Genomic DNA, 288,358 nt, shown 5'->3' with positions numbered 1-288,358 from the left:
ACCATTGACAATGTCAGAACGACCGGTCAGTGAATGGATAATACATGGGATAATAAATATTCCAATCTCAACCTTCAGGTTTCAATACTGCCAAAAATATATACAGGCTGGCATGTACGAAAAATTGGGAAAGGGGTACCTTAAAACAACATGGAACCTGCCCTATTCACATGCATGTGTCAGTAATAAAGGACAGAAAGTGTTTCTTAGTGGCAATGATTGTGCGATGTCACTAAGCGGCACACTTCTGTGTAACGGAATTAGTTTGCATGGAGCCTGTGAAGGGAATTCATACAACCTTTCATGTCACCAGCAAGGCGCACCTGCGACAGAAATAGAACCATTCTTTCAAAGACTCTATAATGGGAGTTACATTCTAATTGTAGACCGCAGATGTTGTAGTCTTATGCCCGGGACTCCTTATCTAGTAACTACGACTGCGATGGTCAAGTGCTGTGGACGCTCATTGTTCCCCAGCTCCTTTCCAGACAGGGAGGCAAGGGCATGGCCCAACTTGAAAATTACTTCTTTTCGAATAGATACTTTAAGCAGAATGAAAACAGTGCTTCTTCAGACGCCTACCAGGCTCTCGTCATCAAAAGAAACATATGATCTACAAGTCGCAAGGACGACTGCAGAGATACATTCATTGTTATCAACTAATTCCCCCATACATTTCGCGGAAATTCTAAATGAAATCTTAAATATTTCTGATACCAATGGGGTCTCAAAGGTATTTAAGACAGTATTTTCGATGGCATTAACACCATTCAAAGCCATACTGGGTATTTTTCCAGATTTCGTCCATTCGATTTTTGGCGGACTTCCCCTGATCTTGGGACTAATTGCAGGAATACTATTCTTGGTCCTTATTTTTCGTTATGGCAACCCATGTCACAGACAAAACTCTTGCGACAAGGGAAGAAACAATCCTAGCCATTGGATACCGGGACCGGATATCAAAAATCCTGGGACTCTCCCGGCTTAGAGACCTAAACATGACTTGGTTTCTATCATTTCGACCAATGTGGCAAAGATGTGTTTTACCTGTACTAAGGTGTCTGCTATGCGGAGAAGAATGCGTGTTAGACACCTGTCTGACGCTACAATCGGATGCGCCAATGGATGCAGAAACATTGTTGAGCCCGATCAAGGTTCATGCTTTGTGCTGCCCTCAAAGGCTACCAATCCTGATGACGGCATTCGTGGAAGCTTCACCACTACGATTGAGGGGTAGTGAAGTTCAAGATGAAAGCAGCATCGCACAGGTACGACCTTCTGTCAGCAATGCGAATCAGAATGTCAATGGAGACAATCATGCGCACGAATGCATGATTACACCTATTTCCGAGTTAGTGGCACTTTCCCAGGAAGCTGTTGACAGCTTTTTCGAAAGCCTGAATGATATGATGTTCTCTCCAGAGCAGAAATAGAGACTTTTGAGCAAGCTCGCACACGGCGTTCCCTGAATTCGGCCTTCAACTTTAAAAATAAAGTCACATGAACAATTTTCCCTCCAGTTCACGGACAGCAAGTTTTTCAGCAGCCCCAAAATATTTTTGCATATTTTTCGGGACACTATCTTCTGCTTAAAGTAAGAACTATTCTTAAAGAACTAAAATTTCTATATTTTAGATAGCTTATAGACATTAGCTGCCCGCTGGTATGTTCACAAATATTTTATTATGTGATGGAATGGTCTCGAACTTTTTTTCTGTATTAAGAGCCATTTCATGTGTAATTTCTCATATACCAAATAAGCAATAATGTATACAAATGCGTGATTACTTTAGCATTATTCCATAGCTTGAGTGCATACAATACATATGACTGCAATTTTTCCGTATATTTGAAAATTTCAAAATGCATTTATGTATTTTGGGGTGGTAAGGTATACACTATACTCTATAGTATGTTGTACTATGTTATACTATGCCTAGATTAGTAAATATGACCATAGTTAGCGTGGAGTGGGTGTGATGTATTCCTATAGGTTCTGAATCGATCCCCCTATTCCTGACCCTATTCTGGTTAGTAAACTAACAAGTTAACTAGTAATCAGCCCATGAGGCAGAAAATCCCCATGATGCAGATACCGTTATCTGACGCAGTCACACTACGGCACAGGAACGTGTTATCTGATTAGGTCATAACGCTTGCGATCTAATTAGACAAGCGATATTCCTCCAGCCCCTGATAAGGCATACGGAGTTCTCATAACAAATCAAACCTTTGACAACCTGGGCAAAACCCTGCGGCCATTGTTTTGATTTCACCGAGAACTTCAGCAAAAGAATGTGCTAACGAGCAAGTCGTATGACATCCTTATTGACGTATCTATGTCCATCCTTACGTCAATCTCGGCACCTTAAAGGTATAAATATTACCGATCTTGCCCTATGCAAACACACGCGTGGTGACGAGACGGAGCAGCCATACTTGCCGAAGCGAAGAGCAGAGCAGACCCCGCTGGCGCAGCCCCGCCTTCCTGACGCGCTGAGACGCGCTGCTTTCTCCTGCCGAGAATTCCAGCCCCGGCGTTTCTGGGCAGCCCTCGCAGGCAGCCTGGAATATCGAGACCAGAGAGAGAGATACCATCCCTCATTCATCCTAACTTCCAGGTACAGAACTGAATAACCCCTCACAGAGAATTCTTTAGTTATTCACTTGGCAAAAACAAACTTAACTTAAACTGTAACTTTCTATTCCCGCCCACGTATTAGGCTTAGGTCAGGTACACGGGGTAGGCGTATTTAGAAACACCAGTTGAATACGTTTAGTCAAATGTATATGTGTATGTAATATATTTTATTCATTTTAAAACATCATATGGCTTAGAAACCATATCAATGTTTTTACAGTATTATTTTATACTATTGCTTTTAATGTATGCACTTTACTTAACTATAAGTATTGCAATAATATCGATCCATTTCTCTTGTATGAGAAAATAGACTGATCAATAAATACCACCTTTTTATTGAACACGCCCGTCTCTTCCTTTTCTCTACATTCTGATGAGACTAAGAATGCACGTACTGACTGAGTAAAATGAATTGCCTTTTGTTCACACGACTCTCGAGATATACTTTTGATTAGGGGAGAGCAAAGTTGTCATGTTCTATGGTTGTCAGAAACTAAATCCCTTCTTGTCTAATCAGGGAAGTTAAGTCCTCCTTGAACATTCGAGAAAGTTTCTAGTGAACTCTGAGCTAAGCTGGCAAACCAAAAACTTTAAGTCTAGTATCGACAGTAGTAGACCTAGTTAACGTCTGGTCTAGGCCTTTACTGCTGTAGGTATTATTCCAATGCGCAGAGCCTATTGGGATGATAGGTACTACACTACAGGAGAAGGTTGGTGCAGACAGAAAATTAGATACTGCAAGCAGAGAGTAAACTGGTACAATCAGAGGATAGATGATGCAGGGCTACAGCAAGAGGAAGAGATGGTGCAGTCAGAGAAAAGGTGGTGCAGAGAAAGGGTGAGATGGTTCAAGCAGAAACACAGATAGTGCAAGCAGACACAGACATGGTACGCACAGAGGATTAAATGGTACAACAGAGAAGAAATACTGGAAACAGTGAGTGAAATGTTACATGCAGAGAGTAATTGGAGCATAGAGAGGGAGAGATAGTGAAGACAGAGATAAAATGATACACACAGAGAGTGCGAGACTACAGGCAGAAAAGGAAAAGATTTAACATGTAAGCGCTGTCTAACACACACAAGCAGCCATATCATAATAGGCCTCTGCAGATGTACATCAGAAGATGCAGGCAGTGGAAGAGGGTTGGTGCAGACAGAAAATGAGATAAGCAGATAGAGGTAGACTGTGAGGAGAGACAGGGGAGATTATAGAAAAAGGTGCAAATATAATTCTTTATTTTACACAGACACTCAGTGTGATCTTAGTCAAAAATGTTAAAACCATAGATTTCACCAAAATGCATATACCACAGAAAAACCTTTAAGAGACAGACACTATCCCTTCCAATTCAGTAAAATGAGTACTACAATGAAAGGGAGTCTTACTGGGAATATTCTTTTAGGATTTACAACTCTGCAGTTGTGTTGCAAGAGTTTAGAATATTTTTCAAGGAATGGAGTTTCATGGTTTAGGACAATGAAGTGAATTTAAACCAGTGTAGTGAGTTAAGGTGGGACTGAGAATGTACAAATCAAATTCACTGAAATGATTACTACATGCTACAGACACAGTTGCTGTAGCATTTCAACAGCACACCCAGCATCTAAATTGCACAGCATAAACACAATTTGAAAATTAAGAGGCCTGAAACACATACTGCATAGGACTTTCTACAACTACATCACCTAAACCATGACTCAGTTCACGATTTAGGTGATTTAGCACACAGAGGGAGAAAAAGTACAAACAGAGACAAAATGGTACACACACAGGGTGCAAGACTACAGGCAGAGAAGGAAAAGATTTAACATGTAAGCGCTGTCTAACACACACCAGCAGCCGTATCATAATAGGCCTCTGCAGATGCACATGAAAGGGTGCAGGCAGTGGGAGAGGGTTGGTGCAGACAGAAAATTAGATACTGCAAGCAGAGAGTAAACTGGTACAATCAGAGGATAGATGATGCAGGGCTACAGCAAGAGGAAGAGATGGTGCCGTCAGAGGAAGAGATGGTGCAGTCAGAGAAAAGGTGGGGCAGAGAAAGGGTGAGATGGTTCAAGCAGAAACACAGATAGTGCAAGCAGACACAGACATCGTACAGACAGAGGATTAAATGGTAAACAGAGAAGAAATACTGGAATCAGTGAAAGAAATGTTACATGTAGAGACTAATTGGAGCACAGAGAGGGAGAGATAGTGAAGACAGAGATAAAATGATACACACAGAGAGTGCGAGACTACAGGCAGAGAAGGAAAAGATTTAACATGTAAGCGCTGTCTAAAACACACCAGCAGCCATATCATAATAGGCCTCTGCAGATGCACATCAGAGGATGCAGGCAGTGGAAGAGGGTTGGTGCAGACAGAAAATGAGATAAGCAGAGAGAGGTAGACTGTGAGGAGAGACAGGGGAGATTATAGAAAAAGGTGCAAATATAATTCTTTATTTTACACAGACACTCGGTGTGATCCTGGACAAAAATTTTAAAACCATACATTTTACAAAAACACATTTACCACACGAAAAAGTTTAAGAGACAGAACACAACCTATCTATTTCAGAACTACAATACAGTGCAGAAACCTGAGTCATTTTCAAAATACATTTCCAATTCACAGCATTACATTTTTGCCAACATTACATCCAAACATGAGACACAATATCAGAAGAAAGAATACAGTATAAGCAGAGAGAGGTACACTGTGAGGAGTGACAGAGGAAATTATACAAAAAGGTGCAAATATAATTGTTTAATTTACACAGACACTCAGTATGATCTTGGACAAAAACTTTAAAACCATACATTTTACCAAAACACATTTACCACACTAAAACGATTAAGAGACTACATTACAATGCAGAAACCTCAGTCATTTTCAAAATACATTTCCAATTTGCAGCACTACTTTTTTCCCAGCATTACATCCAAACATGAGACTCACACTGACACCTTAGACACATAACAGAAATCCTAGCAATTCAGTCAAATGATTACAACAGTGAAAGGGGTGGAAGAGGGGACCTTGCTAGTAGTGATGTATAAAGAGAGCAAGCGTAAGGGAAACAGAAAGAGAGAGAAAATGAGAGTGAAAAAAGAAACAAAAAAAGTAAATCAGAAGGAGAGAGGGAGTTAGAAAACAGGAGTGAAGAAAAGGAATAATGACAGTGAGGACAAAGATATAAGGATAAGAAAAGGAGAGTGAGAGAAAAAAAGCCATATTAAGAAAAAGAAAAAAGGTGTAAGGAAAGCAGAAGGATTTATAGAGAAACTGAAGAAGGAAAAAGAACAGTGTTGGAGAGAAAGGAAGACAGTGAGGGAGAGTGAAAGAGCGAGACAATGAGTAACATCCACATTGCAACTCATTTTTATTATTAACTTAAAATGCACAACATTTATCCCCTCACAAATTAATAAATCACCTTTAAAAATGCTTTTGAAGATTTAGAACATTGTCAATCACACACCAGGTTTTTTTAAGCAGAATCTCTGAAATGTACCTCAGACACTGCAACCACAAATGGCCCTGATTCCCTCTCGTTTTACACACATATTCCGGTACATAACCAATGAAATTTCTTCCCACACGAATTCAAAACCAAACTAACATTTTTATTGGATGTACATTTCAACACTTTCAAACTCACATAATGTTCAACCTTCCCCCACTGCTCTCTTTGCCTGTTACCATAGTAACTCTCCATAGAACACCTAACTGCACTCAAAAGTTGAAAAGTTCAACTCTCAATGTTGCAAACCAAAGCAGCAAGTGTTTTTGACTTCTCAATATTCCAGCTTATCCTGTGCAATGTTCTTTTCAATGACTTATTCTAAATCAATAGTATTATTCCTTTTTAAAAAACAGTAGTATGCACCCTAGTTTTCAATGTTAAATTATCAGAAACCACCAATCATTTCTTGTTTTTCAAATGCACAGAATCTCAACAACATTTTTTTCCATACTCCAAGTTTTCAAACTGCCATTTCATTTCCAGAGACCATCTGAGTACAACCAGATCTGCCTTCAAGATGCTTAGAGTCTGGATTGTAGGACATAGCTATATTTTCGGGAGTGAAAGGTATGCAGCAAATAGATGTTTTCTTAACCTTGATTTACCAAATGTGGATATTATATGGATTGGCCCGAGAGGATTGAGATGTCACCAATTGATGCCATTGATAAAATCCTTTATGTATCTCCCACACCCTGACCTCATAATTGTGCACAGTGGTGGCAATGACCTGTGCACTTTGACTGGGGTAGGTCTGGAAATGCTTTTGAAGGACACCTTTGGCCAATTGATGTCACTTTTCCAGAAACTGCCTTTGTATATTCTAATATATGGCAAAGGCAAAAATGGAACTGGTCCAACCAATATTGTCCACAGATTGAGAAAGCAAGGAAACATGTGAATAAGTCTGTTTCTGCTTTCCTCAGAGACTTCGGCATGGGTTCTATATCCCACAACAACTTGCGTTACAACATGCAAGGCATGTATAGGAGAGATGGTGTACATTTTACAGATGAGGGGAACAGAGTCTTCCTTTTAAACTTTAGACTCTGCACACGTACTTACTTGTAGGTACAAAAAACACGCAATGAACACAACGGCTCTTTCTAGAGCCACCTAACAAATAAACACACAAACTTGTTATTTAAATGTATTTTTTTTGTTTTTTATTCTGACGTGATTTAAAAAAAAAAAATTAAGGGCCTTCAGGGGTCCTTCAGGGACACCCTCAGAAGGCCTAGGTAGTCAGGGAGACTCTACCCTGCCTCCTTTTAAAAGAACCGTATATTACTTTTTAAAGTAATTACAAATCTCGCGAGGGTACATCGCACGTAAACGCACCGTGAGAGCACTGTAAGCACACGGTAAGATCTTCGTGCGCTTACCCCTGAAAGTTTTACAATCTTACAAACTTAATATCTACGTATTTATTCTAAATTTTAAAGGTAGACATTATCTTGAATAATGAAGAAAATGTATTTTAAACTTTTATGAACCGTATATTACTTTTTAAAGTAATTACAAATCTCGCGAGGGTACGTCGCACGTAAACGCACCGTGAGAGCACCGTAAGCACACGGTAAGATCTTCGTTCGCTTACCGCCAAAAGTTTTATAATCTTACAGACTTAATATCTACCTATTTATTCTAAGTTTTAAAGGTAGACATTATCTTGGATAATGAAGAAAATGTTTTTTTTTACTTTTATGAACCGTATATTACTTTTCAAAGTAATTACAAATCGCGCGAGGGTACGTCGCACGTAAACGCACCGTGAGAGCACTGTAAGCACACCGTAAAACCTTTGTGCGCTTACCCCCGTAAGTTTTATAATCTTAAATACGTTATATCTACTGATTAATTATAGATTTTAAAGGTAGACATTATCTGGGATAATGAAGAAATAGTTTTTTTTAAACTTTTAAGAACCGTATATTACTTTTTTATGTAATTACGAATCTCGCGAGGGTACGTCGCATGTAAATGCAGCGTAAGTGCATCGTAAGAATACGTAAGCGCTCCGTAAGCACTCCGTAAGCGCACCGTAAGATTACGTCCAACCATGTGACTTTAAAACAGGAGATTTGATTGGTTTATAATACTTCCTACTCCAATTGTTGAAAGACCCTTCCCATTTTAATCATTCTTCTTTGAATTTCACAGAAGAACCATCTTTTTTTTTCAGCTCCTGTGCTTTAGATAAAGACTTTAAAATGGCTGGACTTCCAGAAGAACCTTCTGATCATTCTTCATCTGAAGAATTTGTGGAAGAAGACCCACGGCCCAAGAAAAAGTGAGAAGCCATTGTATGACATTTTTTTACCTTCCCTGAAGGTCAAAAAAAGTTATCGCCCCACTAGTCACATGCAAAATATGTGACACTGTTTTATCAAGGGGTAATGCCAATACAAAATATTATTTTGCCACAGCATGCATGGAACGCCGTGTTAAAAACCTCCATCCTAACAATTGGGCAAGAGCAGTTGTCAGAAGATCAGAGGAGGAGCAGGGCTCTGCTCCAAGCACTTCAAGGGCACCACCACCACCACCACCAACACCATCAAGTATGATTCCTTCTATGCAGTCAGAATTCAGAAACTTGATGGTTCACTGTATACATTGCAACCAATTGATTTCTTATGGACAACAGTCCATAGAAACAATTCTTCAAAAGAACAGGAGCCACAAATGCCCACAATAATTATTTTTTAAAGTTCTTTGTTCCTGTTGAACGCTTGTTTCGATTACAAAGTTCCTTTTTTCTCCTTTTTTGAAGCAAAAAAAATATATATATTTTCAGAACTACCTCTACCGGTCAAAAAAAAGAACTATATTTGTATGTTTGTATGTTTTAGTTTGTCATAGTGAATGTCTAGTTCATAAATGAATGAATGAATATGAAAGTGCAAAACTATAAGGATGTGGTACAAAATCTATAGGGTGTTTACCTATAGTATACTGTAGTACTTCCAGAACACTTAAATGTATCATATGTATATAATATGTTACAACTCTATGCTTCAATTTGCACTATTAATGAAAGTGCACGGATGAATTTATATGTATTAAGGGCAATTTTATAATCCCCTTGTGTCACTTTTTTTTGCCAACGTGCATGCACCGTCCTCATACGGGTGCGTGCACCGTGTGCGCACTTCGCGATTTTTTCAACAATTTGTTTTTATTTTTTTGGGCCTTCGGCATCCTTCAGGGACCCCCTGAGAAGGCCTAGGGGGTTAGGGGGTCTCTACCATGCCCCCTTTTCATGTTTTCCACTTTTGTTTTGGGCTCTCTTGTGCCTCATTTCTCCCGAGAGACAAGATGGCGGCCAACACTTCCTGGTTTGGACAGTTTGGAATGTTGACAGACGACTGACAGCCAATCACAATTTCGCTCGTGCACGCCAGGGTCCGTGTACAGTGCGAGGACCGTGCGCGTACGGTGCGCGGCTCTAGATATATAATGTTTTAAAACTTGATTTTCTAAACAACTACTGGACGGATTTACACCATTTAAACAAAAGGGCGATCTGCGAATAAGACTCTACCATTTTGCCAAATTTCATGTAATTCCATTTAGCCGTTCGGGCTGTAGCCGTGTCTAATCGTCCTATGGAAAATTGCATGGGGAAAACACGTTTTGGGACCCCCTTTTTTCTCAGCCCCCACTTGACGAATCCCCCCAAAACTTTCAGGGAAGGAGAGGAGCAGAGCGGGCCATCTTCTTTGAGGAAATTTGCGAAGATTCATCAACCGGCACCAAAGTTATTCCCAATAGAATGTTGCGGATTTCCTATGGAAACTAGGTCCTAACTATAACTACCTACTGGCGACGCTGGAGGGTACATTGGTGCAAAACTGACTACGTAGCCCAGCATGCAATAGAAATGTTAAATGGAACTATGGGCACACCGGAGGCCAATCCTATATAATTAAGAAGCATGCAGGGGCTGCTACTCACGCAGAGCAATTTACAACTGCTCACAGTGGCCTCTGATGAAGATGACAGGAAGTCATTGAAACGCGTAAGGCCAGCAGGACACAGATACGGGAGGGGAAGCTGCCTGTTATAAATAAAGAAAGATGTTATCTTACCTCCAACGGAGTTGCAGCCTTAATTGCTGGAGCAATTTTTGTGGAATATATATATATATATATATATATATATATATATATATATATATATATATATATATATATATATATATATATATATATATATATATATATATTTTTTTTTTGCAGGCACAGTCCTGATAGCAAAACGCCTTTCCCTCTTTCCTCAGGATAGCGAAATCAGGAACGGACCACCACACAGCGATCACATGACATGCCCCGACCACTCTTGTGATTAAATACTGTTACACGGAACAATGGCTCCTCCCAACAAAGCCATGGAGGTGAATAACAGACTATAAATACTTTCTGGTGTTGTAATGTTTTAACCATTTAAGACAAAAAAACAATTCTTAAAAATCCCTTTCAATAAATAAATATTGCTGATTCAATCCATGTTTGTCTGTTATCAGGTTCATTCTTGTTTTGCATGTGTGAGTTAATGTATAAATACATATAAGAAATACTGGGCAAGTGCCCCAAGTATATATATCCAAATATTGGACCCGCAAATTCAGATCAAGCAAACAACATCTCATACTAAGTAATCTGTTGTTCAGGCAAAGTGCTAGGTGCTCATAACAGTATTGCAATGAATTAATTTCAAAAACAGTGCATGATAAAAAATATATAACGAAAATGCAACTCTATCATTAAATACATGAATAGCTTGCTGTTTTTTGAAAAAGTGTTAATATAATGAGGCAAATGCTAAGGACCGCAATATTTTCCAATAATCCTTGCAAGGATGAAGTGCTAAGTGCAAATCTAGTGCAAAACCAGAGAACATATACTAACTAAAGTGCCATTGCAATATTTAATCTGAGACTGTCAATTGTATTAAATACATATCAATTATCAATATGTATCTATATGAACTTCACCAAAACTCCCACAGCTGCTGGCTGATACACAGGACACGGACACCAGTTACGTGGAAAATGTCTTCTTTATTTGCTTGTGCTGTGCATGGCTGATATATATATATATTGGCTGAAATTTTCAGGAAAATGGCACATTTTGTTTCTGAGCAGCCCCTGAAAATTTGGGGAGGTTTTGTCAAGGGAGGGCTGAGAAAAAAGGGGGGTCCCAAAACGCGTTTTTCCCATTCATTTTTCCATAGGCCGGTTGGCCTCACTTTTAGCCCGAACGGCTGAATGGATTTGCACGAAACTTGGCAAAATTGTAGGGACTGGTAGCCCGATGTGCCTTTGCTAGGTCTCAATATATGCGGTCCAGTGGATTTTGAGAAATTAACGTTCAAAAAAATATATATATCTGTAAGCGCGCTCCGGGCAGCGCCCCGGTTCGCGTACCTGACGCGTAACGGAACTTCGCGAAGCGAAGCTGATTGGCTCTCCGGTGTCTGTCAACATTCTAAACAGTCCGGAGCGGCCACCATCTTGTCTCTCGGTAGGATCGAGAGACAAGAGGAGGCCAAAACAAAGGGGTAAATGACCATAAGGGGGCATAGCAGATCCTCCCTGACCCCCTAGGTTTGATGTGGAGGCTTTAAAAGGGCCCCGCGGGGAAAATTTATTTATTTATTTTTTTGCGTGGGGAGCGCCTGGTACGCGCACCGAGAAGCGGTCCGGGGAGCGTACTATAAGGAAAAAAGAATGATAGACTTTTTAAATATTGTATGTTTATTGATTGTTCATTTTGTTGTTTTTTTGTTGCTTTTTTATTAAATATAAATTTATTTTTGTGATTCTTTTTCCAAATTTAACAGAACATTTAACAACACATTGTCGGAAATGTCCTCATTTTCAATCAGCGAATCTACTGCATCTACACATTGAACTAATTCATTGTCCCATGATTCATCCATGAACTCTGAGTCATCATTGTCCTCAATATCTTTTTCTGTGTTGTTCTCCAGAACAATTTTGAAGGAAATATTCTGCTCTCCTTCCATTTTCTTGCTGTAATTTGCATAAAAAATAAATATATCAGTAGAGATAGGGCACTGTTGGGTTTAAGTTCAGACAGGTACTTGTGAGTTTATAACAGAGAAGTAATCTATGGGCACTGTATGGTTTCAGGCGTGAAGTAGTACTATTAAAAAGTGCCTGTGAAGAAGCCTAAGTAAATTCATAATTATACCACAGAAACCTAAATCAATCCATAATTATAATAAACAAGCCTTTCTCAATGTCTAACTCTTACAGAGGGACAGTATATAACTATCTAAAATGTTTTCCCAAATTAATTTAAAGTGCATGACATAGTTCTCCTTTCAAATTTACAAAATAACATCTTACCTTTTAAAAACAAGTTTAAGTTGTCAGTGAAAATTCTCTTGCAATGTACTTCAGGAAGTAGTAGTCAAAATGGCTGTGTTTCTCTCTCCTTCTTTATATATATTCAGGTACATAACCAATCAAATGTCAGGTAAAAAAAGTAGAAAATGAAAATAACATTTTAATTGGTTGTCAATTCCAACAATTCAGATGTGTTTTGTGAAGTAATTTACCTCAGGGTATTTAGAGAGGTCTACAGGCTAAATGGCTAAATGGAATTCCAACCAAATTTGTGAAAATGGTAGGGATTGGTATGTAGTATGAGCTAATCTATATTTGGTGAAAGTGTCTCCAGTAGTTTTTCTGTAAATTACTTTCCCACCTTTTTTAAGCGAGCGCTTCCCAGTGCGCGCCCCGGTACGCGAACCGGCAGCGTTACGGGAGTCCTCCATTTTGTGTTTCGGTAGATTTGAGATACAAGATGGAGGGCAAATAATGTTGAGAATGGGTAGAAGGGGTCACGGTAGACGTATCCTGACCTCCTAGGTTTTCTGAGGGTGGCTGAGGAGGCCCATATGTGCGAGAAAAAAAACCCATATTTTTTCAAATTTTTGCGCGGTTAGCGTCCGGTGCGCGTACCGGGTAGCGCTCCGGGGAGCGTACTTTGGTGAAAATTAGTGAAAAAAGTTAGAGTAAAATAATAATTGTGAGTGATCAGATGTAGGGTAGCTCTGAAAAGAGCTTTTGGGTCCTGTGGCTGATTTAGGTACCTAAAAGTAGGTACCAATGCACAGTCTTAAATTCAGGATGAACATTCTGTTCCCCTCATCTGAGAAGTGAACTCCATCTCTTCTGTAGATATCTTGCATGTAGTAATGCAAGTTATTGTTGTAGATGGAGCCCATTCCATGGTCTCTCATGTAAGCTGAAACAGACTTATTTACATGCTTCCTCGATTTCTCAATTTGTGGACAAAATTGGTTGGACCACCTCCATTTCTGTCTTTGGCATATATTTGAATATACCAAGGCAGTTTGAGGAAAAAGTGCCATCAATTGGTCAAAGGTGTCTTTTAAAAGCATTTCCAGACCTACCCCAGTCAAAGTGCCCAAGTCATTTCCTCCACAGTGCACAATTAACAGGTCAGGTTTTGGCAAATGCAAAAAGGTTTTCACCAATGGTATCAATTGGTGACATCTTAATCCTATGTGACCAATCCAGTAGATTTCCACATTTTGTAAATTGAGGTTGTGTAAATTTCTGTTATCAGCATACCTTTGAGCCCAGTGGATATAACTATGTCCAACAATCCAGACAGAAAACATGGTGAGAGGAGGTTCTGCTGCAGTCAGATGAAGTGTGGGAATGAAATGGCAGTTGGAACAGTAGGAGTATGTAATGAAAAAAACTGTGGAGTTTCTGTGGTAATTAATCAGTAGCAGTGATTGGTGGATTTTGATTGCTGAAAACAGAAAGTTAGGGTGCATGGATGAGTTCTTTGAAAGATGTAATTTGAATGGTCAAGAAAAAATCATTTTATGAAAGATTGCACTGGATACGCAGGTGTACTGAGAGTTCAGAGTTCAATTGAAACATTGTTGTGTGAACTTGCAAACATGAGAGGTCTTTCAGGAGGTGGTTGCTATGGAAAAAAGGCAGAAAGGGCAGAAGGGGGAAGGGTGTTGATTTGAAAAAAGTGAGGGAAGAGTTTTGATTGGGTGACATGAGAGATATGTGTGATGAATTACAGCATTTCTGTGCCATTGTTGGTTGCAGCCTCTGGAGTGCATACCTTTTGCTCTGCTGAAGACAAATTGGTGTGTGGCTGAGACTGTTTTGAAACTCAAAAAGTATTTGCTAAGGTGAGAAAAGATTCATTTAATTTAGATAGAGAATAGTATGCTTTAGGGAGAAAATTATGAAGAAAGCTGTGTATTTAAAATGTTGCTTTGTTTCATAGGTTGCTTGGGGCATATATACAAGGCCTTTGAGTCCCTTTGATATTATTTTTCCCATTTTAATTTCAGACATTTCCCCGTGGTGCAAGGTCCTTGTAAATACGCCCTCATGTGTGCTTGGCAAATTTAGATTTTGTTTCTTTGAGTTACGTAGCCATGTTAAAAGTGATGCATAAATGGTTTAAGGGCCTTCAAAATACGCTTTCATGTGTGTTAGGGCATTTTAAGTCACTTCCCCATGAATGTAGTTGAATAACTGCTTTACTTGATGTGTTTAAAAACGTTTATTGAAGTCATTTAAGTTTCTTGATATGTACTGCTAGAGTTTCAATGGCTGCTTGGGGCATATTTACAAGGCCTTTGAGTCCCTTTGATGTTATTTTCCCCATTTTAATTTAAGTCATTTCCCCGTGGTGCAAGGTCCTTGTAAATACACCCCCATGTGTGCTTGGCAAATTTAGATTTTGTTTATTTGAGTTACATAGCCATGTTAAAAGTAATGGAAAAATGGTGCAAGGGCCTTCAAAATACGCTTTCATGTGTGTTAGGGCATTTTAAGTCACTTCCCCTTGAATGTAGTTGAATAACTGCTTTACTTGATGTGTTTAAAAACGTTTATTGAAGTCATTTAAGTTTCTTGATATGTACTGCTAGAGTTTCATAGGCTGCTTGGGGCATATTTACAAGGCCTTTGAGTCCCTTTGATGTTATTTTCCCCATTTTAATTTAAGTCATTTCCCCGTGGTGCAAGGTCCTTGTAAATACGCCCCATGTGTGCTTGGCAAATTTAGATTTTGTTTCTTTGAGTTACATAGCCATGTTAAAAGTGATGGGAAAATGGTGCAAGGGCCTTCAAAATACGCTTTAATGTGTGTTAGGGCATTTTAAGTCACTTCCCCTTGAATGTAGTTGAATAACTGCTTTACTTGATGTGTTTAAAAACGTTTATTGAAGTCATTTAAGTTTCTTGATATGTACTGCTAGAGTTTCATAGGCTGCTTGGGGCATATTTAAAAGGCCTTTGAGTCCCTTTGATGTTATTTTCCCCATTTTAATTTAAGTTATTTCCCCGTGGTGTAAGGTCCTTGTAAATACGCCACCATGTGTGCTTGGCTAATTTAAGTACTGATAGGATGTGCTTCTACATAGGACCTGTGTTGTGTTTTCAAATTATGACCAGAAAATCGTTTTTGTTAAAAAAAACGCTTTTCACATTTATGAGAAGGTCATATTGGTGTCTGCTTCTTTAAATAAATATTGAACTGAGAAATATTAAACTGAGGTTTCTGTAAGTGTCAAAGGAGGTGAGTAATGTACATTGCTCTGTTGCATACAGTCCTCATCCTCTGCGTACTCTTGGATATGCTAGACTAAATCTGCTCAATGAGATAACTAAGCTGAGGAAACACAGGTGATGTGATTGTGAATTGAGCATAAATATTTGCACGTTTTTCAATTACATCACCTGTGTTTCCTAACATTACGAATCACATTGTGCAGATGAGGTTTAGGCCAGTCCAGGGAGATAGAGGAGGTCTGGCCTTTGTTCAAGAGTGTAGTGGACATGACTCACTTCATTGGTAGGCCTGCACATGTATTATCTCCTCTGTACTCTTCAACAAGCCTAAATTTCATCTGCAACACTGAGTAGGCCTCACCTCAAACAAACCTCTGGATAGGCCACACCTTATCGTCATCGTGAATCAATCATTTAAAATGTTAGGGGCAGATTTATGATGGCCGTGCGCCTCTTTTGTGCCGCTGTTGCGTCACTTTTGTGATGCAGCAGTGATGCAAAAGATGCACCATGTTGCAAGACAGGCCTCACTTCATCTCCAACAAGATACCGTCAGTTTGAACTGTAAACATTTAGGACTGTGTAGGGGGCATGGAGAAGCTGAATCTTCTGTAAATGTCAAAATTGTTGCATACAGTGCTCAACTTCTGCGTAGTCTTTGATATGTTAGTTTCCATCTGCACAATGAGATACCTAAGCAAAGGAAACACAGGTTATGTGATTCTGAAATGAGGAAAATAAATTCCACATTTTTCAATTACATCACCTGTGTTTCCTAACATTATGAATCACACTGTGCAGTTGAGGTTTAGGCCTGTCCAGGGACACAGAAGAGGTCTGGCCTTTGTTCAAGAGTGAAGTGGACATGACTCACTTCATTGGTAGGCCTGCACATGTATTATCTCCTCTGTACTCTTCAACAAGCCTAAATTTCATCTGCAACCCTGAGTAGGCCTCACCTCAAACAAACCTCTGGATAGGCCACACCTTATCGTCATCCTGAATCAATCATTTAAAATGTTAGGGGCAGATTTATGATGGCCGTGCGCCTCTTTTGTGCCGCTGTTGCGTCACTTTTGTGATGCAGCAGTGATGCAAAAGATGCACCATGTTGCAAGACAGGTCTCACTTCATCTCCAACAAGATACCGTCAGTTTAAACTGTAAACATTTAGGACTGTGTAGGGGGCATGGAGAAGCTGAATCTTCTGTAAATGTCAAAATTGTTGCATACAGTGCTCAACTTCTGCGTACTCTTTGATATGCTAGACTCCATCTGCACAATGAGATACCTAAGAAAAGGAAACACAGGTGATGTGATTGTGAAATGAGGAAAAGAAATTCCACATTTTTCAATTACATCACCTGTGTTTCCTAACATTACGAATCACATTGTGCAGATGAGGTTTAGGCTTATTCACGGACACAGAAGAGGTCTGACCTTTGTTCAAGAGTGCAGTGGACATGATTCACTTCATTGGTAGGCCTGCACATGTATTATCTCCTCTGTACTCTTCAACAAGCCTAAATTTCATCTGCAACCCTGAGTAGGCCTCACCTCAAACAAACCTCTGGATAGGCCACACCTTATCGTCATCCTGAATCAATCATTTAAAATGTTAGGGACAGATTTATGATAGCCGTGTGCCTTTTTTGCGCCGCTGTGCGTCACTTTTGTGACGCAGCGGCGGTGCAAAAGATTTGCTATGTTGCGACATATTTACAACTTGATGCATCTAGGCAGATGTGTCATGCTGTAAAGTCCTGTGCCACATGAAGCCTGCGTCAGATTTCATATGAGCGTTTTGTTGTAGGGTGGGCAGTCATTTGCATGAAAGCCCTGTAAAACGAACACAGTAAAATTAAGAAGATTTCACTGAGTCACATTTATGGCATTGCTGAATCAAATCCTTACGCCTGTTTGAAACAGGCATAAGGAGTGATGTACCATGCAATGTGTGGCTTGCCCCTGTGCATTGCAGTAGATATGTCCCGCTTACGATGTGATTCCTGCAATGCACCGTTTTTGTGGAACAGATGCGTGACGCATCTGTGCTGTTTTTGCTCAATGGTACTCTGCATTGTAAATGCGGCACATCATGGGTGGCAGAGCAGTGGCGCACGTTAACTGGTGCATCCCTGGGGATGCACCAGTTAACATAAATCTGCTCCTTTAAATTTAAGTATTAGCAGGGGACACAGTGTTGGTGAGGCTTATCCAAGGTTAAGAAGAGATGAGTCCTGTTCACTGAAAAATTGGACATAGGCCTCACCTCCTCAGCATCGCTGGACATGGTTAAATAATATCTGCAAAATGTTACTCTTGTTAAACAATTTTACAATTATAGTCTCTGAGATTTGTCTTTTACTCTGCAACATCTCATTGTTGTTCTCTTTCTTTAAAGATAATGACAACATCAAGCATGAGTGATAATGAGCAATCTGTTGATCTCAATATTATCATTGAAATTGTGATTGAAACATCAGTGGAAGTAGATCCCTTGGATGATTTAAATCCTGAGGATGATGAAGAACATGATGAGGATGCCGATTTGTCAGAATTATATGACATAGGGTGGGAAGCTGACCTGCTCGAGCCTATGGAACTATAAACAGTTATTTTTAAAAGTGACTGGAAATGAAAAGTAACCATGTTAACCGTTTCATTTAAAATTAAACACATCTTCAAAAACAGCTTGTGTGAAGTGTCTTTAATAAAATAGGGAAATATGCTGATAAAAATTAGTTCAGATTCACATATAAAAGAGCAAAGGTCAAATGTAGAAGCATTCTATTTCTTTGCTACTATTTGTGAGTACTAAATTTGCCAATGCACTAAAAATTATTATATATGAAAAATTGACAAGTAGTGTGTTAATTTTTTGACGACTGTTATTGATTTACTGTTTGGTAATAGTGGTTAATAACATTTTTTATTATATTTTTACCACAGATTCAACTGCAGATCATTTCAAAAGTACAATATGCCATCTAAAGAACGAAGCCGAAAGGCTACAAAACGTCAAAGACAGCAGATTACTAAATGCTTGCAGCAGTCCTCTACAATAAAAACTCGTCAAGTCACCAAGAAAGATCTGGGTAAGACAACGAAATCATTCCTAAGAAACATTTGTAGAAAAAAAAGTATTACTACAGAATATGTTTTAGTCCAGAAAAAGAGAGCCAATTTAAACGGAAAGGAAAGGCCAATCAAAAATGTTACTGCTAGAGTAGGAGATAAGTCTGTGCACGGTAGTAGAAGGAAAAATCAGTTTAGGGACTTTCGTAGACGAATGTTCCGCAACAGGATAATTGGCAATTTGTTAAAAAATATTAAGAAAGGTCAACAGAAAGTTTTTTTTATAAGAGAAAAAAAAAGTTGAGAAAATTATTGATCAGGCATTCGAAAACTAAGCAAAAGTTATTTATTTTGATAATCAATAGAATTAGGAAACTAAACAAGGCAATTTATGATTTCAAAACAAATAGTAGATGGAAGAGAACAGTTAATCGTAGTAATTTTTGTGAAGTTTTTTCAGGAGAATGGATGCATAGTTCAAGTTGTGAGGCATTTTTTAATGAGGAGAGTTATTTCCAGGATAATGATTTGGTGCATGCAGTTGACACCAGTGGTCGAGCTTATGAGGTGAAAGATGGTTGTCCAGTTGAAAAAGAAAAACTTGTGACAACAGAGGCAGAAGAGGTGTTAGGTAATGAGGTTTTAGGAAGACGTGCTAAGGGTCCTGTGTACACCTGGAAGTGTAGTAGTATAGGCAGTGTGCGACAGAATTCTATCAATTTGCTTTGTGATTTTGTACGGACATTTAATAAGAAAACTTTAAAACAGAAAATGAAGTTGTTGCAAGAATTAGATCCTTGCAGAGTGAGAGAAGTGACAGGTTTGCATGGTCATTCACTGGCTTGTCTTTCCAGGAGAGTATGCCAGAGTGTTTTTCATCATTTCAGGATGCTAGCAGTGCATCATAATAAAGTGAGGAAATTAGTTAGAATGTTGTATTATGCTAAGAGTCCAGCAATTATGCTTAAACAATTATGCACTGCTCTTTTGCATGGTTCTGAAGTAGATGTGAAGAATATTTGTGAAGAAATTGAGTTTTGTTACTTTGCAAGTAAAGAGTAGAATGTTGAAATTGACCCAGAAGAAGAAGGTAATGTGGAAGATAGTGTACAGGTTTCCAGTACAGATAATTTTCAGAAAGAAATTGCCACGTTTCAGGTGAAATCAAGTGAGAGGCCTAATTTCACTTGTGTGTGTTGTCGACGCACTTATTATAAGAATCAGACTAAGTTAGTGGATTTATATGCGAAAAGTCAAAGGGAAAATAATAGTGAATGGAAGAATTTTGCAACATACTTGATGGTAGAAAATTGTTTTGATTTGGGATCGGATCAACGTGTGTGTTCTTATTGTTGTAACAAATGAAATCAAAACCGGATGCCTGCTAGAGCGGTTCATAATAATCTGGAATGGGTTGAGATTCCTTCTGAATTGAAGGATTTAAATACTTATGAATCTATTTTGATTCAAAGTATCCATCCCTTTCAGGCTATTGTAAGAATGGAGCCAAAGACAGGGAAATTGCCTCCATCAGATTTACAGAGAGGATTAAAGGGAAGAGTTGTTTATTTGCCTCTAGATTTGAAGAAAAACATTAATACAATTGAAGTAGAGAAAGTGGAAGAGGAACCTCTGGTTATCTTATTTAATGGGGTTCCGACAAAGAGTAAGAAAATCTGGCAAGATTTAGTGGATGTTAGGAAAGTCAAAAAGGCAACATTGTATTTGAAGAAAAACAATAAGTACTACAAGAATGTATATGTTGCAGAAGAGGAAGTAAGTGAAGAAGAGGATAGCGATTTGTGTGCTGGTCAAATTGAGAAAGTAGAAGCCTCTAAAAATGAAGAAATATATGAACATTATAGTGTTCATCCTTTGCATTCCAAGGAAGTCATGGGGAATGCTATTGAGTTGTTTCAAATGAAACAAGCCAAAGGAAGTCCCATTAGTGTTTGGGAGGAAAGTTTGGAAGCTCGGTGTTTCCCACAGCTATTTCCAACAGGTCAAGGAGGAAGATATGATGAGCGACCTGATCAAATTCCTGCTTCTGAATACCGGACTTTACGATTGTATGCAGAAGATCCTAGGTTTCGTCAATGCATTCCCTATTTGTTTCATCTACTGTTTGAAAGCGATCTGTCTGGACTGTCATATGCAGTGAACCACATCTTGAAAAGTGGTGTACACATGCAAAATATCTCGGCAAGGGACTTTATGGATAAAGTCAATGTGCAAGACAGTATTTTGGATTCTCACCTGATTAATCTCATGGCGTGTCAGCGTGGTACTAATGAGTACTGGTACCGTCGTCATGGTGATTTAAAATGTATGCTGAGGAACTTAGGAACTCCCACATGGTTCCTCACTCTCAGCTGTGCCGAGTATGGCTGGGAAGACTTACTTGAATTTCTACGAGAGGTAATTGGAAACATTGAAAATATCGAATTCAAGACACCCGGAGAACTGTGCTCTTTGGATCCAGTGAATGTATGCAGGTACTTCAATCATAGATTTGAAGCTATGATGTCTTTCATCATGAACAAGAAAAATCCACCTCTTGGAGAGGTGTTGGATTTCTTCTGGAGAAAGGAGTACCAAGCAAGAGGTGCTCCTCATATACATATGCTGCTGTGGATCAAAGATGCACCCAAATTTGGAACAGATCCGGTTGACTTAGTGATGAGTTTCATAGAACAGTATTCTACATGTGCTGTTCCAAAGGCAAAGGAAGACAAAAGCCTAAGAGAACAAGTTTTACGCTTCCAAAGCCATCGTTGTGGAAAGTACTGTCGTCGTAAATTCAGAAACAAGGACAAGTTCTACACAAAATGTCGTTTCGCCTTTCCACGACCGGTGATTTCTAAAGGAAGAGTGAACAGTTTGATGTCTTCGCTGCGACATAATGTGATGAAGAAATCACCCAAAAATACCTACAATTTGAAAAGGAACGAAGAGTCCAAGTACATCAACGACTACAACCCAGTGATTTTGTCCATGTGGAATGCTAACATGGATATACAGTTTGTGGCTGATAACTGTATGGCTGTGGCTCGGTATGTGACATCTTACATCACCAAAAACGAAAAGACAGAATTGAAGGATATGTGGGAGGACATTTCCCATGAAAAGAGCCTCAGTAAGAAGTTGTACCGTTTCAGTCTGAAGATGTTGTCGCATCGAGAAATCGGAGCTTACGAATGTTCTGACCGGTTGTCTTCAGCAAGTCTCTATGCCAAATCCAGGAGTATCATTTGGGCGAGTCTTGGTCTTGCTGCAACGCGTAATCGAGTTCTGAAACCTGTATGGGAAATTGAGTATTTGGCGGAAAAGGAGCCAAACAGTACAGATATTTTGAAGACCAACATGTTGGATACATATTATCCAAATAGAAGCAGTCACCTCGAGAATGTTTGTCTGTATGAGGTTCTACAAAATTACATATTCAAGAGGAACATCAAAGAAGATATTGATAAAGGAGTGTATGCTGTAATTGGAAGTGAGGGATGTCTGGTCAAGCAAAGAAAATGCCACTTGGTAAACCATCGAAAATTGAGTGGCGAATCTCCTGAAAGAAAAGAGTTTTTCTATTTAGCACTTTTGCAACTTTTCAAGCCTTGGCGTGCAGAAGAGGAACTGCTTGGAGATTTCCTCTGTTACGAAGACTCTTTCAATGCCGCCAAGGAGACCATAGAATGTCCTGTTTTTCCCAAATATCTAGAAATGTTGAATGCGGAAATCGAGCAGGAAGCAACGATTGCAGCCGAGATTGCTAGAGACAGTTCTCAGGACAGTCAGAGTTCTGTTTCATTGAGTCAGGATCCACTAGGAGGACCAGTTATCGAAAATGAAGCTACCACTGCCATGATTGAAGTGGAAAGAGCCATGGCACATGCTCAGGAGGATGCGGTTAACTTAGAAGACTTGTAAAGACAACTCAACGTTGAGCAGAGGAAAATATATGACGAAGTTACCAACCAAATAGATCATGGATTTAGTCATGAGAAGAAAGAGTGCTCATGTACGTCGTTGAAGCCTGTCCGACTGTACGTGAGTGGAGAAGCGGGAACTGGTAAAAGTTTCCTCATTAAAGCAATTTCATGTTATTTGCAGAAAAGGACTGAGTCATCGCTGTCTTGTGTTGTCACCGCTCCAACTGGACTGGCAGCACATAACATTAAAGGTATTACTTTGCATCGTCTACTGATGCTGCCAGTGGAGCATGATAACAAATTACAATACCACAAGTTATCTGGAGATGCTTGTTGTGAAGTTTCAAGAGTCTTGAGGAAAATTAAACTTCTTATCATTGACGAAGTAAGCATGGTTTCCAATGTCATGCTTGCCTTTGTGCATTTGAGAATGCAAGAAGTTCTCAAAACAGAGTATGATGTGTTATTTGGTGGCAAACACATCATTGTTTTCGGTGATCTTCTGCTGCTGACACCAGTGAAAGGACAACCTGTGTTCAAAATGCTCACGCATGAAGATACCAGGAAGTGCCTAGGGAGCATTGGCAATGCCAATATATGGTTAAACTTCAATTATGCTGAACTGCGTGAAAAAATGCGTCAAGCGAAGGATGAAGATTATAAGAATATTCTACAAGATGTTAGAATCGGAAAAGTGACCGAGCATGGGAAAGAAGCTTTACATGCACGATTACTGTCAAATTTGTATCCAGAAGAAGACGTTCTGCCAGAGAATATTTTTCGGAAAATTACTGAGAAGAAATCTGGAATATGTTTGATGCCAACTCTTGCAGAATGTGCCATCTTCAACAACAAAATGTTGAATTTAGAAAACCAAGAGATTGTGAAACTGGAAGCTATTGACAGAATAGAGCATATGGGAGCAACAAATATTTTGTCTGAGAATTTGAAATCTAAATTGGATTCATTAGAGAAGACTATATCTAAAACTGCTGGTTTTGAAAAGACTCTGAATGTGTGCTTAAATTGCCGTATAATTTTGAGAAGGAATTTAGATGTTGAAAGAGGTCTGGTAAATGGATCAATGGGTAATGTTGTTGATTTTGAGAAATACAGAAATAGAGATGGAATTGAATTTTTAAAAATTAAATTTGATGGCATTGAGGAAGTACAGCTAATTGGTCGTTGCTCTGCCAGGTTTTTGCTTGTAAAAGACTTATATGTTCGCCGTAAGCAGTTTCCTGTTTGCTTGGCATATGCGGTGACAATCCATAAATCGCAAGGTTTAAGTGTAGACAGTGCATTGGTGAATATTGGCAGTTCTGTGTTCAAGGAAGGTATGGCATATGTGGCATTGTCACGAGTCAGAACTTTATCGGGATTGTACTTGATTGAGTGTGATGTCACAAACATTTGTGCGGATCTAGATTGTGTTAAGGAATACAATAGGTTAAGAAGAGAGTATGCGCCACATTTGCCTCAATATCCTTTGTTTGAGAAACGTGTGGTAGGCCGGAAACGAAGAAATGTGACCAATAGTAGGGAGGTTGTAGCAAAAAGACGAAAAGTCGATGAACCCAAAATTATAAGCAGAAAAAAAATGGATTCTGTTGATATAAAATAGTTCTGGTGTCAACTGCTATGCTAATGTTGTGGTTAATGTTGTCTTTTCTCTAGAAATTTTAAAAGAAGAGATTGTGGTCAGTTCGGATCAAAGATTTTGCAGTTTGTTGAATTCTGTGTTAGAGAAATGTAGCACTGATAGAACAAAAATAGAAAGTGTGTCTGAAATTCGAAATCTGTTAGACAAATGTTCAGGTCAAACGCAATTCTCTCAAAATATTCAGCAAGATTGTCAGGAGTTTTTAATGTATATGCTTGATGTATTGCAAGATGAAGGTGTAGATGTAGATCACCTGTTTGGCCTTTCTTATCAATGGCAGCATGACTGCGAGAACTGTAGGGTATCAAGTACTACTACTGTAGACTCAGAAAAATTTATATATTTAACTTTGCCAGACAGTAAATCAGTGTCCTTTAATAAGCTAGTAAAAGCAGCCGATCACAACATGGAGTGTAGCCAATGTAAGTCTGAAATGTTGTCCACATTATTTATACGAACATAGGGCCAGTATGTCATTTTAATGTTCCAACGATGTAGGCCTGATGGAACAAAATTGACAACTTTAATTAAAAATATTTCTGGCTTCGCAGTTGTCAATATCAGGAAGGACTTTTGTAACTGCAGCAATTATATATCATGACGGTCCTTCAACAACATCAGGACATTACACAGCTTATTTGAAGTCTAGAAACGGCTGGTCATTCTGCAATGATTCTGTTTTAACTTTCAAAAAACAATTGCCTTTTGACCTTAAAAATTCTTACCTGGTGTTTTTACAACCAAAATTTTAGGGAAAGAATCTCGGGATTTGCTCTGAGGAATTTCAAGAGGTTCTAATCGCTCCTACACTATTTGGCCTTGAGGATAAGTGTAGTACAGAGTCAAAAATTATTTTTGAGTTTTAAGTAGTTCCTGAAAAAAAAGGTTTTCTTACAGAAAGTGGTGGGCACGGATTAGTTAAAGGACAACAGAGTATTTCCCAAAGCAAACGGTGTTCTTACCATAACACTTGACGACATGGAAAAATAACTGCACTTTGAATGAGTTCAGAAAAACTGTTTCTTTTAATAAGCTAATTCAAGCAGCCAATCAAAACATGGAGTAGAGGTAATGTAAGTCTGCAATGCTGTCGACATATTTTGAACAAACTTTTGGTTATATGTCATTTGAAAATTCCAACTATATAAACCTGATGAAAGTAAGTTTTCAACTTTAATTACAAATGTTGTGGCTTCGTGGGATTTGCTTAGAAGAATTCCAAGAGTTATAAATGGCTCTTACACGATTTGGCCTTGAGGAGAAGTGCGTAGAGAGCGAGAAGTCATTTATTGTATGTAACATATTTGTCAAAACGATGGAGTTTTTCTTTCAGAAAGTGGCGGGTTGAAAATAATAACAGCACAACAGAGTATAAGCTGTTCATAGGACATCCTTCGACGTCATGGAAAGTAAGTTACATTTGAGGAGTTCTGATTTCTGATTGGTTATGTTATATGGGTTTTTTAAACACAATCATTTTGATTGTGTTTTTTTCCCCGCTGTTATATGATGAATACCTTCAACTCACTGTATTTAGTGAAATTTGATATATTCTGAGAACAGCAAAAATAAACCATTTAACATGTATAATTAATTCTGTACTTTTTGTATTTATGATATATATTTAGAACTGTGTAGGAGGCATGGAGAAACTGAGGCTTCTGTAAGTGTCAAGGGAGGTGAGTAATGTACATTGCTCTGTTGCATACAGTCCTCACCTTCTGCGTACTCTTGGATATGCTAGACTACATCTGTACAATGAGATACCTAAGCTGAGGAAATACAGGTGATGTGATTGTTAAATGAGCAAAAATATTTGCACGTTTTTCAATTATATCACCTGTGTTTCCTAACATTACGAATCACATTGTGCAGATGAGGTTTAGGCCTGTCCAGGGAGACAGAGGAGGTCTGGCCTTTGTTCAAGAGTGCAGTGGACATGACTCACTTCGTTGGTAGACTTGCACATGTATTATCTCCTCTGTACTTTTCATCAAGCCTAAATTTCATCTGCAACCCTGAGTAGGCCTCACCTCAAACAAATCTCTGGATAGGCCACACCTCATCAGCATCCTGAAACAATCATTTAAAATGTTAGGGGCAGTTTTATGATGGCCGTGCACCTCTTTTGCGCTGCCGTTGTGTCACTTTTGTGACACAGCAGCAGTGCAAAAGATGCACCATGTTGCAAGATAGGCCTCACTTCATCTGCAACAAGATACTGTTAGTTTAAAATGTATATATTTAGGACTGTGTAGGGGGCATGGAGAAGCAGAGGCTTCTGTAAGTGTCAAAGTTGTTGCATACAGTGGTCACCTTCTGCGTAGTCTTTCATATGCTAGACTACATCTGCACAATGAGATACCTAAGCAAAGGAAACGCAATTGATGTGATTGTGGAATAAACAAAAAAAATTGAACGTTTTTCAATTACATTACCTGTGTTTCCTAACATTATGAATCACATTGTGTAGATACCTCACTCAGTCTGTATCTGACACTCTTTCCTTCACTTCCTCTGTCTCCTCTCTCCCTCACTCTCTTTTCCTTATTCACCCTTTCCTTATATAGTTTACCTTACTCAGTTTTTTTTAGTAGGTTTCACAACTTCAATTTAGTTTTCTCTTCTATCCTTCTTTTCTGTCACTGAAAGTATCTTCTTTTTTTTCTCTTAGTAATTTACTCTATTTCAATTTCTTTTTGTCTCTGACTGTCTATCACCGTTTCTTTCTCTTTTTTTCTGCATGTTTATCTCTAACTTTATTTCTTTGTAAAATTGGATGATTGTCAATCTTTTCCCTTGTCTTTTCTAATTTTTAAATACATGTTTTAATATTTTTCAAATTTTTGTTGTTTCTTTCACAGATTGAAAGTATAAAAATAACAAGTGACTAAGTTAACGACAATTATAAGGAAAATGTTTTGTACTCTTTTCGTTACATTTCTATCACATTTAACTTCTATTAGTTCCACTGCTTCATTTCTTTAACCCTCAGTTTCCTGCCTTTGCTAATTCCCTCATTCCTTTTTCTATTACTTACTTACTCTACTCCTTCCACTCTTTTTCTCAGTCCCTCTGTTCTCATAGTTCCTCACTCCTGTTCACTCACTCCGTCTGTATTACTCTCACTGTCTCTGACTGATCACTCTTTCACTACTTGTTCATTATGCTTTCTCCCTGTAGTTCAAGCACACTAAGGGGCATATTATCAACACAGGCGATAAAATTATCGCTGCTTTTATCGGCAGAAAACTGCCGCAAAAGCGGCTTTAGCGGCAGTTTTCTGCTGCAAAAGCGGCTTTAGCGGCAGATTTCTGCCGATAAAAGCAGCGATAATTTTATCGCCTGTGTTGATAATATGCCCCTATGTTATTTACATTTCTTTGCTGTTTCAATCATTCCTTTTCTGTCACTTCTTCTTTTCTGCTTTCTGTTTTTTCTCTCTGTTATTCCACATGTTTTAACCTTAGTCACTATCATACATCTTGTTTTATTCCTATTTACTTTTGCTCACTGTTTTCCTAACACGTTCCCTCAGGATTGTTCTTTTAGTCCGGTTCTATCCCTACCTCTTATTCCACATCCTTTACTATTTTTCTTCTTATTTTGAACATTCACTCACATTCTCTAAGAAACTCTTGTTTATTATTCTTCTACTCTCTTTTTTTTCTTTCACTTCCTTATCTATTTTGTTTTTCACAATTATACCCTCTTCCATATTTTCTTCGGTAAATAGATCTATTAAACAGTATCTCTGTGTTACTCCCTCTAGCTGTCTTTCTTTTAACATTACTCTCCGTTTCCTTCCCTTATACTTACTCTTCTTTTTTTTTTTTTACTTTTTTTTTCTGGTTCGCTTCCGGTTCGCGTACCGGCGCGCGAACCGGGAAGCGAATCAAAAAAATAGAGGTTGCCAGAGTGCTAAACATTCTAGCAATTTTTTATAAAGGGGAGCTAGTTCTGAAAATAACTTTTTTTAATATTATTTTTGTTGTTTTATATTTTTTTTATTATTTTTCTGAATTTTTTTTACTTTTTTTGTATTTTTTGAACGATTTTTATGTTTTTTTTTTTTTTTGAAGGGGAACAACGAAAAACAGGCATTTGAAAGGGCTCAACAGGAGCAAAAAAAAATAATTTTTTGGGGCGTTTTGAGCACTTGTAGTTTTCAAACGCTCTGTTTATCAAATTGATACTCATATTTGCACATGAGAGTAGGTCACCACAATAAAGGCACACTATCTTCATGTGCACAAAATTCTGTTGAATGTTTGGGACCGTTTCCCTCGCCTCTGGTCCCGACAGAGTTACCTGTGCCGATGTACTGGCCACAGAAGTTGGTGGGTTGTCTTGGAGGTGACGCATCTCTGCAACGCTGTAATTCAGTGGATGCCACCTCTGCATATGACGGTGCATAGTATAGTTACCATAACTATACTTTTTGTCTGTACCTCTAGATAAAACATCTTTACAAATGAGGCATGTCACATGTCGGGCATTCACTTTTTTTTGGCCTCGAGGAAAAGAATAAAACTGCCAAATAAAACTATCTTTGTGGTGGGATTTCCGGGGCTCTTCACGTAAGAACTACCTCCTCTCTACTTCCTCTTCCTCTTCTTCTTCCTCTTCCTCCTCTGGGTTGGGAAGGAACTGTGGAGGTGGTCCTTCCTTCCTAGGTGGTTGTGGTGGTGGTGGGGGTCCACCAGCTGCAGCTACTACAGATGCTATTATTTTAATAAGCAAAAACAGGTCTTCCTCTCACAAAGATGAAAGTCAGAGTGAGGAAAGAAGGTGGGGGCTTTCATCATTTGGGAAAAAAAAATGTTCTAAACCAATGAAAAGTGTTATTTTTAGGTCACATGACCTAGCCTTACATCATTAGGAAACCAAAAGTGAAATGAACCAATAGAAAGTTTTATTAACAAGTCACATGACCTGTTACGCTTACGTTACGCGCTCCGTGCCGCGCCCCGGATCGCTTCCGGGGAGATGCGCTTCGCGCCTTGGTTCGCGCTCCGGAGCACTTCCGGGTGCGCTAACGCGGCGCGTCATAAGACTCATTACCCGACAACGCGATACGTCGCGCTTACGTGACGCGTCACGATGTTGTTTTCTAACGCGGTAGTTGCGCAAACGGAACGTTTACCGGTTCGCGGACCGAGTCGCGGCACCAAATTGAGCTAACGGGAAGCTCACCGGTTAGCGTACCGGGAGCGAAACAAAAAAAATAATTAAAAAAAAATACATTAAAAAAAATGTATTAAAAACATATAACATATATTTTTCGATTTAAAGAATACATTTTAAAGGTTTTGATATTTGCTATTAAAAAACCATTGAAATTCACTGAAAAAACCATAGGTTATATACCATATATAGTTAGGAATTAGCATTTACAAAACCTTGAAAATTCACTGAAAAAACCATAGGTTAGAGACCATATATAGTTAGCTGTACATTTTATTGACATAAAACCAATGAAATTCCATATATAGTTAGTTGCACTAACTATATATCGCGCACCCGCAATCCACTGCTGATGATGTCACATATTACATCATTCATGACATGGTCAGTGACATCACTGATGACATCACTGATGACATCTCAAATGACATCACTGATAACATCACTGATGACATCATCCAGTGACTGTCTGTTTCTGTAAAGTTTAAATATGTTTTACATATTGAAGAATGAGAGGATATATAAGTGTCTGGATGAAAGATTCAGTAGGTGCGTGACTGACTATGATTGGGTGATTAAATGTGTCTTACTGAATGCATGGGTTAGTGACTAAACTGTCTGAATGTGGGCAACAGTATGTTTGGTGTGTAAGCTACTGCATGTGTTGATCAGTAGCTATACGACAGGCTATATGTGTTATTGATTGGTTGCCCGAGTATTTGTATGGGAGACTGAGTGTGTGTGTAGGTAGCTGGCATATATAAATGACTATACATAAGAGCCACTAATTGTGCGAGTGGCTGTATGGATCATTGTGTACTTGTATCAGTAATTGTATACCAAAGTAAGTATATGTTAGTATATGTTTGAATAAGTAAGGTGTTTTGTGTATAACTGTATAGTTGAGGAAATAGAAGTGTGATTGAATCTTTGCATGGCTGACTAGATGTGTTAGTAACTCAATGGATGAGTGGCAGAATGTGAGTGTCTGTATAGGTGTTTGAGTGCAGATGATAGTGTTGTATTGATGAGTGACTATATGTATGAGTAATTTTATGGGTAAATGAGTGGTTGTGTGTATAGACCTAGGAATCAGTGTGTGCATATGTAGTAACTGGTATTGGTGTGTCAATGACTTCAAGAATGGTTGTCTGTGTTTAACACTGGGTGTATCAAAGGTAATATTAGAGTGTGAGGACGTGCATCGTATTATCACATGAATGATATCATCAGTGTTGTGATCAGTGATGTCAATTGAGATAAGGTTTTGTAAATGCTAATTCCTAACTATATATGGTCTATAACCTATGGTTTTTTCAGTGAATTTCAATGGTTTTTTATTAGCAAATATCAAAAGCTTTGAAATGTCAAGTACGTGGTAGGTAAAAACATTTTCGTGTTTATGCACGCTGATGTGCTTTGAACGCTGCACCCCCCCCCCCTCTTTTCTTTTAGGAGTATTCTCTCTTTGCAGATAGTGAAGGGTAGGTAACGCAGGCCTTTGCCCCCGTTGTAATCCGTCGTGCCTGCTTCCCTCTCCATTTGATTGATTGTTATCCAAGCATTTACTGTTTTGGAATTGGTTCTCTTTGGTTCATTCTCTATTTACAAACAAGCACAGAGTCGCAATACTCTGTTTAGTCTTTGCAGATAGTGAAAAATCGTTAGAAAAAACAAAAGGAATCAAGCAAAATCAGTAGGCCACTAATGGGATCTCTTTTTGACCTCGCTAAAATAGAAACATTAGGAACAACCCCTCATGAGAAATATGAAACTAGTGAGAGGAACCGAGCTCGACGCCATGATGGCTGCAAGACAGCTCGGCTCCGCCGCCCACCCCGCCCAAAATAACGACAAACCCTATGCAAATATTATAAATATATACAACACACCAGCAAAGTAACAGGGTAAAATGTTTTATTAAATAACTATTTACATGGCAGCCTGCTGCAACATCGATCCAAATGCATGCCGCCGTTCCCGGGATTTCTCCCCGACTACTCTGCGGCCTACGAGATGGAGAGGCCGGGGCGTTGACTAGGCGTGGCCTCCGGCCGCAACCACAGCACCAACGATCGCTGCTGACGGAGGGGAGCCTTGCCGGTGAGACCACTGATCTGAAGAACCGCTGCCTGCGGTGCCTCCCTGAGCCGCTTGACGGAGGCCCCCGAGGGGCGGTGTGGTGGCGCGGACTCGGAGGGGGCGCTTGGCTCCTGCCCCCTCCCCAAGTCTTGTTGCCCTGGTGTGGCCTGAGATCGCCCCCGACATAGGCGGCCGGCTCCCGGGGTCCGGCGGAACTTTTTGCCTTTTGGTGACTCTTCCATTCTGGACCTTGTCCCACAATCCGTTTGACCTGAAGACACGTCCTGCGGTGCCCTGGTCCGACCATCACATATACCTGTGCCAGGAGACGGCGTGGGGTGCACTGGAAGGGAGAGGCGGCGCGAACGAGCCTCCCCCACCTCCCCAGGTGGAGGTTTCTCAGCTGCACCCCAGCGCTTCACTCGGCTAGCTGAATTGCGCCCGCTCTTGCGGCACAGTGCCTCGCTCGGCCAGCTGAGTTGCGCCTGCTCTTGCTATTACAGCGTCTCACCCGCCATCCGGCTGAATTGCACCCACTCTTGTGGTACAGCGACAGGCGGCTGCCACGGAGCTCACGAAATGGCGGTCGGCTCCACAGACTTGGGCCTGGCCTGCAAGGATGGCTCTGGGCAACCCTGGAACTCGGACGCTTGACTGCTAGGGCATGGGCCCCATTCCCAAAAGCGTCCCCTCAGCCTTGAAGATTCTCCAAGAGTCACCGGGGCCCCCGGCTCCCGCAGACTTCCGGTGGGGAGCGACTGCCATGATTGCTCGCGGAATGGCCACGATGTAGCCACGGGGTGCTCTCATGCTGACGCCAGCTTCAGTCTGAAACATCCAGAAACACTGTAGACTACCAATTCGATCAGTTCCGGTGGAGCCCCAACGTGACCCGGTAGAGAAGAACTTGCCCTCCCCTCTTTGACTGATGGTTCTTGTTGCCTGTCCCTTCTGTTGTCATTTAACGGAACTTTTTGGACTGCTGAAAGGGGTTCTGTTCCGACCGCTGGTTGGTGGAGACATTTTGACTATATTCTGGACCTGCCCGGCCTCGCCCAAAATGGCGTCGGTATAAATGAGACTCGCAACTCCTTGATGTGTACTGGTTGCTCAGCCTTGATATCACAAGATATGTATGCAGTTTTGGAGCACATGGCGGGCGGGGACGGGTACTGATTGAACATTTGCACATCCCTATTGATATTAAGTTCTGATGTATTATTGAAAGTTCGAATTAACGTTACTCATGGTACTTGCCCGCAAATGTATATCTAGATAATTTCATTGTAACTGGTCCTGTCGTACTTTCATTATAAAATTAACGTCCACCGATTCCGCAACTGTTAGACACCTTAATTCCTGCAACCTAATGGCCCGCCCGTTACGTTTTTCTACAGTGTAAAGGTCCCCTCATCATATACGATTCCAGTTTGCTCCGTGGCCGGCCCACGTGGTTGTAGGCCCGTATTTGTATACTGACATTTTTGCAAAAAAAAAAGTTTTCGAAGGAAGTATGGAATCAGCGTCATAACAATCGTCTAGGTTGGTAGGATTTTAGAATAATGGCTGTTATTCCCAAACAATAGAAGACAGATAATGCAGACCCTTTGCCTGAATTTTGGATTGATTGAAATTTGTATCCGTCACACCTGCCCTTTTTCCAGAATTGTTAGAAAATGGTCGACCGTAGCTTAAGGTATCTGCCGAATGTAAGGTGTGGTATTTTGTCCCATAAAATAAGACTAATTGAGAAACAAATACACGAAGAGGGAACTCGAATATAGAGACAAACAAAATGAAACATTTTTTGGCATCATAAGAAGGGGAGGATATGTTACACAGAAAAATAATGCGAAAGGGATAGCCAAGATCTGTTGTATCACACGTTCCTGCAGCTAGTCTGATACATGGTAAGTAGAAGCTTTTTCGTGTTTGCGCGCGCTGACATCCTCTGAATGCTGTATCCCCCCCTTTCTTTTCTCCTCTGTAGGTTACATCGGAGTTCCGACTGAAGAATGGAGTGGACATGGACCGCACCGTGCTCCATGTAGGGAAAGACATAGACAAGCGCTGTGAGATATTGCATGGAGTGCAGACCATCACTGTGAACGTGAAAAATTGTATGGTGTGACTGTGCGTACATGCCCTGATTGTATGGTATGAATGTGTATGTATTCCATATGCCCGGCCGATAAACGTTCAGTTTGCGCAACTGCCGCGTTAGAAAACAACATCGTGACGCGTCGCGTAACCGCGACATATCGCGTTGTCGCGTAATGCGTCATATGATGAGCCGCGTTAGCGCACCCGGAAGTGCTTCGGTGCGCGAGGCGCGAAGCGCAGCTTCCCGGTAGCGATCCGGGGCGCGGCGCGGAGCGCGTAACGTAAGCATAACAGGTCATGTGACTTGTTAATAAAACATTTCATTGGTTCATTTCACTATTGGGTTCCCAATGATGTAAGGCTAGGTCATGTGACCTAAAAATAACACTTTTCATTGGTTTAGAACTATTTTTTGTCCCAAATGATGAAAACCCCTCCTTGTTTCCTCACTCTGACTTTCATCTTTGTGAGAGGAAGACCTTTTTTCATCACTTAGCAATGGCAAGTGTTGTAGCTTCAGCTGGTGCATCCCCACCACCACCACCACCTCTTAGGAAGAGAGTACCACCTCCTCAGGTGGTGGTTGAGCAAGAGGTGCCCCCCCCCACCTTCTTGTTGCCTGATTCGGCCAGCTCAATCGATCGAGCATCAGACTCTTTTGTGATCTGAAGAACCGCTGCCTGCGGTGCCTCCCAGAACCGCTTGATGGAGGCCCCCGAGGGGCGGTGTGGTGGCGCTGACTGGGAGGGGGCGCTTGGCTCCTGCCCCCTCCCCAAGTCTCGCTCGGCCAGCTGAGTTGCGACCACTCTTGCGGCCTACGACATGGAGAGGCCGGGGCGTTGACTAGGCGGGGCCTCCGGCCGCAACCACAGCGCCAACGATCGCTGCTGACGGAGGGGAGCCTTGCCGGTGAGAGCCACTGATCTGAAGAACCGCTGCCTGCGGTGCCTCCCTGAACCGCTTGACGGAGGCCCCCGAGGGGCGGTGTGGTGGCGCGGACTGGGAGGGGGCGCTTGGCTCCTGCCCCCTCCCCAAGTCTCGCTCGGCCAGCTGAGTTGCGCCCACTCTTGCGGCCTACGACATGGAGAGGCCGGGGCGTTGACTAGGCGGGGCCTCCGGCCGCAACCACAGCGCCAACGATCGCTGCTGACGGAGGGGAGCCTTGCCGGTGAGAGCCACTGATCTGAAGAACCGCTGCCTGCGGTGCCTCCCTGAACCGCTTGACGGAGGCCCCCGAGGGGCGGTGTGGTGGCGCGGACTGGGAGGGGGCGCTTCGCTCCTGCCCCCTCCCCAAGTCTTGTTGCCCTGGTGTGGTCTGAGATCGCCCCCGACATAGGCGGCCGGCTCCCGGGGTCCGGCTGAACTTTTTGCCTTTTCGTGACTCTTCATTCTGGACCTTGTCCTACAATCCGTTTGACCTGAAGACACGTCCTGCGGTGCCCTCGCAATGCGGCCTGGTCCCTGAATGTGTGCAGGGGGACGGTATTGATTGGATCAAGATGGCGGCTTCACACAAAGCTGACTCAAGTGTTGCTGCTGATGCTATGCAGACAAAAACTGGTTTTCAGTTTGTACATTCTTCAGGATTTTCCCATCCAAGGCTGGTTGAGAGTTTGTAGAACGATGGCTTCAGATTTTCAACATACTACTCTTCAACATTCTTCATAAATGTAACAATGTGAGACTCACTAGGAGAACGGCCGTTTATCTTTCCTTTCAAAATGCTGCCAACATTATTTTCTGAATGGAAGACACCATCTTGTAGCATAAAGGGCTGCGTCAAGGGTGGTATTGCCCAGAATGTCTTGTTTTCTAGTGCTCGTAATGATGAAGCCAGAACTGCCGAAAGGGATTCTGGTCCTGCCGCTACTTATTGGAGACATTGAACTATACTCTGGACCTGCCTGGCCTCGACCAAAATGGCGCCAGTATGGGAGCGACTTGCAACTCCTTATGACGTTCTAGTTACTTAGCCTTGACGTTATGGGGGATGTATGCGGTCTTTGTGCACATGGCCGGCGGGGAAGGGTACTGACTAGGAATACGGACAACCCTATTGATGTCGATTTTTCATTATTGATTATTGATTATTGTATTAATAAAGCTTCTAAGTAATGTGACCCATGATACTCGCCCATGGTGTGCGTATGGACGATTTTATTGTAACTGATCCTGTTATACTTTCAATAAAAAAATCAACCTTCACTGATCCTGCAACCGTTTGTCACGTTTAGTTTTTTCAATTAAATGGCTCGCTTGTTACATACTCCTATACCCCTGGCTTTTGAAAGACACCATCTTGTAGAATAAAGGGCTGCTTCAAGGGTGGTATTGCCCAGAATGTCTTGTTTTCTAGTGCTCGTAATGACGAAGCCAGAACTGCCGAAAGGGATTCTGGTCCTGCCGCTACTTATTGGAGACATTGAACTATACTCTGGACCTGCCTGGCCTCGACCAAAATGGCGCCAGTATGGGAGCGACTTGCAACTCCTTATGACGTTCTAGTTACTTAGCCTTGACGTTATGGGGGATGTATGCGGTCTTTTTGCACATGGCGGGCGGGGAAGGGTACTGACTAGGAATACGGACAACCCTATTGATGTCGATTTTTCATTATTGATTATTGTATTAATAAAGCTTCGAAATAATGTTACCCATGATACTCGCCCATGGTGTGCGTATGGACGATTTTATTGTAACTGATCCTGTTATACTTTCAATTATAAAATAAACCTTCACTGATCCTGCAACCGTTTGTCATGTTTAGTTTTTTCAATTAAATGGCTCGCTTGTTACATACTCCTATACCCCTGGCTTTTGACCCTTTCCTACGCCCGGTCTGTACTACCGCCCTCGGGCGATCTATTTAATGAACAGACTACCATTGCCGAAACACAAGGGAATGCATCTCAGAGAGATAAGTCAAGTACGTGGTAGATAAAAACATTTTCGTGTTTATGCACGCTGATGTGCTTTGAACGCTGCCCCCCCCCTCCCCCCATCATTTAGATTACCACCGCCCATTGCACAAAAGCGTACCGGGCGCTCCCCACGCAAAAAAAACGGAGGATCTACTATGCCCCCTTATGCTCATTTCCCCCTTTGTTTTGGCCTCCTCTTGTCTCTCGATCCTACCGAGAGACAAGATGGCGGCCGCTCCGGACTGTTTAGAATGTTGACAGACACCGGAGAGCCAATCAGCTTCGCTTCGCGAAGTTCCGTTACGCGTCAAGTACGCGAACCGGAGCGCTACCCGGAGCGCTGTTACGGATATTTATATTTTTTTGAACGTTAATTTATCAAAATCCACTGGAGCACATATATTGAGACCTAGCAAAGGCACATAGGGCTACCAGTCCCTACAATTTTGCCAAGTTTCAAGCAAATCCATTCAGCCGTTCGAGCTAAAAGTGAGGCCAACCGCCCTATGGAAATTAACATGGGAAAAACGCGTTTTGGGATCCCCCTTTTTTCTCGGCCCCCCTTGACGAAACCCCCCAAATTTTCAGGGGCTGCTCAGAAACAAAATGTTCCATTTTCCGGAAAATTTCAGCCAATTCCGTCCACAAACGCCAAAGTTATTAGACATAGAATTTTCAAAAATCCCATAGAGAAAAAATCCTAACTATATATACCTACTGGCGACCGCCAGTAGGTAATATATATATATATATATATATATATATATATATATATATATATATATATATATATATATATATATATATATATATATATATTTTTTTTTTTGTCACCAAGTTGCTCCGTTACCAAGGGCACACATTTCAACAGCCGGTGCAAGTTCCAGGGACGGGCTTTCCCTGCAATTTCAATTCCTCACCAAGAATATACTCGCACTCCACCAGGAATATTAATTATGCAGGTTTCTTTTTATTGCCTTTACAGCAACAGCATTCCCAACGCGTTTCACAGCATCCGCTGCTTGATCACGGTTACAAACATTTGTCCCTTTACAATTTTTACTATTTGTACTAGTGAGTCACAGTGGCCTTGTTATGAGGCATTGTGGTACTTGTAGTTAAATATTTACATTTTTACATTTTCACAATTCAAATGACGTGCTTGCTTGTGTTTGCACATAATTATGCTGATATGGAGTCAGTATGCTGATGTAATAATTCGGGGTTATATATATAATATACTTTGGTTATTTTAAAGCACGCAAAATAGTGTCTATTATTAAGACACTGATTGGCCATTAAGTCCACAGTTGTATGTCTCTGTTATCATATGTTTATGTATAGGGACTCAGTGCCCTTATTTTATAAAGATGTAGACTCATAATCGCATGCCAAACTTTGCTGATAAATGTACTTATGCTCCTTACTGTATTATCATGCTTATAAGGGGCTCAGTGCCCTATATTTCCCCACCCTAAGCATACAGTTCATATTCTTGTAAGTCCATTTCAGTCTTTGGCCTTTTACAGGTGCACATGAAGTTCCTCGTCTCCATTGAGGCCCCCAGGTATCTTAGTTTTGAAGCGAATGATCAACCTAGATTCCAAACGCCGTAGCGTCATCAGTCTGTTTCCCCCTCTTTCCTTTATTGGAACTGTAGCCAAACCACTATATGTCATGTCTCTCCAGGTCTTTTTTTCTTTTTTATGGGTTAGCATATGTTTTGCCATAGCGTAACTTAGATCATGGTTTTCTATGGCTCGGATGTGTTCCAAAATCCTTTTTTGGAGGGGGCAGATGGTGCTCCCAATGTATCTTTGACCACAAAAACACTGTAACAGATAAACCACATGAGTTGTTTTGCAGTTTATTGTGTCTTCTATTGTAAATGTTTTTCCTCTAGGATCCTAGGATCCTTCCATTTGGTGAGATTGCGTCCAACTTGACAAGCTTTGCATTGGCTGAATTTTGTAAAGCCATTTCGTTTTTTCTCTAGCCAATTTTTTTATCTTTTTGTTCTTTCAAAGTGGCTGTTGACTAATTTGTCAGATAAAGATGGAGCTTTCCTGTATGTTATTTGTGGGAACTTGCCAATCTCCTTCCCTATGTCAGGATCCTTTTCTAGGACGTGCCAGTATTTTTGTAGGGCTTTGCGTATTTTATGACTTTCTTTGGTGTAGGTTAATATCATATATATGACATAGATATAGATAGATAGATAGATAGATAGATAGATAGATAGATAGATAGATAGATAGATAGATAGATAGATAGATAGATAGATAGATAGATAGATAGATAGATAGATAGATAGATAGATAGATAGATAGATAGATATATCTTGCACACTCCACCCACTGCTTGTAAATCCTTCACAGGGACTGGAGCACGGACCAACAAGTAAGTGCTTGCAGATTTCTTTATTTAGTTGACAGCTGTTACGAGTTTCAGCCCTGGAGGGCCTTGATCACATGACATGCTTTATTTTGCCTTTTCTGCCATTTCCTTAAAGTGACAAGTGCAATTATTTATTAGATATCGACATAGAATTGATGTTTATATATCTCATAATGTATCAGCAGCCCTTGGTAAAACCATTAAATTAATGTTTAAAACAATGTAATCATGTTTAAATATATAAAATTCCAAGATTCAAATATTGTATAAATACAATAAATTGATGCTGATATTGTTGTATGTTGTGACACTTTTTTTTGTACTGCAATTTAATTACTCAGTGCAATGCATATATATTAGGCTCATATTTGATCTTATTTATAGACAGATTATGTTGAAAACCCTGTTTTTCGATTTATTATGTAATACAACTTTTTTAAATAAAACAGGTCAGTTAATTCAACATAAAAAAGACCATATTTTAAACATATTAACTGTTGAAGTTCTAGAGCACTATGTATAAAAGTGCATGTGCTATAACAACAAAGTGAAATGACTAAAAAAGTTAAAAGACTGTAGACTTTAGACTTTATTGGGGAGGGCGGCTAAATTCAGCAGTTAATACTGTTTGTTATTGGGGTGCGTTAATGCATTGTCCCATTAACTTAGCGACACCCATGGTTTTTGCGCTTCTTTTTGCCTAACCATATTTAGAGGCAGATATACAAGTCTTCCATGGTGTTTAATCCGCCCAGATATTTGGAATGTAGGTCTAGGATATAGCGGGTTCCATTTTGCATAGAATCCTTCTGAGATTCCCTCTTCTTTTATTTGGTGGTACAGAGTCAATTAAATGATATTTGAGATCCCTTAGATTGGAGTTGTGGCTCTCTTTGAAATGACATGCTACAGGGTAGGTCTGATCCTGGTTGTTGATAGCACATATGTGCTGGAGTATCCTCTTGTTGCCCTGAAGTTTAGTACTTCTTACATATTGTGTGCCGCAGGTATATTCCAGCACATAAACGACATGATCAGTCTTACATGTTAACGTCCTAGGTACAGTTTATTCTTCCCAAAGGGCTCCAAATATGTCAGTTTATTGATGCCATATTGGCAGGTTTTACACGTTTTACCCTTGTAAAATCCTTTACGCTGTGTCAACCATGTTGCTGCTGTATGGCTCTCAGGGTTGCTCTTTACCAAACAATCCCTCATTTATGGTGCACTGCTGTAGGTGATAGCTAGGTTGTTTGGCAGCAAATGGTCTATGATAGGGTCACCAAGGACTGTGGGCCAATTTCTTTTGATGATATTCTTGATCTCTCTTTCCTGTTAGCTGAAATTTAAAATCATTCTGAAGGTGTCATCGCCAACTCTTTGTTCAATATCAGTTGTCTTTGTTGCTGGCTGAGTATGTTCTTCTGCCTTCATGTTTTGAAGCAGATATTACCTGGCTAGAGCATTGCTTTTAATGATTGCCATATCTACAAATCTATTTGAAGAGCCCCTTTCTATGAATATAGTTTTGCTTACCTGCTGTTCTGTTTTAAGGTCTTCTTTGCTACTGCAAATATTTTTAATCTTAGCTTCTCCCCTTAGAGGATGCTATATACTAGATGTCTTGGGTGGGAGCTGGTTGCATGCAACACTGAGTTGCCTGCAGTTTGCTTCCTATATGCTTTAGTTTAAATGTGACTCTTACCGATGTAAATTTGGACATCTTGGAAGTTCACTGTTTCTGCAATAATGGTAGCAGTGAAGTTAGGGTGGATGTCGTTAACATTGAGCCCCTCGATAAATTCTGGTGCGCTTGACAAGGTACCTTGCCAAATTACAAAAATGTTGTCTATATAGCGAAACCAAAGTTTAACATTATTCTTAAATACATGTCATGAGGGTGTTTCAGTACCAGCTCCTCCCACCAGCCCATGTGAAGGCAGGCATTGCTGGCGGAGAAGCTGGCCCCCTTTGGCACCCCACGTAGACATTGATATATTTTAAAACATGAAAACATTGTTGTACAAGCAAATCTCAACCATCTTGACAAGCATTTTGTTATGGTGTGTCATTTGATTGGGTCTGTTGCTCCGATAATGCTGCAAAGCCCTTAATCCAGCTTGGTTGGTTATGCTTGTGTAAAGTTTTGTTACGGCAAGAGTTATTAAAAGGAATTCATCCTACCATCCAAAATCCTTTCTTTTGGCCAAAAAGTCACAAGTGTCTCTGATGTAGGACAGGAGTTGCTGAACGTGTTCATGAAGGAAATGGTCTACATATTGTGATGATTTTTCCAGTACCAGTAAACTGTTACATGCTTGGTATGAAATAGATATTTGGTACTGTCGGATTATCATTCTTCAGAAATTTGTATTCCTGCAAAGAGATTAATCCGGCACTTTTCCATGCCAATAACTTTGTATAGTATTATTTGTAGATGGCCCTGAGAGATAATGCATCACTTTTCTTGTAGCAGTTTCTGTCCGAGAGTTGCCCTATAGCTTCCTCCAAATAATCATCTTTACCTCAAATTACTAGATTTTCTCCTATGTCCGAATTACGGATAATAATTTGGGTGTTGTTGCGTAACGTAGTTATAAGTTGATGATATTGGTCTTCTTGTTTCTTGTGTTTTTCTTTTTTAATTCCATGTACTTTATGGTTGAGTTGTTTGATGGCAGACACTGTTTGTTCATGAAATATGTCTATTGCATCCCTGGGTGTGATGGGGTTAAAAGTAGACTTTGGTTTGAAGGGCGTATTAATTCTGCCCTGATCTGTTTTACTTGTGGGTGCTTCATTGCCTTGTTTGTCATTATTCATCCCTTGAGGATTTGACATTGCATTTTTATCCGCTAACTCTTGAAGATCCCTCAGCAATGGTAGGTCAGACATGGTTAAGTCACAAAGGGGCGACAGTGATGGTTCGCTGAGCTCAGTATTGTCCATTGTTTTATTACGAAGTAGATGAAATTTTTCAGTTTAAGCTTGTGCACACATTTGAATATATCTATTCTAATAGTGGAGTAATTGAAAGCACTTTCTGTAAAACATGACAATTGTTCTTCCACTTTGTTTAGATCTATGTTTGCCAGATTTACAATATTAGTTCAGACCCAAATTCCGCCGTTCACTGACAACCCTAGATGTCAAGTGGATCGGCCATTTTTTTGTCAATTGACTATGTCTATCTCTTTTTGAATGTTGACTCCCTTGAGCAAATTGTGCAGCAAACAAATTTGAGTATACAATTTCTGATGGAGCGACTCTTTGGCCTCATTCTAGAGCACATAAGTGGACTCTCACTTCCTTAGTGCCTTACGCTCAAAATGAGGGCAATACATAACCAAACCTTGCTGTCCAACTGGTTTACTCGCATAGGTTGGGTAACCCCCATATTCGCACCATACATGTGCAGAGAGCGTTTTTGATGGTGCAGCACATGCTGCATTTTAATGATAATTCTGCTGCATTGCCCCGGTACCATTCAGACTATGACAGGTTGTTCAAAATGCGGCCTGTCGTGTGACATTTTTCTGCCAGATTTCCAGAGGTTTATACTCCTGGAGAGAATATAGCCATCAATGAGTCCCTGATTCTGTACAAAGGGCGGCTGCTATTCAGGCAGTACATTGCGAGGAAAAGAGCTCACTATGGCATCAAGCTGTACATGTTGTATGAGAGCTCTACTGGCTATGTGTGCAGCTTGAGAGTGTATAGGACTGTAGGTTGTCCTTCCACACTAGGAGTCACAGAGAAGATTGTATGGAAGCTTGTCCAGCTTCTTCTTAACAAAGGTTATAACCTTTGTTTGGACAGTTTCTATACAGGAATAGAGCTGTTAAGTGAGCTGTACAAATCTGGCACTATGGCCTGCGGTACAGTTTGTTGTCACCTCAAATCTTTCCCACAGAAGCTTATTTGTAATAAGCTCCAGAAATCCTATAACAGCGCATTCTGTTCCAACAAACTGCTTGCAGTCAAGTTCTCAGCTAAGTGTGATGCAGTGGCGGTTTCAGCTCGAGGGCGTCGGGCTCCACCCCCTTTAATTTCACCCCCAAAAGAAGTAATTTGTTCACACTAAATTTGTTTTATTTGTTCGCAATAAAACACTTACATGCAATGCTTTTTGTTGGCTGAGAGGCTGTTGCACTCTGCTACGCAAGTGCATCTTCTTGCTTTGGTGATTTAAACATGCTGCCCCTGGTGAGTGGACCCGGACCCGAGTATTTGCCGGGCTGCCGGTCTCACATCCATGAGGCCCGTGAGGTCATCAGCTCGGCAAAGACAGAGCCTTGCAGACCAATCTCCACCCCCTGAAGATGGGAGTGTAAAATTTGCCCTGTGTGTCTTAGACAGAAGCCCTAAAATGCAGGTGATTCACGCCAATCAGGGAGTGGAGACAATGGTTACCTCACCCTTTCTCAACACGTCACAAGCAGGTGGATCCCTCCCTGTGATTATTTGGAAAAGGATGGAGTAGAGGTTACTGGCAGACAGGAAGCAGAGAAATTGAGTCTGTGCAGTCGGTCCTCAGCACTTTTGAAGACACTGCTGAGATTCGAGGTGTCTGCTTTGTGCTTCCCACGCTCCAGTTATGCAGGACGCCATTTCCAGCTCCAGACCTGTGGTTTTGAGAGAGGCTGTGCACCACAGATGGCGTGTGAAGATTAAAGGAGTCACCTAACTTGAAGGCTTGAAGCTTTCCCCAAGTTCCGACGATGGTCAGCAGCATCAACGAGTAGGTATGTAAAAAAAAGCGTGTAAAAAAAAGCGTAGCAGCCCCCATGGAAAAGCAAATAAGCAACTTGCTCGGGCCTGGCCCGTTTAAAGTTTTTCGCATTAACTTCTCTTTACTGTTGCTTCAACTTTACCCCGGGCACTAAAATGAATGACACCTGCTCTTTTTTCATGGCAACAGCAATGAATACGTTTATTCTTTATGTGCAGCTCAAACACTCCTTGTTTTCCTCATGCCGCTCCTGTAAAGTTAAAAGTGCAGTGTCATTTGGTGACGAGAGGCCTCTGCAGTGCTCAGTATGCTAACACAGGCACTAATTCTCATGCACCAATATAATTGGTGAAACCTCACAGACTGGTTATTTCTGGGTTCACTAATACTTTAGTAGTCCAGATTTCCGGTCCTCCTCAGACATGGCGATTTACTGGGGCAATTAAGATTTCTGGCAGTAACATTGATAGAAGTGTACATTTATTGTATTACAAAACATCCCATTTTCTATACATCGTCAGGCCCGTGGTAGTGAAAACATTAAGATGTATGTTGTGTCTTAGTGCCTTTAACAAACTGCGCAGTTGCCTTTACTAATTCAATTACCACTCACTGTCCATGAAATCTGCTTATTCCTAATTTTCAACGGCCTTCTGGTTAAAAAGGCAAGTGGGTTAGAGCTTCAATACTCTGTAAAATATGGCATCCTGGCACCCCTCTCTTTCACCGCCCCGCTCTTTCCCTGTTGGAATCATTAGGTGGGGATTGAAAAAAAACTGTTTATTTTACAGATATCGTGACTGCATTTTACAGCAGAACCTCATTCATAAACCAACTGCCAAAAACTTGTGAGTGGATGGGCATGATAACTTAACTGTTGCTACTTTTAGAATGCAACACGCTTCTGCAGAAGGAAGATTTCTGTCATTGCTGAAGTCTTTTAAAATCTGATAGCTGTAATTAATTCTGAGATAAGCATCCTTGAGCTGGTGGGTAACCTGCTTTCTGGAACTTTAATTGAAAGACTGTTGAGTAAACACACTCTAGTTGAGCTCAGGGCACCCATTTCAACCCATGGAATAAATGGACACTTAGAACAGATTTTAGATTTCTGTTTTTGTGTGATTGCTAATAATATAAACAGCCTTCTCTGCACATGCTCATTGCTATTAATCTACCTGGTGTTGAAGAGTTATCCATATAGGCTGTGCATGGAGCTGTCAGTAAGTTGTGGGAATAGCTCTCTATAAAGCTATCCCATAGCTAGCTGCACACTTGGCTAGTATAGGCTGTGTGAGAGGCTCGCTAAGCTTTCACTTATTTTGATATTAAAGCTGTGCGTTGCTTTCTTTTTGCTGTACTGTGTTTTTCAGATTAACATACTTCATGTGTTTGCCAACTTCACAACAGTAAGTTATAAGACACAATCTGCCCATTGTTCGAGGGTCTAGGTCTCGTTGGTGGCAGGTAACTTTATTCAAAGTGCATTTACTCTTCATTTATCATAGGACACATCCAGCTACTACTTAACAACTGATTTCGGGTTATACAACTAGATGTATACTCGAGAAGGCTAACTCCTAATGAATTAGCTTTGAGCAAATAACTGTTTTGTTTGATTTCTCCATGATGTACTTTGATTAACCATGAAAATAATTTACACGTCCTCTGTTGAAGCTTTTGCTGCATAAAGTGCCAAGCAAGCATGATCATTTTCTTTTGCACAGCCATGCTTTCTCAGCAGCATGGTACCTGGCTGTTTGTACATCCACCTAATCAAACCTTGTCTCTCAAAAGCCTTTTGATTCAACAGAGTTTGTTTGCTTCTGTTCATCACCACTATTATTGTGCTCAATTCTTAGCTGATTTCCTATGTCATTTTTACTCTGCAGTGCATATATATATATGACAAATGAATGGCTTTCATTAAGTTAGGAACAACTAAGATAAAAAAAACTACTTCATAAAAAAATAATCATACACATTTTCATGGGGAATTGATAACTGGGGTCCCAAAAATGCATGTCCCCCTAACATGAACCTCCAGCCTTACTACTCTCAAATTTCACCAGCCGCCACTGGTGTGATGTGTACATGCTCACTACAATTCCTGATGAGAGCATTTCTACTATCACGGTTTGTGGTTTGATGGCCGAATTTCGCAATCCCACCTGTATACTTGATTACAACAAGCACATGGACGGAGTGGATAAGAGCAACCAGGTTCATCAGTCATACAATGCAGGTATTAAAACTCCCACTTGGTACAAGAAACAGTTTACCCAACTAATCGAGATGGCAATATACAATGCGCATGTTGTTTATCTTCAGACAACCCCAGGAAGAGTCTTTCCTTGGCATTCTGTTGTCAGTCATTGAAAGTCGTACTGCCACAGATGCAGCAGCTTCCAGTTCACATGCTCAGGCGGACATGACAAGGCTGAAGAAGCAACACTTTGCTAAATGCATTCCTGCAACATTTAAAAAGAATCGACCATGTCATTGTTGTAAAGTCTGCTGTAAGCATGGAAAGAGACAGGAGAGTAGTATATATTGTCCCCAGTGAATATCTTACTCAGCCCTGTGTTTTCCTGATTGCTTTAAGTTGTACCATAAAAAAGTGAGCTATTGGGAAATTAAGCTGCTGTTACTTAAACCTTTCAATGGCTGTGCATGAATACCTACCTTATATTGGCCACTACTTCACTAGGGAGGCAGCTATTTAATTTTTGTGCCTCTACTTGAAGAAATCATGGAGTTGTTTATTGCACGCTCAAAACCTTTATCCGCCATTAGGATGTGGTAGTTGTTCTGTTTGCTGATTGACAAGTGCATCATAGTCCCCAGAATGTGCATAATGGTGGCTGGAACGTAAGCCATGTTGTCACAGAGTACCCTGTGTGGTAAATATGTAAAGGCTTGACTAGATAGAAAGAAGCTGCCACGGGGGAGGCAAGAAGGCGTATGCTGGTGTGTCCGAGTGAGTGGGCAGTGAATGCTTCTCGCTGCCAATCACACCTGCCTTACCTGATGGTTTGCTGTGGAACGGAGGAGAATAGAGGGATTACAGCCAATATTCGTTTACAACTAAAGTGGTGCCTGGCTATGCTGTTTGATTGGGTCCGTTCATATCGCAGTGGCTGGCGTCTCCCCTACCTTGTGCGAGAGCGCATTCCAGCAGCGGGTTGTATTTGGCAGAAGTTCACTACCGGTTCTCGTTTCAGGGGTGCGGCGGCGGCTCCAGATCGGCCGACGGGCTATCCCAAAGACCTGGACTGGCCCACTGACCAGACACGTCCTGCTCCAATGGCGCCCAAGAACGCCAATAGTTCTGTAAAAGGCCCGAAGACCCGGGCGGCGGCTGCCGCCACAGGAGGCGTACTTAGTGTATCTGATTCGAAGTGTGGTGATCTAGGTGCCGGCGCTGGCGGTAGTGCTGGTGGTAGCGCTCGAAATCTCACAACTCACTCGCAAGGATCACCATCGATCCCTCTGCCTACCACCGGAAAGATGGACGAGGCTGGGGCGGCTGTTAAAATTCCATGGATGTTTAAAAAAAGAACACAACTTAAAGGTAGGAATCAACCCCTCGGTGAAAGAAACACCTTGCAGAGTGTGAGTCCCGCTGTCGGTATGGAAGCTGCAATGCCTATTGAACGTATCACATCCTCGTTAGGGGCTGAATCATCTGATTCCCATGATCCCGCAAAGGTGGTAGAGACTTCTATGGCCCTGGTAAAGGAGTTAGAGATCTCTGAGGCGCCGGCACTAAACAACATAAGCTGCACTGCTGAGGATATTAATGCATGCACTTTATCGGGGGGGGGGCGCAGCTCATCAGTCTGTTAGTGCAAAAGTAATGCCCGCCCTATCTGCAAAACAAGTTAAATTAGATAAATGCTCCCAAGGCGCTGGGGTTACGCGTGCCGAAACTAAGGAAGCATCAAACAAGATGCGGACTCTATAGAGTAAGCCTGTAATTTCTACTCCATGTCAGAACTCTCCAATGCTTTAGAGACTGAGAGCCTGGAGGGGGACTGGCCGGATGAAAGAAGCTCGACTAGCCTCAAGAGCTCAGCACTACCAGATGACGATGATATTACCCCGTTAAGGGGGGAGGAAGGGAGTACTGTTCACAAAATCATTGATTCCAGAGATATGCCTAACTCCCCTCCCAGAAGTGGTCTTGAGAATGATGGATCCCCTACACTGGGCCACCCTGCTGTGCTCTCTGATGAATCTACTAGCGCCAGGAGTCTTGCGCCAGGGCTTTCAGAGCCCAAAATTACGCTAACTACTATCTATCAAGCTATCATGCAGCACCGGGAAGAGACAAAGGCGGAGAACCTGCGGACGCAAGGGGTGGTCCGTAAGCTCCAAAATACGGTGCGCCGCGTTGTTAAAACTTGCAATGAAGTGGCCTCCAGGATCGGGGAGGCAGAAGGAAGAATCTCTCTGATCGAAGATAAAATGCTGCAGCATAAAACTGACATCTCTTCGTTAACTTCTCTCCGAGAAGACATTAACTGGAAGCTAATCGATTTAGAGAACAGATCTAGGAGAAATAACCTGCGCGTTTTGGGCATTCCGGAAGGGAGCGAAGGAAGCGATATTCGCCAATTCATCATCAGATTGTTCTCAGAAGCCTTCCCCGAACTGACCCAGTGGCAATGGGAAGTAGAACTGCAGAGGGCCCACCGATTCCCTTTTCGGCAGAAGAATCTTATAGGGACTACAGCCGTTAAGCCTACAGCAATATTAATCTACTTAAATAACTTTTTGTCACGTGAAGCTACGTAGGCCTGAGCGTACGAGAAAGGGGAAGGGCGTTGAATTCTTTGTATGTCCTGACTATTGTCAAGCTACAATACAGCAGAGATGGCAACTCCGTCAACTTATATCATTGTTCCAAGCTAAAGGTGCACAGGCATATCTACTCAATCACTCTAAACTCAAAATCATATACAAAGAGAAGACGCATTTTTTATGTCTGAGATTAGCGCCAAGGAGTTTCTGACTACTATGTAGAGTAGCGATACAACATTACTATATAGCTATAGATCTCCCCTTTTCTTTTTTTGTGCATCTTCATTCTAGTTTTTCTCTATCAGGAGGCCAGGTGTGACCGGTGAGATGCACCGTGCCTCTCTTTTCATCACCAAAAGGGAGTATTCAGTCCCTTTGCCTCATTTGGGTGGGTGTCTGGGCGGACGAGGGTGGTTTGTGGGGGGGGGGGGTTGGTGGGGAGGGGGGGGTTGTGGCAAGGAAGAGCAGGGTAGTTTTCTCGAGTGCAAAAAAAAAAGCCCAAAGTTTGCTAATTAAATATTTTTTCACTGCATATGTTGTTATAGTTGTGTTAGTAACTGTGCTAAGAGAAGTCTTCATGAATAATATATCAGTCTTTGGAAGGTATGTAACTGATGATAATGGGTAAATTAAAGGTTTGCTCATGGAATATCTGTGGGCTGAATGACCGAAAGAAAAGAGGGATAATGGCCCAAATGTTCTATTCTATGAAGGGGGACTTATTGTGTCTACAAGAGACACACATAGCTTGGAATAATAGGCATTGGCTTAAAGATCTAGGCATGGCAGTAGTGGGATGCATGCATCAAGCCACAACAACAAGAGGTGTGGCGATTCTGAAAAGACGGGGTAGGGGGACCTGTAAACAGTTAAAAGTAGATTCTTATGGTCGCTGGGTGATTTGTGAGATCTGTTTTGAAGTTTTTTCCTGGACCATTTGTGCTATTTACGGTCCTACCCTAGATGACCCAGACATGCTGAACCACTTTAGCATTGAACTCGCGGCGTGGCCTTCTCCTCTAATCTTATGTGGAGATTTTAATCTCCACTTGGATGGGCAGTTTGATATAACTAGCGATCTCATTTATTTAGGAAAGAAAAAGAAAGTTTTTTTGCCACTAGAGGATTAATCAAAGAATTCGGTTTAGTTGATGTAGGGTATGTTAAAAGTCTGGGGGCTCCTGGGTGTACCTTCTACTCTGCCCCTCATCAGAAATGTGTCCGCCTAGACTATTTTTTTATCACAGCGGGATATGTTAAGAATTCCAGGTTTGATATCCTTCCTAAAGTAATTTCTGACCATACCCTATAATTTTAGACATAGATATAAGTTTCAGTTCTCCTGGCAGGTCCTGGACATTTGAGCGCAAATTACTTGCGGATTCACTTTATATTGAACATATGGGGAAATGGATTGTTGAATTTTTTGGATTTAACCATGGATCCGCCTCTGCATACGTGATTTGGGATGCTTTTAAGTCAGGGGTACGGGGGGAGACGTTGAGCTATTCGATTAACAACCCGCGGCAAAAGCGTGACGTACTGGCAGCTGAGTCTAAGAAACTGCAAGAGCTCGAAACTAAACTTATGACTGCTGTTAATGCTGGCCAAAACACTGAGCAAATTCTGACTGATTTGGCCTTTCAAAAGTCGAGGCTATATGAGAATTTTGCTAGCAAGTTAGAGGCACATATTGTAGTACATTGCTCACAAGACTGTGAGGTAGGAGAAAACACGGGCTGTATATAAGCTAAAAAGATTGAACAGAAAGAGGTTACTAATCCGATAGATAGCATTCAGGATGAAGCAGGGCAAATTCATGACAAACCAGAAGAAGTCTTGGAAGTTTTTCGTCAATTTAACAGCAAATTATACACTGACGAGATAACATGCTATGCTTCAGATTCTTTTCTAGATTTTAGTGCTAGTACTGGAACGACAACAATAACATCAGATCAGCTTGAAGAACTAGATAAAGATATAACATGGGAAGAAGCAGAGGCAGCTATTCTCTCACTCGCGCTAGGTAAGGCAGCGGGTCCGGATGGCATCCTCCTAGAGTTTTTCAGAATGTTTCAGCACCTTGTGAAGGAAGATCTGATGTTAGTTCTTTTGGAAGCACGGAAGGGGAATGCTCCAGCATCTTGGAGGAACTCTACGATCATAGCTTTTAAAAAAAAAGATAAACCACCCCTGATGCCTGCCTCATATCGGCCTATATCATTAATTATTGCCGATAGTAAAATGTATTCAAAGATTTTAGCCTCACGAATATCTGGTATAATCTCATCTATTGTGTCCAATTTTCAACACGGATTTATTCCGAACGGTGATACTACTAACCATGTCTGCCGTCTAATTGCACTGGTGGATTGGGCACAGGCAACTGAGTCCACAATAGGAGTTACCCTGTTGGATGCCGAAAAGGCATTTGACAGGGTCAACTGGCCATATTTGTGGGATCTTTTATACCAGAAGGGTTTTGGTCCGAAGATGCTTTCTGCTCTGAAGGTTCTTTATCTTTCTCCTACAGCCTCTATCCGGTTAGCTGGCCAAGAATCTGCTTCTTTTTCTATTTATCGTGGGACACTGCAAGGTTGTCCGTGTTCCCCGCTTTTATTTTGCTTTATGTATAGATTTGTTTTTGAATAAGCTAAATCAGGCTGAGAATGTTAAACCTGTTCAAGTCTCTCATATGGATTACAGAGCTCTCGCTTACGAGGGTGATATTGTAGTAGTTACTACAGATATCAGCAGGGCGGTGCCGGCGATAGAGGACTTAGCAGCCCAGTTTTGATCTTTTTCGTGGTACAAGTTGAATATCTCGAAGACTAAAAAATTTTATGTTGGTTGAGACCCCCCATTGAATATTAGAACTCTTTCAGAGGTTACTTATTTAGGGATCAAAATCTCACTTCCACTTTCTAACATCCCCGATCTAAATATAAATACGGTCCTAAAAAGGCAACACCATGCTTAAGAGAATAGACCATCTTCATTTGTCTCTCTATGGGAGAGCCAATGTTTTAAAAATGACGGTATTACCCAAACTTCTTTATATGTTTCGAACTATTCCGCTTGAGTTCCCTGTCGGTTGTTTTAAGCAGTTAGAAAGGATCTCTTCAAGATTCCTGTGGGGCTACAGAAGACAAAGACGGGCATATAAAAAGATGATTTTGCCGAAAGATCGGGGTGGTTGGGGTATACCGCACTTTATGTTCTATTATCTGGCGTCCGTATTGTAATTTATTAATCCACTTGTAATAGGTGATAGGGCCCGAATCTTGCCGTGCCATTCTCCCTCGATTTATAAATTTGGGCTGGGAGAGGCGTGCAGAGGTTGTCTGGTTAAAATTATAGAACTCAGCTACTCAAAAAAAAACAAATTTAAGATCTTGAAATCAGCATATTTTGTATGGAGACTTGTTAAGCATCAGCTTGGACTCCCAAAGATCAATGCGTATACACCCTTTGCAGCACCAGACATTTTGCCTTTAATTTTTCACAACCAAATTACTAATAGATGGTGCTCCTCGGAATTCAATGCCTGGGTGACTTACTGCAAGACGGATACTTAGCCTCTTTTTCTGAGCTGCAAAAAAAATTTGGATTGCCAAAACAAAACTTTTTACAAATTCGTAGCTATCTTAACACTATTGGTCATCAGGTGGAATTCCAATTGAGGAAATTCCCCCTCGTTGAGAGTATGTCTAGAAAAACACTGATAGGTCAATTCTATTCTTATCTTATTTTATCATTTCCTGACGACCTCGAGCACTGCCAAAATAAATGGGTCCCAAAGCTGGATATTAATGCAGTCACTGTTGAGGAATCATTAAGCTTAGCAAATAGGGTTTTGATGACAGGAAAGATGCGCCCCCAACATTACATGGCCTTACATGATCTATATTATACGCCTGGAAAGAGGAAAGATTTCTAAATGGGGAACTTCTGCTGGGAATACATGTAGTAGATGTGGTCAAGTCGCTGCTGACGCTGTACATATTTTTTTTTCTTGTCCGAAATTAGCCCATTTGTTTCTCTCTATTGAAAAATTTCTAGGACTATTAATGGATGTACCATTAACTATAACCGGGGAATTGGTTTTGATTGGTGTTACTTCAGATGCAAGCTGTAATTCATTTCCTTAGTTTTGTATTTATATGTATGGCACTAGTTCACGCATGTATCACAAATGACTGGATTAGTCCTGTTCCCCCCTCTTTTTCTACATGGCGTGCTCAATTATTAGCAATGTACAATCTGGAATCAGCTATATATAGGACCAAGGGTAGAAAAAAGAGGGCCATCGGTGTTAAGATTTGGGCTCCTTTCATGGACTGGATATAAGGGAAATTGTATTTTCTTTTGGTATTTGTTTTTCTTTGCAGTTCAGTTTGTTTTATGTAATATGCTATGTTTTTTATCTGCCTTCCTTGCATAAAATGGGGTAAAAAATCCAATTAATTTTTTTTTTTTAAAAAGGCTCGACTAGATTGTGTAGTGCCTTTTAGGTAACTTATGTTTAACACAAGTACCACCCTGATTGCCCAGAACCAGAGGAAGGGTAATAAGTCCAAAAAAAGTTCCTTGGGACGTATTCACCAACACTTCTTCTTGTTTTCAAAGTGTGCAAACTCAATAAGTAGCTTGTATCATAACCAGTGGTATCGAAAAGGGGTACAGGACACAATATTGTGTATGATGATTGTTTTCACATCTTTAGTATCGCTTACGATACAAGTTAGTATTTGAGTTTTCACACTTTCAAAGAAAAAGTAGAAGTGTTGGCGAATTAGTCCCACAGGACATTTGTTTGGCTTAATACTTTAGGGAACCTAGGCAGTGTATCCCAGCATCTTTGCCTGGTTGCAATGGTAGATATGCTCACTCAGTTCGAGGAATGAGCTCTCGGAAGAAGGCATACTCGGACACCCCCAACGGATGTATGACGTTACAAGGCATACTTTTACAACGCATACCTTTACAACGCATTTTTTACACCGCAACATCCATTACAACGCACACCATTACAACTCATACCATTACAACGAATTCTTTAAAACTACCTTTACAACGCATTCCACTACAACGCATACTACATTTACAACGCATACCATTACAACGCATTACATTACATTGCATATAAGGTAAGTGTTGGATAGTGTAGGGGTAAAAATTACTATTCTAACCCCAGGGGGTGCAACAGTAGGGTAAGTGTTGGATAGTGTAGGGGTAAAAATTACTATTCTAACTCCAGGGGGTGCAACAGTAGGGTAAGTGTTGGATGGTAAGTTATGCATTGTAATGGTATGCGTTGTAATGACTGCGTTGTAATGGTATGCGTTGTAGTGGTGTGCGTTGTAAAACACGCCCACGGTGTCCTGTCGAGCTTTTTGGAAGCTAACAATCTGCTCCATACATCCCAATCCGGTTTCCGTCCTAATTTTAGCACGGAAACGGCTTTGTTGGAGGTTACTGAGATCATCAGGGAGACCTTGGATGTCGGCGGCAGGGCCATGTTGGTCATGTTAGACCTATCGGCGGCTTTCGACACCGTCCCCCATAAGGCGCTTCTAGCTAGGCTATATGACATCGGCCTTAGGGGGACGGTACTTAGGTGGTTTACTTCTTTCCTTGAAGGCCGCCGCCAGACGGTCTGGGTTTCCCAGAGTTCTGCCGAGATGCCGCCACTGGGAGTCGGGGTTCCACAGGGTTCTGTGTTGAGCCCCACGTTGTTTAACATCTTTATGTCCCCTTTGGCGGCCTTGGTGGAGGCATACGGGGCCCAGATCGTCTCTTATGCCGACGACACGCAACTCCTCTTCACATGCGGGAAAGACCAAGAGTTTGATGGAGAGAGAATTCGGGACTGTCTTGCATTGGTCTTCGACTGGTTCCAGCGGAACAGTCTGAGGGCCAATTCAAGTAAGTCTGAGGTTCTATTCTTTGGTTGCGTCGCCGATCCGGAGTGGCAGCAATGGTGGCCGTCCGACATGAGCCCTCTGGCACAGTCCTCCTTGGTGGCCAAGAATTTGGGTGTCAAACTAGACAACCAGCTGTCGCTGAGAATTCATATTCTTGGTCTGGCTGGCACCTGCTACGGAATCCTGAAAATGCTCCGTAAATTTCTGCCTCTGCTGTCTGAGGAGCACAGGAGGATTACTGTGCAGGCTCTTGTCGGCTCAAGGCTTGACTATGCTAATGCCCTCTTTCTTGGCCTCCCTGACTACCTGGTTCAGCGCCTTCACGTGGTGCAGAACTCTGCCGCCTGGGCTATTTTTGGCCTACGCAGATGAGCTCGAGCTTCCGGGCTGCTTCAGACGCTACACTGGCTGCCTATCAGGAAGCGGATCCAGTTCAAATCCCTGACTCTGATGCATAAAGCCCTATATGGATCAGGGGCTGGATATCTGCGGCGGAGACTGGCTTTCTATCGTCCAGTCCGCTCCCTGCGTTCGGAATCCCTCTTTAAAGTGGTGGTCCCGCGGGTGAGGAAGGCCCGCGTGGGAGGGCGTTCTTTCAACTGCACAGCCCCCAGCTGTGGAATTTGCTTCCTCTTCCGCTCCGCAGCACTGCCAATTTGCTCCAGTTCAGGAAGAGCCTGAAGACCTGGCTTTTTAATCTTTAGTCTGTTTTTACTGTCTATTGCTCTTATTGTTTTCCTCTGTGTTTTTTTTCCTCATTTTAGCTGTGTTGTGTTATTTTTACTCTGAGCTGCAGGTGGAAAGCGCCGGGACACTCATATCGAGTAGCCGTGCGCAATATAATAGCTATATAACATAACATAACATAACATGCGTTGTAATGACTGCGTTGTAAATGCATGCGTTGTAATGGATTTTGCGTTGTAAAAGTTTCGTTGTAATGGTAGTGAGTTGTAAAAGTTGCGTTGTAAAGGTTGTATTAATGGAGAGCGGTAATTTCTTCTGGTAGTTTCTCAATGCAAAACCCTCATGCTACCTCTATTTTACCGCTCAAAAGGTGTTGGGCCCTTCACACCATGTATTACCATCAGGAGAAATTTAAATAAAGATGAACAGTCAAAATGCAATTATTATTGTAAGCCAATAAAGAGAGTTGTTGATTATTTTAAAGGGTTTTATTTTCTAGTCAAAAAGTTAATTTTTCTCTGACCCTTTATTCATTAGTAAAATATCAATTAGGTTACAGAATTTTGGAAAACAGGAAAAATATCAATAATACAGAACACATTACAGTCTGCATATAAGCATTACATGTAGTTATGAAAATGTGGCGCAAAATTTCAGTCACTATTCTTAAAGAGTTTCTAAGAAAAATAGTCTTGCAAAGCTAATCAATAATTAAATAGTTGGCAAAAAATCTCCCATTAAGAGAAATAAATGCATAAGACAAATAAATCTTTTAGACCTAATTAATTAGTCAAAACATGAAATTAAAGTTTAGCATCGATCCAGATCCACTGCACTCTCTGTCTGTCTGTGTCTAAAGAGGAAAGCAGCCCCTCCTTCACCAGACCTCAAAGGAATGCGGCATGAAGTGCCAAGATATGACGTGGAAGCAAGAAACCTCCCCCTGAATCTCCTCGGACGCAAACCTGCCCTTCAGCAATCTCCCGAGACGTTTCTCGTACCTAACCCATAGAAGCCAGCTGAGCTGAGAAAAAAGAAGAAGTGGTGGCTCCCATCCAGAGAGGACAGTATTTATACCATAATTATTGGCAGAGTACACAAAGATGTAACATTTTTCAGGAGAACCTTACGTGATTGGTCAGTCATAAAGGCATGAGGTCACACTTCCCTGACTCATTCTAAAAACCTGACTTCACTAGTCTATACATGAATAACTACATTTATAAACATTGCAACATTTACTAGGAAAAATGTTTCAATCTAATTCATCTTTTCCTTCCTTCTCAGCGCAGTAGATGGACACTTTTAACTAACTGGTACATTGGCAGAATGACAAGAATTCAGGTTGTCCTTGACTTTTTGTCATGAGGAAAGCTGCCACAGTCTGCGCATGCTCCCTTCTCATTAAATTTCAGCCATAGTCTTGATGGATTCACAGGCAGCCATGTTTTGTGTAGGCCCCAAAAATAAAACAAACACAAAGATAATATTAATTTCATGTAAATCAGTCCATTATGTGTCCCAAGTGCATTATTAATTCACACACATTATAAAAAGAGGTGTTATTAACTGAAAATGTTTATCAAAATGTGCAACAAGTCAAAGTCTATTAAGACAGGAATAATACATTTAGTTTACATGGATGTGCTGGGAAGAGAGAAACACATTCTATTAAAAATCTTCAAAGGTAAAAAGGCCACTTTTTCTCTACATTGCAAAAAAAACACATGTTAATTTAATTCAGCAAAAGCATTTTCAGTCTGAAGTGAATAGGCCTCACTTTTCATGTTTTTCATGTGCCATGTTTTTAACCTGCACCAAAATATGCGTGGCAATTTAAATGCAGCCTGTCTGAAGCACAAAAAATAAAACAATGCATGACTGCAGATGAAATCTGCTCCATCAATCCACCCTCTTGATAATTCAAATCATAATAAAATGATTTATAATTCATCACACATATTTCATTTCATAAGTGACAATTTTTTTTTTTTTTTTTTTTTTAAATTGCAAAAGCTGAGCATATAAGAATGTTACTTCTATTTCTAAGGCAAACACAAGTTGGTCTGTAATCAGATCATATATAGCCAAGCTCAAATGTTTTAGTGCAGAGATCTGTAAGTAGCTTCTTGGAACAGTTAGTCTTCTTTAAAATAAGTAACTAAAATAATAAAAAAGGAATTCAACAGGACAGTTTCAGCATTTCTTTACTCATTGTCATCAGCTTGTCATCAGTATGGCTCATACTTTCCATGCAAATTGGACTACTTAGGTGCTGAGAAACTCTGACAGAGCACCATCAATCCTTTGCACTTTTTCAACCAAGGCCTTTCACTCTTATTTTCACTTTGATCAGATTCAGATGTTTCACCACAACATCTCTCAGATCAAAACCGTTGCACCATCCATTATGCAGATCTTGTGTAGCAGCTGCAATCTGGTGAGAAACTGCACACTGTACATCAACCAGACCTACACAGCAATGGCTAGTGTTCTCCTCAGTGTTTTCCACAAGTGCATTTGCATATGCATTTTCAAGCCACTTTGGTAATGCTGAAAAACAGTCTTTTGCAAAAGGTAACTCTGTGCTGCCATTGTTTTGCTTTATTATGCGTGACACTTCAGGCAGATAGCTACAATCCATTTCTTGTCCAATCTGTTGTTCTGCACTCATTATCTTGAGACCACATTATGATCTGATTTCAGAGAAACTGGCAATTTATACCTGGGCATCAGTCTTTGCAATAACACATTTGCCACTTTGCAGTTGTCATTTTTCTCAAAAACAGTTCTGATACAACCCTGTTGTGCTGCTTCAAAAACATTTTCTTGAGCCTCTTTAAACTTAACTGTGAAGATTCCATAGAATGTATATGCTAACAGAACACAAATTTGTGCAACTGAATTAGCATTTCTCTCTCCCATGACAACTGTGACTCTCAATTGAGCAGATATACTGCATGTTATGGTAAGGGCAATCAATTTCGAATTTTGGGCTGGGGTAATTACTAAAAGCCATGAAGCTTTGACAACATCATGTACAAGGAGCACAGCATGTGCTGCTTTTAATGTGTCACCTTTCAAACTTGGGCCATCTACAAAAAGGACACTGTTGGGCTGACTCAGATGTTCATCCTTCAAGTCTGAATTTGGCTTTATGCATATTTTCATGATATTTAGACACTCATATTCATTTTCATCATAATCCAATTCATTTGCTGACATTTCTGTGAAGTTAGGGTCAAAGGCCATTGGGCAATACATCACAGACCTTTGAAAACATTCATCTTTTTGAATAAGCAATGAGAGAGCGCAGCCCTCCCTCTCACTGCAAATTAGTGTATTTTCTTTCAAATAAACTTTCATTCCTAGTGCTGGGGCGCGCCATTTTTTCTCTTTCAACTCTAGGAATGCTTTTGTGCAATTGTTGTCCAATGGAAGCGGATCAGACACACCTGAGTGTGTCAGCCTCAGTAAAGGCTTAGCCACTAGGGAACTGTTTATTAACCACTCTCTACAGCAGCTAACCATTCCCAAAAATGTCCTGACTTCTTTCTGAATTTGAGGTGGATTCATCTTGGAAATTATTTCCACCTTCTCTGGTGACACCTTTCTACCTCCCTTTCCAATTTTGTGTCCCAGATATTCATCTTCTTTTTGACAGTACTCCTGACTATTCTCATGCAATGGCACTGTGACATGAACTTGGCAAAAATCAATAAAAGTAAGCCATTCTTCACCACATGGAATGTGAAATAATATATTGGCTGGATTCGGTACCACAGGACAACATGGAAAAAATATGCTTTTAATCTCCTGCACTATTCTGTTATTTTCATTTATTTTCTGTGAACCTATGATCAGAAAGTTACACAAACTTCCAATCAGTTCCATCAAAAATCCTTTTATTGGTAAAATTCCTGCAACTGATGGTATTCTTGAATACATGTCATCTGGTTCTAATTTTAATAAGACATGCTCTGCACATTTTATTAATCTGGCATCCTTCTCTGTGAACTCTCTTCTTTCTGTGTTTATTATTTTTTCCAAAGCAGAAGGTAATTTTTCAACTGTCTTTTCTGAAAATAATGGTACAGCTGTCTCTTGTTGGGCCATTTTAAAATGTACATCCTCAACAGGAATCTGAAAAATAACATTATCTGGTGTACAGTAATTTGTACTGCTTGATTTGCAAAATAATTGTTTTTCTGCTAGGCCTGAGTCACAGACAACAGTTTTGCAGTTTTCCTCAAATGGGCCTAATTTTGGTGCACAATTTTCTAATACTGCGTTTGTAATTTCTTTCTTTAAAACTCCTGCAACTAAATCTGGACTTTCCACTGCCTTCACAATGGAATTGGTAAATTCAGAATTGTGAGTGTTAAAACTCTCATTTGCAAAAAGAGCAACCTGTTGGACTGGGTTCTGTTTTTGTCTCTGGAAACAATTCACATTTACTCTGGGCAACTCATTTAAATTAATTGTAGCATTTTCCATATTTTGTGGGACCATCTGTGCTTGAAATATTTCTGCCATTGGTACCTGTTTCTGAACTGACATTTGCGTTTGCTTAACTGGCATATTTTGCACCTGCATTTCTCCATGTTTTTGTGCATCATGTTTAAATTTAGTTTTCTTCTTCCAATGCTCAAATCTGTTATAAAGATGGCAAAAGGACACATTTTCCAGCAGTACAACATCCATACCTGAATTTGCACAAACCAAAACACCTTTACTTCCATCCTGTGTTCTTTTAATCTGTACCCAATCAACATCCTTTGCTAGCACTCTGCCCTTTAGGAAATAAATCACTGCTATATTTTCCTCCATAACAACAGAAAATGATGGTGCATTCATGCAAACCCTTTTCATTGTCTCTTCACTTGGCCTTTCCACAACTTTAGATTCAAACCACAATTCTGTTTGCATGGCAATGTAAAAGAACATTTCCAAATGAATGCACAACTCTTTTAAAAATTCATCAAATCCATCAACTTGTGGGTACCACAGCATAAATTTGTCTCTCAATTGTGGGATTGTGTTCAGAAATGCTGCAAGTTCACTTTTATTCTGTGGCATATGCACATACATTTCTCCCACCTTTTCTCTCAATGAGTAAGCAAACGCCTCTCCCTCATTCTGTTTATTATTTTTCTCAACTAAATCTGGTGGCTTCTTTTCCTTAACCAGTTTCCTTGCTAGGTCTGGTCGTTTCTTTTTCTTCTCATGTTTTCGTGCCCATTTGTCTCCTAATTTCTCAAACCCATTGCATTTGAACAAATATTTTATTTCTGCAATGTGCAATTGCATTCCTGAAGAACACATTTTCTCATTTGCTTCATCATCCATGTGTACCCTGAAACCTTTCTGAAATGGAAAACTTCCTGAAACATCATTTTCATATTTTTGAGCCAAATCTGTCAGTCCATTATGAGTAATTAATGAACATGTAGCTGTTTCCTTACTCAGGGAAATTAATTCTTTTTCTTGACACTGGTTCACATTTTCATTATTTAAACAGCAGAGACTGTTAATTTCTTCATGTTCACATGTTCCATTTAAAACACTAAGCTGTCTCTCTTTTTCAGGGCCTGTGTCAATATGTTCTCCCATGTTCTCTATCTTTTTAATTACTGCTGCTTCCTCAGAGCAGGTTTGAAAAATCCCATTTTCAAATATATTTATTTTATCCTGGGCTGCAGATGTTGTAAATACCATTTTTCCCTCACCTTTTAGTGCTTGGGGTAATTTCTGTTCGATAATCTGTGTGTTCTGAGTTTCTGAAATAAACCCTGCCATAATCACTCCTTCTGCAGCCCTTTGCACCTTTTCAGTAGGGCCCATATTAATTGGGACAGTCATAATTTTTCTAGGCACTATCTGTGCATCTGCAGTTTGCAATTCTTGGACTGAATCAGGCACATTTGAAGCAGTAACACCTGAAGGTATCACTGTCAGTTCTGAATCAACAGGTAATGGGTCAATATACAATGTCTGCACAGTTTTCTCAGTCTGTATTTCTCTCTGTTCAACAGAAGCAGTAGCCCCTGTAGTATTTACTGGTGCACTATTTTCAGTCTTTTTCATGGGAACCACATAAAGTGGTGGACACTCAGTTAACAATTCATCCATTATTTCATCCCCTGAATTATTATTTATTTGAAGCTCTTTATCAGCATTAATTCCCTTCTCCTGTATCTGGTGCTTTACCTTTTTATCCTCACATGCTTTCTCTCTTGCTGTCTTTTCCCACATGCTTAAGGCCTCAAATTGTGCAGCTTTAGATTGTGTCTTTATTTCACATAACACTTCCCTTAATTTGTCAATGATTTGCAATTCAAAAGTACCATCTTTTGGAAACCTCAAAGCACCCTCTTTTTCAGTAATCTTGCACCATTGTTGAACCCACATACATGTGTTTTGTCCCAAACTGGTAGACATAAAATGCACAGGTGTTCCTTCAGGAGCATCACCAATAAAAAACGAATTTTTCACTTTACCTCCTAACAGCTTCTTTAAACCTTCAAACAGTTTCATTTTTGCAATAGTTCAATGCAATTTCTTTTCTCCAAAGCTGTCAGTCTCAATTTTAGTCAGTTTTACTCCTACCACTGACCCTCCACAAATCTTACTGCAATATTTCTCTTAATCAATAACTCTGTTAGTAACAACATAAATACATTCGCTACTCTGTCTGTTGTGCTAAATAAAGGATAGATTTATATTCACTGCGAGTAACACATTCCGCTTACCCTTCACAAAGTAAGACTTTCCGTTTACTCTTCAAACACTACAGGTAAATCCCTTCCGCTTACCTTTCACTCAAGCTCAGAAGAACCTGCTACTCCTTTGGACTTATCCTTCAGGATATATCTTAGGCCAAAGTTTCACCAGCGAACCCTTTTGCTGTCAATCAAGCTCAGAAGAACCTGCTACTCCTTTGGACTTATCCTTCAGGACATATCTTAGGCCAAAGTTTCACCAGCGAACCCTTTTGCTATCAATCAAGCTCAGAAGAACCTGCTACTCCTTTAGTGTGACCCTTTCTAGGTGATATCAGACCAAAGTTTCACCAGCGAACTCTTTGCTATCAATCACTCACACAGAAAATAGTCCCTAATTTAACACTGCCAGCCCTACCTAGCTTCTCAGTGTTATTCCAACAGACGAGTAACCTCAGTGCAGTGTGGCTTCCATTTACCACCCGCTATTCCTTCCCGGGATTCCACAGGTGTGCATACCTGCGTGTTCCAGACAACATAGAACAAGACACTAACTTAACATGAAGAGTTAAAACATGTAATCAATAACCAAAAAAGTATGTCCTATGAAATTACCAATATAATCAATAACACCATCAATTCAAAATGAGCAAAATATCACCAAGAGTAAAAAATCCTTACTATTTTCAACACTTCAAAAAAAACATGCTAGCATATTAACAACATTTCACAACCCTATTGATACTCACACCACTTCTTGCATCACCTGCCAGTACTGCTTTGCCAGTCTTCAGGTTCTGAGCATTGGAGTCAGGAATCCGGACTTGGACATTTATCTAACTTGGGCAATTATTTTATTTCCTTCTTAAGGTCAATGATCCATTAGTTGAATAGTTGATGGTGAAATCAATAATTACTAATCACCAAACTAATCAATAATGACCATCCTCTGCTTACCAAAAACTGATGGAGAGCGGTAATTTCTTCTGGTAGTTTCTCAATGCAAAACCCTCATGCTACCTCTATTTTACCGCTCAAAAAGTGTTGGGCCCTTCACACCATGTATTACCATCAGGAGAAATTTAAATAAAGATGAACAGTCAAAATGCAATTATTATTGTAAGCCAATAAAGAGAGTTGTTGATTATTTTAAAGGGTTTTATTTTCTAGTCAAAAAGTTAATTTTTCTCTGACCCTTTATTCATTAGTAAAATATCAATTAGGTTACAGAATTTTGGAAAACAGGAAAAATATCAATAATACAGAACACATTACAGTCTGCATATAAGCATTACATGTAGTTATGAAAATGTGGCGCAAAATTTCAGTCACTATTCTTAAAGAGTTTCTAAGAAAAATAGTCTTGCAAAGCTAATCAATAATTAAATAGTTGGCAAAAAATCTCCCATTAAGAGAAATAAATGCATAAGACAAATAAATCTTTTAGACCTAATTAATTAGTCAAAACATGAAATTAAAGTTTAGCATCGATCCAGATCCACTGCACTCTCTGTCTGTCTGTGTCTAAAGAGGAAAGCAGCCCCTCCTTCACCAGACCTCAAAGGAATGCGGCATGAAGTGCCAAGATATGACGTGGAAGCAAGAAACCTCCCCCTGAATCTCCTCGGACGCAAACCTGCCCTTCAGCAATCTCCCGAGACGTTTCTCGTACCTAACCCATAGAAGCCAGCTGAGCTGAGAAAAAAGAAGAAGTGGTGGCTCCCATCCAGAGAGGACAGTATTTATACCATAATTATTTGCAGAGTACACAAAGATGTAACATTTTTCAGGAGAACCTTACGTGATTGGTCAGTCATAAAGGCATGAGGTCACACTTCCCTGACTCATTCTAAAAACCTGACTTCACTAGTCTTAACAAAAGAAGCATACATGAATAACTACATTTATAAACATTGCAACATTTACTAGGAAAAATGTTTCAATCTAATTCATCTTTTCCTTCCTTCTCAGCGCAGTAGATGGACACTTTTAACTAACTGGTACATTGGCAGAATGACAAGAATTCAGGTTGTCCTTGACTTTTTGTCATGAGGAAAGCTGCCACAGTCTGCGCATGCTCCCTTCTCATTAAATTTCAAGCCATAGTCTTGATGGATTCACAGGCAGCCATGTTTTGTGTAGGCCCCAAAAATAAAACAAACACAAAGATAATATTAATTTCATGTAAATCAGTCCATTATGTGTCCCAAGTGCATTATTAATTCACACACATTATAAAAAGAGGTGTTATTAACTGAAAATGTTTATCAAAATGTGCAACAAGTCAAAGTCTATTAAGACAGGAATAATACATTTAGTTTACATGGATGTGCTGGGAAGAGAGAAATACATTCTATTAAAAATCTTCAAAGGTAAAAAGGCCACTTTTTCTCTACATTGCAAAAAAAACACATGTTAATTTAATTCAGCAAAAGCATTTTCAGTCTGAAGTGAATAGGCCTCACTTTTCATGTTTTTCATGTGCCATGTTTTTAACCTGCACCAAAATGTGCGTGGCAATTTAAATGCAGCCTGTCTGAAGCACAAAAAATAAAACAATGCATGACTGCAGATGAAATCTGCTCCATCAGTATACCCCCCCAACTTACATCCACAAACTGGAAGGAGTTGGATTTAGCACAGTAGGTGCGCTGATGGTGCACGAAAGATAAGTTTTCTTGAGTTTCAAGTAGCTAGGTACGGAAGTCATTAGCATAGGTTCACTTGGCAATTATACAGGATTAGTCAGGACGCTGATGAGGACAGGGACATGAACGGGTAAGAAAAGCTTAGGGTAGGTGTGCTTTCCCAGGGATATTTCATAGGTAGAAGGCAGATTATAAAGTTAATATACCAATACCCATGCCATGACTAAGTCTTCACCTATGGATTCAAACCCATTGGTGCTGCATTCGCACAATAGTGACTTAGTAAGACACGAATTGGTAAATGCTTGACCTGCTTGCCATGTTCATCCTCCGTCAAAACTTAATAGATGTTCAGTTTGTCGTATGATAACTGCATTACAGTCACAGCACAGCACATAACTGTGGATGAGACATATGCTCCTTTCTCACGGACTACCCTGTGTTTAAAAAACGATTGTTCTTCATAGTTTATGACGCTCTCCTTAGGAAACTTTGAAAAATTCCTCAGCACATTTGCCTTAGTTTTAATGGTAGATATGCTCGCTCATTTCAATAAATAGGCCTTGGGGCATACTCAGACACCCCCAACTTGCATCCACAAACTGGAAGGAGTTGGATTTAGCCTAGTGAGTACGCTAAAAGGGCATGAAAGACATGCCTTCCTGAGCCCTATGTGTCTGTCATGGGAGCCATTAATAGAGGTTCACTAGGCATTATACAGTAATGTTCTGAAAGAAGGAGATGGTTACCTTACAGATGGTAAAATGTAGTCAAACTGATACTGTCATATGATGGGCCCTTGTATGGCGGCAGTATTTTAATGTGAGTGCACTAATCTCTTGGATTGGGCCTGTGGCCAGCGGTATGAAACTCTTGTGTGTGTTGTGTGAATAGCGTGTGAATGGACCGCAAAGAGGTTGGTACCTTGAGGTGGCGTTATGGCTCACCTTCAGAAGGCTTGGTTTCATTATTTAGATACTTTGATAAGTATTTGTGCTTTGAAGCCAGCATTTCTGGAGTTGCTAAAACCAACCAGTGTAAATGGTGGATTACCTTTAACAAGTTAGTACCAGATTTATATCTGTGGCAGTAAGAAGGCCCTTAGTACGAACTCCTTGTGCTTTTCTTTGGTATTATGGGTTGCTGTGAATTTTGTGCCCTAGCTTGGCGGTCACCTAGGTAAACCTGCACATTTTTTAAAAGTAGACAATGAGGGGCATACAGGGTGCATGACTTCCGTGGCCCTGACCAGGTTTTATTTACCTAGAATACCCAAAAATGCTGAACCTTTGCTTAAAAAAAAATTACAATTCCTTGCATTTATGTGAGAGAATAGTCCTGGAATCGGCAGGCAGCAACGCATTTCCTACCAGCATTCCCCCAATTCTCTAAAGAAAAACTTCCATCGCAGGCACTTGGCCCACCCACACATGCGAGGCATAATGTTTATTGGGAAATCAAAGAGAATTCAGGGTGGTAGGACATCTGTGCCAGCCCAGTGGCCCCACAACATTCCCATACAGAAAAGTGAGGAAAATGTAACTTAGCTAAAATTGAGGTTTGCCGGGGATTCTGGGTACGAAAACGTTGGAGGATCAATGAAAGCCACACCTGCCTAGACTCCCTTGGGTGTCAAGTTTTCAGAAATGTCTGGGTTTGGTAGGTTTACCTAGATGGCCTCCAATCTCAGCACCAAAAACGCAGTTGACCCCCTTGCAAAACCAGAATGTTTTGTGATAGATCATTTTGATGTCTCCACAATACCTGGTTTTGGCCATTTCCTGTCGCTGGCACAAAGCCTATCCACACAAATGAGGTAGCATTTTTATAGGCAGACTTGGTAGAATGCTGATTGGATGGAAATTATTGGAAGCCAGGAACTGAGCATTTGTGTGTGGCTGGGGTTGTGCCTCTAAACCTACCTTTTGTCCATCAGGAATTGCTAGCGGGAGAGGCGCGAGGAGAAAGAACTCCATTAACCAGACTCCAGGCACTACCACAACTGCTGTAATGTCCTGAGGCACACAAATTACAGCTGAGGCTACCGCTGCATGTGAAGCCCGGGCCTAGGGCATACCCATCCTGCACTCGTCAGTGACAGAAAGAGGCAGGGCAGGGACACCCCCCTTGGGTTCTGATCTAAGCTAGTGTCCTGGGGACTTGGAGCATCTTGTGCGTGACGAGTCTACAGCCAAGGTCGTTTTTCTGCTTTGACTGTGACTTTGTCACTACTGCCTGACCTCATTTTGTGCTTTTTTGACAGTGTGGCCGTTGGATTTTGGCTTTGACATCTGGGCCCAGGCGGATACCAGTGTGACTATTGTTTACTGTCCCAACTACACCTACTTACCCTCAAAGTAGATTTTTCACTGTATTACAAAGGGTTTTTTCATTAACGTTATTTGTTGGGACTTTTCAGATTGTACTGGCCATGGTAAAAAGGAAGCACCCAGGGGGGGCAACCTAATCTCCATAGGATACCCTGCTGTCCTCCTCCATCTTGAACTATATTATAGGTATAATGGGGGCACTAGAAAATCAGATTATAAGTGTTGAGGTATCTTTAACAAATTGCTCTAACAACATCTCTGGTAACTTTGGGGCAATTCAAACTGCCCCTGTTGTATCTCCAATTGTTATTCCTAGTAGCCCACTTGTGAATGGCCAGTGGGAATATAAGGAGTCTGATAAGCGCAATCCAATTTGCCCCCCAACTGTCGCATTAGATACACAACCACCTAGTAAACGTTTTAAAACTCCTTCTATGACTTTAATTACTACCACTCAGATTTCTTCTCTGCCTGAGTGTGCGGGCGGGGGATGCAAACGTCCCAAATTATTACCGTCCCAAAAGGAAATTTAAACCACTAAACCTGCCAAAAGATTGGATAACCACACGCACATAGAAAACGCTTCCTTCACCGCCTTAGTAGAGACCCTTTCTGACACTCTTACGACTGCACTTAGCTCTCTCACGTAGCAACTAAAAGGGTTTGAGAGAAATGTGCTATCTAGTTTAGATTTGCTGGGAGCAATCCAGACAACATCAGCATGTCCCCCACACCTCAGGGATATCTCAGTCCCGACACAATAACTTCCCCGGTTGGAACCCGTGCCAACTCCTCAAGACATCTACCATCCTCCTCCTACAGTTTAAACAAAGGCTGGCAGCACGAACAGTGCACCCTCATCCACCTCACAAGGTTACCAGCACCCACCTTTCATTTCCTCAGCGACGACAGGAGCTATAAACTATCCTTTAGGGACTGGTTCTAATTTTTCCCACTGTCTCTGCCATCCCACACAGACTCTAGTAATCTTCCTCCTACACTACTCATCAATCCACAATTCTCCACACTGCCTAATCCTGTTACCCTGGAGACCGAATGCGTTTTCCCTACCTCCAAAATGGACCATCTGGTGATTCCGACAGCAGCAAAACCCTATGTGGTAATACTAGCCTGTGGACCCGATTCACAGAACTAACTTAAGACAAAATCCTAAACTTACTACCATTTTCATATTCACAGAAGGCACTTACTCATTTTGGTATTCACAGAAGACACTTACTCATTTCGGTATTCACAGAAGTTAGGACTCCTAACTTTAGGACTCCTAAATGCATTCTGTGAATACCATAAGTCTTAAAATTAGGATTTTTCTCAATTTAGTAGTGGTAAAGTTAGGACTCTTAACTTTAGGACTTCTAAATGCCTTCTGTGAATACCGAAAGTCTTAAAATTAGGATTTCTCTCAATTTAGTAGTAGTAAAGTTAGGACTCCTAACTTTAGGACTCCTAAACTGAGAAAAATCCTAATTTTAAGACGTTCGGTATTCACAGAAGGCATTTAGGAGTCCTAAAGTTAGGAGTCCTAACTTTACTACTACTAAATTGACAAAAATCCTAATTTTAAGACTTTCGGTATTCACAGAAGGTATTTAGGAGTCCTAAAGTTAGGAGTCCTAACTTTACTACTACTAAATTGAGAAAAATCCTAATTTTAAGACGTTCGGTATTCACAGAAAGCATTTAGGAGTCCTAAAGTTAGGAGTTTTAACTTTACTTCTATTAAATTGAGAAAAGTCCTAATTTTAAGACTTACGGTATTCACAGAATGCATTTAGAGGTCCTAAAGTTAGGAGTCCTAACTTCTGTGAATACCGAAATGAGTAAGTGTCTTCTGTGAATACCAAAATGAGTAAGTGCCTTCTGTGAATACGTAAATGGTAGTAAGTTTAGGATTTTGTCTTAAGTTAGTTCTGTGAATCGGGCCCGTAGTTCCCATAGTTTCTATTTCAACATTTGAATGATGGGAGTCCCTTCAGAACAAATGCTTAAATTAGCTGACTGCAAGGGTAGGTCTCGGTGGAGCACTTTTTGCTGACCTGAAAATGATTAGGAGAATAAATGGGTGGGCCCGAGTAGCAGAACCTTGGAGGGATACTATGTGGTGCTTTAACTTAAATCACCTAGTTTAGTGTAGCTAATACTTGAGAGATCTAGTTTACCATCCCTCACCACAAAGCAGATTGCTGTTCTACCTCTTAGGTTCTTTTACCAGCCACCAGCCCTGTTGCCAACATCAACCCTTCCACACCATCAGCTACATCTTCCCCTCCCAGAACTTCCTTCGACCAAAACTTTTAATAGGTTTGACTGCCCTTCCTCTCTCTGCGGTGTGGACTGACTGAGGGATCCCACCTACCGTATTGATGGCAATCTGCGTGGACCTGTAACACCTTTAGAGCTCGCACGGGCCCCCTGTCTAGACACTGACCATGCTTGCATGTTTTAAAAATCCCGAATCCTTGTATCGCTGTTGATCCCATATTACAGAGACCTTCCCCCACTGTCACTAAGGGGCATATTACCAACCAATAGAGATAATTTTTGTCTCTAACTTGTTTAGAGACAAAAATTATCGCCGCAAATCGGCGATTTTTATCGCAGATAAACCTTGCTATTAGCAAGGTTTATCGCAAATGCGATAAAAAACGGCCGCAATGCATGAATATCGCTGAAAAGTCAGCGATATTCATGCATTATCGAGCAAATGCTCTTAGCCATGTTATCCACCTCCCATTTGATAACATGGCTAAGAACTGCTCCTGGGTAGGTGTTAGCTTTTGGAGATATTCGCGCTTAGCGCGAATATCTCCAAAAGTTGGTAATAGGAGATAGCGATGTTAGCGACTGTTTCCAGTCGCTAACATCTTGGCACGCCCACTTTGCATGTCATTAGTGATAAATATCACTGACATGCAAAGCGGGGCCCAAGATGGTCACTATCTCCTATTAGCTGTTGCTAACTGGTGTTAGCGACAGCTTGGTAATAGGGAGATAATTTTATCTCCGCTTTCTTGGCGTTTAAATCCAAAAAAGCGGAGATAAAGCCCCTTGATAATATGCCCCTAAGTTCCCTGCGGAAGCCAATATGGTTATGTACTGGAATGTTGCTGGCCTAAGCAGTAAAGCTACTATGAGTGAGTGGTGCGATTTTATCACCAAATTTCATATTTTATGTTGACAGGAAATGCACTTAACTGGTTTCAAAACGTATCATTGACCAGCGATTCAATCGAACCGTTGATGTCCTTAAGGGGGCTTGTGTATTTACGTATCAAACTTGCTTTCTTCTCTGAACACAACTGCAAGTACTACTTGTGCTTTTTTATCAAATTGTTTATTTACAAATGCCTGTTCACTCCTGGATTGCTATCATAAACTTTTATAATAATGATTGTAGTCAGGAAATTACTAAAGTTCTTAATTGTCGAGACCACGATTTAGATTCAGCCTTCCCAGCTATTTGCAAGAACTAATAATTCTTTGAGGTGGTGAGTTTAACATTCGCACTTGCCTGCATTCATCCAATAATGTCTGTGGTATGATGTCCCCCAACAATAGCGATATTACTCACTTTTTTCCACTCAGCCTACAGGGAGTCCCTAAACGACCTGCTTTTTAAATATAACCTGCCCTTTCGCAATGAGCTTATCAGTTCCCCGGTACCAGTGATTTGTACCTACAATGGCAGAGGAGATAACAGCGTGATTGATGTTATACTTTTCTCCCAGTGCCATTACGAGTTGGTTCTAGGGTTTTCTAAATATGATATTGCAATTAGTGGCCCCTTTCCCCAAAGTGTCGCCCTGAACACTAATCTCTTGACTCGGTGGGGGGACACACACAGAGACACTATTTAGGAGAATATTCACATCTCCAGTTGTAATGGGTATGCACTAAGATGGTCCCTGGTGGATCCGTCAAATTTCTTGGCGAAATTAATTTGGAAAAAGAAAAAAGAGAGGCTTTTGAACTGTGCCCTGATGAGAACACGGAGGCTCTTGAGCTCATACTAGCATTTGATTATATAAAAAAGCGTATCAGTGAAGGGCTTTATGTTAACGGAAGCAAAACCAGGGCATCTCATCCTGGCTGGTTCAACTCGACTTGTTCAAAAACACAAAGAAATCTTAAACTTGCCCTAGCTAGAAACCCGAGACAAGTCCTGAAAGTTTGGGGATACAGATCTGCATATACAATGGCCATTAAGCAACAAAATAAAACCTTAAAGGAGGACTCTTGGAACTGCTTACTTGAAGCCAGTCTTTCTAATAACAATACTGTGTTCGTATGACCCTGTGGACTGCCCCTGAGCCAAGATAGCCATTACCAAGGCTGCTTGGCTAGCTTATTTCACAGATCTATACTCCCAAATGAATGACACTGTGAATCCCCAGCCCACTGCATCCTTCACTAGCGAGTCTGTCACCACCTCTTTCCCTAACTTAAGGGGTCTGACAAGGTTGCATACTTGCCCCCTTCCTGTTTAATCTCTATAATAACAGCGTAGGTGATACCTTGGCAAGCAAGTGCGCTGACCTTCACCAGGTTGGCCATTGTCCAATGTCGGCCCTCTTTTACCCTGACGATGCCATTTTAATGGTTCGTGCTCCCATCCAACTTTAGCGTCCAGTTGATGAATTTGTCAATTTTATGAAGAACCATGGCCTGAAAATGACCATTGGTAAAACCTTCACCATGCAAATTGGATGCATGGCCTCCCGAGGTTGTGATATTTTTATTGAGCATGTAAAAATTCCGCACACAATTACTTTCTCTTACCTGGGGATAGTATTTAGTCATTCTGGGAAGTGGCAACGGGCTAAAAATCTGGGCAACTTTAATTCGTTAAAACCATAAGGGCCCTTATGCAGTTTGCTAGTACCCACAGAATTAAACATCCAAGGAAAATGATGACCATATACAAGTCTAAACGCAGACCCACTGCTATATATGGGTCTGACCTATGGGGTCAAGGACAGATCAATAGTCTTCAACTAGAAGCAAATGCCTTCCTAAGAAACCTTCTTTCAGTTCCTAAAAGTAGTGCAACCTATGTCTGCCATACTGAATTATGAGCCTCTCACATTGCAGACCTGATTAGCCTACAGTCAATATTATTATGGCATAAAATCTGGTCATTGGAACATACTACCCTTAATCAATTGATATTAACTGATTGTCTTAGATCCCCTTCTGCTCTCAAAATTCCTTGGATCAAATTTGTGCACAACTTTTTATCAGACATTGGTCATTCTGAGTACTTTGACCATCCTGAGAGCTTGGCTCTCGTTCAATGAAATGTACTCAAAATGAAATGTTTATCATCATTCGAGGAAAGAAGACTATCATCTGAAATCATTATACCTTCTGTCTTGAGGAATCAGATGATACAGACCAGTTTTACTATCCAATTCTATATAGCCAACGTGCTCACTGCGTGCCACAGGTTTGTGCTAACCCGGTTACACTTAGATATCTTTCACCATCTAATAAGCTTCCCCACCATCAATAACGGGTTATCTGACCTGGGGAAATATACCTGTGAGGACATCTCTCTGCAGAGCACTATGCACACCGTTCTGTTTTGTAAACATTTTTCAGAGACGAGGAAGAAACATGTCAAACCCTTATTACTGCAGCTCGGCTTGGTCAATGCCGACCAGCTTTTCTGTACCTGCAAATGCTACCTCACATCTATATATGTGTTGTAATGTCTCGATTTCTGTGTGTCATCATTAATTGCAGGAAGCAGCTATAGTTCGTTCTTGAAATTGCAATTGAGTGTGCACCTGATGATTGTTATTGCATCTGCATCTATGTACTGTATTTTTTAAGCTATTATACCTGTTTTAACTTATATGCTGGTTTTTGATCCATTTTTATGGACATATTAATGTAGCTTTTATGATTCACGTGTGAATTTGAATAAAGTTATTTTGAATGTTTGGCTCTCTATATTATCCAGTACTTTCAATCACAGAAATGTGAGGAGAATTTGTTTTTAGGCACCTTTGTGGTTAGCTAGGGTCTCTGGGTAAATATACATGCTGAAAGCCACACAAGTATGTATGTATTTGCATACTTATATAGTGCTGTTCTGTCACCCAGAGGGTATCCTGGCGCTTTTGACTCAGCAAGCCGAACCACTGATACGGAGCTCAGGCTACTCTAGGAAACAAATGAGTTGTCAGCCCTTTTTTGAACGCTGGGAATTCACTCTGACTCCTTAACAAGAGCGGGAGGGAGTTCCAGAGTCTGGCGGCCGCAAAACTGAACGACCGCCCTCCCATCCTTACACTCTGAACTCTGGGGACCGTCACCAGACATGCAGAAGAGGAGCGTAGGCTCCGAGATGTAGAGTACCAGGAGAAAAGGTTCTGTAACAAAATTGGGCCCTGCCCATGTACAGCTCTTAAAACCAGACAGCATGATTTAACAAGCATTTGCAATGCAATAGGTCTCGCAGTTACACAAGTTTGAGCTATTGACATTGTAAACGACAATGTCTTTTATTTATGTTTTTGAAAAAAAAATATAAGGCATTGTTATTTACAATGCCAATAGCTTAAACTCGCGTGCAATAATTTGCTAGAGTTTAAGCTATTGGTATTGTAAATGATACTGCCTTTTATTTATGATTTAAAACAAACATTTAAATAAAACGCATTGTCATTTACAATGCCAATAGCTGAAACTCTCAGAAATGCGAGACCTATTGCATTGCAAAGGACCCACTTGTCCCCAGTTATAAGTATTTACATTTGGCAAAAATAGTAACAGCAGGTTTCAGTTAAGGCCCAGTGGTGAAATAAGCTGGTGATGCTTGCACACCTTACCCGATTCACAGGCTCCCTTCTGCGTCTAGAGGATGGCGGGCAGTCCTTGTTGCAGCACCTTGCGGGTCTCCACCTTCATTTGCCACACATTGTCATAGGTCCTTCCATTGCTGCCTCACACCTTGGAAGTTAGCTTGCATTGGCACACGCCCATGGCCATGCGCTTCCTTGCTGGGTGCTTGCACTCAAGACTGTCCCCACACAGCGGGTCCTCTTTACGGCGCAGACGAGACAGCAGTTGGGCACGTAACTGCTGGGGCAGTTGGGACTTGGGCATCTGGAGACATCACATCACAAGGAGCACATGCTGAGGCCTAAAGGGTCCACCGCACACTGCCCTGTGATCGCGGCCACAAGTAGGCACACTAACATGTTGGCATGTGCTAATTTCTGCATCGACATTTTTTAAAACTAAATAAATAAACATAACATTTACAAAAATGATGACAAATGTGCAGTTCGGCTCAACTAATAACCCTCTATTGTGCGGTTTAGTCAAAATAGTAAAAAGTGTGCAGACAAGCTTACATGCACTCTGAGGCCTGCCACTCTCCCCTGCCAAGAAATACAACTGACTAAAAAACACAAGCCGGCATTGAGGAAGAGTCGGAGCAGAAGAGCGGCGCCACAGTGAGCATGTTTTACAAAACAGGAAGGAACAAACGTGTGCCCTGCTGCAAAAGCAGCTGCCCGAATTACAGGGTATACACTTGTTAGGAGAAGAGGAAGTCTGTGGAAGATGAAACGAGGGGAGGGATTCAAGTGCAGGGCCACCGATGCATAGGAACGTAGAGCCTTTAAAGGGATAAAGATTGTGTGGGGGTCAGATCGGCGTGCAGAGCAGCCTGTGGGTGATAAGGAAGGAGCTGGTATCAGATCTACATCCACCGCTGCAGAGGAACCTGAGGCCTATAAGGGGGAGGAATTGGGGGGTATCTGGTTTATACCCAGCCCAGTGCAAAGGATCAAACTGATAAATGTGGGCGGTTTGGGTACAGATCAATCGATGCAAAGGAACGTCTAGCCTTGAAAGGGAGAAAATGGAGGGGGGCAGTGGGGGTCGGAACCAGAAACTTACGGTCATTAAACGAAGAAAGGGGCGGGTTCTGACAACGCAATGTAAAGAAACCAGTGATTCTTCACAGGAGGCTGTACCGGATTCACAGCCACCCATGCACCCATGTGATGGGAGGGGGCGAGTTTCGGGTTTAAAATCGAATGCAGAGGAGGGGTTTCGGGTCCACACACAGAAGCACCAGAACCCGCAGCTGGTGGTGCAAACTTTACTCTGCGGATGTTTGGCGGGAAGGTGTGGTTGAAGTATGTTCTATGTCTGAGGGGTTGCGTGAGATTCTGTCACACGGTATTGTTAAACCTTTTGCTGTGCTAATGAGCCAGAGCCGCGCGAGATGTGACAGAGTAGTAGGCATGTTGTTCCGTTCAATCGTCTCGGTGTGGAGAATCAGGTAGCTCAGAGGTCTCCTGGAAGAATCCTCTTCGAGTCCTTGCTGCTATAAGGCAATGGTGGCTGTTTGGTGCGGCTTGTGGACTGCATTCAGTAGATCTATCTACATGCTGACGGATTTGTCAGTGGTGTTTTTTTTTAGAGAGTCCAGGATCATGTTAGAGTCTGCAGGTTGCTGAGCTATGTTTTATCGTCTTCCTGAATGAAGGCCAGGTGGGTTGGTATTCCATACGCGAATCGGTCGGAGCTTCGAAAGTTTTCTTGCTTTGCCTCGGGAACGAACCGAGAAGGAACTATGTGTGCATTGCTAAGGAGGCTCCATTTCTGCTGGTGGAACAAATGCCGATCATTCTGCACCTACAATGAAGCGGAGTACGGTAACGTGATCCAAGGGTTTAAAATGGAGAAAAGGAGTACGATCTAGTGATTAGAAGGTCGGCTTCAGCAAAAAGTCTATCTCCGCCCCCCACCTCCAAAATAAGGTTTGTGTCTTGTCCTGTTCTTAGCAGACACGCATTTCAACAGATTGCCTCCTACATGCTGGTCCCAATGCTGTGTGGTAGGCGGACCATACACATGATGAACACTATGAACCTGCTCCGTGGCGCTTTCCACACGGCATCCAGAGGCCGTGAGCAGCTATCCGATGCCGCTGAATGAAAAACTAGGAAAGAACAATGCAGAGCGGTTTTGCACTGCAGGTCACCTCTGTAGCACGGCTTGTAACGGAGCCTGTCCCAGCCCTACCAGTCTTTCAGACGGACCGACTCCTCAGGAAGTCTCACGCCATTACACAGGAGTTGACCCCAGTTATCGGAGGGCAGTTGCACATGTTTTCCGCTCTGGTTTGGCGCTCGGCTTCCTATTTACTGCAGGCTCAGATTGGACAGGAAAGGGGAAGCGGGTGTCAGGCACGAGATAGCCGCAACGGCCTGTACGTCAGCCAGCAGCAGCAGTAATGCAAACATGGGCGAAACTCTCTGGTGCCTCGAATCCTCTCCATCACTCCTAAACCAGCAGCAAATAAACAAATGCACTGACTGGGATCGGCGTCTTTTATTTTATTATTATTATTATGTGTTTGTCTGCAAAGAGGGCGAATTCTGCGACGTTTAGGAAGCCACTGATGCAGTTGTGAGGAAATGTGACTCCATCGTACAGCACATTTCTCTAAAGATCTGCAAATCCCGTATATATCTATTGTAGGTTTCAGTGTAGGCTCCGTTGCAACTAAAAAAAATAAATCCCGCCTTCGGATAAAGTCCGCGCTATATAAAAATGCATAAATAACTAAATTAATTAGTACCGCAAATCACCGCCGTCACTGTGCCGGCCTGCGACCAGGAAGTCAGGCAGGCCGGCGCGACAACAGGAAACAGGAAGTAGGAGGGCGGGAGCCTACCCCGCCTCCAACGGAAGAGCCGCGATGGGAGCCGCGTTTCAAGCACCAGAGCTGGCAGGAGCCTACCCTGCGCCCCGGTGCCGAAGAAGGGAAGAAGAGTCCTGCTGCTGGCCCCTGCAGCTGAGAGCCGCCACACGAAGGAAGCCGGTGAGTGGGTTGCGGAGCGGGGGGCGGGGGGGAGAGCATGTGTGTGCGCGCGCAAGTGCGGGGGGGGCGGGCTGTGTATGTGTGTGTGTGTGCGTGTGTGTATGTGTCTGGAGTGCGTGTGTGTGACTGTGGGGGAGGGGGGTGTGTGTGAGCGAGTGTCTGCCGTGTGCCTGCGTGTGCATGCGCTCGCCTGTGTGTGCGCATGCAGAGGGGTGGGGGGGGACGCTGCCTATATGTGAAGCGCTCTGATACCTGATTCGGTTCGGGGCTGGGAAAAAAAAAAATGGCTGTTACTCTGCGCATCCGCGGGTGAGACGCGCGCTCCCGCGGTGAAAACCGCGAAGGAAACGCTCGTCCACATCGGTGTCCACATTCCCATTAATGGGCAACAATAGTAGTCGAGCAGACACTCCGTCTGCTCGACCTAAAAAGGATCCGCTGATGAACCGGCAGCCAGTGTAAATCCTGTAATGCCATGGTAGAAGAGGCAGCGCGCGGTCGAGAGAGTGCCAGCTTGGCTGCCATATTTTGGACCCGCTGCAGCCTGCCCACCAACGTTCTAGGCACCTCCAGGAGCAGTGCGTTGCAGTAGTCCAATCTGCTTAGGGTCAGACCCCGCACTACCTCTGGCCTAGCCTGCGCTGGGAGTAGTGGTAGGACCTTCCGCAACATCCGAAGCAACATCATACAAGTGGCTACGGTTTTGTTAACGAAAAGGTCCAGTTGAAGGTTGGGGCCAAACATGACCCCCAGCAAGTCAGCCCACCATGGGTGCCCCTAGGTGTCTAGGTTTTTAAAAATGTATAAGCTGGATAGGTTCTCCTTTTTTGCAGTCCGAGCTAGGGTCCAAAATCGAGAGCTATTCACAATGGAAAAAAGGGTCAGTTTTTGGTGGAAAAATGCAATGAGTCCATATGATGTTTTGGGCCCTTTCCTGTCGTGGGCATTATGCCTACCCACAGAAGTGAAGTATCATGTATCGGAAGACATTTGGGAATGCTGAGTGGATGGAAGTGTCTGCCTCCCTGTGGATTCCAGAATTTGTCATCACAAAAATTTGAGGAAAATGTGTTTTTCAGTCAAAATTTGAGATTTACAAGGTACTTTGGGCAAAACAAACCCTGTGGGAGCCATGCATGCCAGCCCACCCTGGGTACCGCTAGGTGTCTAGTTTAAAAAAAATTATAGGTTGACTAGGTTTCCTTAGTTGCTGGCTGAGCTATGGTCCAAAACCTAGAGCCACCCACTTTGAAAAAAAGGGCATGTTTTTAGTGGGAAAATGTGATGCGTCCATGTTGCGTTTTGGGTTGTTTCTTGCCCCGGGCACTAGGCCTGCCCACAGAAGTGAGGGAACATTCTTATTGGGGTACTTGGGGAATACCGGGTGGACAGGCATTTGTGGCACCCCCAGATTCCAGAACTTTCTATCACAAATGTGTGAGGAAAATTGTTTTTTTTAGTCAAAGTTTGAGGTTTTCAAAAGATTCTGGGTAAAAACACGTGGAGAGAGCGATACAAGTCAGCCCACTCTGGGTACACATAAGAGACTAATTTATAAAAAAGTATAGGTTGGCTAGGTTTCCCTAGGTGCCGGCTGAGCAAGGGGCCAAAATTTAGAGCTGTAAGAAAATGGCCAGTTTTTGGTGGAAAAATGTAATGCACCCAAGTTGCATTTTGGGACGTTTCCTGTCCCAGGCACTAGGTCTACCCACAGAAGTGAGGTTGAATTTCTATCAAAAGACTTGGGGAAATGACAGGTGGATGGAAGTTTGTGGCTCTCCACACATTCCAGGACTTTCCATCACAGTAATGTGAGGAAAATATGTTTCTTTAGTCAAAGTTTGAGGTTTGCAAGGGATTCTGGGTTTCAAAACATAGTGAAAGCCATGCAAGTCAGCCCACCCTGGTTACCCCTAGGAGTCTACATTAAAAAAAATGTATAGGTTGGCTAGGTTTCCTGTTGGAAGGTGAATTATTAGTAGGGTTAAATATGCACCCCCCACCAGAAATAAGGCCACCAACACAATAAAAGGGTCAGAAAAGGTCTCAATAAAATACTCCCTTGCACAACCCTTGGTAGCTGGCAATGAGCAGGCAGGCTTAACTTAGGAGACAGGTGTGTAAAGCATTTAAACACATCATTACATTAAATAAGTAGGAACACAAAATCCAACCCCAATTTATAAACATAGGAAATATTTTTATCTTTAAAATGACACCAAACCGACAAAAAACTAATTTAGGGAACCAAGAGATATGAACTTTTTGAGTAATAAACACTTTCTAGTGCTTAAAAACCAGTGGTGCCAAATTGGGACATCTGGTCACGCTTGACCGGGACAAAGTCAAAGTTTAAGGCCGACCACAACAGAGCTCAGGTCGGATACATGAAGCGAGAGGCCTCAGTCAAAATGTTACCTTCCTACTTAGAAACTTTTCTGGAGAATTTACTCTTGAAGTCTAGTGGGCCTCTCCAGCAGGCTGTATTCACAGCGGCTTCATCCGCTTTGTTCATCAGGAGCTCCCAATCAACTACAGAAAGTCTTGAGCTCCGGAGCTTTTAGCGGGATGAACCTGAAATCCAGACCAGTTCGATGTAGTCGTCTTAACTCTTGATGTCAGGACAGTCACCTAACGGAGCTTTTTCCAAACGTTGCTTCAAACTTCCAGAACTTCTTCCTGAAGTTCCTCTTGAGGGTTCAAAGTGTCTACAACACAAACCCAGTGCTCCAGAGTCTCTGAGTTGCTCCTAGGAAGTTGGGACTACAGTTCCCACAATGCACCTGGCCAAAACCTTTAAAGACCAGCTGAATGTGGTCAACTGGGTCATTCTTGCTGGAGATGATGCAGGCTGAGCTTGTTTAACCTATTGGTTTCAAGGAGGCACCTCCTTCTCTTTTTGAAGCAAGGCAGAGTCCTTAGGGCAGTAGTTAGTGTGTGCAGCAAGTGCAGTCATTCAGAGCGCAGTACCCTTAGAGCAGGCCAGGGTTCCAGCAGGGCAGTCCTTCTTCTACTTGCATTTGCAAGCAGCAGATCTGAGTTAATATGCAGCTTTCCTATATTTTTACAGTGTTCTGGGGTGACCAGCAGGGGGGCATCACTGACCAATGGGGTACAGGGTGCATCCCAGAAGTATGGCAGCTTCCTCCAAAGTGTGACACATTCTTTTCCCACAAAGCATAGCACGTTATCATTCAAAATGGAGAATCTCTCTCCTTGGGGTTAACATCTGGCTGAGCCAACCTAAGGGTGTGGCTCGTTTCCCTTAATGTCCCCCCCTCCGAAGACCTCCTGCACATTCCACTTCGGAACTCCCATCTGGCTGGGGGGTACAGGATCAGAGAACAGGTCTGGATTGCAGCCTTACTTTTGAAGATCAGTTTGTTTGCCGAGCTCCTTCCTGGCCTGTTCTCTGCAGCTGTAGATCTCCCAAACAAGATAGCCTGTGTCTATGCAGGCCACTTACCACCTCATCAAATCAGTTTGGCTGAGCCTGGCAAGACTGGCCAAGCAGGAGAGGCTGCTAGAAGACTGGATTTTGGCACACAGAAAAGAAAGTTCTATGACTTCTTCTCCATGCTACTTATGATCAATTCAACAATGGCAAATTATTGGATTTGGCATCACTAATCCTTTAAGTCCTTGAAATATTTTTTTAGCTCACTTCTGTCAATAGTTATACTTTATTAGAGTATTCCCATAGTTGCCTATGGATCTAACATGCAATAATGGGGAAAAAAGGAAATTGGCAAATCTGCTGGGCTTCTAAACCTACATGCCCTACCATATACTAGGGACTTACAAGTAGGTTGTCAGTACCAATTGTAATTACACCTAAGTATCAAATACATTTTAATCAGAGCACTGTTCCTGGGCCTAGTTAACAGGGATCAGGGCACAGTCAGTTTCCATCAGTACCATTCAAAAAAGAGAGGTGACCAGGGCAAACTGGATGACTTTCTCACATTTCCCTAGGTGCCAACTGAGCTAGGATCAAACATATGGAGATACCCACTTGGGGAAAAAGGTTTCAGTTTTCAGTGGAAAAATGTGATGCGTACATGTTGGGCCAGATGTACGACGTGCAAAATAGCACCTTGCAAATTGCGTGTTTTTTGCAACTCGCAATTTGCGAGGTGCTATATTGCATGTACAACTGTGTGTTTAACACTGTTTGCGATTCCCAATGGGGTCGCAAATTGCGAGGCTCATGAATATTGATGAGCCTCTCGCAATTTGAGACTCCATTGGGAATGGTAGGCCCTCCCAGATACGGTGGCCTGCTGGGCTCAGCAGACCACTATGTCTGGGATTGCTTTTAAATACAGCAGTTTTTGTTGTTTTAATGCTGCCCGTTTTCCTTAAAGGAAAACGGGCTGCATTTAAAAAAAAATCGAAACATTTTCGTTTCATTTTTTAAGGGCAGGTAGTTGTCCCTGCGACCACTGCCTGCCCTTAAAAACATATTTTCCCCCGCATTTGCAAAGGGTAAGTTGTCCCATGGGGACCCCTTCCTTTTGCGAGTGCATTACCATCCTCTTGAAAAGGGTGGAAATTTGCAAATGTTTTGCGACAGCAATTGCGGTCACAAAACATTCATACATGGGCTTGGGGGTCGCTGTTAGGAAGGGAACGCCCCTTCCTGATAGCGAGTCCCAAAACCTATATAGCGAGTCGCAAAAAATTTGGACTCACTAAATAGGCTTTGCACATGGCCCATGATGTTTTTGCATGCGCAAAGGGGTTCGCAAACCTGTTTGCACATGCAAAACCGGTCGCACATCTGTGTTTTGGGTTGTTCGCGGTTTTGGGTACTAGGCCTACCCACACAAGTGAGGTAGCATTTTTATGGGGAGACTTGGGTGAATGCCAGGTAGATGGAGGCTTCTGGCTCCCCACAGATCCAGGACTGCCCTGCACAGAAATATGAGGGGAAAGTTCTTTTTTAGGAAAGGTTTGAGGCTTGCATGGGATTTTGGGTAAAAAATAGTGAGTAGAGTTATATAAGGCAGCCCACCCTGGGTACCCCTAGGTGTCTAGTTTAAAAAAATGTATAGGTTGACTAGGTTTCCTTAGGTGCCGGCTGATTTAGGGTCCAATATATAGGGCTACCCAAATTTGAAAAAAGGCTCAGTCTTCAGTGGAAAAATGAGAGGGATCAATGTAGCGTTTTGGGTTGTTTTCTGTCACAGGCACTATGCCTACCTACACAAGTGAGGTACCATTTTATTGGCAGACTTGGGGTTGTACCAGGTGTATGGAAGTTTCTGGCTACCCACAAATTCCGTAACTTTCCACCACATAAATATGAGAAAAATTATGTTTTTTAGTCAAAGTTTGAGGATTGCAAGGGACTCTGGGTAAAAACATGTGGTTGGAACCACACAAGTCAGCCCACCTTGGATACCCTAGATGCCTACTTAAAAAAAATGTCAGGTTGGCTAGGTTTCCCTAGGTGCCGGCTGAGCTAGGATCCAAAATCTAGAGCTTCCCACATCGGGAAAAAAGGGACAGTTTTTGGTAGAAAAGGATGATGCATACATGATGCTTTTTGGGTCATTTCCTGTTGTGGGCACTAGGCCTCACAACAGAAGTGATGTGGCTGCCCACATATTCCAGAACTTTCCATCACAGACATATGAGGAAAATGTGTGTTTTTAGTCAAAATTTGAGGTTTGAAAGGAGTTTTGGATAAAATAATTTGGTTAAAGCCTTTCAAGTCAGCCCACCCTGGATATCCCTAGGTGTTTAGCTTTCAGAAACGCACAGGTTGGCTAGGTTTCCCTAGGTGCTGGCTGAGCTAGGGTCAAAAAACTACATCTACCCAAATTGGAATGAAAGGGTCTATTTTTGGTGGAAAAATGCAATTAGTCCATGTTTCATTTTGGGACATTTCATGTCGCGGGCACTAGGTCTACCCACACAAGCGAGGTACCATTTTTCTCAGGAGACTTGTGGGAGCCTAGATTAATAGAGCATTTATTATTACCAATTGAATTTCTCTGCATTGTGGATTTCAAATGTAAGCCATTGTATAAAAAATTGACATTTAGAAAAACACTGTCTAAATCATACGCTAGACAGGTACCCACAAATTTGGAGATGTACAGATAACCACTGCTCTTAAACTCCACATCTTGTGTCCATTTCAGAAATACATAGGTTAACTAGATACACATTTTCACTCTTTCGCTACATGAATTGTTCTATACTCCGTACTCAATGAAAAACCTTTGTTTGGTGCAGCTCAGTTGTTTGCTCTGGAAACCTTGGGTTTTTTGAGAGCCTACAAACCCTATATTTTGTCCAACCAGATGGGTCTAAGGACGTAATAGTGTATTGCTTTTGTAAATTGGCCATTGTGACAAAAGGTTTACTATGAAAACTTTGTCACAAATACCCGTTTTTTCTTACTTATTTTTAATATTTCTTTATTTCAACAGTTATTTTCCTTAAGAAGACCTTGAGGGATCTACACATATGACACCTTGCTAAATTTTGAATTTTGTTTACTTTTCAGAAATATATAGCTTTTTTGGATCACCTATGGGCTTCACACTGGTTTCCACCACAAACTGGAAATAGGTTGAGATAAGGAAAATAAGCAACAGCATTGAAAAATGCTCAAACAGAGGTACAAAAGTAGGTTTTCGGCTTCAGCTCTGCTTGTTCCTGAAAGCTAGGAAGATGATGCCTTTAGTGCGTAAACCATTTATGGGTGCCATTTTAGGGAGAAAAACAGAAACCTTTATCTGGAGTACTTTTTACCTAGCTTTTTAAAGAAACTTAAAATGTTGCTATTTTTTTCTTTTTTTCTTGGTCCCTTTCAGGGGAATCCACAAACCCTGGGTACCTTTACAAAAAACAGGAGTTTGGAAAAAAGGACACACATTTTCCTTGCATAACTTAAGTGGAAAAACAGTTATGGAGCTCCAAGCGCAAACTACCCCAAATAGCCAAAAAAGGCACAGCACTGGGACTAAAAAGACCCAGCAGTTAAGGGGTGAATCAGGATTTTAAATTACAATTAATTTGAGTTTAATCTTGCCATTCCTACCTGATCTCAATCAAAAGTTAGCACTTTTTAAAATGTATCAAGGACCCAATGTTATCCAATGGGAGGCATGGCCTTACAGTAGTGAAAAATTAATTTAAGAGGTTTTCATTAGGTTTTCACTACTAGGACATGTCAATTTTAAGAACACATATCCTACTTTTTAAATGCAATGCACTTATTCCTATGGGCCGTTAGTGCCTACCCTAGTGGGGACTTATATGCATTGCATAGAAAGGAAGGTTTAAACTGGGCAAATAGGATTATTTTGCCAGGTCGAAATGGAATTCAAAACTATACTACTGGTTGCAGTGGCAGGACTGATACAGGTTTTAACGTGTTAGTTAAGTGGGTGGCACAATGAGTGCTGCAGGCCCACTAGTAGCATTTAATTTACAGGTGCCTTTAGTCCCATATACTAGAGTTATAAGTAAATTACATGTGCCAATCAGGTGAAGTTCAATGTTACCATGTTTTGGGTGAAAACATAATCACTTTAGCCCTGGTTAGTATTGGTAAAGTGCACAGAGTCCTAATGCTATAAAAAAATAATTCAGAAGACAGCAGGGGTGAAGGCAAAGTCTTTGGGGGAAGACCACACCAAGGATGTCAGATCTAACATCAGTCCCCTCAGCTGAAAGTATGGTGAACAGCCAACCCTCAAGGGAGTGCTCATCACTAAGGAGGAAGATCCTGGAAAGATCATCAACATTGGAGTCGTTATTCCATGGATGGTGTTCCACGATATAGTTCATTCCCTGTAGAGATGTGGACCACCTCAACAATTTGTGATTCCCACCTCTCATCTGTGTTAACCTTCTAAGAGGTCTGTGGTCTCTCTGAATCGGAAAATTAGTCCCAAACAAGTATGGGATGAAATTCTTCAATGCCCAGACCACTTCAAAGTCATCTCATTCAATTGCACTCCGCCTCTGTTCCCTGGGAACTATCCTCCTGCTAATGAAGTTGGTGTAGAGCGATACCAAAGGGGATGATGGACAGAGCGCTTGAGAAAATCAAACACTCACCCCCAGTCAACTGATCTCTCCACCACCCCAGTTCAGACATGGCCATATGCAAATCAGTTTGACCCTGTGCCTCATGGGAAAAGTCCAGCCCGAACTACTAAGCCATGTCTTCCCTGGACCGGAAACAAGCATCCTGAGAACGGTTTCTGGCTATTCAGCAGTCATCAGCCAGGCTAGCATGAATCCATAGGCAAAGTAAGCAAAGGACCCACGTCTGGGCATACCCTGCCAACTTAGGATGAACAAAGCGATACCAAAGAAGATGATGGATGGAGCGCTTGAGCAAATAAAACACTCACCCCCAGTCAACTGATCTGGGTTTAATCCATCATCATTTTTTAGCTTACTCCACCACCCCGGTTCAGACATGGCCATATGCAAATCAGTCTGACCCTGTGCCTCATGGGAACAGTCCAGCCCGAACTGCCAAGCCATGTCTTCCCTGGACCGGAAACAAGCATCCTGGGACCGGTTTCTGGCTATTCAGCCATCATCAGCCAGGCTAGCTTGAATCCAGTGGCAAAGTGAGCAAGGGACCCACGTCTGGGCATACCCTGCCAACTTAGGGCAAACAAAGCGATACCAAAGGGATGATGGACAGAGCGCTTGAGCAAATCAAACACCCACCCCTTCAACTGATCTGAGTTTAATCCATCATCATTCCTTAGTTCGCTCCACCACCCCAGTGCAGACATGGCCATATGCAAATCAGTCTGACCCTGTCCTTCATGGGAATAGTCCAGCTCGAACTGCCAAGCCATGTCTTCCCTTGACCTGAAACAAGCATCCTGAGACCTGTTTCTGGCTATTCAGCCAGGCTAGCTTGAATCTAGTGGCAAAGTGAGCAAGGGACCCATTCTGGGCATACCCTGCCAACTTAGGGCGAACAAAGCGATACCAAAGGGGATGATGGACGGAGCACTTGAGCAAATCAAACACTCACCCCCAGTCAACTGCTCTGGTTGGACTGTTCCCATTGGGCGCAGGGTCAAGACTGATTTGCATATGGTTGGGTCCAAACTGGAATGGCATGGTGAGCAAAAAAACGATGGATTAAGGCCAAGATCTCTGTACTGGGGTGAATGTATGACATTGTACTGCATTTTGTCCATCACAGTTCTATTTGCATTTGTCACACCGAGTGGGACGGGTATGCTCAGACGTGAGTCCCGTGCTCTCCATGCCACTGGAATCAAGCTATCCTGGCTGAAGAGGGGTGAAACCCCGAAACCGGTCCTATTATGCTTGTTTTCAGTCCAGGGAGAACCTGGCCTGGCAGTTCGGGCTGGACTGTTCCCATTGGGCGCAGGGTCAAGAGTGATTTGCATATGGTTGGGTCCAAACTGGAATGGTATGGTGAGCAAAAAAACAATGGATTTAGGCCCAGATCTCTGTACTGGGGTGAATGTATGACATTGTTCTGCATTCTGTCCATCAACAGTTCTTTTTGCATTTTTCACCCCAAGTGGGACTGGTATGCTCAGACGTGAGTCCCATGCTCTCCAAGCCACTGGAATTAAGCTATCCTGGCTGAAGAGGGGTGAAATCCCGAAACCGGTCCTAGGATGCTTGTTTTCATTCCAAGGAGGACCTGGCCTGGCAGTTTGGGCTAGACTGTTCCCATTGGGCGCTTGGTCAAGACTGATTTGCATATGGTTGGGTCCAAACTGGAATGGCATGGTGAGCAAAAAAACGATGGATTTAGGCCTAGCTCTCTGTACTGGGGTGAATGTATGACATTGTTCTGCATTCTGTCCATCAACAGTTCTTTTTGCATTTGTCACCCCGAGCGGGACGGGTATGTTCAGGCGTGAGTCCCGTGCTCTCCTGCCACTGGAATCAAGCTATCCTGGCTGAAGAGGGGTGAAACCCCGAAACCAGTCCAAGGATGCTTGTTTTCAATCCATGGAGGACCTGGCCTTGCAGTTCGGGCTGGACTGTTCCCATTTGGGGAAGGGTCATGACTGATTTGCATATGGTTGGGTCCAATCTGGAATGGCATGGTGAGCAAAAAACAATGGATGTAGGCCCAGATCTCTGTACTGGGGTGAATGTATGACATTGTTCTGCATTCTGTCCATCAACAGTTCTTCTTGCATTTGTCACCCGAGTGGGAGGGTATGCTCAGATGTCAGTCCCGTGCTCTCCATGCCACTGGAATCAAGCTATCCTGGCTGAAGAGGGGTGAAACCCCCGAAACCGGTCCTAGGATGCTCGATTTCAGTCCAGGGAGAACCTGGACTGGCAGTTTGGGCTGGACTGTTCCCATTGGGCGCAGGGTCAAGACTGATTTTCATATGGTTGGGTCCAAACTGAAATGGCATGGTGAGCAAAAAAACGATGGATGTAGGCCCAGATCTCTGTACTGGGGTGAATGTATGACATTGTTCTGCATTCTGTCTATCAGCAGTTCTTTTTGCAATGAAGTTGGTGTAGGCCCTCTTCAATTAGCTGTGATAACACATCCCCTACGCCATGCTAGCTCTGATGCATCTGTGTGGACAATAAATTATTTGGCATAGTCAGGGGCCTTATGTACTGGAGCTATATACATGGTCTCTGACAAAGCCTTTCTGCCAAGCCTCTGTTCAGATCACTTTCTTGGACTGTTTTTTTAAGTCAGTTCAGTCAAGGGGGCAACAGTGATGATAACAAACCTCCTGTAGAATCCAGGAGTCCTAGGAAGGGCCTCACCTCAGTCTTAGGGGTTCCCAAGTAGACTACAGTTCCCTGCCCTATCTGGCACTTCCTGGTCTTGATAGGCTTTCCTGTTGCAGGGCCTTAAACACCTCCTGAAGTTGGAACAGGTGGTTCTCCCAGATGGAACTGAAGACTGCTAAGTCACCCAGGTAGACAGCATTGAAAGCCTTCATTCCAGCCAGGACCCTGTTAACGAACCTCTGGAAGGTGGCAGGGGCCTTTTCTAAGAAAAAGGACATCATCCTAAACTGGAAGTGGTGCCAAGAGGTGGAGAACTCAGACCAATGCTTGCTCCCTTCTGTTCGGGAAATCTGCCAGTATCCAGAGATCACATCAAAGGGACTTGTGACCTTGGCAGCTCCTGACCTATCTATGAGCTCATCAGCTCAGACGATAGGATGTGCATTGGTTTTGATGACTGAGTTGAGTCCCATATAGTCAACATAGAACCAGAGATCTCGGGCAGTACCCAGTTGAGCAGCTTTAGGCACCAGCAATACTGGGTTGGACCAGGGACTATTGGAGGGCTCTATTACCCCTAGTGCTAACATCTTGGACACCACAACCTTGATGCTGGTTTCCACCTTGTCAGACAAGCTGTAAAATGTGTTTTTCAAAGTCATACTGTCCCCTGAATCAATATCAAGGTTACACAGATGTGTGAGTCCAGGGGTCAGAGATAATAGACAGGCAAACTGCCCCAACAAGTGGTGAAAGCCCGTCTGATGTCCTGGGGTAGGAGTAGGGGTGAGCTTGACACCTTCTACTGACCCATTCTGCTCCTTAGCAGATAGAAGGTCAGCGGTAAGGTCACTTTCCCCTTCCACCCCACCATCTATGACCAGGAGCATGGAAAACTCAGACCTTTAATAGTGGTGTTTCCTTGGGGTCCCATGTAGGTGCCCTCTCCCTTTCTATCCTTCACCTCATAAGACCCTGTCTATACCAATCTTGTGTGTCCCGGGGCTCCACTGGATCCATCACTCATCCTCACAGGAATCCTAAACTGAGAAAAATCCTAATTTTAAGGCTTTTGGTATTCACAGAAGGTATTTAGGAGTCTTAAAGGTAGGTCTCCTAACTTCTGTGAATACCGAAATGAATAAGTGCCTTCTGTGAATACCAAAATGAGTAAGTGCCTTCTGTGAATACCAAAATGGTAGTAAGTTTAGGATTTTGTCTTAAGTTGGGTCTGTGAATCGGGCCCTAAATTACTCTGTGCTTAACCCTCTGATAGCTTGGCACTAATGCAGTAAGGCTTAATTTAGACACACTGTATAAAGTGTTAATACAGCACACAAATGGTAAGGAAGTGAAAACACAACACAAGAGAAAATCTAAACCAGTTTAGACAAATAGAGAAAATGTCAACAATTAAAATGACATCAAATTAAATCTAATCAGTAGAGCCAGAATTATAAATGTTGTAAGTTTTTAGTGAAATCTAGCACCAAAATGATCATAGTGCCAACCAAGGGTATCTGGTTGAGCCAGACAGGGGCAAAGTCAAACGTTATGGCCAACAGTGATGGAGCTTGGGTTGGATACACAAGGTGGATTGGGTCAGGTCTCAGCTTGTTCAGAAGAAAAGTTAAGGCAAAGGTAGAGTTCAGCTGGGCAAGACAGCAGGCTGTGTCAGAGGAGGCCTCTGTGTCACTGGGGACCCACTAGAAGAGGTCTCAGTGAACCTGTCAATGATTGTGGGAAAAAGCTCTGGGTGGGAAAAGCTGGATTTACGGGCCAAGGAGGTTGTCATCGTTGATGGGGAATCTGGCGCTGTTGATCCTGGTGAAGATTTTTGCCTTCAGGCTTCAACAACTTTTTGGAAGTCAGAAAACCTCCTGCATGATGAAGCTGTTCTACCGGTTGCAATCAAAACTAGGTAGCAATTGCGTGAACTCTGTTTAATATCTTTATTGCCATGATTCAACCGTTTGAAATAATTATGTTATTAGACTAGTGCTTTTGGCATTGTGTGATTCCGAACCCCTACATCTGCCACCCCCCTCAATGTGCAGTGCATTAGAGGCCCCTGTCTTTGTAGGTGATGGGGCAGATTTGACTCCTTTCTTTTCAGAATTAAAGTGACAGCTGAGCCCCCGGAGTATAGACCAGCTGAGCCCTGTGTCAAATTTAGTTCTGAACGATCAGTGCCATGGTGGTTTCTGCCTCGTTTTGGTGCAAGTCTCAGCTAGCCAGACCTGTTAGAAATGGGATGTCTGGCTAGCTGAGACTTGCGCCAAAGCGAGTCAGAAACCACCACTCTAGTCAGAATAAGGGAGTTACACTTCTAAATAACCCCTGCTCACCCCCTTGGTAGCCTGGTACGAGCAGTCAGGCTTATCTTAGAGGCAGTGTGTAAAGCATTTGGACATAACCAACAGTAATACAGTGTATGCACTACAGAAGGACAACACACCAGTTTAGAAAAATATCCAATTTTTATATACTTAAGAGAAGACCAAATACGATAAAAATCCACAATACTATACTTCAAAATCTTCACTTATCAAAATATGCTCTCAAAAATAGTTCCTTAATGTCAATAGCTTCATCCGGGGCTATCACGGCGCCGTGTACAACAAATCCAAAAACAGTTCTGACTGACTGCGGGGTTGAAGTCACTCACGTTGCAGGTTGAGCTCCTTTCAGATGTCGGGTGCTGTGGTGTGAAGCGCAGCGGTGCTGCGTGCGGTGCCCCCAGGTTGCGGTGCGAGCAGCGGCTCAGTGGCGGCATCAGATGGCATCATCGGTGAGACCAGGGTCACCGTGCGAGGTGGAGGTGGTGCTCATCACAGTGCTAGCAGGTCAAGGTGCAAGCAACAGCGTTGTCGTTGCTGAAGCGCTGTAGTCGGCTGACGAGCAGAAGTCGATGGCGCTGGCATCGGTAGGCCAAGGCTGCAGTGTGGGATGAGGGCGGTGCCCCCGAACCACGGTGCAGGCAGCGGCGTCGATTTCGGCGGGAAGTGGCGGTGTCAGGCAGGCCACGGCATCGTCGTGAAGTGAGGCGGTGCAGAGTGCGGGCCCACAGGTCGCAGTGCAAGCAGCGGCTCGGTGGTGGCGTCCACAGGCCTCGTCAGTGAGGGGCGTTCTTCGGGTTGCAACACAAAACACACAGTCCCCAGTGCTGCGGGTCGAAGAACCTGAAGTCTCTGCTGTTCCTGAGACTTCGTGAACAGGAGGCAAGCTCTACCTCAAGCACTTAGAGAGTCTCACCTCTTCGGTTGCAGAAAGTCCAGTCCTGGCCTTCCACTGTCCAAGACAGAAGCAGCCACTGCAAGTCAGCCCAGCAAAGCACCCAGCAAAGCACTTGTTCCTTTTGCAGCTTCTCCGTGCTTCTTCGTGGCAGTCTTCTTGTTCCAGATGAGTTCTAAAGTTCAGGGGTCTGGGGCCCAGTATTTGTATCCAAAAATCCTTTGATCTTTCAGGCAGAGGGTGTCTGTGTCCAGCCAGAACCAGTTGGACCGTCACTGGCGTGAATTCCTGGCAGAAGGTGGAGACAGCTTTGTCAGAGGCAGACCAGGCCCTTAGAGGTGCAAGGAGAGTCCTTCCCTCTTCCCCCATTGTAACCCGGGTCTGTTGAGCCCTTTCCTGACCTACCTAGACTATCAGGAGCCACCCCGCTCCCCAATCATCTGTCGTCCCAAAAACCAGACAGGCAACCCACATTCTGTTGTATCTTCAGTCCCATGTTAACTTTGCCCTCTCTGTGGAATCTTGATATATTGTCACCTTACAGAATGTTGGGAGTCAAATAGCCAAAGTTGACTGGGCTGAGCAGCATGTTGGCTGCTCCTGGTGGGGTCTTGCTGTGATCTTGTACCATCCTGAATAAAACCTCTTTGAATCACCTGAACCTGTGTGGATTTGATCACTGCATGTTTTTGGCGACGATCTTCAAAAGAACCTGCATCTACCACCTTTTCAAACCTCAAGCAACTTCAAGTACAGACTCTACACTAACTCAAACTAAGCATCTACTTTCAATTGGCATTCTTGACCCCACCAGTGACCTCCCATCGGTCAACCACAGCAGTCTACCAGTTGTTCCTCTACGTGTGCTGTGCCACCTCTTTGTCTTGTGTTGTGCCTTCAAGTGAGGGTAAGCCTACTAACGTCTGGGGAAGTGTTGTGCCTTCAGTGACGGTAAGCCTGCCATTCTTCATGCCTCTCAATATCTATGTCCTGTTCTGTTCCTTCAGCGAGGGTAAGCCTGTCATACTGTGTTCTTCTGCTACATTGGGACAGTGACTTCCACAAGTGGAATTTACCAAGAGTCTATCTTTTCAACGTGTCAGAGAAAGTGTGCTTTCCCTATTTGTGAGCTCAGTGGTATCTTGTGTGTCTTTTAACAAGTGGAGGTCCTTCGCTGGAAAATAGTTGTCTACGCACTTGGTTGTGCACTGAAAAAACGGACCCATGATAGCAAGGTCAGCACTGGTTGCGTTTATTTTGAAACTGTGGTGAGCCAGTCTCTTGTGGAGTCTTGTTGGTGAGGAGTTCTCTACTGGGTTTCCACGTCACCTTTCCATTTGTGAACTTATGGAGTTGAGTTCCTGTGTCTACCGGTGAGTGGGGGCAATTTGTTTTGGTGTTTTGGAGGCCAGTAGCGGTTGCCGCTGCACTGTGGCTGTTGGGGCGCTTACATGTGAACACAGCACGAGCCCCTCACCGCGTGCACACTCTAAACACATGCATTATTACCTTACTTCCATTGCCTCACTGCTGCCTCTTGTGACGTCTGGACACTTTTCAATCTCTGTGCTGTGGAGGACGTTTCGATGCACGTTGTTGCCGCAAGCCATCCGGCGTGGCGTCTTGATGCGTGCCGCCATTTTTGGATTGGGGGTTTTGCACTACTCAGCGTGTTTTCCCTTCACGTTACAAAACCATGTCTCACTTTGCAATCACGCATCTGTCTGGCATGACGTTTTCAATAAAGTTATTTGAAGTCTGCAAGCCGACAGGAACGCCGTCGTGGGAAGATGTTCTACATGTCGTCTCTTCTCTTGCTTCCTGTGTGTTCAAGTTGAAGCTTATTTCAGGTACTTTTATTGCTATCTCCATGTTGTCGTCAGAACCACTGGAGCACAGTTGAGGTACTTTTCTTATATTTCCATGTTCTTGTCGGAAGCGCCTGAGCACAGTTGAGGACATCAACTGATGATTCCTTTTACATTCTACCCGGAATTGTGCATCTGTAAAGTTTGGGGCAACTTCAGTGTCATATTACTGCCCTGTTATCCATAACTGTTGTGTTGCCTCCATTGAATGATTTGTCTTGGCAGTGACCTTCTCTACAGTTTAATCGATGCTATAACATGTGCTATCCTTTTTCACTCTTTTGAGTTACAGTGGTAAAAAATTGTAATATGTGTTTGTCAATATAGTGTTACTAAGCTTGAAGTCGCAAGCTCAAATTCACAATCTACAGTGTTTGAGATTACAGTGTTTGATGCACTTTTCAAGTGCGAACCTCATAGGATTTTGTTTTTCGCTTGCTTGCTGCACTTATTTTCAGCTTTGTACTTATATGTCTGGTTCACTATTTACAGCATGTGTTTTTACTGTTAGGCATGTTTACATTTCGTTCTCTTACGCAAGTGTGTTTGTTTACTTCTAAAGCTCGGGTGAGTACTCAGTGACTGGTGATCTGTACTATTCAGTACATTTTGTCCTTCACAGGATTGTACGATGACTTCTGTTTGTTTTACATTATATGTTTACGGACCCTACTTTCGCACCGGCACAAGTCCATTTTTCTCTAGTGTTATCCTTTTTAGGATTTTGGAATGGGTACTGTTAGTCTCAACATTGTACGTTAGGTTTTTCTATACATTCATGGACCCTAGGTATACCCCGTCAAGGTACACACTGACAAGAGACCATTAGTTCTTTGTTCATATTTTGTTTTTGGGTACCCTACACTGGGACTGCAATAGGTTTCAGTTCCATTTGCCAGGGATGGGTTCTAGTCCCATCTCCTCATTGTACATTTGTACACTTTTCAGAAGTGCACAATATTTTAGTTGTCCCTTCTTACTGCGGATCTATGCAATGGTTTTAGTCCGTTCTGAATTCATGCAAGGGTCCTGTTACATATGTGTCTTTCTCTATAACCTAGAGACTGCTTACGGGTTCTTACCCACACATGTCTAGTTGCCGGGTTCACACCAATACACTGTCACATGTGCACAATTTTTAGCCTTTCTATGAAAGGGTGTGAGTCCATTTGCATCTGTTACACATCTCCAACCCAAGAGATTCGTTATGGGCTCCCATCCATGCATTCAGCTTTAAATATTTAGCTTACGTTTTGCGCCCTGTTTGTGTGTATTTCATGCTTTCAATGCTAGTTATGTACTGATCATATTGCATTTTCTTTTGTGAAATATGCACTGTTATCTTTGTATTACAATCTTGTCATATTGTAACGATAATGGGGTTTGGATGAGGAATCCCCTCTTACTTTTCCTCATCTTCCCCGTTTCTTTCTTCATTTGTGTTTTCCTTCTGAGGTCTTCTTCATGGTTTCTTGTGGATTCTGATCTTTCCTCTGTTTTTCTGTTGTGTTTCCTTTCTCTGCGTTCATCACAGCCCGTAGCCCTGTGTTCCGTTAGTTTTCCTTTTTCAGCCTCCTTTCATTCCTGTTCTGGCCAGTGGGTGTGTTTTGGGGCAATATTTTGTGCTTTCTTTTTCTCCTCTTCTCTGAAGTTGTTTGTTGGACTTGGCCCTTTTGACAGGTTCACCCCTAAACTTTTTGCTTTTAAATGTGTTTATGGTAATACAAAGGCTATTTTTATATATAACCTTGTGTGGAGTTCCTTTTTGTGGTGTACCTAGTGTGTTGCTGCTGTGTGTGTGTGTTGCGCAAACGCTTTACACATTGCCTCCGGGATAAGCCTGACTGCTCGTGCCAAGCTACCAAGGGGGTGAGCAGGGGTTATCTTTGGCGTGTAACTCCCTTGCCCTGACTAGAGCGGTGGTCTCTGCATGGCTTTGGCGCAAGCCTTAGTCAACCAGAAATCCCATTTCTAACATTGGTTGTCAGCGGTGAGGATAGGACTTGTGTTTGCGCAATACCACAGCGACAACTGGTTGCACTACAAACTCTGCATTTAGATAATCACGTGTTTGAGGATTTTTGCTTTTGAGTTTTATTTTATTATTTCTCCTGAGAGTGTCATTTTTAGATTGTGTACTATTGCTTCAGCTCAGACAGTTAGGGCCCTTGTGTTGCACGTGTCCCTGAGCGTCCTGCCAAGATGGAGTCTGCTTTTAACTTCTGTGGTCTGTTTAGATACAGTATGTATGAGTTGGTAGAGTTTTGTCAAGAAAGAGACATAGCAGTGAATGAGTCAGACACCCAGTCCAAGCTTAGGGACAACCTAATCCAATGGCAGAAGGATGACTAGGAACGTGAGCGCAGTGAGGAGGAGAGGGCCCGGGCCTCACGCCATGAGGGTGGTGGGTCTGAGGGGAGCCCTGAAGAGTCTGAAGAGGAGGAAGAAAATGACAGTACGTGAACGCCAGAAGATAGGGAAGACCCCATAGATAGGGAGTTCCTTGCAGGGTCCAGTGTAGGGGGCAGCGCCCCATCCCTTTCCCCAGAGGAGTGGGTAGACAGGAGGGAAGAAAGGGAGCACTAACTGGCTTTGGAGAAGCTCAGGTTAGAGCATGCCAAGTAAATAGCGCATCTGGGTGTACAGGAGAGGATGGCGGAGGTTGAGAGGGCCTTTGTCAGGGAGAAATTAGCTCTGGAGGGTAGATTATCCCCTCAGCGCAGTTATAGTTTTCTGGATTCCCCAGGGAGGGTGGAGTCCAGTGGTGGCAGCAATATAGAGTCCAGTGCAGGAAGTCCCATTCCCAGTTCCCGAGAGAGGAATGCAGGGTGAAATTCAGGGGCAGTAGGAAACTGTCTCACCAGGATTGGGGGGATTTTGCTGATGATTGTCATGAGGCACTGCTCGATTGGATAGAGATGCACCAGGAACCTGACGGACTGTACAACCTGGTTATCAGAGAGCACATGCTCACTTGTTTTTCACCGGGGTTGCGCTAACACATGTTGGAGTGTAGGCTTTCTGACCTATGCGAATTTATAGTAGAAGCAGACCGCTTGGAAAGTGCCAGAGGTTGTGAAGAGTCATTGGTGAGTGATTCCAAAAGTAGTGGTTCAGGTATCGTCCAGCCCAGAGTGGTGGAAGAGGTTCAGAGTATCCCAGCTAGGTCCCAGTGTAGCGAGAGGGGTGTAGGGGCTCATGTCTTGTCTCAGTGGAGCAGGAGTGAGTGTGGGACTGAGTGTTCCCAGGTGTCCGAAACCCAGTCTCAGAACCGGGATGGTTTCTTTAGGGAACACCAGGTTGGGGACCTAGGCTGTCCTGTTAGTCCATTTGAGGAGGATCTCCTAGTGTCTAGAGAACCTGGAGCGTCTGTAAATAGTGCTCCCGTGGTTCTAGTGTCCGGCAGTGCCACTCCAGTTGGGAGGGCACAGAAGTCCGAAGTGAGGAGTGAATGGGGGATGTGTTCCCCAGTGGAAGAACCAGTGGGTCAGGGACGAGCCAGTTGGGATACGTTCCCTTGGAGTGACCATGGTGACACCACTTCTGTTCTTGGGGATCTTCGCGCACTGTCAGGTGGAGAGGGGACGGGAGATCTGCGCCAGACAGATGGTCACACAACAAATGAGTCATGTGTTAGCCTCAGGGGGATAGTGTGCGAGTCCCCAGAAGTCCTGAAGTGCCAGGCAAGTATTCCACCAAAGGTTTTAGACCCAAGGTTGGGAGGCCAGGTTCAGGATCTGCCTGACCTGGAAGGAAGGATATCTGTAACCAGTGTCCTGACCGTTCATCTTCCAGGGGTACCACTCCAGTTGGGAGGGTACAGAACTCTGGAAGGGGATGCAGAGGGTGGGCGTCCTCGCCTCTGACCCCGGTGCAACCTGAGGGGTTAAACCTTAGGTTGGGAGAGCGGTGTTCTATGGGTGCCTCTCAAAGGAGGAGGAACCCTAGAAGGAAAGGTAGGGGGAGGAGAGCCTCACCCGTGACTTCTGGTCCACCGGAGGGTGCAGACCCTAGGCTGGAGGATCAGTGGCTGTCTAGAACTTTCCTGGGGAGAGGAAGAGTGGAGAATGGCTACTATGTGCCAGGAGTTACTACCCCCCACTCTGTGAACAGGCAAGGACCAGTGGCATCTGGGTGGCCTAGAGCCTGGTCCGGGCTGCGGACAGCTGGGGAGTACCAGTGGGGTAGCCCAGTTGTTCCAGACAGTTTTTTAGAAGGAACCCCATGGGTTCACCGTGGAGTAGAACAGGAGGGTGTACCTGCAGGTGCGGGCCCGCGTCCGTGTTCTATCGCCCAAAGCAGGGAAGCCCATCACAATGGTGATTGGTCTGCCCTGCGTTTTAGCTGGAAGGGGGTTGTGTTGGACTTGGCCCATTTGGCAGGTTCACCCCTAAACTTTTTGCTTTTGAATGTGTTTATGGTTATTCAAAGGCTATTTTTATATATAACCTTGTGTGGAGTTCCTTTTTGTGGTGTACCTAGTGTGTTGCTGCTGTGTGTGTGGGTTGCGCAACCGCTTTACACATTGCCTCCGGGATAAGCCTGACTGCTCATGCCAAGCTCCCACGGGGGTGAGCAGGGGTTATCTTTGGCGTGTAACTCCTTGCCCTGACTAGAGTGGTGGTTTCTACCTGTCTTTGGCGCAAGCCTTAGCCAACCAGAAATCCCATTTCTAACATTGTTATTTTTTTTTTCTGTTGTGTATAGAAGGGAGGATGGTTTCTATGTTTTTGTTTTCCGTTCTTCTCTGCTTCTCGATTTCGCTCTTGTTGCTCTTCTTTCGATGGTTTTACGGTTCAGTTTACTCTGTGTCTTCTCTTTCTCGGTTCTACGCTCTTGTTCTCTCATTGTTGTGTTTTCATTACGAAGAAAGGGGATATGTTGCATCTTGAGTCCCATGTTATGCTTGCCCTCTCTGTGGAATCTTGATGTGATGTCACCTTACAGAATGTTGGGAGTTAAATAGCCATAGTTGGCTGGGCTGAGCAGCATGCTGGCTGATCCTGGTGGGGTCTCGCTGTGACCTTGTACCATCTTGAATAAAACCTCTTTGAATCACCTGCACCTGCGTGGATTTGATCACTACACATTCCAGCAGAGGTACACGGGATGACCGAGTAAAATAATACCCACTTTCTAAAAGTGGCCTTTATGAACTCAGAATGACAAGGGCACCCATGCTAAAGGCTGCATCTTTAGACGCTGAGTTCAGGCATACCAAACTTCATTCACTTATACCGTTTTCGGGCTAGGTACGTGGCTTTCACAAATATGTGCTGCAGGCCTTCGAGCAGCGGTGGACTCACAAGCCCCGGCACTCGCAGTGCCCGTTACTGGGGGCTGACAGGTGAGACGACCATCCAATCATGGCACAATTTACCACAGGAGCACCAGTGCCTTACCATTGATCAGCAGTACGAAAAGCATGCAGAAACGTTATACCAGCAAAAACAGAGTCAAAACCGGGAGGGCAGAAAGCAAAAACTGAGGGGAAACAGGCCAAAAGATGCCAAGTCTAACAAGACCTAAGAAATCAGAAGTGCTGAATTAAAATACCCAGGTATGCAGTATTGAAGAGCACACACAGTGGCTTATTTACAAGCCCCTTGAGCTGCCGGTACGTCACTTTTTCTCATATTAAAAATGACCCACCGGTGGCGCGAGGGGCTTGTAAATAAGCCTCACAATACCGAGTTTTAAAGCTCACCAGCAAATGCAATCAACTATCCCTAGATTGAGCGGATACAACGCCACAAGCATGGCTGACATCCTGTCTGCTGTAGTATAGTCCATGGAGTATGGAATATGGCAGAGACAGAATTTCTGCCATGTATGTGGATCAGGGCCCTATTTAATATTTTGACGGATCGATACCCTTTCCAAAATATTACAAGTATCCAGTCCACCATAATGTAGCCAATGACACTTGTACTAAAATGGATGGGAAATCCGTCACATTTTGACAGAGCATGCCATCTGCCAAAATCCAAATAAGGCTCTGAGTATGACGTCCACCAAACTCAAAATAAGGCACGGAGCTTCTGTGACCAAACAATGAAGCTGAAGCCAAGAAAGAACTTCTGCTATCTCCTGATCATTAGCTATCACCAAGGAGGGAGAGAGTGGACTGCCACACCAGGGGCCCTACTTATCGAAATTGGGAGGGGGAGGTGGGGGGGGCAAGGCTTGGGAGGGAGGAGGAGGTTAGGTCTGATTTCCAGAGAACATCAGCATCTATCACCACCATGAAGATGCACAGTGATGGCAGGATTAATGCCAACTCTCCTTCACTATCACGATTTTAGAAGGTGCTGGGCAGGGGGGTGTGGCTTAGGAGCCTTTGGAGATGGCCGCGGTTCTTGGGAGCTCCGCCGCGACGTGAGGTTTTGGTTCGGCCCCAGGACTTATTTCTTGTGTCTGGACCTCAATTTGTTCCGTTTTGTACGTCGGAACCCAGCCTGCCTCTAATGCGGCGAAAAACGGCACTCATGGTGAGCCTTTTGACTGCGTTTTCTCCGTTTTGTTACTGCTCCTCAGCGTAATTCAGTGGCCGCCATTTTGTTTTCAACGTTCCGCTGACCTCCGTTTTGTTTCTACGACATGGATTTTTCTCTCATAAATTCCTCCCTTTGTGGAAATATTTTCTTTTTTCTCCATTGCTCATGATCTGCGACTATCCTTATCTAGCAGAAATCTCAATTTTGTTGATATTATCTTCGACTCTCTGACTTTTTGTCTCTCCTTTATCGCTGCATTTCTCGAGACTCCTCACAATCTCCTCATGGCGTCATCTCGATATAATCGTACCAACTCCTCTAAGCAAGCTGGTTTGGATGACTACAATCCTTTCAGCGTTTTACAAGAGTCTATCGATGGAGATGTCGCTGATCCTAATGCTTCTAAATCCAGTTCTCGTTCCAGCTCCAAACCAACTACTAAGGTGCCCATATCATCGGCGGCTCCTTCTGGCAAGCGAGTGAAAACAAATCCGCCATCTCCGACAAACTCGTCTTCCACAATTTCTATGGAGCTTATTCTGGAGGAGATTCGGGCTCTTAAGCCTCACATGGAAGAAACTAATACTCATTTACAAAATCTGGACTCTTCATGGTCTCTCACTGAGCAAAAGATTGGAGAGTTGGAGAGTCGTGTAGACTTAGTTCAAGGTATCACCAATCAAGTCCCCCTCATGTCTAAAGAAATCTCCTATCTTAAACAACAAGTTGAGCAATTGGAGAATCGTAATAGACGCAATAATTTACGTATTTATGGACTGTCAGAAAATCTTGAAGGATCTAACCCAATTTCCTTTTTCCAGTCCTTCCTGCCACCTCTCTTAGGTCTCCCTGACACTCCGCTATTGAACATTCAACGTGTTCACCGTCTCGGTCCACCTCCTCACTCTGCTTCTGTTTCTTCAAAACCAAGAGGTGTTATTCTTTACTTTTTGGAATATACCGATCTGCTCAAAGTCCGTCCTGCATCTAAACAGCGTGGTAAACTTACTTGGAAGGGTTCTAACCTCTTTTTTGCCCAGGACTATGCCAAGGCAACGGCGGATCGTTGGAAGAAATTCTTGGAAATGAGGCCTGCTCTACGCAGTCTTAATTACGTAATAAACAGGGGTTCTGCCCAAATTACCCTCCCCTACCTGGGCAAGGAGCATCACAAGGATGAAAAAGTGGAATAAGTGGTACTGAGGAAAAAATATAGCATGGACTACTTCAAAACAGGATACAGTTTATTATCCTGTTTTCTACAGTTATTTCTGTCGTCATTAAATGATATAATTTAAGAAGGACAATATTATGAATCACAGGACAAGGTGGCCAAAATATATACAATAGACAAAAGACAAAAAAACTATAATTGCCATATATACATTATATATACAACAGCTTACCCTAAACAAAAGAAAAAAGGAAGAACACAATCAATTTTCTGTCAATACCCACTCCTCAGTTTGAGTGGAGTATCACAACCAAGGTAGTCCTTATAGCGCGTAAGTTATTATTCCTTCTAATCACAAACAAAGTAATGATTATTCAAGGCGCCTAATATTAATCACAGAATATACAATGTGGTAGGACTCCTTAAGCAGATGTCGACGCAGTCGCGGTCGCGTTTCTGCCAGTAGTTTCTTGTGGCTTCATCAGGACAAGGGTACTCCAAATTATCGATTCTGGGTCTAAAATAGTATATTTTCCAAAGGCGTGTATTTAAACACACACCGGGGCGTATCACACACCCTCAGCTGAATCGCGGGAAAACCTCTACGCCTACATCTCTCCAGATCACCATTTAACAGGAGACGCACTCGACGATCGTCCAGCCGGTCCACCGTCCGAGAGTCAGCAGTCTTAATGTCCGCTATGGTCTTTTTCACCCTTGCCTTTTCCGTGTGACTTATAATAATAAGACGACCACGTATGAAGACCCTGCCTTACTTCATCGTTTCCTGGACAATTGCAGTAGCAGTTCCATGGAAGTTCCTCTGCCCTGATGGACTATTGCTTTTTCCTTGACGTCTTGTTCATGTATTATTCATGTTTTTTGACTCTCGTTTCTATTTTATAACGTTTACGCTATTTGATGTCTTCCCTTGTTGTCTCATATATATTCTGTTGCAGTTTCTAATTATTTTTTCCTCATTTCCCATGTAGGTAGCGGTTTTGTGTTGTCCTTCATCATTTTGTTCCCTCTTTGTTGCTTCCTGAGGGTTGTTCCTCTCCTCATGGTCCCGTCCGGGAGTTTCCTGTTCAGCGTTCCATTTCCCCACGTGGCTTCACCACCCCTGTTCTCTTCGTTTTCTTGTGGTATGTTTTTCGTTATTTTACTTTTCATCGAGTACTTTCCTCTTTTTGTCCTCCTCAGCTATGTTCTCTTCTTTTCCCTCCTCTCTTTTGTATTCTTTTCATTTCTTTTCTTTTGTCTCCATTTTCCCGCCTTTTTTCCTCGTTGCTCTTCCTTTATTCATTCCACTACTTCTTTCATCCTTTCTCCTCTTTTTGTCATCTTTCCTTTTCTTACATTTCTTTCTTCATTTACTCAGAATTGTTTGTATTGCGTTTAATATTCTTGTTCATATTCTTTTTGTTCTTATTGCATTGTTAATATGCCTTTTACTATTTTCTCATAACAAAAAACTTAAATGTCGATAAATGTAGTTTCATGGAATGTTAGAGATTTGGGGTCTCCTATTAAGAGACAACGTGTTCTTTCGCATTTAGCTCATTTACAAGCAGATATTGTTTTACTTCAAGAAATTCATATTAAGGATGTTGACATTTCTAAGTTACGTCGAAATTGGGTGGGCCATGTTTTTGCCTCCCCTGGTTCTGGTAAGCGTAATGGGGTTTCAGTTTTGTGTCACAAACGTCTTTCTATTCAACTCGTTAATCAAAACATAGATACTGAGGGACGTTGGGTAATTGTATCATTATTGGTTAATAAGATCCCCCTCACTATTTTCAATATCTATGCTCCCACTGTGCACGACAAGTTATTCTGGCCTCAAATTCTTTCCTCCTCCATGCAGCTTTCAGATGATTATTTTATCCTAGGTGGGGATTGCAATATGATTATGGATCCCTTTCTAGACAGAAAATCTACTTCCCGCTTCTCCCCTTCCCAAGCCCATTCTCAGTTTAAAGATACCATATCTCAACGCTCTCTTGTAGACTCCTGGAGACTTTGCCACCCTACCTCACAAGAATATACCTTTTTCTCTCCCGTACATTCTTCTCAATCCCGAATTGATTATCTCTTTATTTCCAAACCCCTGACGCAACACATCACTCACTCAGACATTGGCTCCATCCTCATTTCTGATCATGCTCCTGTTTCCTTAGGTCTTGATTTACTTCCCCCTATTAAAGGTACTCGTCGATGGAGATTCAATAATTTCCTTCTTCTTGATACCCAATTCACATCTGCCTTCCTTGAATTTGCTCCCCGCTTTTTTATAGAAAAGGAATCTCCTCACACCTCTCCTCAATTACTCTGGGACACTTTCAAAGCGGCTTCTAGAGATTTCATTATTTCATATGTTTCCAAAAAACGCCGTCTTGCACGGCAATCCTTAACCACTTTAACATCTCGAATCAAACAACTATAACATTCTTATTTTTCTACTAAATCTCCCTCTGTTCTTAATCAACTTATCAATGCTAAACTCTCCTTTAATAAATTATCCACTGACTCTGCTAATTTGATCTTACTTAAATCCAGTGCTACATTTTACTCCTCTCAAAATAAAGCTGGAAATGTTCTTGCTAATTATCTTAAAGTTAAAAAAGAACGGACAAAAATTGAGTCGATCGTCTCTTCTTCTAATGTTACTCTCCATAAAGACGAAGAGATTTTGGACGAATTTACTCACTTTTATCAAACTCTCTATACTCTGGAATCCCCTCCTTCCCCTTCGAACATTGATTCATACCTTTCCACCATTCCTCCCCCTCAAGTAGGGGACGTTCACTTCTCTTCTCTTGATAAAGACATTCTCCCCGCCGACATTCTAAAAGCCATCCGTGTTCTTAAGACCGGTAAGGCCCCAGGTCCTGATGGTTTCTCCATTGAATTCTATTCCCATTTCTCCTCTTTTCTTGTTCCTAAACTTCACCAATTATTTTCCTTTTTTATTGCTTCCCAAAAATCGGAAGGTTCTTTTCAAGAGGCCCTCATTTGTCTTCTCCCCAAAGATAACAAGGATCCTACCCTCTGTAAAAACTACAGACCAATATCTTTAATTAACTTAGATTATAAAAAATTTGCAAAAATTCTTGCATTACGATTGGATAAAATTCTTCCCCAACTTATCGGCAAAGAGCAATCTGGTTTCATCAAAGGTCGTCATCTTTTGGATAACACTCGCCTTTTCTTTAACGTTCTCAGCAAATCTTCTAATTTTTCTCATTCTCTGGCTGCTATCGCTTTAGATGCTGAGAAAGCTTTCGATAGGGTCAATTGGTCTTTTATGTTGTCTACTTTATCTTGGTTTGGTTTTGGCTCTAAATTCATTTCTTATATTTCTTTGTTATATTCTTTTCCCAGGTCTTTTATTTTTGCTAATGGTTTAGTCTCTTCTTCTTTCCCCCTTTTTTGAGGTGAGCGTCAAGGTTGTCCTCTTGCTCCTCTTCTGTTTATTTTAGCTTTGGAACCATTTTTATCTAGGATTAGATTAAACTCTGATATTTCTGGTTTTCCTTATGGGGATAATCAATTGAAGCTTTCTGCTTATGCGGATGATATTCTTTTATTTATTTCCCATCCTCTTACTTCTATTCCAGCTTTCTTGTCTGAGGTCTCTTCTTATGCTAGTGTTTCTGGTTATAAGCTTAATGTTGGCAAATGCGAAATCCTTCCCCTTAATAAATGTTGTTTCCATGTCAATTTCTTATCTTCTTCCTTTCATTGGAGTCCTTCTCAAATAAAATATCTGGGCCTTTGGTTCACTCCTTCCATTAAAGACACAGTTGCATTAAACATTAAAAATCTTCTTACATCCTTAACTGATTCTACCAATAGGTGGCATCCGTAGTTCTTATCTTGGTGGGGTAGATTAGATTTTATTAAAATGATGCTGTTCCCATAATTTTGTTTTATCTCTCTAATCTTCCTGTCAATATTTCAAAGTTTTGTTTTAAATCTATTTATTCTATCTTATCCAAATTCCTGTGGCAACACAAAAAGGCGAGGATGTCTTTTGCAAGATTTAAACGTCCTAAATCTTTAGGTGGTGTCAATTTTTCAGATTTTTCTTCTCATCATTCCTCTTTTTTTTCTTTCCCATTCTTCTCCTTTGTTATTAGAGCCAAACGAAGATGCTTCTTCCTTCCCATTGTGGTGTACACTTGAATCTTCCTTTTTTCAGCCTTTTTCCTTTAAAGAATGTATTTCTCTATCACACATCCCCCCTAGGTTGTCTCTTCCTATTCTTAAACTCTCCAGGAAAATTTTTCTTCCTCTTTTCCTTAACGGTCTTGATGATAGAACCCGTTTTTTGCATTCTTCGATTTGGTAGAATCCTCATATCAAGCTTAAACATAAAACTCTTTCTGGAAGGATTGGTATTCTCTTGGTCTTTTCTGGGTTCATCAAATTTTTCAAGATGGTCTTTGTCTTCCCTTTTCCTCTATCCAATATCGATTTTCTCTTCCTTCTTCTTTCCTTTCCAAATATATCTCATTATGTGCGGTCGTTCAATCTTCATATGACTCTTTTGCCTCTTCTCCTGTGCCTCCTACCTCTTCCTCGCTTACTATTCCTTTTCTTTTATCCTCTCCTGCTGCTTCTCAAATTTACAAGCATTTACAAGATAGTCCTATTACTCGTGACAAGTCTAAAGTAGAACAAGATTGGGAATCTGACCTTGATACTTCTTTCACTATTCCAGTTTGGCAAAACATTTGGAATAAACTAAGGAAATCGTCTAGTGCCGCTACTACTACCCAGACTTTATTTTTTATTTATAATCGACTTTTGGTTACTCCTTCTAAATTACATGCTATCACCCCTTCTATTCCTTCTACATGTTGGTCCTGTTCTGCTGCTTGCGCAGACCTTAAACATATGCTTTTCACATGCCCTCTCATTCACGTTTTTTGGACCAAAGTCTGGGAACAAATCAATTCCATTTTCTCTACACACTTTCCATTCTCACTCACCCATATTTTTCTCTGTAGTGTTTCTGACATTTGGTCTTCCCAAACCTCCTTTTCCAATACTTTCATTATCGACCTTCTTCTAGCAGTTGCCTTTCAACAAATTACTAAATCTTGGAAAAATGCTTCAAATATTTCCTTTCAAGCATGGTGGTATGGTGTTTGTTACAACCATAGACTAGACAGAGCATATGTATACCCTATTCAACTTGCTATCAAACGTGATTTATTATGGTTACCAGTTACTACTTTTTTGGAAATATCTGCTCAATCACGTCCTTTGCATACTCCTACCCATGAAGAAGTTCCTAAACCCCCTTGATTTGATTATGATACATTTTTCTTTATATGAACAGATTGCTTTTTCCTTTTTTGCACTAATTTTATGTACCAATTTTCCATATTTCCTGCTTTTGATATTTTCTGCTTCTGATACTCTTCACTGATGCCTTTTTCTTCATCTTCTTCTTTCTTTTTCCTTTCTTACCTCTTTTTTCCCCTTTTTCTTTCTTTTTCTCTTTCTCTTTTTTCTTCCTTTCTCTCCTTTCCTCTTCTTCTTTTCTATAGGTTATTTCTTTCTTCTCTATTGCATTGATTGCTTGTATTTTATATTGTTGTTTTTGTACCCTTATTCATGCAATCTCTCCTTAATAAAGTTTCTTTGAAACTTAAAAAAAGAAGGTGCTGGGCAATGACATCATTTCGGTGACACCCCAGTGTTCTGCTGCAGCCCCCTCTGTGGACGTGCATTTCCATGGAGTCATCCCTTCTCAACCCTGTTGAGACAGCAAACATGTATTCTAAAGTATGTGAACTCTGAACTGTTGCAGTTTACATTAATGCAAGATAGCAGTCCCACGTGATGCACGTGATGCAGGCATTCCTACACTTACCTGTCAACAGATTTGATTTACGGTTGAGCTGCAAGTCAAACATTAATTTGCTACTATGTGCTCTTAACCTAACCGGTCAGGGACTTTCGTGGTTTTTCTAGTTAGAAAGAGTCAGCTGAACCAGAAACCAGAATAACAAAATGAGCACGTTTGCCCAAGGCGACGTTTACCAGACAAGCTTTGATCCAAAAGCCTACTTGAAAAATTTCTGCAGCCTCGGATCAGGGCGGGATGGAATTCTACATTTTCGACTTCAGCAATATCACGAGACATTTGCATCAGGTGAGTGTATTTACATGATCTTCTTGTAATGTCTTCCATGACTCTATTTCCAAGCTGCGTGTTTTTGCAGATCGCCGACGATGGTTTAAAAGCATGGGGAAAACATGGTGCAGCCTTATGCATGACTATATGCATGTTATATTCAGCACAATTAGAATCTACGATGAGGCATGCATATAATCTAAACAACAGTCAGTTCACATAAATATTAAACTCCAATGATGTTATGCACACGAGTTGACATACATTAATTTTTTCTTCTAATATGAGCAATTTCTCTTTGTAAAAGTCAAAGTGAGTTGGCAAGAGAACACATGTATAATCCGATGTATGAAATGGTAAACTAATGACAGTTATTTATTAAAGAAATGGTGGAGATAGCCCATTCATTTCATTTGATTTTCTTCCATGTAAATTACTTGCAGGCAACGTGAGAACATATGTGGTCTGTGGATGACCTTAGATCTTAGAAACCAGGTGCCAGATAATTGCATCTGTGCTCACTGCATTAGTGCTCATCTGGTCTTTGTTTCCTCGAAGGGGTCATTTTGAGTGTTAAATAGGGGACGATAAGGCACATTCTATAAAGTTTCTGCCTGCGTGCGAGCATGTTTCACATCACAGAGCCAGGAGCCTGTGCAAAGATGCCACGTATCAGGCGCTGAATATGTGCATTCTTGGGTTTAACATACACTTAATAGACCCCTACCGAAGGCTTATTTGGGAGAAGAATGGATATCATTGGCCATCGAAGCCTCCCAATTTCCCCAAGCTCCCCCCCCCCGCACAATATGTGGGAAAACATGACCCCTTCCACAGGAACATGCACTCAAGGTTCTAATGTCAGTTTAAAAACGTGCATTTTTTTGTAAATTCTGAGCAAATCAACTCTCCTCTATGGACCTCAAATTATTAATATGTGCAATGTAAGAAATAGCGGTGACAGATAAACTTTCAAAGTCAAAGCTGTAAATTACGATTACAATTTCACCTCATGAGTGAGACAAGCCAATGAACCCAATGATTTTGCTCCCAAGCATCTATATAAAATGAGCATTAAATTCCAATTTTTCTTCACAATCTTTAAATAAGTGACTACCGTTTCAATCATGAAATGGTCCAGTACTTTATTCGTGCACAAAGTAGCATGAATCCCGCAGTGCTTTGAGGTTTCCCGGTCTCCTTCAAAAACTACATTGAAGGTAATGAGGCAAACTGTGCATACTTCAGTGCAAAATTCCTAAAACATGTTTTACAATAGATTTGACAGGAACTTAAAATATTCGGTGTGACAGGGCAGTTTATAGATTTTCAATTTGTGCATTTAAATCTCCCCCCATTTCCTTTACCTTTCCCAACTTGTCTCTCCGAGGATCATATTTCAATAATATAATAGGACTGTGACTTTAAATGGAAGGTGGTGTGAGCAGAGCTGGCTTTAGAGCTGCTGGCGCCTGGTTCGACAATCATTTTTGGTGCCCCCCACACACCTCATGACCGCCTTCTCTGATTCTTCCACTACCACCAGGAAAAAGTGCCCCTCATCTCTCCAATCAAAAGTTATCACTAGACACAGCACCCCCCCTGAGGTCAGCGCCCCCCTCCACAGGTCAACGCCCAGTGCGGCCTCACCGGTCACACTGCCCTAAAGCCGGGCCTGGATGTGAGTAAATGGAAAGTTACATAGATCTCAAAGTCCAACCAGAGCAATCTCAAAGGTTAGGAACACATTGCTGACTCGGGAAGCAGGAATGTTACAGCTTGCTTGCATGTTCAATAGTTACAAACAACAATAGTGACAAACAACAAATTGATGGCAAGCCCATCTGAGCACGTCCGCGACCTGACTGCGGCCAGCACCAGGAACCATAGACCCCCCACTACCCTTCACTACGACACCACCACCCTCCTCGCACTCAGCCCTGGAAGATTTAGAGAATGCCAACAGGCCTCACCAAACACGACCCACAGCCAGTTCTTCTGCCTCCCCTGCCACCAGACACTCACCGCCACCCCGGCCTCCAACACCACTGACGCCAACACAGACGACACCCTAAAATGCATCCGTCTCAACGTACGCTCCGTACACAAATACGCCATGGAAATCTGGAACGTACTCGACCCTCTCTCACCCGACATCGCCTTCTTCACAGAGACCTGGACCAACGCATCCTCTGCCCCCGACATCAGCACCGCCATCCTAGACCGATACAAGATCCAGAGGAAAGACCGCCCCACCACCCAGAAGTGGGCCTCGCCATTCATCCACAAGAGCACCCTCCATCTCACCAAATCCAGCAGAACCTTACCCTCTGCTAAACACCTGCACTTCCAGATTCAGACCACCCCCAAAGCCACACTCCGATGAACCATCGTATACAGAGCCCCCGGCCCCCGATCACCCTTCACCACCACCATCACTGACTTCATCCCACCCCACACCATCGCCTCAACAAACTACAAACTCATTGAAGACCTGAACTTCCACCTTGACAACCCCAGTGACCCCAACTCCACTATCCTTCATCACAACCTCGCCTTCATCGGACTTAAACAACTCGTCAGCACACCGACCCACAGAGCAGACACACCCTCGACCCCATCGTCGCAGCAGGAAACAGCGTCCAATTCAGCCACACAATGCAGCCGCCATGGACCAACCACTGTGTACATTTTGCCATCATCAAACCCAAGGCACCCAAACCAGCCCCACGCACCCCACAAAGGAACTGGAGCAAAGTTACCGACGAGCAACTTAACTCCACCCTCACCCGAGACAACCATACCTGGGCACCTGACGCAAACGACACAGCCGGAGAACTCCACACCTGGATCTCCGACTGCTCAGACAAACTCGCCTCGCTGCACAACCCGAACAGACAACATCCCAGGAAAGCCGCCTGGTTCACCACTGCTCTCCAAGAAGTCAGACGTACCTGCAGACGCCTGGAGGAGAACTGGAGAAACACCAAGACAACCAAAAACCACACCACCTACAAGGATGCCATGACGGACTACCCCAACCAGATCAGAGTCACCAAGAGGAACTTCATCCACAACAAAATCCAGGCCAACTCCACCAACTCCGAGGAACTTTTCAGTGTCATTCAAGAATTCACCAACCCAAGCAGCGAAGCCACAGACATCACCCCATTCCAAGACCTCTGCGACAAGCTTGGAACCTATTTCCACCTCTAGATCAAAAACCATTACGACAACTTCATCGACCATCCACCAGGCGCCACAGATGGCCCCCCACCCCCCCAGAAAAACCATCCAGCCCACCATCTCCAACTGGACACCGATCCTGGCTGAAGACAACGCTCAACGATGAAAAGCATCCACTAGGGGGCCCCCACCGACCCCTGCCCCCCTCACATCTACCACCTTCGCACCTGAACTAAAATGCACCATCAACACCTCCTTCAAAACAGGCACCGTCCCAGACAACTGGAAGCACACAGAAGTCAGACCTCTGCTCCAGAATCCCACAGCTGACTCCACCAACCCTCAAGAGCTATCGGCCCATCTCGCTCCTCCCCTTCGCAGCCAAAGTTACAGAGAAAACAGTCAACAGGAAACTGACACGATATATTAAAGAGAACACCGTCCTCGACCCATCCCAATCCGGATTCCGAAGCAGCCACAGCACAGAGACCGCCCTACTCGCTGCCACAGACGACATTCGCACCCTCCTGGACCAAGGCCACTTCACAGCCCTCCTCCTACTCGACCTATAAGTGGCCTTCGACACCGTCTTCCACTGCACACTAGTCGCCAGACTACACAACGCAGGCATACAAGGAACAGCCCTGGACTGGATCCGATCATTCTTCACCGGAAGAAGACAAAGGATCAGACTCCCAACCTTTCTCTGACCCCACGAATATCCCCTGCGGAGTCCCACAGGGTTCATCCCTGAGCCCCACCCTCTTCATCATCTACATGGTCACCCTCGCAGCTATTGTCTGACAACACAGCCTCAACATCGTATCTTACGCCGATGACACCCAGCTCATCCTCTCCCTCACCAAAGACCCCACCACTGCCAATCTCAACTTCCAGAAAGGAATGCAAGACGTTGCAGTCTTGATGACCAACAGCTGCCTGAAGCTCAACGCCGAGAAGACGATAGTCTTCATCCTCTGTACCACCCCTTCTGTATGGGACAGCACCTGGTGGCCGAACTCCCTCGGAAGCCCACCTACCCCCTCAGACCACGCCAAGATCCTTGGCATCGCACTTGACTCATCACTCACCATGAACCGACAGGACAAGGCTGTCACCTCCAGCTGCTTCAACACCCTCTGCATCCTCCGCAAGACCTTCAAGTGGATCCCCCCTGAGTCAAGGAAGACAGTCACCCACGCACTTATCACCAGCAGACTGGACAATGGAAACGCACTCTACGCCGGCATCCACAAGTCCCTACTCCGCAAACTCCAAACAATACAGAACACCGCTGCCAGTCTCGTGCTCGGCATCCCCCAACGCAAACACATCAGTCAACACCTACGAAATCGCCACTGGCTCGCCGTGGAGAAAAGAGTCACTTTCAAAATCCTCACTCATACCTACAAATGCCTACACAACAATGGACCCAAATACCTCAATGACAGAACCAAATTCCACGTACCCAAAAGAAACCTCCGATCTTCCAACTTCACACTGGTAAAAACCCCGCGCATCCACAGAGCCAGAGCAGGAGGAAGATCCTTCTCTCACATTGCAGCCAAGACCTGGAACGAGCTTCCGGCAGACATCAGCCGCGCCACCTCCCTGAACACCTTAAGGAAGACCCTCAAGACCTGGCTCTTTGGCTAAACAGATCTGCGGACACTCCCTCAGCGCCTTGAGACCCTCATGGGTGAGTAGCACGCTTACAATTCCCTGATTGATTTATTGATTGATTGATTGATAGGTTGAATAATTAATCGATCACAGTCACTGCCAACCGCTTAGAGCAGCATTTCGGACTTTCGTCCGCTGTGCCATTCTAGGCAGAGACTAGCTATATTTCTGGGTCCTGTTGCGATAGGAACAGTCCAGCCCAAACGCAAGGTCAGGTTTCCTCCAGGTGAGAATACATGGAACCCCAGATTAGGTTTAGCATACTCAGACCCAGTGGCGCAAAAAATGATGCCCCCCCCCTGCAAAATGAGAAGTGGGGCAGCTGAGTTTCCAGTATATCAAAAATATTGCCCCTTGGGCAAAGTGTGGCCTTTGAGGGGTTTGGGGGGCCCTGAAATGTCCCCCCACACACACCGCAGTGGTTGCAGGGGCCTGTGTTTTGCTCCTGCTTAAACCTTGTCAATGAGAGAGACCCATGGCACAGTGAGTAAGGGACCTAAGTGTTGGAAAAAATATTGCACTTAGGGTTTCAACTGTAAAAAAATAAAGTGAAACAAATAACAAAGTGATGAAAGCAATGTTTGAATTCATCATAGCTACTGTGCTCCAGAAGGAAGGACCGTCTGGCTTGTGTTCCTGTTCAGAGGGGACCTGACCTGGCATATCAGGCGGGACTGTCCCTATCTGAGCTGAACCAAGGTTTACATGGATTGTCTGGTTCCAGCTAGGTGGACAAAAAACAGATGGACATGAACAGGACTGTGGTAATTATGTCTGGCTGGCATTAATTCAAGTGTTCCACACAATACTTTTTTGCTTTCCTCATTGTGAGATCCTAAGGGTCAGATGTACAACCGTGGAAATAGCGCCTCACAAATTGCGTGGTTTTTGGGACTCACAATTGGCGAGGTGCTATTTCCAATGTACAACAGTGTTTTTCACATTGTTAGCGATTCCCAATAGGGTCGCAAATAGAGAGGCTCATGAATATTAATGAGCCTCCCGCATTTTGAGACCCCATTTGGAATGGCAGGCCCTCCCAAGCATGGTGGCCTGCTGGGCTCAGCAGACCACCATGTCTGGGACTGCATTTAAATGAAGCAGATTTTTTTTTACTGCGGCCCGTTCTCCTTAGAGGAAAATGGGATGCATTTAAAAAGAAAAAAATTAAACGTTTTAGTTAACTTTTTTAAGGGCAGGTAGTGGTGCCCTTAAAAAATATTTTTCCCTGCATTGGCAAAGGAGAAGGGGTCCCCTTTTGCGACCCTATAACCACCCTCTTGAAGAGGGTGGTCATTTGCAAGTGTTTTACGCCCGCAATTGAGGACGCAAAACATTCTTACATAGGGTTGCGCTCGCTATTAGGAAGGGAACGCCCCTTCCTAATAGTGAGCGGTAAAACCCTATTTTGCGAGTTGCAAAAATTTACGACTTGCAAAATAGGGTTTATACATTCCCCATGCTGTTTTTGCAAGAACAAACGGGTTTGCAAACCCGTTTACGCATGCAAAAATGGTCGTACATCTGGCCCTAAGTGTGATGCTTATGTCCAATACTGGGTTCCCACGTCACTGGGCTGCAGGACTCATGTACACCTCAGTGCCTATCTAGGCTGAAGCCAGTTTCAAGTTGCCTGTGTTCCTGCTCAAAAAGCACTTGGCGCGGCAGGACACGGGGGACTGTTCCTGGCGCAGCAGAACCAAAGCACAGATGCACGTGGTTGGCTCCTGTCTGAGGTGGCATTGGTGGCAAAAATGATGGCCTGGGCTGTGGCCCAGAGTAATTACCGGTGGCCCTGATTAATTCAAGCACTCTACACTATATTTAATTGTTTTGCTTAGGGTGATGCTAAGCTTGCCTCATCTCTACAACGGCCCCCCACAGACGCCGGGGATGCCTGGTTTCACCTTGCAGATACCCAGAAAGGGACCATCTCACAGGGAAAACCAGGACGGGTTCCCCAGCGGTCTTCAGCGCCAGGATACTCCATGGAGTCGCAGTGCGCTTTACAAGTACACCCACATTTACATTTACATTTGATGCCTCAATTGTGGTGAGTATGCTAGGGCAAGAGTCCAGTGCTCACTGTGCCACAGAATGCACATTTTTAAAAAATGACACGGCCAAATTCATCTGGCATTACTTGTGTTGCATTTCAGAGAGGACATGGCCTGACAGTTTGGGCTGGACTGTCCCTACATATGCTTGACCAAAGCTGATTTGTGTAAGGTTAGTTCCTGATTGTGCAGAAAAAATTAACACAATGGGCTGGGATATGTGACTTGAGTAATTACCAGTGGGAGAGCTAAATTCAAGAATTCTACTTATCACTTTGTTGTTTCCCAACTTAAGGTCGAAAGGCTCAGAAAACACACTTGTGAACAAGTTAAGCCTATATTTCAGGCAGCAAAAGCATCAGACCGCAGCTATGATAATATTATCAAGGAACGGCAGTATCGAAGATGCATAGATTTCACATTCTTCATGCATTCTTAGCCAGAGCACAAGTGCGCCTCTGACGCCAAGGGAATCGTGCGCATCCCCAACTCAGTGTGAATAATGGCTCGGACACCAGCTTTAAATATAATTCTAAAATCCAGCCGTCACCTTCAAAGAAAAATTATGTTTCTGTGATTACCTGTGTTTTTGCTGACTTAGATATGACTTACTCCTGAATTTCAGAACTAAGTCACCAATAGTCGTGAAAAGGAGAGATTTTTTAATGAAGCCACTTGTCCCTAAACATTAGCATACCATTTTCTCAAAATACACATATTTCTTTCGTTATTTGTCAGTTTTATTTTTGGCTAATAAATGAATATTTTTCACACCAACTCAACTTGAAAATTATAACTTTTGCCCTGAAAAGAACATCTATTTTTTCTAAATATAGATGTGCGATCACTATAGGATAGTCATTTTAAGTAAGTATTATCATTTCCTGATGCCACCGATTGACCAAAACTGACCCCTATGAACATGCTCCATCATCGTACACCGTGGATGCCTGATAGATATTGGCTCCAGCTACCAGACGTGACGTCAGCGTACGCAACCAGATGGCGTGTTTACCAGCAGATACCTTAGTACCATCATGGCGACACTCCCCACCCCCAAGCACCCAGTATTCATGCAAATAAATACACACCACGCAAATTGTTATTGGGAAAAACTGCTGCAGGTTTATTACATACAACGTTATGTAATATGGTGGGTTATCTTACGGGCGATCCAAGGGCAGGCAGCATACTCGCCACCTGCGCGCCTGATGAGCCAAGCAGCACTGGGGCGAACCCCATTTGTGCTGCTCCTTCTGGTGATCCTCCTCCAGATACTTGAGATACACACACTATCCTAGCGACAGCAACTTGTTTGCCATTGGTGGGCACGCGATGTCAATGATGCGGACAGTACGCCGGAAATACACCCACTTTATGCTGGGCGTGGCCACGAGATGATACCCAAGAAGGACCATCTCATTCCTAGGATAACATCCACGTACCAGTATTAGCTTATGTATGCCATGGTTCCATAAAGTTACGCCAGGGTGACCGCTGAATATCAGCAATGCTCTCATTATACAAAGCATCCTCACTTTATTGTGGAAAACCTCCACTTATGCCAGGAATGCTCACCCAGTGCCAGTGATTCTAATCTTATGCTAGCAGCAGTGATGTGATTAAGAAAGGAAGATCGTTCAGGAGTCATAAGCCTGGACAGTTATGGAAGGCACAGGTGGTATAACTGTGGGTTTATTGGTAGTAGAGGCTGTACAAGCATTGCCCAGAAGGGACCAGGAAGGTGCAGGCATACTATTACTAAAGAAGATTTATAGGAATCCAGCAGAATCTGAAAATTTCAGAATATCAAGCTTGCCATATTCCTGTAATTTATTGCACTGGAGAGCAGTTTAGCTGTGGAGGACAACAACGTCATGGGAAATTTCCACAAAGGTGTTTTAAATAAAACTGCCACTGAATAACTGGGAGGGTAAGCTTTGGGCGACGGTAGATGAGAAGTAATATGGCACTTCATATGTGGCCTCTTGAACCCCTCATCTATGTTTACTCGACCACCCTCGCCTTGATGTATGTCACTACTAATACTGCCAATGAAGCCTCCCTAGTAACATTCCATTCTTAGGTCCTGAAACACTCAAGGTTTTCACTGATGTAAGAAAGTATTGGTCTTACCCACTAAATGGTGTTTCCTTGCCCAATAAAGTTCCAATGCTATTTTACGGTGGAAACGACAGTTATCTTCAAAAACTATGACCACCTTTCCTGACCTAGCTAGTCATAAGTCTGTCCTAGGCCAAGAAAAATCTTTGATATATCCCGCCATGAACTCTTACTTTTGATGAGCGGTGTCCGATAAGGCTCTGCTATTTAACTGCACTTTAAAATGTTCATTTACTGCCAATGAGCTCACTGATGCAATCGTTTAGTTTTAGTTTTTTTCTGAACTGAGTGAAGCAGAGAGGAATGAAGAGAGGGTCACCCAAGGGGCGTCGTGTATTGCACAAGCTCTTGAATCAGGAGGCTGAAGCCAGTCGAATGTGCAATAAACTCAACCACAGGGTGCCATTAATTGTTTTGGCATAGCCAGGTACCCACATTTTCATCTGGACAATTAACACAAATGAATAACAGATGTCGAATAAAATGTACTGCTTGTTATACCTACACATACACCTACAGAAATAAGTTAATATCCAGAGAAGAAGCTGGCATTCCTCCAACATAGAAATGCGGGCGATAAGGTCTGGCAATGATTAACCACCAGTTTAGAATTCCAAGAGTTCCAGGCCACAAAGACCTTGAGCCTTCGGCATACACGCCCATGCAGCAGCAAAGAGCACGTAAGGCCTTGCTCTGCTTGGCTCGGCTATCATACTGCAGTCAACTCCGATGCTGTACGATGCGTTAGATGCCGTTTGTGGGGTCACCACAGGATTCACAGTGCACAATCTCAGCACCGGGCATAAGACACTACAGCTCAGCTTTGCCTGTTTTGATTCTAAAACTCAGAAATACATCCTGCAAGATTTTGCATTGAGGAAATTGGGAAGGTGAAAAGAGCGGCAGGACAACATATACACTAATGGCAATCGTGTGTAAAACTACATTTACAGCCCACTCGTGCTAGCATAATTTACGTTGGTGAAAACGTTGTCACCTTCCCAACATGCTGGGGGCATGTGAAGTTTGTTGGAATATTCTCTTGCTAAAAGGGGTTTCCGCATGGCTTCTACTTGCCTACCCTCAGGTCTGCAATGGACAGTAGCCCGGGGTCCATCGATACCTCCCGCGAGTCGTGCAGTCTCCCCTCCGCAGGTGACATGGACCCAGGGCCGGCTTTAGGGCATTGCGAGCGGTGCTTTGGCACTGGGCGCTGACCTGGAAAGGGGGCATTAGCCTCAGGGGAGCGCTGTGTTTAGCAATAATGTACCATTTAAAAGCACCTGCTCCAGAGATCATTGTGCGTCCGGCTTGCAGGCAGCAACAAAAATGTTATGTTAGCTCTTGTGATTAACGTTCCTGCTACAGAAAGAGATTGAGTTTTGTCTAGGGGCAGTTTTGACTCTCTGTAAAGTTGTGCAGAGGGTTAGTGTGCCTGCTGCAAAGAACAGATCTGTATTTTATGTGGATAGCTGTGAGGAATAGTACAGCCAGCCTTTACAAGGCTTTAAAGCAAATGAAATGCATTTCAATGAGGGGTTATGGAGAGATGCGTAGCACTTTTGTCGGGTGGTAGTGAGGTAGACTGAGGAGGAAGCCATGAGCGGGGGTTTGTGGGGGCACCAAAATAGATTGCCACACTGGGCACCACCAGCGCTAAAGCTGGCCCTGCATGGACCGGAGAAGCGGTGAGGGGGTCCAGCACAGGGGCACTGCAGCACTAGAGTCCGAGGTCTGGGCCATATTGTGAAGGTGCCAGAAACCGGTCCTGGGAAGCTTGATTCCGGTCCAGGGAAGACATGGCTTGGCAGTTCGGGCTGGACTGTTCCCATGAGGCACAGGGTCAGACTGATTTGCATATGGTCATGTCTGAACTGGGGTGGCGGAGTGAGCTAAAGAATGGTGATGGATTAAACCCAGATCAGTTGACTGGGGGTGAGTGTTTGTATTGTCAACGCTCCGTCCATCACCACCTTTGGTTTTTCTTTGTTCGCCCTAAGTTGGCAGGGTATGCTAAGACGTGAGTCCCTTGCTCACTTTGCCACTGGAGTCAAGCAAGCCCGGCTGAAGACGGCTGTAATGCCAGAAACCGGTCCTGGGAATCTTGATTCCGGTCCAGGGAAGACATGGCTTGGCAGTTCGGGCTGGACTGTTCCCATGAGGCACAGGGTCAGACTGATTTGCATATGGTCATATCTGAACTGGGGTGGCAGAGTGAGCTAAAGAATGGTGATGGATTAAACCCAGATCAGTTGACTGGGGTGAGTGTTTGTATTGTCAACGCTCAGTACATCACCACATTTGGTTTTTCTTTGTTCGCCCTAAGTTGGCAGGGTATGCTGAGACGTGAGTCCCTTGCTCACTTTGTCACTGGAGTCAAGCAAGCCCGGCTGAAGACGGCTGTAATGCCAGAAACCGGTCCTGGGAAGCTTGATTCCGGTCCAGGGAAGACATGGCTTGGCAGTTCGGGCTGGACTGTTCCCATGAGGCACAGGGTCAGACTGATTTGCATATGGTCATGTCTGAACTGGGGTGGCGGAGTGAGCTAAAGAATGGTGATGGATTAAACCCAGATCAGTTGACTGGGGGTGAGTGTTTGTATTGTCAAGTCTCCGTCCATCACCACCTTTGGTTTTTCTTTGTTCGCCCTAAGTTGGCAGGGTATGCTCAGACGTGAGTCCCTTGCTCACTTTGCCACTGGAGTCAAGCAAGCCCGGCTGAAGACGGCTGTAATGCCAGAAACCGGTCCTGGGAAGCTTGATTCCGGTCCAGGGAAGACATGGCTTGGCAGTTCGGGCTGGACTGTTCCCATGAGGTAAGAAAAAAAGAGAGGGGCTCTTAATTACCCAAAGGGAAATGGAGCGCCAATATACTTGAAAAGTAAAACAAAAGATTTCCCAGTGGGATATACTATTTCCTGCTCATAGATCAGGGCTCAACTTCTCAAACACCATTCACACCATTCATTTTTATGGAACGGGAAAGCACTCACCAGAAGGAAAACCACCTAATATAATACAGTAAAAGATATAGTAAAAAATGTACACTTTATTCTAAAATATACAACACTAATCGATAAATCAAAAGATAAAAGAACACTTAAAAAACACAATTGAATACACAGTTAAAAAGCCACCTAATGTGGACGTGGAGAAAATTAATCTAAAGAGACACTTGAATCTGTCATTAGTCCGTCATTTCAGGCCCTCTTTTGTCAACACTACGAGGAAAAATATTCCTTTCGTTCAGTTAGAATGTTGGCAAGCCGAATATGACTTCGGAGTTGGCGTCGACGCGTTTCGGAAGCTTAAGAATTGATAAGGGCTTCCTTCCTCAGGACGATTTGTATACGTTTTCTCCACAAATTGATAGACAACCTAATGTGTAAATAACATAAAATATGGCTATTAGTACCCTCTTCTATTTTACACTTATTACTATTTTTGACATTGCTATTTTGGTTACACACAAAGTTTATGCTCATTTTATAAATCACGATAAGGGCGATAACAACAGCAACAACAGTTCATAATCCCTGTGGGTTTCTCAGTAATATTGAGGCCTTGTTTTTTACATAATTGCTATGCGAGATACTAGATACTAAGCATCTCTTACACAGAGTTGGTTATACACCCAGTTACGTTCATAGGAAAATTTTTTTAAAAGTAACATAAACACAAAATAACATGTCGGGTTGACAACCAATTTGTGTGTCTAGATCCTCTTTTTGCACACTGCTTCCATTGCGTTTTCACCCTGCGAGATTAGCATCTACCACACGGGGTCCTAATTTTTTTAAAAAACAACAACAGAATGGCTACACATCAGAGCAGGATAACTACACATAAACGTTCCCAGTTAGAACACACATCTTTACATCTAAAACCATATGTCCATCCATTTTCAAACCTAATTACAACGTAAGAGACCTTTGTTCTTTTTCGCTTTCTATAAAAACTTTTTGCCTTTTGGTTCATGTTATCCACGTTCTATTACAAGAAATACCACATTCATACTTCAATCATACTCACTGGCAGCGATAATACACTAACCGGAATGATTGTTATTTTCGTAAAGAGGTCACCCAATGTTTGATGATCCTCAATTTTGCTCCCGTCACAGTCACCTGGCTTTTCTTTCCTGCCCCACCTATGAGTTAGAGCAATATTAAATTAGGTATAAACTTACATTTATTCGCTTATCCCCTAATGTGCTAGATTAGAATTATATTCACCTTCATATTTTGAACGATGTTTTTTATCATGACACTCGTCTTTTTCAAAAAAAGGGGATATTTTTCATCAGGAGGAGGCTTTAAACAATCCTGCATTTATAACAGAAATACACCATATTATGATTCCCTATATAGTTAACGATTATTGTTCTAATCTCTACAAGATTTAAACAGGGGAATACCTTAACAGTCGCTCAATGCGATCTTTATTTGGAGTTATAGGTCTTATAGAATTTTCAGGTGCTGTTCATTGCTGCAAAAACGGAAAAAGGCGCATTGCGTCAGCTTAAATCCAGGGCGTAGTTTAACTTATCACCCAAGTGTCAAAGTTACGTGTTTCATCTTACCCGAATTATGTTGGGTTTCTATCCATAAATGGGACTGTTATCTTGCTGCTGGTTAAAATAATGCACGGGGCTGCATGCAAAAAACAAATAATGAGAGTTTTACTAAGGAGTAAATTTAGAAAGGAAAGTTTAGCATATTCGAGTCTAAACACCCATTCCGCTTCCGGTATTTGATCTTACCCGGAATACGGCACTCCCGTTCTTTAATTGGAGTTCTTGTTCAGCAACCGGGTACTTTAATACGCGTGGCTGCATGCAAAAAGATTAAAAAAGTTTCACTAAAAGTTCCGCTCGATAACGGAGGCTTCGTTTATTTTAGTCTGAACACCCATTCCCTGGCTGTCCTTACCTAGTGGATGCACACGGCTCGCGTTCCCGGTGCTCTGTCTTGTGGCGTTTTTTCAATCACCGCTGTCGTAGGAAAATGTATGCACGCCCCATTCGACGTCGCATTTTAATCTCGTATGGAGATCACGTGATTTAAAAAAAGGGTGGGTCTGTGTTAATGGGTTCGCCCGCTTTGGTCTGTTTTTTTTATTTATTTATAAAGCGAAAGCGACTGTTCCTGAATGAACTTTATTGTTCTAAGTGGACAATAACTACAGTGTTTTCCGTTCTATTTAGATGTTGTTAAGCTGTGGTGTTCTTTTATTAGCTGTTCATCGCTATGATTATAATTTGTATCAAGTTTCATGGCTGTATTCGAATCGGGAAATTATCCCCTCATAAAAGGTCCGGATTAAAATTGAGCAAAAAATAATCCAAAAATAACTAATATTATTTGATACATTTTTTCGCTAAACGCAGAATGTTTTATCTCGATATGTTATTTATGTTGCATAGTGTGTAATATCACACAAGTTATTTATCCTAAGCCAAAAAATGGGGGAAATTTTAAATGTTAAATGTTAGCAAAGGGTCCCTGAGCCCTCTGCATTATTCCGAGAATATTCTTTAGTGAAGAAAGATGTTAAGGTGTTGTGCTAGTCACTTTCTATTCACGGCATTCAATGATTTTATCTACTTCGTGTTGAATATACGTGACAGTGGTCTAAATGGTATCTCATGGAGTGCTTATGACACAATTTTCATCCAGTCTTCTTTTGTATTGAGGCCCCTATTTACAGTGTCTAGCGTGGAAATATACCACTGTTCTCTGTTTTTGCGCTTAATCTCAATGTTGCCTCCTCTTTTGGACATCGTAATTTTTTCAATTACAAACCATCTGAAGTCTGTATGTTTGTGCTGTAGTTTGTGGAAGTGATCCACCATAGGGGCATTCTCTTTGTTCGTTTTGAGTGCAGACCTATGCTCCAATAACCGCACTCTTATCTCTCTTCCAGTCTCTCCTACGTAAGCTAGATTGCAGGGACATAGAATTATGTACACTAGGTTGCTACTTCTGCAATTGTTCAAAGTTTTTGCAGTTATAGTATAGTTGTTGTAGGTCAGCGTTTTGCCAATAATGCAATTTTCGCATATTGAACACTTACTGCACTTATGATTCCCTATTGCTTTACTGCCTCCAATTGTCAGTTGGTTGTTTTGAGTCTGTTCTCTGTATGTGTGGACCAGATTCTGACGGATATTCTCATTCCGTCTGAATGCAAAAATAGGTTTGGCTATTTTGGTCTCTTTCCCATCGTTTAAGATGTGCCAACTGGAATGAATAACGTTTTTAAGTTTATTACTGATACTAGAAAACTGGCTTACAAAAACAATTTTTGAGTCACTTACAGATTGTTTCTTATTCCCTTGATCAGGATGTATCATACTGTCCCGATTATAAAATCGTGCCCTTTTACAAGAGTTTTTGATCAACTTTTTAGGGTATCCCCTGTCTGACAGTTTCTCACTTAGAGTGTTAGCATGTTTTGAAAAATCAGCCAGGGTGGAACAATTCCTTCGAAGACGAAGGAATTGTCCAAAAGGGACATTGTCCCTCTGGGAACGAGGATGGTAACTGCTATAGTGCAATAGCGTGTTTTTGTCTGTGGGTTTAGAATACAGTTCCACCTCAAGTGTGCCGTTGGTGTTTTTTATTGTGATGTCCAAAAAGTTCACTGATTCTCTATTAAACTCTGCTGAGAAGCGGAGGTTCTCATCTCCGAGATTTAACCATTCTAGGAATTCCTCCAGAGTGTCATCTTCACCTTCCCATATGAAAAAAATTTCGTCAATGAAGCGCCGCCATAACAAGATGTTTTCAAAGAATGGCGACGCTTCATTGAACACATGTTTATCCTCGAACCTGGCGACGTATAAACATGCCAGGCTCGGCGCGCAAGTAGCCCCCATACTGGTGCCCTTGCGTTGGAGAAAAAGCTCATCCTTGAATAGGAATATGTTGCTTTTTAGAACCAGAGTTATGCATTGTATGATGAATTCCAAGTTGGCACCTCTGAGATCTGAAGGTCCTAATATCTCAGATACCACCTTTATGGTGTCATTTTGAGGAATATTGGTGTACAACGCCTCTATATCGAGGGTCACCATGATCTGTTTTTTGGGGTTGTACACCAATCCTTCCACAAAGGAAATCATATGTGCTGAGTCTCGCACATATGAATCTTGTTTCAATACAAGTGGTTTGAGAAAAGTGTCAGCATATTGGCTTAATGGTTCTAATAATGAGCCGATGCAGCTAACTATGGGTCTCATGGGAGGGTTCTCCACATTCTTATGAATTTTAGGGAGCCCGTATATGGCTGGAATTTTCGCATCTTTGCTATATAAAAAATCAAATTCTTGTTTACAGATAAGATCTTTGTCAAAAGCATTTTTCACAGTTTCCCTGACTTTTTTGTTTAGGGCGTCTAAGGTAGAGAATGGGACTCTTTGGTAATGTTCTTTAACCTCTAACAGGTCTAGCATTTTCTTATCGTAGTCCTCAGTGTTGAAGACTACCACCCCACCGCCCTTGTCGGCGGGTTTGATGGTTAACTGCAGGTCATTTTTTAACTTTAACATTGCCATTCTATGCTCTTTGGACATGTTATTTTTGTCTGGATAAGTATGTTCCAGGATCTTTTTTATCTTAGATTCCACAACCTTTTCAAACACTTCCACGTTTTTATTAACTTGTGATATTGCTGGAGTGAAGGTGGACTTTTGTTTGAGACCTGATGCATTATTTGGAGGGGTGTAGTCTTTTCCTTCAAAGAATTCTTTTAATCTGATCTTACGAAAAAATGCCTTTAGATCTTTCTCTAAATTAAACTTATTGACGCTAGAGGTGGGAGCAAACGTAAAACCTTTTTCCAATACCTCCAACTCAATTTTAGTTAAAAAATGGTCGGAAAGGTTGATTATTGGAAATTTATTTGAATTGTTGGGAATTATTGGCGATATCGCTGGCTTCTGGTATTGGGATATTCCTGAGGGGCCTGGTTGTGTTGGTAGTTCGTCCTGTATCCACCTCTCGGGGCCTGATATTGTTTTCTCTGATATTGGCCCCTGTACAGGTATGTTTTCCCTCCCCTCCTTTGGTGGTTCTCTAAAAAACGGTTACCACCGTTTTGTTCACCGTTATATCCACTATTCCCTGGTGTGGATCCCTCATCTTCGCTACTCGATCCTGATGTTTCTGAGAATGTAACGCCTTTCTTTGCTCCTCTATTATATATTGGCCGGCTTTCAGCATTCCTTTCCTCTCTTGGTTGTTGGTAATAGTCTTTATTGATGTAGGGGTAAACTAACTCTATGCTATATTTATTGACATCTTTTTTGAGTTTTATGTTTTTTTTATTTAGCAAGTAATCCTTATAACCATCCATTTCTGTATTAATTTCTTCTAGCCTTTTTTTGGCGTCATCCACTGCTGACATTTCTTGAAGGGCCTGTTCTAGTTTCTCTATTTCTTTTCTTTCTAATATTACTCTATCTTGTGCAGTTTCGATAATAAGAAGGATCCAGTCCCGGCTACACCTATTTGCAATGTGTGTCCAGGTTTCTAAAAATTTTAAGTTGTCTGTAAAAAGTCCGGGTTCATTGCGGACTTGTAGTCCCATAGGTATAACCCCTGTTCTTGCGTATTGTATTAGGAACTCAGCATGGAGTTCGGTCCTCACTGCCTTTTTTTTAAGGTTCAATATATTGCCCCATTTATCGTTATTACCAGTGACAACCACAATCTTATTAGTATTGTTGGTTGAAGAGCCAACTATTTTGGTAAATTGGTCTTCTGTAAAGGCGAAGGTCTTAAAGGGGTCCATGATCAATCTAATTGGTCTGGATATAATATTAGTCGCTAAAAAGCGATCAGAGATTTCTCTCCAGCACTAGGCTGTACCAGATAGGTAAGAAAAAAAGAGAGGGGCTCTTAATTACCCAAAGGGAAATGGAGCGCCAATATACTTGAAAAGTAAAACAAAAGATTTCCCAGTGGGATATACTATTTCCTGCTCATAGATCAGGGCTCAACTTCTCAAACACCATTCACACCATTCATTTTTATGGAACGGGAAAGCACTCACCAGAAGGAAAACCACCTAATATAATACAGTAAAAGATATAGTAAAAAATGTACACTTTATTCTAAAATATACAACACTAATCGATAAATCAAAAGATAAAAGAACACTTAAAAAACACAATTGAATACACAGTTAAAAAGCCACCTAATGTGGACGTGGAGAAAATTAATCTAAAGAGACACTTGAATCTGTCATTAGTCCGTCATTTCAGGCCCTCTTTTGTCAACACTACGAGGAAAAATATTCCTTTCGTTCAGTTAGAATGTTGGCAAGCCGAATATGACTTCGGAGTTGGCGTCGACGCGTTTCGGAAGCTTAAGAATTGATAAGGGCTTCCTTCCTCAGGACGATTTGTATACGTTTTCTCCACAAATTGATAGACAACCTAATGTGTAAATAACATAAAATATGGCTATTAGTACCCTCTTCTATTTTACACTTATTACTATTTTTGACATTGCTATTTTGGTTACACACAAAGTTTATGCTCATTTTATAAATCACGATAAGGGCGATAACAACAGCAACAACAGTTCATAATCCCTGTGGGTTTCTCAGTAATATTGAGGCCTTGTTTTTTACATAATTGCTATGCGAGATACTAGATACTAAGCATCTCTTACACAGAGTTGGTTATACACCCAGTTACGTTCATAGGAATTTTTTTTTAAAAGTAACATAAACACAAAATAACATGTCGGGTTGACAACCAATTTGTGTGTCTAGATCCTCTTTTTGCACACTGCTTCCATTGCGTTTTCACCCTGCGAGATTAGCATCTACCACACGGGGTCCTAATTTTTTTAAAAAACAACAACAGAATGGCTACACATCAGAGCAGGATAACTACACATAAACGTTCCCAGTTAGAACACACATCTTTACATCTAAAACCATATGTCCATCCATTTTCAAACCTAATTACAACGTAAGAGACCTTTGTTCTTTTTCGCTTTCTATAAAAACTTTTTGCCTTTTGGTTCATGTTATCCACGTTCTATTACAAGAAATACCACATTCATACTTCAATCATACTCACTGGCAGCGATAATACACTAACCGGAATGATTGTTATTTTCGTAAAGAGGTCACCCAATGTTTGATGATCCTCAATTTTGCTCCCGTCACAGTCACCTGGCTTTTCTTTCCTGCCCCACCTATAGCTCTAACTCATAGGTGGGGCAGGAAAGAAAAGCCAGGTGACTGTGACGGGAGCAAAATTGAGGATCATCAAACATTGGGTGACCTCTTTACGAAAATAACAATCATTCCGGTTAGTGTATTATCGCTGCCAGTGAGTATGATTGAAGTATGAATGTGGTATTTCTTGTAATAGAACGTGGATAACATGAACCAAAAGGCAAAAAGTTTTTATAGAAAGCGAAAAAGAACAAAGGTCTCTTACGTTGTAATTAGGTTTGAAAATGGATGGACATATGGTTTTAGATGTAAAGATGTGTGTTCTAACTGGGAACGTTTATGTGTAGTTATCCTGCTCTGATGTGTAGCCATTCTGTTGTTGTTTTTTAAAAAAATTAGGACCCCGTGTGGTAGATGCTAATCTCGCAGGGTGAAAACGCAATGGAAGCAGTGTGCAAAAAGAGGATCTAGACACACAAATTGGTTGTCAACCCGACATGTTATTTTGTGTTTATGTTACTTTTAAAAATTTTTTCCTATGAACGTAACTGGGTGTATAACCAACTCTGTGTAAGAGATGCTTAGTATCTAGTATCTCGCATAGCAATTATGTAAAAAACAAGGCCTCAATATTACTGAGAAACCCACAGGGATTATGAACTGTTGTTGCTGTTGTTATCGCCCTTATCGTGATTTATAAAATGAGCATAAACTTTGTGTGTAACCAAAATAGCAATGTCAAAAATAGTAATAAGTGTAAAATAGAAGAGGGTACTAATAGCCATATTTTATGTTATTTACACATTAGGTTGTCTATCAATTTGTGGAGAAAACGTATACAAATCGTCCTGAGGAAGGAAGCCCTTATCAATTCTTAAGCTTCCGAAACGCGTCGACGCCAACTCCGAAGTCATATTCGGCTTGCCAACATTCTAACTGAACGAAAGGAATATTTTTCCTCGTAGTGTTGACAAAAGAGGGCCTGAAATGACGGACTAATGACAGATTCAAGTGTCTCTTTAGATTAATTTTCTCCACGTCCACATTAGGTGGCTTTTTAACTGTGTATTCAATTGTGTTTTTTAAGTGTTCTTTTATCTTTTGATTTATCGATTAGTGTTGTATATTTTAGAATAAAGTGTACATTTTTTACTATATCTTTTACTGTATTATATTAGGTGGTTTTCCTTCTGGTGAGTGCTTTCCCGTTCCATAAAAATGAATGGTGTGAATGGTGTTTGAGAAGTTGAGCCCTGATCTATGAGCAGGAAATAGTATATCCCACTGGGAAATCTTTTGTTTTACTTTTCAAGTATATTGGCGCTCCATTTCCCTTTGGGTAATTAAGAGCCCCTCTCTTTTTTTCTTACCTATCTGGTACAGCCTAGTGCTGGAGAGAAATCTCTGATCGCTTTTTAGCGACTAATATTATATCCAGACCAATTAGATTGATCATGGACCCCTTTAAGACCTTCGCCTTTACAGAAGACCAATTTACCAAAATAGTTGGCTCTTCAACCAACAATACTAATAAGATTGTGGTTGTCACTGGTAATAACGATAAATGGGGCAATATATTGAACCTTAAAAAAAAGGCAGTGAGGACCGAACTCCATGCTGAGTTCCTAATACAATACGCAAGAACAGGGGTTATACCTATGGGACTACAAGTCCGCAATGAACCCGGACTTTTTACAGACAACTTAAAATTTTTAGAAACCTGGACACACATTGCAAATAGGTGTAGCCGGGACTGGATCCTTCTTATTATCGAAACTGCACAAGATAGAGTAATATTAGAAAGAAAAGAAATAGAGAAACTAGAACAGGCCCTTCAAGAAATGTCAGCAGTGGATGACGCCAAAAAAAGGCTAGAAGAAATTAATACAGAAATGGATGGTTATAAGGATTACTTGCTCAATAAAAAAAACATAAAACTCAAAAAAGATGTCAATAAATATAGCATAGAGTTAGTTTACCCCTACATCAATAAAGACTATTACCAACAACCAAGAGAGGAAAGGAATGCTGAAAGCCGGCCAATATATAATAGAGGAGCAAAGAAAGGCGTTACATTCTCAGAAACATCAGGATCGAGTAGCGAAGATGAGGGATCCACACCAGGGAATAGTGGATATAACGGTGAACAAAACGGTGGTAACCGTTTTTTAGAGAACCACCAAAGGAGGGGAGGGAAAACATACCCGTACAGGGGCCAATATCAGAGAAAACAATATCAGGCCCCGAGAGGTGGATACAGGACGAACTACCAACACAACCAGGCCCCTCAGGAATATCCCAATACCAGAAGCCAGCGATATCGCCAATAATTCCCAACAATTCAAATAAATTTCCAATAATCAACCTTTCCGACCATTTTTTAACTAAAATTGAGTTGGAGGTATTGGAAAAAGGTTTTACGTTTGCTCCCACCTCTAGCGTCAATAAGTTTAATTTAGAGAAAGATCTAAAGGCATTTTTTCGTAAGATCAGATTAAAAGAATTCTTTGAAGGAAAAGACTACACCCCTCCAAATAATGCATCAGGTCTCAAACAAAAGTCCACCTTCACTCCAGCAATATCACAAGTTAATAAAAACGTGGAAGTGTTTGAAAAGGTTGTGGAATCTAAGATAAAAAAGATCCTGGAACATACTTATCCAGACAAAAATAACATGTCCAAAGAGCATAGAATGGCAATGTTAAAGTTAAAAAATGACCTGCAGTTAACCATCAAACCCGCCGACAAGGGCGGTGGGGTGGTAGTCTTCAACACTGAGGACTACGATAAGAAAATGCTAGACCTGTTAGAGGTTAAAGAACATTACCAAAGAGTCCCATTCTCTACCTTAGACGCCCTAAACAAAAAAGTCAGGGAAACTGTGAAAAATGCTTTTGACAAAGATCTTATCTGTAAACAAGAATTTGATTTTTTATATAGCAAAGATGCGAAAATTCCAGCCATATACGGGCTCCCTAAAATTCATAAGAATGTGGAGAACCCTCCCATGAGACCCATAGTTAGCTGCATCGGCTCATTATTAGAACCATTAAGCCAATATGCTGACACTTTTCTCAAACCACTTGTATTGAAACAAGATTCATATGTGCGAGACTCAGCACATATGATTTCCTTTGTGGAAGGATTGGTGTACAACCCCAAAAAACAGATCATGGTGACCCTCGATATAGAGGCGTTGTACACCAATATTCCTCAAAATGACACCATAAAGGTGGTATCTGAGATATTAGGACCTTCAGATCTCAGAGGTGCCAACTTGGAATTCATCATACAATGCATAACTCTGGTTCTAAAAAGCAACATATTCCTATTCAAGGATGAGCTTTTTCTCCAACGCAAGGGCACCAGTATGGGGGCTACTTGCGCGCCGAGCCTGGCATGTTTATACGTCGCCAGGTTCGAGGATAAACATGTGTTCAATGAAGCGTCGCCATTCTTTGAAAACATCTTGTTATGGCGGCGCTTCATTGACGACATTTTTTTCATATGGGAAGGTGAAGATGACACTCTGGAGGAATTCCTAGAATGGTTAAATCTCGGAGATGAGAACCTCCGCTTCTCAGCAGAGTTTAATAGAGAATCAGTGAACTTTTTGGACATCACAATAAAAAACACCAACGGCACACTTGAGGTGGAACTGTATTCTAAACCCACAGACAAAAACACGCTATTGCACTATAGCAGTTACCATCCTCGTTCCCAGAGGGACAATGTCCCTTTTGGACAATTCCTTCGTCTTCGAAGGAATTGTTCCACCCTGGCTGATTTTTCAAAACATGCTAACACTCTAAGTGAGAAACTGTCAGACAGGGGATACCCTAAAAAGTTGATCAAAAACTCTTGTAAAAGGGCACGATTTTATAATCGGGACAGTATGATACATCCTGATCAAGGGAATAAGAAACAATCTGTAAGTGACTCAAAAATTGTTTTTGTAAGCCAGTTTTCTAGTATCAGTAATAAACTTAAAAACGTTATTCATTCCAGTTGGCACATCTTAAACGATGGGAAAGAGACCAAAATAGCCAAACCTATTTTTGCATTCAGACGGAATGAGAATATCCGTCAGAATCTGGTCCACACATACAGAGAACAGACTCAAAACAACCAACTGACAATTGGAGGCAGTAAAGCAATAGGGAATCATAAGTGCAGTAAGTGTTCAATATGCGAAAATTGCATTATTGGCAAAACGCTGACCTACAACAACTATACTATAACTGCAAAAACTTTGAACAATTGCAGAAGTAGCAACCTAGTGTACATAATTCTATGTCCCTGCAATCTAGCTTACGTAGGAGAGACTGGAAGAGAGATAAGAGTGCGGTTATTGGAGCATAGGTCTGCACTCAAAACGAACAAAGAGAATGCCCCTATGGTGGATCACTTCCACAAACTACAGCACAAACATACAGACTTCAGATGGTTTGTAATTGAAAAAATTACGATGTCCAAAAGAGGAGGCAACATTGAGATTAAGCGCAAAAACAGAGAACAGTGGTATATTTCCACGCTAGACACTGTAAATAGGGGCCTCAATACAAAAGAAGACTGGATGAAAATTGTGTCATAAGCACTCCATGAGATACCATTTAGACCACTGTCACGTATATTCAACACGAAGTAGATAAAATCATTGAATGCCGTGAATAGAAAGTGACTAGCACAACACCTTAACATCTTTCTTCACTAAAGAATATTCTCGGAATAATGCAGAGGGCTCAGGGACCCTTTGCTAACATTTAACATTTAAAATTTCCCCCATTTTTTGGCTTAGGATAAATAACTTGTGTGATATTACACACTATGCAACATAAATAACATATCGAGATAAAACATTCTGCGTTTAGCGAAAAAATGTATCAAATAATATTAGTTATTTTTGGATTATTTTTTGCTCAATTTTAATCCGGACCTTTTATGAGGGGATAATTTCCCGATTCGAATACAGCCATGAAACTTGATACAAATTATAATCATAGCGATGAACAGCTAATAAAAGAACACCACAGCTTAACAACATCTAAATAGAACGGAAAACACTGTAGTTATTGTCCACTTAGAACAATAAAGTTCATTCAGGAACAGTCGCTTTCGCTTTATAAATAAATAAAAAAAACAGACCAAAGCGGGCGAACCCATTAACACAGACCCACCCTTTTTTTAAATCACGTGATCTCCATACGAGATTAAAATGCGACGTCGAATGGGGCGTGCATACATTTTCCTACGACAGCGGTGATTGAAAAAACGCCACAAGACAGAGCACCGGGAACGCGAGCCGTGTGCATCCACTAGGTAAGGACAGCCAGGGAATGGGTGTTCAGACTAAAATAAACGAAGCCTCCGTTATCGAGCGGAACTTTTAGTGAAACTTTTTTAATCTTTTTGCATGCAGCCACGCGTATTAAAGTAGCCGGTTGCTGAACAAGAACTCCAATTAAAGAACGGGAGTGCCGTATTCCGGGTAAGATCAAATACCGGAAGCGGAATGGGTGTTTAGACTCGAATATGCTAAACTTTCCTTTCTAAATTTACTCCTTAGTAAAACTCTCATTATTTGTTTTTTGCATGCAGCCCCGTGCATTATTTTAACCAGCAGCAAGATAACAGTCCCATTTATGGATAGAAACCCAACATAATTCGGGTAAGATGAAACACGTAACTTTGACACTTGGGTGATAAGTTAAACTACGCCCTGGATTTAAGCTGACGCAATGCGCCTTTTTCCGTTTTTGCAGCAATGAACAGCACCTGAAAATTCTATAAGACCTATAACTCCAAATAAAGATCGCATTGAGCGACTGTTAAGGTATTCCCCTGTTTAAATCTTGTAGAGATTAGAACAATAATCGTTAACTATATAGGGAATCATAATATGGTGTATTTCTGTTATAAATGCAGGATTGTTTAAAGCCTCCTCCTGATGAAAAATATCCCCTTTTTTTGAAAAAGACGAGTGTCATGATAAAAAACATCGTTCAAAATATGAAGGTGAATATAATTCTAATCTAGCACATTAGGGGATAAGCGAATAAATGTAAGTTTATACCTAATTTAATATTGCTCTAACTCATAGGTGGGGCAGGAAAGAAAAGCCAGGTGACTGTGACGGGAGCAAAATTGAGGATCATCAAACATTGGGTGACCTCTTTACGAAAATAACAATCATTCCGGTTAGTGTATTATCGCTGCCAGTGAGTATGATTGAAGTATGAATGTGGTATTTCTTGTAATAGAACGTGGATAACATGAACCAAAAGGCAAAAAGTTTTTATAGAAAGCGAAAAAGAACAAAGGTCTCTTACGTTGTAATTAGGTTTGAAAATGGATGGACATATGGTTTTAGATGTAAAGATGTGTGTTCTAACTGGGAACGTTTATGTGTAGTTATCCTGCTCTGATGTGTAGCCATTCTGTTGTTGTTTTTTAAAAAAATTAGGACCCCGTGTGGTAGATGCTAATCTCGCAGGGTGAAAACGCAATGGAAGCAGTGTGCAAAAAGAGGATCTAGACACACAAATTGGTTGTCAACCCGACATGTTATTTTGTGTTTATGTTACTTTTAAAAAAATTTTCCTATGAACGTAACTGGGTGTATAACCAACTCTGTGTAAGAGATGCTTAGTATCTAGTATCTCGCATAGCAATTATGTAAAAAACAAGGCCTCAATATTACTGAGAAACCCACAGGGATTATGAACTGTTGTTGCTGTTGTTATCGCCCTTATCGTGATTTATAAAATGAGCATAAACTTTGTGTGTAACCAAAATAGCAATGTCAAAAATAGTAATAAGTGTAAAATAGAAGAGGGTACTAATAGCCATATTTTATGTTATTTACACATTAGGTTGTCTATCAATTTGTGGAGAAAACGTATACAAATCGTCCTGAGGAAGGAAGCCCTTATCAATTCTTAAGCTTCCGAAACGCGTCGACGCCAACTCCGAAGTCATATTCGGCTTGCCAACATTCTAACTGAACGAAAGGAATATTTTTCCTCGTAGTGTTGACAAAAGAGGGCCTGAAATGACGGACTAATGACAGATTCAAGTGTCTCTTTAGATTAATTTTCTCCACGTCCACATTAGGTGGCTTTTTAACTGTGTATTCAATTGTGTTTTTTAAGTGTTCTTTTATCTTTTGATTTATCGATTAGTGTTGTATATTTTAGAATAAAGTGTACATTTTTTACTATATCTTTTACTGTATTATATTAGGTGGTTTTCCTTCTGGTGAGTGCTTTCCCGTTCCATAAAAATGAATGGTGTGAATGGTGTTTGAGAAGTTGAGCCCTGATCTATGAGCAGGAAATAGTATATCCCACTGGGAAATCTTTTGTTTTACTGTTCCCATGAGGCACAGGGTCAGACTGATTTGCATATGGTCATGTCTGAACTGGGGTGGCGGAGTGAGCTAAAGAAGGGTGATGGATTAAACCCAGATCAGTTGACTGGAGGTGAGTGTTTGTATTGTCAACGCTCCGTCCATCACCACCTTTGGTTTTCCATATTGTGAAGGTGTCTGTGACTGGGAGCTCTGGAAGGGGAGCCTACAAAGACCCCACAGACACTGCTCGGGCTGAGGGGGTCTGCACACGGTAAGCCAGGGCCCATTGTCAGCTGACCACTGCGTGGCTGATGAGATCAACCCCCTGAAGGTGAGGGCACCCCACCCTGTGCGAGGTGCACCGAATTGGCATCCTGTAGCAGTAATTGGGGCCTGACCCCATAGTGAGAGTGCCCAGCACCCAGGGTATATTAAGAGGGAGCCCTAACACACAGGGCCAATGCCTGAATGAAGGTGCCCGATAACGTGGGAAGCCCTCCTAAAATCCTACAAACCGCATTGGAGAAGGGTTAACCTCACCACAGGAATACATCGCCCGAGGCAGAGAACCTACCAACAGCAGGGGAGCGGGTGAGTGCCCAGAGGAACATTGGGCTGCATACTGGTCTTGATTTCTGCCGCCAGTTGGTTTCACTCGTCGGCTGGGGAGAAGAGCCTTCACCCTCCAGCATTCCCTGATTGGCCTGGAAGTCGCAACACACCGTGAGGGCACCAGAGCGCCATAAGTTAAGAGGCATCCCGTAGCATCTGGGTCGTTTTTCGCTGTGTAGGGTGGAGGTTATTACCCTGATGATGTAACATGCCACCTAGGACGAGATAGTTTCTCTCTGTGTCCTGGTTTTCCTTGAATGTTCCACTTGGATATTCATTGGTGATTTTCACTTGGCAATATTGTTGCCTGTTAAGAGGTTAAATGATGCTTAAGGGTGCCGCGACCATGGGGACAAAAATAAAGGACCTAGGTTCTTCATCTGGCAGTAGGGGCCTTATCTAAAATCGAGCTGGTTGAAAGGAAGCTTTCACTGGAAATGGACATGTCCCTTATACCCCCTCATAAATCACCCCATTGCTCTAGCATGGAGGTGCCCCCACATGACAAGGATCAACTGGGGGCCCGCGAGGATCTTGGGGGGAGGGGGGTTATTCCTGGTATGGACATTTTAATAATTTCCACCACACCAGTTATCAGCTCAATGCGAAAGCTGAAGGGTTGTCTATCTTCCAAGCCCACTAAGGCTCTGCCGTCGGCACAACCTATTTCTAGCCTATCTGGTGAGGAGGAAGTTTCCTTCATCAGGAATGTTTCAATTAGGGACATCGAGACACTATTAAATAATAAGTTGGATCTAATCTTGGTGAGAGTTTCTAATATTGAAGACAGTGTTTCTGAGTTATTTTCCCTGATGGTCAAGGGGAGGGTGGGGTGCAGGGTAGGCCAGGAGCAGGGCAATGGGGATCAATTGATTCTATCGGCCCAGTGAGAGATTCCGTGTCAACTCATGCCCTTGGTGGTGAAGGCCCTATCCAAGCTGTATCAGAGCTAGGGTATGAAGGGAAAACTCATAATACAGTTGCGCCTTCCCACCCTTTGAGTGACAAAGGGGGGAGCCTGCTCTCAGTGTTTCCTACCATGCCAGCGGGTGCTACATTTGCCCCCCCCGAAGCAACTCCTTATAATATTGTCCGGGGGAATGTATCCTGCCACTCCATTGGGGAATCATATCAGAAAGTTATGGACAAGGCAATGCATTGGCTTAGCTCACATCTCTCTTACTGGAGGGAGCTTGCAGATTCTACCATCATGGCATTTAGAGTAAGCCGGATAGGGAAGGATAGGAAGCCCTAGGCGGGAGACTGCGTGGTGGTTAATGTTAATAATCCCAGGATAGCGAGTAACCTACTTGCTGCTGCCCTATCGATTGTCGACAGGTACACCAGGGATAGTTTCCCTGCCGGTGCATTTTTTTTTTACAGACCGGGTAGTGTAGCTCGCTCACTAGATTTTTATCACTCTGTTAGGGAATCCTGTTCCCTTGCTTCCACCTCCAACAGATTTCTTCCCTTGAGCGGTTTGGAGTCATGCGATTGATTGGATGTATATGATTCTTCCGAGTCTCGCAAGGTCCACAGTGTTTCCCCGGTAATTCCATCACAGCACCCAAAGGGCCCCACGATGCTGTCCTGGAATATCGAGGGTCTTTCCTCAAAGTTTAGTGATTCCAGGTGTGGGTGATATGTTAAACCTTTTCACATAATCTGTCTCCGAGAAACTTGGGAAACTGATAACTGTTTTTTCATTGATGGATATGTGACTCACTTCGAACTTGCTGTACCGCCAATGGCAGGAAGGGCAAAAGGGTGGTTTAATCATGTTTTTCAGAATTGAATTGAGTGATTATATTATGGACTGCAATTGGCACACCTGTACAATGCATGGAGTACGGGTTTCACTGCCTGGCTGTTTTCCAATGGTTCTAATCACTTTTTCTAATAGTAAGTGGGGTAACACAGAGCACTCTGGAGTTTCTCATCAAGATTTGAGCTCTATCTCAACTAATAGGTATGGGCAAGCCTAAATCATCAAGTTGCCGATCGCGAGTGTGGAATATAAACCTCCCGGTGAGATTCTCAACGAGGGGAGGTCAGGTTTTTCATTGGGTGTGGTCGCGTATGCTCGCGACCGCTCGTGATGAGAAACTACCAGTTTGCGTTGAGAAAGCTGTCGCTCGAGTAAAAATCTCCTTGAGCGGCAGAAAACTACAGCTCGCACTATGCAAGATGCCGTTTTTGATGATTGCACAGTGGTGGATGCTTGTCCGCACTGTGCAATCATTGAAAACGGCATCTTGCACAGTGCGAACAGGGTACTACGCAGTGCGCGTAGTGCTACGCGTAGCTCGCGTAGTGTGAAGTGCACTTTGTATAGCTACACGTAGCACTACTTCGCAAACTACCCCCAGCCCAAGTTGCATCTAATATGTCCTATAGGGTGGAGATGTCGTCTTCAGACCAATGCTTGAACCTCCATCTAATTATTAATAAATACATGGTGGCATGGTCTGAATCTATGTATTTAGCATTTATGGACTTCACGTCCACATTTGACAGGGTGAATCGAGTGAAACTCTGAGATTTGCTCAGTGAGATGGGGTTGATCTTAGTATTGTGTCCCTCCCAGCTGATCTCCTTTCAAAGACCTCTGCCTTGGTGCATTTTTCCAAGGTGCAGCATGTACTCTCTCATTCTTGACAAGCTGTGGGGTTCGTCAGGGGTGCATACTTGCTCCTTTTTTGATCACCTTGTATGTGAACATGCTAGAGGCTGCACTTTTATTATTTTCGGCTGACTGCCCCAAAATTGGGGACAGATTTCTCTCTGTTTTATTATACAGGGATGACAAGGTCCTTATGGCTCGGTCCGCACACAGGTTGGATTTACTGCTGGCCAGATATGTGTCTTTCATGGGGCACCTTGACTTGTTGGTCAAATTTTCAAAATCATACGTAATAGTAGCGGACCCCAAATTGACAAGAAGAAAGACTTTTACAGTATCTAATTTTCCCCTTAGCAAAGTCAAGGCATTCCCTTATTTGGGTGTTTTATAAGATGATAATAATTGTTTGAAACCCTTAGTCGAAACAAAAGGTTTAGAGTCTGTAAAAACATTAGTGGCGGTGTTTAGTTTTGCACACAGGCTTGGCTCCATGAAAGCAAGGGATCTCCTAAAAATCTATCAGGGCAAGTGTATTGCACAACTTTGTTATGGAAGTGAGATCCGGGGGTACGTCAAGTTGGATTGGATCCAAATGATGGAGAATAATTCTTTACATAAGATGGTTCAGGTCCCCCAGTCTACCCCAGCATTTTCCCTGCATGTGCAGTTTGGGCTTAATCAAGTTTCAGACCTGATAGCTTTACGCCCTCCCCTGTGCTGGATTAAGATCTGGTGCACGGCTGAACTGAAGCTAAGCTGGTTGATCTTTGAGGACTGTTTGGCCCTTGATTGGGTAAATAGGATACTGTGGATAGCTTATGTTAAGGCAGCTTTTTCTTCCCTAGACAGGCCTGATATTCTTTTGGACCCAACCTCTCTCCTCGTTCACAAGCTGGGGAGTGTTAAAAGGCTGTTTTTGGAATGCTCTCATTTGGAGCGAGAAAGCTTAGAACTTCTGAAGCCATCAGTTTGAGGCCACATGCTCTTAAAAACTGTGCAGGAGTTGGAGCCGTATCCGGTTTGGGTTTGCTCACAGCATCACAGCCCTTCACTGGCCAGGTTTAGGTTCAATCAATTGCACCACCTCTTGGCAACCCCATGTGGGTGAGTACGAACTAGGACAGGTTACAACGCAAACATTTACAAAGCATGCCTTTCCAACACGTTTTTTACATCGCAAAATCCATTACAATGCATGATTTTACAACGCATGCCATCACAATGCATTTTTTGAAACTACATTTACCACGCATTCCATTACAAAACATACCATTACAATGCATATCATTACACAGCATAATGCTTTTAGTGCAACAATAGGTTAAGTGTTGGATAGTGTAGGGGTAAAAATTACTATTCTCTTACCTTATAATGTGTTGTAATGGCATGGGTTGTAATGGCATGCGTTGTAGTGACATGTGTTGTAATGGCATGCAATGTAAAGGCTGTTTCATTGTAAATCTAGTGCGTTGTAATGACTGCGTTGTGACAGTTGTTTCCCATGAGTGCGGCCTGCAGCAATTGCACCCTGTGGCTACGATAATGTGTCTCCATAGTGTATGCTGCATTTTGTAATTTTTTGCTCCTATTTCAGTTGTCTGAGGAAGCACTTTTTAAAACCCTTGATGAAATCCCTGAATATGAACCAAGTTAGGCCTTCCCTTATGTGTCTTCAGATGCTTCCCACTGAGAATCGAGCTGTCTAAGAGAACCAGACCTGGTTAACTGTTTTCATGTTCACAGTTTTTAGGAGTAAGCATACTGTTTGTTTTTATCATCTATGAATTTGATACTATTGTCTTTGATCTGTATTCTTTTATGGTGGTTTTATTTGCTGGATAACGATTTATATTGATATCCTTGCTGAAAGTGTTTTTCCAGGGAAATCATTTTGTACAAAAGCTATTTGCGTTGTAAACTTTATGAATATTTCTGTTCCAAATGTCACTGCCTTTCACACCAGAGTGAAGGTTTCAACATTTTGAGAAAAATGTCCTGATGATTTGAGAAGATCTTTGTATGCTACCAACCATAATCCCGGGTCCTGTTCGCATCTGAATGCTGGATCGTGTAACAAGTGTGTAATAGGCTCTAATGAAAACAAAGTAAAAGGGCTATCTAAACTCCCAATTGTAGATAACTGCCTCTCTATATAGTGCACTAAAAAGAAGTACACTGTGTAGAGAGTCCAGTGGGCCCCAATTGGCTTACATAGGCTAAAGTAGATAATACTGCAACTTGTAGTGTGGGCGAACAGTTAGCCTTATAAGAGCTAAGCATTTTTTGCACTCACAGAGGCAAGAAATAAGACACACATACTAAAAGTATAAATCCGAGAACAACTTAGAAAAATAACACATCATCTTATATATGTCTAAAACCAAGAACTTTGTTCAAAGGTAGGTACTCTATTTATTATCAATATTTACATTTAAGTTAAATGCTGTACAGTTGTGCACCTTTACGCACAAAGCAAATCCAATGGGAGGAAAAATCATAAATGCAATAAAGGTAAGTTCACTCGATTTCATGGGTTTACCTTCTGAGTTTAGAGCTGTAGTCGGCAAAGGTCCAAAGTACTACCAGCAGTTCTTCTGGAACTGCCTTGGCTTTACCGGGAGCAGGGTGCTAGTGAGGTTGCAGCTGGACACGCTACAGTGAAGGGGGGTCACCTGGAAATAGGCTTCAAAGGGAAACAAGAACGAAAGCTCCCACATGGGGGCTTGGGTGTCAAGGAGTCTTGGAGCAAAAGGACACAGTCGGTTCCTTGGTACTCCAGCCGGGTGGCTAGAGTCCAGAGTGGTTGGGATGGCTGGGCTGGTGCGCAAAGGGGCTCCTTGTAGTTAGGAACTAATAGCTGTCAGGGGCAAAATCAAGACAGCTGGGCTACTCATGAAGTGGGTCTCAGTGATGATAATGTCCCTTGATGTAAAACAATATCCTCAGCACACGAAAATAATGTCATAATAATTACCACAGTGCGAAGTGTGAACATAAAATTAAACAAAGGAAGGTATATTCTTATTCTTTTCTTTTTATTCCTTGGATCTTCAAACAGCCGCCACGTGTTTCGTAGCTTACATGGGAAATCGTCATGCGACTTTATCAAGGCTATATTTTCTGTATGATTTCTTTTTATTGTGGTGATAATTCCAACCCACAAAGAGGTTCTGTTTCTTGCGACGTCCACTATAATCGTGTTTGTATCAAATGGTCCAAGTGTGACACACAGTCTCTAATTCGTAATGAGTGGTGATAAGTTCGGAGACGTCGCTCCTCGTGTCTATCTGAGTACGGAACACGTTCGAATTTTATGCTCACACTTTGCACTGTGATAATTATTGTGACATTATTTTCTTGTGCTGAGGATTTTCATTTGCATGTTTAAGTGGCTATGACCACCAACTTTGGGGAGATCAGTGGTTTTCCTCTCGTTACAGCACCAAGATAAAGATAGACATTTTTATATTGATACTAGTGTTATTCTTCCAAGGGGCGCAGTTTCCTAAAAATAGTACCACTGTCCTTTATTGAATGTCCCTTGATGGCTTCTAGGTTGTGGTACAGTGAGAATTAGGACTGGACTCTCACTGTTGGTGTTTAGCGGAATGCGTCCGGTACCCCGTTGGTTGGTACTGCATAGTTCTGGTTGGTTCTACTGTCTTTACACTCAGTGGGGAGACAGATCTGACCTCCTGGTCATCTGTAGTATTGGTCAGGCTGGAAAGCTGCAAGGCGGTGGACCGAACTCTGCTTGTTGGTGCCTGCAGACTACCAGGGAATAGCTCCTTTACTTCAAGGTTGACTGTATGTGATTTTTAAAGTGCTGGCAGGCTACACAAGGCTTAGGTAGTTCTCCAGCTAGCAGGACAAGTCACTCTGTGACGATTGTCAAGAGAGGTGCGAGAAGGTAGGGTTTTGTGGCAAAACTTCTCAGGTCATATAGTTCTCCCAGGCAGTGACTCTTCTTCATCATTCTTCTCATGATCCGGCAAATCTGGGTTTTTGGGGTGCCACGTAAATACTACATTTCAGGGTGTTAATGGGCTGGGACATGTAGTGGCCTATGGGCTTCCTACCTTTAGGGTGTCTACATGCTCTATATAACCACTTCCTGTTGGAAGTTGGTGTAATCCTGACCCTAGAATACTAATATTCTAATCCTGCCTAAATCAAGATGTGGTAATCTGACAAGTGGGTTCCACATCAGCTGCCCCACCTTAGGGGTGATGCTGGCTGAAGGTGGGAGCACCTCCTAATTTTACTAATTTTCCTGTCCGTCTTTCTGTCAAAAAGTGGGGTCAGGAGAGTGGGTTGGCATCTCTACTATCTGGGGAGGCATGGGTCGCATAACAAAGGCAGCAAGGCCATTGAAGTGTCCTGCCCTGTAAATGCTCACCCTGAATGCAGGAGGTGTAAACATCCCCGCCCAGGGTAGGTTTCGTGACTGACCTCAGAGAGTGAAGGCTACCACTACAGGGGGTCAGAAACTTGTCTACGGTGGCTGGCTGTTTGATATCAGTCAGTGAACAGGCCAGTAGTAGGCAGGTTTTCAGGGGCACCACCAAGGTGTTTATTAAGATGAGATGTTTGGTACCAAACATCTTGGGATACAGTGAAGCCATCAAGTAGCTCTGGAACTCATCATAATCACGTATGTCCAGCCCATGTACTTTGTATGGCTTCACTTTGCACTTGTGATATCCAAGGGTGAACTTAGATAACAGAGGAACACATCCTCTTATGCAGATATGCCCTTAAATGGGTATAGTGCACCCTGCCTTAGGGCTGTAAGGCCTGATGAAGAGGTGACTTACTTATACCCCATGCAGTGCTGTTTAGGCATGGCACACAGGGATGTGTGCCATGATGGCTCTTTATTTCTCTCTACACCAAGACATGTAGGCTGCAATTGCAGTTTCCATGAGGCTGGTGATAGGTCCTTTAGGGAGGCACAATTTGTGCTGCAGCCCTTTGGAACCCTCTTTAATTTCCATGGTACAATTTAGGGCAAGAATATTGGTACTGGCGACTTGGTTAGCAGGAGACCAGTACACTTCTGTCAAAGTTGCATCAGATACTAAGCAAAAAGTGGGGATAACCATGTCAGAAAGGGACACTTTCCTACAACCATTCATTAACAGGGCTGGCTTTAGGGCAGTGCAACCAGTACTGCCGCACTTGGCCCTGACCTGGGGAAGGGGGCGCTGACCTCGGGGAGGGGGGTGGTCACTGGGTTTAGCAGTAACTTAAAATGTTAAAACACCTGCAGCAGAGTTCCTTGTGCTTTATGTTTTCTGGCAGCATTAAAAATGTCAAGATAACATTTGGGATTAATGTTCCTGCTAGAGAGAGATCAGAGATTTTCCCAGTGTCAGTCTTGACTCCCCATGAATTAGCAGGGTTAAATGCCATCTGCAAAGGAGGTGTACGTACAGATCACTCATCTGTATTCTATGTGGATGGCTGAGTATATTGCTGCTTTTGTCACAATGATGCTTTTGTTACTGCAGTTCATAATATAGAACCCTAATATAGAAGAGTGACTGTTCCGGACTGTCATCAAAGAGCTGCATGCAAACTGCATAAAATAGTTTAGGACGTTATGTTTTTTCTCCCACTCTTTTATTATCTATTCATAATGTTTCTGAAAAGGGTTTTATCTGGGTAGATATATATTCTTTAAAACATGCTTGAAAACAAATTAGATATATCTGAGAGAGGGGCTATGGAGAGATGAGGGGCAATTTTGTCCTGTGGTATTGAGGGAATCCAAGGAGGAGGTCATGAGTGGAGGGCACTGAAAATGATTGTCACACTGGGCGCCAACAGTGCTAAATCCAGCCCTGTTCAGTATTAATAGATGCATATTTGGGGCCATATTTATGAGTTTAGAGGCCGGATTGACACAAATGTGTCTGTACTGGATTTTGAAGAGAAGACTGAATAAGCATGTACACTAGTGTGCATATAACACATTTAATTGTCTGGTAGGGCCATCCGTTTTGCAAAGCCTTCCTTTCTATCCCAGAGGTGTGGCCTGGGAAATAAGCAGCCCCATCCTCTGTATCCACTTCAAACTGGTTTATGTGGCAGCTTTCCTCTCACTGTTTTTGGAACCAGCCTGCCTTCTTTTCATCTGTTTGTGAAAGGGCAGACCTCACGTAGGTAATTCACAAGTTAATGAAGTCTCAGGGCACAATCCACATGCCCTTCTTTCAAGATGAAGAAAAACACCACTTCTTCCTAACTATTGTCTCTTTTTTTTCACGGAGTTTTATACTGCGTGAACTTGACCCACATCGGGTATCAGAGCACTTTACATAGCACCAGTATCGTTACATGCTGACACATTCATTTTTGACTCTGCTCTGTGACCAGTATTCATTTCTTATTGTCAGGGAGGAACAGGCAGGCCAGCTGCCTCAAGCTAATGCTAATTATCTGAACTAGGGCTCTAGCAGGAAAAGTATAAATCTCCAAAAGTACATTTGCCTTTTATTAAAAAAAAAAATTGACTTCACCAATGGATTGCATTTTTAATAAATATAATAAGTAAACTTCAAATGACTGTTCAAGCTATTCTAACCATATCCTGTAAAAGGTTGCGGATTAAAGTTTCCAATTTAAACGCATCACATTTAACGTTGCACAAGTTCCACTTTTAGATAACAGGCACCCTGCCTTGTGGACTATAAGATATACCTTTGCATGGCTTATTAATATTTAAAATTGTAGAAAAACAGCACCTACACAACTAGAATTCCATGCAACAATGGCAATGATAGTTACAGGTAGATACTAAAAAAAGGCTAAGTGTACAACTAACCATGACTCATAAAAAGATTTTAATTTTTACAAAAAATACTTTAAAACATTTTTAAATGTACAGTGTCTATGTAGTTTATAAAACAATTTAAAAACAACAACATATTTCATTTTCAAATTATCTCTCGTGATAATGATGGTAACTTAGTACAACAAATGCATAATATTATGTCAACAATTCACTTAATAATATTTGACACTTAGGATACACTAATTGCTATTATGTACACAATGATGAAGTCAACATTGCATCAAAATGAATAACCCCCATAATTCATTATGTTGGTTATTTCATTCATTTAGTCAACAAAAACAAATGTATTTTCCCTGCTTTTGGAACTGATATTACTAGCAGGGGGCCCTGATTTATACATCTATTATTATTTAAAAGGAGGTGCATTTTGACAAGTTTACCAGGAGAGTTTATGCTTGCTGCAGGCAGGATTAACATGATATGCCTGAAGTCATGTTTTAAAGGCCCACTGTGGTGATGGCACCACTGTGGGTGCTGTCCACAGGTGGCTTTTAACGTCCCAGCCTGGCAGCATTTTTTACCCGTATAATAGGAACTTGTAGGCAAATTGAATATGTCAATCAGGAGTAAGTCAATTTATAATTTTTAAAGGGGGGTACATGGACTTTTCTCCTTTGTAGCAGGGTATAATGCACAGAGCTTTAAGTCCTGCAGAACAGACAGGGCAAACATTGGAGGGAAATAATGTCAAAGATGGTAATTTCATACAGCATGGGTCCGATGTGGTGAAACAATACCTCCAAAAGAGATAGAACCTTTGTACAATGACTTCATGGACTATTGCATTTTAAGAATACAGATATTGTTAAATCAACTATCTACTTTTCTAACTCTGGTTATCTGTTTCTTAAAAAGGATAACTCACCTCTTTTGGAGCATCTTTGAAATTAAATGTATTTGAAATTATTTGCAGTCATGCCTTAGTACGATCCTACCGTGAAGCCGGGGAATTACCACCATTAAGCAATTATGGGCACTTTCATGCCATGCATGCCAAAGTATGTACTGAATCGACACAATAATATAGGGACTATAATTGTAGCAGGTGTGTGTGACATGGATTTCTACAATAAGTCAAACTTTTTTGTTATTGTGAAATGGATGCTAAAAATATTGCACGAATTACCAGCATACTACCAGAATCTCCACTGTGACATGGATGTCCATAATATGCTAAGAATTGCTACCTTATAGCCACGGACGTCCCTAATGCCAAGGGTGGCTACCACTCTGTCATGAATGTGTACAATATGTTTAGAATGACCATTATTCTGTCAGGAGCAGCAAAATGCCAGAGATAGACACTATCATACAATGGATGTCCCACAATATGCTAGGAATTTCCACCTTTATGCCAGGGGCAGCAATTGACCAGGGGTGTGCGTCATTCCCATGAATATTAACACGTTTCCAGAAAACATCACCAGTATGAGAGGGCAATGTTTTACCAGGAGGGAGCAAGGGGCATCATCCAAAGGAAGACCTCAAATGACCAAGATTTGCCACGATTATGCAAGCGCTAGCACTTAGCACAGTACAGCGATGAGTATTCTCGCATGAATGTCCAAATGTTGTCCTAAATTACCCCAAATGTGTAAATGTGTTTAGCACTTTCATGTAATCAACCAGTCAGATAGTAAGTGGGTACTTTATATTTCTACCATGAATGCAGCAATAATTTCAAAAAGAAAAAAATGAAGTACAGCAATCAAAATCCTTCTCCTTAGGTTAGATTTGGTGAAACTGATGTAAGGCTAAGAGTGGTGGTTTTGTCTTTAAATCCAAACGAAGGGAGTTCCAGAAAGATTGGCTGCAATGGATTATTGCTGCAAGTGGTCTAAATACCATCCTGCATTCCGTCAATGTTAAATGATGTATTGATGTATTAGCATCTACACAGGATATCTTATACATACGGGCATATTAATCTCTGCCTATTTTTGGAACGAAGGCCATTGACATTTCATGCCATTTTTTTTTACTTTTACTATCTTTTGCCCTTGTCACATAGGTTTTGAATTTTTCAAGCCTCTCTTCACTGCCTCGACTTTATCATACCCAACCAGCAATGAGGATTATTTTACCCTTTTAAAGATTTTTGGAGATTTTCGCCCATTACGCCCTCCCCGTATTCCCACCCAAACCCCTCCCAGAGAAACCCACCTCAAGTTCTATGGCATACTAAGTATGCCAATTTGGGTCGACCCCAGGAGGGAGAGAACAATTATCAACTACAAACATCATAGGCTCCCCTAGAAACCAAGGTCTGAATCAGTGACCAAACCACCATATACATCATACCTGCCCTCCAATCCGCCCTGTTGGGATGGAAATATCCTCCGCATGGTAAAGATGTGTACTCCTGCCCTGAGTGCCCAACTGTTTCATTGTCTGGATCTCTAATGGTGATTTTTCTGTCATAGGCGAACATGGATCATATGGGTGCGCCCTGGCATAGGCCTGTCTCATGGATTACAGTCGTTTTGGACTGGAAGGGGTGCCCAAAGCATTACCGTCAGAATGGTGGGATGCTACTGCCTTCACCAAGACTTAAGCAGCACCAGTGCAGTAGTGTTGACATGCCATGTGATGATTAATAGCAGTACCCAGGTCCTTTTAAACCTGAGGCATTGGAGTGAGGCCTACAGGCTCATTCACCATTTTAAAGGTTCCGCTGCTGTGTTCAACTCACGATTAGTCTACACTGGATTGCTGTAGAAGTGTGAGCGTTGGGGAAACATGTGTGAAGTGCATGTTAGGGCGCAAGGCTTACAATACACTGAGGGTACAGGGTGGAACAGTATGCACATGGTAAATCTGTGTGCATTGGCAGAGGGTGTTTAAAATGACACACTCTAGTGCAGGACTGAATGACTGTAGTTTTGGACAGTATGTGCAGACTGAGTGCCTGTGATGCAAGTGGAAATGCTGGTGGTAGATGGTACATGGGTACAACAATACTGGTCAGTGGAGCATGCTGTGAATGTAAGCTGATTGCAGAAATGCCTACACTGGTACATTGCAAGAATGACCTTGGATTTCTTTCTGGGAAGCCCAGGCCTCCATGTTGAAAACTTGAGGAGTAGAGAAATCTACCCCAAACATAATTGTATTTTACTGCATCCCTGTGAGCTGGGTGGAACAGGCACAGGGTGAGGTGAAACTAGGCTCTCCTTATGCATTTCAAATGGCTTTTTTCTTCAGTGACAGATCACAAGGAAATGGCCTAGACACATCTCAAGAAGAGGAAAATTATGCTGAAAAGGGAATCATAAAGGTTAGCGCTGAGGACCCGAGGATTAACCTTTGGTGAACAGATCACAGTGGCTGCCATTCAGATGTGAACTCTGCTCTCTCTCATAAATCTTGTGGGTTAATCAACTTCGGAGTCATGCCTGCTGTGACAGACATCTTTCTGAAAGAAGAATGAAGGAGAGAGATGTACATATCAAAGAAGCAGAACCCCAACATAAAACTTCAAGCGCCAGACCCTAAATCACATTTTGTATCTGGAAAAAAACTACAAGTGGGGGATTCTGAGTTCCCAAACTTTGTCATTTGCTGAGCAGCCAGTCTGGCTGTATGAGGAGGGAATGCTCTGCAAGACTTCTGCCTGTAACCAGGAGTAAGGGCTTAGCCTGCTAGTCTCCCTGCTGGGTGAGGGGACATATCCAAGGAAACCAAGATCACCTACCCTGGAGACTGGAGCACCAGTTCCTGCGTGCTTGCCAAGACCGGTGTGCCCATGTTGAAGAGGAATGTGTTACAGGAATTGAGATTCAGAAGGGAGCCCAGATGTGATCGGGCCGTTTCCTGTGTGCTGCGTGCTGAAGTACTGCGATCCCTGATACAATGATACAAATTCGTAGCGCGCACAGCATCGCATTTTGCGATGCAGTGCGCGCTATGAAATTTGTTTTATTAATTAAATTGTGTACTTACCTGCAATTATCCATATGCCAGTTTTTAGCTCCCTCCCCCTGCCCCTCCCCTTCCCCGCCTCCCTGCCCCACTGTAACTCCCTCCACGGGCCGCAGCTGGTGACGAGCACTGTAAGTGATGTGGGTGGCAACAAGTAATTGAAGCAGAGAGTGATTTATTGATTGTGCTGTGCATTCCTGAAGAAGAGTTTGTCAGTTTAAGAATGGTGCGACTGGCTATGGAAACTGCTGCTGGCATGAGCAGATAAAGGGTACTGATGTTGTAACATGATTGTCGTTTGATGGTGTTTAGTGTTGCAAAAAGGACGTTAGTAGGTGGTTTGAGTGGATTTGGCTCCTGCTGTAAGAGGCTTATCTTAGGAGACAAGGGTGTAAAGCATTTGAAAACACAAATGCAATAAATAAGTAAAACGCAACAAACAATAAAAATCCAATTTTTAAAATAGGAAATATTTTTATGATTAAAATTATACCAAAATGACAAAAGTGACAAATTGACAAAAGTCCAATGTAGGGAACCGGAGATGTGATTTTTTAAGCAATAATAACTTTCTAGTGCTTAAAAGCCAAAAGCGCCAACTTGGGACGTCTGGTCACACTTGACCGAGACAAAGTCAAAGTTTCAAGGCCATCCACGATGGAGGATGGGTCAGATGCAGTGAGCGGTACGGCCTGATCAAGTTTTTACCTCTGACTTAGTCACTTTTTGGGAGTTTTTTCTCTCAACATCGAGCAGAAGGAGGCAGTGATCAGGCCACTTCGTAAAAAGTCCAATCTTGATAATAAATATCTTCAAAACTGTTGTCCGATCTTGCCATTCTCACTTCATGCCAAGATTTTTGAAAGACACCTAAACAGCCACTTGATGGCATTTATGGAAGATCGGGGATGGCTGGACACATCTCAATTCGGCTTCTGGAAAAATCCTGAAACCAAAACTGCAATATTTTCAGCCATTAACCACTTTAGGCAGCTAGTAGATGAAGGGCAAGGTGAGGCTCTAATTCTGTTAGACTTGTCAATGGCCTTTGATACAATCTCGCCTTCTCTTTTGATTGAACGCTCACAAGAAATGGGGTTCACTGATAAATTAAAAGTAAATAAAGTAAACTTTAATTGTAAGAATATTTAAAACTGTTACAATATGAAATACAGTTATCAAAGTCGGGGATCAAACCCATCACTCCCAGACGTCAGACGAGCTTCCTCTTCTTTGCTACCACCATTCTTGTTCTCCTGCCTTGCCAACTTCTTCTTAGCTAGGTTCACTTTCTCATTCTCTACAGCTGTATCCGCTAGTTGAGCTTCCAGCTACTTTTCACTGAGGGCCCTCTCTTTGACCTCTGTGGGGAAGCCTGACCCCCTCCATGAGCTGAATTTCTGGGTCTGGTACTAGAAGTGATGTACACATTGTCAACTTCCTCGTGGAGGTTTTTGGAGGGGTCATCCCCTGCTTCTCCTTTATTCCCTAGAGCTGACTTTGCCCAGGCCTTAAGGGACCGAATCATCTCTGTTTTTCTAATTCTGTTAGCAGCTTGTAGCCTCTCGGCCCTGCACAGTATCCTAAACTCAGCTATTGTAAGGTTAGCTGGGTTAGCCAGATCAAGCTCCATGGTATTCCTAGTTTGGAATCACAATAAAACTTTGGCACCAATTGTACCCAAATAACAATTTAGAAAATCTAAGATTAAGGGGCACGTGCATCAAACCATTTTGCGATCACAAATAGTGCGATTCGCAAAATTCGTCCGTTTGTGATCTCAAAATGGCCCTTTGAGATGCATGTACCTTTTTACCAATTTGCAATTAAGGAAATCAAATTTGTTTGTGATTCCCTTAATTGTGAATGCATTTAGAGATTCGCAAATTGCGATCCCCTACATGTGATGCGTTGTGCAATCGCAAATTGCGTTTTCGCAATTTAGATTTGCAAATTACCATCAACTTCAAGTTGATAGTAATCAATTCCTTTGAAAAATGCAAATAAATGCATTGTGGTACACACACATGCCCTTAGGTCGTTTATGTGCACCACAAGTTTATACCTACCTTTTTTGGGGGGTGCCTCAGGGTGGCCTTTGGCCCCCGTGCACCCTTCAAATTGCATGCGCAATTTGCGAGTACCTACTGGTACTCGCAAATTGCGCATGCAACTTCCCATTCATGCCTATGGGCCCATAGGCCTGTAGGCCCATAGGAATGAATGGCAAGCCATTCCTTAACTGCGACTCGCAATTTGCGAGTCGCAATTAAGGAATGTTTAGGAATCGATATTTTAATAGCGATTCCTACATGCATAGGCTTTTGGAAGTCCTTAATTGCGATTCCTTAATAATCGCAATTAAGTACTCGAAAAAGCCTACTTTGATGCATGCGCCCCTAAGTCATTTAAAAATGTGTCATAATTTTGAAAATTAAAAAATCTATTTTTGCTCTAGGTCAATATAGAGATTTTTTTAAGAACTTCACTCAAATGCTGTATGTTGTTGTTGAACACAAATACTACCCTCACTGTTGATCACCAAATTTTGGAAGGTGGTGTATTAGCAGATGCAGATAGGTACATACAACTACATTCACAAGTAAGGTCCACTCAAGTTATCAATAAATTAATCCTTGCTCAACCCTAGGTAGCTTGGCTGCGTGCAGACAGGCTTAACTTAGACAGGTGTGTAAAGCATTAACAAACAGCAATAGATTAAATAAGGAAGGCACAATACACAATACAAATCCAACATCAATTTAGATAAATAGGAAACATTTTTATGATAAAAATGACACCAAAATGATTAAAATTCAAATTAGGGAAACAGAGATATGAATTTTGAAAGAATTTTGAGTGCCTAAAAGCTAAAAGTGCCAACATGAGACATCTGGTTGCACTTGGCTGGGAAAAAGTCAAAGTTTCAGGCTGACCACAATGATGTCCGGGTCAAATACAGTGAGAGATAGGACACGGTCAAGTTTTTACCTACTACTATTTAGTCTAGCTAGAGCATAAAAGTATAAAAACAATGAATCCATACAGATTAATACAAACCACAATAAGATGATGTAGCAAGTGCATTGTAATTAGAAGACAATAAAACGCCATTAAAAATAGATGATAATAAAAATGTGAGAGACCCATAAAGATACAAAGTTTACAAACATGTAATAGAAGTGCACTTTTCACTTTGAGAACACAATACAGGAGCTATTATTTCCATGAAGCAAACAAACTCTAACATTATCCACCTGAAATCCACTAAATATCGGGTACTAGGACTCAAATTGGCTCTTCTTGACGGAATGGCTTTGTGTAAGGATTAGTAAGTTTTACCGCAAAACGAACTGGTTCTCCAAACAAAAAAGAAAAAAAGAAAAAAAAGAAAAAAGAATGTGGGTACAATACACGAGACACATGCAAAGACATAGTACTGGGCGCTGTGACCTCGTTTTAAATACCTTCTCTGCTGATTGAGAGCAGCTTCCTCGTCCCGCTGACCACAAGCGCTGGACGCCATTCACTCTTTTTTTAACCCCTCCCATCCCACCCTGCTGACTCCTCCCACCTCCCTCGTCACCTGCCTATCTAAACGTCCCTCATGCGTCAGCGCAGCGGACGAGCGCAGCGGGCGCGCCGTAGACGCGCCGGAGTTGCGCCAGAGGTAAGCCCGTCTGCGCCCGTCCGCGGCCGGACGGGCCCAGGGGCCAGGGACGCTGCCTCTGCTATCTCTTATTCCCGCTCCACTCTAATGAGTCTACAAACCTCTGCTCGCCCTCTACCTCCTGAGACCTGGACCAGGATCTCCTTATTGGGGATCCCAGGTCACTCCTCCCCTTTGTTGGGGCCGTCGTCATCTTCCACCCTTCCTGTCCCTGCCGAGTCGCAGCTCCGGGTATTATACCTCAACACTCGCTCCATGGTCAGGCATCAAGCCGATATTTTCCATCTTCTTATGACAGAGAGGCCAGACGTCCTTTTACTATCTGAGACCTGGCTCACTGACGACTCCCTCCCCGACATCCTTGCTGCACTACCTCCTGACTACTTTCTGTTGAACACCAACCGCCCTGGAGGCCGCTCCGGTGGAGGGGTGGCAGCGGTAATACGGAAGAATCTTAAGATCATTGCCTCTGCCAATATGACCCTCCCCGATGTGGACAACCTGGTCCTCCGTCTTGGGACCGAGGTAGGCGCAGTTACCCTTATGGTACTTTACCGCCCCCCCCCCACCCCATGCCTTCCTTCCACTCCTCTTTTATTGAACAGTTAACTAACCTTGCCACCTCTTCCCCCCGTACTATCATTGTCGGGGATTTCAATTACTGGTTCCAGAATGAGGATGCCGGCCCCCATGCCACTGAACTGTTTGAGGCCCTCTCGAGCTTGGATTTTTCACAACTAGTCAGGTCTGCCACTCATAGCGGTGGCCATATCCTTGACCACATTTGGGTTCACGGGGTCAAGTCCTCCTGCCCATTCATAACACCTTTTGTGTGGTCCGATCATTTCTTAATTGACACCACCTTTTCGGCCGTTGGCCAGATCAGGACCCCACTGCAGGAGGGCGGCACCGCACGCAAGTGGAGAGCCGCCGACTCCTCCAAACTCTTATCTCATCTCTCTCTCACCCGTCCCTTGTTCCCCACAGACTCAAGCACTGACGAGCTTCAGGGACAAGTTTCTGACTGGCTCACTATAGCCAGCGATACTTTCGCACCTTTAACCAAGTTTCCCCGATCCCGACACTGTCATTCCCATAAATGGTTTACCCCTCACCTTAAGACTTTGTTGTTAGAACTCCGCCGACTCGAGCGCAGGTGGAGGAGAGACTACTGCTTACCTAGCAGAAGTGCATATGTGGCTGCGCGGAACGAGTATAAAACAGCCATTTCCGCCGCCAAAAAAGCTTATGCCTCAGACAAAATTCTATCTGCCCCCTGCAAGTCTAAGGAGATTTTTAAAATCCTCAACGAATTTACCTCCGATCCCAGGACACTTCCGACTCAGGCCCCCACACAAGAATCATGTAACGCGCTGAGCACTTTCTTTGTCCAAAAAATTGCCTCGATCAAAGATACCATTCCGACTATCCCCCCTGGCGCTGGCTTCGCTTCTCCCCCCCATAATGCTCTTTCTTTTACACTTTTCCCTCCCTTAGACCCTACCGCTCTGGCCACACTGGCCACCCGCGTTAAATCTGGATCCCCAGACGACTGTTGCCCCCCCACCATATTACGAAATATCTGCCACTCTTTACCTGATTGTATCCTTCCCCTGCTGAATTCTTCTCTGTCGTCCGGTACGGTACCCCGCTGCTTCAAGGAGGCCGTGCTGGTGCCTCTATTGAAGAAGCCTGGGGCTGATCCCGCCGTCCCGGCGAATTACCGCCCCCTCTCTCTCTTGCCTTTTTTCTCCAAAATTTTGGAAGCCCATGTCACCACCTGCCTCTCACAGTTCATTGAGAACTCCACCTTTCTTGAGACTAACCAGGCCGGCTTCAGACCCGGCCACTCTACGGAGACTGTCATCTTGGCTGTGCTGGATGCCCTGAGAGACGGTGCTGACAAGGGTACCCCCCAGGCCCTGGTTTTATTAGATATGTCGGCTGCCTTCGACACGGTGGACCACAACATCCTTCTCCACCGTGTCGAGCAAGCTGGCATCCAGGGCCTGGCGTTGGCATGGGTCAAATCCTTCCTGACCGGGAGGTTTCAGACCCTTAGCCTGGGCACTTTTAGAGCTCCTCGGGAGCACTTGCCCTGCGGGGTCCCTGAGGGCTCCTCTCTGTCCCCCCTTCTTTTCAATCTTTATCTTCGACCCCTTCTCTTTTCCTTGAGGCAGTGGGACGTCACCGTTTTCAATTACGCGGACGACCTGCAACTCATCTTCCCTCTTGATTCCCCCTCTGCTATTCCCAACTTTCAGGCAGTTATGTCCCACATCCTATCGTGGATGTGCCAAAATCAGCTTAAGCTGAATCCCGGAAAGACGGAGCTTCTCCTCCCTGGTAAGAGCTCTACCCACTGGGGTCCGCATTTTTGGCCGGCAGAACTTGGCCTTCCCCCCACCCCTGTGGCCTCGGTAAAAAGCCTAGGGGTCACTATTGACTCCGGTCTTTCCCTCGGGCCCCAGGTGGGGACAGTTGTCTCCTCCTGCATGTTCCAGCTGCGCAGGATCAGGAAGGTGGCTTATCTCCTCACTCCTGAAGCTCTCCTGCAAGTAATTATGGCCCTTGTCCTCTCCCGCTTAGATTTTTCGAATGCTATCTATCATGGTCTGCCCAAAACATCTCTCTGCAGACTACAATTCGTTCAGAATCAAGCGGCGAGATTGGCCTTTGGGATCCCGAAATGGCAATCCGCCAAACCCCTCCTTCTAAAACTGCACTGGCTCCCCGTCATTTCGAGGGCAGCCTTTAAGATCGGCTGCCTCACCTTTAAATCCTTATCTGGTTCCTGTCCTGTCTTTTTGAAATCGCTCATCAGGACTTACAGCCCCTCACGGAACCTGAGATCCTCTCACCTGCACCTCTTACTTACTCCCCCTGTCAAACTCTGCAGATCCGGAGGCCGGAGATTTGCCTTTCTGGCCCCCAAACTTTGGAATTCCTTCCCCCTCTCTCTGAAAACCTCCAATTCCCTTACCCTCTTCTGTAAATCCCTAAAAACTTGGCTCTTCCCTCAATCTGGCTAAACCCTCCCAGCCCCCCAGTAGTCTGCCAGCGCCAGGAAACCCATGGTGTCAGCGCGCTTTATAAATTCCCCTTACAATACAATACAATACAATACTTTCGCACAAGAAATAGTCCAAATAAGAGCCCTGAAGAAGTCCGTGAGGACAAAAAGCGTTGGCTACCTTTGTATAGCGATTGTCAAATGAAGAAAATTAATAAAGAACTTTCCTCTTTACACATCGAAAGGATATAGTGTACTATGAATTATTAAGCACAAGCATTGTGTGTGCGGAATGTTATGAGAATTATTTAAATCGAACTATATGCTTTGGTATTTATAGGGGGCTGAACCAATAATGATTAATTTGTTATTTGGAGCTTTGTTCCATTAGAAGTTGAGAGGAGTTGAACTTCTGGTTCTTTGCACCACACTGAGTATTTACATTATTTACACTTCAATGGTAGGTACGCCAGTCTATTACCCAACCCTTTCTGTATGTCATTATTATAGGTATTAGAAATGCATCCTTTACTGCATAATTTGTGTCACCCATTTAATGAAAGTGGCAGTTAAAAAACAAATTTCAAAGAAGGAAACTCTGAAAACAAGTAAAAGCTCCTTTGTAATATCCAATGTTCACTTCCTTTAAAAAAAGGTAGCAAGTAGCATTTTCGGAGCAATGTATAAAATTTACAGAAAAAATTAAAAGTAAATTGTGCTTGGTGCTGAGTAATGGTCGCAGGGATAGGCTATGGAAATAGAAGCACTGACAAAAGAAAGGCACAGTGCACAGTCCGAGCCTGACTAACAAAATCGGTGGTGCCGGTTGCACACCCATGTTAGGTAAGTTCCAATGTCAATGATTACACAAATCTCTATATATGGCTGGACAGTAGGCATATCAACTCTCCTCTGAATTCTCTCTTCCATTCAACTAACTAAAGAGGGGTCTTTAGAGAAGTGTGGGAGACAACTGCAGCCCTTCTAGGAGAAGAAAACAGGTGTTTATGCCCTAGACAAAGGCAAGTGCCGGGAATATATCTTGTTCAAAGAATTGTCAGGGCTCGGTCAAGTTAAAGACAGTCAGCAAGCACGGCCTTGTTGAATAAACTCTGGCTCCTAGATCACATTCTAAGTCACAGGAGAAGTTATTGCAGCCTTATAAAGTCATTTATGTACCCATTCCCAAATGAAAGTGGCATATAAAAGAGCCAGTGCTTCTGGAGACAAAAAATAACCTTTTAATAAAACCCTTTTCAAATGCTTCCAGGCTCCGCTGATCATTAAAGCCCCATAACCCGGCAGCAGCACAGCTTTTGGCTTTATAGGTCACCACAAGTTCTTTCATTGGCTTATGGCCCAATCTGTGGGCAACGTTGAAGAGAGCCTCAACAGCTTTAGGGAAAGCAGCAGCTGTCCTAATCTTTAGGGGGCCCCACGCTATGTGAGTGCCAAATGGAATACCTAAATACAAGAATGAAGGCACAGTGTTAATCTTAGAGCTGTTAACCACAAAAAAGTGCTGTCCTTTTTCTTTGCACCAAAGATCATAACTTGTGTCTTTGTCTGATTGACCCTTAAATTTAAGCTGGTCGTAAGCCAAACAAAAGCAATCCAGCAGGCACTCTAGGCTGATTGCTGTCCTGGCCATTAGGACAGTATCGTCTGCATAGATTAACATGGGAACACAGCAGTTGCCTATGAAGGAACAGTCAACCCTAAGTTGAAGCAGATTCTCCTCCAAGCTATTCATAAACAATGAGAATAAGAATGGGGCCAAAACCCAACCCTTACATGTGCCTCTTGCCAAGTAAAAGGCTGAAGTAGTCTCGCTGCCCAGGGCATATCTCACACTGGCAGTGCCATAATTGTGACGCTCTCCAAGAAAATTGACAATGTACTGGTTGACCCCTATAGCAGTCAACATGCTCCAGAGCTTGGACCTGTTAACAGAGCCTAAGCCGTACTCAGGTCCATAAAAGCCAGCTAGAGCTTATCGTTCCTAGCTACCATGTATTTACTTATAAACAGGTAGTATTGAAGGACTGCTCCACAGTGCCTAGACCAGATGGAAGTCAAACTGGACCCCTGAAAGCACATTATGTTCATCTGCCCAAGTCTAGAGGTGGTCCAGCAAAATGTGTCCCATATTTTGACAGTAGACCTTATCAAAGATATATGGCATTAGCGTTGCAGGTCACCTTTCAAGCCCTTTTTGAATATCGGAACACTAATGGCATGGAAGCAACCTTTAGGCGGGCCAGTCACTAAGTCTATATTAAGAAGATTGGTCAAGAGGGGTGGGGGTCCATAATGAGTTATTAGCCATAAACGTTTCTGAAGGTATTCCACCTGGGCCTGGGGCACTCTTGGCCGGGCAACTAGCTATTGCCAGCAGGACCTCACTCAATTCTATCTCAGGGGCAGCCAAGGATGTCGCCAGAGACTGAGAGTGTGCAGGTGAATCTAAGTACGGCCCAGCTAGGTTGTTAGTAGAACGATCTGAACTTCCGGTGTCAGGTCCATCATAAAGCATCGTAAAGTGGGAGACCCAAAGCTTAGGGGGGATCACAGTGTCAATATACTGGCTGTTGGCTTTCTCAAAATAGTTGCGACTAACTACTGCTCACAATGCCTTCATGGCCCTTAGCTTGCTTGCTTGCAATAGAGAGGAAAAGGCTTCTTCTCTAATGGCGATCTCCTTACTTTGATGGTAATCTTATATATGGATCTACAACTTTTAACCAATTCCTGATCTCTGGGTTTCATCATTTGTAGAGCAAGCAGCTGGTTATGCACCTTGGTACAGACCAGATCTAATCATTTGGTGGACGATCTGTTACCCGACTTAACCAGGACCAAAAACAGTTCATAGGTCGTACTGCAAATTCAATTGAACCTCTCCAGAAGCACAAGGCTACACCACTGTTTGCAGTCATCAACTAGACATGTTAAAAAAACAGAAGCCAAGAAACCACAAGCTGAGTTAGAAAGGGGGTTTTAGGTGCTATTGATCACCCCACGATTTCCAGAAAATGTTAAAGGGAGGGGGGATATTTCAAGACAGCCTTGAAGACAAACAGCGAGGCATGCAGTGAAAGGGCCAACATTCTATGGTCAGTAAGGCTATAATCCAGCACCCATTTCCTGAGTTTCTGTGAAACAATCTGCTAAGTGTGTACCCTTGAGGGCAGTGAACAAAGTGGGTAAGAGGGTCTGTAGAGTCCTTCATCAGGGCACAGATGCTGGCAGCAAATAACTGACAAGGTCTCATATTAAAGTGTCCCAGTAGTATCACAGCATAATCCCCTTTAAAGTTTCAAATACACTTTTCAATATCCTCTGACAGTGAGCCTAGAAAGTAGGTGTTAGTGGTGTCCAAAAAATTGTTATACAACTTTTCCAAAAACAGGCAAGTTGATTGACACTGGAGCAAGATCATCTGATTAAAAAAAAGTCACAATGTGACTACAATGCCTGGGCAGGGAATCTGAGGGAAATTAAGGTAAAAAGGCCCCTTTTGGCCCAACCCATAACTCCTGCAATGGCCAGTTTGAAGTATATAGTGTTCCCATCCATAAAGACTGGTTCTTTGAATCAGGTCTCTTGGTTGCAGGCAGATGACAACATAGTGATCAATGAAATTGATCCAGTCTTGCCACCTAACTTGCTGGCCAGACCCACAACATTCCATGAAGCTATCAGTATTGTTTGGGTTCTATCACATAAATAACCCTGAGAAGACCTGTCTCCAGTGGGCAAAAGAGGAATATTGAGATCAACAGACTTGGGGGACCCATGCTTCACCGATAGGGTGCGTGTGACTTAAGGGGTCGCCACATTGGAGAGTCAATCCAGCTGGTCCAACTTTGAAATAGGGGCGAATCTGATGGAGGTCAGGACAGGGTCTATGGGCAGCAGTGAGGTGGATAAACCTGCCTGTGGTTTGTAGAAATATACCAATGGGAGAGCCTCAATTTCAACTGTTGAAGCCCATATATAATATCTGCAGCCACCCTCTTGTCTCTAAAACTAATCACCACACAATTAGGACATCAGGTTTGAGAGTATTACCCACCCAGGGGACTCAACTAACAAGACTGATGTGGCAGTGAAGTAATACAGGACATTCTAGTCTGCATTTTCCCTTATTAACTAGTTGATTGTGGTCCTCCAGCATGCTATTGCTCGGGCGGGGGGGATGTTATTCAATATCCCCACAAAAGAGTTGCCTGAGGTGGGAGATGCAGCGTGTGGGCCCTACTCGATAGGGGGTGCTGAGTGTGGTCAGTAGTTAGCACAAACCAAAGACAAAAGAAGGTACGGTGTTTGTGCGCTGCCCGAGTTGTGAGGGCAATTATCTTGACGGAATCCGTTATTAAAGCCCCACGAAAGCACCAGATAACCGCGCTGTGAATAGCGCTGCGATCGCGCTAGTTTTAGCTTTTAATTAACATTGGAAATTCTTTCATGTTGTTATTTTAATTTTCTTACCACTTACTTGCACGATAAAATTGAAAAGCACACGCTGTATGGCGGACTATCATCTCCGATCTCAGGGCCATTGAAAGGGAAGATTGGTCAGCCATTTTAGTTGACAGTCTAGTTGCTGACGAGCTGCACTTGACCGCCTACTTAACATAGCCAATGCAAGCGGGCGCGCTGATGGCGCGCCAGAGGCACGCCAGAGGCAAGCCCGTCTGCGCCCGTCCGCGACCCGACCGCGCCTAGTGCCGGTCAGGCTACCCAAAATGCCTTAAATCGTTGTTCTATATCTCACCAACGCCGGCTTCCCTATTCTAGGGAAGAGCTATTGGCCATTGACGACCATGAATCAATGGCGTTTAATATGACAACAGTTAACGGTAAGCCTCTAAGCTGTGGTCTAATTAACTGCAGGTCATTGATTAAACACCATTCAGAGATATTCTGTATGGTAGAAGATCTAGACCTCAATATGTTGTTTCTAACAGAGACGCGGACCAATGATAATTCCACGGTCGAACTAGGTTTGGCGTGCCCAATCGGTTATAAATCACTGCATAAGCCCAGAGTGACGGGCAGAGGTGGAGGTGTGGGGATAATCTTCAAGGAGAAATGGAATTTGCTCTAGATGAAATTGGGGGAAATTGGGGGAATTGAACTCCTTGGATTTACCATACTGGGAACTAAAGGGAATCTCTTGTCAGGAGTAGTGTGTTACAGGCCCCCAGGACAATTGACACACTATCAGAATTTCGATGAGGTCCTCACGAACCTAGCCCTGACCCATGCCAGATTAGTTATACTGGGGGATTTCAATCTTTCGGAGAATGGGAGCCTGGGGAATCACCAGAGATATTTACAGCAGACTTGTGCTAATCTGAACCTTCAACAGTTGTTACATCAGGCCACCCATCAAGGGGGGCATATACTAGACCTAGTGTTTGCCAACGAGGTAGATACATCAGTTCAGGACATTCTACTACAAACATGGACTGACCATTTTTTGGTCCTTTTCAACACTAGTATATATGCCCGACAGGAAGAAAAAAGAATTATGACCACATATAGACTGGACAGGAAATGGGCCAGATTGGATAACAACATGGCGCAAGCTTTGGTTGAAGAACATGACCATTTCACCCCCACTGATCCGGTGGAGGAAAGTTGTCAAAAGTACTGTAGTACTATAGTTAAGAACCGCCTACTACCAAAATGTAAAATTAAGAATAAGGAAAAGACTTCAGCCCCCTGGTTTGACGTGGATCTAAAAGCACTTCAACTTCTCCGTAGAAAGGCAGAAAGGAATTGGAGAAGACAGTACGAAGATTCAGATAAAAAATATTTTAAGTTAGTCCAGCTTAATTACAAAACAGCCATTGCGAAAGCAAAAGCTAATTTTTATGCTACCACCATTCTGAACTCCACAAATAGCATAAAAACTCTTTTTAAGATTTTTAAGGATATCACCTTGCCCATTAGTCAATGTATTGAGACAATTGCTTCACAACAGCTTTGCGATGATATTTCATGTTACTTGCAGGAGAAGATTAATAACATTGTCGGGAATCTACCCCCTCATAATACTCAGCCTAGAGATACTGAATTGGAGGAGCCAGTAAATGTGCTAAGCGATAACTCCTTGTTAACTTCTTTTCAATTATTCACGGAGGAGTCTTTTGCTAGCACAGCTCATAGCATGTCATCAGGCTACCCGGCAGACCCTGTTCCCCAGAGAATTTGGAAACAATTTGGTAAAATTCTGTTCCCTTGGCTTTGCAAAATATGCAACCAGTCTCTGGAGGAAGGTGCAGTCCCAGCTGTATGGAAGCAAGCAACGGTCTCCCCGCTGCTAAAAAAAACATCGCTGGATTCCACACAACAAGCCAGTTTCAGGCCAATCTCTCTTCTCCCCTTTCCTATAAAAATTTGGGAAAAGACAGTTAGCAGAATCCTATCTAAACATCTTGAGGATAACCAGCTGTTGGACGAATTCCAGTTTGGGTTTCGACCAGCACACGGCACTGAAATGGCATTGACCACAGTGATGGATAATCTTCGATTGCACGCTGACAGAGGGGACACATCGATCCTCGTCCTCCTTGATATGTCGGTGGCTTTCGACACTGTGAGTCATTCAGTTCTGATGCAAAGACTGTGGAACAACGGGGTGAGAGGAAGAGCCTTTGAGTGGCTGCAATCATATCTCCTGGATCGCCAACAGACGGTGTCTTTGGGACAGTTTACATCGAAAGCTTCTCCTGTCCATTATGGAGTTCCACAGGGATCATCAGTTAGTCCCATCCTATTCAATGTTTATCTGAGACCCCTATTGTCCATCAGTAAATCTTTTGGAATCAGCGTTATAAATTACGCGGATGATACCCAATTGATTTTCTCTCTAGAGGGCAAACAGGAGACATCGCTTGAGGTTTTCCAGGAGTGTATGCAGAAAACGGCTGGCTGGCTCAAAGGTAATTCCCTCCAACTTAATGGGCGGAAAACGGAGGTGATGTACTGCTCAGCTGCAAAAATCCCAAAACACCCTCTAACTGAATTCAGACTCACTCCAGAAGAAGACTCTTTAAGTCCGACTAATACCGTACGGAACCTTTGAGTACTTATGGACGCCAATCTCCAAATGGTGTCCAAGGCTAATAAAACCATTCAAGTCTGCTTTGCTCTAATTCGCACGCTGCGAAAGATCCTTCCTCTTCTGCCTGTTGATTCTCGAGCATTGGTAGTGAGGAGCATAGTGCTAAGCAGGCTGGATTACTGTAATTCCCTATATTTGGGGCCCCCCCAGTATATCATCCAGGGCTGCAACGGGTGCAGTCGGCAGCAGCTAAGGTGGCTCTGAATAGATCATGGAGCTCCTCCACAACTAGGGCACTGACTGATCTCCATTGGTTGCCAATAAAAGAGCGGATAAGCTTCAAGTCACTATGCATCGTTTTCAGAGCCGTTCATGGAGATGGACCACTGCCCCTGCAGGATAAATTCAACTGGTATGAGCCTTCTAGACAATTACGGTCTGCCAATACAGGCTTATTACCGGTTCCCAGATTTAAACGAGCCAGAATGGGGGGTAAGGCCTTTAGTGTAGCAGCTGCACAGTTATAGAATAGGCTGCCACAGAATCTTAGGCAGGCTGACTCTCTGATGGAATTTAGGATGGGTCTGAAAACCCTATTATTTCCTAGAAGTTAGTCAATCTGTCATCATCACTTGAGCCGCAGGTACAGTTGTCCCGGGTTTGTCTGAGTGCCAGGATGCCCGTAGGGTGATAGCAGCGCTATATAAAAACCTAATACAATGCAATACAATACAATACAATACATACCATCCTGGTTGTTTGTGTCCCTTATGCTCGAGTCTGTATCATGCTCCTTGATCAAGGGAAGACATAAGAGGCTGCTGTTGGTGCAATAATAGGCCTGGGCATCCTTCTGTTCCTGAGGCAATGGCACCTAAGCCACCGCGGGGCGCAGGCAATGCCATTGGTGCTGAGGGGTGGTGGTGCCTGTAGGAACAGATGGCTGAGTACTTTCTATACAATGCACAACATCACCTAATTTAGTCAAGGCTTCCTCCACCTTTTCCAAGCGAATCATAATAGGGGTCAGTGCACTTGTGAAGGAAGACATCACACTCCTGACCGCCTCCCCAACTACATTAGTCAAGGTTGTCTTCAGTTGATTTGAAGAAAAAAAGACTGGAATCCGAGATTCAATCAAGGCTAGGGTGAGTATCACATCTGGGGACAAAGACATTGGTGTTTTGAATTGGCCCCTATAACAGCCATTTTCTTTTTGCCCCCCAGACTTCTGAACTTTCCTGTATTGGCATGATTGGAGGGTCAGGAATTCCTCCTTGGATGGTCGCCAAGTTCCGTGGCCAAAGAGTCATCCAGACTACCCATGCCCGGGAGGGAGGTGGTCAGGGCGTCGATTGCCAAAGCACATACAGGTGAGCCAGGTGAGCCAGTGTGTGAGGCAAGCGTAATAGGCATTCTATCAGGCTCAGACAGGACTCATGGTTGCTCACACACCTGCTCCACCAGAGATGTCAGGGACAGGCCGCACTCTGCAAGATCAATTTCCCTATTGAGAATCCCCACAGCCAACTGCAGGAAACTGCCGTGGTTAGTGCCTGGCATTGGTTTCGTAAAGACTACCCTCCTTTTCACCATTGTATACCAATCTGAGCTGAGGCCTAGCTACTAGTAACCACTAATAAGTCAGCAAAGATCAGCAAACATCAAAACACTGTGGTACCACTGGGAGTGCAGCCACTTACCTCCTCCCCTGAACTTATTGAACTTGGTGATGGCCATCTCTTTCACCCACAGCAGCCTAAAACAGAATTGTAGACTTGTAGAATGTAGGCTATGCCGCAGTGTGCTGCTGTAAAATATCAGTCAGAGCAACAGGCAGAACTCCCGAAATTAACACCTGCACACCAATTTAGTTCCAGGACAAACACTGGGCTGCAGATTATAGTAAGGTTTCCAAAAAGCAGCTCCAGCTCCCAAAACAGCCCACCAAACAGAGTTCGATGAACTCAATTCGTCTCTAGGCAATGCTCAAAAGAGGGAACACGCACTTTTCCCTGGTTCCACAGCATCCTAGTGTCTCAGCACCATGAGAGATTTACTCAAAGCTTTTGTGACTCCTGGAGAAGTTTTAAAAGAGCCCAAGGCTGGCAAATTTGAGCCCAATCTGCTGCTAATTGTCACATGCCTGTACTTAGTAAACCCTAACGCAAGACCCTCCACAGTCCTGCCACATACCCATGCTCACCCGGCTCCCCATGTGAGATGCTGTGACATCGACGGGTTGGCGGACTGGGGTACTGAGAGAACTTAAGATGGAAGCTAGTGAATCCTTAAAGGTACCAACATAGCTGAGGGTGGGAACAGTCCAGAAACAGGCTTCCCCAAAAATGGATACATCGTAGGAGATCCCATCCCTACAGTGAATCTACGGTGTTGGGTCTACTGTGAGCCTCCGCAGACTTCATGGATTCCCACTGGTTTTTGGTGCTCAGCTTGGCACTCCAACCATCGCAGCATGTGATGTGTGGGCATGTAGGCAAGCAGGAGAAGACTCACTATAGATTATCATAGGACTGGACCTCAGAGGGGCACTGTATGAGGTGCCTCTCAAGAGCAATTAATGCCTCATCACAGAGGCGCTCTGAATACTATGCGACTTTTTGGAGCTTTTTCTATCAACATCAATCGAGGCACCTCCTCAAGTCGGTTTAAGAGTCAATGATGGCGGCTTGCTTATGTGTGAGCCTCAGTGAAATCCTGAAGGTCTTGAAGTTCCAGAGCTTCTGCGGGATGAACCTGAATTTAAGGCCAGGTCACAGTTCAACATCAGTGGCTTGACTGTCACGACGGGTGAGTCAACTTATGGAGCTTTTTGACAAACATTCTCCAAGTGATTCCAATCTTCTGTATCTTCTTCCAAAACATCCTTTTGGGTATTGAAGGGTGCACAACATGAATCCAAGGTTCTAGAATCTCTGAGTTGCTCCTTGAGAAATTGGGACTACAAGACCCACAATGTACTTGGTCTAATGCATAAAAGTCCTCTGAATATTGTCTAGCTTGGTTATTCTTGGTGGAGATGATGCAGGTTCTGCTCTTCTAACCTGTTGCTTTCAGGGAGTCTACACCTCAAATGTTTAGAGTCAGCTAAAGACCATCCTCTTTCTAAAGCCAAAAGTGCCCCGAAGGTGCAGTCCTTCAGAATGCAGCCCTCTTGCAGACCAGAGGTTCAGCAGGGCAGTCTTATTCTAGTTTCTTCCAGGCAGGGGTACCCCTGAGCAAATGGGTTGCAGTGTGCCACCCTCAGGAATGACTAGTTCCCCTGAAGTGTGGCAAATTCGTGTCCCTGAAAGCACTGTTCCATAAATCTTTTCTGGAGCTTCAGGTCTGATTAACCCACCTACAGGTGTGGCAAACTTTCCCTAACTCTCCCACCCGGCTGGGGATGCAGGAAGTGGGGGGGGGTTCTTCCTACTCTCACTGTCTTTCTCACTTTGAAGACCAGTTTGGCCACCAAGCCCCATTCCTGCCTTTTGCTCTGCACACTGTAGATCTCTTCTCACCAGATTTCTTTTTGTTTCCTCTCCGGCCATTTCACTTCTCCTCTGAGCAGTATTGCTCTGCCTGTCAAAGCATGGCCAATCAGAAGAGGCTGCTACAGGGCTGAATTCAGGCACATCACAAAAGCAAGTGGTATATTTTCTTTTCTGACATAATTATAATATGAATACGCCATGTTACAATCCACATTCAATACATCGCATACCATTACAATGCAAGTAGTTACAACAACTTACTGTAGGGGGCGCTGGGTGTTGGAATAGTATAATTTACTATTTCAACTCCACTCTGTGCAACAGTAGGGAAGGTGTTGGATTTTAAATCCAACACCTTCTGCTCCCTACAGCAAGTCACTGTAATGACTTGCTATGTAATGGTTTGTGATTTATCAATGGGGATGTTGTAACAACCGCGTTGTAATGGCATGCGATGTATCACATGAGATGTAAACGATGTTTCCCTTACAATATATCCAATTTTGGCAAGTTGTTGGATTTATTCTAACTCTTATTTTGATGACACTTTGAGGTATAATTTTAGCTCATTCCTATCAATAGTTAGGCTTTAATCAAGTTTAATAAGGCATTTCATGCCTATGAAGCCAATGTACCACAATGGGGAAAAATGAAATTGGCAGTTTTTCCCTCATCAGGGCTTAGAAAACATCGTTTATAATGTCCCTGCTTATTTAACATAGTACCTTACCCTTGGGACACCTAGAGTAGTCTTTTGGGGTGACGTATATGTAAAAAAAAGTAGTTTAAGACTTTAGAAGTACCTTTAATTCCAAAGTCGAATTTGGACATTGTTTAATTTTAAAAGCAGCCTGCAAAGAGGGCCTGCAACACAGCAGTGCACACTTAAGTGCATTAAATCTGCTGCGCCTCTAAACCTACAGGCTCTACCTTATACTAATGACTTACAGGTAAGTTGTCAGTACCAATTGTGATTATAATAATTTACCATGTACCTTTTTCACACAGAGCACAGCCCTGGGTCTGGTTAACAGAGCCCAGGACAAAATCAGAGTTATTCAAAACCAGCATCTAGTAGTCACAATGCTTAGCAAAGGAGCGGTCAAGTGACTGATATGTGTGGTGTGTTTTGTAATTGTGGGTTTGGGATGAGATTATCATTTATGCTGTGAAAATGGGGAGGTGGTGGCCAGTTTGCATTGCACAGTACCAAAGAATGGTGTGCATGACTGTGGGTGAGATTTGAATGAATGAGTGATTGGTTAAGGAGTCAAGTTGTGTTTTAAATGCCTGAGTAATTTGGTGTCAGTAAATTGTGTCAAATGTGTTTGAGGGACTGCAGTTGGGTGTTTGTAGAAGTGAAGGATGAAAGTGATCAACATTTGTGGATGGGTGGTGTTGAATATGGTATTACTGAAAAGTAGTGGAGGGGTTAGGTGCAATACATTGGCAGGTATGAAGTTCAAAAGAGTGCCGTTAGTTGCTTTGCAACATAATGTATTGAGTTAGCAATAAGCTCCGGGGGAAATAGCGAGGTGAATATATAGTGTAAGTGATTAAGGGCCCAATTGTGAGTTTGTCAGACGGGTTGCTCCATCACAATGTGATGAATATACTGTTTCCTTTATCACAAGTGTGTTTTATCCTATGTTACTTGTAATAATGTGGATGAGATATCCATCATGTAGTGACAGAGTAAACTGTAAACCAAAAATTAAATCAGACCCAAGCTGATAGTGATATTAGTGCACTTGAGGGGTGCTGAGACTAAAAGAATGCAAAAACAACAGTTAATGGACAGAATGCAGAACAATGTCATGCATTCACCCCAGTACAGAGATCTGGGCCTCAATTCATCATTTCTTTGCTCACCATGCAGTTCCAGTTTAAACCGAGCCATATGCAAAATCAGTCTTGACCCTGTGCCCCATGGGAACAGTCCAGCCCGAACTGCCAGGCCAGGTCATCCCTGCACTGGAAACAAGCATCCTAGGACCAGTTTCGGGCTTGCAGCCCTCATCAGCCAGGATAGCTTGATTCCAGTGGCATGGAAAGCACGGGACTCACATTTGAGCATACCCGTCCCACTCGGGGTGACAAATGCAAAAACAACAGTTAATGTACAGAATGCAGAACAATGTCATACATTCACCCCAGGGACTATAAGAATGGCACAAGTGACTTAGTAGCAATGTGAGGTGTTAAGTTGAAGTTGGATTGAAGTCTGTTACTATAAATAAATTGATGCAATAAGTAATATGGTGCATGTATAGTAGTAGGAGTGATTATACTGCGAATAAGTGATTTGTATAAGGCTGATGACCAGTGAATGGTTTGAGCAACTTTTGTGGTCAGTGGTGGTGCTTTTGTTGGTTGTTTCTCTCAAGTGCCCTTTAAAAGACCAGTTGGTTGTTTCTCAAAAGCACGAGCACTGCGGCACACACAGCAGAGAATGGATACTAAAGTGCAGCAACTCCTAGAAGCTAAGTGCCTGGAGGACCCTGGCACTCAGAGGGGAAGTGAGAGCAGATCAGAAGTGGGTAACAGTGGAGATATCAGTACGGCTCATGCAGAAAACGTAGAGAATGCGGAAAACAGTACCTTATTGGATAGATGACTTAAAATGACTACAGCTACCCCCATCTCCTGCACACAATACCGTCTTTTTTCAAAATATCACATTTACCCTGCTGCCGCAAATGCAAGTGATCAGAAACAAGCTTTGCTGCTGCTTCAGACTGCTTTAGTCCCACATCAACATCAGTTGCATAAGGAGATTGGATTGACAGCTGATAAAACATTAACTCCAGCATTAGCCAGAGAGAAAGGTCCTCTTAAGATTATGCAACAAGATCCACAACTCGGCCAAACAGTGAAAAATACTTTTGAGCTCATCCTTTCTGAGATAAAAGAACTTCAGGCCATATTATCAAAAAAGGGCGATACATTATCGCCGCTTTTATCGGCAGGAAACCCTTTCATGGATGGGCTCAACTCCAGTCATGACCAAGCAAGCAGAGGTCCAAACAAAGGGAATAGTTTTAACCAATATGGGCCCGCCACAGTCTGTTAATATACACTTTATACCAAGAGAGCAAAGAGAGGTGATGCGGGTGCAGCACAGAACCAATGTAGCAGTGGAGAAATGTAATAGTAAGCTCCTAATGCGCTGCTCACTATATCTCATGTGGCCGTGTAAGTTCTGGATTAGTAATACTCATCTCGGGCAGAGCAGCTCACCACATCCCATGCAGCACCTGAATATCAGCTCTGGATCCCGCCAATATACATACTTCAGGGGCGGAAAGATTTTGCCATTACATATGCCCCTCACAGCCTCTCACGGCTGACTGCAGTCTGGGGCCGCTACAGAATCGCAGCGCTCAGGCGAAAACTCAGCAGCGGTGCCGGCTCCGACATCTCTGCATCCTCCATTGGCTCAGCACAGCGTAGCAGAAGCAGGACAGCAGCAATCCTTCGTGTTGGAGGCATGGCCAGACCAGGTGCTCTAATGGAGACGCACTGTAGGAAGCGTCCACCTTCATCTAGGCAAAACTGTGCTCTGTTGACTGTCGAAAATTGGAAAGCTATGAGCAAATTTCCAGAGTGGATGACAGAAGCCGAGAAATGGGTCTCTTTTTTAGAAGATAAAGTGGGGACCTTTCAACAGGAGATTAAGTAGACAAAGCAAAGTAAAGATGCTCTGGAGTCCAAGCTTTAAGATTTGCAGAACTATAATAGACGCTCAAATCTTCATTTAGGGGAGGGTTCCAGAATAGGTTGAAGGGCCCCCACTGCAGAATAGGGTAGAATCCCTGCTGAAAGTGGCTATCCCTGCACCGATAGGGGATTTAACAATGACAAGGGCACTTAAGATACCTTCTCAGTGTCTTACTAATGCAAAATACCCTAAAAAAATACAAAGGTTCCTCAATTTAAGATTTTCTCAGATATGACAGCACTTTCTGCAAAAAGGAGAAGAGATTTTATGCGGTTGATTGACTCTTTTAAAACAAAAGGCGGACATGCAACTATTGTGCAGCAATCCAAGCTGAAAGTTCTTAGGAATGGCAAATTACATATATTTGATGATGTAGCGAAAGCACAGAAGCGCCTGCAGCAGATGTCTTGTGCTCTGTAAAACAGCCACATGTTGACAAGTTTTGATGTCTGTAGGCCAGAGCGGCATCTATGTGGTTGGAGGGGCTTCCGGTTTTGCCGAAGAGGCCTTGTTAGAATATTATGGGAGGAGTTGCTAGGAGTGGAAATACCTAGTGTCCTTTTGCTAACCAGGGACACACAATCAATGGTGCAAAGACATGGCACCTAGGGCACTTAGTCGGATTTGGGAGAAGGTGTAGGCTGTTCTCCCAAAATGCACTTGGGGTGGGTGAGAGACAGTCAGATAAGTGGGGGGTAGGTTAGGGCACTGGGTGTGTAAATGGGGTAGAAATTGAGAATTCATCTTGTTTTGATAAAAGTAATAGGTGTGGAAGAGATAAGCAAATGTTTGATGTAGCAAAGCATCAGGAGAGGCCCTCTCATGTAAATATCATTTCATAAGGATATGTGTCTATGAATTATGTATTATGTATTATGCGCCTTAACCTTTGTAAGCACTTTAGATACTTATTGTATCTCTGTACCCACAAGGTCGATCATAGAAGTAGGTGGAAAAGGGATATTACGTAATTGCTGTGGTGATATTACCAAGTCCTGTTTTAACTATCTGTATAAGTATAGTTTTAGTTTTTCACCTTTGCTCAGAATGCATTATGTTCTTTTTCAATCAAACAGAGCTACAGCTAAAGTAGAAAGTGTCTGGAAGCCTTTAAGGCTACCATCTGTGGCTATATAATCAACAAAGATATTGTAACAAAGAGCTCTCAAAAGATAGAGATGTCACAATTAGAAATAGGGGTCCACAAGGCAAATGAACAATTTATTAAAAATAAAAGAGCAAAAAAGAAAATGGCTCTTGTGCATGCTTGTAAAAGGATGCAAGAATACTATTATAACAAAGGTTGTTTGGCCTACTCCACATACCTTCAAAAAATAGATGAAGAAAGTGAATTTTCCGGGAAATTCCTAGGTTGGCAAATAAGATTGGAAAAGCATCCAACAGGATAACATCTATGGTGGAAAAAAAATTCAAAGATCCGCATGACAGAAGAATCATTAATCCATGAGTATTTCTTTAACCATTATAGAGCCATCTATTCCATGACACAGGTGGTTAATGGTTTAAAACTGAAGGAGTTTATGTGTACGGTTACAGTCCCCAAATTACAGGTAAATCATGTAAGGGATCTGCTGGCAGATATTACACTTAAAGAAATAGTGGAAGTGGTGCAGTCGTTAGCTAACGGGAAAGCAAGTGGAGAAGATCGATTCCCAGACAAATTATATAAATACATTTCTGCTGCATTGAACCTTCAATTGGTAGTAATGGCCAACTCTATTCTGGGAGAGGAGAGGTACCATCCTCCTTTAAAATTGCGGTAGTGGTCAGTTTTTAAAGAAAAATAAAAACAAGGAGGATGTGAATTCATACAGACCAATAAATCTCCACTGAGTACAAGATTATAGCTAAATTCTTATCCTACAGAATGAGTAAGTGCGTGGACAGTCAGACACCCATATGGATTTCTTCTAGGAAGGCAGCTATCTTTTAACACCACTTTGTTAATTTGGACTTTCATTATTTCAGCGACAATAAAATACCAGCCCAGATTATGCAGCTAGATGCAGAGAAGGCTTTCGATTTGGTTTTGGCTGCATTTGGATTACCTGCTAGATTTATCAGCGTGATCTCGGGGTTTTATAGAAGGTCCTCAGCACAAATAATTATTAATTCCAGGTGGATTGGTGCGTGCAATAAATACAGAGGACCAAGACAAGTTTGTCCCTTTTCACCGACACTTTTCACTCTTTTAGTAGCGCCATTATCAATTACTATTTGTTTGAGCAGCAATTTAACCTCTCCAATTCGGGGGATGATAAATATAAAGCTGTACGCTGACGATATAGTCTTATTTCTTAAACCAGACCTAGAGATGCAAAAAAGAATAGTTTAGATTGTTCACTGATACCAATGGACAGCTATAAAATAATTATATCGAAAAAGATGGCATTCCGTGTAATACTGCAAAAGGCACTTTAATATCAGAATTTTGTTCAGTAGTTAATACCAGACCTAAGGGGTATTTGGGAATATATGTTTCCGAGAATATCAATGATCTTTACATTTTAAACTTTGTTCCTCTGCTGAATAAAATCAAGAGTTTGTTCCTAAAATTGAATAACTTACCCCTGTCAATAACTGGTCGAGCTGCACTGATTTGTATGTCAATTTTACCACTATGTAATTTCTTATTCTCTGCCATTCCAAGTGCAATAAAGATGAAGTTTTAGGAATTGCAGGGTATGTTTACAAGTTTTCTATGGTCAAATAAAGCACCTAGACTAGCTATAGACACATGGGAAACAACCTTTACAATGCAACTTTTACAACGCACTACCATTACAACAACATTTTTACAACGCAAAATCAATTACAACGCATGCCATTACAACGTAACCATTACAACGCATTACACTACAACGCATACAACTACAATGCATGTCTTTTCAACAGAGACATTACAACGCATACCATCACAACGCATAGTACCCTTACACTATCTAACACCTACCCTACTGTTGCACCCCCTGGAGTTAGAATAGTAATTTTTACCCCTACACTATCCAACACTTACCCTACTGATGCACCCCCTGGAGTTAGAATAGTAATTTTTACCCCAACACTATCCTATACTTACCATACATGCAATGGTATGCGTTGTAATGGTATGCGTTGTAAAGGTAGTATGCGTTGTAATGGAATGCGTTGTAAAGGTAGTTTTAAAAAATTCGTTGTAATGGCATGCATTGTAATGGAATGCGTTGTAATGGATGTTGCATTGTAACTAATGCTTTGTAAAGGTATGCGTTGTAAAAGTATGCGTTGTAACGTCACACATTCAGATACATTATACAGACCTTTGAATGAAGGTGGATTGGCCCTCCCTGATTTCAGGGAATATTACTTTGCAACTTTTGTGCATACTGCTTACAGGTCAGATAAAACTTGAAATACCAACAGATTTGATTAATTTTTTTTAGATTACATTTTTCAAGAATATCATATATTACTGACTTTATGTGATTAACCAAAAAAACAAAACTAAAGTCAGGTATAAGGTTTTACAATGAATTATAAAATATAGGCAGCAATTTTTCAGCTATTATGATATCCCGATACTCAATGCAACAACCCATTTATCAGATATATATATCTATATATCGGGGCAGTTCCCCTAGTGGATAAGAAATGTGTTTTAAGTTGGTTAAGCAATGGGTATGAAAGGATATGGGATTTTCTGGATGGGAGTTGGAAAAATTGGAACAAAATTGAACCCAGCATTCAGCATCATTACAATGGTCCTTTATTAGAGTAAGGCATTTCCTACTGGATCTAAATCCCATACAAATGGCGGCATAGGCAAAACTTATCGAAGATCTGATAGAATCCAAAACCGTAGGTCAATTAGCTGCTGGGTTTCACTTTTACATAACTATGGAGCATCTAAGCTCCATGAGAAAATGCTAACTAAATGGCAGGATAAAGAAAATCTTCAGATACCAGTGTCAGCCTGGGATAAGATAAATGAGTTTAACTATTAAAGGGTGCAAATATGCGTTGAATGCAATTTTACACCAAATGGCTGCTATATAGAACTCCCGCCTTTCTCCACAAAATAAACAAACAGATTCCGGCAAACTGTTTTAGATGCAAGGGTGAGGAAGCTGGCAATAGGACGCATATGGTGGGGACCTGCTCAAAGCTAAGTAAGTTCTGGGATGAGATCAGTAAATTTTGCTGTCTCGTATTGCGGCTGCAACAACCATTCAACACTCTGACATCCATTTTCGGCTATCCACTCAAGGTAAAAGCTAATTTACTATTCTGAAAAACAACTCTACATTGTGACTTTAATAGCTAGATCCTTTATCCTTCAAAAATGCTGAGGAAATCCTCACATTCCAACATTTTAGATCCAAAATAAATAGGATTTAGGAGTTGGAAAAAAGGTACGCATTAAGATTTGGATCACAAATCAAATCTCTTAAGCTATGGCAAATATTTAACTAAGGAGGGGATATATTGAGCAACATTCTGTTAAAATTAAATTAGTTAGACGTTTTAAAGATAACTATGTGATTGTTTAAAATGATCTTACTTTGGCATGTTCTGTTGTAATGTTTCAAACTTTAACATGTGCTGTGAATAGTGAGATTGCGTTAAATTCCACTGACCTTGCTGGTGATTTGTCAATAAAATGTGTATATTGATGAATTCTCCTAATAAATAAAAATAAATTAATAAAAAACACCAGACCACTAAATAGATCCCTTTCAGGGTATTTGACATGGCAATTCTGTACATTTGTCAGTTTTATGAAAAATAAAGGCAAATGTTCATGTCTGGCAGGGACTAGCACCCAATTAAGATATTGTTAAAATCATAAATTTTCATTTAAGCAGAAATAATTGTCTATCTTTGCTTTATCGACTATTTGTGTATTTTTCAACAGTTGTAAAATACTTTATGTAATTTCATTGTGTATTTGGTATGATAAAGTTAATCAATTGACATGGAAAATAAGCTAGTAGTTTAATGTGCAAAGATACATATAAAACATAATGAAGAAAAAAGAATGAGGTGTATGGTGAAACAATGTTGGTGTAAATGAGTGTCTATTTAAGCATATGAGTGACTTAATCATGTTCAGGTGGGTGGGTTGAAAAGTAGTGCACCTTGATGATTGCATGGATGTTATGAAGATCAGTCAAAAAAATATATTGAGAGTACAGGATTGGAATTGCAAATGAGGAATGGTATGAAAACTAATGGTAAGTGAATGGTGTACACTGTTCTTGTTCGGTATGCTGATATGAGTGCGTACTAGTGGTGTGTTGCAAGTAGCTGGGTAAATCACAGTATGTAAGTGGTGAAGGTTTGCTGTACAAGGGTTGATGATAAAAGCTGAGTCAGACTCAACAGTAAGTAACTAGGGTTATGTGGTAATATGAGAGAGGAAATGTATCTGATAAAAAGTTGCCAAGTGCTGGCATACATTCATTGGGTGGATAACACTGGTTCTTCATTATATTTGGTGTAGGTTACCATGTCAAAAGGACATCCACATTAAAACCTGATACCACATTTTTCTCCAAATAGTGTTTTGCCTGTCCAATATTAGCAAACAGATGAGCAAAGGGGACAGAAAGAGTTGCTGTGGATCAGTATTCTCTGGAATGACTGTACCACCAAAATATCATGGTACAAGAAATTCAAGGACACAATCAGTATCAAGGGACATAATATTGAAAGTGCATATAGGGAAGTATATGTTTACTATTCACAACTCCACATGTATGCACCTTGAAGGTATATGTGCGACATAGGTATACACTTTGGAGTTACGTATTCACTGTTGATTTTTTTTAAATATTCTGTCCTCTATATAGGGTTCCATCAATAATCTGTGGTCACTATACAGTTGTAGACCTCTCCAGATGCAGTAAAAGTATGGGTGGACACCACTGTGGGCGTGTTAACTGCTGTACATTTAGAGTTGGGTGGAAACAGCAAAATACCACTTTTTGAATCAAAGTAGAGTACTTTACCGCATTGGGATGCAGTCTATTAGAATGATTGAACTAACAGGGTACCCATTTCCAAGGTCATTCTAATGAAACAAGAGGGAGACTGATATGGAATGCATCACTTCTATCAGATGATTGAGGTGCATGGCTAGGATCAGAGATTTGAAGTTTCCCAGCTTCCAGGTCTAACTGAGCTCATCCAGCCCAGCTTCTTTTCTTTCCATTTCTTACAGTCCAGATATTAAAAAATATAAACTCAAGTGATAATATAAAATAATTTGTAGAAAAAACATAAACTAGATGAGCTCATTCAGTGTCTTCAGTTCGAGATGTGTGGATTGGACTGACTTCAAACAACATTTTACAGTTTTCCTACTTTCTTTACAAGGCCTTTTCCTCACCAAAGAGTAAAACAGAATTCAGGTACATTTCTGCAGGTAACAAAATAACCATTAAACAAAGTTTCTTGAATGCAAAGGCCTCCTAATACCTCTGTTATTATATTTGGCAAAAGATTCCCATGCCACTATCAATGAATAAGAATGGGGGTAATTACGATGGCGGAAGGCCCGCAGTGCAGTGACGGGCCTTCCACCATCGGAAAGAAATTTCCCCCCGCCACATTACGGTGCAGTGGGGTGGTCAGCATCAGTAAAATGGTGGCAGTGCCTAGCAGGCACCGTCCGCCAGATTAGGATGCTGGCCGCTGCCAGCCTTTCTATGGCGGGTAAACAGCCGTTAAAAGGCTGGTGGGGATTGATTTTGGGGGCCTGTTGCGGGCCCCCCTTGTGTTGGGGGAGGTGGCTGGGCACTGGGGGTGTACCATGGTACACCCTTGCATTCCCCTGCACTGAGTGGCAGGCACCGAGCGGTGCCTGCCATGTAGTGCAGGGAAAGGCACTACAAGCATTTTTACTATTGCAGCGGGTGCTGCAGCCAGCAGCACCCTCCACAATGGTAAAAATGCAAGATGAGACTGCCATGGTAGCAGTCGCATCATAATTTGACATTTGGGACTGCCACCATACAGGCAGCTGGTCCCACTCACCACCTCGATGGTGGGTGAACTCACGCCTGCCATTGTAATACCCCCCAAGCTGCTACTCTGTGAGGGTGCTCCCCGAGGACCAGTCTATGGTGGGTGATGAAACAAGAGGAGATAAAGAAGGGAGAAGAACCAAGTGGATAAAAATATGTAAAGGGATAAAAACATAACGGAGAAAAAAAGGCTTAAGGAAATAAATATTGGGACATATTTTCTGAAAAGAGAAAACGCTGAGTTATCTCCCAATGAGATATAGAGTATTTTGCAGGAATCCCTTGTACGACCTCCTCAACCATCTGCCCTTGCAAGGTTTGTCCATTCAATAACATTATATTGGGTCATAGTGACACCTATGAATTGCAGCACTAAGAGGCAGTAGAAATGCAGCAAGAAGCATGTAAAAAGAAGACATGCTATTATTTAGAAAAAGACAGGATAAGATAGAAAATAGGTAGAGGAAGGCATGAGGTAACAGGGAGAAAGACTGAGGGGAGGAGGGTGGTAAGTGAAATGCTTTGTGTCGGCGGCTCTTAACACAGTGGCCAAGGGCCACGACATTTAAAAATTAAACAGATATCTAAAGGAAAATGCCTTTTTTTGTATAATCACTCCTATTTTTCTGGACAGACGCTGCTCCTTTTTTAACTCTGTGTAATGTGGCACTGCTAACCAAAACCCAGTGCATGTGTTGTGACACCTAAAGCTTGTTAAAATTGGCTACCCTTCTGAGTGACTTTTTTAACTTACCTATGAGTCCCTAGTATATAGTACAAAAGTGCACCCAGGACTTGTCAATGAAATGTCACTAGTGCAGTGCTGCTCATTTTCTGTCACCATTGCATTGGCAATGCAAAGCTTGTCTCCAGGCCAGCCCCTGCAACCTGGGTTTACAGTTTTAAAACTGTCAACTTAACTTGTGAAAGTAAAGTTTTGCCATGCCAAAACCTTCATTTTTTTATACTTATATATTAAGACTTAGATCGTCATTAAATAGCTATAGGGTGGGCTGAATGGTATTTAAAAAGTAGGACATGCTTTACATGCCCTGGCAGGGAATCACCCCAAACCCCCCTCATGTTTTTTCTCACTGTAGCAAGGCTTTGGGTCTCCCTTAGGAAAGCACTGGCTACACTATAGCCAAGCTTCAGCTTTGAAGTAGCTGAAAAATTATTCGAGGACTCATTTACATAGTACTATCAAATCCAACTTAATAGCCATGCTTAATTTTTGGCTCACACAATGCATACTTGCTCTGTGTCTCTTTCGACTATGAAGTTTGTATATTTAGAGCGAATTAAGCTTGATCCTGCAATCCATCAGTGCTATGCAATGAATCGGCCATGTACTTTAATATGACAATATTAGTAGATAGGGAATTATTTTAAAGATAAATCCAGTTACCTTTTTTTATGGATCACTGACATAATAGCGAGTACAAACATATCCCCATACACAAATATGGACACATAAATATCGATTTAAAAAATAACGACATCTTATCTTTAAAATGTATATTTAAAAATTATAGAAAAAATGATATTGATGTAAAAAATATTGATGTACAAAATATATTTTTTATATATAAAAAATTATGTTAAATTAATGAAATAATAAAAATGAACTTTAAAAAAAGTATTTAAATGTAATCTACATTTTAACATAGATTCATAGATTTACTTACAAAAATTAATTAACTAACAATTATAATTTATTTTAAAATGTTATAAATATATATACATTTACAAATAAATAAATAAATAAATATATATTTCTATATATATATTTCTATATATATCAAAAGTTCAAACCACAAAGGAAAAAGGCGGCACACCAGATGGATCCGTGTGAGATTTATTGCTCACCAACAACGCGTTTCAGCCGTGAAGGGCTTTGTCAAGTTACCTGGAAGTGGGTGCATCGGCATTTTGAAAACAAGGAAGTTATGTCATAATGGACATAGTAGACACACTATTGTATTATCTAACAGACAAATGTTTGTAATGATAAATGCAAACAAAATTCATATGGGTGGATTATTGACATCAAAAATAAATAATAACAATCCATAATTAAGTATATAGTACATTTGGCCATCAATTCCACTGTTTTGATGCTAATCATAAACCACAAAGAAATATACGATGTGTACGTACATAAATTGAATTACACGTGACATGTCTTTACAATTGTGTCTCTAATCGCTTCTAAGGCCTCCACCATAAAATTGAAATACAAATATAATGCGGGGGTGTCCACTGAAGCTATTTGAGATGTTATCAATGGCATGACAAAATGGAGATGTGGATGATCTCGCAGGGCGGTGCACTATGCTGATCAGTATATGAAACAGTCATAACTCAAATGAGGGCGCTGTTCCTGCATACTCTCCTGTGCTAAAGTCAATGTCTGTGTGAGGGACAACCAGCCATGGCTCCAACCCCACCAGATATGCGAGGGGAGCAGGGGCATCAGAACTGTCAGTTGGGGAAAGCACAGATAAGTATATGAAGGCATAAGTGTGCCTGATACACAATGACGGGACCCAAAATGTAAATATAATGCCGCCCCCTTAGGTAGAAAAGGAAATTAAAAAATGCTCCCCTTAATTACAGGGTGGCACGTGTTAAGAAGTGAAAAGATGCTAATTCATAAAAGCAGTGACAGTAGACCCGGTGGAAATTGCATAAATACATGTCCATTCACATCATGGCATAACTGCGGGCTGGGTGATGGGACTATTGGTCTGTAATGTCCTGCCAAGTGGCAGAACAGAAACAGAAAGTCAACACACAAATCTATGTAGGACTGGTACGAACGGGGAGAATTATTAGGGAAAGGCAAGTGCCTGCCTAATACGTGCCGGAGGAACGGTGTATTGGCTAGACAATTTATTAAACATAAATTACTTCCCACCCTATTCCCCAACAAATTCACCACCCGCTCTTAGCAAAATGACAGATAACATAATTACCAATTAATTACTAATAATTAACAAACAAATAATGAATAATTAATGAATAGTTAATTCCCACAATAAACATTATAAAATATAAATTAAACAAATATTAACAATTTAAATATAGTAATAATTGTATTATAATTAAATCACTTCCCACCCTATTCCCCTATAAACCCATAATCTGCTCCTGAAAAAATTTATACAATTAGCATAATTGCCAATTCATTCATTAATAAAAATTTACAACCAATTCATAATTAATTAATAATAAAAATTAAATTAAATAAATATTAATAAATTAAAAATATTAATAAGTTAATTATATTTAAGTTACATCCAACCCTATTCCCCTATAAACCCAGTCCTAAAAAAAACCCACAATTAACATAATTACCAATTAATTATTTAATACAAATTAACAACCAATAAATAATTAATTATCATTATATTAACTCCCACAATTAACACTACATAATCTAAATTAAATAAATACTAATAAAAAAAATAAAAAGTAAATTTATTATAATTAAATTACTTCCCACCCTAATCCCATATAAACCCATAACCCGCTACAGAACTACAAAACGCTAAATTTAATTTAGACAAAAATATTAACTACAAAAACAAAAGCAATACTTATAGAAAAATAATATATCACACACTTTAAAAATACATACCAAAATACGTAACTCTAATTTAAAAATCGATATTTTCAAAAACTGTATTCTTGCAAACGATATTACTAACTTCAATATTGTCAAAAACAATATTTTTTATCTTAAAGTTGATATTTTTGGCAACAATATTCTTGCTGTCGATATTTCTGTATCACGATATTTCCAACTCAATATTAGTGTAGGTTGATATTTAAAACTCAATATTCTGTCTGTGCAGCTTTTTTTACATTGCAAATTCAATTGTTTTTCCTGCAAAATTTTAATCTTTACTTTACTTTTAATACTTTATTCGGTTTTTGTGATAAAAAACCCCATAAAAGTTCGTAAAATATACAATTCACAATTCACAATCCAGATTATATTAAAAACACTTCAAGAGACCAAAATACAGTATGGTAGGGTCCCAGTCATAAAAATAATTTGTCACTCCAAGGTTGAGACAGGATCATAGGGGTTCATGGTTAGTCATTGTTACATGTGCAGAGGTTTTCCCAAAAAGTCATGGTGTATTTTAGAAGGCCTGCCACATAGGTATGACTTCGGAAGAGGAGGAAAACACGGGATGTTTGGATAGAAGTCATATAAATCCTAAATGGATATTGAGCCGTCTCTTATTTCAGGCGGTCAAGTTTTCAAGTACGGGACAATATTTCTGTCTCTAAATCGCACAAGTACTAAGTCCCCAGGAACATCTTTGGGAAGGGAGCCCAACCAATCCACCCTTCTGACACTCCTTATTGCTCCGTATAGATAACAAGGCAGTGGCCTATTTTTTGACAGCCAGAATTTGGTTTTATTGACTAAATCGTGTTGTCTCTCAGTTTTTCCAGGTGGGAGAGCCGGTACACCCGCAAGAATGCACACGTATGGGGCCGCTTCCGGCGGTAAATGAATAGAATTAGCTTTGTTGTAACCTACTCTAGGTGCGGTCAGTCGGGGAAGGGGAACTTTAGCGGGGTATTTAGCTATTTTTTGCCCTGATACACTAGGGCCAGCAGGTTGTGTTTGACACCTTTTATCCTGCACCAAAGGTTTAGAGCCTAGGTGAGTAGGAGATGGCTTAGGGCGGTTGGGTTTGTCACTACATTTGTCAACCAGCGAGTTTAACTTGAAGGCTTTCTCTATACCAGAGAGCCTATCCCCTAACATGTTAATTTTTTCTAACAACGGAACTAACATGGAGCTAACCAGTTGTTCGATAAAGGGTAGTATGTGCAAGTGGGGAGGAGGTGTTATGGCCTCTGGATTCTCAGCAGTCGGTGGGATCATAGAGGAATTAACAGTAGATGGACTTAGACACAAATTTTGGGTTTTGGGGTTGTTTCCTCCTTGATTGGCACCGTTATATTTCCTTTGCACAAATGAAACCTGAGGGGGTTCAAAACATTGATTTTTCGGACTACAGGTTTTGTCAGACAGTGTGGAGGGATCTAGGCGTATAGCCTTGTCTGATAGTATACTAACGCTTTTGGGCGGAGGGGGAGTTACCGATGTGGCATAATTAGTTTTACATAGGAGATTTAACTTGTCTAACAAAGAGAACATTTGCCCATTACCTGCTACGCTAGTTAAATGGTCCCCCTTGGAGGTCATGGTGATATGGGGCGGCGATATATGAAAAAGCCCACAAGTATGGAGACAAATCGAATAGAGGGGGTCTTAACCTTTGTGATAATAGACCTGCAGTGTGGCAGCCAAGGGAGGTGGCCCGTCCCGTCCTTATCCGGCCTTTGAGGGCCGTAGAGGGCCCGCCCTTAGCCCGGGCTTGGTCCGGCTAGTCCCTCGCGCGTCCCGCGACGCGGAGGGAGCGTCTCAACTTTTGTAGCGGCTCCGGGCGCGATCCGTTCAGGAACCGGAAGTCCCCGCAAAGCTCTCTCGGAGCTGTAGTCTCTGGCCGCAAGATGGTGGGGGAAAACGGCGTGGAGACTACAGCGTCTGGGACCCAGGAGCTACCCCCGCAGGACAGCGTCTCTCAGGGCAGCAACAGGTTGGGATTCCGCTCCAACAATGCCCCCCCGCTCCACCGAGGGAGCGTCTCAACTTTTGTAGCGCCTCCGGGCGCGATCCGTTCAGGAACCGGAAGTCCCCGCAAAGCTCTCTGGGAGCTGTAGTCGCTGGCTGCAAGATGGTGGGGGAAAACGGCGTGGAGACTACAGCGTCTGGGACCCAGGAGCTACCCCCGCAGGACAGCGTCTCTCAGGGCAGCAACAGGTAGGGATTCCGCTCCAACAATGCCATTTTAATCAGTTAGATAGATAGCAAATAAGTTGCCATATTTCAATAGATTTGTAGCACAACCAAAATGTACAATTTTCCACCTGCTCAGAAGAAAAGCCTGTCAAATTTAGGGGCCTATTAGGATGGCGTACGGACCTGTGTCCGTTCGCCACCCCCGAGGTGGAGGGACCGTCCGCAGCGGCGGTCCCTCCATACCAATTAGGATGTGACCGCCAGGGTGGCGGTCACATCCCGTATCTTTAACCTTGCGGCGGGTGATGCTTGAAGCAGCACCTGCCGCAAGGTTAAAAATGCATGTTTTGCATTTACATGCTCAAAGCGGCAAGCACCGCGCGGTGCCTGCCGCTTTGTGCATGTAAATGCAGGGGGGTACCATAGGTACACCCCATGTGCACCCCCCACCCCCGACACCCTGGGGGCCCGCAACGGGCCCCAAGCACAAAAGACCACATGCTTTTCCACAGCGAAAAAGTCGCCGTGGAAAAGCATGTTACAGCCTGCATCCTAATATGGCTGGACAGCGCCACCATATTTGCCTGCATACACCGCGGATCAGCGGTGGACGGACTTGCCGTCCGCCGCTGATCCCACCGCCATCCTAATGTGGCGGTGGGTGTTTCCGATGTCCACGGTGGTGAATCCTCATCCTCCAGGCTGGCGGTGTCACCGCCATCCTAATCGGCCCCTAAATGTTTGTTTTTACTTACAGCAGAAAAACATGTTTTACTTTGGTGTCCCTGCATCATCATATAACATCTATACCATAGTTAAATTTGTATTTCTTATTGAAAGAAATCCCTTTCACATTTCTATACACCCAACTTTGGTGCAAGATATGGTTGGGAGAAGGAGATCAACCTACACTCAACAATTGAACATAATTTACAAATCTGATTTGTGTTGCTTTTATATGCCTATGCTATGCTGCGGAGGAGTAACTCAGAGGTGTACAAGTCAGAATGAAACGCCTCTCTGCTGATCATCTTATGCATCGAAAGAATGACAAAATAAAAGGCTTGCTGACAGATTCCTAGTTTACCACCTTCTAGTCTCTTTAAATTCGTATCAAAATTACATATGCAAACGATCACAGAAGAAATAGAAAAGGTTTAGCAAGCTAGGATTTTAAAATTCATAAGGGTCACATATGATCATAATTGTAAAATGAATGGGCTTGGCACTAAATGACCGACTCATAATACTATGGTTTCTTGTTCTTTCTCCCAAATGTCGAAGCTGAAGCTGCATCTATTTTTTGCATCTGTACTTGCCGCATATGTCCTTATTAACTGCTTTTCTCAAAATCAAGTAGGAACTTGTCTTGCTTGAAATAATGTCCTTTGTTGATTCAACTCTTTAGCTATGACATCTTTCTGATTTTGAGTTGCTGATCTGTTTTTTTGTTTTTCTCACTAGGCAATGTGTCTGGGCATACTCTGATCGATATTGGTTCTGGGCCCTCTATCCATCAATTGATCTCTGCCTGTGAAGCCTTTGAAGAAATTATTGCTTCAGATTTCACTGACGCAAACCGCCACGAACTTGAAAAGTGGCTGAAGAAGGAACCTGGAGCATTTGACTGGAGCCCAATAGTGAAGGCTGTGTGTGAACTTGAGGGAGATAGGTACAGTATTGGGCACGTTTACTCCTTATTAATGAAAACCATGATTCTGAAATAAACTATTATATTAACTGTCGTCATCATTAGTTCACATTGCTTTTCCGTCTTGTCAAAACTTCCACTCGCTGAACACGTTCTTCCTAATAGATGTAGGCTTGCTTAATGCTCACCAAGCTCCTGGCAATAGTAAGCACAGAATAACGCATTGATACTGCCATAATAGATAGTTCGAATCACCGTAAAATGCATGCGAAAGAAATACAGCTGATCTTTCAAACAAGCTGAATACAAGTATTACCGAGGTTTAAATAGATAATTCTAATAATTAGAATGTAAGTGTAGAGAGAGCAGGCATACTTCCTTAAACATATTCTTTTCTGGGCTTTTTCAGGCATAAGTTTAAAATATTTCAAAGAGACTGTTAAGATGTATTATCTCTAGTGAGCAAAGCCACAGAAAATCATTAAGGGTAATTAAATGTATATTGTATGGTTACTGTTTCGTTTCAGACAGACTTCTAGCCAGAGCAGTGGACAATCAAGATGGCTTCTCTAGGAAAGTAGGATCCCCCACTTTTTTGCTGATGTATCGCTGTTTTTGACTAGTCTGACTAGGATCCTGCTATCCAGGGCCCCAGTCTATCTGCTTTCACCCTTAAATTTCTATATATGTACTTTGTTTACACTCCCGATTGCATACTAATGTACCCTTATCAGTCCCTAGTATGTGATATACCATTTACCCAGGGATAGGTACCCCAGAGGCCTCCAATGGGCTGCAGCATGTATTATGCCACCCATGAGAGGCCATTAAAAATGACACAACAGGCCTGCCACTTCACTATATCTATCTAAATCACTACACTTAAAAACCTATCAGTCACCCCTATGGCAGGCCTTATCAATCCTGAAGGCAGTGTGCTGGGTTTTTCATGAGAGAGTGCCCCTGCATGAGCAGAGCCCCTCTGCAGCCTTCGGAGACCATTCTCCAGAGTTGTCTGTGATGCAGCCAAACATATATATTTAAGTGCATTATAACCTCGCAGTAAATGCTAACTTTAAAACGGCTGCTTAGAAACATGTTGTGTTTGGTGTCAAACACCTTGGGATCATACCTCCACACCAGTAACTGGTATGGAAGGTATGATTCCACCCTTCTAGAAACACTACTGCAGACCACCGGTATAACTGGGACCAGCTTTCTCGACTTAGGCAGCACAAAATGGATGCTGCCAGCCACAGACACGATTCTGCTCTCCTGCTGCTGAGCCAAGCTCGAGCAGAGGAAGGCATGACCATAGGCATCCTGTCACAGGGACAGGCTTTAGTGTATTGGTGCTGGGTGGGTGCACTCTCAGAGTGCCATAAGTCTGCACAGGGGGCACATTTGGTGTCCCTGTGCATAGTCCAGCTCAAACCAGTTCTCGGAGCCTTTGGCTCCTGCTCTGCATCAAAACTGGCCATCCCTCTGCCTGCCCCTCCCCTAGGAGGGTCCAAAGAATCCGTCCAACCCCTTTCCATGGGTATAAATTGGGTTACCTGACTACAGGACTTTCAATTATACCTGGACAAGATGTGTGGCTCAATGATTAGAGTGGCAGACCCTGATGCAGAGGCCTGGCCCGGGACCAGGGTTCAATTCCCGCCTCGGCGGGTGTTGGGCTAAATTTCCTCGGACCTGATAATTCTCGCCTCGGTGCCTAATCTAATCCTGGGTCCCACTCTGCAACTCTGGGCAATATCTTGCTTAATCTCCACAACGGCCCCAACAGCGCTGGGATGCCTGGCTTCACCTTGGGGGTGCCCAGGAGTGGGCATTTCACAGGGAAAAGTCAGGAAGGGTTCCACAGCGGTATGCGTACAGCGCCAAGACACCTCAGGGTATAAGTTGCGCTATACAAGTACAAATTCATTTCATTTCATTTCATTCAAGATTCTGCTAAGAAGAAACCAAGTACTTTGAATGCCTGCACTATGATTGCACGACTGAAGAATCTCCCTTGGAGTAAAGGAGTTACTCCCCTGCAGCAGCAGGCACCTAAACGCATCTGACTGGTTTGCTTCTCCAGAGCTCCTGTGGACTCCGAAGATTTCAGCAACACAGGAGGTATGTTCTCGAAGATCCCTAAGGTAGATCTGACCTCACAGCGATTCTGAGACCAGCATTCCTCGTGGGGGCCATGCAACCAGAACCCCTGTGCACCACGTCCATTTGCAAGTGTATATGCTTTTTGGCATTCCCTGAGCCTTTACATTGGACTCTGTATAGTCCTGACCCCAAGCAGTATTTGCACTGAAAATATCCGTCCTCCACTCACTGAGTGGTCTGTGGGCTGGTGCTTTGCAAACTTGCTTGAGGTCTCCTCTCGATCCCTGGTCCGTTCACCTGTGGGTCCTGGCGAGAGTCACCCTGTTAATTCTTGGGCTTACCTGGTTGTTCCAGATGTGCCCTGACTCTCCATTGCTTGGAGAGTCCCCTGGACCTTGCTGGTTCACACTGTAACCTGTTTCCTCTGACCGTTTGGGTTGCATTTGCCAAGGCTTGTTGGTGCTCCAGCCGGACATCGACCCCTCAGCACTCGACATTCTTCGTGGGACAGCTCACCTCCAGACCCTGGTCATTCTCAACATCTCCATTTCCCCGTGGCTACAGAGTCAAGCATCCCTTCTTCGCAACGGAAGCACTCGACATCGGTGGGCATTTTACTACCGAGCCCCTGGTCACTTGCCGTGACCCAGACTCTGTCCCCTCTGCTTTCTGGTTCCTCTCAACTCAAATGCAGGCTTGAATTCCACCGGACACTCGTTGCCTTCCTGGCAGCAGTACTACTTTGCAGCTCTCCACTGAAAACGACAAAGGTTTCCGACACCACTTGATCCCTATGCAACCGGCTCCTCTGGGAATGGTAACACAGGTACTTCAGTACTCCCTGGTGGGTTGGCTCTAGAACCTCCTATGTTCCAAAGGGTTTTCTTGAAGTCCTCGTAGAAGTGTCCTTAAACTCTAACTTTCCAGCTGCTACTTTCCCATAGAGTTGTACGGCGCTTGCGGTCGTGTTTCCTCACTGCACCCGTCCTCCGTGGGCTCCCTGTGTCACTCCTCTGGGTGTTTCCTTGTGGTCCCAATGATTCTATGTGCTCTAAGCACTGTGTCTATAAAAGTTGTGATTGTTATACAATTCTTTTAGTATGTGGTGCTGGAGCCCGCTGTGTACTTTGCTACTTACGAATGTTCAACCGTTACAGTATTGTGTGTTTTATGTTCTAATCTCATGTAGAGATTAGTAGAGATATTTCTATTAATAAATACATATTTTTATATAACTAATGTGTGGTTCTCCTTTCATTTAGTCATTCAGGAGGTTATATTCTGGTAAAATAAGCTGCTCTACATTCCTTCAAGATTAAGCCTGAAGGTTGCTCTCCGTAGCTACCACTAGGATAGCTTTCTATAAGGTTATCATCGACCTCACACATCATAAGGGTCATGTGGCCTGGTTTAAGGTGCCTACTTTAAGTAGTGGACAGCATATACCAACCAACCTTCTCACAGCTTCCATGTTTGCAAACCAATACAGTTATCCTCATCCCAGACGATAAACAAAGTGATCTAGGACAATATACTTAGTGAGATATATATATATGTGAAGAACCTGTCTTAGATATCCAGTACTAATGACCCCTGTACAGCTACCATGAATCCTTCTGCAACTATTGCTTCTAGTGATGATACAAGTAGAGGTATTTCAGTTATTACTACTTCTACCGCTATTAGTTTTACTTACGCTACTATTGCTGATCTAATTTTTTGCTTCAACCCTTAAAAATACTAATACCTCTGCTAGCTATGCCTAGCGTGTGATCCAGTGCGATACCAAAATTTATCAGGGATCAATAATCAATAACATCAAAACACAATGGCTCATAAACATTCACCCTAAATCCCTGATGCGCTAGGTCAATTTATACGTTGAAACCATTCTTTCCTTTTATATATTCAAATGAGACATCTTTTAATAAATAAACTTTAATATCAACTTTCCTTCAATTTGGTTGATGGACCAATTAGTTGAATAGTTGATGGCAATGATGACTACTAACTTACCAACCATTTAGTCAATACGAATTATCACTGACTCTCAATAAAGTTAATAATGACATTTTTGATCTCATTGTAAGAAGTGGGGGTCTCGAGTTGGCAGAGGTAGGTACCACTGTCCAAATAGGGACCCTTGCTTCTAGTCAGGGTAAGAAGGATGCACTTTTTAGATATCCCTGCTCACCCCCTTGGTAGCTTGGCACGAGCAGTCAGGCTTATCAAAGGCAATGTGCAAAGTATTTGTACCAACACTCACAGTAACACAGTGAAAACACCACAAACTGACTCTACAACAGTTGTAGAAAAATAGAAGTATTTAATCTAAACTAAACAAGACCAAAACATCAAAAATCCAAACCAGACAGTCAATTCACAAACAGGCCAAGGCACACAGAAAGGTCAGACAAGAGAACAGCAACTTTCTAAAAGTGCTGTTGTCAAACACAGGATGTAAAAAACACCTTTCCTAAAAGATGTGTTATTAAATTCTGAGTTCAGGGATATCAGATTTTTATGTCCCACCTTGTTCCCATGGGAAGATATGCTGGTAGCCACTGTAGCCAGCATACCCCATGATAGCCTGTGGGCAAGGTAGCCTTACAATAGCGAAAAACAAAAATGGCTGTTATTCACGACCAGAGCATGTCACCTGCACTAGTGCATGATCTACCTTTCACATACACTGGACCCTGCCCAAGGGGGTACATTGTGCCCTTCATAGGGGTGACTGATGTACACAGAAAGTGAAAGGTTAGGCCTGGTCAGTGGGGACACTGACCAGGAGGACATGGCAGTTCACAGACTGCACACAGTCACTGTAGTGGTAGGCCTGAGACACCATTTAAGGGCTACTCATGTGGGTGTCACAATCAGTGCTGCAGACCCACTAGTAGCATTTGTATCACTAGCCCAGGCACACTCAGTGCACTTTACTAGGGACTTCTTGGTGATACAAATATGCCAATCATGGATAACCAATCACAATAGCAATTTATACAGGGAGCACTTGCACTTTGACACTGATCAGCAGCGGCAAAGTGCCCAAAGCATCTAAACCAGCAAAAACAAAACTCAGCACAGCGTCAAAAATACAGGAGGCAGAGGCAAAAAGACAGGGGAAACCACGCCAAAGATGCCAGGTCTAACAGGTGTCCCCTCCAGCTGAAAGTGGGGAGCACTGCCCACCCTCTTAGGAGTTCTCTTCACTAGGGCGTAAGAATCTGGACAGACCATCAGCGTTGGCGTGTTCTGTACCAGGGCAGTGTTCCACCATAAAGTACATTCCCTGTAGGGAGATGGACCACCTCAACAGTTTTGGAATCTCACCCCTCATCTGCATCAACCATCTGAGGGGCCTGTGGTCTGTCTGAACCCGGAAGTGAGTTCCAAACAAGTATGGCCTCAGCTTCTTCAGAGCCCAGACCACAGCAAACGCTTCTCTTTCAATTGCACTCCACCTCTGTTCCCTGGGAAGTAGCCTCCTACTAATGAAAGCCACAGGTTGGTCCCAGCCCTCTTCGTTGATCTGTGAGAGTACTGCTCCCACACCATGCTCTGAAGCGTCTGTCTGCACTATAAACTCACTGGAGAAATCAGGTGCCATGAGCACTGGTGCTGTACACATGGCAGTTTTTAGGGCATCAAAATCAGTTTGACAGGCTTTGGTCCAATTCACTCTCTTGGGCTGCTTCTTCGAAGTGAGCTCTGTCAAGGGGGCACTGATGGTGCCATACCCCTTGACAAATCATCTGTAATACCTGGTGAGACCTAAAAAGGCTCTCACCGCTGTCGGGGTCTTGAGGGGTTCCCAAGCCAGAATGGTATCAATCTTCGCCTGCAGGGGCACCACCTGGCCGCTCCCCACCTGCTGTCCCAAATACACCACAGATCTCTGCCCTATCTGGCACTTGCTGGCCTTGATAGTGAGGTCTGCCTTTTGCAGAGCCTTCAACACTTCACAAAGGTATGGCAAGTATTCCTCCAATGTGGAGCTGAACACAGCAATGTCATTCAGGTATGCGGCTGTGATTTCCTCCAGCCCGGTTACTACCTTGCTAACCAGTCTCTGGAATGTGGCAGGGGCATTCTTCAACCCAAAGGGTATGACTCGAAACTGGAAGTGACCCTCTGGCGTTGAGAATGCAGACCTCTCTTTGGCCCCCTCAGTTAAGGCAATCTGCCAGTACCCAGAAGTTAAATCAAACGTACTGAGGTACTGGGCAGCTCCCAACCGATCCACAAGCTCATCAGCTCTGGGGATAGGGTGTGCGTCAGTCTTCGTGACCGCATTGAGCCCACGGTAGTCCACACAAAACCGGAGTTCTGGAGTGGCACCAGGCGCAGCAGCTTCTGGCACTAAGACCACTGGGCTAGCCCAGGGGCCGCTGGAGGGCTCAATCACCCCCAGCGCCAACATCTTGGAAACCTCTTCCTTGATGCTGGCCCTGACCTTGTCAGCTACCCTATACAATTTCAAACTATCTCCAGTGTCCACATCATGGACACACCAATTGGTGACACCTGGGGTCAGGGAGAACAGGTAGGCAAACTGAAGCAAAACATTGGGCGACAGTCCCTCTGCGTTCTGGGGTCAGGTTGGGCGAGAGGACCACACCATCCACTGACCAGTCCTGCTCCTTGGATGCCAGGAGGTCAGGAAGAGGGTCACTTTCCTCTTCCATTCTAGCATCTGTAGCCAGGAGCATTGTCACTTCAGACCTCTCAAAGTGGGTTTTGAGGCGGTTCACATGCAAAACTCACAGAGGCTGCCTGGGAGTCTTCAAGTTAACCATGTAGGTTACTTCGCTCTTGCACTCCACCACCTCATATGGCCCACTCCACCTGTCTTGGAGCGCACAAGGCTCCACTGGTGCCATCACCCACACTTTCTGCCCAGGTTTAAATTCGACCAGAGTGGTATTCTGGTCATACCATCTTTTTTCATTTCTTCCTGGCTAGCTTCAAGGTTCTCTTGTGCGAGCTTCCTGAAGTGTTGTATCTGGTTGCAGAAGGCCAGCATGTTGCTGAACACATCCTGGGGTGTCTTCCCACGGGATTTCTCCCACCCCTCCTTCACCAGTGTGAGAGGTCCTCTAACAGGGTGGCCATACAGGAGTTCAAAGGGACTGAACCCTAAGGACTTCTGAGGACCCTCCCTGTAGGCAAGCAACAGGCATGGTAAAAAGACGTCCCACTTCCGTCTCATGGGATCTGCTAGGCCCATAATAATACCTTTCAGGGCGCGGTTGAACCTTTCAACCAACCCATTTCCTTGAGGGTGGTAAGGAGTGGTAAACTTAAAAGTTACACCACACTCCTTCCACAGAGACTTCATGTACCTAGAGATGAAGTTGGTACCCCGGTCGGAGACCACCTCTCTGGGGAACCCCACACGGGAAAAGATCCCCATCAATGCACGGCCCACCACAGGGGCTGTGATTGTCCTGAGAGGGACAGCTTCCAGGTACCAGGTGGCATGGTCCGCCAAGACCAGGATGAACCTGTTGCCTAAGGCTGTTTTGGGGTCCAGGGACCCCACGATGTCGATGCTCACCCGCCCGAAAGGGGAGCTCACCACAGGAAAGGGTTGGAGGGGTGCCTTGCACTTCCCTCTGCTCTTGCCACTGGCCTGACATGTTTGGCAAGATCTACAAAAGGTACAGACACGCTTCTTCATCTGGGGCCAGTAGAAGTGGGTGACAAGCCTTTGGAAGGTCTTGTCTTGCCCCAGATATCCTGTGAGAGGTACGTCATAAGCCAGACCCATTATGAAGTTCCTGAAGCGCTCGGGTACCACCAGCACACAGGCTGCACTGGGCTCAGCGAACTTAGGCTCACTATAAAGCAATTAATCTTTCCAGTAAATGAGATGATCCTTGGATGCTCCACCTGCTGCCTGGTCTGCAGCCTGCTGCAGCACACCAATGAGGGAAGGGCACTCTTTCTGCGCCTTGCAGAAAACCTCCCTGGAGGGCCCACCTTCTTGCTGCCAATGGGTCAGCTCAGGTAGCTCCCCCAATTCGGCCACCTGTTCCCAGGTAGGCCCCAGGGCATCCCCCTCAGGTTCTGCTCCTTCCTGGGCCGTGGGAACAGCTGGGGCGGGTTTCCCTGGCCCCCTGATTCTTTCTCTCCTGGCAGGTCTCTGGGCCACTGTTTCAGGATCCAGTTCTGCTGAATCACCCTTACTGGCTGTCATAGCCAGCGTGGTCACGCAGATCCACGCAGGCAAATCCAATATCTCCAGATGAGCTTGGTGCTCCATATCCTTCCATGGAGAACTCTCCAGGTCGTTACCTAGCAGACAGTCTAAAGGCAAGGCTTCACTGACAACAGCTTCAAAGAGACCAGAGCCCCCCCTCCACTCAAAGGGAACACGCGCCACTTCGCAGAGGCGCACTGAGCTGTCAGCTGCAACTACTGGGCAGAATACATTGGGAATGACCTGCTCTTCAGACACCAACTGACTCCTCGCGGATGTCACGCTGGCTCCTGTGTGTCTCAGAGCCTCTATCTCCCTCCCATTGATGATTTATTTTATTTATTTTATTTATACCATTTATTAAGCGCGCTGTTACCCAGCGGTGTCCTGGCGTTGAAATGATATCTCCCCAAGGTGACATTCCGTTTCTAAATGCCAAAAAGCCAGGTTTTAATATTTTTCCTGAAGGCCATTAGGTCCGTACTTTGCTTCAGGACCAAGGGCAGGGCATTCCAGGCAGTGGCTGCTCCAGAGATGAAGCTTCTGCCTCCCCATTGTGCTTTCCTGATCCGAGTTGTCTTGACGAGCCCTTTGTTGGCCAACCTCAACTGTCTGCCTGGCGTGTACAGTTGGAAGTGCTGATCACCTTCTGCCTGTATTTCTTAGTGTTAGGGGGCAGGAAGGTTTCTTGGGCCATCTCTTGGTCTCCTAAAGAGACAAGGGTCATAACTGCTAGTCCCTCCTCCCCACTAGAAATCGAATCCCCTCCCAAAGCTACACTTGCTAACCCTGGGATGGAGCACCAATGGGCGCTGGGGGTTTCTTGGGACATTTAGGAGCAAAGTGGCCCACCTCATTGCAGTGATAGCAGGTAGGGGGACCCCTGTTGTCCCTGTTGTCCCACCTGCCCCTAGGGGGCCATGGCTGTCTAGGTCTGGGGGGTTGGGATTCCTTTCCCTGGGAACTATGTTGGGGCCCTTGAGAGAACTCCTTTTGGGTACCCTTGTCCCCCCCACTATTTTGCTGGGGACCCTGCCCACCTTTGGCTGTGGTACCCACAATTCCTCTGTAGACCCTGGTACTGGTTCAGTGGTCCGCCTCCTTAGCAAGCTCAATGGGGTTGGTCAGCTTGCTGTCTAAAAGATGCTGGCGCAGCTCTGGAACACAAAGACTACTCAAGTGCTCCCAACTAATTAAATGCAATAACCTCTTGTAATCAGTTACTTTGCTGTCCTTCATCCAACCTTACACTGCATGTGAGTACAAATTGACACACTCCATCCAAGTCTCAGACTCTTTCTTCTTAGAGTTCCTAAACTGCAGTCTTTACTGCTCTGGAGTAAGTCCATACCTGAGACGTAGGGTCTCCTTCATATTGGGGTAGATCATGGTACCTGCTAACTCTAAGGGCTCTAGAGCACTCCTCCCAGAAGCCTCAAATTGTTTCCACAGGCCCGCCCCCAATGCTGTTCAGACACACCATTCATTCTTAAAGCAATCTCATGAGAAGTAAACCAGGCATAGATATCCTCAACCCTATAGTAATTCTGTACTAGATCCTTGGGAATATATACTTTACGCCCCTACACTGGCTGTGCGCTGCCACCATTTGAACTGGAATCCACCTGCTTGGCCTTGATATCCAGTTCCCTCTTGCTCAACTCATGAGCTAAAAGCAATTTCTTCTCCTCCAAGGCAGCGGCATTTTTGCTCTCCTCCGCCGCCTTTTCTCTCTCTTTCTCCATTTCCAATTGCTTCATTTTTAACCTCATGACTTCCAAGTCATAGTCTCTTACTCTCTGATTCTCTTATAACTCTTCTGGGGTAAGACCTCGGCTGGAGTGTTTGCTGCCAGCCCTTGAGTTTGGTTTGCCCACTGGCAATTCGTGGTGTTGAAACTCCTCCCTTCTACTTGCATCATTTCCTTCTTGGGCCTCCCACCAGGCCTTCAAGATTCTCTGCAGCTCATCCTTTCTGAAGCTGCTTTTAATGGGACACTCAAACTTGTGACAGAATTGCTGAAGCTCTGTAACTTTGTAGGAATACAAATCCTCAATGACAAACTCCAATTGGTGGTCTGCACTCACTAGTGATGTACACCAGTCACTGTGGGTCTAGTACAAATACAAGTTCAAATCCCACCGCTGACCAACAATGTTAGAACTGGGGGTCTCTTGTTGGCGGAGGTAGGTACCACTGTCCAAATAGGGACCCTTGCTTCTAGTCAGGGTAAGAAGGATGTACTTTTTAGATAACCCCTGCTCACCCCCTTGGTAGCTTGGCACGAGCAGTCAGGCTTATCAAAGGCAATGTGTAAAGTATTTGTACCAACACTCACAGTAACACAGTGAAAACACCACAAATTGACTCTACAACAGCTTTAGAAAAATAGAAGTATTTAATCTAAACTAAACAAGACCAAAATGACAAAAATCCAACATACACAGTATAAGAATATGGTTTCAAAAGAGTTCTTAAGGTTGCATTAAAATAACCCACAGTTGTGTCCTGTTTTAGCCAACAGTTCCTTTAGATGCGACAAAAGTTCCAAGTGAAAGCTGTAGCGTTGACAAGCAAGCGATACGTCACTCCTGAGACCCTGGGGAGGCGATGAGACAACCCCGCTGGGCGCAGCGGGCGTGTTGCGGTGACTCCGGTCTGTATGGGGAGGGATGCGATACCTTGCGTGGATTCCGGTGCCCAGGTTTCGATGGAAGTGGCATGCAAAAGGTACGATGCGACGATCTTTGGGGCGGCGACGATCTTCGGTGCGGCGATGATGCATGGCTCAGCGTCGATCTTTTCCTCTCGCAGCTCCTCGATGCGATGGCTCTGTGACGACTCTCGCAGCGATGTGATGCGGTCCGCAAGCAAGCGGTGCGACGATCTTACCCAGTGATGACAGTCTCTGCGACGATACTCGCAGCGAAGGTGATCTTCCCGCACCGGACTGGTGCATCACGCAAACGAAGAATGCGATGAGTCTGGCAGCGGCAACAGGCGCTGCGACGATCTCAGCCCTCGTAGCGGCGTGAATTTTCTCACACTGACAGGGATGTGCTCCGCAAGCGAGCGATGCATTAAAACTTGCAGAAAGTCTTGACAATCTTGGTTTCCGGCTTCCCAACACAGGTACAGCTTCCAGAGGCACCACAACTGGCCCAACCACTCTAGGAAGGACAGAACTCTCTCAGCAGAGTTCAGGGAAGCTGGGGGTGAAGTCCTTTTGTTCCTGGGACTTCTTAACAGGGAGCCAGCTCTTCTCAGGCCCTTGGAGGTTCCTTCAAGGAAGGGTACACAGCACAAAGCAAAGCCTTCCCCTCTCCTTGGCAGCAAAGCAACTACAGGTCAGTCCAGCAAAGCAACAGCAGGACAGTCTTCCTACTTCTGTCTTCCAGCTTTCTCCTTGGCAGGGGTTCCTTCTTGATTCCAGGATGATCTAATTTTCTGTAGTCAGGTGTCCTGTACTTATACCCCTAAAAGTCTTTGTTCCCTTAGTGCAGGAGGGCTCGGAGCCCGGTCTGAACCAGTTCTGGGTGTTCCTTGAGCACTTTGTTTTCCTGGCTTCTCCTTTCCTTTCAGAGAGAGGGGCAGGGTCGTCAACCGCCCAGCAAGAGGTAGAGCCAGCATTGTGGAATGCAGGCACAGCCCTATTCAGGCCCAGGTACTATCCCCTCCCACCACTCAAGATGCAGATGCAGTCATTCAGCCTAGGGCTGCCCCAGCCAGCCTCCTGGGGGCTCCCCAGCCCCTGTCACTCTCAAACCAGACAGTCAATTCACAAACATGCCAAGGCACACAGAAAGGTCAGACAAGAGAACAACAACTTTCTAAAAGTGCTGTTCTCAAACACAGGATTTAAAAAACACCTTTCCTAAAAGATGTGTTATTAAATTCTGAGTTCAGGGATACCAGACTTTTATGTCCTACCTTGCTCCTATGGGAAGATATGCTGGTATAATCAATCAATAACAACAAGAGAGGAAGGGCATGAGTGGACACTCCTGTACCCCAAGTAATTATATATTAACAACAAAGGAGTGACTGGGATATAAAGCAAAAATAAGTGTGATGTTTACCCGCTTAGTGTCGCAGATGTGATCAATGCTCACACATACATGCTGGCACCTAGCAGGAGAATACAAGCTGTCTCCCTGTGTACGCCCGATGGCTCCTACTTAGAGGAAGAAACCAAAAGGGCCTAGAAGTCACCATGTGCTCAGAACAAGGGATAACCTTATTTATTAAGAAGGTCCCTCACTCACCACTAGTTGGTGACCTGCTTCATCATTGGGTCCCCGCTGGGGTGACCGAATGTCCCCCCAGTGTGCTACAACGCCTGGTTACAGCGGAGCAGGATGTGGTGAGTGCAACATTGCCGAAATTAGGAGGTGACTAATAGTGAAGGTGTGAGTGTATTAAAAAATGCAAGTTTGTGCCTTTACAAAAGTCTTTAATATAGACCAACCTGCATTGAATAAAACAAGGTGGGCGGACTCCAACAGGTTCTGAATTAAGGAACCGGGATCCTAGTCAATATCAAACAAAGGTCAACATGTTTCTGCTGTCAGTTGCTTTTTGCTCAGCATTCGTCAGGACCTTAACCAAAGTCCTCCGGTGGTGTGCGCACGCTAAGGCGCACCCTCCCAGGAGACTCGAAGTGTGAAAAAATATATTTACAGTGATAGAGATCAAGAGATTTTCTTGATTAAGTCACTGCAAATTCGGTAGTGAGATGTACAAAAACCTCATTCGAGGCGGAATCATGCCCCGTCGGAAAAGACAGCGCGGGACATCTTCACGCGGTGGGAGTTATCACCTCCGCGGCTCCCCGTAAAACACCTACTCACTCGGCTGCTGCCTTCCGGGTGAGTTGCACTCACCACATCCTGCTCCGCTGTAACCAGGCGTTGTAGCACGCTGGGGGACATTCGGTCACCCCAGCGGGGACCCAATGATGAAGCATGTCACCAAATAGTGGTGAGTGAGGGTCCTTCTTAATAAATAAGGTTATCCCTTGTTCTGAGCACATGGTGACTTCTAGGCCCTTTTGGGTTCTTCCTCTAAGTAGGAGCCATCGGGCGTACACAGGGAGACAGCTTGTATTCTCCTGCTAGGTGCCAGCATGTATGTGTGAGTATTGATCACATCTGCGACACTAAGCGGGTAAACATCACACTTATTTTTGCTTTATAACCCAGTCACTCCTTTGTTGTTAATATATAAGATATGCTGGTAGCCACTTTAGCCAGCATCCCCCATGATAGCCTGTGGGAAAGGTAGCCTTACAATAGTGAAAAACGAAAATGGCTGTTATTCTCTACCAGAGCATGTCACCTGCACTAGTACATGCTCCACCTTTCACATACACTGCACCCTGCCCAAGGGGGTAACTTGGGCCTTCCATAGGGGTGACTAATGTACACAGAAAGGGAAGGGTTAGGCCTGGTCAGTGGGGACACTGACTAGGAGGACATGGCAGTTCACAGACTGCTCACAGGCACTACAGTGGCAGGCCTGAGACACCATTTTAGGGCTGCTCATGTGGGTGGCACGATCAGTGCTGCAGGCCCACTAGTAGCATTTGTATCACCAGCCCTGGCACACTCAGTGCACTTTACTAGGGGCTTCCTGGTGAAACAAATATACTAATAATGGATAACCAATCACAATAACAATTTACACAGGAAGCACGTGCACTTTGACACTGATGTGCAGCAGCAAAGTGCCCATCGCATCTAAACCCGCAAAAACGAAATCCAGCACAGCATCAAACATACAGGAGGCAGAGGCAAAAAGACAGGGGAAACCTCGCCAAAGATGCCAGATCTAACACTAAGTATTAAGGGTTTATGCTTAGTTGCATTTGGTCACAGATTACAAACACTGAACCTCACGAAAGAAATAATTATATATATATATATTTTCAAACTCATCCAATTTAAGCAATGACTTAATGCAATGGAAGGAGTGGATAGAGTAAGAGACAAAAGTTTCAGCAAAATATTTATGCCAAACATAATATACCTAATGGAGGGGGATAGATGAAGAGACAATAGTTTCATCTAAATAATACATATCAATAAATCATTGACGGAGTGGATAGGTTGAGAGACAAAAGTTTCAGAGACAAAATACATTAATCTTTAGATTCTGAGAACGATTTAGGCTAAATACAAGCCTATTGGTCTGTAGGAAAACCACCCCCACTGCCAAGGAAATGGTAAAGGTTCCCCAAAATTAATTCAGGGAACAAGAAGTATTAGGACAGGAACAGGACAGGTCAGAAACAGCTAGGCCTTTCTGCAAACCGGGGGACATTGATGAATCTTCCCTCTTCTTTCCTGTCAGCCTAAGCTCTTAACCACTCCCCTAAAAGCACCCCAGTTATACTCAAAAATTGACATGTCCATCCCTCAATTGTTGCAAATAATCATCAAACACGCACAGGGATTGGTGGGCTTGGGAGGTGGTGTTTTCACACCACGGTGACTTCACCTTACATTCAACTAATTCATTGTTCAAATCGGTTCCCAGAGTTTGGGTATTAGTTCGTTCTCATGTTCCCCACAGAAAATACAAAATGTTAACAATTCTCTTTTACAAAATAACATCATCTGCAGTGTGCATCTCCGGTCCCACGCCTGGGTACAGCATTGTGCAGTCATCTGACACTCTGGCCTTCACCCTTTTTCATGTCATCTGTGATGCACAGCGCATTTATTCTTGCCTCAAGACAGAGGCCTTACACCTTGCAGCTTTCCCTCTCACATTAGCCAATTTCATAAAGATGGCTGTTTCATCCAGTACACTAAAGTAGATGAAAATAAACATTTATTAATTATATGATAATGAAACCATTGTTTGTCACCCACCGTGCACTATTCCCCATTAAAGTTACCTATCAGAAGCTTAGTTGAAAAGCGGCATTCATTATTACTTTAAAGCAGGATGCAACATGCAAAAACACTGATGCATTTGCAGCCTATTCATGCAACTTTTTTATTTCTTTTAAAGCACAAACATTATTACAATATTAATTATTTACATGTTAGTTCAGGCATGAGCAAAGCAGCTCCCTTATGTTTATGTTGGGTGTACATTAGTTTTACTACAATTTACTTACTGTTAGTTCATATTATGGGGTTATCCATTCGAGCAGGATTAATTTTTGCGAAACCCTGCTCCATCAATTGCAATGTTGTTCAAAATGATTCCACCAGCGCTGAGGTTTGAAAGGATTTCAAGATAATCATTGAGACTGGAAATATGGGTTGAATTGTAAGTAAATGTATCTCATTTAGGTATCTATAACTTCTACCACTGTCTCGCCACTTACAGACAACACATTAGACCAACACTTTTGCGCTTCTTCTAACTACACCAGGATCATGGAGGAGCTATCACTGAAGTTTCCAAAACCTAAGAGTTACTGACACTGTAATCCATGTCACACTCAGCTCAAGATTAGACATAGGGCTAGATGTAGGTCGGTCGGTAACGGCCAAAAATCGGTATTTTCGGCCGTTACCGACCGGTAAATCTGATTTGGTATGTAGGGCCCAGTATTTTACAGAATCGGTAAATTTACCGATCGGTAAATTTACCGATTCTGTAAAATACCGAATCGGTATTCATACCTAATCGGTATTTTTGACATGTAGGTGGGACTCTTCTGAGTCCCACAACCCTTAACGATTCGGTATTTTACCATCAAATATATTTGATGGTAAAATACCGATTCAGGTGTGCATGCACATGTGTGCATGCACACCTGTGCCATATGACAGGCAGACCTGCCCTTAGGGCAGGTATGCCTGCCACATGGCCCCCGAATCTTTTATGGGGGTGCTAGAGGGTGTCAAAGTGACACCCCCTGCACCCTTGGCAAAATCTGTATTTACCGATTCGGTAAATACCGACCGGTAATGCCCCATTCATTCCTATGGGCTTCAAAGCCCATAGGAATGAATGGGGCATTACTGGTCGGTATTTACCGAATCGGTAAATACAGATATTTACCGATTCGGAAAAAGGAACATCTGGATGTTCCTACATCTCCACCCCTTAGATTTACCGATTTTTAATTACCGAATCGGTATGATTCGGTATTTAAAAATCGGTAAATCTATTTTACCTACATCGGGCCCATAGTGACCACATTGTACTACAATTCCCAGGCCCAGATCCAGTAATGGATGTTGAAGTTTGCAGAAGGCATCCTTTTCTCTTACGAAAGAAGATATTAGGTCATTCTTTGCAAACTGTAAGCACATTTTGGCAATTCCTTGACAGAAAACTTTACATCCATTGCGGACAAATGTTGGCAAGGCCTCACGGACCCCAAACTAAAAATGCAAAGCCTGTACTGCACAATGCAATCAGCAGACATATATCTGCATGCAACTGCAGACATTCAACAAGCGGTCACACCACCCGAAGCCCATCTTCAGACACAAATTAAGATTCTCCTCGAACAAACTGAGACCTAACAAATAAATGGAGGAGAGATAATTTCAGAATGTTACCTGGATGTGAAGATACTAACTGGTAGCATATGGTAGAATGCCTTCAGATGCCTTCCGTCATTTCCTAATGGAGAATGCCAGCTTTCCAGTTCATACAGAAATGGACAGCACACTGTGCAAGGGAAGACCTTAGGATACAGTTGTTACAGCATCAGATTTTTTCCAGCCTTTGGGGTGCAGGTTATTAGTATCAGAGTTGAATGTTGCAGCTATAAACAAACAGTTGTGTATGTTGCAGTATGGCATCCTTTAGTAAGGATTCACAGCACTTTGGCAGGCATTGACCTGTTTTTTAATTTTCATTTTTTGGTCTTCAGTTAGCAGTAAGATTCTGATGATTTTTCGAAGAGTGAAGGACTTTTGGAATATACAGTTATTAGTGTTTACATTATTTCATTTAATTATCTCCCAACATCATGGAGTTTTGCTTTCGTTAATGAGTTCTGAGGAAAGAATCCTTTTTAAGTTTGCTGACGTTGATACGCTTACAATGTGATCTTTGCGATGTTGGACATTACAATACAAATCTTTATAATGCAGGAAAGTACAATGAGGGCCTTTTAAAGCATTTTGCAAGACAGGACTTTACAATGACAATTTTTATATCACTAAAAAAGAGTTTCAAGGTAAGGAATCGGGTATTAATTGGTCAGGGGCAGGTAGAAGTAAAGCAGCAATGGTTGTCAGGGCTCAGGGGTAGGTAGAGGGAAAGGGAATAGGGAGGTACGGGTTTTTTAAGGTTCAGGGCTAGGGAGAGGTAAAGGGAGGTAAGAGATTTTTAGAGTTCATGGATGGGTAGGTAGAGGTAAACGGAGAAAAATATTATTTTAGGTTTCAAATTTTGGTGGAGAGAAAGGGAGGTAAGGCCAGTTAGAATTCTTTCTTCTGCTTTTGATAAGTGTGGGAAGCTGGCTCCATATATGATATTACCACTAGCTGGTAATACCGTGCTCAGAGTCCAGGGGTTCCCCAAAAGTGTACAGGGGTCAATGTAAAATCCAAAGTGCTCTATTAGTGGTAGTGTGGGCGAGCAGCCTTAGGCCTAACACAGAGGAGTGTAATATATTTTTTTGCACAACAGTGATCAATATTAGACACACAACACAAGAAGGAGATCCAGACCAATTTTAGAAAAATATACTTTGTTGCCATTTTATTTAAGAACAAGGTCTTCATAATCATGTATGTACGTTTTTAACTAAAAATACTTTTCACTTTCATAAATCGAGAGAAAGTTTTCAGCAGAGTTAAATGTTATCCTATTGGGAAAACAATATTGAGATAAAACAGGTAGATATTAAACTTAAAATCCCAGTCTTCAGGGATGGCTGGGTGCAGCAGTCAAATTCACAGTTCGACCCAGTGCTTTCCAATGGAGATGGGGTGCCAGGAGCCACACTGCTTGCAGGTAAGTAGATCTGTTGCAGGGGCCAAGCTTTAGGGGTTAGGTCAAGAACAGGGAGGGGAACACAGCAGCACCAAACATACACCACCAGCGGCACAAGGTGCGAACGGGTGCAGGGTGCAAATTTGGCGTCAGGCCCCCAATGCTATTCAATCGGGATCCTTCTTTCAGCAAACAGGCTGCATGTGTGGTACCAGCCACGGTCGGTAGTGGGAGTAGCTGGTGGGCGGTGATGTGGGGAGGGGGAGGGGCAGGGTGGGGGGTAGTCAACTATGGATTACGGAGGTTTACAGGTAAGTAAACATATAAATAAATAAAACTAATTTTGTTGCGCGCACTGCATCACATTTGGGGATGCAGTGTGCGCAACGAAATTCGTTTTATTTATTTATATATATATATACGTACCTGTAAACTTCCATAATCCATAGTTTACTACCCCCCACCCTGCCCCTCCCCCTCCCCACATCACTGCCCGGCAGCTACTCCCACTACCAACCGCGGCTGCGTGGTACTGGAGGTTGCAGGAGGGAGACCAATGACAGCTGAGGTAAGTAAAGATGGAGGGGTCATAGGGGCATCATTGGTTTGCCTCAACAAGGCCCAGGGGCTTCAGATGCAGGGATGCTATTCGACATTGGAGTCTTCTTAACGGAGGCGGTCGCGGTGGGGAAGCCTCTGGATTCACACTGCAGGTGCCATCGTTGAGGGCAGGAGAGGTCAGCAAATGCTGGAAACATGGTCAAGATCACTGGGGAGACTTCACTGCACAGGTGAGCCATTCAGACTTGGGCAGTTGCCATTGGGTGCAGAGTGGGCAGAAGACGTGGATCCACCTGTATCCGGAGTCTTCGGAGTAGGTTTCTTCAGGACAGGTCCACTGTCCATGAGAGATGGGTATCTTTTTTGAGGCAGCAGTCCTCCCAGGGGTTTCAGAGGTCACTGGCTGTAAGACAGGACACAGGTTTACAGAAGCTGGATACCATGCCGGTAGGGCTGGGGCCAAGGCAGTCGTCGTCTTCAGTATTTTCTGAATGGTCATCTTCTCTCTTCTTAGGTCATCTCAGATCTGAGTTCTAGATCTGGGGAATCCACTGAAATACTAAATTTAGGTGCCCTTTTAGGAGAGTAGAAAGTAGGGCTGATGGCCACCTATGCTGGGGTGACTACACCCTATAATATGCCACCCTCCTGTGGGAGAGGGCATAGGCCCAGCCTTGATTGGAGGGGTCTTCCCATCTTCAAGATGGTGAGGACAGAAATTTGCAGTTAACCTTAGGGGTGGGGTTGGCAATGGTGCGCACACCTCCTATTCTTTCGAATTTTTCCTGCTGGTTTTCACTCCCTTAGTGGGGGGGGGCCAGGGGCTGCTATCTGCTGCTAGCAGCAGAGGCTGGGGATCACATCACAAAGGTGGCGGGCCTTTGCAGTTCCCTTCTTCGAGCACTGACCCAGCCTAGGGGAGGAAGCATGGCTCCTCCTCCAAGGATGTGCATTAGTTCTGGTCCAAGAGAGCAGGGGCTCTCTACCCAGGGGTCACTTCTGAGGTGCCTTTTGAGTACATAGTACAATACATCCTGCACTGACATCAGTGGGGATTTATTGTAAGGAGTAGTTTGGTACCAAACACTCCTGTGTTCAGTGAAGCCAATTTCTTATGTTCCCAGCCCATGTACTCTCTATGGCTTCCCTGGCGCTTACAATATTAGGAAAAGGGACCCCAATATTATAAAGGCAAACCTGCTCATGCTCTTGCAGGTATGCCCTCACCTGTGGTATAGTGCACTCTGCCTTAGGGCCAGAAGGGTGACTTACCTATGCCTACAGGCAGTGCTGTTTGGCATGAACACATTCAGGGTTCCATGTCGACTTTGTTGTTTTCTCCCTCACAGGGGCATGCAAGCTGCAAGACAGTGGCATGGACACAGTAAGGGGGGTCACAGGGGACCCTATTCAGCTCCGAGGTCAAAGGAACCCGGGGTATCGTTTTCTAGGGACTTACAGGGGGCAAAAGTACCAACTGGGAGTCTGTTTTGGGGTAAGAAGCACTGGTGCAGGGGACCTGATTGGCAGGAACCCTGTGCACTACATTTGAAACCACATCCTAACAGGCAAAAAGTAGAGGGCTAACCATGCAAAATAGACAGTTTCTCACAAGAGGCTTAAAAGAAACTAACACAGACAGGAAAGAAACACGAATTACACTTGAAAAAGAAAAATAGGAAAACAAATATCCCTACATCAAACATATGACAAAATACAAAAATCAATACTATTCATGAATATTGTTATAAACTACTAAGTTCTATGATGGTTTGAGCAGGAGCGGATTAGTAAGGCGGGCACTTGTGTAATGGCAGAGGGGCTGGCCAGGGGCATAAAACAGGCTCCTCCGGTGCAGGGGAGCCCCACGCTCCAGGGGACCCCTTTAGCACAGTACTCTGGCCCAAGAGCTCCTGATTGAGTTCAGAGGGGGGCCCTCCACGTATCTTGCAGGGGGGCCCCTCAAGTTTTGTTACGCCACTGTGGCCAGTATCTGAGTTACACCTGTGGGCCTCTTTTTTGGGCAACCTGGGTGCTGATTTGGGCGGTGTTTGTGCTGTTCGGATGCCACCAGCAGCCCAGTGGGTGTCTGAGTGTCCTTCTGGATGCAGGTGGGCCTCTGTTATGTCCCTTTTACCAATGGGGCGGAGGTGTCACTCCCTTTTTCGCGCAAGGCTGGCCCATTAATATATGCAGCTTGAGACGGGGCAGGGGGCCTGAGCAGAAGTGGTCTTACTTGTATTCATGTGAGGTTAACCAGTGTGAACTCATCCATGAATTTTTAATTTATCTAAGTGAAGTTAAGTCAGAGACCTCGCCCCTTCTTCTTTTCATAAAACTATGCTGAAGCAGTTTTTTGTGGAAAGGCAATCCACTGGGTGGGCCACTGTTTTTTTAGCGTGCCCGGGCTTATTTTTTATCCCAATCCAACCCTGGGTTTGACTAGTCAGTCAAAAAATTAATAGACGAAACAGTGACATTCTCCGATCCTTCCATGATTATCTTGCAAGCATCTCCTAGTTCAAATTACCTGCTGTATGAAACTGACTACGGTTCAGCAAATTAAGTCTGTGGGCAATAGCAATAAAGACAGAGCAGGTCTACATGGATTAAACTTAAGCATTTACAATCAATAAAATAAACACTGGTTTCTAGGAACCATTTAAAATGGGCAATAAAATAGTACGTTTACCGTGTTTTTAAGAAAAAGATGACGAATAAAGAAAATTTGGAAGAAGAAACTACTCTCACATTTGTTTATTGATATGCCTGTAATTTACTACTCTAAATTGTTCAACTAATTACATGGATGTGATTATTCTTGAATGTGAGTGCTTAACCAATTCTGTTGATGTTGATTTCCAAACAAAGATGAAAGAGTTCAGAATTACCTAAGTGCTCGCAAATTCATCGAGTCAAGTAATACTCATGTCTTAGATGACGAAAGCAAATCAAGTAATAAGCAAGTGGGGTTTACTAACCCATTTAAGCAGCACTCCTTTAATATCAACTGCATCAAGCTCCATATACATATATCTATAATCTATTTGATTAGCTCTACATCCAAGATAAAATGACATTAAGGATCCGATTACATGTAGCTGCGGTGGTGGTGCAGACAACACCGGCTGTCCTACCACCCTATTACAACTTGTGCGGTCGGACCACTAGGGATCAAAGGGAGGCACTGTGTTCTTGAGGCCACAATATGCTAGGCCGGACAGCCACAATCCTTCCAAGCATATTATGAGCTTCCTATCTGCCATGACTTTCACAGCAGTTCATACTCCATGAAAAATGTGGAGGAGAGGAAACAAAGGAATCCCTGTTGCCACACGTGGTGCCCCCTGTATGCATGCACCCCAGTACCTGCATGACATGGACTGCACCAGTCCATGCCATGCAGGTATTGCCTTTGACATTCCCCTTGTGGTGCATATTACCACCAAAGAACAACCTGCCAGTAACTGTAAAAATCGTAATCAGGTGGGCGGTGCACACATGGGTTTGATGGTGTGGGAGCGGGGGAGTGGCATTGTGGTCCCACCCCCACACCTCCAAACTCATAATCGGGCCCAAAGAGAGGAGTGGGATACTTGCCCAGTTTTCTACGCTAGTGAAAGAAGATAGAAAGGGGAACAAATCCCCTGCAATTTTTATGAAATCAGTTGTGCTGGCTGCTCCCCTGCTAGTGAAGGTTGGTACAAAAAAGAGAAGATATAGCTTGCATCACAGGCAAAATAAAGAATATATTTTTGCCAAGACATAATTTAAAGATTCGTTGTAAAAAACGGATTGAAAATGAAATGTAAATGTAAATAAAATAAAGGTAAAATTGGGCATCCCTAATCTTTTTTAGGTTGTTGCTGAAAGATTTGGATGAAATGTTACAGATAAAGGTGTTAACATTACCCACCCTTAAAATAGACAATTTTAACACTTGAAGTCTGTATATCAAATGCTGTCACACAATTTCACTATTGTAATGATTTAGCCTATTATATTAATTAATCCTCAAGATGTGACGAGAACCATCACACTCAAGGTATACCAATTGAAGGGGGCATGGCTTGGCTGTGCATCGGAATGGCCGCACATTTGGCTCCGCCGGCCGAGTGATACAAATCCGGCATATATCCAACAAAAACACACAATACCGTTTTCTGACCACAGAGGACAGTAAGAGTAACTCGCCAGCGTCTTGGAGAGCCCGGGCTCAAGGACAAAGTGTTGCTCTTGACAGGAGGAGTTCCTGAGCCGAGATGAGGCCTGGCCATGACGCGATAGCCTGAAGCCGGGCCTAGATTTTGCCATTGCCATGCCACTGAGTGGGGAGATCGCCGTAGGACTGGACCGAGCTGGGGCCTTGGCAGCGGTGAGTGGCAGAGAAGTCTGGACGGGTAACTCCGTAACTAGAGTGCCACCCTATGCTGTGGGAATGAATGCTCGGAACCCCAGCAGACCATATTTCACTACAGAACACTCCCGGTGCCTGTGGGAGCACAGAAAACGCTGTGCAGCGGGATCCGGGTTGGGGCTGGTGAAATATACGTGCTCCTGGGAGGTGTCCGGGGGCGAACCTAAATCACACCCTAAGGGCTGCCGCGGCTGTTAGCAACTACTGGTCCTCCAGCGAACTGCCTGGTGATGTTTGGGAGCGGGGGAACCCAAAGCCGCCATTTTGTGTAACCCATGGCGCTCTTCGTGCAAGGAGACGGATAGCACGACGGACGATCCTGCCAGCATTGACGCAATTGCAACGTAGGAAGGATAATAAGTCGAGGAGCGTAATTGGCAGGAGCTAGCAGAGGAACATCAATGACACATCGCCACAGCGTGAGAATATATAGCGGAGCGGCACAGTGGGGACTTGTTTTGCATCTGAACAAATGTGGCGGGTGCATGGAAGGACATTCGCTTGGCAGCTGAGCCCTCTGTGCGTTCGGATCTGCGCGGAGATCCTGAGGCCCAATACAGTGGTGAGAAGGGTGATTTCAGGCACAATAAAGAGGGGACAAAAGGTCAGCTCGCTCTAAACTGCCATCCTTGCATGTAGCATTCATCATAGAGCAGCCAATACCACTGAGCAGCAACTGTAGATAGGACAAAGTGGCAAATGCTGGGAAGAAACAGAGGTACTCACTGCAGGGCATGCTGTTGGCATCTGGAAGCGCCCGCTTACAAGTTGTATAGGAAAATATATAACAAATTAAATAATAGCACAACCGGAACCCACGAAGTAGGAAGCGTTGGGTGTCGGGGGAAGCTGAGGCAGAAGGCACCGCGAAGTAGACAGTGCCCGCATAGTTTGGAAGGTTGTAAATAAGAGGTCCTGAGAGATTAGACAAGTTACAGTGATTATCGCCCCCTTCTTACAAATACCAAGAAATAGAGCACTGGAAGAGTGCGCAAACATTCTGCGCAGGCTAATATCTTGATGTTCAGGCATTAACGGGGATATCAGGATGAAAATTGACCTGTGTACGTGATCCGGTGGGAACAGGGGAGCACTTATTCTGGGTCAACATCACCGGATCCTGACGCACGAGTGACAGTTGTGGGCCACCCTGGCAAGCCAGATACAAGACAACCACGACTGAACTTTGACAAAAAAGCTGCAAAAGGAGCAGAAGGTGACACGTGCCCTCAAGAGCAGACAGAAGACCATACAGCAGGTCAGCCACCAGCAGAAGATATCAGGGAAATGTTTAATGATCTTAAATCTAGTCTTCAGGGCCTGGATACCAAGATGGATTCACTGGCGGAAAGGATGGACAGAATAACGCAGCGAGTAGAAAAACAGGAAAGCCGACTCGGAGTGTTGGAAACTAGAGTGACAGAAATGGAAGAAGGACAGACGGAAATGGACAAGAAGCTGCGGGACATGGATGGCGTGCTATATGCCATAAAACAGAAGAATGAGGACTTGGAAGCTAGGTCTCGAAGGAACAACATACAAATTACAGGAATTGTGGAAACAAAAGATATCCAGATTATGGAGAAGTATGTGGAGGCGATGATTTCAGACCTCTTCGAAACAGACTTGTCAGTCATGTTCCTAATAGAGCGAGCGCAGTGCACTCTGGGCCCCCGTCCGAGACCCGGCGCACCTGCTCGGCCAATATTGGCTAGGGTACTGAACTACAGGGACCGCGACGCTATACTGCGATTGGCTAGAGAGAAAGGTGAGATACAGTTCAAAGGGAATAACATTGCACTCTACCCAGACTTTAAACTCCTGGTACAGGCGGCTCGGAAAGAATTCATTCCAGCTAAGAAAATGTTTCAGCAAATAGGAACCAAATATGCTCTGATATATCCAGCTAAACTAAGAGTCCAGGGGCCCGGAAAACCCACTTTTTTCACAGATACTAAAGCTGCACTTACTTACGCGAAACAGTTGGCAAAGGAGCACAAGCAGCAGGCGACGACCTGAGACTCATAGACTGATAACACTTTGAGTGATAATGATTGATGGATCTGACCCAGGGGGCCGAGTATGCAATAAGTATCACCTGCGGTACTGTGTGATGCAATGCGTTGTTGCAATTGGCACTGGGTCATCATGATAGTCTGATTACAACTATGAGAGATTAGAGAACGAGTTGTCGTATAAGCTTACTGTTGGACTGCGGATTCGTATGAAACACTGTTCCCGTTGTAAGTGGTCGTGGGTAATACACTTGGCCACCCTGGCGGAAGTGCAGGGGAGGGTTGCCGGTAAACTCACGCACCCCATTGGGATGAATCCCTTGAGTTCACTACTGTGGACCAAATGTTTGCAGTTCCAGGGGGAGGGTGATTCACAACCTGAATGGGGGTTGGTGTGGGAGGGGGGTAGTTGAGTTATGTTCTGTTTAATTAACCTGCCTAGTCAAACGCTACACTTTTTAGGCTATCTGTATTTGGGATATTTGCGCTGCTTTCGCTGGATTAGTCAATTACCTAGATCAGAATTGTAGAATGATGCTTTTTACACTACTCACATTTGATCGCATGTTGAACACATATGAGAAAGTAGCCAACCCCGTACATACACATCACTGACACTCCACATGACGACACTCAATTGCCTTTCTTGGAATGTTAGAGGCCTGAATGATCGTAGAACGGCCCGGCTGATCCACTCTTATCTTTTGAGACATGCAGTGCACATTTGTCTACTTCAAGAGGCCCACCTACCGTCAGCGGCTGCCAATACGCTTAAACATAACAGATGGGGGAAGGTGGTGGAAGCGGGATATTCAAACTATTCCATAGGGGTGGCAATTCTTATTCGTAGAGGACTACAATGGAAAACGCATCACAAAAGAATAGATGCTGAAGGGAGATATATAATCTTACAGGGAACAATGTTCAATACCCGCGTGGTGATTATAAACACCTACGGTCCGACCACTGTTAGTCCCACCTTTTTCCAACATGTCAGACAAAAGATCTAGACTTTGGGAGATGTAGCGATTTTGTGGGGGGGAGATTTTAATGTAGTAATGTCACCTGAGCTGGATAGATAGGGAGCGGCTCGAGACCATTATCCAAAAGCAGCTGAAATGCTGACGGGTATTGTAGAGGACCTCGGCTTAATGGACTCCTCTAGGGAGCGTCACCCCACGGTCAGAGAAGGTACATGCACGACACATCATCATAACGCATGGCCCAGACTGGACTATTGGCTGGTCACTAAAGATCTTCATTCCAGGGTGGCAGGGGCTACACACCACTCACGTACTTTCTCTAATCACGCTCCCGTTCAGATACAACTGCTAATCCCACCGTCATATAGACAACCATTCTCTTCGCGCTTTCCAACAGGTGTATTATTGGATCAAGTATTAGGGAAGAATTAAGGGATAAATTTGTTGAATACTTTACGTTAAACGAGGGGACAGTAGACTCTCCAGGGGTTTTATGGGAAGCCTTCAAAGTACTAACCAGGGGTAATTGCATAGCACTAAAAACGGGCATGCTTAGAGATATACACACTACTCTAGTCAGATTGGAATGCAAAATAGGAGAGCTAGAGCGTTTGATCCAGTCATCTCCATCACATGCCGATAAGGCCCAGTTCAGATCTAAATTAACAGAGTTTCAGGCAGAGGCGGAGAGGGAAACAGCTTATATGTACAAACTCACACAAGCTAGGAGATATGGAGAAGGGAATAGAGGAGGCAAAACATTGGCTGGACTCCTCCGACCCCCAAGAGGGTCTAATTATATTACCGAAATACGTACGAATAATAGTGAAATGGCTAGGACGCCCGAGACATACTGAAAATAGTGACTACTTTTTACCAACAGCTACACACCTCCCACACAAACCCAACGCAATCAAACATTACAGATTACTTAGGTACAGTGGCCTTAGCCTGGTTTAACAGGGGTGCTCGGGAATTCATGGACCTGCAGATTACAGTAGGAGATGTCAGACAGGTGATAAGCGGCATGCCGGTGGATACATCCTCAGGTGCAGATGGTCTTACTACGGCCTTCTATAAAGAATACGTTGACATTCTAGCTCCTCGTCTACTACAGGTATACATGGAGGCGATGGACACTGGTATATTGCCCCCTACTCTTAGAGAGGCCACAATAATCACTTTATTAGAACCTGACAAAGACCCTACTAAACCTGACTCAAGATTTATGCTAAATTACTTGCCAACAGGCTACAGCCAATGTTACCACTGATTGCATTACCCGACCAGTCTGGGTTAATCCCAGGCCGTTCAATGGCTCATAACCTATGGTCCATATTTGGTTTACTACATTATTTGGCTCCACATGTCTAGGCAGTACCTTTTCTCCCTTTTGCCCCGAATGGGCCTGAGTCCTATGTTCATTAAACAAATTCAGCTCATATATAATAACCCAATGGCAAGATTGAAGGTGAATGGGCATGTGTTGGTACCGTTCGAAATCACGAGGGGGACAAGACAAGGCTGCCCATTGTAACCGCTACTATTCGCTATTGCTACCGAACCACTGGCGTCCAGGCTCCGGCAACACCACACACAGAGGAGCATAGGTTTTACATCTAGGGGTCTATTGATATCCATGTGTGCGGACGACATGAAGATTTATTTGGTGAATCCCAAAGATAACTTCAATGTCATTATGAGAGAACTGGTTCAATATGGCGGATTAACAGGGATACAAATAAATTGGGCAAAATCCACAATGCTGCAACTTACTGATAGAACAGACCAATGTGATACTTAGTTTCCTATACAATGGGCAGAAGGTGAGGTACGCTACTTGGGGATCTGGATTAGCAGGTCCATTCAGGAAATATGGCTGGCAAACTATGGTAAAGCGATTGAATGGATTGAAAGTAGGGACCAGCGCTGGAAACAACTTCTGTTATCCCTGACGGACATATAGCTATTGCAAAAATGGTGATTCTACCCAAACTTTTATATTTATTTGTAAATTTACCCATGCCACTGAACATTCATTTTTTTAAGCGTCTCCGCTAAATCATCATTGGTCTGGTGTGGACAGGCAAACAAGCAAGGGTTTCATGGAACTTGTTAACATTACCTTTTGCGCAGGGAGGACTGGGAGCCCCAGACTTTGAACTTTATGCATATAGCAAACAGGCACAATATTTACACTATTGGCATCACCCAACACCTTACCAACTGCACGTAGCGATAGAAATAGACAGAGACGTACCACTTCCGTTAAACGCAACGGTTTATAAGCCATACAAAAGATTTCTTATGGAGATAGATACGGTGGAAACAACGAGATGGGCGTGGAAAAACATTGCTAAGAGAGCGGGTCAGGACGAGCTATACGCTCCATTTATGCCACTGGGGGGAAATCCACTCTTGGCTCCACTGATGGATGTTGCCACCACACTGAGAGCAAAAGCCCGAGATCTTACAAAGGGTAGAGATCTGTATCCAGATGATACATTCCTTACCTTACAACAGATGTGTAACCAGCAAACACCCTCTGCATCAGACATGTTTTTGTATTACCAGATCAGAGCGGCAAGCAGGGCAAGATATAAAAGCTTCCCTCAAGTGCCTCCAACCGTGTTGGCTCTAAAAAACGTATTATCGAACTCATCTCCCCGAAAGCTTATTACCCGTATTTATAACACGACAAAAGAAGCATCCTCCATTATTATAAATGAGTCAACAGCGAATTGGGAAAGGAAGTCAGACATGACAATAACTGACAAACAGTAGCAAATCTGCTGCTCACCATTGGAGCATCTCTCACCGGACTACCGACTGAGGCTCATACACTTCAATTTTTTACACAGAGTGTATCGAATGATGCCTCAATTACATCGTATGGGCCTGTATCCTCATACGAGATGTTGGCGATGTGGATCACTAGATGCAACATTTATACATTTAGCCTGGCATTGCGGACCAATAGCGCAATTCTAGGGGGAAGGTTGGCAGACACATTGGCAGCATTACTGAACAACAAGTACAGTTTACACCACTGGTGGCCCTATAAGGATTTGCTCTAGAGGTCCCTAAGAATTCCTGAAAACTCAGAGCCATGCTGTTATTATTAGCGAAGCGCCAAGTAGCGATAGATTGGAAGAAGAACCATCCTTCGGCGATAGCGGGATTGCTTACTACAGCTACATACTGCAAGGTCCAGTTAACGAATTACTGGGAATTAATGCCAAGTAGGTCTATGCCTCAAGATATCTGGGGACCTCTTGTAAATTGGTTGGATTCAGGGGGAGCAGACCTCCGAAATGATGGCTCAGGATAAACGTTGTATGTCCGATGTAAGTAGACGGATTGATTTAGCCGGATGGTTGGGTTGATACAATGTGGATTGTCGAGTCAGGTGATATTGACATGGCACTGATTTTTTAATATAGAGGCGGAAGATTATACCGAAAATTTACAAATTGGTTCTGACTGTCTGTAATATTGACTGGCATTTGAGGATGGCAGGGTGGGGGGAGGGGGAGGAGAGTTTGTAGGGTTTTGGGACACTTCTATAAAACGTAACGGACTGTTGTGCATCTTCAAAATTGAATTTGTTTTTGGAAGTCAACTATATCAGGTATGGAAATCGCTGCAGGGCCTCCGGGATGTCAGCTGTGTTACACTAGGCTGAAGATATATTATGTATGCTGCCGGCCCCAGGGTTGTAGGCTGAGAGCTGTGTGAATTGAATAATGCAATAAATTTAAATAATACAAAAAAAAAGTATACCAATTGAAAACATGAGGAATAGTGTAAACAGAGAGAATCAAATCTCTTTATAACTAAATACCCAGTCTGGGTTATCCAGTGTGGAGCTCCTCAGAATAAATTTAAAAGAAACATTATGAATAATATGATTTGCAGGAACATTATTAGGCTCGATACAGGCTCTGTATAAGGCCACCTGTGTGTCAACTTGCTTTTTAATTTGTTTTTCTTTTAATTGTTTTCCTTATTTTTAGGCATTCTTCCCCTGTTTTAGAGGCAGCTTTTTATTGGTCTGGGACATTATTGGGGCACTGTTAGATTTCTCATCCTCCAGGAGAGGGTGGGTCCTTGATTGCATTGACTTTGTCTGGCTCTGCTCCCTGATCCACTACTCGTTTCTGTAGAGGCAACAGAGTGTTTCTTCTAGGCAACGCAGGACAATCTAGAGGTTCCTTGAGGGTTAGAGTTCACTCTATTTTTTTTGTCCTGCTCATTTCTAGGCCTAGGAAATTAAGACCCCAGAGCGGACACACAGCGAATGCAGGCAGCCAGTGCAAAGGCAAACCCATCTGTGCCCATCTGTGTCCAGTTTTTGCCCAGCGCCAAATATTAATTTGGCTTTAGCTTGGCTCTCGCTCTGTGTTACACTCTCTCAAAGGATGACCTCTTAGCACTCCACCCTCACATAAATGGCTGTGAGATTAACTCTCCGGATGATGCAGTGATACCTCAGTGTTGCACTGCCTGCTTATCTGCTTTGCAGATACTTTCATGGATGTATGTACCTTCCATGTTCTAATTTATCCCTTCACTGAACGATACAGTTTATGCCTTCTGCTCACATCTAGTACCAGGCAATCTCACCGCTCTGCTCTTAAAGCTGGGTTGGCGAATGTTCAGTCATTACTCAAACACCTACTTTATAGTGCTCTGTTGATTATGGATACCTATTTAGACACCCTCCGGGTCCTGTCACAGATTTTCTAAAATTGCGGGTGAGGAACTTAGTATGATGGTCTTCAAGTACTCTAATCTGACTGTGTTGGGTGACTTTATCCTGCATGTGGATGGCTCTCTGACAAGGCTGGGAGGACCTTGGTGGAGGCTTTTCATGCTTTTGCCCTTTTTTCAGTTTGTCAAGCATGTAACCCTCCAAAGTGGCCATATACTGGATCTTATCTTTTCTAATCTTTTACTTTGTTTGGAGGCTCCCCTTTCTTTAATTTGTTCAGATCACTTCTTTATCCTCTTTTGTTGCGAAAGAAAAATTGGCAAATCGCAGCTTGACTCGCAAGACTCAACAGATGTGAAGCTTTGGTCTACAATTAATGCAGACGATATGCATGAATATTTATGGAAGTCCAACCGGCTCTGTCTAATAATATGAATGACGAGGCCACATTATTTCACAATTGGCTGCAGGATGTTGTTATCCTTTCTGTTATGTATCATTGAGAGTTTGCCCCTGCTAGCAAGATTCATCACAAACTTACTATGGCGTAATATCATAATTCCATAATTCTTTTGAAACATTCCATCTATATGGCCCATATATCTTCCGGAAAACAAAACATTCAGGGAGGTCTCAGGGAAAGTTTTAAAGACCTGCAAGGTGTGTTTCCCCTAAGAAACGTTTACATATCACTCAACACCTCGGGTCTAGACAAGAAGGTGAAAGATGGGAAGGCAGGGATAGACAATGTCAAAAGATTAAGACACCAGCCAACTCTGACAGAGAGGAGAGACTCCTTCGCCAGAGCCCATCATTCACAAATTGTGAGGTTTCATCATTTGGGTCTGGCCTCCTCTCGCTAGGGAACTTGGTCTCGGTAATTGACTGAGGTACCCTTAGCTGATTGAAGAACTAGAGGATGGCTGATTACTCCACAGAGTACAACAAAGAACCCAAAGGCATATCTTTATGCTAAGTGAAGAGGGTTTCTAACCAAAAAAGAAGAAAGAGTGCAGCGCTAAATGATACGAAAAAGGTGTGTTAAAAATGACTAAGGAACTCCAAACCAATTTTATTACCAGAGTACCCTTTTCATATTTAAAAAGTAGTGTGCTAACATTTGAGATTATCAACTGTTAAGCAGTGAAATTAGATCTTTTGGCCTTCCCATTTTTCACCATATATCTTCCACCAAGAACTATCTTTTTAAACTTGTTAAATCATTTCTGAAGTTCTGTAATCCACCACCTATTAAGGCCTCTGAAGAGTGATGTGAGCAATTATCCTCAATTTTCAAGGATAAATATTGCGTATACATGGTGAGCCTGCTGCCACATTAGTATGCCTATAGTTGCTGCTTACTCTGAACTAAAACCAACTGTGTCCTACTCCTTGAACAGCTTTTGTCTGATCTCTCTGATGGTAATGCAATAGGCCTTTTCCATCCATTTTCTCCAATCAGAGTTTACACAGGAAGAGAGATTTTTGTTTCACTAATAACTTTGGTGTTGTTTGACAAATCTTCATGAACTTTTCCAAAACAAACACTCATCCACTTCAGCTCTGTTCTGGAAAGCTTTGGGGTGATCTGCCAAGGAGACCAAGAAAAAGGGGTCCAAAATGTTCATTTTCCATGTTAATTCCCACAGAAAATGTTGGGAAGTGATACAGAAGAAACAGCTAAACAGAATTACACCATATTTGACAGAAAGTTAGAACTTTATTCAGGAATGTGCTTTTTTTTATTTGGTGTAAATTTATTCAGCCATTTTTGAGAAATACAAGTTTAGAGAGGTGCTAGGGGTAGCCATGTTGAGGTTAGCAAAACAGCTACTCTTGTGCTCAGATGAGCTCTGATTGATCACTTTAAAGTGCACTAGTAAGCCCTAATTGGCAGGCCACACTATGCTACAGCAGCCATTACAAGACTCAGGGATGTGTACTTGCATCCTGAAAATAAAATTAAAACATATACAAGAACATAGGGTGAGCACACCTTGATCCAACACCTCCTCCATTAGTGGCTGGCAACAACATGTACAACATATTGTGGCAGCCATCACAGGAGTTTAGGTTATGGTTCCCATTGAAATCCATTGTACTTAATGGAGGGTTTTGAGAGTCACAAAAAAAGTTGATAACAGATTTTAGTCTATTTATGAATCTTTTGTGGCATTATTTAGTCATTTTAAAATGTTTCTTGTGTTCTAAGGTGATTTTACCCAGTGGAAAATGCCATTGTCTGCTGGGATTTGATGAACCAGGTTACAGAGAAAATTGTTAATGTCTGTGATGTGGCTGGTCCTGTAGTATAGTCGGCTGGTTCTATGGCTATAGAAGTGGTAAGGCTAGCCTTTACAAAATGGAGTGAACAATTACTTATAACCTTACTTGTCCACTCAACATGGATAAGGCATAGAGATGCTACATCTGAAGAAGTTGAAATAGTTGTTTAAGCCAGAGAAAAGTATGTGGAAACGTTTTTTTACTAATAATTACTGAAAACGTTTAAAATGAATTCTCAAAGATTGTTCAAAAACAAATGTAAATCATTTTATGTGTACACACCTGTAGATGTTTACCTTCTTCTGGCTTTTGTGATAACTGCTGTAGATAAGAGAGAATTCTTATTGAAATTGACGTTGCTCATCCCTGCTTCTAAACATAGGTGTCGGAAACCTACTTGTCAAACTGAGCAGATCAGCCCTGGTTGAATGTGGGAAAGAGCATGCTGTACAGGTAGCCTGGCTTGGAGTTGGGTCCCAGGCAGCTGAATAAAATTGAATCTAGACCCACTTTTAGTGTGTGCTCTTACATTTTAAGAAAGAAATTAGAGAGAAATCCACATGGAACCTATTTGAAACACTCCACACCAAGAATGAAGGAAGCGAGTTACTAAAACATATTCACAGGCAATGGTTAAAATAAGCAAGGATTACTTTTGGCACCCATTGTGAACACATTTGACGTTTCCACAACACACTAGTTCTGTTTGAGATATGTTAATGTTTTTGATTACTTCACGTCCTGTACATGTTCTGCCTTCTTCCTGGACCCTAGATGTGTGTTTTGCAGACGATTGTGTTTTTGGTGAAGGAGTCAGCACCTGGGGGCCCACCTGAAGACCATAGTACTGAATCCGGTTCACTACAGAGGAGCTCGAAAAATACAACTAGAACGCTAAATGTTGTATTTATGATAAAAGGTGTGGCACAGCTAAAGCCATTTGTGTACTCAATGCTGTAAAGCATTTACTTTACAGTTGAACATAATCAAAGGGTTCTTTATGTCATAGAAAGTATAGTTAGTGTTCTTGAAAACTAAATTGAGGACAAGCAGATGGCAGGAGCAGGGGCAGTGGCAGCAGAACAGACCACTGAGGGAAGGATGCAGGGGCAAACAAATGGACAATGGAGGGCAGGGGGAGGGGCATGGACCTCAAGCTGACCACAGAGGGCAGGTCAGCATGGGCTGTGCAGCACTGAGGATCACAGAGGGCAGGAGGGAGAGGGCAGGGCAATGTAAATGTAGAGCAGAGGGCAGTAGCAGCAAGCTGGCCAGGGCAGACAGACCGACATGGGAAGGACATGAAGGTGGTTATGAACGAAAGGTGCAAGGAGCAGGGACACACAGATTGTGAACAGAGAGCAGGTAAGAGGGGAAAAGCACAGCATGCTGACCATGGAGATCATGTTGGCATGAGCAAGGCCAGCATTAAATAACATTAGAGGCAGGAGAGAAAGGACAAGGATGTTCACATGGAGAACATGAGGCAGGAGAGAGGAGAGAGGGCAGAAGGTGACCAAGGAGTGCTGGGTGGCAGGGGCCGAGCAATGTACCATGGTGAGCAGGGAAAGAGGGCAGGGGCAGGCACATGGAGAAAAAGTTTAAGTGGTACAAAAAAGAAATAAAGGATTGCCAGTTCGGCTAATTTTGCAGTGCATTTGGTCTGGGACCCACATTCGTCCCATTCTTCAAACCCAATTACTTTTCAGTGTTCCATGGGTAAAACACTGCAACCAAGCTGCACGCATATCGGAGTACGTGTATATTAATCAAAGTAAGAACATTGAGAACATGGAGTGCATCCCAACCCCCCCAGTTCGTTTTTGCCAAAGTTTGCCCAACCATGGGATTGCACCCGCTTGATAAACAGACTGGAACTAAAATGAAATCCTCCACACGAGATTTTGAATAACATCGTTCGTGGTTGCAAGTCGGTGTTTATTTGAGATGGAATTTGACTTTTCAGTATGGGACAGTGAAAATGTTCACATCAACAGTATATTGCAGAGATATATTATGTTTGCCAAACAACGTTGTTGTTAATATATAGAATTATGGGAGATGTAGTATAGAATGCTGGTAGGACTCAGTAATTTACCTGAACTAAGGGAAATTGTCAAACAGCTGTTGGTTCGGGAGGAGGCTTAAAAACGCGAGGGATGATGGGAGCAGTAACGTTTGCTGACAAGGTAGAGGAGTACGGGCGTTTTTAACTACAATGGCAGGTATGCACGCCTCCACGATAGATAACGTTAGATTAAATTGAAAAATGGCATGTTTGTGAATATGTGAAGCGCGAGGGAAGTTAAACAGCTTAATGAACAATAGAAAGGGAATCCGCGGCTTCACCGCCACGATCAAGTAACGGTTATTGAACACATAGAGGGAGGTGCAGAGAGGACCAGCATGGTAAACACTAATTGATAGTATGTTCTGGTAAACAGCAGGATCGTGGAGGACCTGGTTAAAGAGAAGAAAGTGGGTTGTTGAAGTAATTGCAATATAGGCACATTAGACTGTAAAACTGAATGCAGACAATAAGTGATATATTGTGCGGTAAAATGATTGAATGTTACATTTTTTTAATTCACAGTGACCCCCGACGAAGGGCATTCCTTGCCCGAAATGCATTGGGTGATTTGTAATAAACACTGCCTTTTACGAACTTCGCATCAGTCTTGTTCTTTCAAGAGGCCCCGAGTGGCACAGTTTGAACATTAGAAACATGGAAAAAAAAGGCGGCACGCAAAGTCAAGTGGGGAGTATTAATTCGAGAAAACATAAAGAAAAAAGACGAGAATAAACATGAATAAACAAGTTTAAGTGGTACAAAAAAGAAATAAAGGATTGCCAGTTCGGCTAATTTTGCAGTGCATTTGGTCTGGGACGCACATTCATCCCATTCTTCAAACCCAATTACATGGAGAAAAAGTACATTGAGTTTGGGGCCGGGGAAGGGGCAGCAAGCTAACCACGGAGGGAATACTGGCATATTGAGGCACAGGAAGCTAACCATGGTGGCAGGTGTAAACAGACGGACAACAGAGGGTAGGTAGAAGAAGGGTGGGGGCATGGGCAGCAAGCTGACAACAGAGGGCAGAAGAGAGGTCACATGGGCATCAAGCTGGCTCTTCAAAGCAGGTTAGCATGGGCAGGGGCAGCATAACAGCCCACGGATGGATGACTGGAGAGGGCAAAGGCACTCACATGGGGACCAGAGAGGAGGAGGAGGGGCAGCAGCTGACCATGGATGAGAGGCCTGGCTGGACTGTTCCCATGAGGCACAGGGTCAGACTGATTTGCATATGGCCATGTCTGAACTGGGGTGGCAGAGTGGGCTAAAGAACGGTGATGGATTAAACCCAGATCTGTTGAGTGGGTGTGAGTGTTTGATTGGTTCAGATGCTCCGTCCATCACCACACCCTTTTGTACCGCTTTGTTCGCCATAAGTTGGCAGGGTATGCTCAGACGTTGAGTCCCTTGCTCACATTGCCACTGGATTCAAGCAAGCCTGGCTGAAGACGGCTGAAATGCCAGAAACCGGTCCTAGGAAGCTTGATTCCGGTCCAGGGAAGGCATGGCTTGGCAGTTCCGGCTGGACTGTTCCCATGAGGCACAGGGTCAGACTGATTTGCATATGGCCATGTCTGAACTGGGGTGGCAGAGTGGGCTAAAGAACGGTGATGGATTAAACCCAGATATGTTGACTGGGTGTGAGTGTTTGATTGGTTCAGATGCTCTGTCCATCACCACACCCTTTTGTACCGCTTTGTTCGCCATACGTTGGCAGGGTATGCTCAGACGTTGAGTCCCTTGCTCACTTTGCCACTGGATTCAAGCAAGCCTGGCAGAAGACAGCTGAAATGCCAGAAACTGGTACTAGGAAGCTTGATTCCGGTCCAGGGAAGGCATGGTTTGGCAGTTCGGGCTGGACTGTTCCCATGAGGCACAGGGTCAGACTGATTTGCATATGTCCATGTCTGAACTGGGGTTGCAGAGTAGGCTAAAGAACGGTGATGGATTAAACCCAGATTTGTTGACTGGGTGTGAGTGTTTGATTGGTTCAGATGCTGCATCCATCACCACCCACTTTTGTACCACTTTGTTCGCCATAAGTTGGCAGGGTATGCTCAGACATTGAGTCCCTTGCTCACTTTGCCACTGGATTCAAGCAAGCCTGGCTGAAGACGGCTGAAATGCCAGAAACCGGTCCTAGGAAGCTTGATTCTGGTCCAGGGAAGGCATGGCTTGGCAGTTCGGGCTGGACTGTTCCCATAAGGCACAGGGCAGACTGATTTGCATATGGCCATGTCTGAACTGGGGTGGCAGAGTGGGCTAAAGAACGGTGATGGATTAAACCCAGATCTGTTGACTGGGTGTGAGTGTTTGATCGGTTCAGATGCTCGGTCCATCACCAGCCCCTTTTGTACCGCTTTGTTCGCCATAAGTTGGCAGGGTATGCTCAGACATTGAGTCCCTTGCTCACTTTGCCACTGGATTCAAGCAAGCCTGGCTGAAGACGGCTGAAATGCCAGAAACCGGTCCTAGGAAGCTTGATTCTGGTCCAGGGAAGGCATGGCTTGGCAGTTCGGGCTGGACTGTTCCCATAAGGCACAGGGCAGACTGATTTGCATATGGCTATGTCTGAACTGGGGTTGCAGAGTGGGCTAAAGAACGGTGATGGATTAAACCCAGATCTGTTGACTGGGTGTGAGTGTTTGATTGGTTCAGATGCTCCGTCCATCACCACCCTCTTTTGTACCGCATGGATGCGAGACCAGCATGAACAGGGTAGCAAGCTGACCACTGAGAGCTGATGGAAGGAGGCTGGGGTACATTGATGGTGAATGGAGGACTGGGGATGAAGGCAATGGCATCAAGTTGAACAAGTGTGCAGACTGGTGTAGGCAGGAGAAGCACAATGGACCATGGAGGGCATAAGGGGGGGATGCATGCACACGTGCACAGAGCAGATGTTTGGGGGCAAGAGTTGGGGTTGGAGGCAGGAGCAGCAAATTGATCTCAGAGGTCAAGCTGGCAAGAACAGGGCAACACAGTGGTACAAAGAGGTCAGGAGAGAGGCGGCATGGCATGCATATGGAGAACAGAGGATGGAGAAGATGGGGCAGGGTCATCAAGTTGACTTTGCAGGGCAGGCTGTCCTCAACAGGTTCAGCAAGCTGACCACAGAGGACAGGCGGTGGAGGCAGGGGAACGCAGTTGAAGAACACAGGTCAGGTGGGAGGGCACAGTGGTATCAAGCTGTCTATTCAGGGCAGGCCAGCACAGGCAGGGGCATCAACTTGAGCATGGTGGGCACAAGGTAGACAACAAGGGCACACAGAGAGAGAATGGATGACAACCATGAAGGGGCAATGGCAGCAAACTGACAATGGAAGGCAACTGCCGTGGGTTGTCCACCCATAGTGTGTAGGCCACTGCCAATCCCCCAGCCATGCACAATTGAGGTGTTGGCTGAATATGATCAAAAACACTAGCACTTGACTGAGTTAATGATAAGTTATAGCTAGATATGGTAACATGATCTTCTCTATCTTTAAACAAGCAAAAATGCATGTCATGAGTGATGTAAAGTGTTTTATGGTCGTAAGCATTGCATGGTGGGAGTGCAAGTTATAGTTAGGAGATCGTGAAACATTTTCTGCATGCAATTTTCAACCGGAAAAGTGAACAGTGATACAGCAAGAACTGCTAAACAGAAGTAAAACTAATTTGGGCAGAAAGGTAGATCTTTACCAAGAAAATGTGCTTTTTTGATTTGCACTAAATATGTTCAGTAGTTTTTGAGAAATTAAGGTTCAACATGTATGTCTTTCTATGTAGCCCTGTGGGACCGGCAGATCCAAAGATAAGATCTTATTGGCTGGCTCACATCAACATAGATATTTTGTAGCTTTTTTAGGACTCAGTCAATGAGCCAACACAGTACTGATAATAAAAAACAAAAAATGGGCAGGTTAGGGATACCCTGACACCCTAGGCCTTTTGGGAGATTTCCAGAGGACCCCTCCAGGGGATTAACATTTTAAAAAAATGTTTTTGAAATTATAATCCCTCTGGAGCATGCTAGGAAATGGGGAGTTTAATAAATATATATAAATTTTTGTTGAGGGGGCAGGTGTAGGGCCCCATCTGCTATCTTCAAAAAGCTATAAAGCCTCCCTCTCTCTGGGGTGGCACAAATATTAAGAGGTTTTGGTATACAACCTACTGACCACGGAGAGCATAGGTTGGAAGGTGGAATGTGTGGGTCCCCTCCCAGAGCTCTGACCTGCCTCAGCATACCCGATCATTCTGGGGGCCACCAAAACCCATAGAAAGGGTCTCGGGACCCAAAAACACTCAAATGTGTGGGGATATTGTCCTGCTCCCCAACACTGGGGGTATGGGAGCACACCGGATGCGCTTCATGCCCGTTTAAAGCAGTCATGGAAGCAGTAGGGTGCCAGCTCATGTGCCAGCACTGAGTGTGCTAACCAGACGGCAAGCTATCTGGGCAGTGCAGGAGTGGGTTCCCGGTGCTGTCCAACATATACAAGGCCTCTCTGTGCCCCAGATGAGACCAAGGAGCCCACAATAATTAAACATGAAAAGAAACTGAATTAACAAACAGAAACAGGAGAAGCCAGATGCTCTAATATTCACTGCTCCAGCGAGGGAGGACCCAATAATACCTGAAAGGGCTTCTTGATCCATTTCTCACTCCAAATGGTGAGGGACACCACTAAGGTACTGCCGTAGTGTTGTGGGGAGTAGACATCATTGATGACATGGTATAATTGATAACAATACTGTGCACAACAAGGTCACAAGTTATAGTTACTTCATTTAACTGTAACTGTTGAATTTCAGTGTTTTTTCAGTGGTGGCCACTACAACATGAAGGCGGGGGGATGGATGGGCAGGGGGTTGGGGGTACAGGGAATGAAAAAATAATAAATTTAAAAAACTTACCTTTTACCTGCAGCCTCCGACAGCCTCTGCAGCCTCAGAGCTCTCCCAGCAGTCTCTGGGAAGGCAGAGGCTGCTCAGCCAATCCTGGCGCTGCTCTACTGCTAGGAGAGCGGCACCAGGATTGGTATTAACGTCTAGCTCTGCCGCTCAGACACTGCCTGTGAGCCTGCGGCATTTCTCTCACCCAGCTGTAAACACAGCCGGATTGGAGAAGTAGATGTGTGCATGTATGTTTGGCCGTTCTAGGAAGATCGGCCAAACATACATACTTGCACATTTCTAAGTATCACCACCTGCCTATGATGGCCAGGCCTGTCCCTGCACACATGTCAGAATCATTCAAAGAAAATTAAATGATATTTTTCATTATCATTTCATTTTTACGTGACTGACTCTGACCAATGGGGTGATGCCCCTCCACTTTTACGGAGGGGCTGCCCTGTTGTTTCTTTTTGTGTAAAATGTTACGACGTAAAATGCTATATTTTAACTGACATTTTCCCCTAACAATAACATGACTTTAACCTTTTTTTCAGTGAATGTATATGTTAACAATATGCATTGTAATAAATTGTATTCACCACAGAACAATTCAAATGGTAATATTCCTCAGTACAGTTGTATTAAGGGATCAAACCCAAAAAACTCCATTGTGCAGACAAGTGCCCTCATAAGATGCTACCATAAAGACATTAGCACAGATTGTGGTGCCTTCAGTAAGATCCTAAATAAATAGTAAGAGGTGCAATAATTTTCCGGGTACTTAACTGCGCTGGATGTTGCTGACTTCGAATGATTGAGAACAGTTCAGGTGGTAAAATAACTATTCCAGCAAGAAAGTAACTACTGTGTAAACTACGTTACCCAGAAAAGGAAATGTGAAAAATATAAAAGAATATTGAAGTAGCACTAAGACAAGGCTACCCAAAACATTTCACAGGTGCCTGACTTTAGTAAATACACATTGCATTGTGGTAGTCATTTAGGGCGATATGTATCAAGCCTTTTGTGATTCGCAAACGGCCTTTTTGCATGTTTTGGGATGTATGAAACATTCCCAAAATAAGGAATTGCAAACTTGTGCGATTCCTTATTTTGCCATAGCATTTAGGGAATCGCAATTTTGCGATTCCTTAAATGCTATGTATGTAGCATTTTTGGCTAGCGGATTTAGGTTAAGAATTCGCAAATTACCACCAACTTGTAGTTGATTGTAACTTGCGAATTCTTCCAAAAATGCACAATTTGGCATTTTTAAAGGTGGCATGTGATGCACACACATGCCCATATGGCATGTATGTGCGCCATACGCACACACATGTACATTTCAGGGGTGCAGCAGGGTGTCTTTGAGACACCCCTGCACCCTTGAAATAATTCTCAAATTGCGATTAGCAAATTGCGAAATCGCAATTTGAGAATTATTTTGCAATCATTCCTATTGGCCTCCTGGTCCATAGGAATGCATTGGAAAATATTCCTTAATTGCGAATTCGCAAAATGCGAATTCGCAAATAAGGAAGAGTAAGGAATCACTAAAAAAATGTGATTTTTTTCATACATACCATTTTGCAATTCCTAAATAGCGATTCCTTAAAAATCGCTATTTGAGAATCGCAAAATACTTTCTTGATACATATCGCCCTTAATGTGAATTTCCTTTTTCACACTTGATTTAGCATTAAAAATTCATTTACCATAATGTTATGAAATAACATTTACGGGGACTAGGAAAAACATTTTCATCATAGATAAAAGTCTAATGACTTTAATAAATGTAGAATTCCAATTCTGCAATCTATTGGGAAGTAGAGATGTTTCTGAAGCAGATATTTGAGATTTATGCATCTCCAGATTTCCGATAAATCTAAATAAATCTAAAATCTTTAATATATTAATAGATCATGAGCAGGTACATCTTTTCAAGACAACTACTCCACTCCGATGGTCAGAAAATTCTTAAGTATGTTGTAGACTACTTCACTAACACAAACAAAGGGGCAATTATTGCGAAGAGTTATGAAGAAAATGATAGTTGACTTTGTGGAGATGAAGACTGCCTTTTATTTTGTGGATTGGAAAGATAAACACAATAATTTTGAGGCTGCACCTTATGTTTCTCATTCTAAGAGATAGTTTATTGACATTCAGAAACATTTTTTTGTCTTTTGGCAATGAACACTGTAAGTATTTCTTGAAGCCTTAATTCCATCCAGGCATAAGAGTAGCAAGGATTCCATGGACCCTTTGCAACCAAGGTAAATTGGCACCTGGCTGCTTTTTGGATAGTACAATTATGCAAGAAAATGGTTCAGTAGGCCCCTGTGAACTTTGGGCCCTGGTGCCAATGTACTTACTTCACTATTGATAGATATGTCCCAGCTCCAATTAATGAATGGGCTGACAGCCCCTGATATTTTGGAATTGAACAGACCATACATCGGACAATCCTGAAGAAATGGTCATGGATACTAAATGAATACAGATTGGTCATGGCAATGATAGGAGGAGCTTTGTATTACCTGGTCTAACTCTTGAGACATTCAAGACCAAGGAAAATCTATGTGCATCACGATTCGAAGACCATTCTTTTAAATTTGAGATTGCATTACCATAAAAATGGTCCTCGTTCTTTACCAGTCCCTTCTGATCCAATACATTTCAATCAGCATTTTACACCATGAAAATAATGCTGAATCCTTTAAGCACTGAGAGCATTTGACTGCAAGGAGATTAAGTTAAAACGTTTGAGAAGCTAAATGAGATCTTTAGCGTCGCAAAATGGGAACGTTTGCACTACTTGCAGATTTACCATTGAGTATTACCTTCTTACCAATAAACCAGCAGGAATCTGACCCCCATCACTATATGAGGCGTTCATTCTGGATAACATGAAAACAAGGGATCTCATTTAATGGATTAACTGCATCCTTGTTGAGTTGTTCAGAAGAACAGATAGAAGTATCAAAATATATAAGCAAGACTCTTGTGAAGCATGTTGATGATGGAGTGGGCTTGGAGCAGCATGATTTTGGCTCCACCATTTGACATTACGAATAAGCCATATATACGTTCATGTAGTACTCTTTATTTATGTGCTTTAACATCATTAATGTAAAGTGGTACACTTGTTTGAAACACTGAAGGTGCTTTTGTTCCATCCAAATGTTTTTTCTTATAATAATACCAAATTGCAGTTTCCATATATATCTAGTTGTATATAGCTTCAGTAAGTTTGTTAATATCAAATACATAGTTATGTATTTGTTTGAATAGTTTTTAATTCATTTTATGACTGTATGTGTACCTATAGTCATGCATTTAAAATGCGTATTGAAGTGATTTGCTACATTAAGTTGACCAAAAGCCTTAAGCGTTTGGATTCTAAATGTTTAACTTTCAACATGAAAGTTGCATAGGTTGCAATGTTTTTCTCTTCTTTGCAGGTGCATTCATATGTTCTCATAGTTAGTGAAAGGGACATTGGGTATGAGAGATAGTGAGGCTTGGGAGAACAACTTTTGGCAAGGACAAGAGGCTCTAACTAACAAAGGGAGGGCCCAAATTATGGAGATTAGAGAAATCAAGGACGTTTTGATGTTCAGACCAAGAGAATGGAGTATCGGATGAAATAGCCAAGTTCTACTGTAAGAAGGGGGAAAAGTACTGGGACACATGCTGCAGCGTTATTGGGCCCATAAAATGTTGTAGCCTTTTTGTTAATTAGCTTATTTGCCCGTCAAAGTCTCATACCGCTCTCTCATGGCCCTACAAAGGATTTTATTTTGTGTCGAGAGGGGTTGGACAGAAAGGATCACAAAAATAATTCAATAGGAACCAGGAATTGAAACACAAAACTACAATCTGGAAATTAAACTCATGTAGATTTCTCTCAAAACAATATTATAAAGATAAAACATTATCACGGCAAACCCAAATCTCCTGAAGAAACATATGCAAGCCAGAATCATACACACTAGGAGCTCAGTTAAAGCTATGAAAAATAACAGCATTAGATTTTGATGTTTTGAGACCTCTCTAAGATGATCCCCTCAAGTCATTCGTTTCTAATTAGGAATGCACACTCAATTAAGGAGAAACAATCATGATACCTGAGTCGTAATGGTAATTTAGTTTAGTTTATCAGAATTTAAGGCAACAAGTGCATCAATAATTAATGTTGAAAACAGTTGCGTCTGGATCTAATAAGGCATTTGAAATAAAATACCAAAGCTCAGGAGTTCAGGAAGGGACAGGAAACATGCCAGGTCAAGAAGCCTCCAGTGAAGGAAAAGACCGCTCAGAACACACAGCGTATGCATCAGTTCGTAATGGAAGCCAGGTGAGTTTGCATTTGGCAAATCAAAATTGCCCAGGAAAGTATGCAAAGAGGTTTGTAAGTAAGGACACAGCGAGCAGCTCACCCGTCACCATCCAACTCCAACAGCCGCTCTGCTCAGCAACGCAACCCCTGTCTGTTAAATCAAGCTATATTATATTCTTAAAGTTCTAGGGGTGACACCTCTTGGAATCACCTCATCTAGTCAGACCACTCAGTTCATTGGTCAGTTCGTATAGGATGGGTGTCAGGCGACATTACGAAGACACAAATTGTAGAGAAAAAAAGTGGGACAATTATGCAGTCCTTAAGAAATCCAGTGTGTGAAACGTTAGAGCAATGCTCCTTTCCCAAGAGCAAACAGGCAAATTCAAGAGAACAATTACCCAGGGAGCTGGTCAGAATTGTATCAATAAAATGCAGCAAAGTATCTGGTACAGTACATTAGAACTCAGGAAAGAAAACACGGTTTCACACTATCTGTTATACTGAGGAATTATTTCACGGGCAGTAGATGCAGCAAGGCAAAAGACTTCACATATGGCTTCAGGCCTATATTAAATTGAGCTAAAATAACGTAAAACATATCTGATTAATAATGATACATTCATAAGAAATATCGAACATTATAACTCTAGTATAACGCTGATTCACTTGAAATCATTTGGGGCCAGATGTACGACCCGTCAATTAGCGAGTCGCAAATTGCATTGCATTTGCGGCTCGCAATTTGCGACCCACTAATTGGGAGGCACAACAGTGTCTGAGACACTTTTTGCAATTCCCAGAGGTGTCGCAAATTGCATGCATCATGCATATTAATGAGACAGTCGCAATTGGAGACCCCATTAGGAATGGTTAACGCTCCAAGGGATGGTGGCCAGCTGGGGTCAGCAGACCTCCATATCTGGAACAGCTTTTAAATAAAGCAGTTTTTTTAAATGCAGCCTAATTTCCTTAAAGGAAAACGGGATGCATTTAAAAAATAAAAATGAAACTGCTTGCCCTTAAAAAATATTTGTGCATGCATTCACAAATGGGAAGGGGTCCCCTAGGGACCCCTTACCCATTTGTGAGTGCTTTACCACCTTTTTGAGACTGTTGGTAAACTGCGAGTGTTTTGCAACTGCAATTGTGGTCATAAAACATTCTTACATCGCGTGAGTCGCTATTAGGAAGGGACGTCCTTGAAATGCCTCTTCCTAATAGCGAATCTCTAATCCTATTTTGCGAGTCACAAATTGATTTGGGACTTGCAAAATGGTAGTAGTACGTAGGCCATAGGTTTTGTGCGGGTGCAAACATGTCTAAAACCCATTCATGCACACAAAAAAACTTTGTACATCTGGCCATTAGTGTGGTTCACATATAATACATGTCAGTATGACAGGCTTATACTTTGTCAAAGGTACTGATGTATAAATGTATTAAAAAATCAATTTACAAGATATTGTTATAAAGGCACAATATTGGTACATTTATATTGGTACATGTATGCAATTGCAGTTGCAAAACATTCTTACATCGCTTAAGGAGTCACTATTAGGAAGGCACGTCCTTGGCATGCCCCTTCCTAATAGTGAGTCGCTAATCCTATTTTGCGAGTCACAAATATTAATTTGCTACTCGCAAAATGGGATTGGTACATAGGCCACAGGATTTTTGCGGGCTTAAAAGGGTCTAAAACCCATTTGGGCATGCAAAAAACCTTTGTACATCACCCCCTTAGTGTGGTTCGCAAATAATACATGTCAGTGTGACAGGATCATACTTTTTCAAAAGTACTAACGTGTAAATGTATTTAAAAATGTATTGACAAGATGTTGTTATAAAGGCACAATATTGGTACATGTATAAAATAACATTTATGAACATTTCATGAAGACATTATTAATTAGAAATGTGAATCCCCGTAGAGGCAAGATGGCCGCCGACAGACCGTAGGAGGCAGCAGCACCCGATCACTCTCCCGTGGTGAAAAGTTGGGAGACTTGGCTTTGATAAGAAGGACACCGACACCGAGATATGCTATAAAATTGCAGCATGCAGCGGAGTTAAGAAATCCAATTAAATTAATTAAGCTGTAGTCCAAGCTTTAGCCCTAAAAATAACGAGCAAAAAAAACGAACTATAGCGTGATGTTTAAGGACTTATTCAACTGGTTTGAATTCATCGAGTGGCCCACTATACAATCCACCATTAACTACAAGAGAGAGCCATATACCTTCTGGCAGACGGTTGGAGCAGCGGTTGAGGAAGTGCTACAGCGACTTCAAAATAGCTGGCGCATTGGGAGGCAACTCATGGCTCCAAAGGTATTGAAGACAGGCAAGGATATGGTTGGAAGCGAGGAGGATGATCTGCGAGCAAGCGATGCTGAGATACCACCAAACGTAAGGGTGAAGGCACGGCATAGAGCCCATTTGCGGAGGGAGGCTGCTAAGGCTCGAGAAGAAGAGAAATTAGCTGCCACGGAAAGGAGGAAACAAGTTAAAGAAGCTGAAAAGAGGAAAAAGAAAGAACCGACCAGAAAAGGACTTACGAAATGTGTTGATGCTGGTTCTGAATCCTCGAGAGAAACTACCCTGCGGCAGCCGACTCTGTTCGAGTCATTCCCGGCGCTGAGAGCTGAGAGCGCTGGGGAAGCTCTTGTGAGCGTGAACGCTGCAGGATTGAATGGCTGTAACAGGTCAGCGGGTGTTACAGAGCAGCGGCCTGGATTGCAAGATGTAACTGAGGCTGAATGCTCAGAGGCTGCGAGGAGCTTGGAGGATGACGTCAACGAGCCAAGGAGCGAGTAGCGACCCGGGGCAGCAGCTGTGATATGTCAGATGGATGAAGGAAGCAACGCGGTGAGAATCAGCGGCGAGCCGACGGCAGGCAAGGAGTCAGCCCTTGATCCAGTGAACGGAGTCGGGAGAGAAGAGCAAAGCAGAAATGAGTCCACGGAATCCACGGAGGCAATAATGGGCCCAAAGCAGACGGCCACGTTAATGAAGACAAGTACAATGCCTGGCGATATAAGTGGTACAATGGGCGAAACAGAGCCGCGTGAAAACACAATTGCAGGAGAAGTCCCTCCAGTGGCTATGGTATCGATATCAACAGTAACAACGCCTGATACACAACCCCAAGCGTTAATGAAGATAAACATAGTGTCTGGCGATATAGGTGATACAATGGGCGAAACAGAGCCGCGTGAAAATACAAGTGCCCAAGCGGGTAAGGAGCAATGGGGTGGGAGTCGAGGGGCCGAGAGCATTTTCACACCTGAATACACATATCTCCCGGTAACAAGACAATAGACATGCCTACCATAAACGGCCCAGTAAATAATTTTGTAGATATCTTGGTGGATAATACGAGCAAAGCTAAAAATGATATGGTCCCAGAGGGGGTCCTAGATGACTCTCAAGCAAGAATTGTGGGCATGGATAAGGGGAATATGAACAGTAGGATTGATCATATGCTTGCAACTACTGGCTCACCCAGTGATGACTGTTTCTTCACTGGGAATGACGATGACAGGGATGATAATGAGGAAGAGGCCGAGGAATCAGAATCAAGTCATAACTTATCTGCGGATTTAGGCGACACATCAACAACCACGGAAAGTGGCTCTGAGGTATCACAGACAGATACCTCAGAGCTAGACACCCAGTCAGAGTTAGAACATAACACCGTCTTAAAGCGAAACTTAGTGAGTAAGTCAAGTAGAATCAAGGGAAGGACCTACAGAAGAGCAAAGAAGCGTGGGAGTGTTATACAAGCAGGAGTGGCTAATAAACTGGATTGGGATTATGCAGCCACCTCGCAGTTGTACCAGGAGGGCGCAGTTGGTGGCGCTGACAAATCGCAAGCTCAGGCCCAGATGCAGGAGAAAGACTACGCAGCGAGCTTCGATCTCTTGTTTTCAACCCTTAAGCAGATACAGGGGGAGGCTCGACGGGAGAGCCAAAGAGCCAAGCAAGCAAATAAAAAAATACAAGGGTCTCTACGTAAGGTTGACAAAATGTATGCGGAAATGGCTGGTAGACTGGTGGAGGTGGAGGAGAGGACAGGCAAAGTAGAGGATGATGTCGTAAAACTACAGGAGTACAGAGACGAGCAAGAGAAAATATCATCAGATGTGTTGTGGAAGCTCGAAGATTTCGAGAATAGACAGAGACGCAACAATATCAGACTGCTTGGGATTGAGGAAGGGAAGGACGGGGCGGATGCACGTGCTTTTACTGTGGAATTGTTGAAAGGAGCTTTCCCAGAAATGGATAAATGGGATTGGGATAAGGAAGTGCAGCGCGCACACAGGTTTCCTCTGACGCAAAAAAAGAATAGTGCAAGCACCAAATCAAGGGCCATCCTAGTATATGTGGGCAATTTTTTATTGAGAGAGGAGGTGATTAGTAAGGCAAAGCCAACAGCTAAGCGCTCTTATAAGGACACAACATTCTTTGCCCGTCCAGATTTCTGCCACACTACTGTGGAGAGAAGGTGGCGAATGAGGCAACTAATAACACCTTTTCAGAATGTGGGATGTGAGGTATACCTGATGTTTCCATGTCGACTCAAGGTTGGCTTTAATGGCCAATTTAGGGTCTTCTTCTCGGAAATAGTGGCACAGGAATATCTGACTTACTTAAAAGAGGGGAAGGCACAAAGAGATGGGAAAGCACAAAATGAGAGGGCTGCAGCTATCAGACAAACTGCTCATGTGACGCAAAAAAAGAAAAAATGAAATGGAGAACTTAGAATAAGCGAATGAGGGAGGGAGTAGCATAGATAAATAATCCCGACAAAATAGGTTTAATTAAAGGATATTGAGATTATGGGAGAGTGGCAGGGGAGAGGCTTCCTGGGGGAGATTGGCTGTCAGACACAGGTCATTATTGACCTGTTTGCCAGTAGGGGTGGGTGGGAGGGCAGGGGTCAGGGGGGGGGGGGGAGGGGGGGGCGGGTGCACAGGGCACGGTACGGTACCAAACGATAGAATCATTTACAGAAGCAGAGGCAGAGGCGGAGGAAAAGGGAGACAAGACAAAAGACTTGGGGATGAAAGAAAGGAAAAATTTATTTGGGGAGGGGGACAGATGTGAGGAAACGGGAAATACGGTAAAAAGAAACAAACTGTATAATATGAATTTATATGGTAACAAAAAAATGAATTACTTATGGGAACTAGATATGTAACATGGAATGTGTGCGGGCTAAATGATGCTCAGAAAAGGTTAAAAACTTCAGTGTTACTAAGACAAATGAATGTGGACTTTATTTTTTTACAAGAGACACATGTCATGACTTCACAAGAATTTTATTTAAAACAATTGGGCTTTCAGGTATTAGTAAGTTCACAGCAAGGTGTCAAAAAGAGGGGAGTAGCTATACTATCCAGAAATAAAAATCTTCTCCTAAGAAAAAAAGCACTAGATCAATGGGGGAGATGGGCAATGGTTGAATGTATGATAGATGGGGAATGGACCACGCTGGTAACTGTATATGGATCAACTGAGGATGACCCGGAGATTCTTCCATTTTTAGATGTGGAGCTAGATACTTGTGCACCCAGAACTATTATGGCAGGGGACTTGAATATCAATGGCGCTGATGGTCTGGGCTTAGGCTCATTCGGTAAGTACTCTGGTAGAAAGAGGCGCGTATGCCGTGCTTTGCAGGGATTAGTGGCAAATAATACCCTATTTGATGTCTGGGGGAAAAAAAGGGTAGGAAATAAGGGTTATACATACTATTCGGCCCCACATAAAATCTGTGTAAGATTGGATTATTTTTTAATATCAAATGCACTTATACCGGAATCAACAATAGAAAGACTCCCACGGATCCTAAGTGATCACAATCCCCTAATCCTTACACTACCAAAACCGGCAAATATTCGAGCGCAAAAACAGTGGACTTTTGAAAGAGGATTATTGCAGGAAGAAAAATACGTGGATTACATGAAAGTATGGATCAAAGAATTTTTTGAGATTAATAGAGATAGTTCTACTGTAGGGGTAGTATGGGATGCTTTTAAAGCAGGGGTCCGGGGAGAAACCCTGAGCTTTAACTCTTATAAGAGAAAACAGGAGCAGATGAGAAATATGGAACTCGCAAAGGCAGTGCTCAAGGCTGAAGAGAAATTAGAGGAATGTATAGTAAGCGGTACCCCAGTAGATAATGTAATCTTGGAACTTTTAAAAGCGAAAGGAGATGCAGAGGGAGAAATCGCTAGAAAGGCTGCAAAATTATATACTGCAAAAAGAGAAAAATGTCACGAATTCAGCGAAACAGTGGGTAGAACCTTAGCTGTTCGAACAAGGCAGCAAGAAGCGTTAGGAACCGTAAGGGAGATCAGGGATACCTCTGGTAGGATCCATACAGAGCCAGGGGAGATAAGGGAAGTGTTCAGAAACTTTTATGAGAAGTTATATGAGGAGCCAATAAGGGGAGATGCTACTAAAATCAGAGATTATCTACAGGAAATCCCGGTGACTAGATTTTCGGATGAAGAGGCAGATACTTTAGAGGAAGTTTTTCAGGGGGAAGAAATTAAAAACGCTATTTCGAATCTCCCCTCTGGAAAAGCTGCAGGCCCAGACCAGATTCCAATAGAGTTTTATAAAGTATTTTGGGACATTTTAGAAGTTGACATGGTCAGGACGCTGCAACAGGCACAAATAGGAGATTCAATACCTAGGTCATGGGGGGGGGCTGAAATAGTGATAATCTTAAAAAAAGGGAAGCCTCCGGAAGAACCGGGGTCATATAGGCCCATTACTTTGATGAATACGGATACTAAAATTTTCTCTAAAGTATTAGCAACAAGATATGCCAAAATAATAGACAGAGTAGTGAGTAATAACCAACATGGTTTTATACCTGGAAGGAGCACCACGCACCATACACGTACGGTAATAACCTTATTTGATGCCACAGCAGTCTCAGGGGACCCAATGGCGATTATGTTACTAGATGCGGAAAAAGCATTTGACCGGGTCTCCTGGGACTATCTGTGGCATACTCTTGAAAGATCAGGAGTCAAAAAAAGTATATTAAAGCAATCCAGGCGCTATATGTAGACCCTGTGGCCTCTGTGCGAGTGAATGCGGGGATTACAACACAATTCCAGATAAGGAGAGGTACGAGACAAGGCTGCCCCTGCTCCCCATTGCTATTTGCAATGTATATGGACCCACTAATTGGGAGAATAGAGATTTGTGATATAATTAAACCATTGCCTACTCGAACTGGCCATTGCAAAATACTAGCGTATGCTGACGATGTCGCAGTAATCACACCAACACCAATGGAGGCTATTGCCCAAGTGGAAATAGAGGCTTTGAAGTTTGGAGAAATCTCGGGCTACAAACTCAACACTAACAAGACCCAGATAATTAAAAACCATAACACCACGTGTACAGATACCCGAGTTGTCCAGGCAGGTACATATTTGGGAGTGTCTATTTCAGCTCACTTAGACCACCTAGTGGAAAAGAACTTAACACCCTTAATCAACAAAGTACGAAGAGACCTAGACAGACTAGATAATTTACATTTATCAATTGTGGGACGAACAAACGTAGTAAAGATGTTGGTTCTACCTAAGTTTCTTTATTTTTTTAGAGCAATACCTTTACTATTCGAGGCTAAATCGTTTAAGAAGATAGAAGACATGATTAACAGATTTATATGGGCAAAGGGGAAAACCAGGAGAGCACTTAGATTTATGACACTTCCACGGGAGAGGGGGGGGTGGGCACTGCCAGACTTAAAGCTTTACTATTGGGCAGCAGCTCTGCAAAATATGGTTGGCTTAGCGGGGGGAGGAGAATCTGAAGGCTGGAATGAGTTGGGATCACTAGCAATCTATGGTTTACTATTGGGTCCAGAAGCAGAAAATGTTCTTTCAAAATATACTGAAACCAGCTACTACAAAAGGACACGGTTTAAAACGCTCCTAGCGGCTTACACTGTTTGGAAAGCCTTTACTAAAAGATTCGGGCTGGGGCGGTATAACTTATACACTAGATTGAGAGGAAATCCAAACCTACCTGTGGAAGTAGTCTCTGATACTATATTTACAGAATGGGAAAGAAAAGGAATTAGAAGGGTAGGTGACCTTATGGGACAGCAAGGGGTTTACCAGTTTTCCGAACTACAAGCTAAGTACGCAATAGATAAAAGACAATTTTTTAAGTACTTACAAATAAGGAGTTCCTTGCACAACAAAAAAGGTGGTGCGTCAGGATTTAGTAAAAATGCAATCATGGAAGTGATTGAAGCTGGCGAGGAATGCACTATAAAGAGATTCTATGCTGAGTTATTAAATTCAAAAGAGGATGATATTGAAAAATGGGCAAATAAATGGAAAGGTAGTTTGGAAGTCAGGGAGGAAAGCTGTTATATGTCTCTGGAAATGGGGTATACACTGTTATGCTCAGCACCTCTCCAGGCGCAACACTATAAAACACTATACCATCTATACCATACGCCTGCAAAGATAGCCCAATGGGGTGGGACAGCAGGAACTAATTGTTTTAGATGTGGAAACTCAGAGGCGGACTTAATACACGTATTTGCAACATGTCCTCACCTGCAGCCACTTATAAAAAACATACAGGGGTCCTTGAATCAAGTATTAGGAACAAATATTCCCCTTACCCCCCCAATAATTCTTTTGGGGATAAAGGAGGAGGAGGGTCAACATCAGGACAGATGGGAATCCTGTTTATTCTTAGCTATGTCAGTTATGAAACTCTGTATTGCATCTGCGTGGCTGGATCCTTTACCACCGTCATTTCACCAATGGCTGGCTAAATTACTATCAATATATAACCTGGAACCTGAGATCTATGGAAGGAAAGGGAAAAAGGGAAGGAAAACTGGCAAACAGATCTGGGATCCCATTACTCGCTGGAAAGAAGAGAGTATGGATTGAAATGCTTGAATAATATATTTTGTTAAGTTGTTTGATACTGTCTAAGTTACATTCATGTATGTTGATGCTGGCCCAACCGGGGGGGAAAGGATTGTAATCTTGTTTGGACTTCAAATATCTGTGCTCTTATTTATCTCCTTTGTTCGTGATTTTTTTCTCTTCTTTCTTTGTTTTTTCTTATACTTACTCTTTTTTTCTTTACCCCTCATCTTTCTCAATATATGATATGTTTTGTTTCATGCAAATACTGCCGTGCCCTGTATGTATGTAAAAAAAGGGGGGAAAAACTCCTCAATAAAAATATAAAAAAAAAAAAAAATGTGAATCCCCAACTTTTCTTTTGTCATTTTGGTGCACACAGTACCTTTTCCTGCATGCTTTTAAGATGCAGTAACTAACATTTTCTTATTTTTGTCATCTTTTTTATAACATGTAGTTGCTGCATGTTTAATAATTTTTGTCTCAAAAAGTGTCATAATAGATTCCCTCAGGTCTCTAAACTTTAAATGAAATTTCCTTTCCAACAAATTACCCATCACACTCTTATCTTTATCTCATCTTATGTCACTTTATAGTTTTGTTATCCTCATTAGTTTTAATCTACACTGCTTTAGAGCTTCCATTTCATCATAACAGCATTTTCTTTCTTCCACTTCAATCTCATCTCTGTTTCTTTTCACTCCTCTTGTTTCTTTCTTTGTCTTTATGCATCTGTAGATTTTGATAACACTAAATAGTATTAGTATGCAAGCAGCAATTGTTAGTAAAGGCCTTAAAATGTCTCCTACTAATCCACTTTCCAAGTTATTAATCCATCTTCCCATTGCCAAAAATCCCTTGCCGATTGATTCCCATGCTCAATCAGCTTTAAATCCCCTCAAATCTTTTTCCAGATGGGTAATGTTAGTAATGTATCTTTTTTAATACTTACTTTTATCAGGGATATGGGTACAGCATTGTTGAACCTTCAGGATTCGACAGACTCCTTCTTCCATCATGAGAAGGACGTCTAACTCAAGTCTATTTTGAAGCACCACAGATCTCATAGCAACTATGGCTAAAAACCTGCCATGCAGTATCAGTTAATAGTCTGTCAACTACAGTAGAGAGTTTCCGAATGTTTTGAGAATTTAGTATCACCCCAGCTTTTGGAATTATGGCACTGAAGATATCAACTATTATTTCAGCAGCACTAGCACCCCTATTTAATCTGGTACGTTTTACTTTATTGGTTTCATCCGATTGATCCACCTGATAAATGTTTGGAAAAATTATTCCCATGTAACAAGATCCATACTATCTTTTATACAGCCTGTAATAGCCATTTTTCCCACAAATGTAGTAAATACATGAGGAACACTGGATCTACATCTCCCAAATATAATCTTCAACTACCCAAAAGTTGAAAAGTGTGATCGCATTAACTGGAACCGACAAAATTACTATTATAATAGTTTTTCACCATAATATGCATACCTTCCCTTTAAGTTGCCAGTCTAAAAAATAGCAGCTGTGTTCCTATCTGTTTAAGTTCAGATTTTTTTAGCGCCCATGGTGGAATTTTCGGGTGAATCGCAACTTTACCCATGATATCCATACGTCTGTCTTCGATTGAATCTGTAAAATCCTTTTCTACTTTATGTAAGAACCTTGTTAGATTGTGTCATACGCAATGCCTAAGCTTTGTGTAGGGTTTAATACTTCTCCCATCATCTCAGCTGTTTGCGTATCAGGCAAAGGATTTACATGTTTTCTGAAAAGAATAGGTCATAATTAGAATAATAATATTGCCATTGTCTTTTGCAATAAAACAAGCTAGTTAGGACACTGCAAGAAATCCCATATGTATTAGGTAAATGGTGGTAGGTAATTCCCTCTGATAGAGAAGTGAGCAACTGTAAGCATACAGAACAATTCCTGGCATCCATGGTCTCTACATATTCATATAAGAGCTTAGTAAAAACATTCAATGAAGAATCACTAGTAGACTGATGTTAAGTCTTTTCAGCTAACATGTTTAGTCCATTGTCATTGTTTTCTATTGCAGATTTAGGAACTGAAGTAGTTTTAGTATTTTCTAAATACACAGGATGAGGCAAATTTAGAATTATGAGAAATACGAAAAGAATTATAGAAAATGCAGCAAGTATACATGTACATAAATCTTTGCGTTTTATCAACACAAGATTTTGATTTGTGTAATCTATAGAACCAGACCTCACATCTTTGTAAAACTTTTGAATAGTTGTCAGTAGAATTGCAGCGCAAATGAAAATTTGGAGCTTGTTTCAGTTGCATTAATTTCTTTTTATCACAGCGCATATCTACTTATGACTTTGCTATTTCAGTTCATGTACTGCATAGAGGCTTAAACTCAGTCTCCTTTTGTATTAATTTCAATTCTTTCTTTTTCTTTGCAATTTGCAATTTAAGCACAATAGTCTCTAAGCAGTTCGTTGGAGCTTAGATTGTTGTGCAAAAAGGTGTGATATGTTTTTTCCCAATCATCGGACACGAAGTAAGTCCAATCTGGTGCTGTGTATTTGCAAATTTAATTATTTTCTCTGTTGGACCTTCTTGCTGATGGCCCCTAATCATCATTGTTGCTTTGCTCTGTAATGGCTTATGGTACTCAACATTCAGTTAGCATGTGTCTCAATCTGTCTGTTCTTTTGGGCCCACTGTCTCCATTTACCACTCGCGTTTCTGCTGCACTGTTGCCTTCATTCAGGTCAATATCAAGCCTAGTCAGCTATTCTATGTGTGACCCTTTTGTACCCCCAACAGCTGACTCTCTCAGACCCTCCTCAGGACCTGTGCTAAGAGTCACCATAGTTGGAGCCCCCTTTACCGTTTGGCTGATCACTGTAACCATTGGCAAATCTGAAACAGTCACTGTATCTTCATGGGGACATGGCACTCGGTGAGTGTGGGCAGCATGCACCCAATTTAGAAGACCACCACATTTGACAGCAGTTGTGGTTACTAGAATCACTTGGAATGGCCCACTCCCAAAATGACCTGCTCATATTTACTGAGCCGGCTTGTAGTGAGATGTTGCATTCACGTACAAGTAAGCAAGATCTCAAAGGAATGAGGCAAATGCACTCACAACGGATGCCATATCACAATGCTCTCACTCTGTTCCAAAATCACACATGTTACAGCAACAGCTTTAAGACATCCCGGCAAGGCAGCAGCTACAGGATCAAGTGTAGCTGAGAAGTATTTTACAGGTCTACGCGCAGTACCATGCATTTGAGCTTGCAGTGACAAAGTGCAACCTTTACGCTCATTGCAAAACAGAGTAAAGTTTTTTTGTAGTTGGGCATTCCCAAAGCTGGAGCTCAACAAACACTCCCTCCCCTGTCCGTAAAAGAGCGCATGCATTCATCATTCCATGGCACAGGACTGACACATATTTTTGAGTAAGCTTTAAAGAGGCTTTGCTGTCAAAGAGACATTGGGAATCAATGTTAAAGAATAGCCAACCATTCCTAAAGCAATGCAGATTTCCTTTTGTGTGTTAGGTGGATTCTTTTTCAGAATGGAAGTTATCCTGCCCTGCAACACCTTTCTGGCTCCTTTCTCAATGTGATGTGCTAAATATTGAACATCTCTCATGTAGAATTGCAATTAGTATGGTGATACTTTATGTCCATTTTCTGTCAAATTATTTTGTAACGCAATGGTATTTCATACGCATGCCTCCTATATACTCGACGCTACCAGCAGGCTGTCAATGTACTGGACAAGGACAGAGTCATTTGGCATCACTAATGAATCCAGATTCTTTTCAAAATCTGGTTAAAAATTGAAGGGCTTTTGGTATACCCTTGAGGGACTTGGCACCAGCAAACATAGTTTACAACACAGGTGTTACAACGCGTGTCATTACAATGCATTTTTTACCTCAAAAAATCCATTACAACGCATGTCATTACATTGCATAATCCAGTACAATGCATTCCCTAAAGTAATGCCCCAGCGGAGTTAGAAAACCAAATCCTGATTGGCGAACCAGAAAGCAAATGAAAAAGTAGCTGTACTCCTGCAATGGAATAGAAACAAAGGCTGGACATAAATTGATGACAGAAAACCATTCAGCTTTGCATGGGATCTGGAAAAGGATCAATGCTGAATTTAGTTCTACAGGGCAACATAGAACCACAATATGATTTACGCAGCATAGGTCTTGAACAATATGATACTTCCCATTGGGTTTCTGCAAACCCATAATAGGAGAGTTGCATGAACATCCCACACTAGCTTTTAGAATTCCCTGCTCAATCAGTGATTCGATAAATGGTGTAATTCCTGCCATGGTTCCTGGACTCAGATTATAATGAGGCTTTCGTGGAAATTCAGCATTGGGCTACACAGTAATTCATACTGGAGCCACACATTTAAATAAGCCAATATCTGTTCCCATAAAATCCCAAACTTCTGGTGACACAGTATCTCTCAATTCTAGTGGTACATTTCCACTTGTTAGTGGAGGAAATATTCCTTCTGCTTCAGAATTCTATTTATTCGTTTCATAAACAATATCTTCATCATAAGTATGAAACTCAGTGCCCTTTGGTGTGCAATATATTGAGCTTGCACAGCAAGTCTCATCCTAGCAGATTCACCGGCCTTGAATCACACACAAATTTATGCAAATCCTTAAAGGATCCAATTAGGACTGGTATAGGCTTTGTTACTGGGTTTGACATTAATCGATTTGAAACTCTGACACCTTGGATTCTTTCTCCTGAGAGGTGTAGGTTTGGAGATTCCACTGTTCTCACAGTGGAATAGGTAGCACCAGTGTCAACAAGGAATGAGATTTGGAGTTACGTTTACCTTGCCATCCACTTAGGGACCACTCTGGTCTACCTCTAACGATGCGCCAAGTACGCATTCCTCCTTCCCCCTCAGGCACATATCTGAATCTGAGTAATCCATCTGAATCATTTTGATTTGAATCTGCTTGAGCATTTGGGTGAAATCTTTTGTTTGAATTATATTTCTGAACCTGACCATTAATTTGCAGCATAGTGGCTTGGGCCATCTTTGGATTTTGATTTTTATGCCCTTGAGTTTTCTGACTCTGTACCACATTACCTGCCTGTGACTGTGCATTCCCAACCTGTTGAGCCAGTCCATTCATCTGATTAAGAGGATTAAATCAACACTTGTGCTTCCAATACCCAAATCTGCTATAAATGTGACACAGATAAGTCTTTTACATAATCTCGATTGAAATGCCTCTACCTCTACCTTGTTGTGGCATACCCTGCTTTGGTCCTCCACCTATTGCTCACATTCCGGTATTCGACTGACAATCTTGCTGTATTATATTTGCAAAATCGCCACCTGTGCCACTGTAAACTTTCTTAGCAGTTTTCATTCGAGTTATCATCTGCTTCTCTTTCAGCTTTTTATGCTTAGACTCTAGTTTGTCTCCAAAATATTTGGTATAGTGGAGAATTTAATCTATAGGCTTGCTTTGCCACCATACCAAATATCTGTCATGTCTTAAGCTGTACACAAACCAGTAGACGAGATTTCCAATATACATTTCTGATACATTCTCCATTCCAATGTCTTATTTAAATGCCTGCATAACTGTTCGTCATAGGCATTTACAATCTCCTTCAATTCCTGTGTTGCCCTGTCAATTTTTACCGAGTCAATATATCTAGGAGAGATTTTCTCTTTCTAAAAGGTAATAAGTTGATTGTACTTTTTCATTACCCCAGGTGATGGTGCACCAGTACGTGGATGTGTTAGAAATGGGGATCTCTGGTTGGCTAAGGCTTGCACCAAAGCCAGGCAGAGACTAGGCAGGGAAAGGGAGTTGCACACCAAAGATAACCCCTGCTCACCCCCTTGGTAGCTTGGCACGAGCAGTCATGCTTATCCCGGTGGAAATTTGTAAAGCATTTGCACAACACACACAGCAACAATATACTAGGCACACCACAAAAGGAACTTACATATAAAAATAGCCTTTGTATGATTATAAAACACGTTCGATGGTAATCACATAATATACACTGTGCCAACTGGCACTGGGCAATATTTACAGGGGATCATATACACATGACAGGGCCACGTGGGTCACAGTCAGAATTATCACTTGGTAAAAATAGTATAAGTCAAAACATATCATAAATGTAGACCACAACGAGTAATCACTGGCAGATACTATACTCAGCATCATACTGTAACATAAGTCATATTACGCACAGTACCACATCAGACGAGAAATATATTCTGCGCAAACCTCATAATCCTAAACATGGTAGACCATAATCTCCTAAACATAACTCGCATTAGGAAATAAACTTAAAAACATAAACCGCAGTAGGGAATAAATCAAACCTAAACCACAGTAGAAGATAAAAATAAAACATAACACAGTATGTAAAACCTCATAATCATAAACACATCTAGAAGCATAAATCAGGGTGCACAAAACATACTATATAAATTACATTTCCTAGCACCTATAAATCACTTCAGGACCTGGCGCCCTATAAACCTAATAGTCCCCCGGGCCAACTGGCCATCTCTAAGGGGCTCAAATACCCTCTGTTCAAAAGTCAGGGTGCGCTGCCAATGCAGCAGGAGTTAGGGGGGTGCAATTGCGCAAACCTAAACGTTGCAGCCGGCACTAAGTGCTGCGCAGCTGGGAATAGATAGGGGCGAAGGAGTGCATCTCACTCCTGAATTCAAACATGTCCCCTAAAAGAAAGACCTAAACGGTGCAGCTGCCCATTACTCGCTGGGCAGCTGGAAATATAGAAATGAGGCATGGGCTCTCAATGGCCCTTGAAACAAATGATGCCCCCTTCGTTGGAGCCACATGGGATCTGGAATAAATATAAAGCGTTGGAGCCACGAACGGGCTATAAATATAAACATGTCCCCATGGAGGGCACTGGCTCCTGAAATAATCATGTCCCAATAAAGAAAAAGAACGTGCCCCCAACATTGGAGCCTCACGGTGCTCTGGAAATAATAATGCCCCCTAAGCTTGCCAGCTGCCCTCTGCAAGTGGGGCAGCTGAAGTCATTGCAAAGGAGGGAAGCACGGACCCTTTTGGGCCCTTAAACAACTATGGGCACGGATGGAGCTCCTCCTCCAGGCTAATCTCTCCAGGCTAATCTCACCACACGCACTCAGAGTGCGCACGCACTTTACACTGGGCCACAGTGCTAAAGTGCACAGAGGCCCAAAACCACTACCACCATGTCAGAGCTTAAGGCAAAAAGTTTAGGGTTGAACCTGCCAAAAAGGGCCACGTCCAACAGGATTTATAGCTGGTTCCATTTCAGGCCAATCTATAGCAATTTTACATTCTGCCCTCAAATCACCTGGAACTAAAATGATTTTCCTCAATCTCCGGGAAATCATTTGTAAAGGACAGTATAACTAGTATTGTCCATGGAACATGTACATACGTCCACTAAGTACTTCTCTCATAAGGAGCATTTTTACTCTTTCCCCTCCATCATCTTCAAAAACTGAGATCCTTGGCATTTGGGTTCTTGTTGCTGCCTCCTTTTTGGCCCATCTGCCTTCTGACTTTTCTAACTCTTCCCATTTCCTAAGTGTCGTCAACAAATCTTTGATTTGCAATTTCCTTCCCGGAGGTCTCATATTCTCAATGTTTCTGTCATTAAAATATAGTATATATGTTTTCTGTAGTGCCTTTGGTCTTTGTATGTTATGTTATGTTATGTTATTTAGGCTTATAGAGCGCACGGTTACCCCAGGGTGTCCTGGCGCTAAGCACTGGTAACCTGAAAAGCATAAGGCCTAGTGGTGAGAAAAAAACCATGTCTTCAAACCCTTCCGGAAAGAAATAAGACCCGGAGCCTTTCTAAGTTAGAAGGGAAGTTCATTCCATGCCTTAGAGGCACAGTGAACAAAACTTCTGCCTCCCCAATTAGTTTTCTTAAAAGGGGTGGTTCGCACTAGTTGGCCCAGGTTGATCTTAGAGTTCTCTTTGGAATATACCATGAAAGTATGGAGTTAAGGAACTCAGGACCTGTCCCATTCACCGCTTTAAAAACAATACAAAGTGCTTTGAAGCGTGATCTAAGCAGTATTGGAAGCCAATGCAATTTCTTGAGCTCTCCCTTGACTGAAACCGACCTAGGTGTTCTGGTCAGCAATTTAGCTGGCACGTTCTGGACCACTTGCAGCCTGTTCAGATGTTGTTTTTGAACATTAAGATATAAACTGTTGCAATAGTCCAGACGCGACAATATGAGTGCTGTAACCACAGTCCTCAGACTACTCTCAGACAGGAAGAACCTTATTTTCTTGATTATTCTGAGTACCATGAAGCATGCTGAAGTCACCATGCTCATTTGGTCCCCCATGGTGAGTTTATTATCCACCACAATACCAAGATTCTTTGCTTTTCTTGAAAGTACTGGACACAGGCCCAGCTCCTTCGGCCACCACTCTGGTGTCCACACCCGTGGATTATTGCCAAATTATAAAACCTCGGTCTTAGCCGAGTTTAGTTTCAGACAGTTAGCAGACATCCAGTTTGAGACGGATTCCATACAGTCATGGAAGCAATTACCTGCCTCCTTTTCCGCTCCCTCGTCAGCGACAACACAATTTGTGTGTTGTCAGCGTAGGAGGTGAGCTGAAAGTCAAAGGACCTAATGATGCCGGCCAGGGGTTGCCACACAGATATTAAATAGCGTAGGGCTAAGAGACGCGCCCTGTGGCACCCCACAGGGAAGTGAAAAAGCTTCTGATATGTTACTGTCTAGGTCTACACTTTGGGACCTGTCCGACAGGAACGATTGTAAAAGTTTCCAGGCCGAACTACTTACACCTATTTCAGATAGCCGGTTAAGCAGAACCGAGTGGTGAACCGTATCAAAGGCCACGGATAAGTCCAATAGGATTAGTATTGCATTACCTCCCCTATCCACGGCTTCTCTGATTTCCTCCGTAGATTTTAATAGAGCCAACTCAGTGCTGTGCAAGGCTCGGAACCTATATTGCGATGGATCCAATGAGTTATTAACACAAAGAAAATCACTGAGTTGGCTATTCATTTCTTTTTCAAGTAATTTTGCTGGCAGAGAAAGCCTAGAGATCGGTCGATAGTTGTTAGGGTCCTTGGGATCCAAGGACTGTTTCTTTAATAATGGAAGAACGGAAGCTTTTTTCCATATTTTCGGAAAAATTCCAGATGCTAAAACAGCGTTAAGTAGGGGAGTACGTGCATTGCTAATTGTATCAGGAATTTGCTTGATAATCCAGGCTGGACAAGGGTCACTAGGAGTACCCGTTTTCATACAGTTCAGCAGTTTAATTGTATCTGACTTCTCCAGGGGGGTAAAATGTTCCAATGGCACCAACTGGGGACATGGTCTTACCACTTCCTTTATGTTGGAATCGGACTGATTACTTTTAATCAGACCAATCAGAGATGAAAATATGGTTTCAATTTTCATTTTAAAGAATTCTGCAATTTTGTTACAGAATTCTGGATCCCCCTGTTCCTTGGGGGTGTTAGGACTGGACAGTTTAGTAACAGTTTTAGAAAGTTCTTTAGAATTAGATTCAGCCTTCATTATCTGTAGTGAGAAGTACTCTTTCTTTGCTTCAAAAAGAGACTGCTTATAGCTAGAGATACAGGTTTCATACTTTTCTTTGTCGAGTTCTGCATAATGTTTGCACCATTTCCTTCCAGCGGATTTACATACCAATTTCTTAGCCTTAAGCTTTTCTGAATACCAGGGAGCAGTGGGAGAAACCTGTTAGGTGTCCATTTTTTTTATGGAACTAACTGATCACAGGCATTAGAAAGCCATTGATTATGAAGAGTCGTTGCCTCCTCCACATCCAGTGGCAACTGATGCATTGTATTTTTTAGGGCGTTTTCCAAGCTTTTAACGTTCAGTTTGCCCCACGCTCTGGTTATGAACTCCTGGGTTTGTCTTAGACCAGATGAATGAACCTGAAAGCTATTTACTTCAAACTTAATCGCACAATGATCAGACCACGAGATCGGGAGGACTGTGACACCATCTAAGTCGTTGTTGTTAGAATATATTCCGTCTAAGGTATGACCTTTATCGTGTGTAGGAGGCATCACAAGTTGTTTGAGGCCTCCTATACCCATGATCTGTCCACCCTATACTGCTGTGCCACGCTTGACAATTTCTCATGTGTGTTTCAAGCACATCGGGTAATGCCTTTACATATGAACGATAGCTTGTCATGCTGATATAAAGCTATTATAGCGGACTTATAGTTCTTATTGTCATTTATTCTAGTTCTACGTTGAGTTTTGCTGCATCAAGAGTCTTATCCTTATTGGTTTTTGAAGCAGTGGTTCCTTGTGTTCCTGCACTACTATCATATAGTGAAGGAGCTATGTCTATTATCCAATCATCAAGTTCTCGAGGTGTAGGTCCTAACTGTCTTTCAGGCGTGTTCTCAAGTACATTTTCACTCCTTCCTTCTACACCTGTAACAGGAATTGATGGCAAAAGTGGTACATCAGAATATGGTTATCCCAACTGAAATTTCTTCCCCCTATATTTTGGGTTCCCTGTTGTGGCGTTTCCATGCCATCTCCAGGTACTTGTGAAGTCAAGGCTTGTCCAGACCTCCCACTGGAAGTGGTTTGTTGAGATGAGTTTGCATTTGAGCGTGCATTTGTTCCACTATTAACGTAAGCTGGAATTGGAATTATTAGCTCTTGATTTGTATGTCATGCACTCAGATTTGTAGAGTTAGGAACTGAAACACTCATCTCAGTAGGGATAGTTAAAGTATGTGTTTTTTGTCCTCTATTCCCAGATTGGTATATTAGAGCTACAGGACCTATGGTTACTGGAACGGTTGAGCGTCTGGTGCACTTTGCACATTCTGATTATTTGTTTCAGATCTCCCTGCAACATCTTTTGCAGGTAAAAAATTATTATGTAAATCTGAACTTGATGGAATGACAGGCGAGTTCAGAATTTGCCCTCCATAAGAATTTGAAATACTTTGGGAATGTTCTTCATTATACGGTGGTGGACGATTTAATAATAATTCATTTAAGAAGTCAACATCAAGCTTATTCTAGCTATCGTCAGTCTGTGTCAGTGTCTGGGAATCCTCAAGGTGTTTTTTCTTTTCCTTACACTGCTTTCCTACTTTCTTCTCTGCTACTAGTACAGGATACATGGGAGTTCCGTCAGCTATATGTATTCTCCAAGCTCTATGTTGTACATCCCATCTAGCCTCCACATATTGATGCCAAGTGTTTTTGTACCTTCCCTGAGACTTTTGGTTCTCTTTCTGGTGAGCTATATGTTCCCACTCACTAAGGGCTTCAGATTGCATAGGTCTTGGAGGTGGATTGATCTCTTATAAGGTTCTTCGCAAACTCACAAGAATTTGAATGTTAAATGTTCTATACTGTGGAAAAGCTAAAGGTCTGTCAGCCACATCTCAGGCCATGTACGTATGTGATATCCTCTCTCCTGTGTCATGTAAAAAGCTGGGCTGCCCTCAGGTTGTATCGGTACCCCTTCGTTCGCGGGCACCAGCACATCTCCCCACATCAAACTCTAAGTTTTTCAAAAGCTTAATTTTTTCCCAATTTTAATATTGTTTTTTACAAATAATTCACTTTGTATATGTTGATATTCACTTCCTTATTTAGTTTCAATCAACCAATAGCAGCTCAACACTCATTTACATTGTCAACCTATCCCTGCGCTGCATTACACCAACTGAGCAATACCAAGGTGGCATCCTGTGATGTTGCCTCACTCATTACTGCAGCCACCCCTCCTCCACAATTCTCCGTACATGTACTCTTTAAGCAATTTTCACAAAATGCAAGTGTTTCAAACACTCCTGTCTGCTCCACTAGAGGAAATAATGGATTCAACTCACTCAGAAGATTCAATAAACACGACAAGGCAATTTAGTTCTAAAACAAACTCTAAGTGAAGTTTTGACCGGCGCGACCTCACTCTAACTGTTACAACTGTTCCCTGCGCACTGAGAACACTTGCACTGATCATGATGCCTTAACCTCACAAATAGAAAGATTCCTTCACTTAGTGGTACTGCCGACCATGTCTCACACACAGACCCTTCAAAGCCACAGAAGACAGACTTACTCAGTATATACCACACTGAGACCACCTGTAGGTGTATATCCTGGGATCTTTAGCCACTTCGGACTCGATAACAACTTCATCTTTACTGCACAAAGCGCATCACTCAAACATAGCTTTACACACTTCCCATTCCCTCACACAACCATTTTATCACAATCTAAGCTTAAGCAATAGCAACGCGCAACCCTATAATACTCACATAACTGTTTTTCAGACTTCTTTGTTTCCCTCCAATACTAGTCCTTGGTCACCTTCAACTGAACATAAAGTTTTGGATTCAGTCAAATTTTAATCAGGATCTTAAATACGGATCTCAGCAGGGATTCCCTTTATATTCTATCTTAGTAGGGTCCCCGCTATATTCTAACTTTTTCAGGTAGGAAACCATCCAACACGCTACCATAATTGCCATAACGTTACTAGGCCCATATATTTTGTACCCTTTTTGTTAATTATCTTATTTACCAGTCAGAGTCTCACACTTCTCTCTATCTCAAGGCTCTCTGATGGATCTTGGTTTGTTTTGTGCAGAGAGGGGTTGGATATAAAGGGTCCCAACAGTCATCCAATGAGGGCCAGGAATTTTATAACTGAACTACAATCTAAAAAATCAAACTAATTTAATTGCTCTCACAACAATACTATAAAGATAAAAGATTATCACAGCAAGCCCAAATCTCCTAAAGAAACGGAGGAGAGCCAGAATCATACACAGTGGGAGCTCATGTAAAGCTATGTAGAATACCAGCTGAGAATTTCATGTTCTGATTTCTATCTAATATGATCCCCTCTAGTCATTAGTTCCTAATTAGGAATGCACATTCAATTAAAGAAAAATAATCATGATACCTGAGTCATTATGGTAATTTAGTTTATTTTATTAGAACTTCGGGCAACAAGTGCATCAGTAACTCAGGTAAAAGTTAAGTCAGATTCTAGTAAGGCATTTGAAATAAAATACTAAAGCTCAAGAGTTCAGGAAGGGACAGGAAGCATGCCAGTTCAAGTAGTCTCCCAATGAAGGAAAAGACCACTTAGCACACACATCATATGTTTCCATTCGTAACGGAAGCCAGGTGTGTCCGCATTTTGCAAATCAAGATTAGACAGGAAAGTTCAGCTAATAAGTAAGTAAGGAGATGGCGAGCAGCTCATTTGTCACCATCTAACTCCAACAGCCGCTCAGCTCAGCAAACCAACCACTGTCTGTTAAATTGAGCAATATTAATATTCTAGAAATTCTGGGAATGACACCTCCAGGAATTACCTGATATGGTCAAACCACTCAGTCTATTGGTCAGTTCGTATCGGATGGGTGTCAGGTAACATAAAGAAGACAAATTGTAGAGGCAAAGGTTGGACAGTTACGTAGTTCTTAAGAAATCCAGAGGCATATGTACAATGAGTTAAGGCGGCGTAAGTGGCTCTTTTCTGCCGCAAATGCAGTGATATTTCTATCGCACTATTAACAAGCTGTCGCTAACAGCCGTTAGCGGCAGCTTTCTGGTGAAACTAGCTAATGACATGCAAGGTAGGCTTCCCTGTGCAAAAACGCACCCTAATGCCTGCCATCAGGCAGGCCGAAGGTGCTGACGCAGTGCCGTTCTTGAGGGGCACCCGGGTGTCGGCGCAGTTGGAGATCCATCGGTGGCGGTTGTGCACTGCAGTGTCATCATTTGCAAGCGTTGGCGGAGGGGTGGTGCAGAGGGAGTTGATGAGACGTTCTTCGGTGGCCTTGATCCAGCTGCGAGGGGGGGGCGATGATAGCTGTGGTGTCCGGTGGGCAAGGTGAAGACGTGATGTATACAATGATGGACGTCCAGGAGAGTCCGGTGTTGTGGCTGCAATTGAAGTTCCCGCTGGGGGAGGTGACGTGCTCGACTTCTTGCGGTGACTTGCTACTTGCGTCTGATGTTGAGGACCTTCCCCATGAGTGGGTGGTGTTCTGGCCACAGGGGTTGTCCAGGTGGAACTTGAGTTCACCGAGTAGGATGTCGTCGGTGTATGGGAGAGCCTGGGGTGCAATGTGGAATACAATGGTATTGGAGAGCGGGGGACCTGGCCCGGCGGGCCTGCACATGTGGGTGTCGCAGAGGATGTGCTTGGGATTGGTCTGAATCTGGGAGTTGAGGTGGACCATGGTCGCCATTGGGTCATTAGAGTGCGTGGTCAGTCAGGGAGTACTTTTGTAGGTGATGGCAATGCCTCCGCCTGGACGGTAGGGGTGGTCCTTGCGGGTGATACTGCAGCTGTCAGTGATGGCAATGGCAATGTCTGGTCTGGAGCAGAGGTTGGTCCTGGCAGGCGAGTTGGCATCCATAGTTGACGGCGATGAGGATGCTGGCGTCGTAGTGGTGGAGTGTCCAAGAGGAAGAGTCCTTGGTGCTGAGTGTCCAGGGGCAGATGGGTGCAGACAGGCTTGCCTATGGCTTGCCTTTGGCATGGGAGATGTCCATTACAACGCAGGCAATACATTGTTAACGCAACACCGACAACGCAGGTGCCTTTACATCGCATTTGATTACAATGCATTGTGAGGTCAGTAGTGGGGTAATTTTAAGTTTCTCAGGTGGGTTTGGGTTTCAGATGTGAGATTTGAAATTTGGGGTGTATTCTGGGGTAATATTTGAAAATCGGGGTGCGTTTTGGGGTCAATTATGAAAATGCAGTTGTGCATTTGGGTCAAATGTGATTTTTAGGGTGTGTTTTGAGGGCTCAGAAAGGAATTTTAGGGTTTACGATTTGGTTTGGAGTGCAAAGGTTAGTTTTCAGGTTGCACTCACTGAAGTGGCAATAGTAATTTTTACATCTCCGCTATGCAACACCTTCCCTACTGTTGCAATATGCCTAGTATTAGTATGCATTGAAATGGAATGCGATGTAATGGCATGCGTCGTAACTACGTATGTACCTTTGGCACATGAGTGGTATGCCCGCTACGCATGGGTGCACAGCAGCGGCCATTGGGAAGTGCTGGGGGGCCGGATAGCTGGGAGGTGGTAAATGCAGCAAAAAACACTGGATCTAGCGTGGACGTGGGGGGGTGTGTGTGAGCGTGTGTTGTAAATATTTTAATGAGGGAAGTCTTACCTCGAATTCTGGTCCCGTGTCTTTGTTGCTCCTGCTCGCCTGCGTCTGCTACCAGGAACAGGAAGTAGGCAGCCAGGCTCCCTCCCCTGAGCCAAACATGACGCTGTGATGCGGCGGTGGGATTGGTGATTGACAACAGGACACAGCATTCAGCTCCACCGCATCCTACGTCCAGCGAGGCATCCAGGCTCCAGGTGCAGGTTAAGTGAGGCATCCAGGCTCCATACTCAGGTCCAGCGAGGCATCCAGGCTCCAGATGCTGATCCAGTGAGGCATCCAGGCTCCAGGCACAGGTCCAGCGACACATCCAGGCTCCAGGTGCAGGTCCAGTGACACGTCCAGGCTCCAGACTCAGGTCCAACGAGGCATCCAGGCTCCAGATGAAGGTCCAGTGAGGCATCCAGGCTCCTGGCGCAGGTCCAGCAAAGCCTCCAGGCTCCAGGTGTAGGTCCAACAACACACCCAGGATCCAGACACAGGTCCAGCAATGCATCCTGGCTCCAGATGCAGGTTCAGGGATGCATCGAGGCTCCAGGCGCAGGTCCAGCAATGCATCCAGGCTCCAGATGCAAGTCCAGCGACGCATCCAGGCTCTCATCCTGGATGTTGGGTGGCTCGAGGTGAATCTGACAGTGGGCCTCCAGTATGTAAATAATGAATTAGTTTCAACGTTGGGCTACCCAGGCCTTGTTTTTATTATTTTTATCTTTAATAATTTTAACCTTTGGATGTAACCAATTGAATAATGCATTTGATGTACTTTTCATGCACTTTATGTTTCATTCAATCTCGTAATCTGCAAAGTATGAGAAAAAGCGTACATTGTACTTTTATGGTCATAGGTCCAAATAAAGTTGCTTGATTGATTGACATTTAATCCCAATTATAGACTTTAAGCCCTCACTGTGTAGCCACATAGGTCACACTGTAATCTGAGGATTTGGATGATGCTAAATCTTCATTATTTACCAGGCATCTAAAAAAGGTCTAGCACAGGGAATTTTAAATATTTGGCTCAGTGCTCTGGCAGTCTCAAGAACCTACCACACAGGGGTTCCCCTAACAATGCATGCATGCTGGTTACTTTGCATAGAACAGGTGCATTCACATAAAAAACTAGGTGCTGGAGTTTTGAAGTGGACCAATGACTATCTTGGGGTGTTTGTGTAAATGTATTTGTAACATTCTCAAAACAATAAAGGGTGACTGTTAGAATTGGGGGTCTCTGGTTGGCACAGGTATGCACTTGTGACAAACAGGGACCCTCTCCTCTAGTCAGGGTAAGGGACTCACTCCTCAGAATAACCCCTGCTCACCCTGTAGGTTGCGTGGTGCGAGCAGACAAGGCTAATCCTCAGGGCACTAAGTCAGTTAAGCATTTATGACCACATACAGTAAAATCACAGACCCACCACAAATGGACACCAGGCGTAAGATTTGTATCAAAAATACGTAGACTTAATGTAAAAATATGATACGTGCAAGATTTATCATAAGACCCATATAACTTCAGGAAAGGAGGCCACAGTACTTTTGTTTGGAACAGAGTTCTTTAAAGTTCTTGATTTCTGCTTATTCTACAAGGTCCATTAATTAAAACACGGTCCCACCCTTACTCAAGCGGATCCTGATCTCGTGGCACAGTTCATAGACAGTCGTGCACTGCTAAGCGCTCTGGCGTACTCCATGCGGGGAGACCAAGAAAGCCCTATTGATGCTCACGCGCCTCGCGGTACGGGGCGTGCGGCGCGGCAATGTTTTACTAAAGGGTATGAGTCGCAGGGCGGCCATGCGACTCGTTTGTGGTTTAAAATAATGCAGGGAAAACAAACGTTGCGGACCCAGAGCTCGAATGGCACTGTACCTGGTGTCTTAGGTTCTAGACGCGGCATTCAAATCCACACAGCGTAATTCCCGAGGGACGAGTCGTACTCTTCCAATAAGCGTCGGTGGTTGCCGCGTACCTTCGGGTCTGTTGGGGCTTGATGCTTCCGGGCAGGCAGGCGCGGCACAGGGCCTCCAGTACGGACTGTACTGGGGGGCTCTTCAGGGTGCGGCGCAGCCAATTCAGATGCTGGAGGGCAAAGCTGGGCGGCCTGGTACGTTTCAGTGTACAGGCCGTCCGGGGCGAGAGATCGCGCTCCGATCTAACTCCGGCGGGAGGGGTGAGGGGGTACACAACGCGCTCAAGTAGCGGGCGAGGTGACAGGGGAGCGGGTGGCCCGGCACAGTGTGGAGAGAGCGGCTCGAACTCGAGCGGCTCTCAGTGGGCAGGGGCGGCCAGGCTCCTGGGTGTCACGGCCCTAGGAGGGGGCGAGGGCCCCAGATGTCACAGCTCCGTCCGGAGGGAAGCACACGGCTTTAGCAGCAGACGGGTGAAGGTAGAATGTGCCCAATGGTCCCGGGGTTCAGGTCAGGGGGCTAGCACAAATATAACAAAGTCCTTTCTGGTCTTTTCCTCTCCTTCCTCAGCAAGGCACCACTGCAGGCCAGTCCTTCAGGTCAGGGACAGTCTTTTCTCCTTCGGCTTCTCTGGATCCTTCTAGTCGGGCAGAGGTTCTTCGTGGTCAAAACAGGATCTGATTTGTTAGGAGCAGAACTCCTTTTTTATACACAGTTTCTTTTGTCTTTTCAGGCCAGGGGGGCCTTTGAATAGTCCAGTTCAGCTGTGGAGCACTTTGTTTTGCAGGCTCTGGCTTCTTCTTTCAGAGAGCAGGGCAGGGACATCAGACGCTCTCCAGGGGGCGGAGCCAGCATTGTGGTGGCAGAGCACAGCCCTATTCAGAGTCAAGGGACACTCCTCCCACCTATCCTGGGGGTAATCCCTCTATTCACCACCTGGCAGCCCAGACTGTCCCCTGGAATTCCCAAGCCCTGTCACTCACAGAACCCAGACAGCAGATACACATCCTAGCAGAGGCGTGCTGAAATGGTCAGGCATGCAAATGCTAACTTTCTAAAAGTAGCATTTGCAAACACAGGATATTAAAATAAACTTTACTAAAAAGAAGTATTTTATTATTCTGAGTTCAGGGATACTAAACTTTACTTTCTACCATGTTCCCTGAGCCTGCTGGGATTATAGAGTGTAATAATTCCAGCAGCCCATTGTGGCCTATGAGAACAGGTAGCCTTACAATAGTGAAAAACGTAAATGTAAACGTAAACGTAATTCACTATTAGGACATGCCACACACATCAGGGCTTGTCCTACCTTTCGCTTGCAATGCACCCTACCCTGGGGCCTACCTTATGGGTGACTCACATGAAGTAAAGGGAAGGTTTAGGGGCTGGCAAGTAGGTGCACTTGCCCAGCCAGCATGACAGTACCAGACTGCACGTAGGTTCTGCAATGGCAGACCTAGACACATTTTAAAAGGCTGCTTCTGTGGGCGGCGCAACCAGCGCTGCAGGTCCACCAGCAGCATTTGTATTTACCAGCCCTGGCACTCCTGGTGCACTTTACTGGGGACTGACAGTAAACCAAATAAGCCAATCATGGAAATCAATTATAGGTACACTTTTCATAGGGAGCACTTGCACTGTGGCACTGATTGGCAGTGGCACAGTGCCCTCAGCAGCTAACACCAGCAAAACATTTGAGGCACATCAGCAAAAAGTGGAAGGGAGACTCACGCCAAGGTGCCAGGTCTAACAGTGACATTCTTCAGATCAACGGGGAGGTGGAGAGGCACATTGTAGGTGAACCTACGGGAGTTTCCTTTATTACAGTGTGACTGCAGGGATCTCCTAAGAACCCCCCCCCCCCCTCCCATGGGGCAAGTCAACCTTATTGCAGGGTCCTTGGACCCACCTAGTGGAGAGTGATAGGATTACTCCCACGGAGTGGCACTGCCAAAACAGTTGGTAAGATTGGAGCCCCCCCTTTTCTATGCTTGGTCCTGACGAATGCCATGTACCCATATGGACAGAAGGCAGAAACATGTTGACCTTTTTCTACAAACTTCACAGCGGTGATGGGAAGATAATAACCTTATTCACCGCACTTCTGATTTTAATTCCACACAGTCTCCCTTTTGAATAAAGGATTTATGGGGGCACTGGGATGGCTTTTTAATTCACTTTCTTTTCCTGGGCCCCCACTCACTTAGAAGTGCATCCCTGTCTCCAGGTGCATGCCCGCCCTCCATCAAACGCGGTTTTTGGAGGGCGAGGACTGGCAGATGATGAAGCATGACTCCGGGTGGAGTGTGATGCCAGTCCATCACTTTTCGTGAGATGCCCAACTATCCTCGGGCACCTCACTTTTTATGATTTGGTCTTAATCTGGAAAGGTCTCTACTGTGTTTACTACATTCTTCAGTACATCTGAAACCCTAGGAGGACTCATTGGGCTCGAGGTACTTGACACAGAATATTCTAGCTGACCAGACAATATATTGATGTGTTCCATTAAGGATGCGCCCAATGAATGCCGTCTCTAATGTACATGTTAACAATGCAGAAGTTGCCATGCAACAGGAACTCGAGATATATTTTACAACCACTGGCAACCTTTAGTGACCTATATTTCCAGGTACGACAAAACAACAATGTGCCCACCTTGCCTTAGGTCCCTGGAATTGTTCCTCTAATTTTGTAGCAGTAAGCAGGCACTACATGATTCCATAAACCAGGAATAAATGACTAGATTTAGACTATTTGGTTAACGTTTTTCCTGTGACTCCCATCAAAATGATAGAATGTTGAGATCTTAAAATAGTTGTGCTTTCTAAGTTCTAATAGTTTCTAGTATGGTTCTTTTCACTGAAGACTGGCTTTCTGTACATTAAAATCCTAATAAATAAGTAAATGAATACAAAAAAGGTCAATAGATTTATCCAATTTAGAATAGCTGGGCTTATTCGTGTTCTACTAAGCTAGCTCATTGGAAGATAATGGCAACCACCCCAAACAAATAACATATATTTTTTGTGATATATACTTCATTAAATAACTCTTTGCCTGTGTTTCTTTTTGTTAGGGAAAAGTGGCTGCAGAAAGAAGAGAAGTTACGAAAAAGAGTCACCCGTGTTCTAAAATGCGACGTTACACAGAAGTATCCATTGGACCCCATTGTGCTGCCTCCAGCCGACTGCCTCATCACATCCTTGTGTTTGGAAACTGCATGCAAAGACTACGAGGCCTACTGCACTGCAATGAAAAACATCACCTCGCTTTTAAGAACTGGGGGACATTTAGTGATTGTAGGGGTTCTAGGTGATACGTTCTACACAGTTGGGGGTCAAACCTTCTTCTGTTTGGAACTGGATGAGGATTCAGTGAAAAAAGCAGTGATTGGAGCAGGGTGCACCATCACAAAATTGAAGATATTTACGACACCTGAAAACGATCACCAATCTCACCTTACTGATTCCTATGCAAATTTCTTTCTGGTGGCATGCAAGGACGGAGCCATGTAATTTGAATAAAACAGAAAAGTAATACAAAGGTATAATACAACAGCACTTAATTTGGCAAGTGTTTGCTGGTGATCAGCACCAGCCCTTAGGGCTCGATTTAGGGTTTGGCGGACAGGGTACTCTGTCAGAAATGCAAATGATTACCCTGTGCGCCAAACCATGGGTTCACCTGTCTCAATTGGAGCCAGGCAGACCTTAAGGGGCATATTTACGAGTAGAGTTGGGTCCCTCTTGCTCCAGGCAAGGTGGTGCAAGCGCGTCGCAATTCCTAAATGAGATTTACGAAGCCACACATGGCCACTTTGCGAGGTCCTGAGAGGCTCCATAAATCTGGAGCAAAGCGACACAGCGCAATTCGTTGCAATGCCTTACTCTGCACAAGGGGGGCATTGCATGTGTGTTGCGTGGGTGTTTCCATGCAACTCCCATGGTTTGTAACGCTTCCGCGGATTTATCAGAACTGGTAAACCTGGGAATGTACCAAAAAGATAGGCCTTCCCTGGTGGGACATAACGAATAGAAATATCTTTATTTCTCCCCATTACTTCCTCTTTTTATGTGTTCTACATTCTGCAGCACACATAGAAAGAGGACTATGCCTCTCCTGATTGTTTTTGTGCAGGAATATGCCCCTTCCCGCACAAAATTCAATCCTGCATGCAGCACCACGGTGCAAGGGTGCCAGCATTGGTGCTATGCTGCCAAACGTAAGCAAGCACAGAGGAAAATTCAGGAATGCACTGTATTGTCTTAGAGAACTTTCCGCCATTTCCCTGTCACACTGTGTAAGGCAGCAAGGTGACTTGCCGTGCTGCACTGTGTGGCAAGTTCATAAATCTACCCCCCCCCCCAAGTAGTTCTTAGTTGACAAAACCCCTGGTGCCTCCCAGCAATGGAAACGTTCCTCCGACAGTCCAATGAAGTAGGAAGGAATGGTCTGTATTCATCTTTTTATCTTTGTCTGTCAGGACCAGGAAAAACCTGGAAGCGTGGGGCAGAAATATATATATGACTCGCACATTGTTTGGAGAAAGATCCCAGGATGTAGGGGGTCATTGTTCTTTTATTTTCCTGAAACAAACTCCCATTTTGGAGTTTGTTTCAGATAGGCAACCACTTTTAAAAGGGTTGGTGAAAAGCCATCAACTGATCTTTTTGTACATCGAAAGGAACCATCATGGCCTTATTTGCCTTCAGAGTACAGAGTAGGAAGCGACAACATTTGACAAACAGTAGTCCATCAGAATGACATGATGAGGTTTTTATTTCTTAACACTGGCATTTATTTCCAACAGTCCGCCACATGATGGCACTGTCTGTCCATATTAGAGAAGAGCACATCAGCAACAGTGGAAAGCAATTCATTACACAGTAAACACATATTTATACCACCTCACCCAGGCCATTCTCACAGCTTTGGCTGACATGGAATCATCCCAGTTGCCACATTTGTTGGAGTGCGATGGAAGTAGGTATCATTTCCACTGGCACTTGGCAGCACTGACTGAAACAGTGGTGCAGACTGCAGTGACCTCCATATAATACCTTGGGCCCCAGCGAGTAAAAGCGCTACACTGCATACCTGGTATACCACCTTTATAAAAAAGAGACGCACCTTTCAAAAATGTGACCCCACTTTCCATACAGCACTTTTGTGTCATTTGTCTTTTTTTGCTACAAAATCAGAATCATACTTTTCCTGCTATGATTGTAGAGATGTCTTTATCGCTTTTGGTGTCCCGAAAAGCTCCAAAAATACATTCTTAAATGTAATCAAGGAGCATATTACCAAGGGCCTTATCGCCGCTTTAGCGGGAATTTTTCCCACTAAAGCGACGATAATTTTATCGCCCTATTACCTAGCTGTCGCTAACACCAGTTAGCGACAGCTAGTAGGAGATAGCGACCATCTTGGGCCCCGCTTTGCATGTCAGCGATAATTATCGCTAATAACATGCAAAGTGGGCGTGCCAAGATGTTAGCGACTGGAAACAGTCGCTAACATCACTATCCCCTATTACCAACTTTTGGAAATAATCCCGCTAAGCGCGATTATCTCCAAAAGCTAACGCCTGCCCAGAGCAGTTCTTAGCCATGTTATCCAATGGTAGGTGGATAACATGGCTAAGAGCATTTGCTCAGTAATGCATGAATATCGCTGACTTTTCAGCGATATTCATGCATTTCGACCGATTTTTATCGCTTAGGAGATAAACCTTGATAATATCAAGGCTCCTAAGCGATAAAAATATGCGAAGCTCGGCGATATTATTTTGGCCGCTAACCAAGCTTAGCGATAATTATCGCTATAGCTTGGTAATATGCCCCCAAGTTTCTAATTGTCCATACGAACGTACACTACCCTAACCTCCAGCTGACAACCCTTAGGAGTATGTGCCTCCGAAATATACATTAGTCCGTTAAAGGCTTTTACCTTCATATTTTTCACCAGGTAAAACATTTTACCCGGAATTGGAAAAAATGGCTTTTTGTGCACCATCTAGGAAATAACGGGAGTGAATAGGGAATAAGTTTACCCATGTAATTTCCACACTCAAACCATCCTTTTTAGAGAGTAGTACTCTGTATTTTCTAGGGTCAAAAATCCCCTAACTCGAAACTTGTTACTGTTGAAAAATCTGACATGTACATTTTTCGGAAACCAGTACGTTTCACACAATCAGTCAGTCTGACATGTGGAACTACCGTTGAATTGAGGGGTATCGACATGTTGTGAAAATAGTTTAGGGCATATTATCAAGACAGGAGATAAAATGATCGCCTCTTTATCTGCAGAAAACTGCCGATAAAGCGGCGATAATGGGCTTGATAATATGCTCTATGGAATTCCAATCGAAGCCCATGTTAGATGTGAAGATTTCTAACATGGGCTTCGATTGGAATTCCATAAAGCATATTATCAAGCCCATTATCGCCTCTTTATCGGCAGTTTTCTGCCGATAAAGCGGCGATAATTTTATCTCCTGTCTTGATAATATGCCCCTTTGTTTTTAAATTAATACATCCCGATTTCCTGCTGTCAATTCAATATATTCTGCTGTCACCGCCGATTCTGTCATCAATGATTGGCCATTTGGGGCTCGAATGTTGAATCTGAATCATCTGTCATCCGCCTTGCTGCTGCAGTCTTTAATGCTTCGGTGCTTTGAACAACAGTGCACCACGTTTGGTGACGTGAAAAAAAAGGCTCACTATTCGAAGAAGATACAATTACCTACTGACAAAAGCTTAATAGAATGCCCCTTTAATGTACTCATTGTTATGGATTTCCAAAATAGTGTACCCAAAGGCAGAGCAAATTCGGTGAGTTTTCTACCTGAATTTTCTTCACTGTGTTCTCTTCTTTTATCAAGGATTGTTACTTGTTAAAGGTGAGATTTCTTGCTTTCAAAATTCAGTCTATAATAAAATAAGTTGAAAAAATCTCCTTCTTGTTTAATCATATATAATCTGACTTTGGGAGACAATTAATACATATTTATAGAATGATATTAATAAAACAATCAAGTGTTTACTATTGTGGATACCATTAAAAGCAAAACATCAAAAATGAAAGAAATATGCTGTGCAAAAGAAAAACTTTTAGCTATTCTTCCTAGAAGGACTTGAAACAGCAGATAATCAATTCACTGCAATGATGTCGACGAAAGGCACACTCTGTACATTTTCTATAATGCAGCAAGGGGAGGAGAGAACAAGGGTGCTATGTGAAACACTATAAACGGCATCTGACAAACAGGTTCCTATCAATTCTCGTTGGAAGATTATGAAAAGACCATGTAGACCATACAGTGGGTAAAGTAGACAGCTGACTGCACGAAACATGCAGTTCTCGATAGTCCATACCAACTTACAACGAGGCTATGCTTGCTTGAGCAGTCATGCTGAAAGTGCAATGTACAACATTGTAATACAAAATAGCAGTAAGTTTAAAATGATTCTTAATGGGCAATCATGCAAAGGCTTTAGTAGTTATTTAAGCAGGTGTAAAACAATGTCCTCCATTTTCACTATTTAACTATTATATGAAAACTCACATAAAATCAGTGATGTTCAATCTAATCAGCATGAAATTCAACATGTTTACAATTGTAAATCTTCATAATTCTAATCTTCAGTTTTATAATTCTCCATATTTATAATATTTGGTATATAAGTAGGAGCAAATCATTTATTTCTGCTGATGTGGTGACTACATTGGAACATTGGAGCTCCGGGCTCCTACCGGCCATTAGAAGCCTGGAGCATTCTATTGTTTTCAATTAAGCTCCCAACATACCAATGTTCTCATTGCTCATGAATGCTGTGTGATGTGTAAGTTATGAATGTGCAACATTCTGACCTCACGAAGATAAACTCCCCTTTTGTCAGCAAGGACAAAATCTACGGCACTATTACAGTTTATTGGAATTACAACTGTTTAGTCACTAGAAGTAGCGGCTGCTACCGGGCATCAGTGGTGAAGCGGGTGGGGTTAAAAAAAGAAAGAGAAACAAAAATAAAGTTACCTAACTGGCAGCAGTCTCTCCTCCGTCTTTCTTGCTGATGCAGTAACAGGAAGCACCCAGGTTTCCAGACTTCTCTAGCCAATCATGACGCTGCTATTGGTCTGAGCACCATGGCTCGGCGCTCAGACAGAGAATGGGAGGCTGGGCATGTTCCTCACCAGGCTATGTATTACAGCCTGGTGGGGAACATGCACAGTGTGTAGGAATGTTTGGCCGGCCCAAGACGGCTGGCCATGCAGTCATGCGCACTTGGGGAGTGCCACCACTCTTTCCCTGATCTTTGGGCAGCCCAGCCCCACCACGCACCTTAGGAAAATATAATGATAATATCCTGGTGTTATTATCATTTTATTTTTCTTGTGGGAAGATGCTCATCTGCCTTAGCGGAGGAGCCTCTACTGGTCACTTGACTAAATGCAAAAGCGGAGGAATTCGTAACCCTTTCTGAAAATCAGGTTTTAGTCCCAATTTATGGATAGCCAAACCTGTAGAAGAGAATAGGACAGAAACTGTTAGTCTCAGAACCAGCTCTCTGTCACGTGAAATGCTGTTTAGAATGTTTAGGGGCATGACAGATAGTGGGGGGCAAGTAAAAGTGATGGCAAGTTGCAGAGCAAATAGTTAGTAGCCAAGGATAGGCTTTCTTTCCACACATGCTGTAAGGATCTTATTTATCCACAGTAGTATATCGGTAGTGGAGGTCCCACCTGGTAAAACATGTGGGGTTTGTGCATTCGGTGGAAGGCAACATCATTCTAAATGTATATTGCATTAATAATTGACTGTTGTTGCAAACTCTATATTAGGCAGATAGCCCCCGCCTTGTGATAGACTGTCACAAGCATCAGTGCTGACAATTAAGTGCTGGTGCAGAGCACCGGAAACCACCAGCCCAATTAAGCACTGCTCCTCCCCCCAAAAACGCATTTATTTCAGTGTCACACACACTTTACCCTACATACAGCTAGATTCATCAAGCCGAAAACGGCTCGCAAAGGGCCAGATTCTGCGAATCTGGCCCTTTGAGAGCGCAATTTTTGCATTTGGGATTCATCATCCCAAATGCAAAAATCGCTATTTGCGAAATCGCATATTTGCGAGGAATAGTATTTAAGGAATCTCTATTTGAGATTCCTTAAATGCAATTCATTAACCAATTTTAAATTGCGAATTCACAATATTTGGCCGCTATTTACCACGAAGTCTGACTTCGTGGTAAATAGCGAAAAAATAGAAAAAAGCACTTTAGTGCATTTTTCTCAGTTGCATGTTACACACACACATGTCCTTTGGACATTTGTGTGTGCGCAACACCTGTGTAAATTTGCATTTCAGGGGTGCTACAGGCACCCTTGAAGTCGCATCCTTATTTGCGATTAGCAAATTGCTAATCGCAAATAAGGAATAACTCCCTATTCATTTCTATGGGCCTGTAGGCCCTTAGGAATGAATGGGAAGTTATTCCTTATTTGCGATTAGCAATTTGCTAATCGCAAATAAGGAAGATGTAGGAATCGCAATATTTTTTGCAATTCCTACATGAATCCCGTTTTGCAAGTCCTTAATAGCGATTCCTTATGAATCGCTATTACAGACTCGCAAAACGGGACTTTGATGAATCTAGGTGATAGACTGTTATTCTGGGTCTCGCAAAATGCAGTACTGATAGATAAGGCAAAATGGATAGGCAATGGGATAGTATCTCTCTAGGTAGACCTTTTAACAGGAACGTCAGTGATCACAGGAGGTGGGGTAAAAATATGTCTGTAAGTAATATCTGTGATTATAAAAGTCAGCACACAGAATCTCTACAGAGGAGCACATAGAATAGAGGAAACCCTATTACTTCATCAATAGGCTTACAGGAGCAGATAAAGCATGAGAAAAGAATCGCAGCCTGAAGGTACAAGAATGTTCAAATAGGTGTTTCTTAATACACCAAATTGCAGTCCCAAGTCATGGCTTAGTAAACCATACAATTGTGACTGCCCAAATGGAGACTGCTGACCCGTATCTGATCCAAAGACAACAAGCATTGGCATAGCCAATAGGTCCCACCTTTGGGAACTTATAAGTGTTTAGCCAGAGATATTGACTTTACCTATGTCTTTAAGCTGTGCTGTACGGAAGTCTCCAGCATGCTGAAAAGTTATAATAAAGAAGTGTCGGAAGCATTTTTGTTACCTTAGATATGACCAAAAAAGCATTATGTACAACCAAACAACCATATTAAAAATTATGTCTTGTGTTTTTTTTGTCCTTTCAATGCTTGCAACTTGTATTTGCCTGTCCCAATGGTTGCTTGTTGTGTTTTTTTTGTTATGGGGAGCATAAATAACAGGAGGGTGAAGGTCAGTCAGTCAGTGAGAGTGAGTGAAAGTCAGTCAGTGAGAGAGAGTCAGTCAGTGAGAGAGTGAGATTGTCAGTCAGTCAGTGAGAGTGAGAGTCAGCCATTCGGTGAGAGAGTGAGAGTCAGTGAGAGAGTCAGTGAGAGTGAGAGAGTTAGTCAGTCAGTGAGATTGAGAGTCAGTCAATCAGTGAGAGTGAGTTAGTCAGTCAGTCAGTGAGAGTGAGAGTCAGTCAGTGATAGTGAGAGTCAGTGAGAGTGAATGAGAGAGAGTAAGTCAGTTAGTCAGTGAATGAAATAGAGTGAGTCAGTGAGATAGTCAGTCAGTGAGAGTGAGTCAATCTTAGCGAGACACAGTCAGTCAGTGAGAGAGAGAGTCAGTAGGAGAGAGTCAGTCAGTGAGAGAGCGTCAATCAGTGATAGAGAGTAAATCAGTCAGTGAGAGTGAGTCAGTCAGTGAGAGTGAGTCAGTCAGTGAGAGTGGGAGCGTGTGAGAGTCTGTCCGTGAGAGTTTGTCAGTGAGTGAGTCAGTCAGTCATTGAGTCAGTCAGTCAGTGAGAGAGAGTGGGAGAGACAGTCAGTCAGTGAGAGAGTCAGTCAGTGAGAGAGTCTGTCAGTGAGTGAGTCTGTCAGTGAAAGTGTGTCAGTAAGAGTCTGTCAGTGAGAGAGAGTCAGTGAGAGAGAGTCAGTGAGAGAGTCAGTGGGAGAGAGTCAGTGAGAGAGTCAGTGAGAGAGTCAGTGAGAATTTGTCAGAGAGTCAGTGAGAGAGAGTCAATAAGAGTCCGTCAGTGAGAGAGAGTCAGTGAGAGTCTGTCAGTGAGAGAGAGTGTGTCAGTCAGTCAGTGAGATAGTGAGTCAGTAAGAGTGAGTCAGTGAAAGTCTGGCATTGAGAATGAGTCAGTTAGTCAGAGAGAGTGGGAGAGTCCGTCAGTGAGAGTGAGTCTGTCAGTGAGAGTCTGCCAGTGAGTCTGTCAGTGAGAGTCTGTGATAGTATGTCAGTGAGAGAGTCAGTGAGAGTCTGTCAGTGAGAGAGACTCAGTGACAGAGAGTCAGTGGAAGAGCAAGAGTCAGTGAGAGTCTGTCAGCGAGAGAGTCAGTGAGAGTCTGTCAGCCAGAGAGTCAGTGAGAGTCTGTCAGTGAGAGAGAGAGAGTCAGTCAGTGAGAGAGAGTGGGGAATCTGTCAGTGAGAGAGTCTGTCAGTGAGAGAGTGAGTCTGTCAGTGAGAGTGAGTCAGTCAGTCTATGAGAAAGTCAGTCAGTGAGAGTGTGAGTGTCAGTGAGAGTCTGTCAGTGAGAGTGAGTCAGTCCATCAAAGAGACTGAGTCAATCAGTCAGTCAGAGAGAGTGAGTCCAGTCAGTCAGTGAGTGAGAGTGGGAGAGAGAGTCAGTGAGTGAAAGGGAGAGTCACTCAGTGAGTGAGAGTGAGTCAGTGAGAGCCTGTCAGTGAGAGAGAGTGAGTGAGTCAGTGAGAGTCTGTCAGTGAGAGATTACAAACCGGCTATAATCACTCAATATGCACTGGCCTCACAGGACCCAAGATTATGTTATTATGTGTTCTCCTTAAAGTTTAATCTGGATTCAGACTATGTATGCTCATGATGTCCTCATAAGCACAAGGTGATGTGTTTTACATGTCTCTTCTACAGATATAATGGAAGGTTTACACAGCATCTAATATCACTGTAGCCATTGGACACTGGTCTCATAGAGTCTAAGGTGCATACACATCCCATGGCGATGCCAGTTAGTTTAATCAGAAGGTTACAGACCATTTAAGATCGCACTCTCCTCTGAAGTCCAAAGTCATATGGTATTGCAAGGCTCTTCCAGAGATTCAATAAAAAGTTTACAGAACCACTCACCTCACCCCAGTCATTCTATGCTGGCCTCATGTGTCCAAGGGGGTTGATTTTACAGTTTAGTCAGAAGACATGATCACACTCTCCTCCAAAGCACAAGGTAATGTTTAATTAAATGTCCTTCTACAGACATAATGAAACGTTTACAGAGCTCCAAGTATCTTTTTAAAGTGTAATCTATTATCACACTGTCCTCACAAGCCCAGCGTGGTGTGTTATAACATACGCCATTCGTAGATACAATAAATGGTTACACGACTCATAACATCACCCCAAACATTGTACACTGGCTTCACAGAGCCTAAAATGATGTTATTAGATGTCCTTTTTAAAGTTTAATTAGATGATAGGCCATCTATAATCACACTGTCCTCAAAAGCACAGTGTAATCTGTTATTAAATATACCTTCTAAAGATACATTAAATGGTTACAGGGCTCCTAGCATCACCACAACCATTGAACACTGGCCTCACAGAACCTACGATGATGTCATCATGTGCACTATACGATATACTCCGGTTACAGACCTCCTATGATCACCCTGTCTTAGCGTGCACTGGGTGATGTGTTGTTGTCCCGGGTATAGCAGGGAGGCGAGGTAGGTGCGGCCTTTCTGCCACTCTTTCCTCGCTGGGTTTTGTGGCACGTTCATTCATTCACACTTTTTCTTCTGTGCATTGTCTGGCGTGCCTCATTTCATGTAAGGTCAGCGGGTGAATATCGCACAAGTACCCCTTCGGCACTTTGGTTGCAGGTCAGCTTGCTTAGCCTGGCTATGGGCACCGTTTGAGCGATGAGAACTAGGGCGCTGTTTCCACAGTGCGTGCAGGGTCCTGGGATTACAAATACTTGAGGTGGAACAGTCAAACGCAAAGGAGCAACTGATGAAAACACTGTCCCAAAGCGACAACTGTCCCAACGTGACACCCTGCGTTTATTAGCTGCCTGCGACTTTACGTTTTTGAAACTTTTATGGCTGCAATTCATAAACCCAGAATACTTCACCACAAGCAACTCTCGGGGTCTGAGATAACACGGTGTGATGCTCAATCCACAGCGGCAAGCAGGTGGCCACACGTGTTAACCGCACTTACCCTCTTTAAAGGCTTCAGGGGGTGAGGCGCTGTCCGCACACTGAACCAGCAGGAAGAGTTGGAGCACCAGAAGAACGGCTCTCTGATCGAAAGAGCACGGGAATCAAAACAAATACACCACGGATGTAGTTTACGTGGACGGGCATCAATAAAAATAGATAAAAGTAACTATCCTGCAAGAAATATTCAACGGTAGGACTTAACTCCGATATCATATTTATTGTAACACTCCCAAACAATGTATTCTCATTTAGTCACAAACGCTGGCTTTGAAACCTCGCACTCCTACTTACTGTCTGCAGGACGTGCACCATGCCGGAGTTGGGCAAAAGTTAAATGAACAAAACAAGCCTTGCGCTAAAAGTGGGAGGGGTGGGGGGAGTTTGGGCCAGAGCACACACAGCGGTTCACTTGCTGGAGCGAGCCAGGGGCACCATGTGTTTGTAAGTTCATTACAAAAATATGGTGCCAAGCTCGCTCCTGCAAGTGCAAACCAGACTTGCACACGTTGCCATTGAAGGCAATAGAACGTATACACGTTTCTGGGGCCAAAACTGCATCGACGGCTAAAGGTCTTTTTCCAAGCAGCGCATGTGTGCTGCTAGGCAAGACCTAAAAAGGATAGGCCAAACCACAGGAATCCGGTATCGAGTAACCATCTAATCACATTGTACAAAAGGGGTTAAGAATGAGATGAGGTGGATATTGTTGCACAGCTGCAAGAAAACAAGATGGAGTAAATACAATTTGAGACAAGGAGGGGCCAGTTGGACAATCCAGCTAAAGAAGGAGGTGCAGAGGCAGAAGCAGCTCCATCATGGGACACCGAAATGGAGGTCAAGCACACGTCCGGAGAAGATAGCTGCCAAGCAGTTATCTGGTGAGGGTTTAGCAAACTTTGTCTTGAGGAGGTAAGCCCACATCAGCAATCTCAGACACTTCACTGCTGTGTTGGTGATGTGTAGTACTTATTACAGCCTTATGCACATGGCCTGAAGGTTGTATTTCTTCTGATGCACCTTGATGAAAATCTAGGGCTGGAGAACAATTTCAGACATCGCATAGGATGTCAGTAAAAGCAGCTAAAACCTGATAATAGAAAACACCGAGTATGTTTTTTCATAGTGCTGAAGAACTGCATCATTATTTAATAGCTAGCATATCTCCGCATCAGGAAAAGGTAGATTTGAAGACAGCATCTTATGGAATCCCATGATTATTTGATAGCCTTTCATGTTGGACCGGGTCATTTGTGCATGGTTATCTCCAAACTTGTTGCCTTTCTTCAAGTGTTTTTCTGACCTTTTTGTAGGCTTTAGAACTATGAGCACTTTACCACTCCTTATCAGTGCTACAATGCAGGTGCCCTCTCCTTCATAAAAGGTATGATTGGTTTACTCCTGTTTGGCATATTTGATTTACTTTTTAATCCCTTATGTTAGAAATGGGTGTCTCTAGTAAGCAGAGGATTGTACTCTGTCCAAGTAGGGATACTTATTCTAGTCAGGGTAAGGAGTTACACACCCAAGACAAATCCTGCTCACCCCTTTAGTTGCTTGGCATGAGCAGTGAGGCTTATCTCAGAGGTATTGTGTAAAGCATGTGCACATACACACAGAGTAACACAGTAAAACACAAAAAAGGACACCACACCTGTTTAGAAACATAACCAATATTCATCTGAATAAAACAAGACCAAAATTACAAAAATCCAACATACACAAGTAAAGACATCCTTTTTACAAAGTTCAAAATAGTTAATTAACTAGGAAACTAGGCATGCGTCACTTTTATCACAAAGTACCTGGGATGCATCAAAATCAAAGATGAAACCAGGCGCATGTCAGCCAAGGCACCAGAAAAGCAAAGCAATGCATCGGTTCCTTAATCCAGGGGCAGGTAATGCATTGTTTCCTTTCTGCCAGGAGAGGTGATGCGTCGGTTTCTTACTGCAGCGCAGGGGAATTGGTGCGTTGGTTCCTTACTGTTAGGAGAGGAGGAGGAGAGGCATTGGTTCTTTATTGTCAGGGTAAGTGAGCATCAATGCCCAGACACTCGTCTTTAGTTCCTTACTGCCAAGCAATTTCAATGAAGAACTTGGTGCACAAGTGAGATGCCTCAAAAATCCAGACACACCAGAAAGATGCTTCAGAGGTGAAACAGATGGTGCATATATTTTCCAGCTTTGAAACTGGTGATGAGTCGATTGCTTCAGCTGCAGAGCAGGGTCTGTGTCGGAGTCAGAGTATGTTTCTCGGATGTCAGAGATTCAGTGCTCAGGATCCTTCAGCCTCATGGCAGGTGCTGCCTTGATTCTTCAGCAGCACCACGGCAATACATGGATTTTTAAAACTGAAGGCGGTGCTGCATCAGAAAATACAGGTGTTGGAGGTTGAAACATGGATTTCCTTGGTTCTTTTGCAGCAAAGCCAATTTCAAGGGCCCAAAACTGGAATTGGCACCGGTTGGCAGGTCAGAACTCCCAACAGAGTGTTTCAGGGCTGCAGATGAAGTATTTGATGGCCCTGAGGCTTCTTAAAAGGAGGCAAGCACACACAAGCCCACCTTGGCAAGCAGGGTGTATAAAGCCAAGTCAGTACTTTCCCTCCCAGGACAGAAGCAGCACGCAGCAGGCCAACACAACAAAGCAACAAGCAGCATGGTAGTTCCCCTCCTACAGCATCCAGCTTTTCTTCCTGTCAGAATCTCCCCTTAGTCCAGAAGTGTTCTGACTGGAGTTATAGTGTAGTGTAGTTCCTATATTCCCAATAGGCTCTGCGCATTGGAATAATATAAACAGCAGTGTAGACGTAGGACTGAGGTCGACTAGGTCTCTACTGACTATATTAGACTTAAGGTTTGCCAGCTAGCTCAGAGGTCACTAGAAACTTTCTCGAATAAACGAGGAGGAGTTTAACCTCCCTGGATAGACAAGAAGGGATTAGCTTCTGACAACCATAAAACATGACAACTTTGCTCCCTCAGAATAAGAGTGTATCTCTAGAGTCGTGTGAAAACAATAGACAGCTATTTCACTCAGTCAAGTGTGCATACTTAGTTTCACCAGAGTGCGGAGAAAAGAGAGACGGGCGTTTTCAATAAAAGGTGTAATTTATTGAGCAGTCTTCATTCTCATGCAAGAAAAATGAATTGCCACAATTGCAATACTCATAGTAAAGTAAAGTGCGTACAGTAAAAGGAGTATTATAAAATAATACTGTAAAAGCATTGATATGGTTTCTTAGCCATATGATACTTTAAAATAGATAACATATATACATACATATTTACATTGACTAACGTACTCAACTGGTGCTTCTAAATACGCCTACCCCGGTGTACCTGACCTAAGCCTAATACGTGGGAAGGAGTAAGTAAGTAGCAGTTTAAGTTAAGTTGGTTTTGTCAAGAATCTGACTCAAGAATTCTCTTTAAGGGTTTAGTCAGCTCCGTACCTGGGTAATAGAAAGTAGGAGGTCTTGTATCTCTCTTTCAGGACTCGATATCCCAGTAACCCGCGAGGGTATCTGGAAACACCGGAGCTGGATTTCTCGGCAGGAGAAAAGACAGCGTCTCTCTCAGTGCGTCAAAGAGGAGGGGCGGCGTCCGTGGGCTCTCGCATCAGCTGGGCACGCGGGCAAGTAGATAGCCGCTCTGCTCCAAAACCACCACTGTGTGTTTGCTTAAGGCAACGTTGGTATATTTATACCTGAAAGGTGCCGGGTTTGACGTAAGGTTGGACATAATACGTCAATACAGATGTCACTAAGAACTGCCCGTTCTTACAGTGCTCACAGGAGTTCTAGGAAGAAATCAAAACAAAAGCAATGGGGATTTCCCAGGTTGCTGGAGGTTTGGTTTGTTTAGAGAACTCGTTGTGCTTTCTAGGATTCCGGGGAAGTAGCCTTGCTTAATGTGACTGCATGGGCTACGACTAAATATGGATATGATTCTTATGCCTTTATAGGGATATTATTTATTATAACCGTACAAGGGCATAAAATAGAAATATCGAATTAGGTTCCTAGATAAAAACACAATACCCACTCCACGATCTAATGTCCATCATTACTAAAACTAAGCAATAGAAAACATTTAATGGTGCATGTGTAATCCAACCCACCCCAAAATACATATTTGCATTTGAAATGGTATATGCGAAATACACGAATATGATTATTGGTACTGTACGCTATTCAAGCAGTGTTATCATTCAGTAAAAAGGATGCATATATATATCAGCATGAATGATTTGCGAAATTTACACATGAAATGGCTCTTAATACAGAAAAGAAGGTCGAGACCATTCTATCACATAATAATACAGATGCTGTAAATGTGCTAGAGGCTGAGGTAATATATTGTCTCTAGAGTTCCTAATAATAGAAGCTCTGTTCTCTAAGAATAGTTCTACTTCAAGCAGAGTACTCTGTGCCAGAAAAAGGTAAATAGTTTGGAAGGGGAAAAAAAAGAATTTCGCTTTCAGGGGAAAAACAGTTCCAAATATTCTCAGTAGCTTTTGTTTATCAAAGCTGAAGTCCGAATTCAGAGTTCAGGGAACGCTGTGTGCTCGTTGCTTAAAAAGTTGTTCTTTCTGTTCAGGGGAAAACATCATTTCAGACAGATTCTCAAAAAATTGGTCTACGGCTTCAGGTGAAAGTTCGATCAAGTTTGAAAATGCCGCAACAGTGCAGTCGTGAGAATGATTGCTATCATCGATGTCAGGATCAGCAATGCTCACAGAAGGTCGTACCTGGGTGATGCTGCTCTCATCTTGTACTTCATTGCCACATAATCGTAGTGATGAAGTCTCAACGAATGCCGTCATCAGAATCGGTAGCCGCTGGGGACAACACGATGCATAAGCCGTTACAGGACTTAGCAAAGTATTTGTATCCAATGGTACTGCTGATGGTAGTGTAAGACAGACATCCAACACGCATTCTTCTCCGCATAGCATACATCGAAGCACAGGTAAGATGCAATTCTGCCAGATGGGTCTGAATGAAAGAAACCAGGTCATATTCAGATCTCCTAGCCGGGCTAATCCAAGGACTTTAGTTATGCGGTCCCGATAGCGTATAGCTAGGATCGTTTCTTCCATCGTTGCTGGAGTCTTGTCTTTGACTTGGCTTGCCATATCGGAGCAGAAGGATCAAAAATAAAATTCCTGCTACAAGTCCCAAAAGAAGTGGTAGGCCGCCAAAGACAGAATGGACAAAATTAGGAAAAATGCCCAGAACTGTTTTGAAGGGTGTTAACAGTCCCGAAAAAATTGTCTTAAAGACAGGTGGGATACCACTGGTATCTGACATATTTAGGATTTGGCTTAGCATTTCTGTGAAATGCACGGGGCAATTTGTTGATAAAAGGCTATGTATCTCTGCCGTTGTCCTTGCAATTTGCAGATCATACATTTCTTTTGATGACGTTATGGGCACAGTTGTCTGTAAAAGAACAGACTTCTGTCTGCTTAAAGTATCAATTAGAATAGAAGAGATATTCAAAGAAGGCCAAATTGTTGCCTCCGTATCTGGAGTGCTGTTTGGATACAATACTTGCATACAGCAAGTGACCATGGAACTAACGCTTACGAGATAGGCTTTCCCTGGCACCAAGCCACAACAGTTGTGATCCGCTATTATAATATAGCTCCCGTTAGAAAGCCATCTAAAAAATGGCTCTATCTGTGTTGCAGGTGTGCCGTGCTGGTGACATGAAAGGTTATTTGAAGTCCCTTCACAGGCCCCATGCAAGTTAATACCTTGACACAGAAGTATACCGCTTAGTGATCGTTTACAATTGTTTCCACTAAGAAATACATTCTGTTTCTTTTCACTGTAACATGTGTGTGTATAAGGTAGTTTCCATGTTGACCTGATGTACCCTTTACCCAACCTTTCATACTGGCCCGCTGGTATATACTCTTGGCAGTATTTAAATTGGAAAGTTGTTATCGCAATTTTAATTATTCCGTGTATTATCCATTCAATGACAGGTCTTTCTGACATTGTCAATAGTAATCTCTCAAGTTTTTTAATGCTCAGAATCGTATAGTCTGCTCCTTTTTGTGCCAAACTGATTTGTTTATCAGTAAGGTTAAAGATAGAGAATAATGACGTTGTGTTGATTAAACGCCACGGTACGTAGCCTGAACGCAGATTTTGCAACGTCCAGCCGAGCTGTACAATAGAACGTAATTGGGACTGACCATGTTGTAACATTAGTAAGTCCTGCTCTATTATATCAATAGCAGATGATACAATACTGTCCAGTGAATATATTCTGGAGGACAGAGTCATTAACCCATTGTCCACAACAGAAAGTGATTTTTCCAAATTAATACGATCAATTTCTCGTATTTTCTCTGCTGTTTCAATTTGCATTACTTTCCAAGCTTCGTTGTACGCAGCGTATATACCGGCCGCTATGAAACGTTTTTGACGCTGTTTGCGTGGTCCCATTATGAAATTACGCAAGTCAGCACCGTCTTTAAGTAAAGTCAGGTGTTGCCTAATTTCAGCCAGTGTGGATTTCTGTAGCCATTCGAGGCAGAGTTTCCCTACACTGTATGTTGTAATTATCCCTGGTTGTTGTCTCTGGGAGTATCTTGGGTCTGGCCTGGTCATTTGAACCCCTGTATTTTGTTCAGGAATCTATCTTGACAGTTATTTGTGTCTGTGGGCCAGATCAACCATTTTTTCCAATCAGGATGTGTTCTGTTTTGGTTTATAATATGGGATACGTCCATCTCCATGTCTGTAGTGCTATTACTATCAGGTATGGGTTTTGGAATAGACGGTTTGGTTAAGTCTTTTATCTTAGCTAGGCCAAGACAGGATGTCTGTTGAATGGTGTCATTCAAGAATATTATTTGTTCTGGGGTCATGCAGGCTCTAAATAATGCTTCTAGACCTTGGACCTGCCAATCTTTGGTACCCCAGATGGATTTTGTCTCAATGTTGTTTTTCCAGAAATCAAAACCAAATGTAATCATTTTTTCATAAAATGTTTCTGAATAGATCAATTTAGTGTTTGTCAGCATTGTTTTCATGCCTGTCTTATTTAACATTTTGAAATAAAACGTTTCTGCATCACTTGTGTTAAACCCTGAGAAGTATGGGAATCTCTCACAGAATGTTTTCGAACTGCTTTTAGGTGGAGTTGCACAATGTTCCCATTGATTATAACTAAAAACATTTCTAGATTGAGCAGATTTATGCAAATAGTGATGTGCAAAGTGGTTGTAGCAATACATTTCCTCATAATTTGATGAACCCTGTAAATAATCATGTTCTGTAAATTTTGCTGACATTACTAAATCTGACATCATATCATTAATACTTTCAAAGTCCCAATCATCAGAGAATGTACTCGGTTTTACAAAGTTACTTAATGAAACCTTGAACTGATTTGGATATTTCAAGAGCTCAACCAGGCCATAGATTTCATAATCTGTTTTGCCCCATGCTACCCCACCGGGTATTGGATTGGCTGTGACATTCACTGATGATAGTTCTCTTTTCTCGATGTGAGATGACTTGTGTGGCTTTAGGACCAAGTTGATGTTCTGACTTGCTGTGTCCATTGTACTGTATTTTCCCTCAATGAATTTTCCCAAACAAAGAACCATGGTGAGCCAAAGCAGGAGGAAAAGTACATCTAACACAATCCAAAATTCAATCCATGGAGAAATCAGGTAGGTTTCTTTGAGTTGATGAAAGAGTTCTGTTGCTTTGTCTTTTAAAGTTTTTGTTACTGGCCTTTCTTCCTGTTCGCTTGGATCTTCAGAAAAGTTATCGAAATTGATGAAGTAGCCAGATGCAGTTCTGTCAATTGTTGGAATTGCTTCCGGATTTTCAGTTGCTTTTGCATTTTTTGTTTCATTAGCATATGCTGAGGCTACATCGTTGTAGACTGATGTTTCTTGACGAACTGTTGCAATTTGGGTTTCAAGAGGCACAAGTTCCATGGCATTGTTGCATAGTCCTTTTTTATTCACTGCAGGTTTATCGAATGTGATTAGTCTCTCCATTTGAACCTCTTGTATTGTAGCAAATTTTGGTACTCTGCAATTTCTTGGGAGTCCACTTGGCCTACTACTTATTATTGGCCACATGATTGTGGTTTTACCAGGTCGATGGATACAACTCGGTTCTCCTTTTTACCAGCAAGGGGCGGTAGTACAACTGATCTTGTTCCGCTGACAGCTAAGACAGGTACTGCTTTTCTGTAAGAAGGCCCAAATTCCTTCTTCACCGCGATCTTCTCTCTGACCAGATCCCCAATCTTTGGAATCCAGACAGGCCTTGCTGGGACAGGTGGTTTATCTTCAGTGGCTGTTGGCTGTTGTTTTAACTTTACGTTGCTCAGGCCTTTTCTTGTTTCATTTAAGTCCTGTAAAATAGCCAAACGATCTTTGATATCAAAGCATTTTTCTTCTACCACTGAAGTATGACTATCTAAGTCCTGAATATGCATTCTAGTACCGAACAATAGCTCGTACGGACTAAAACCTTTTAGAGAATTTCTTGGCAGATTATTAAGACTACGTTGGACACTTGTTAAATATTGTAAATTTGTGATGTTGCAGGCTCATCCCTGGCCACCAGTATTCTGATTGTAATTCTTTCAGAGATTCCTTGATCTTTAGGTGCCTTAGACCCAATCCCATGTGTGCGTCTGCTATCAAAAAGATTCTCCTGTTCGTGTTTGGAATTACTCTATCCCCCACTCCAGGGATTCGAGCAAAAGGAACGGAGTTTGCATCAATTATGTATGTATAATTGAGTGGATAGTTCACGGGTAGTGCTGCACAGTCGCCTTTTGAAGACGTTTTTACCGCCAGCATGGTTTCCCTGTCTATGTATTTTTCTGAACGCTTTTTTGTGGCTACGGAAGTCGGCTGAGCTGCTTCCGCTGTGGCTCTGTGAGCCAATGAATTCCCTGCAACGTGAACGCCATCACGTTGATGACTCAGTGTATGTACCACGTGAGTCTTTTGTAGTTCTTTCTGTAAAAGAACTACCTGTTCCCAAAGCCTTTAATGCTTTATTGTGGCACCTGTGTCATCTTTGTAATCATTTTGAATCCAGGTCTGCATGTCATTATTGTAAGATTTGACGCAGTAATGCGAATCGCACATGATTAGTGTGGGGAATTCGCGATCAGCATTTTCAAGCGCCATCTTTAAAGATCTTATTTCAGCTCGCTGAGCTGAACACTTCCTTAGTGATTTAGTTTTGGTGATTATTGGTCTGAATTTACCAGAGCGCCAGCGACCTTTAACAATCGTGCACGCTGCGTTGTAGGATTTTTTTCTCTACATTGTAATGCTGTGCAAATCTGTCCATGTAGATTACACATGTGTACTGTTGGAGAGGCAGAATTTCGATTGGCAGATGATATTCTTTTTCATATGTTAGATCTTTTAGTTTTTTCATGTTCGGGTCAAAATAGTATTTTACCTTTTCGATAGCAAGAGAATTTTCCCATTGTATCCACTTTGGATCTAATGCCACGGTAGTCAAATTGCGTGGGCTTGTTAATGCCTCAAATGCTGATTCTGCTGTTAAAACAGTTATCTGTCTGCCTTGGGCTTGGTCTCTTTCTTTTGCTACAGCTGTTTCAACCGCATTTACAATGTTTTCCGCAAGACTGAATGTTTTTTCAGCTTGTGTGTACAAATGTGATTTGTAAGCTATTGGTACCGTTTCTCCCTCATTAGAGGTCAGGTACGTGAATCCGCATCTTCCTGGGATGACTCGGATTACAAGGTTGCGTGTGTTTTCGCGTGTTTGTAATTTAGTTTTAGCTAACATGTCTGTTTGCAATGATCTTAAAATTTCTGTTTGTTTCTGAGTCTAATTGATTGATTTGAAATCAGGTTTTATTAATTCATAGAGAGGTTTAACCCTCTCTGCATAATTTAGAATATTTGTTCTTCCGAAATTCAGGAAACCTAGTATTGATTGTAAGTTCTTCAGCGTTTTCGGTGCTTGGAGTACAGCGCATTTCTCGAAGAAATTGTCTGCTAGGCTTTTGCCTTCACTTGATAATTCATATCCTAAAAACAGGACTGTTAGATGGACAATTCGTGACTTTTTAAAGTTGAATTTGTAACCCTCAGCTGCAAACCCAAGTATTATGGTGTTTACTCTTTTCAAGTGAGTATCCAAGTCATCATCTGTTAGATAGATGTCATCGACATAAGATAATGCCTCATCATCATACATTTGTAGTAACTCTGTTACCCTTGCTGAGAATAATCCTGGGCTATTCTTGAATCCCTGTGGGAGTCGACAGAAATTTCTGCTACCCCATTTTTGAGAAAGCGGTGAAATACCTGCTTTCAGGTGCAATGTTTTGACAAAAGAATCCATTAGAGATGTCTAATGTTGTTTTGTATTTTTTGCGCACGATGTTATTCATTAGTGCTGCGCTGTGTGAATTTTGTACTGCAAATGTTTTGCAACATGAGTTAAGGTGTCTGTAGTCCAAAACTAGACGATATGAATCGTCTGGTTTGGAGACAGGAAACAAAGGATTGTTCATTTGTGAGGTGCATGTTTCAATCACCCCCTGGTATTCAAGTTGATCTAAGATCTCCCTGACTTGCTTTTTAGCTTCTTGCTTAATTGGGTACTGCCTTTGTGCAGTTGGATGACATTTTAACTGGATTTTGTGAGGAGGAGAGTCCTCATCCCATCCTACATGATTTTTGTATAATGCAGGAGCGTGGGCTACTGCCCATTTTCTTGCATATGTATATTTTTTATGAATTGAAATATGATCTGAGAAGGCAGGCATAATCATTTCTTCGCCATGAGGGCACTCCCTGACAAACTCTGGTGGCCAGTTTTTCTCAGCTAATAGGATGTCATAGCCTTTCGAAAGATTATCCCTAAAGAGACCTCTTACTTTCCTGGTCTTATCTCCCTCTATACGTAATGGTATTTCGTATATTTTATGAGGTTTGCTAATTCTGGTATCTGCAGTCTCCACCTGAATGTATTCATTCGTGTCCACTATCTCCAGAAGATTCATCAGGATCTTGCGAGCTATAGTCACTTCTGCTGCGCTGTCTAGCACTGTCTGGGCCCACTCTCCGTTTTTCAGCTGTGTCCTCAGTGTCCTCGGCATGTTTGACTATTTTAATGCTGGCTACCTTCTTTCTTAAAAATTTTAATTTTTTACTTTGATGAGCAGGTTCTTTGTCTTTGGACTTGACGTGCTCTTCCCTGTGTTCTGACCGTCCTCTTCTTTCCGATTTCTGTGAGGAAGTCTGAAAAGATCGAGAGGGACGTGTATCAATATCTTGATATCTATCAGGTTTTTTCAGATTATCCCTATTTCTAAGGTTGTATCTTTTCTCAAAGGGCTCCCTCTGGGGAGAATTGTGTCCTTGGTCAGGAGACCTTTCTCTCCGCCGAGGAGACCTTCCTCTGGATTGGAATCTTTTTTCTTTGGGAGTGATTGTTTATTTCCATCCCAACTCTTTTTTGGAGTGTTTAGATTATTTTTAATAAATATCTTTTCAGGATTTTCAGTTAGTTGGGGTTTTACTGATTTCTCACCCAAACTATCTCTTCCTACTTCTTCATAGGATTTTTCTATGATTCTGGCAAGTTCAAATGGTTGCTCTGCTACATCTGTTTCTTTCAATTTCTGGCGGATCGCCACAGATGCTGCTTCTCCTTTTATGTTGGCTAATAATATAGCCGAGACCTGCTTGAAGTCGTTCAGTAATTTCATACCCAGAGTTAAAGCAGGTTCTGGACCGTATTCATTTTGAATCTGTCTTAGTACATCTGGTATTACCGCCATGGACGGAACACCATGTGTTTTTGTATAGATGGAAGCAAAGACTGTTCCCCAAGTGTCACAGTCCTCCACATGTGGTGCGATTCCCATTGGAAGTCAGATAGTCAGAATTCTGTGTTTCTCAGTAGGGGTAGTATCAGGAAATACTGCCTCTATTTGAGTTATTTTTTGTGCTAACCGGAATGGAATTTGTTCCCGCTTTATGGGTACTTTACCAAGACATGATTGTATGTTCTGTGGTGTAATTTTGTTTGTGTTCCCATGATGAGGGGTCAGCTGTGGAATGTTAATAGCTGGTTGGACTGTTGAACTCCGCATTACATATTGGACTAATTGTCTATGTATTTTAATTAGTATTTTTAGCTGAGCTAAAAGTTCCCGGTCTGACATTTTTTCAATGTCTGGATGTGGTGTGTAGCTGGCTAGAACCGGCCACGTAGCTCCTGGTCTGCCTAGTGGACCGAGCCTGGTGATGTGATTATTATGTTTTAGGGCGCCTTTAAACGAGAGCAGGTGCTCTTGGTAATTTAATGGGATTTCCACCTCCTCGAAAGGAGTGTATTCATCCAGAGGTTCCTCTATTTTGTAATAGTGGAAGTTGTGTGTCACAGCATTTGCTGCTGGAAAGTGTATCCATGAATAGAATACCTCTGTCTGCCGATATTCATGGGCCTCTACCACGAATATGACTGTACCACCTCGTGATGTCAGTCCATTTTCTATAAGTTTAATAGTTATAGTTCTTCTTATGTTGACCGGAATGAGTATAGCCTTCGGGTCATTCTGTTGGAGACTTGTGTCTTCTAACAGCAGGTGAGACTCTGTAGCATCTCTTTCTTTGTCTCCGTCAGGCATTTTAATGACAGAAAGTTTTTTGTTGCAGATCAAGTTTCAAGGAAACAAAGATTAGGTGCACAATATTTTGGAACACTGTATCCTTCAACGTTGACTAAACCAAAAACTATACATAGGAATCTCTTCCTACTAAGTTCCGGCGGATTTTAACCTTTTACCCACTCCAAACGTCTTTTGGAGTATTTACGGGAAAAGGGGTCTGTGTGAAAAAGCACGACTGAGTTACTCTAACGTCTAGCGTTAGATTTATCGCCTTACCAAACGTTGGGTGCCATGTAGTGTAGTTCCTATATTCCCAATAAGCTCTGCGCATTGGAATAATATAAACAGCAGTGTAGACGTAGGACTGAAGTCGACTAGGTCTCTACTGACTATATTAGACTTAAGGTTTGCCAGGTAGCTCAGAGGTCACTAGAAACATTCTCAAATAAACGAGGAGGAGTTTAACCTCCCTGGATAGACAAGAAGGGATTAGCTTCTGACAACCATAAAACATGACAACTTTGCACCCTCAGAATAAGAGTGTATCTCTAGAGTCGTGTGAAAACAATAGACAGCTATTTCACTCAGTCAAGTGTGCATACTTAGTTTCACCACAGTGCAGAGAAAAGAGAGACGGGCGTTTTCAATAAAAGGTGTAATTTATTGAGCAGTCTTCTTTCTCCTGCAAGAGAAATGAATTGCCACAATTGCAATACTCATAGTAAAGTAAAGTGCGTACAATAAAAGGAGTATTATAAAATAATACTGTAAAAGCATTGATATGGTTTCTTAGCCATATGATACTTTAAAATAGATACAATATATACATACATATATACATTGACTAACGTACTCAACTGGTGCTTCTAAATACGCCTACCCCGGTGTACCTGACCTAAGCCTAATACGTGGGAAGGAGTAAGTAAGTAGCAGTTTAAGTTAAGTTGGTTTTGCCAAGAATCTGACTCAAGAATTCTCTTTAAGGGTTTAGTCAGCTCCGTACCTGGGTAATAGAAAGCAGGAGGTCTTGTATTTCTCTTTCAGAACTCGATATCCCAGTAACCCGCAAGGGTATCTGGAAACACCGGAGCTGGATTTCTCGGCAGGAGAAAAGACAGCATCTCTCTCAGTGCGTCAAAGAGGAGGGGCGGCGACAGTGGGCTCTCGCATCAGCTGGGCTCTCGGGCAAGTAGATAGCCGCTCTGCTCCAAAACCACCACCGTGTGTTTGCTTAAGGCAACGTTGGTATATTTATACCTGAAAGGTGCCGGGTTTGACGTAAGGTTGGACATAAGACGTCAATAAAGATGTCACTAAGAACTGGCCGTTCTTACAGTGCTCACAGGAGTTCTAGGACGAAATCAAAACAAAAGCAATGGGGATTTCCCAGGTTGCTGGAGGTTTGGTTTGTTTAGAGAACTCGTTGTGCTTTCTAGCAGTCCGGGGAAGTAGCCTTGCTTAATGTGACTGCATGGGCTACGACTAAATATGGATATGATTCTTATGCCTTTATAGGGATATTATTTATTATAACCCTACAAGGGCATAAAATAGAAATATCGAATTAGGTTCCTAGATAAAAACACAATAATAGTGTCGCTGCTCCAGTCCTCATACCAGTTTCTGCCTTTGAAGTAGGCAAACTTGGGAGGAAAGCCATTGTAGTGTGCAAGACCCTACCTTTCCATGTCCTGGCCCAGACCCTCTACCGGGAGGGTGGAGTTAGCTTTGTGTGAAGACAGGCACAGCCCTATTTAGGTGTCAGTGACAACTCCTCCCACCACTCTAGCTCAGGAAAACCAATCAGCCTGGTAATGGGCAATGAGGATATGCAGTACGCACCTCAGCCCCCTTTGTGTGACTGTCTAAAATAAATGCACCAGTAGCCCAACAGTCACCCTCCATCAGACGTAGCTTCTGCAGGCAGGCAGAGGGACAGAATCATAAAGCAAGAAAATGTCCACTTTCTAAAATTGGCATTTTCAAAAACGCAATTTGAACATTAAGTTAACTAAAATATGTATTTTTAAATTGTGAGTTCAGGGACTACAAATATCTATCTCTTCCCAATTAGAAGTTACACTTGTAAGATGTTACTAGGCAGCTTCAATGATAAACTATGAGAGAGATAGTCCTTGCAATAGTGAAAAACAAAAGTAGCAGTATTTTACTATCAGGACATGTAAATCACACTAGTACATCTCCTACCTTTTAAATAAATTGAATCCCGCCATGTGGCTACCTTGGGCCTACCATAGGGGTTCCTTACATGTCATAAAAGGGAAGATTTGGACCTGGCAAGTCAGTGGGTGTTAAAACTACACACACACATACTGCAGTGGCAAGTCTAAGACATGATATCAGGGCTACTCGTGTGGCTGGCACAATCAGTGTTGCAGACCCACTAGTAGCATTTGATTAACAGGACCTAGGCACACATAGCGCTCTTTACTAGGGACTTACCAATAAATCAATAATGCCCATCATGGATAAAACAACTCCAAATCCATTTATCCATAAGGTATACAATTGACCAACTCTCTCACTGCAACAGATGGAGATTACAGATCTGATTCTACATTACAAACACAAGCATTTCTGCAGTATAAACGAAGATATCCTCTGCCCACTGAAGTAATGCCTCTAGATCGATGTGATTACATCATCTACACTAATGGGTCTACTCATCCTGCCATAAGATTAAAACACCAATATGCTGTAGCAGGCACAAGCATAAATGAGCGCATGCATGATGGCAGGTTCTGTTATGTAAAGACTTACATGCAGTCCTTTGTGGGCTGCACATTGCATCTGGCAGACTGGTACCACAAAATAGGGATTATGTATTCCTCACACTTATAGTGTGTGATTCATGTTAATGTGTCCAGTCATATAATGAATGCCTTCTCTACTGGGACCAGAATGGATTTCGAGATTTAAAGGGCTGCACAATCAAGTACAATATGCTTTGGGAACAGGTGGCAAAGCTGTAAGAATGCTTGCCAGGGGCTCATGTTATTCACACATTGAGTCCTTAATGTGTTGGTGTTCATTTTGCAGGGAATTCCATGGCTGATGAAGCTACTAAGGCAATAGTTCGCACTGCTGCTGTTGCTGCAATCACTCTAGCATGAGATTAGACAGAGACATCATGGTGGCTGTCAATGCTGCTCACAATGACACACACCTGCCGAAAGGCATTCCACTGAAGTGCTTGTACAAGTTAGATGAAAAAACATACCATATGCTCAGATTCCAGGAGTAGGGGATAGAGTGATACCAAACACTGATCGCAGATTGAGGTTGATACTTGCTGCACATGAGGGTTTGGGTTCAGCACATACAGGGATTACTGCTACAGTTTTGTTACAGATGCAACGCAATTGGTGGCCAGGTCTTACTAAATAGACTAAGGACTTTGTCATCAAAAGTGACATCTACCAACAGATTAAGGGCTCTACCATAGCACCTCCACCTCAGATGCCTCTTTTGATTTCAAACACGTCTTTGGCTTGGGTTTATTTGAATCACTGTGGCCTTACAATCAGACGGGCACTACAAACATATCTTGGTGGCAGTAGATTTATGCTCCAGATTCCTATGGGTATGGTCACAGCGGTTGGCTGATGTCTGAACTGCTATCAAACATTCACTAGTCCTTATCCGGACATAGGCAATTAGCACACTACATCTGACGAGTATCCCACGGTTAGTTGTCAGGCTTACAAAGAAGCCATAGGAAGCTTTGGTGTGACCTTGCAGTACTCCTCCTCCTATCACCCTGAGGGAAATTTGGTAGCTGAAAGGAAAAACCATGACTTAAAGCATTCCTTAACAACAAGGGTACTACGTTCAGGTCACAGTTGAGCCCATCACCTATATGAGGTAATAACATGCCAAGAAAATCCCTGGGTGGTCATAGACCACATGAAATCCTGTTTGGAGTGAGAATATGGGTCCCAGACCTTAAAAATGTCAGCACAGTGGTGGCAGACACACTGTTTGACTTCAATTAATGTTTGGCTGTTTTACAGGAACTAAAGAATACCGGGACACACTAGGTGGGCATTGGCGAGGCAAGATGGCGTCCGCTAGTGGACGTGTGTGTGAGTAGCTCCCCTGCTCAGAAAACTCAGCTCACCTTTTTCTGGACGACTTCGCTTCCCGGCTGCTTGTTTTCTTGCTAGAGAAAGTGTGGTGGCGGATGGAGGCTACACGGGTGGAAACCTGGGTTTGGAATCATCTTGTTGTTGATATTGGCGACCAGCTGTACAGACGTTCCCGAACACCCGGGTGACCGTTGGAACGCCGGAGCTGAAAGGGCGTGCCGCGACCGGCAATGCATAGACTCTTTCTGGAAGTATCTGGGGCCGCGGTGATTATTGTGCACTGTTGGGAGTCGGCGGTGTCGAGAAGGTTGCTGCTGAGATTGATAGAGACAAAGGTGAGCTGCAACATTGTGGCAGCATTTCGGTAATATCAACTACGATAGCAGTTTACTGATTGAGGAGAACGCATAGGCGTCTCAGTACCATATTTCTTCGTATATTGGCTTCGACAAAAGTTAAAAGTACCGGCACGTGACGATATTGTATGTAGGAGCAACCTTGAAAACTTTATTGAGGGTTAAGACTCTGGAGAGTCTGGATTTGGACTACTTCATGATGCTATTTGTTAATGTGCTAGTGGGCTTTATCTTGAGGAAAATTTGCTATACATTGCGCAAGGGAAGGAAAAAAAAAAGCCACTGACTTTTGAATTATTTTTTTGGGGGGGGATTGGGTTCTTGTGAAATAATACATCTTGTCGGGACCCGCTATGCCACCTAAGACAGCCCGTGGGGGAAAAACTAGACCTGTGGGGGAAGGAGTTGTTGGCACGCGTGCAGCGCTTGGTGCAAAACAGAAAGAAATGCAGGGTGCTCAAGACCCTGGATGTGTTGGTCCTAGCAAAGACACTGCATTAGGTCATCCAAAGATACCTCAAATGTTTCAGTCGGCTACTAGGCTGCGGAAAAGCAACATCACTGCTTCCAAATCTACAGTGGTTGGCGGAACTGGCGACGGCGGTGGTGGGGACCAGGTTGCTTCACTGCAGGCATCTTCAGATTTATTTGTACCAGTAACTGCTTCACCTCATACTTCAACTACAGGTCAAGAGGTTGAAACAGGGTTTAATGCTGTAGTGGCAACGGAGGAGGGGGATGGTGTGATGAGCGAAGAAGAAGAAATCCAAGAGCCGCCAAGTAGTAAAGATGGCAAATTTCATTCGCTATCAGAACAATCCGATGGATCAGATATGGAAGAAGTCTCACTTCCAGAAGACGGCGAAGGGGATAATACCCCAACTATGCTGGAGGGTAATCTTCGCAATAATACTCTCTCTGTGAGTACTTCTTTTCAAGCTTCTACTATCCGGAAGGATAGGGGAGGCAGTTCAGATTCAAATACAACCATTATGGAGACGACTGATTTGGATATTTCTGTCGGTACGCAGTTTTTGGAGAGGCTAGATCTCTCAGGCCAAGCCTGCGGGGGTGCCGATGCAGCTGAACAGAGCCAAATGCCTAATTCAGTATCGCTGGAGGAAATCTTTCGATCCATTAATGACCATCGCCTGGAGGCTCGAGCGGAACATTTAAAAACACATACCGCATGTAGAAAGTTACAAAATACTGTTCGACGCTTGGCCAAAACATGTAATGACTTTACGGATAGAATGACAGAAGCAGAAGCACGGCTATCATCTTTGGAAGATCAGATGGCGACCCAATTTGTTGATGTTGCTGAATTTAAGACGCATAAAGAGGATGTACAGGACAAAATTGCTGAATTGGAAAATCGCCTTCGTCGTAATAATCTACGTGTGCTCGGTGTTCCAGAAGGTCTGGAGGGACAGGATGTGTGTAAATTTGTCGCAGAACTATTTGATGAAGCGCTTCCAGAAGTTAACGACTGGAATTGGAGCCGTGAGATACAACGTGCCCATAGGTTTCCTTTTCGGCCGCGTCCGCCAAGAGCGGGTCAAGCAAACCCACAGCAGCCACGGGCTATTTTGATTTCTTTGAATAATTTCTTGGCCAGACAGGTACTATACGATTTGGCTCGGCCTGACAGGAAGAGAACTGGGAAAGGTATACAGTTTTTTGTTCGGCCAGATTTCTGTCACTCCACAGTTGAAAAGCGTTGGAAACTACGGCAGCTGATCTTACCTTTACAAGCAAAAGGTCTACAAGTCTTCTTATTGCAACCTGCAACTTTAAAAATTGTTAACAAGGGCCAGAGTCGTTTTTTTACTTCAGAGGCTGCTGTGGAAGAGTATATGCAAACTTTTCCTTGATGGACCGCTATATTATTTGAAACTGTTCTAGATTCTATGTTTTTCTCCTTTTATTTTTGTTTTTTCCTTCTCCTTTCATGCTGTCTCTTTTCTTATAAGAGGTCTCTGACTTATTCTGGCAGTATTATGATAAGAGACAAAGGTTGATATAGTTTGACTTGGTGAGCGGAGTAGCATGGGATCCACTCACCGAGCATCACAAGGGCCATCAGCCCTATTGCCTTAGTTAAGGGGGGGGGCACTTTTGGAGTGAGGGGGGTTCGGGGAGGTGGTGTGTGGGTTGGGTAGGGGGCACCGGGCGTTTGCTGGGTATGGGCGGTGTAAGGGATAGCAGGAGATAAAATGGTAAAATCTCAGTTCATAGCACTTGCTTTAATATTTGTTTTCACTGTGTTGGAGCGCAGATAAAATTTAGTTTATTTATTAACGACCAGCAATTTATCTGTTTTGATGGCGGCTAGGAAGCTACGAATTTGCTCCTTTAATGTTTGCGGTCTTAACAATGCTATGAAAAGAAAACGGGTTACTAATGAACTACGTTTAATCAATCCAGATAATCTTTGTCTGCAGGAAATGCATATTCCTTGGTCAATTATAAGGTTTTATTAGAATTGGGTTATTCTGTACTAGAAGTGTCTAAACAATCTACTATTAACCGGGGGGTAGCCATAATGGGCAGCCGTGTTGCAGCTCACACAGGTAGGAGACTGGTTGATAATTTTGGACGATGGGCGATATGTGAGTGTATTATTGGGGTTACCAAAGCTACAATATGCACTGTGTATGGATCTAATTTTGACAAGGCAGAAAGTTTTGAGTTCTTGAATGTGGAGTTGGCACTGTGGCCTATGCCATTGATATTACTTGGTGATTTTAATATACATGGAGATGCACATACATGGGACCTTTATTTTCAGGGCTATCAAGGTCGTACGCTGAAGGTACATCGGGCATTATATCAGTTATTAGCTCAACACGGACTAGTTGATGGGTGGGCCAAGATAAATCCTGGTAATCCTGGCTATACTTTCTTCTCTTCTCCCCACTCTAAATTTGTGAGGTTAAATTACATTTTTTTTACCTCAGTCTTTAATTGCCGGTGCAAAGATGCAAGTTATGCCTCGCATTACATCAGATCACAGCACTGTAGTTTTAGACGTGATTTGCCTGCAACCGGCACGTTTAATTAGCGCTTTTACTTTCAATAAAAAACTTTTTAGTGATGAGGAGTTTATAACTCATATTCAGCTCTGGGCTACGCAGTTTTTAGAATACAATAGAGGCACTGCTAGTCAACCGATGGTGTGGGACTCCTTTAAAGCGGGTGTTAGGGGGGATACATGCAGCTACGGCTGGGCTAAGCAAAAAGAACAGAAAGCAATGATAGCCGGGTTGATTGAGGAACTCAGAGTGGCAGAATGCGAACTTATGTTGGTTATTCAGTCTATTGATGACTCTCAAGCGGCACAAACTCTGATTGCTAGCTGCAAAGCCAAGATAGATTAATGGGGTGTGGAGTCATGATTTTGCTGTTCAGTATAAGGCTAATAAAACTGAAAGATATGAATATGGAGAGGCAACGGGAAGATGCCTAGCGCAAAGAATACGGGGTAGGCAGGCGTCTCAATGGATTGATATCCTGGAGAATGATAGGGCGTGCCGATTGAAACTATAGATGGTATTATGGAGATTTTTTGTGGGTACTATCAAGAATTATACACCCAAGAGGCAATTGCTCAAGATCAAATAGAAACTTATCTTCAGGATTTTGACTTCTCTAAACTTGGGCTTTCGGAGAGGGAAATGCTTGAGGCTCCAATTACTATGCAAGAACTACAGCTTGCAGTAGAAGAACTAGCGCTAGGGAAGGCATCTGGCCCTAATCAATTACCTTTGGAGGTTTATCGACTCTTATTTACTGTTATTAAGGCGGATATGCTGGCTACTCTTATCATGACCCAATCTGGCAACCCGCCAGAGTCTTGGGACGATGCTAACATAGTTGTTTTAAAAAAAAAAAGACAAGCCCCCTTGGTTTCCGGGGTCATACCGGCCCATATCTTTAATAAATGCCGATGCAAAAGTCTACTCTAAAATACTGGCTACACGGCTGGTGCGAGTTACCCCAATGCTTGTATCACCTCATCCGGTCCAGGAAAGACATGGCTTGGCAGTTCGGGCTGGACTGTTCCCATGAGGTACAGGGTCAAGGCTGATTTGCATATGGCCATGTCTGACCTGGGGTGGTGTGGAGTGCAAAAAAACGATGGATTTAGGCCCAGATCTCTGTACTGTGGTGAATGTATGACAATGTTCTGCACTCTGTCTATCACCTGTTGTTTTTGCCTTTGTCGCCCGAGTGGGAAGGGTATGCTCAGACGTGAGTCCCATGCTCTCCACACCACTGGAGTCAAGCTATCCAGGCTGATGACGGCTGATAGCCAGAAACCGGTCCTTGGATGCTTGATTCCGGTCCAGGAAAGACATGGCTTGGCAGTTCCGGCTGGACTGTTCCCATGAGGCACAGGGTCAAGGCTGATTTGCATATGGCCATGTCTGACCTGGGGTGGTGTGGAGTGCAAAAAAACGATGGATTTAGGCACAGATCTCTGTACTGGGGGGAATGTATGACAATGTTCTGCATTCTGTCCATCACCTGTTGTTTTTGCCTTTGTCGCCCCGAGTGGGATGGGTATGCTCAGACATGAGTCCCATGCTCTCCACAACACTGGAGTCAAGCTATCCAGGCTGATGACGGCTGATAGCCAGAAACCGGTCCTTGGAT

The 288,358-nt window shown here is 42.9% G+C and overlaps 1 protein-coding gene across 1 annotated transcript; it reads left to right on the top strand.

Annotated features, from left to right (window-relative positions):
* Nucleotides 1-106,309: 106,309 nt before the first annotated feature.
* On the top strand, nucleotides 106,310-260,191 carry LOC144823646 (nicotinamide N-methyltransferase-like). Its single transcript, XM_078682334.1, has 3 exons — nucleotides 106,310-106,540; nucleotides 182,442-182,649; nucleotides 256,307-260,191. The coding sequence occupies exons 1-3, from the start codon at nucleotides 106,399-106,401 to the stop codon at nucleotides 256,743-256,745; spliced, it is 789 nt and encodes a 262-aa protein (XP_078538460.1). The 5' UTR covers nucleotides 106,310-106,398; the 3' UTR covers nucleotides 256,746-260,191.
* The last annotated feature ends 28,167 nt before the right edge of the window (nucleotides 260,192-288,358 follow it).

This window comes from Lissotriton helveticus, chromosome 3_1 (assembly GCF_964261635.1).
Source record: "Lissotriton helveticus chromosome 3_1, aLisHel1.1, whole genome shotgun sequence".
NCBI classification, from domain to species: Eukaryota; Metazoa; Chordata; class Amphibia; order Caudata; family Salamandridae; genus Lissotriton; species Lissotriton helveticus.
The sequence above is the reverse complement of the archived record's forward strand: the minus strand, read 5'-3'. Positions and strand labels throughout refer to the sequence as shown.

Coding starts and splice junctions, on each gene's coding strand:
- LOC144823646 (XM_078682334.1), top strand. CDS start 106,399: ATGAGCACGTTTGCCCAAGGCGACGTTTACCAGACAAGCTTTGATCCA. Junction 106,541..182,441: donor TCACGAGACATTTGCATCAG/GTGAGTGTATTT, acceptor TTTTCTCACTAG/GCAATGTGTCTGGGCATACT. Junction 182,650..256,306: donor TGTGAACTTGAGGGAGATAG/GTACAGTATTGG, acceptor TCTTTTTGTTAG/GGAAAAGTGGCTGCAGAAAG.